The sequence below is a fragment of the Excalfactoria chinensis genome, chromosome Z (genome assembly GCF_039878825.1).
Source record: "Excalfactoria chinensis isolate bCotChi1 chromosome Z, bCotChi1.hap2, whole genome shotgun sequence".
Lineage (NCBI taxonomy): Eukaryota > Metazoa > Chordata > Aves > Galliformes > Phasianidae > Excalfactoria > Excalfactoria chinensis.
Window position 1 is genome coordinate 52,776,189 of NC_092857.1, and position 239,436 is coordinate 53,015,624.

The 239,436-nt window shown below is 39.8% G+C and overlaps 8 protein-coding genes across 17 annotated transcripts; 5 read left to right on the plus strand and 3 right to left on the minus strand.

Moving 5' to 3' along the window:
- Positions 1-2,039: 2,039 nt before the first annotated feature.
- Positions 2,040-16,311, minus strand: RAD17 (RAD17 checkpoint clamp loader component). Its single transcript, XM_072358847.1, has 16 exons — positions 16,154-16,311; positions 15,709-15,984; positions 14,227-14,310; positions 13,365-13,521; positions 12,749-12,885; positions 11,703-11,755; positions 11,483-11,608; positions 11,329-11,398; positions 10,720-10,831; positions 9,198-9,395; positions 8,290-8,375; positions 7,115-7,261; positions 6,573-6,719; positions 5,742-5,862; positions 4,422-4,479; positions 2,040-2,985 (listed from the first exon to the last, which is right to left on the minus strand). The coding sequence occupies exons 1-16, from the start codon at positions 16,193-16,195 to the stop codon at positions 2,718-2,720; spliced, it is 2,082 nt and encodes a 693-aa protein (XP_072214948.1). The 5' UTR covers positions 16,196-16,311; the 3' UTR covers positions 2,040-2,717.
- Positions 16,291-20,586, plus strand: AK6 (adenylate kinase 6). Its single transcript, XM_072358853.1, has 5 exons — positions 16,291-16,420; positions 16,865-16,957; positions 17,266-17,324; positions 17,420-17,565; positions 17,752-20,586. Exons 1-5 carry the CDS (start codon positions 16,393-16,395, stop codon positions 17,939-17,941), a joined length of 516 nt encoding a protein of 171 aa, XP_072214954.1. The 5' UTR covers positions 16,291-16,392; the 3' UTR covers positions 17,942-20,586.
- Positions 20,209-33,798, plus strand: CCDC125 (coiled-coil domain containing 125). Of its 2 annotated transcripts, none has more exons than XM_072358850.1 (12): positions 20,209-20,316; positions 21,087-21,452; positions 22,887-22,945; positions 23,916-24,002; positions 24,840-24,917; positions 25,626-25,711; positions 27,847-27,929; positions 29,095-29,210; positions 30,005-30,112; positions 31,307-31,478; positions 32,943-33,076; positions 33,466-33,798. In XM_072358850.1, exons 1-12 carry the CDS (start codon positions 20,304-20,306, stop codon positions 33,796-33,798), a joined length of 1,635 nt encoding a protein of 544 aa, XP_072214951.1. In that variant the 5' UTR covers positions 20,209-20,303. The 2 variants fall into 2 exon arrangements, with proteins under 2 accessions (XP_072214951.1, XP_072214952.1); XM_072358851.1 differs by lacking the exon at positions 20,209-20,316 and adding an exon at positions 20,837-20,974.
- A 161-nt stretch (positions 33,799-33,959) lies between these two features.
- On the plus strand, positions 33,960-67,782 carry ZFYVE16 (zinc finger FYVE-type containing 16). 4 transcript variants are annotated; one of them, XM_072359439.1, is made up of 19 exons: positions 33,960-34,037; positions 40,434-40,537; positions 40,734-41,050; positions 41,432-42,847; positions 47,422-47,518; positions 47,997-48,071; positions 48,841-48,986; positions 53,075-53,447; positions 53,951-54,073; positions 54,163-54,318; positions 54,885-55,109; positions 56,846-56,928; positions 60,053-60,157; positions 60,942-61,092; positions 61,710-61,790; positions 62,306-62,468; positions 63,295-63,400; positions 63,833-63,997; positions 64,796-67,782. In XM_072359439.1, the coding sequence occupies exons 2-19, from the start codon at positions 40,468-40,470 to the stop codon at positions 64,955-64,957; spliced, it is 4,014 nt and encodes a 1,337-aa protein (XP_072215540.1). In that variant the 5' UTR covers positions 33,960-34,037; positions 40,434-40,467; the 3' UTR covers positions 64,958-67,782. The 4 variants fall into 4 exon arrangements, with proteins under 4 accessions (XP_072215540.1, XP_072215537.1, XP_072215538.1 ...); XM_072359436.1 differs by having other exon boundaries at positions 33,984-34,037; positions 40,734-42,847; positions 64,796-67,781; XM_072359437.1 differs by having other exon boundaries at positions 34,020-34,101; positions 40,734-42,847; positions 64,796-67,781.
- Positions 67,783-67,941: 159 nt separating this feature from the next.
- FAM151B (family with sequence similarity 151 member B) lies at positions 67,942-75,516 on the plus strand. The gene is made up of 5 exons (XM_072359440.1): positions 67,942-68,185; positions 68,691-68,856; positions 71,425-71,642; positions 72,653-72,788; positions 74,124-75,516. The coding sequence occupies exons 1-5, from the start codon at positions 67,948-67,950 to the stop codon at positions 74,275-74,277; spliced, it is 912 nt and encodes a 303-aa protein (XP_072215541.1). The 5' UTR covers positions 67,942-67,947; the 3' UTR covers positions 74,278-75,516.
- Positions 75,517-78,272: 2,756 nt separating this feature from the next.
- Positions 78,273-88,423, minus strand: ANKRD34B (ankyrin repeat domain 34B). 5 transcript variants are annotated; one of them, XM_072359965.1, is made up of 5 exons: positions 88,267-88,423; positions 86,805-86,877; positions 83,784-84,022; positions 83,232-83,355; positions 78,277-82,639 (listed from the first exon to the last, which is right to left on the minus strand). In XM_072359965.1, the coding sequence occupies exon 5, from the start codon at positions 82,607-82,609 to the stop codon at positions 81,074-81,076; it is 1,536 nt and encodes a 511-aa protein (XP_072216066.1). In that variant the 5' UTR covers positions 82,610-82,639; positions 83,232-83,355; positions 83,784-84,022; positions 86,805-86,877; positions 88,267-88,423; the 3' UTR covers positions 78,277-81,073. The 5 variants fall into 5 exon arrangements, 2 of the variants coding, with proteins under 2 accessions (XP_072216067.1, XP_072216066.1); XR_011906024.1 differs by lacking the exons at positions 78,277-82,639; positions 83,232-83,355 and having other exon boundaries at positions 83,942-84,022; positions 86,805-86,873; positions 88,267-88,278; XR_011906023.1 differs by lacking the exons at positions 78,277-82,639; positions 83,232-83,355; positions 83,784-84,022 and adding an exon at positions 86,406-86,495 and having other exon boundaries at positions 86,805-86,873.
- An 8,793-nt stretch (positions 88,424-97,216) lies between these two features.
- DHFR (dihydrofolate reductase) lies at positions 97,217-113,400 on the minus strand. Of its 2 annotated transcripts, XM_072359235.1 has the most exons (6): positions 113,257-113,400; positions 112,873-112,922; positions 111,325-111,430; positions 110,313-110,439; positions 99,244-99,359; positions 97,217-98,099 (listed from the first exon to the last, which is right to left on the minus strand). In XM_072359235.1, exons 1-6 carry the CDS (start codon positions 113,340-113,342, stop codon positions 98,012-98,014), a joined length of 573 nt encoding a protein of 190 aa, XP_072215336.1. In that variant the 5' UTR covers positions 113,343-113,400; the 3' UTR covers positions 97,217-98,011. The 2 variants fall into 2 exon arrangements, with proteins under 2 accessions (XP_072215336.1, XP_072215337.1); XM_072359236.1 differs by lacking the exons at positions 112,873-112,922; positions 113,257-113,400 and adding an exon at positions 112,973-113,107.
- Positions 113,401-113,410: 10 nt separating this feature from the next.
- Positions 113,411-222,414, plus strand: MSH3 (mutS homolog 3). Its single transcript, XM_072359233.1, has 24 exons — positions 113,411-113,560; positions 114,541-114,664; positions 115,741-115,964; positions 118,930-119,133; positions 119,896-120,012; positions 120,796-120,913; positions 121,373-121,518; positions 122,008-122,174; positions 148,838-148,950; positions 150,197-150,311; positions 159,137-159,221; positions 159,802-159,911; positions 170,645-170,777; positions 177,149-177,336; positions 181,236-181,404; positions 184,639-184,703; positions 186,048-186,164; positions 189,644-189,751; positions 192,642-192,756; positions 196,082-196,239; positions 214,765-214,951; positions 215,145-215,274; positions 217,856-218,030; positions 221,856-222,414. Exons 1-24 carry the CDS (start codon positions 113,465-113,467, stop codon positions 221,962-221,964), a joined length of 3,273 nt encoding a protein of 1,090 aa, XP_072215334.1. The 5' UTR covers positions 113,411-113,464; the 3' UTR covers positions 221,965-222,414.
- The last annotated feature ends 17,022 nt before the right edge of the window (positions 222,415-239,436 follow it).

A 239,436-nucleotide genomic window follows, 5' to 3' on the forward strand; every position in this document is an offset into this window, starting at 1 on the left:
GAGTCAAAAGACGTAACTTCTGATCTGAAAGGTGGTGGAAGAACATAATCTCTGTGGCAATCAGAAGTTCTGAGCAGACAAGAGAGACCGGCAATCAGGGCAGACCTGGTAGGCATTAGCTCTTCACAGCTTGTCTGTCATACAAGAACATACAGAGTAGGTCTTTGAAAAACTCTCTTATTTTACTCGATTTATTAGCCTCAATTTCAATCAGATGATATGATATTGTGTCATCTTGCATTTTTATCTTGCACAGCGATGTTTTGGCCACACTGAGTTACACCTATTCAGGATGGACTCCTGAGAAAAGAGGAAAGCATTATGGACCTTCCAGCACTGTGTAAGGTAAACAGTCTGCACTGCAAGCAGGTGTCTGCGGACCCTTGTGTGTCTCCAGGCTCACTGGAGGCCTTGGCTGCACTTTCAGATAGAACCCACTGATGGGCTTAAATCACCCTTCTGACACAGAGAAGGACATGCTGGCTGAGCTATTCTCTTGGTGAACGTCTGCTGGGCAGCACAGCCAATATACACTGGGCCGTTGGGACATGCCACCCTGCCCCATGCCAACAAGTGCCAACCTACTTGCCCTTTTTTCACCGTTGGCTTCATCACTGCAGCCTTTGACCCACTGCCATCCACTTTCCCCCAGTTTGGAAAATTTCCATTGCTTATTAGGCCTCAGTGAACCACTTTTTAAAAACAGTGATTCTGGAACCCGAGGAAAACATCCTTGCACATTTTGGGGCTAAAGATAAAAATATTCTGTTCTGACTTCAGTGCCTCTTGTGAGGTAAATTCATTGAGGCACCCAATAGGAGTATTCTACTATGTCCCCACTGCAAATTACTGAGGAAGACAGGACTGTTCACCCACTAAAGTTGAAATGGAAAATTGTAAACCTATCACTTACGGATTCCTTTTGCTAAACTTTTATATTGGTTCTTAAACTCATGTACTTGTTCTGTATTGCTAAACAAACCAGTCTGTATCAGTTAGACAGGCTGGACAATGCTCTCCTATATACCTCTTAGTCAGGAGAGAAGTCTGAGAAGTCCACTCCCCAGGGTCATCTCTTCCCATCTCTGCAAGGGATGACTTTGGCATATGCAGATGAATCTGGCGCTGCTCCTTCTCTGGCTGCCTTGCATGCAGGTGATGCATATACACACTGCATATATCCTGAATCACAACTACACTTACAGGGGGTACCTGAAGAGCCCAAGTATGAGCCACAGCAGTTTTCCAAAGGCTGACGTGATGTAATAACCAGTGGCTGATGTTAAAGAACTTTCCTGTTACTATTATTATTTTGTACTATTATCAGGAAAGCTCAAAAAACACAAATCAGCCCAGAGCTTTGCTTACAAAGTGAAAATGAGTATAGCACATCTTACCATCCTTCAATACTAGAGTCCCCCTCTGAGCTCAGGAGGGTCCAGGTGGCATTTTGGTGCCACCACATGCAGGAGGCCTGGATGAACTGAGGCTTCACCTAACCTAAGCAGGGACCACCCCATCCAAAGTGTCCCTCAGAGGGAAACGTAATGAGTAGAGCTGTAATAGAGACAAAGATGTAAATTCCCCCTCTTCAAAATTAATATTCATAAAGACTACACCTGATCTTTCACCAGGACATAGCTGGAGCATTCAAAATTGGCAGTAATTCTAAATTTATGTTGGATTAGTGTTGGCTTTTGAGTTTTGCTTTTTTTTAAACTTTGTATGCAAGCAGTACGGAATGCAAACGTATCACAGACTCAAAATAAGCTGTTTTGTCCCTTGCTTTCTTCTTTATGCAGTAACACTGATTACAGTGATATGATTTATGAACTAATCCCAGCTACAGTAGGGGATTTATGATTTCATGCAGGGACCCAAACAACAAGTATTTAACAGTCTGCTCTGATAACAACAAAACACCTTGAGTGACAGCTATCAAACATGAGATTATTCTGTTCCAGCCTAACTGTAATTTAAAGAAGAAAACTACATTACACCATTGACTTCCTATCAAATAAAAATAGGACAAGGACTTTGCTTAACTGTTGTATTTTCACTGCAATAAATTATCAAAAAAAATTCAAGAATGAATCCAAAATAAACTGTTGTACAACATATGTTCTATTTATAAACACATTAAAATATCTTTAGCAGATTACAGAGCAGTGCTCATACAGTAGTTTTATTTACATCATCAATACAAGATATCAAAGTTTTTTACATATCCCCTTAAATCTCCTCAAACTTCCAAACAGCAATTTTTCCAAGTACATGCAATTTAGAAAAATCTTCAACTGCTGATAGCTTAACAGCTGTGTGAATAGGAGCACACTGTACAGCTCCAAAGTAAATTAAGAGGTGTTTAAAAAAAAAAAAAAAAAGAAAAAGAAAAAAAAGAAAATAACTTAAGAGTGGCACTAATTGGCTACAGTCTCAACCTATTTGAATTGATCATTTGTTGTTCTCTCTTTGTCTCAGTATACTTTTATGGCTCAGGACAGGAAGGGAATAGCCTGTGATTCAGTATTCTGATCAGGTCTGATCCTGCAAAGCTATGAGAAAGCTAAACAAAAGTGTCTTGATTCTGACACGGTACGTATAGACTGGGCCTCCCAGCCCACCTTACTGTGTTCAGCAGACCATACGCATTTTAGGAAAGGCCTTTGGTGCATAATATTCTATCAGCTAAGTCAGCGTTTGATGTTTTGTTGGACTCAGTCACTGTCGTATTCCTCTATGATTAATTCATCTTCCTCCATAGCGACTTGAGCAGCAACAGGCTGAGGCTGACTGCATGGTAGTTCACTTCCACTGCGCTGGCTGGATGAAAGGGGTAATCCATCCCAATCATTCTCGTTTGTTCTATTCTCCTCCATCTGTACAGCCACATCTGCAGCATGCATGTCAGTGGGGTCCTCCTCATAACCAACAAGTAAGTCTGGAACTCCAGGATCTTTATCAGTAAGCGTTTCAAGCTTTAACCTGCAAAATAACCATTACAAGGGTAACTCGCCATGAAACAAAACAAAACCACCCAGCCAAACCAGCCACTGCCCTTCCTGCTCTTCCTAGTCTCTTATTTCAAGGACTACTTAATACATAAGAAAACTACTTCCAATTAGGATTTGTTCAGGAAGCAAACGCTTACCACTAAAACAGTTAAGCATCTTTATGCTGCCTCTCCAGAAGAGCAAACAAATGAAAAGATCACAGTCGTAAGTTCAAAGCAATCCCTCTGATAAAGTTAAATGTACACACACAACTTAGTAATGCGGGTACAAAAGCTTATCAATATTTAGAGGTGTGCTGACGACAAAATTAATGGCTTAGGGAAGCCTATAATTAGTTTTTGAAGTTACAAATGTTTTGGTTTAGACTAAGGAGATTATAAAGATGTCTCTGTTCCTTTGTGTCCAGCAGCCAAAATGGTGTTTATTATATCTGCTGAAGAACAGGGTGGTTCTGGGGTAACTTTACAGGGCAGTATTTCATAGTTCAACTCAGCAGAATTATGCTGATGAATGCTCTGCCAGGTGCCCTGACAGACTCTCTCTTGACTCAGGAGAAATTAGTCTCAATCCAGTTAATTAGAGGAATTTTCTCATTAGAGAAAACAATCATGATTTAAACCATTTGGTTTTCTAAGATTCAAGGCTTAGAAAAGTAACTGAGGTCCTAATTTTACAAGTGATCCCTGCAGTTCAGAAAGCCACAGAGTCACAGAGTGTAGCACATCATGCCTGTTGCACAGCACGGTCTGCAGCAGGGCAGCTGCAGCACTCCTGTGAAGGAAGAACTTCAGTACTTGTATTTTATGAAACCACTGCACAAAATAAAATCAGTACTGCTATCTAACTTCAGAGAAAGCACTTCAAGTGTTTTTAGTTCTGCAAGTGTACAACTGCTTTAAAAGAATATGAAAAATTTCTCATGGCATCTTCCTGAACCTCTCAGGATACAGAGAGACAAAGTATTTTGTGAAAAGTTCCAGTACTGTTTTATGTCATGATAAACAATGGGCAAAGCAGACTGCATTTGTTGTACTAATGCATTTTTATTCTTAAATCTTCTTGACTGAAAAATGAGGAAGTATTTAACTCAGATCACATGCTGGACAAACACGGGTATGTTCAGCACACAGTACTAACATTTGATACAGTAAAAATTAAAAACTAAACAAGAGCTAGAAGTAAGACTGTATTTAATATGTTGTTATTAACAATTTAATTATAAACAGATTTGAAGTGGAAACAGATTTAACTTCCAAAATAAAGTTGTGCTGCAAATGGAGGAAAACACCACACCAGAGATTCACACTGCTGGAGGTTTTTCTGTATGAAATGATTCTTCCTCAATATATGTTAAGGAAAAGAAAGAGAGCATTTTATTCCCTTAACAAAAGTAAAAGCCAAGCTTACCTCCCAAAATGTCTTTTCAGTGGCAGCCTCCCAACATCTTGGATAAAAGCAATCTGAGCTGAGAACAAAGAATAACCAGAATTACATCAAGTACATCATAACATGCACAAAATTGAACACACTGGAAAATAAGCAGTTCATAAGTTCGTTTAAGTGTTCCTGTAAAAATCTGCAGTAATCTGGCCGTCAAAATAGCTTAAATAACTGCCATAACATATTTGCAGATAGAAAAACACCAATCAGCTGGAAATTTGTTCTGTAGTTATTAATACACAGACTACAAAATGAATTCATCTAGATGCCACAGCCTTAGATAAGACAAAGGCTGTTATTAGAAGCAACTATCACATTATAAGTGACCCAGCTGTCTGAAAAGTAATTTCTGAATCAGGTATCATAGACAGAAAAATTCTTCATCATGAATTGTCTTCTTGTGGATTATCTTATGTTAGAAAACAAAGCATTGTGAATTTTGATCTTGTTTACTTCTCCTAGGAGAGGCTCCTTAGAGCCTTTTTAGGACTTGATGTTATTTGAAAGGGATCGGTAAGCAAGGAAAATACAGATAGAATAGTCTTCTGCATTTCCAAAAGGCTTCTTAGTAAGTCCCCTAATTAACAGGCTCTCAAAAGAACCCTTAAGACTAAAATAACTACCTTTTTTTATTTTTTTTTCCCCTTTTCCTACACTGCGTTACCCAGTAACTATGAAAAAAGGGAGGTGAAGAGTGAGACTGGCAAGTTCCAAGTTAAATAGCCTGGTAGTGCTGAAATTTTTCAATACGCTTTAGTATCTGGGCCTCTCGCTACAAGAAAGGCATTGAGGTCCTGAAACATGTCCAGAGAAGGGCAACAAAACTAGTGAGAGGTCTGGAGCACAGGTCTTATGAGGAGCAGCTGAGATTGTTTAGTCTGGAGAAGAGGAGGCTCATGGGAGACCTCATTGCACTCTACAACTTCCTGAAGGGAGGCTGTGATGAGGAGAGTCTTGGCCTTTTCTCCCAGACAACAAACAGGACCCAAGGAAATGGCCACAAGTTGTATCAGAGGAGGTTTAGATTAAACGTAAGAAGGAACTTCTTCTCTCAGAGAGTGGTCAGGCACTGGAATGGCTGCCCAGGGTGGCGGAGGAGTCACCGTCCCTGGCCATTGTGCATCAGGATGAGGAGCTGTAAGATACGGGTTAGTGGCTTGTGGTAGGAATGGTAATGGGAGGGCGGTTGGACTGGATGATCTTGTTGATCCTTTCCAACATTGTGATTCTGTGATTCTATCATCTGGGGAAAAAAGTATCTAAAACCAAGGGTTACATTGATCTTACCTTCATTTCTCATAGGATTTGCTAACTTTGCAAGGTAAGGCAGTAGCTCTGTCTGAAGACACTCTGGTGATAAACAGAAGCTTGAAAAGAGAGATTTTGCAGCAGCGCAGTTTTCTTGATACTGTAAGAATTCAGGAAAATAGGATAAATAAACAACCACAAGTAAAAACACTGCTAAACCAGAACTGACGTATATATTCAGCATGATACAAAGCAGCAGGATGACTTCCTGGTCTTCTGGACGACTATGCACAGACTTCTGAAGAATTAATCCAGAAAAGACAGAAACAGTTGAGTTCAGATATACAGTTTAAAAAACAACGGTACATGTCTTCACTTTTATCTTTCACCAGACGTTAAAGGTTTCTGAAAGTTTTTATCCTATACATACGCAGACATGGCAGGGCAGGTATGCATTCAAATGCAAAAAAAAAATGCCAAGAGCTCACACATCTCACAAACAAACTACTTCTGAAAAAACAAAGGGCACAGCAGCAATTCGTAAAAGAGCTTAAAGCAGTTTAAACTGCTCAAGTTATGCTTATGTTTAGAAATATCTTACATTATTTCAGCACTAACCATGTAACTCAGGATTAAAACTGTGCCAGAAGTATGCCAATTTAGAGAAAGAGAACACTATCAGAGGACTCCATTTTACTTTTCCTTTAAGGGAATAAACAATACAAATGGACCTCCTCATACAAATGTTCTTTAAAAGTAGCTTATGTCAGAATATCACATTTGACAAGTTTAGGTCTGCATGCACACCTCATATATACTACTAAAATCACTAAGAGAAGTAACAACTTCCTCAAAACAATGAGCATTTACCTTGCTATTGATAAAGAACCACTGGGGTTTATGTAAAGGCCGGAACCCCATCCCTCCTTGGCAGTGGGCAAAGGCTCTGGATTTATTTGAATGTATCATACCTCGAGTAGACACGGATGTACTGTATTCTTCCATCACAAGCCGTGACTAAGAAAAAAAGCGAGCATTAGATGAACTCAAGGTCTGTGTACAGTGCATCTCATTAGAACCAGAGCAAACCTGTACCTGCAGTGATGCAACATGCCCCATAAGTATTTAGCTTAGTGCAGAATCTCTAGTCAGGGTGAAACAGAAGGCTACCTCTTCAGGGAAAAAACACACAACCTCCTACACGTTTTAACACACTTTTGTTCTACCCAAAAACACCTTGTAGAATACTTTACATTGTTTTATAAAGTATTTCTAATACCACACTATGGCACGTACATATACACATATATAAACATACACACCTTAGTGTATACAACGATTGACTATAACAAAACACTGTTGCAAAAAAAAATGTATAAGAAAACATACATAATGTGTAAAATGGCACTTACGCTCCAATTACCACAAAGGACATCAGCAGTGCTCAGGTACTCACTGGCTCTCACAATGTCATCTATGTCAGTAAAAAATTCTACATAGTTCTGGTGAAGGTACAAATTAAACATGCTTCCAGACATGTGTGATTTTTCCACAATATCCTATGGGGGACAAGAAAGACATTCAGATTTTACACAGCATGAAAGGAAAAGCATCCTATAAAACCATGATACATTCAGATGGTTACGGAACTGGCACATGTGATCCAAAAAGGGAAAGGATGCCATACACTGGGACCCTGACAGGCTTGAGAGATGGTCCCACAGAAACCCCATTAAGTTCAGCAAGACCAAGTACAAGATCCAGCACCTGGGTTGGGGCAAACATGAGTACACGCTGGGAGATGGTGGACTGGGAGCAAAGCAGCCCTGCAGAGAAGTGATATGGAGTACCGATGAATGAAAAGCTGGACATGACCCAGAAGTGTGTGCCTGCAACCCAAAAGGCCAACTGTACGTTGGGCTGTAAGGGAGGTGGCTTTCCCCCCTGTACTCTGCCCTCATGAGGCCTCATCTAAAGTAATGCATTCAGCTCTGAGGTCCCCAGCTGAAGAAGAAAGTCCTGTTGAAGCAGGTCCAGAGGAGAGCTATGAAGACGTCCCCTGGAAGATCTCAGGTTGGAAGGACCTTTAGGCAACCTGGTCTAGTAAGAGGTGACCCTGCTCATGGCAGGGTATAGGAACTAGATAGTCATTAAGGCCCCAAACCATTCATACAGAAAAAGAAGTCTTGTTTGTTCCTAAAGAAGGGTGGCAGGGACTGGAAGCTGTTTTCACCCTACAACAGGTGACAGCAGAAAGGTGAACTCAAAACTCCCCACAGTCGTGCACAGCAAAAGGATGACAGGTGATGGGCACAGTATACAGCAAGAAAAAGTCCACCTCCTGCCACAAGTCTAAGGTTCTTTCTGATTTATTGAAGATAGTCAAAACTCAACAGGACTGGGAATCCAGTCAGTCTCTGAAGTTAGCCTCCAGAAGTCCCTTCCAGAACAATTATTCTTTAACTAAGATAGATGGTGTATATGTATATTAATGAGAAAGACACTGTGCTTGAGAATATGCATCAATCACTCAGGTTTGTTTGCTTTTTTTTGTTTGCTTGTTTTCAAATCAAAGTTGAAGATGTACCTCGGGATGGATAAGCAATGTGTCTCGACGGTGTTCTAATAAGTGAGAAGGCAGCTGAGGGAATTCAGATTCTGACAGCGGTTCTCCTAAAAAGAATTATATAATCCATAGTCATTTAGTGCCAGGAATACAGTTACATTAATGCATACCACTAAAAAGCTAGAGTAAAAATTGCATTATGAATTCAGATTTAGCTCACCACAGGTAGTACAGCATAAACATCAAATTCTTATGACTGATATTTTTCAAATGCTACAAAAGAAAACAAACAAAAAAGGACAGTAACCATACACGCAGACTAGAAAGGAAGTAAGTTTACAGAGCTGTGTGTATAAAAAGCAGTAAAAGTGTGTCTCAGAGAAGTGGAAAGGGAGACGGTACTAAAAGGAGGAGTCAAAGAACCTTTCAGCTCAGAAAAGCACACAGGTCTCAAAGGAACCAAGGATTTGAAGTCAGAAGGAGAAAGAAAGCAAAAGGAATCAAACTCAAATAGGAAAGACAGCAACTAAAGGGCTGCAAGGGCTGTTTTGTAACCTTAAAGAAAACAGATAAGAACAGAAGATAACCACACAGATAAGTACTCTGCACACAAAAAATTTTGCTTTTGGGCAAAGCAAGAAATGGGCTAGATATCTATCTTTGCATGCTTGAAAATACATGGCCCCAAAGCAACAAGAGTTATGTATTGTTTCACATATGTGCAGTAATTCCCTGATGAAGCACGCATTATTTCTCTTCTGGACACAGCTGCAACCTCAGCTTCCAAAAATATTTATTGCTGTTTAATACTGTTACCAAACACAAAACACATTAATTAGAAATCACCTTAGCCTTATTTAAGGGAAGGTTAGCTATTAATGGCTGACATGGTTTACTCATTAACAAAGTCAGAACACGTAACTTCTTACTTTTGCAGTAGATTATTTTTCCTAGAGCATGAAAGAGAAAGATGGAAGCATCTTTGCCACCAATAGCTTGTATTGCCTGGTCTTCTGAAATATCAGATTTACTTTTCTTCCTTACATTATACACTGCTGCTGCTGTTTCACTTTTTAGCGTGGAACTCCATTTCTTCCTTGACCAGAAGTCTTTCTCCAGTGAGCAGTCTACCAATAAAAGCACAACACAGACAGAATAAAGCACCTGGAGTATAATCAATAAATAGAATTCATGATACAGAAAGCTTTACAAAGGCAGTCACAAAGGAAAGCTTGTTTATTAAGAAGGCAACCCCATTACCTACATTAGAATATTTCATTCCACTTTGCCCCATAAGCCAAAGCTAAGGTGTCATTCTAAGAGAGAAGCTGGCATTCTTGCTTACTCTAGCTCTGTATGCCTCCTCAGTTACCAATTTCTACTTTATAAATAAAGTACAAGTAAGGCAGGTGCCTTATGTAAATAATATCCCCATTACATTTTCTGCAATTATCAAATCCAGAAATTTTAGAGTAGATTATACTACCTCATAGCTTTTCAACTTACCAGCAATCACTTCACAAATCACACACAAAAATTCAGTGGGCTATTTCAGAAATGCTACCCGAGTAGAGCTAAGAACAAAGAGAACCAAGCAGGGAAACTACCACTTTCAAATTGAAGTTGTATCATAAAAGCTTTTATCAGCAGACACATACTGATACCAAAGATATCAAGAGGAAAAGAGACCACATGAGGGCTGCTCCAAAAGTAATGCCTCCTATTTTATTATGTTGATCCATAACAGCGGGTGGATGTTGGTTGGATGGCAGTAAAGGTGGAACCTTCCCACCAATATTCCACGACACGCTGCTGCGCAACAGACGACCGCAGAGGGACAGTCTGACAGAACGGTGTCAGACATGGAAGCGTGGTTGATGCAGAAGTGTGTCACTGAATTCCTCCATGTAGAAAATTTGGCACCCACTGACACTCCTCAATGCTTCTTGAATGCTTCTGGAGACCAAACAATGAGTGTGAGCACAGTGAGATGGCGAATGGTGCATCTCAGCAGCAGGGACAGTGACCCACCTGCACTAGTGCAGACTGTCACAAGTGCACCATGCAGGCTCTTGTTCAAAAGATGTATAGCTAACAGTGGTGACTATGTTGATGAAGAATGTTTTGTGTCTGCCAGCTTGCTTTCTCAAATAGTATACTGTGCTCTTTACACTTGTCAGAGCTTCTGTAGGAATAAACAGAAGTCACTACTTTTGGAACAACCTATGTGTATTATTAGTAGTTAGTACTGAGGTTATATGTAAGCAGGAGAATTACCAACATATTTAGCCAAAACAAAGAACAACAACAAAACCTGCTTCCTTTTATCACAGCAAGATATTTAGAAGTTTTTCACACAGCCCACGTAGCAGAGCTTCAGCAGTCAAGTTTTCCTTCACTGTGGAAGCGGTCAAAAAGTCACTCACTTTCACCAAAATCATAAATACTTACCTTTCATGGAAAAAAACTGGAGACTGTTTATTGCACTTCTTATATCACCTGAACAACCTTTGCAAAGCAACTCCAGTGAAGCTCTATCAGGAGCATAATTCTTCTCTCTGTTCTGTACAGAAAAGCAACATTCAAAATAATTAAGTGGGAAAAGGCATATCTGAGTATTACTTTTACCATAGGTACCCATCCCTGACACAGACCACGAACAGACTACATTACAACTCAGGACATGTTCAGGCCAGGCAAGATCTCCAGCTGACTAACTTAGCATATTTTAGATTTCAAGACTGGAGAAACAACACACAAATCTACTTTGTAACTGTCACTTGGTATTAGACTAGATTGTAATCTAATGTCTTGAGAGTACATGACTTGGGTTAATGACTTCTTCAGGTCTAAATGAATACCATAAAAATGGTTCCTATTCCTATTGTTTGTTTTATACATACAGTTTCTGTAAAAAGCAGAATTTTCAGAAGCAGCTTTAGACAAAGGTTCAAGGGGAACTCATCTTAAAAACAAGCAGGAGTAACAAACTTCAAACAGAAAAGCCAGAAATCTTCTGGTCCCAGCACTGTGCAGAAGTTCACAGTTTTAAAAACTTACCATGTTAGCTTCTGCTGCAACTATTCGATTAAGAACTTTCATCACATTTGTTGGTGCAACAGGCTTGAAACTGTTAAATTCCATTAAATAAATAAATTAGTTTCTGAATTCTCATATATTTTAGTGATTTTTTTAATGACACAAAATATCTTACCTAATAACTGATATACACAGCTCCTCTAGAACTTCTTTGGGGAATAGTAATCTCTGGTTGCTGTCTCCACTGAAGTTATCTGATATTATAAATATAAGGGGACATCTGCTTGTACGTACAAATCTCCTAAAGTGAAAAATACATACGTGTAACAGGATTCAAACTCCACTACAGTGCAAAGTGGCTAAGTCTAACCATTAAAAACTTATTTACAACTAACCTGAGAATTTCATGTAGACTGCTAGGGTCTCGATAGAATTGGTTTGGCATGTCCTATTCAAAACAAATTAACTGCTGTCATTACATTCAGGTGTAAATATTCTCTCCCACAGACTGACTTAAGGCATGCTACATTGCTGTGTGTCTTTTGTTGCTAGTTAGCTAGGCTTCAACTGCAGGTGAAGATAACCAAGAGTTGGGGGTAGAGTGGGGAGGGGTGAAGCATACTTCTTTCTTTTATTATGGAAAAACAATTACCCAGGAGAAGCATTTTCTTTCTAATCTTGCTTCCTAAGAAAGCCTTGGGTGACAACACCACCTGCTAGAAAATTCTATTCAAAACAAACAGATATACAGAGCATAGCAGCTACACTGAAAAAGATATAATATATCAGATATGAGAGGATGTAGACAAGGAGGTTACTTTATGAACAGAGATCATACCAAACTACAATTCCCAAGTTACATGGTAGACAACATTGCCTAGCTAAAACTTCTCTCATTTCTATTCCTTTTCTTCAAAGTTCATAGGCTACTTTATTAATTTATAAAATCTTCCTGTCAGAAAACAATGAGAAGTTCAAAAAGGGATGTAGCAGTGAGATATAATCCTGAATTTGTGAAGATAAAGCCTTCTCCTGGATCTCCTGTTATGGCTTACAAGAAAGGTAAATTTCAAATGCCTTATGATTTTATTAATTCCCATGCATTTCTATACTCTTGTGCACCCTCAGCTGACATGTATAATTTTTACATATGTATATACAAAGGCATATATATTTCTAGAAAGCAAAATACAGTGTTACTTTCTCAATATTGCTCCAGTCACTTACTGAGTATCTATTACCGATTTCTGTAAATGAATTAGTGTGCAGTTTCTGCATGGCTATTATACTATACAGCTAAAGTACATTATATAGCCAGCTGTGGAGGCTAGGAAAGTAATAAAGAACTCATGTGCAATAAGGTAGTCAAACTTCTGCCAACATCAATCCACCAGCAGCAGCTAGTTAGCATGTCAAGACTACTATAAAAGATTTCACTTACTTCAATAAGAATAAGCTTTTTATCATTTTGTGAGGACTCCCCAAGCATCTGAAGTTTGTTATACTTATTTGCTCTTAACAGAAAATCCTGAAAAAGAGCTGTCTGGGCCTGACTTGGAAACGCATGAGAATTTGAGTCTGAAAAAGAAAACTAATTTAAAATTTGTATTCTATGTTACACCAAGTAGAATACAAATATCCACAAGAACTAATACCCACCCATGCCACTTTCAGATAACAGACACTGAAAACCAACAGCAAAGCCTTTTTGTAGAATCACAGAATGGCCTTGGCAAACATATTTCAAACAAAAGATAGTTTTTAAAGGGAAGAATTCGGTGAAGAACACAAAGATACACTCTTATTTAACTAGTTAACAAATGGTATCCAAAACATTACACTGCTCTCTGTATGGAATTGCAAACTATTTTGGAATAAACACTGTGAAAACTAAATCCCTTCTCAGATGAAAACAGAAGACTGTTTCTGAACTCCAAGGAAGCAGCTTATATAGACATCAATCTGACTTTGTAGTCTGTATTTTTGTTTTATTCTTTTATCTCTGTCATGTTAAAAAAAAAAAAAAAAAAAAAAAGCTGAAAAAATAAAATACTTACTGTGGCCAGATATATTTCTTACATCTTCTTTTGTGAAGTCTAAAGATATTGGATTGGTCCATTCTTGCACGTGAACACCAAGATCTTTTGCTAATATCTGTATAGTTGCTGTCTTTCCACAGCCAGCAGGACCAGTTAACAGCAAAACAGAGCCACCCTGACAGAGAAAGAAAACAATCCCAAACATTAGGAATAAAGACTAAATGTTGACTGATGATAAATACTGTTTGAGTACTTCTATCATCTGTACAGTAACAGTTCTCGTTCACAAATAAAAGAGGTAAGTAGTTTGAGTTTTTAATTACCTATTCAGTACTCAGAAAGAGCTAGAATAGAAATCTGCAAGGCTTGCTCCCAGCATCTGCTTGGCTAACTTCATAATATGTGGGGTACCAACATAAAATAAACAGAACAGAAGTGGGTCTGAAGAACACCAGCCAGTAAAGGATACAACTGCCTAAGAATGACTCTTAACAATCCATAAATTGAAAGCATCTTATTACATCAAGTCACCGTGACTAGAAGTTCACCACACTATTTAAAATCAGACTGCTGGGGATAAAATGCAGTTATAAAAATACACCAAATTGAAGGTATGAATTAACTAGATGCCAGAAAATAAAGCTGAGCAAAACCAGAATCCATCTCTACTTCTATGAGTGTAGGGCTTTTACATTAGTTTAGTGCTACCTCTGTTATCTTAAGAGATTTCCTATAATGCAATAAGACTACCTCATAAAAAGCAAAGGGTTGGCTTGTGTTTTGTTTGCTTTCTTGTTTGTTTGTTTTAAATTAAAGCAGAATTCTATCAAATTTATTTTGACAAATTTATATTTCTACCTGCTAATTTCAGCAAAATTACCTGCTTTGGCTGTCTCTGAAATATATGCATTTTTAACCAGGTTTCAACTTCTTCAATTTTCTTCTTTTGCACAGCAAGGTCATTCTAAAACAAGATGAAAAATGTATGAAATGCATTTATATGTATGCATTACAGTTTCTACAACTTTAATGATGGAATTCAAGAACAGAATACAGGCTGATTGAAATAACAGCTGCATGTGTATGTTCCAGTTACATACACTATGTTTTAGAAGTAAATTAAGGACAGTCACACGAGCTTGTTTCCTCAAACAACCTATTTTCCATTCCTTGCAGCATGAAAATAACAAATGATTTATGATTCCTAAAGTAAAAACATGATCTTCCAGGGTGATTGCATAAGAATCCTTTACAGCTATTGCTAGAACTGATCCTTGTTAGGCCCTACTGACGCTAATACTACATGAATCATTTTAAACTTCTAGTCTCATGGCTCAGTTCCTACCCAGAGCTGGACTATTAAAAATTAAAATACAAAACACAAGTGCTGCATTAACTCAGCTCTTTCTCCTTTCTCTGGAGGTATTTTATTCAGAACTATCAGATTTGACAACAGATTCAAAAGTTTAAGCATTGATGGACAGGAAACATCAGTAGTTTTATATCCTCAGGAAATCTGGTAGGAGGTATAACCTCCTACAGACAGAAAGTCTGAGTTGGAAGGGACCCACAGGATCATCAAGGCCAACCACTGGCCCCACACAGCACTGCCCAAACCCAAACCTTGTGTCTGAGTGGTGTCCAAATGCTCCTTGAGCTCTGGCAGCTCAGGGCCATGCCCACTGCTCTGGGCAGCCTGTCCATGCCCACCATCCTCTAGGGCAGAACCTTTTCCTCAACCCCCCCAGCCGTTCCCTGGCACAGCTCCAATGCTGTTCCCTTGGGCCCTGTTGCTGTCATAGAGCAGAGCTCAGTGCTGCCCTTCCACTGCCCTACGAGGAGCTGCATCCGCCATCAGGCCTCCCATCAGCTCCTCTGCTTTGGGCCAAACAAACCAAGGGCCCTTTGCTGGGACGAGCCAAAATTAATTCGCTTCGGTGAGCTGGAGGCATGCATCACAAGTGCAAGGAAAGCACTTTGGGATGGGAAGTGAAGAAAACGTTATCTCCTCGAGAAGAGAAAGTGAAGGGTCGGTTGCAGTTACACATGTAAAGCTGGCCAGGTTTCTCCACTGGCAGTTTTCCCTGCTATAACCACAGGTGGTTATAGCACACTTTATGTCTCACTTTGGTTCCTACAGGGCAATTTAGCTGCATCCTGGGGAAGCTATTAGCTACACAGATACATACTATTATACATATTAGATACATAGCACACTAAAACCCTCATTACAGACAGTACATAATTAAGAACTGGGTGAATTTATAAAATAGGACTTATTTAAATCCTGATTAAGAGGCATTACAAAGAAAAGCATTACATGTAACATCACTACTAAAGCTGCACTTAAAGTCTGTCATACCTGAGTTTCAGGCTTGTATTTATCTACCCACGGCTCATCTTGAGACTGGTTCCAGTACTGCCTGGACTTGTTACAAGGCAGATCTACCGAAGATACCTTTGCTCTTTTTCTTGACAGAACTCTGCTTTTGCTACATCCCGGCGCAGCAGACGGGTCTTTTTTCAGCTGATGATTTCTCCCAGCGTTGCCTTGGATTGCCTTTTCAGGAATTACGCTGGAAGAAATACCTTCGCTGCCGAAGAAATCGTCAAACGAACGGGCCAGCCAATCTTTCGCCTGGTAAAACACAAGGAATTGCTATTACTACAGCACCGCCCTTTCCTCTTCGAACTGATACAGCCTGAGATTTGTATAGAGCACGCCTAGTACAAACACCGCTCCCACACACTAAGCTCAAGCTCACGCTGTTTCCGCTCTGTTTTAAACCGCCTGTCCCGAGCCCTACCTCCGCCGGCGACAGCTGCCGCCCCGCCGCGCTCCCGGACATGCCGGGCCTACCCGACGGGAGCAGTGCCGCGCGACGCGGAGCTAAGCCAGCCCGCTTCCGCCGCCACACGGCCTTCCCGCCGCCTCCGCTTAGCTGCCCGCGGCGTGCCTGCGCACTAAGACGCCTGCGCGTGACGTCATCGCCGTGCGACGGCGTTAGTGGCAGGACCTCGCACGTGTCTCCTGGGAGACGGCAGCATGCGGCGGCCCAACATCTTGCTGACCGGTGCGTGGCGGGGCTGGGCCGAGACGGGACGGGATGGGACGGGACGGATGTTCATCCAGAGCTTGAGCCTGTCCGGGCCGCGTGGCGGCAGGGAGAGAGGGAATGGCGGGGCCGCGTGTGCTTAGTGCGCCGCTCGGCCCTGCGAGGCGATGGACCGGTGTCAGCGCCGGGAGAGCGGGTTTTTCTTTTCCTGTGTCCCGCAGGAATCACAGCTGTGCACGAAACGAGAAGTTGCTGTGTTTGCTGTGGTTGTCTTTGTTTAGTTTAGCGCTCCGGGCCTGCTAGTCGTCTGCTTTTCCTTCTCATGCACCTTTTTGCCCCTTTTCTGGTACACGTTCACTAGTGTTAGCTGAGGAAAGCTTCCTCCTTGGCTCTCCTCCTTGTTAGAAGATTGCCTGACCGGCTGTCTGCCTGACTCTGTTCTGTGTGGGTGTCTGTCTTTAGGTACTCCGGGTGTTGGCAAAAGCACCCTCGGCAAAGAGCTGGCATCGAGGACTGGGCTGACCTACATCAGTGTGGGTGACCTGGCAAAAGAAGGTGGGCTGCGTTACCACGACAGTGCCGGGATCCTGTGATTGTGCCATTCCCTGCCTGCAGTGTTTGTGTTACAGAGCAAACCAAAATGTTGTACAGTTCCCTTAGTTGAAATATTTGGGCTGGGATTTGTTAAAAGAGACCCTTCTACAACAATAACTTACATTGCGTTAATTAATAACAATAAATCAGTACATGAAATGCTCCGTGCTATTTTTTTGCTGACATCTAGCCAAAGTAAAACATGACTATAGATGTTTTTAATAACTCCCCTTTGTTTCACAAGTGTACACAAATCATTTTTGTTACAGAAGAATTGTATGAAGGTTTCGACGAGGAGTATGAATGCCCAATTTTGGATGAAGACAGAGTAAGTTCAGCTTCAAAAGTCGTATCTTTGTATTTGTTTCAACCGTCTGTGATTTCATGTAGATCTCATTCTATCTCTTTTTTTTTTTTTGGTAGGTAATTGATGAACTAGAAGACAAAATGCGTGAGGGTGGAGTTATTGTTGATTACCACGGCTGTGACTTTTTCCCTGAACACTGGTTTCATATAGTATTTGTACTTCGTACAGACAACTCCTTTCTATATGACAGACTCGAAAGCAGGTACGTGAGGAGAGTAATTAAGTAAATTACTATTTTGTACTGTTCATCAGAATTCTTTTCTGAACAATACGATACTGAGTTTGTATGAAGTGTTTTAAAGTTTTGTATATGTTTTGTTCTATGATTCTATGATTCTATGATATGTGAGGCTGGCGCTCTCTTAGTGTTGTTCTTTTTTTTTTTTAGGGGCTACACAGGGAAAAAGCTACAAGACAATATTCAGTGTGAAATTTTTCAGACTCTTTATGAGGAAGCTATGTTGTCATACAGAAAGGAAATTGTACACCAGTTACCCAGCAACACTCCTGAAGACCTAGAGAGAAATTTGGATCAGATTGTGCAATGGATTGCACAGTGGACAAAGGACAACAATTGACAATTGGTGAAAAAGCAACTGTTCAGGTTTTGATTGAGATAGACTTAATTTTCTTCTTTTCAGCTTTCCATGCTGCCCTGCCACCACAGATCATGAATTATAGAATGGCTTGTTTTGGCAGGCTTTTAAAGCTCACCTAGTACAGTGCTGTTCATGTAATCAGCTACCTGTTGGGCTCCTCCATCATAGTCATCATCAGTGGACTCTCTTTTGATCAGTATTCTCATTAGGATTCTCAGGATAAAATATCATCTGACTCTTTTCCAACTCTGTAATTGGTATAGAGGTTCCAGTCCTAGCTTCTGTTTATCAGCTGATTTACCCAGACTCAAAAATTCTGTCTTGCTTTCTGAGACTAAGTCAAGATCTATCTCTTGTTCGTTTTCTTCTAATTTATACTGCAAAACCTATTCCTGATTTAATGCGTCTGACAGTGCCACGTGACGTTACTAACTGGTATTACATTCAGCAGTTAATAGGCTCTGCAGGCTTTTCACTTATTCCTGCAAGGATGTAACCATTTCATCACTAATTTATCTAATCAGTTGTGTCTCTGGGCTGTCACCAGTGCTGCTCCCAACACAATATGTACTGTGGTTTTTCCTTTTTCTGGCCGCAAGTTTTTGTTCTTTTGCAAGTGTTGTGATTCTGCTGTACCTTTGGGATTGTGCCAGTTGTTCTGAGCCCAAACCATTCCCAGTGGGGAAGGGCAAATGCTGTACCTTTCCAGCTTTTCAGTAATGGGAGCAGTCAAACGCCAGTGTTAACTGGGCAACTGTGGCTTGCCACTGCTCATACCTCTACCAGTGTATAGCCTTCCTGGCGTATAGCTGAGAGGTTCCCCCACACAGTATCACGTAGAATATCAACATCCCCCATACCTCTCCCAGCTTAGAGCTTTGCTTGCACAGTTAGCGGGATTCCCTCAGTTTTGGAAGGTCCAAAGGCTATCTCTCAGCTACATGCCAGCCTGCCACGGGCTGGGTTGCCACCCTGCAGATCAGGCTGCTCAGGGCCCCATCCTATCTGACAGTGAACACCTCCAGGGATGGGGCATCCACCAGTTCTCAGGGCAGCCTGTTCCAGGGCCTCACCTCCTTCTGGGTGAAGAATTTTTTCCTAACATGTAATCTAGATTTTCCCTCTTTCAGTTTAAAGCCATTCCCTTTATCCTATTACTACTAGTCCATGTAAAAATGAATCTTCCTCCTGTTTTTATAAGCTCCCTTCAAGTAATGGAGGGTTGCAGTGAGACATCCCTGGAGCCTTCTTGCTAAACAAGCCCAATTTTTGTCAACCTTTTTTCATAAGTCAGATGCTCCAGCCCTCTAATTGTGCTCTGGCTCTCCTGTGGACCCACTCCAAAAGCTCCACAGTCTTTCTATGCTGTGGCCCTAGGCTTGGATGCAGTGCTGCAGATGGGGCCTCATGAAGGCATAGTAGTGGGGGACAGTCCCTCTCCTCTCCCTGCTGCCACCCCTCTGTTGGCGCAGCCCAGGACACGGTTGACCATCTGGGCCTCAAAAGTACAGTGCTGGCTCATGTACAGCTTTTTTCCACCGGGACCCCAAAGTCCTTCTCTGCAGGGCTGCTCTCAGCAAGTTCTGCTTCCAGTCTGTACATAAGTCTGGGATTACTGTCACACAAGTTCAGTACTTAGCTGTGTTGAACTTCCATTCTGTTCATATGGGCCCACTTTTTCAAGCATGTCTGGATCCATCTGGATGGTGCCCTCCCTTCCATTGTATTAACTGCACCTCACTGCTTAGTGTCATCAATACACTTGCTGAGGGCACACTCAGTCCCACTGAGTCATTGATAAAGACGTTGGACAATACCAGTGCCAAGATGGACCCCAGGGGACGCTGCTTGTCATCAGCCTTCATCTAGACATAGAGCTGTTCACTGCAGCCCTCTGGCTGTGACCGTCCAACCAATTATTTATACAAACAGCAGTCCACCCTTCACATTCCTATATCCAGTTTGAAGATAAGAACGTGTTGTGTGATCATGACAAAAGCCTTGCACAAATCCAGGCTGACGATATCAGTTGCCTTTCCTTTGTCCACTGATGCTGTCACACTATCACAGAAGGCCACCTGAATGGTTAGGCAGGATCTGCCCTCTGTGAAGCCATGCTGGCTGTCTCAAATTACCTCCTCACATGTGCTTCATCGTACCTTCCAGAAGGGTCTATTCCATCATCTCCCCCAGCACAGAGGTCAGGACAGGATTCTGAGATTGATAGGAAACGGAGCTGACCCAAACTGGCAATGGGTGTCCGTGCCGTGTAGTGAAATGGAGAACCATAAAACTGAGGAGAGTTGGCTGGAGGATTTGCTGCTGCTTGGGAATTGTCTGGATGTCAGTGGCTGGTGAGGAATTGCACTGTGTCACGTGTTCTGTATGTTGTGGGGTTTTTAAATCATTATTATTAAACTGTGCCTCAAACCTCCACAGGTGCTGCCTTTTTTTTTTCCCTATACTATTACTCCATCCCACGTGGGGTGGAGCGAGTGAACAGCTTTGTAATGCTTAGCTGTCTTCTGCTTTAATAACAGCAGCAACTGCTACCTCTCTCCCTGGAGTGATTTAATACATCACATTTGTAATTCGTGCCTAGTAAATTAAAGTCAGCTTCTCAGCAGTTTGTTATGGTTGCAAACTTGAAACACATTCTGAACGCTCAAGCTGTAAGGCTTTGGAACAGCCTCCAAAGCAGCACGGGAAAGACAGAACTGACACTGGGAGTAAAAGTAAGCGGGGAATAAAACCGCCATGACGACAGCAGCGCCCGCAGCTCTCGGTCCCGCAGCTCCGACGGGGCGGTGCAGGTAGCGAGCCCGCCCCGGAGCTGCGGGTAGGCCGTGCCGTGCCGTGCCGTGCTGTGCTGTGCCCTGCTCTGCCTCCGGCCCGCACCGCGCGCCTCGGGGGAGGAAGGCGGTGAGGGTGCGGCGAGGCGCGGCCGCTGGCTGCCCGCTGGTGAAAGGCTCTGAGTGCCTCGATTGCCGACGGCACCTGGAGGCTGGACAGGTAGCTGGGAGCGGGCTCACGCGGAGAGCTGCGGGTTTTTCGTTCAGTGTTGCTTTGCCGCTTTAAGTAAGGAGCTCCGTTTGTTTGTTTGTTTGTTTGCTTGCTTTTCTAGGTGAAATACCTGCTGTCCTGTTAGGGTCGGTGTTTACGTGGCCAGGAAGCAAAGTGTGCTCCACTGAAAAAGAAAACAAAAAACAGGTGGAGGGTAAGATGGAGGAAGCAGAAGAGGATGACATGGCATGTGGAGACTTGGGGAATGGACTTGGGAGAAGACCTGGAGGTGTTTATGAGGGGGAAAAATTACAAAACTATTCGTTCGGATCTAAGAAGGTATCTGTGAAGGCTTGCAACACTCTGTCATCAATAAAAGGAGTGGAAGAAAATGATGCTACCCCTCTTCCCTGTTCCAAAAGAAACAGCTTTCACGATGGATCGCCCAAGAAGCCTCTTCTGAGTCCGGCTCGACAAAGTAGTTGTGGTAAGGCTAATTTGGAGTGCCCTGTTCATCAGGAGAAAAATTATTGGCAACACTGAGCAGTGGAGCTACCCTGCAAGGCATCACCAAAATTAGATCCAGATTAACATCTGAATGTTCAGATCAACATCTGAATGAATCACCTGAAGCCTCAGAAGCTGTGAAGGTTTCCATGTGCACATGCCTCGTGTGCTTCTTGGGGTCCAGTACTTCTTGGGACTGAAGGCGAATCCTTCAGGTCTTCTGTCAGTGCATCCGGCATTGCCAGAAGTGCAAGAAGTCCTCTGCCTGCTGGAGGTAGCTACGAAGTCGCTGCATTTGGGTCTCCCTCCACAAATACTAACAGGAGAATTGCCTTGCAGCCACTCAGACCGTGGCCCTTGTTGGTATTTGGTTTTGACTTTGGAAGGGATGTCCTATAGTGGAGGGTAATGTTATCATTCCCTAAATTAATCCACTGCACTGAATTGTTTGGGCTCTTCCTTTAAGTGTATGTTCCCAGTGACTGCTTCTGAGGTTTAAGGCTAAATATCCAAACTCCTGTTTGCTATTTAGCTGAAATTTGTGGGCTGGCATAGTTTACGTGTAAGAAGTTAATTTTAGGATCTACACATCTCTGTTATTTCAGTGTTGGCGTCCAGGTTCTATCTGAGGACAGTACTACTGTGAATAAAATCAAGTATGGGCAGGGATGCTCTTCATACTTTAGCTTCTTTACCTTGCATTTTTAGCCATTATTTGTACTTTGTCTGAGGTATTTGCATGTAACTTGCTTCTCTCTCTCCTTTATAGTAAGTCTGAACTATCATTTCTGCCTGTAAGCCATGTTGTTATTCTGTCTTGGTTTCAGCAGTGTCAATGAGAGGATGCTTCGACAGCAATGTTATGCTGGTTGGTTTCACTGTTCTCCTGCTGCTGCTCTCTGTGATGCTGTCTTGGCTCTAGGTCATTTGCACAGCAATATCCATGAAAAGATGACCGGGTCCCACATGAACCCAACTGATTTAGCAGGAGGCTGCACATTAATACATTTCTGTGATAGTTGGGGAGAAAATGATGCCAACAGGAACAGCTTGTTTATACAAATGTTGAATCTTGCTATATTGTGTTGGATGCAGCTGATGGAAAGTTGTATTTCAAAGTGCGTATAAAAAGTGAGAGTATTTTGGAGTCAAGATGCCTGTTTTTTTTAAAAAAAATATTTTTAAATGGAAAGGTAAAACTTAAAATTGCCCTCCGTGACTGTCTGTTTTCCCATTTTGCTTCCTTAACTGTTATAATAATGTTTGAGATTAGTGTTTATGTATTTCTTAGGTTTGCTTATTAGCTCCAGAAGTTAGAAGAAATACCATAAGGATGAAAACTATCCCTGTGTGTTCCCTGCTTTCAGGTTAAAGTAAATTCTCATGTTTTCACTGTCTCCTCTGAATCTTACAGAATCCAGTGCTGAGGTGTCAAATGAAGAACTAAAGCAACAGCTGCAAGAAGCTCTAGAGGTTAGTAGTGCTAATATGAGCACTATCCTTAAGGTCTGCATTTCAATTTAATGTGTCAAAGCAAAGTGTTATTTTAGCAGAAGACGTTTGTATGTTCAGAATCTTGTATGGATTCAGGTTCTCAAAACTAGAGCGCTATTTGGAAGCATCATTACATTTTATGCCAGAGAAGCAGGCTGTGAGATGCAGCTTATCCTCTGACTTTACAGGGAAAAATATATTTTAAAGATATAGAGAATGTTAGAGGGATTGCACTTCTTTTCTAGCACTTTTTCCCACATTTTTTTTTCTTTCTTTTTTCTTTCTTTTTTTTTCTTTTCTTTTTTCCTAAACTTCATATTATACCTTGAAAATCAGAATAGTCCTGGGGCTTAAAGTCTGCGCTTTCATCAAAATTCCAAGAAACCTTACTGATTTTCAATCAGATGAAAGTAACAAATTGGCACTGCTTATGAATACAACTCCGGTATCTACTGCTGAAGCAGTAGAACTGGAGAACTGAGGCAGTGTCTTGGGAGCCCAGAGATGCACAGTCAAGAACTACATAGTTGTGAAGGAAAAGTAACTATTGAAAGCAGTGAATTTTCACCTGTCTCTTGGGAAGAGAAAAAATGCCTCTGTCTGAAGGGAGAAATGTTGCTCACTTCATGTAAGTGCTCCAGACCTATGCTAGTTTATGCAAGTTTATTAGCAAGGCAGAACTGCAGTGTATCATGTCTTATTTTGTTCTGTTTTCCAAATACACTGGAGGAAAATAAAATGGATAGTGACAAGTGTTCTTTAATTATTTGACACTAGCACGCACTGTAAACGTTTATTCATCGCAAGGCAAACTGTAAGTAGAGAAAGAATCATAGAGGATAAAGATTCGAGTTTTTTGAGGTGGACAAACTTACAGTGCTGTTGTAGTCGACATTTTAATAAGATTATATTGGCTTTTATTCATTGTACCTATTTTATTTTGCTTTAGGAAATTGAACTGCTGAAAGTTGAGCTTGAAGCTGCTCAAAGAAAACTAGAAGGAAAAGATGAAGCCCTACGAATTCTGCAGAGTATGGTAGGAGTTGTTCAGAGATCATTTGCTTACTTAATGCTAAAGGAAGGAAACAAATTCTTTTTGCCACTCCTCCTCATCAAGCCTCCTAAACCTTGAAGTCCTCCTAAGGCTCTAATTTAAATTGCCGAGTCTGCAAATTTATGCAGACTTGGCTGTTAAACTTTACGACTTTTTCTGCATAGAACACTCACAGTTGTTTAAGAAGATTTCACTGTTTTAGCAAATTCTTGGAATTTCATCTTTGAGGATCCTAGAAGGACTCAGGAAATGCTGCTTTGCTTGCAGTTCTTTAAGTTACTGATTTTTCCAGTGATTGAGATTCTACTGCAAAGCAGAGATACTTTCAGTTAATTAGTCCACCTAAGCATTAAACATTGCATCAATCTTTTGTTCACGGGTTGTAATATTTTAATGTGATATTGCAGTGCACAATGTTGAAATTAACTGCCTACTTGCATAATCCATTATAGTTCTACAGTTTTGACCCTCTAACATTTGTAATAAGTCACATCTGGATTGAGACATAGGTATTTTGTAACCAAGTTTTCAGTGAGTTGAGAGTCATTGTGGAAAACCCTTAAAAATATGATTATTTTTTTTTTTTAATAAATAACGCTGTTTTTTGGGTGTTTTTTATTCAGTAAAATAAACTAGGTGATCAAAACACAAGTTCATCATGCAACATAGCTATGTCATTTCTTGAAACTGGAGTGAGTTGCTACTGTCTAATGCTGCACACTTCTGGTTAACCAAGAGCATGAGCCTTACATTGATGAAAAACTGAACACTGGGCTCTACTTTGTTAAAGCATTTGATTGATCTGTGCTTTTTCTGCAGGCAATATTAAGTAAAGCCACTAGTCATACAAAAGCAATGCTTGAAAAAACTGAGGAAGAAAAGAGAACTTTAGAAAAGGTAAGAGTGCAGCTTTCTTTCATACCTGCACAAAATCACAGCTGTTCATTGTTATCTATAAGGGTGTTCATACTGTTTATTTGAATCAATATAAATCGGTACCAAAGTTTTGGCATTTTTCTTTTTTTTCCCCCAAAGCGTTCTTATTCCTTTATATAAGAGAAAATATCATTCTTTCACTCTTTTCCCACTATACTGCATACTAATACGTTAGACCTGAAGGATATTAGAATCCTGTGGTTTTTGTTGTTCTTTGTTGTGAGTTTTACAGTTGTTTATATTGAGTTGTTCTGTTTCTTAGTTAGCTTGGAATTTCCAAAACAAGCCTAAGGAATGAATATCCAGTGTTAATCCAGGAAAAGAGGATTAGCAGGAGGAAGGTGCTGAGCTTCATTAAAACTAAGTTTTGTTTCTCTTGTTACATGTCCTTTCCACATAACAGTAAGGAAAGAGGGAAATGTGTCAGCATGGGTTTCCTTTTGTAATTAGCCACTGCAAGCAATATTCATTCAGCAGGGTCTGTAACACACAGATTAGTAATGCATTAAATCATTGTTATCTGCTGCCAAATTTATTTTGAAATACTTAGCTTGTCACTGTAGGACACCTCAGACTCTGTCAGTGCCAAACCTAACACCAGCAGTTCCATTTCTTCCTTTCATTGTGAGGATTATAATGAATTACTGCTGGCTACTTTTGTCTCTGCAGGAAATCAATATTTTGCAGTGGGAAATTGAATTTGATCAGGACAGATTTAAAAACATAGAAGACACATGGACAGAAAAATACGACAGGTATTTAATTTATGCTGTATTTTTTTGTCCTTCTTTTCCTTTTTCTCCCCTTTTTGGTGCTTTCCTAATTTCCTTCCTGATTTGAGAAGTTCAATCTAAATTTCATGCTTGTCAGATTTTTATTTTTCAATTAAAACTACTACAATTAATAAATCTCAATTCCATAGTTGGCTGGCTTTCCTAGTGAGCTTTCATTTTCATTCTTATACTTGATTGTGTTAGCCAGCAGGAGCAAGAGTGTCCTTATTTACTTTAAATGTAAATGAGGTATGGAAAGTAATAGTATTTGTTTGCATGTGGAAATATCATTTTCTGGTTAATCATTGCTTTACTTCCTTGCATTGTAGGTATGAGCCTAAGTACAGGTAAAACTGAATGCTTTTGGGAGAGGCTGATGAACTGGTTCTTTGTTTAAATAAGACTTATTCTAAGTGGAAAGAAGGTGTAGTTAGGCAGGAAGCAGGAGCCAAGGCACTGCACTAATAATTCAACTGCAAACACTGAAAAACATAAACAGCAGTCTCACTTATTTAAATGGGTAATAGTGGCATCTACGCTTTGGAGTTACACTTATTTTAGTGGAGTTTCTTATTTAAAATTTTCCAACTCTGAATCAAGGAATATGGGGAAAAAAACTTAGGAACTGTTCGTTTATAAGAAAGATATGCTGAGATATCGTATCTCTGTCATCTCTTAACTGAGTTAAAATGCCAATAAATGCTTTTTTAAAATCCTTTGGGAAGGTGGGAAGTGTTGGGAGGTAGTTCAGAGCAACAAAGCTACAGTTAATGGTTGGAAGCTGGAGGTGAAAGCTTCAGAAAGCCACAAGCCATGGGCTAAAGGCAGCTTTGCAAAATCATATTCCAATATTCAATACTCTAGAATGAGAAGAGTATTGTTTATTTCCCCTCCTTCATTCAAACGACATATTTTAAGTTATTATTTGGCTTAAAAAAAAAATAAGTTACAGGATGCTGCAATTACAGGCAGCCCAAGCGAGTGATATACCAGAAAAAGGTACTGCTTTAACACTTAGGAATTTGTATTGCCACTTTTCAAGAAGGAAATATGTGAAGGAAAACATGTATTCTCAATGATAGTTGTGTGTTCTCAGGTTGCTGCTCTTAGAATAGTATTAAGATACAGGAAGTTTGCTTTCTGAAATGAAGACGTGAGCCATACTGTTGTATGTCCAGTTACAGTTTCCTCTTTTCAAGGAAGCAACAGATTGCTCAGCAAGTGTTTCAGAGTTTTACAGTTAAAATTGTTAGACTTTCTAACAGTAGTGCAGTACTTAAACTTACCTGGTGTTAAACTGTAAAGCTAGGGGGGCACTGCGTACTTTCATGTGAATTATTTTTTTTATTACTATTGTTTTTACACCCACTTGAGCACACATGGGCACATTTAAATTGATAGCGTGAGGGAGTGGTTTTGCTAAAAAGGTCAGCCTGTTTGAACAGTGTGTTTTATCTGGATTGCGAAGGAACCTCCATATGATTGCAGAGATTCTTACTATTGCTCCCTGCAGGGAGAGCTGCAGCCAGGGGCAACCCTACAGAAGCTGGTGTTACATGGTCTGATTTCTGTGGCCTGGTGGTTCAGTGCCCATCAGACCAACCCCATGCAGACCTGCACACACAGCATATTATGGTCACCAACCCCTGTGCACTATTCATAATATTTGGATTTCATCTGTTTGCCCAGAAGAAGAGTTCATTAGTCTTTAAAAAGAATCCCCCATCAAAAATGGGCTATGTAAAATGTCATTCTATCTTTATTTCAGAAGGCTTGTTATGAGCAGTTGCAGGTATTGGACCCTCACTAGCAGATTCAGATCTAGTAACACACCACTTGCTATTGGTACAAATATTATTATGGGGAAAAAAATCAGGAACTTTTTCATAAAAAGAATTCACAAGTGAGGAAACTGCTGATGTGTGTGTAATATCAAATTAACACTCAACTTTTTTTCAGGTTTTTTTTTTCTTTTTTCTGTCTTTTCAAATCTAATTTTAATTCTCCGGAATATTAGATACAATGCTTTAACAGGCTAATGGCTTTTTTTCCCCGTCTGATTTCACATTTTAAATACTTATTTCAAAGATAATACATCCCTTTTCTAACTTCTGCAGGATATACTGTGAAAACACAGCTCTTAAGGAAGCACTGAAACTGAGAACAGAAGAAGTTAAAACTCTTAAATCTGAAAATGCAAGTAAGACACCAGCAGCTCTTCCTCTTAATGTATTGCTTTTCTGGAATAATTCAGTGGTTAACTATGAACAAAAGTTTCTGGCAGTTGATGTTAGCAGATATACAGCAACTCACTTTAAATAGACCCATAGTGTTTCTTATTCTGGTTGCATTGTCACCTGAAAAAGAAGAAAGAAAAACAAAACAAAACAAACTAGTAGGACAAGTCAGGTCTGAAGAAATAGACTTCACTGCCCTAGGAACTCTGGATGTAGAAGGGAAAAACCTTCTGCATTCTATTAATGTTCTTTAGGAAAGGAGTAGCAGGCCAAGCAAGGTGCAGAATGCTTGTGCTACAATTAAAATCAGTATTAGAGTCATACGCTTTTAACGTGTAGCAAAACCTTTGAGGTCTTCAGCTTGTTAGCTTTATAATGAAGTTCCTCAAACTGCACACTGTGCAGATAACTCATTAGCTCAGGTCGCTCAAGGTCCTTTTCCTTATTTCTGGTTTCCAAAAGCCTTTAGAGTAGACAAAACAGGTCATGATTTCCCCAGCATTGTGCTTACCTACACAAGGCTGCTGCCTAAGTTGTAAATAAGAAAAATAAATTAAGAAAAAAGATGGACACAGGACAAGGGGCAATGGGTGCCAGCTGTAACACAGGAGATTCCTCATAAATATAAGAAAAAACTTCTTTATGGTAGGGGTGACAGAACACTGGAACAGGCTGCCCAGGGAGGTTGCGGGGTCTCCTCTGGAGACATTCAAAACCCCTCTGGATGCATTCCTGTGTGACCTGATCTGGGTGTTCCTGCTCCAGCAGGGGGACTGCAGTAGATGATCTTTCAAGGTGCCTTCCAATCCCTGATGTTCTGTGATTCTGTGTAATGAAAAAGTAATATATGAGACAGTATTTCTGTAAATGGATTATCACATTTAGGAAAATGCAGAAGGAAAAACAACTGGGATCTGAGTTTCTAAATCTACATAGCCTCGTATTTTCATAACTGATAGTAATCCTACAGAACTGTTTTGGTTTTGGTTTTTTTTTGTTGTTGTTGGTTTTTTTGTTGTTGTTGTTGGTTTTTTTGTTTTTGTTTTTGTTTTTTTTTCTGTAGTTAAACTCAGAAATTAAGAAATAAGAAGAACAGACTTTAAATTGTTGTCCTTATTTATTCCATAGTCTTGAATCAGCAGCGCTTAGAATTTCTTGCAATGCTTGATGTGAACAAGCAGAAGATTGTTCAGGAGAACATGTCTATTGATAAAAGAGACATCACAGATATTACAGGTCTTGAAGTAAGTATGAAGTCTGTTTTTTAAAATTGCTGGTTCGAGATAGGCCCTGATGAGGCCTAGAGGAAGGAGCATAAACAAGCTGACAACTTTTGTCAGTTTATTATCTTCTTCCAGTGAAGTAGATGGGCTGCCAGTGAGTTCCTGGTCAGTGGATGATGTCCTTTCAGCCTGTTGTATCTAAGAACGAGGGCTGATGACCCGGTGTCCCAGATTGTCATCTGGAAATCCATATTCCAAATTGTATAACTTTATTATATAAAAGCAGGCTGTATAATATGATGCATTTATTAATATTTCTGGAAGTGCTGAGTCTGGCAAGATTGCAGTAGGAGACTGCATTTCTTTGCTTCAGCTTCAGAGTAAAAGCAAGAGAGGAGCAATGTCTACAGGGGTATGTTTACATGCAGACTTATTGGAATGCAGTTGTGGCTCTTCCTATGTAGTACAAACACCCTACATGTACTACCTTGATTTTCTTGAGCATTTCCATGTAGGTAACTGCTGAGCAGAAAACTTAAAGCCTTTGTGGTAGTGAATTCAGATTTTAACAGTTAATTGGCATAATTAGTATCACAAAAGTACTGTGTTAGGATTAGATGTGAAATTAGTGCTGAGAAATAGACATCACGTGTCATTGTTAGTGAAAAAAAACAATGTCCAAATCCTTGTAGCTGAATTCTCCTGACTCTTACACTCACTCTGTAGCCTCAGGATGTTTTTACTAGTCACTTGGCATCTCTTGGATTACATTCCATATGCAGATATGTAACTGCTGGTTTGTTTTGGCTTTTAAGCTGGCAGTTCTTGGAGCCTGCACCTGCATTTCTTCTGGGGGGCAGCCTTGTTCCTGTGCTAAAATGGCAGCTATTACTCGAAAGCAAATTCTTCATCTCAAGCAAGAGGTAATGCTCTTTGGTTTAGATATGAACAAGGAGTGAACACAAGAAAACAGATTTGTACAAAAACAAGTAAAGCCATAAACACTCTACCATGGCTTACACAAATTTACGTGCTTTAAAACAAGAATGCATCTCAGAAATAATGTTTTTTTGTGATGTTCTAATTGTTAATGATGTAAGAATGTTTTGCTAGTAAATATATATATATATATATATATCTTGTTCTATTTCATTCTACTTACATTTTTTATTATGAAAATATGCACATTCTGCACATTCTGTAAATATTTACACAGTGTGAGCATGAGCTACCACTGAAAAGGAAATCGCTCCTTTTCCTTTCTTCCCTGGCACTGTGTTCTACCCCATTCCACTCCTCCTTTTTGTTGACATTAACATTGAGCTGACCTTGCTAAAAATGATGTATTTACATCACGCTTAATACAACAAAATGTTTTCGAAGCCATAATGTCTCTAACTTTGTAAACATATGATTTTATATGGAGGATTTTTTTCTTTTCATTAGTGTTTTAGCCTGCAAATGCGGTAACCTTTCTCTCAGACCTAGTGCAGGAGTCCCCACTGACATACTGACTTTGAAAATCTGTGGAATGGAATAGAATAGGTTCACTTCCATCTGAAAGGGTCTTCCAACTGTCACTGTTTCAGGGCTGACCCATAATTAAAATCCATCAATAAAGAACATTATCTGAAATCATCTTAGACCTCTTAGACATAAGGTGGGACATAAGCATAAGGTGGGAATCACCTCTCTAGAACTATCATGTCACTTTTGTATCAGGGTTAAGATGTCTGATATAAATACTGTTCTTTTTTTCCTGCACACAGTGCTAGAAAACAGTCTGTTCTGCAGGTGCCAAGATAAATAGGCATGGTTGACAGCACAGCTAATGCAGTGCATAGGTGTTGTTAGCTGCATGCATAGAAAAGGATTTAAATACATACTTCAAAATACATTTCTTTATGTAGCAGGAAAGCCACTGTTCTGTTTCTACCACTTCAGTCAATCAATCAATCCCTTTTACGTGCACAGGGCTGCCTTAGAAACTACTGTGTCTACTTGGTAACGTGAAAGTGCTGAACTGTGCTAGTGGCTTCAATCTGTCTCAATTTTTAAATCTGGTATTGCTTCCAAATTTCTTAACATACTGTACATTTTCTCTTAATTAAAACCAGATTGAACTTCTGATGAAGAGTAAAGATGAAGCTTATGTAATGGCAGATGCCTTCAGAATTGCATTTGAGCAGCAGCTAATGCAGAGGAAGGACCAAGCCCTGAGGCTTGCAGAAGTGATAAAGATTAAAAAGGAAACAAAATTTATAAACTGGAGGCGACTGAAAGAGGATGGTAACTGTATCTGTAATGGTGGACTAGAAAAAAATTAGCTGATGGGCATGGGCAGACATTTTTGTTGTATCAAATGTGTGTTTGTGGTTTAATGGCTGACAGATTTCTGAAGAGTTCAGAAAAAAGGAACAAAGTTATGTCACAACTGTACGTACTGTAAGAAATGCAGCTGGTAGTTCACACACTTCTACCAGAAGTTTCTTACGTAGGATGTGCATGTGTAAGTGGGTGGTTATAGTATTCATTGTATAAAAATGACCACAGGACATTGATGATACTAATCCTGCTTTTAGTTTAGCCATTTTTTAATTACATGCTCATGGGCTGTATTATGCTAGAATAAATAATCCATTATCCAGATTAACAATAACATTGTAGATACTAAAGATGTTAGAAAAACAGCACAAAAAAACTAGCATCTGGAAAGGTTAGCCTGGCCATTTAAGATGCTATCAACAATTTTATTTTTATTTTTTCAATGAAGCCTGTATCAGGAAGGAAAAAAGTAAAAACAGGTACTGAGCTTTTACTGAAATACTGCCTTTTTATCTGTATGTTATTTTATTTATTTATTTATTTAAGTACTTCATCTTTTCATTATTTGTGCTGGCATTAATATTTATTCTTTGACTACTACTAAGCATGGTCATGCACAGTCCCCCTGGAAAAGAGAAAGAATTTTCATTATCCTTTTCTTGGCTGAGAAAAGAACTAATGAGAACTGTTTTAGTGCTTATGTCATGGTCAAAGCTGTAGCAGATGTGAGGAATAGAACGTACTTCAAATGTCTGCTAGCCATTGATCTGTATGTGCCAGGCATGGATCTGGGGATCTTCTGGATTCCTTGGGCACCTCCAGAAAGTAACATTAAAGCAGGATATATCTCCAATATGTGTTTCCCCTTAATCAGTGTCATTGTTTCGCAGAATGGTAGAATGGTTTGGGTTGGAAGGGATCTTAAAGCCCACCCAGCTTCAACCCCTGCAGTGGGCTGGTTGCCTCTCACCAGGTCAGGCTGCCCTGGGCCCTGTCTAGCCTAGCCTTGAATGCCTCCAGTGTGTTCTAAGCTATGTGTTTTGATAGAAGCATTTCATCATCTTAATGTATTTTAATCTTCTCATAAATCTTACAAACTGAATGTATCAGGCTACCAGATGCTTAAAACTACATTGCCATGAATTGTTATTTAGCTAGAGGCACGATATATTTTTAAATAGCAGTAATAATTTTTATTTTCAGTTTGCTCGTATATCTGATGAAAAGTCTAGGTAGCTTTTAAGTGATGGCAAGGGTGGTGCTGCATATTAAAAACCTGCCCTAAGATGTACAGTAGAAGCTGTAGCATGCAGTGCCCTTCTGGAGGAGATTGCTCAGTGTTCAGTTGGATGCACATTCATTTTTCTGAATGAAACTAGCTTTTCTCTCAAGTATTTCCACTGTTCTCATACTTTTTGTTGTTCATAGGGTCTGTCAAGCTACAAGGGAACAAGAACAGTCTGGGACAGAAATTATCAGGCCTGCTCTCCTCAGATGCTGACAGCAGGAAAGTTGAAGTACTAGACAACCCTCATGAAATCCTGAAGATGTTAATAGATTTGGTTAGTAATACTTCTTAAACCAGACTCTAGGAGAACAAACTGAGCTGCAGAGTTTTTATTAGTATACCCAAGTAAAAATGAGACAGAGAATCTTGTGTGGATACACGTTTGCATGTACCTGTGGAAATGCTGCTTCCTATGCCAGCGTCACTACTGCTGTTAAATGGTCTGGACTGGCAGTTTACTGTTATTTTCGGTTACTGCCAAACTCTGGGCACGCCACCATGCCTAAGGTGTTTTAACATCATTTGGACATTGCTTTTCAGATCTTTTCACGTGCTGGACATGGTGATCCTCATGGGTCCCTTCCAGTGCAGGATGCTCTATCACTTATATGGACTCCCTTGCTCTTAGCTCACAGTTTCTTCTCTTTCTGTGGCCAACTGCAGGTCAATGACAAAGAGGAGGCTCTGGCTCACCAGAGGAAGGTCAGCTACATGCTTGCTCGCGCGATGGAGCTGAAAGAGGCAGCACAGGAAACACATGGCCAGCCTCCCGCGGGGCACGGAGGCAAAGCCGTGCAGTCCTCTGGGCCAGCAGCTCTGGGACCGGCGTGCTGCTGTGAGCTGGCTTCTCCAAGCAACCTTTCCTCAGCTTCTAATGGAAACGGATTCCAGAACTCGGTTAGGGTGCTAAGAAAATCACACTCCTGGCCCTCTGAGGCTGTGTGTCACGAGGAAAGCGATCCATGCGGGAAAGCATACGAAACGGTGGTGATCTAAGCGTCAGCCGGAATAAATTATTCTTTTCAAGGGAAAAAAAAAAAAAAGGCTTTGTGGACGTGTCTGCGAGCCCCCCCTGCCTGCACAGCCGGGGACGGGAGAGCGCGTAGAGTCGTCTTGCGCACGCGCAGAGTTGGTAGGTGCCGCCCTGGCGGGAGGCCGGCACTGCGCATGCGCAGCGTGCGGAGGAGACTTCGGGCGCCGGCCTGGAGCTGGGGAGGGGTTGGGCTACTCGTGAGGTGAGCGCTGGGGGAGGGGCGGTTCTCCGTCCTGATGTGCCGGGAGGGCTCCGGCTAAACGGGGGTAAGCAGGAGGTGGCGGCGGTGGTGTTTGGGTAGTCGCCGTGCCGGGAATCCAGGCCGAAAAAGCGGCCCGGGGTGGAAGACAGCAGCGGGTTTTGTGTCTGGCCCTCCGTGTCGTTGCGCGGCGCTGACTGCGGCCTTCCGCCGTGGCTGCGGGCTGTGCCTTGTGAGGAAGTCCTGCTGCTTCCCCGATCTGAGGCGGGGCGTGAGCTGGGCCTCGCTCGGGAGTGCAGCCCTGGGGAACTGGTACGCACGATCGCTCCGAAACGAAGCGAAAACAGTCGCGTGAAGGTTTGTTTGTGGTGTGAGGTTCGCTACCAATAGCAAACTGCAGCGCTTCGTGCGGCGTTGTGTGTTAGATTGCTTAGGCAGATGCATTGCTGTTAGTGATTTACAGACATTAACGATGTTCTTACTTTATTCTTTAGAGTTGGCACTGCTGGCAGATGCAGAGTTTAATGGACGTGCTTACACTGCTCAAGTTAAGTAAGGTGTGTCAGATGAACTGGAGCACGTGGACAGCCCTGTCTGTATTCAGATACAGAATGCAGTGTCAGAAAGCTGTTTCTTGATATGCCCTGAAGAAATGACTTGTGAGCAGGAAAGGATCCAGTTGCCTGTCAGAACCACATGCTGTTAACGTCTGATGCTGTGCTGCTTGGGTTGTCCAGTATGTATATCTGGTCATTAATAGTACAGATCAGAAGAAAATGAGAGTATTTTGAGAGCTGTGGTCTCTGTGGTCTGAGAAGTTATCTTTCAGACCTGATCAAATAGTCATGTTCCTGTGACTTGTTTCCCAAGGCTGAGCGTTGCAAGCTGATACCACCAGTAGTGGTGGCACTGTGTGCAGTGTGTCTGTTCAGGTGAGCAAGTGGGAGGTTGGACTAGACCTTTAAAGGTAAAAATTCTGTGATTCTTTGGAACAGGTTCTTCAGCCATTGGGCCTGTTGATGATACTGGTGATGTTCTGGAGCAGTGCTGAAAATCATTAATTGATGGCTGACATCTGTTTGTGGTGTGAGTGGTACTGTTTTCTGGTCAGAAGAGTGATAGCATGTGCCACTAGAGCGGAAGAAAATTCTAGGGGGTTGAGTACGCTGTCAGTGTTAGTCTGATCAGGGTAGTGGTAAAGTCATAATGCTGGTGACCCTTTGTGTCGTTGAAATTGTGTTTCAGCAATGTCCATCTTCAGGTGAGGCAGTTTAGTGTTTTGCAGTGTGCCATGTATGCTTTTTCTTAGGTGTCTGAAAACTTCAGTAAATTGTATTCATCCCCTGATTCAGTGAGTAGATTTGCAGTGTCAGCAGCTGCTGTGCTTTTATGGTTCACTAATATATGGCATTACTCAGCAAGAATGTTGTATCTTTGTTTTTATTACTGTTTTTATCTGACAGCACTTAGTTATTTCTCATTTTTTGCTCCTTGTTGATTGCTGGTGAAATCCATGGGTATCTGTACACAGTGTTTTTTATGGCTTTTATTTGTTGGTTGTTTTGGGATGGTGTTGTTTCTGTCTGCAGGGCCTCAAGCCTACAGTTTTCTGGTTACTGTAAACATAGTGAATTGAAATAATGTATCATTTTGATGATCAAAGGGACTGTCCAGATGACCACAATAACTGTCTAAATATTAAGCTAGTTTTTAGAATGGAAGAACTGTATATGCACTTGTGTTTCTTTGTTTCCACACCCAATCTTGTTTTGTTCCAGCACATTCCCTACAAATACAGGCCTGGATTCTTTGATGGTGTTTGGTTTTGACTAGATTGAGATCTGGTAATGGATATATGTATATATCAATCCCTAGAAGTTGTTTTTCAGGGATTTTTATACATCAGAAATCTGCTTGTTGCTAGACATAGAACTGGTTAGCAAACAGTGATTAATTTTTCCATTTTATTTTGCAGGTTCTTACTGAAAAGTACTAACTACCTGCATTTAGGTAACCAAACTCTGTTTGGTTTTGAAAAATGGCAGTCTATGCTATAGTTTGATGCTTGGATATTCTCTGTCCTAGCCAACTTGTAATGTCTTCTCATTTCAATAAGACCGCATTGAGAAGTCCCTAACAAAGTATCTTTTGAATCTCAATATATGTATCCCTTAGAAATCCTTTATGAAGTTTATAAGAAGTTGCCTGTAAAGGTTGTTTTGTTTTGTTTCGTTTTTTGATGTCTGTTGACACACTCAGACTTGTTACATGGTCATTTAAATCACAACATTGGCTTTCCTTAGGTAACTTTTTCTTAACCTCTGTTTCTTAAGGTAGGGTCCAATATAAAGTGCAGTGTTACAAGTTAGCCAGAGACCAAGCCTCATCTGATTGGGAAAATAAAGTAAGCAAGCTTTTACCATTCCCACTAGTTCCATTTAGGCTTGCTTTGTGCCTGGCCTCAGTATCCGAAGAAGGGTGTCAGACGAGGTGCTGATGTATTTGTACTAAACACAGAGCTGTTCAGTGTCCATCCTGGGACTACTGCTGTTTTGCTGGTGTTTGGAGTACAGGGCTCACTGTGATGACTACTACATAACAGTTTCATTGTTAGATTTCTTCTTAGTCAGCATGGGTAAGACAGGAAAGAGTGCTAGTACTGTAATCATGGCTGTGGGGTTTGCCCATAAGGGGTTTAGAAATGCAAGCATCAGCTTATCTCTTGTAAAGCTTGGGGATGGACATCTGCAGTGTTGGCATGAAAGCAGATGAAGGATGCAGTTTTGTGACAGCACAACATTACTGTTTTGGCTAACAGCTGTGGGAGTGAGCAGTTAACATTTCAGCATGGAATTTTGGAAGTCTCAGGAGCTGGAGTGAGAACTTTTGCTTCACTAACTGTGAAATAAATATTAAGTTAAAACCCTCAATCTGATACTGAGCTCGAGGAACACCATAGTAAGCATATCTGACTGTTGTACACAGCTCTCAACCAAAACTGTGTTAAATGTCCCCCTGGGAATGGGGAACGGGTTAGGTTAGGATATAAGTCCGTTTGGGAGTGGCAAACTGTTGAAGCTGTTCGATGAAAGTCTGGGGCGTGCTGGCAGGCAGACATGAACTGTTTGTAACTGTGAAAGCCCTTGAGGGGGAGCTGCAGCTAGGAAGTCAAAACCGTATGCTTAACATGACACACGGCTAAGGAAGAGCTTTGAATGGGAGACTTAGAGTAAGCTTGTTTATAAACAAACCAGGTGCTTACCTAGAGAAGTAAAAGTGTAGTATGATGTGCCTTTTTGTAGTAAAGTAATGAAAATATTGAAGCTTAGAAATGTTCTATCAGCAAAATAAAAGCTGTTAACTGGTAAGTACGGAATTTTCCAAGTCACATACTTGGAAGCCCTAGTGATAGGTGTACTCTTTATTGAAATTAGATATCCATTAAGTGAGACATAAATAAGGACAAACAGTGTGATAAGAACCAATGACTTGTAATCATTCAGAATATTTAGAATGTGACTTATGTCTGTCCTTTAATATTTGAACACAATCTTCTGTGTATTTCAGTCTGAAGAAATGAGCACCTCAAGGCTTTTTATGTTACCAGGCCTTGTAGCTTAGTCATAAGGCAGAGTAAAATGTTTGAAAGAAATAACAGACCTTTTTAGCTCAGTTTAGTACTTTCATTTGTGAAAGTAAGTCTCCAGAGCTGATCTGTACACTGCATTACCCAACTTAATAATAAATACCTTCCACAGTATGAACTGTCTTTCCAAAAAAAAGCTTTCTCAGGTCTTCCCCTTTAAACTGACTTCTACTGTGTTAGAAACTAGCTGTTAACACTGTGCTGTAGTTATTGTATGCTTTGGTTATTTTTGTCTGTTTTTGAGAAGGACTGGTACACATCTCCCAGTCCCCTAGCATATAAATATTTATCTTAAGATGAAAGCATACAGTCTTTGGCAGACATGATTTAACCATTGCTTAAAACTTAAGGCTTTCTGCTGTGAAAGGATTATATGAAATTGAGTAAGTAGGAATCTCAAGTTGTATGCCTTAATGTACTGTGAAGGATTTAAGATTTCAGAGACCATATTTTAATAATCTACCATCCACTTGGAGACAGTGTTGTGGCAGTATTCAGATAAGTAGAAGGTGTATTCAGAAAATAGTTTCTAGCAGAAGGCACGTGCCTTTCAACCCTTGGAAGGTGGAAGCAGCAAGTCCTGAAGGTGTCTGTTAGGTGCACAGATCAGGCTTCCCTGTTTTTTTTTTCCCTCGTCGTGATGCTTTGCTATTTATGTGCTTTCCCTTCTGGTGTGGTGGCATTCAGTTCTTTTATTTGTATACAGAGGCCTCATCTCAGTGAAAACTATTGATGAAGTTTAAAAAAAGGGGGAAAAAAGTTGTTATTGCTTCCTGCTTTGTAGCTGGACAAATCAAAACTGAACAAATCAAAGCTCACATGATGTAAGGAATGTTAAAAGGGCCAGTTGTTTGTGGAACAGTTCCTCTAAAAGCTGCAGTGCAAAGGTCTGTGTGTGTAAACAACTGCAGTCACTGCTTCCACACCCAGTAGTCTCCTTCCTGTGTGCTCATGCTCTTTCCCCATCCATATAAAAATTCTGTCGTAGTCACTTGTTTTCTTGATGCTTTTAGGTATGGGTGGGACTTTAACAGAAATTCCTTGTATTTTTTAAAAAATAAGGTGATTCATGCTGCTGCTAGTTTCAGGTTGTTAGAAATGGAATTCTTGAGAATCTAAATTATATTCAGAGTGAATACAGTTTGTTGAAACAAACAGCTTCAACAGGTTGTTTTTGCTCAAGGAAGCAAACAGATATTTAGCAAAACTGTATCACCAGAACTTCATGGCTTCCGATTCACTCATTTTTAATGTTAATGCTGGGATTGGCTGTAGGAAATTATAGCTGAGCCAAAAATGTAAGATGGTCTCATTCCTGAAGCGTTATGTCAAACAAACAGGATTTTTGTTTAATGATGATAATACGTACAAAAGGATTGAGAACAGAAAGATAAGAGATGGATAAGAAGGGATTACTGCTTGTCTTCCCTACTGCTGTAGTAGTTTTGGGGAGATGGAGGAGGGGAAAAGAGTGTTCGAGACCCTTCTTGAAGAGATGAAAATCTTCAAGAAAGGCAAGCTAAATAAGAGGAATAGTATAGTTATCATCTGAAGTTATTTCAGCAATTCAGAATACTTTATTACCTCAGATGGAACCATCCTATGGTTCCATCCATTTTATTACTACATGGAATCATGTAAATATGATATTATTGCCTTAGGATGAGGTATTTATCATGGTACATTTCTGAGCTTCCTCTGAGAATAATATATGCCTTACACTCTGATGTAATTAATGCTGGCATAAAACTTAAGTTCTTCTGTACACTCAGTTCTATTCCATGTTTGATAGTAACCATTGGGCCAAAATTGTGGAGAGTGGTCTGTGACTGCTTCTTTTAGTCATGGCTGCTACTCCATTAGTTGTAACAGAAGTTGTACCGGTAAGGATGTGTGAGAAATCCCTGCAGAGAACAAACTCAGCATTATGTATTTCTTAAACATGTTCTCTCATAAATTCAGTATTTGTGCCTTAGATAATCTCTTTTAGTAAATTTTGACCATCGTTATTGCCCAAGAACATGTACTGTAGGGATGAGATCTACAGTTTATTTTCTTTTAATAATTTTTGAGCTGTTTTAGCATAAGCTGTTTTAGCATCTCCTTGAGTAGCAGGAAAGCTAGGCAGACCTTTAGAAGTCTGGTTTCCAGGCACAAGACTAAAGAGATCTGAGTCCCTTTGGGTTACTTTCAGGTAAGGTAGGTAACATCTTGATTATGTGACAGGTAATTGCATGTTATGGATATTCAGACATGAAAAAGATGTAGGGTTAGGAAGCTTCTCAAACTGGTCAAGAAGGCATAACATCTGGAGACTGGAAGTCTTCATTAAACAAACAAAACGGTGTTTTATGATACAGATTGTGCACAGCAAAGTGCTTTCAGGTGAGTTGCCAGGTATCTAAAATTAGACTTTTTTTTTATTCCTTAATGCTTTTTTGCAGGTTTCATAGAAGGTTAATGGGTTTGTGTGCTCAGTAGGGTGGAGATGAACTATTTTACTGTACTCAACTGCTTTGTTTTTTTTACTTGGCCTTGAAGGAAAATTTAAACTTTAAATTTAAAATTTAAAGACAAGTCATTGAGCGTGACCTACTTGGAGTCTGATGAATTTCAATCAACTGTATAACATTTTATTTTACAGGCAGAAAATGTTATTTAAAATACTTCCTGAAAGTTATTGTCTAATAATGGAGACACTTTGACTTTGTGAATAGCAAAACAAAAGTGAATCACTGCATTTTTTTTTTTAGGTTTAAGAGGCCTAAAGACTAGAACTTAGCTGGAATGGATACCTACTTTAGAGCTGCAGTCTGTGACTTGGACAAACTACTGGATGAGTTTGAACTGAATACAGGTTAGTAACTGTGCTGCCTTCTGCTACAGTGTGGTAATATTGGTCAAGTGACTGTTGTGGCAAATTTGAAAGTAATAAACGCTAAGTTAAAGCTTATGGTAGTGAATAGATGAAATTTGAGGACATGAACGTTAGAAACAGTTAAGTCTTGTAAACTTTACTTTTTATCTCTTTTTTTTTTTCCTGCTTAAAATAGATGAATGCGACCTCTCCAGAGCTCCTCAAAATCCATATGATTCAAAACACTGTTCCCTTTCTGTGGATTTGGATTTCTTGCAACATGTGTACCCAGCACAAAAACTACAGGAGGATGCTAATGGTTGTACTGCACCAGAAGAAATCTCTCAAGCCAGCCACACTAGACCAAATGAAGGGATTCTGAATTGCTCATCACTAAATGAGAGGAGTGTTTCTGGGCCTGATATTTTGACTGCTGTGAGCAGTGCTTCCACAGAAGGAAGTCAGGGTTCAGACCTGGGAAGTAGTGTACCTGTGTGTGAACTTGTTCATGACGTAAGTAGCTTGATCCGTTCAGCTGGTGCTAATGTAGATACTCAAAAATTGCAGCCAGGTGACTCTCACTGTAGTGAAGACTGTTTGAGTGGCTTTGGCAAATCTTACATACCTCTCCCTGATTGTGTATTTTCATTGGGTTGCAGAGGTGTTTCACGTACACAGCAGAATGATGGGGACTCAGTGCTACAACATTCAGGACCTCTTGAAACAGAAAAGAGTAATCAGTTAGCTTTAGAGTCAGATGTTTTTGCTAAAGCAGAGGTTTCAGATCTGTGTGATTATCACTTCACTTCAAAGATACAGTCCTGTATTGAAATTTTTGATCATCTTGAACAAACTGCTCACCCTAATACTGCATGTGTCTCTGAAACATTACAGAATTCAAATGTGTACGATCCCAAAGATGAGACAACGTGTGAAAAATTGCCTTCTGAGCCTCAAGATGAAAGCATGTGCTCTCCAGTGAGCAAAGAGATACATGGAAGAAGTGCTGCAGAAAGTGTAACCCCGGAAGATCAGTGTAAAATGGAATTCACGCCTTCTGATTTGCTGCACAGACATCAGCTGGACAAAAATCATGGAACATTACCTGAAAGTCATGCTTTACAAGACTCCATCTGTCAAGCAGGGTCTGAAGTAGAACTAGAAGAGAAAACTAAGGAAGAGAATGGGGGTAGTGAAAAAACTGCTGGCACTGAAGTACTAAACAGTGCTTTATGTGCATCAGTCGAGGATGTCCAGATGTCACTGCCACATCTTACACCAATTGCTGTATCTCAGTGTGGTTCCTCAGTTGTAACAGAAGAAGAAGTTAATTCTCTGCCTCAGAATGAAATAGCAGCAGAGGTTATTAGTGACAGTTTAGCAAGTGATCTCTCTGATTATGAATCCCGCAAAGAGACTGACTTACATGAACAGGAAGGATATTTATCTAAAATCAACCGAACTATTGTAGAAAAAGGAGGTGGAGCGACATTTAATACTGAGAATGTAGCTGATGATAGTGATTCTGATCAAATCAAAGCTATTGCTTCTCCTTTTATGGAATATGAAGCTGAGCGATATGGTGTTGATATCGACTGTTACTACAATGAAAGCATTAGCCAAACTGTGGATGACTTTACTGTTGAGGAGAGCAATACTCTTGTAAGTGATGCAGAGCTTGATGAATTCTTATATGGGCAAAGTCATCTGTCCAGTTCTTTGAATTCTTTAAGCAATAGTAATAATTTAATGGCAGCTGATGCAGAAGAGAATTTGAGGGATGAGAACTTGCATTTCTCAAAGGTTACTGAGGAACACGCTCAGACAAAACTGGAGGATATAACTAGCATTAGTAGTAATCTTGAAGTCTCTCTTGATGCCCATAAGTTGAAACCCCCAGGAGAGGAGAGTGCGTTTCTTGTTCAAAATGTGACTGAGGATGACAGTGAGGCACAAGCTTCAAAGCTTCCTACTGAAGGTGCAAGACCGAAGCTGTTGTGTGACAGTACACAAGGAGCTGTTGGTCAGAGACAGCTGAATCAAACACATGTGATTGAGAGAGCAGCTACTCCAGAAGCTCCCTCGAGGAACAGCATTACTTGTGATGAAAATTCTGAGCCTGCTGGGGAAAGTGGTGCTGAAGCGGGAAAAAATCAGACATTTCAAAGTGTAGAATCACTTAAAACACCTGCAGCTCTTCTACAGAAACAACCCTTGTGGGTTCCTGATTCAGAGGCACCCAACTGCATGAACTGCCAAGTGAAGTTCACGTTTACAAAAAGACGACACCACTGTCGTGCATGTGGAAAAGTAAGTTGTTGGTGAGGGGTCCTTTTGTTACTGTAAGTAAATTTACTCTAATTCAGGGATAACTGGAATGAAAAGGAGAAAGATTCTAAGTTTTTTGTTTGTTTGTTTTATTTTTTTTCCTAATTTTACATCAGAGTTAGACTCTTAGAAAAGACTCTGATAAGTAAAAAAAAACAAAAACAAAAACAAAACAAAACAAAAAAACCTTGTTTTTTGAAAATAAGAACATTTTCCTTGCACCCCTTTACTTGTCTTCCATTCCTAGGCTAGACTAGTGTTCTTTTCTTGTAACAGGGAAGATGTGACAGTGCGCACTGCAGTGATTGTTACAGTGAATCAGTTTTTTACTTACTTTAGATTAAGCTTAGGTATTTTGGCATCAGAAATTTTGGCAGTGATGATCATTAGAATTCAGAAAAGTGACTGTAATAGTTGTAGAGCAGTATCTGTTAGTCTGGCAGGATGTGTTCTTTCAGGAGCTATCACGGCAGCAGTCGCGCAAAGGACTAGTAGTCTGTTGTGCGCTGTGTTTAAATGTCTGCACAGTTTCCCAACGGAGTTGTCAGGGAGGGCGGAGGAAAGTATGCTACTTCTGTTGAGTGAATGGTACTCACTAAGTGAATAATATATAGACTTTTCTATTTTTCCAGCCTATGGTTGTCTGCAGCGAGTAAATAATGCTGAAGTTTGTTTTTAATCAAAAGCAAACTTCTTTTTGAGCTACTGCAGCTTATGTGCTGGTGCGTGAATACAGATATAATACTATGGAACTGATTTTCTTTCAGTGTTCCTGTGCAGGCTTTATGGATGATGAGGAGATGGTGCAAAGACTAGTCAGTACTTACTAGCATCTCTCATCCGGTTTCAAAAGACATCTGGAGTGGTTTGGTCTTTTTATTTTCTGCAGAGTCCCTCTTCTAGCATTGTGTATTCAAAGTATAGTCCCCATTTTCTTCTGTCACAGCAAACCTATAGAAAGTCTGCAGTGGGGTGCAAAGAGTAGGAAGCTCTCATTGTGACAAGTTTGGTGTTATTGAACTTAGGTAGTTATATACCCTACTGAAATTTTATAACAGTTTAAATTACAGTTCTCTAGGGTATGGTTTTGAACTTCTTGAAGTTCTTGTTCATATTACCTATGAAACTTATTGCCTGTCTTCTGGAGATGGGAATAGAAATTCCCTCCAGTACTCACTGCTGCTTACAGGTAAGTACTCTTACTGTTGTTGATCCTGTGTGTTAACAGCAGTGTCTTTGCGTAAGAGCAAAGTAGTTCAGGGTGCTTCACAATGCTTGTGCATTCAGAAGATGAGTGAAGACAGTACAGATGGTGTAACTGTTAGAGATAAAGGAGTGCTAAGCAGATGAGTTGTAACTGTCATAGCTTTTCTGAATGTGCAGTCGCTTACTGTTTTGCTACTTGTCATAAAAAAACAAAGTCTACTTTTCTCATGGACCCATGTTGAGTTGCAGTATTTACCTCCAGGTTGAGGAGGAACAGACAGAAATTCATGATTGTCCTCTCTGAACTGTCCTCGAATTGTTTAATTTTATGTAGTCTTACATATATTTATTGTTATCAGGGAAAGTGTCAGAACTTGGGAATTCTGGCTTCTGTGCTGGTGGAATGTGCAAGGTAGCAATAATGCCTGCTCTGCCTCCCATCTGCAGCACACACAGTCAAATTCTCATCTCCATTTATTTGTTTGCTTTCTGATGTGGTGCATTTTCGCTTTGTAGCCCAATTAGATTTAACTTTGTTGCTTAGTAGACTCACTTTCATAGACATCGCTCTGTTGCACTATTCATCCTTTGTTTTGTTTCTACCTCGTGTTTCTTGTGCATTAAGACTGAGGTGATGCCTCTATTGAGGGCCCTGGTGGCACTATGTATAAGAGGAGAATGGCACTTGGCAAAGGATTTCTGTACTGCTCATTTTTTGTAGCCCTAAGGTTGTTTGTGGCTCATTAGCAATTGATAGTTACATTCTTAATAACTTTACCAAGTATGTGTTTTTTTTCAGGTGAGATAAATTAATTGATATGGAAGTATTAATTGTTATGGATATGACATTAATATGGAAGCAACTGTTTATTGTTTATTTTATTGTCTTGCTATTGATGAAATGTGACTTTTGACATGGCTTTTCCCACTTACAGGAGTTCAGTCGTAATAGCTTTTATTTTTCTTCTTTTCTGTTTCTTCTTCAGCTGTTTTCCTTTTAATCCACTTTGTTTTCCTCGAGATAATTAGGAGTAGCAGACTCCACCTTTGCTTCCACCTAACTTTGGTTAGGAGTAGAAGGCTTCTGTCAGACCAAGGATTGTAGACATTTTGTCTACAAGGATTGTTGACATTGTAGAGGTACGGTTCAGGTTGAGAAGGTGCTTTTCCACATCTCCAGATCTCCTTTAAACCAGACAGGATATATATTCTGCTCATGTCTTTCAAAGCAGTTTTCATGTTCTTCAGATGCTGTGCTGAAAGGAGTTGCAAGAAAGCAACTAATGTGTTGTTTTGTTTTGTTTTTTGTTGTCAATATTTTTGTTTTGTTGTTGTTTTCTGGCACAGCTAAGACTACTCTAGCCTGTGTAATTCCTAAGACTGTTGGTAAATTGTTTGGGAAGCACTGAGCCCTGGTAGGATAGTTGTCCAAGAGTTAGCTTGGAATCTCAGAGTAGAATGCCTTGGTGCAGTGTGAATATTAACTGCTGTGAGACAAATGGGTCAGTAATGGTTCCTGCTGATATAAGAATAGCTGGTTCCAGCCATGCCCTGAATCCTAATGAGACATGGCAGTAGTTATCTTCAAAGATGACATTAAGGCAAAAGAAAAGATGCATTTCATCTCTGGGGATCAGTACTTGTTCACATCATTCTGTTTTTTACTGTAAAGCAGTTACAAGATGAGCAGAGGTAGAGGTGAATTTGAGAATGAACTGGTGTGACTTTGAATTCCTTTTATCATTCCAGATAAGCATTTTAATATCATTAGTTATCATTTGTCTCCCTTGTTGCTGCTCTTCATTTTGTACATATTTTCTTCCTTATTTTTCCTGAAGATTTTGAGATACCATCGTAGACATCTTGCATGAAAGATGGATGATATAGGCCTGAATATTAAAGAGTGCCTAGAATTAAATATATATACCGATTTCTTGGAAGAGTCTGTTAATCATTGTGGAATTACATACCAGCTGCTTCCACCTATGATCTTAAAAACAATAAACCTAGCTAGTCTGTGGGCGTCTGTCCTTCCATAACTAGATCTGCCCACAGCAGGAAGTTTTATGGGCTGTTCTTTCTCCTGTCTGTATCTCAGGGAGAACTGAGAGGTGGCGGTTCATAGCTGAATAATGCGAGCATTTCTCACCATGTGTGGAAGGCTGGCTTTGTAGACTTTTAAGGAATGCTGTGGTCCAACAGAAATGACAAATTTTAGGCTGTGCTGAGTAGTTGAGAACAAGAAGTTAAAGATCATGGTTGTATATTTTCTGTGTCTGAAACAATCTCCATTCCTATTCCACCTGTATCCCTGGGATAAACAGACAGTACAGTCTATTCTTTCCTTTTCTAGCATTTCAAACTAAAATGTTCTTTCTTTATTAGATAAATATTCTGTAGACTACTGAGGATTTTATAAAATACTTTTGTAAACACAATACAGTATCAGCTTTTAAGAAAAGATACTTAGGCTTGTTAAACAAGGCCAAGAATCTCTTGAACTATTGTTTTACCGTAATCATAAATTGAAGAATTCCTTAAAAATAAATAAATAAATAATTAAAATTAAGTATTACTGCATTTTCAGCAGCCTTCCTTGGAGGCAGTCTTGATGGAAATACACAGAGTAGCATTCTCAGGTTTTGTGCAGAATTTCAGCAGATGCTGAACTTGAAATTCTTCTGTCATGTAGGTGACAGTAAACTTCCTTGTGTCTCAAATCTAACAAAAAGAACAACTAAAAAAAGGGGGGGGGGGAGGGTGGCTTCAACTCTTTGGCCTTTATTATTTAATTCTTCAGAGATTTTCAGCTGGTGAATTCCCCTAGGGTCACAATGTTAGCATGACATGGTAGGCTTTCCTGCTCAAGTTCTGCAGATCATAAGGGTTCCTCAAATAAACGACAAGTTTATCTTTTGTTAAGAGTAGGATGATGTCACATGGTGCCCAGAGTGTTACCCTACTTACTGCTACAGAGCTGTGCTACAGCACAGTGTTACTGAGTGTTTCAGAAAACTGATAGGATATAGCCTCTTCCAGAAATTGTTAGCATGGATAGATTGTGTGCAGTTGTGGGAAACAGGGTAAGAACTCAAAATGCAGACTTTGGACCAAACCATGTAGCTTTTGACCTTAATAAAACCCTTTTATTTCTGGTAATTTCCCTTCTCTCAGCACAAGAATGTATTGTAAAATAGATGTGCTAATGCTTTTCTTCTTTCTCCACATCCCTGAGAATATTTTATGTATGCTTTATTATTTTAATTAAATGAAATAATGTAATAGGAACCTAACTCAGGAAATATTGGGACTTTGTTTATAATATTTATTTAAATCTCCTCCTTGTTCAGGTTTTTTGTGGTGGTTGTTGCAAACGAAAGTGCAAACTGCAGTACATGGAGAAGGAAGCAAGAGTCTGTACTCGCTGCTACGATAATATTAATAAAGGTAAAAGAGGTTTGGATCTTTTTGAGTAACTGTAGTAAAAAAATAATATGTACAGCTAGTATCTTTAATTTTTGTGTTTTATGGGAAGTTTCCATGCTTCAATTGGGTCATCTGTGGCAGGAGTCGAAGAAAAGAGTTTTCCGCCCTACAGCAATAGCCTTCTACATGATAAGGGCAGACTGAAAATCAATAAAATTAGGTTTTTCTTCTGTGCAGTAGCTTGAGCATTCAATTTACACAACTAGCTCCCTAAATTATGTGCTGCTTTTGCAAAAAAAAGAAAAAAGAAAGCCACAAGACTGTCAGTACTGCACTGCACACTAAAATTACTTCTTTTTTTTAAACACTTAAACATTTAAAGTAAACAATGTTTTATTTTTTCAGTTTAGCACAGGTATTTGAAAGGATGAGGAGTCCAACAGGTCCTGTCCCTAATTCCAGTGTCTTCTCTGAGAATTCTTCTGTTCCATCTTTGCAGGAAGCCTGTATACCAGCTGTCCCTTATTTTCCTCACCATTACCCACTTCTGCACTTAAGCAATCTGATAATGAGGGTATGTTTAACACAGTACAATTTAACTAAGACTTTTTCAAGATCTGCTTGGAAGAGTTGTTTATTATGTTGTGGATATATACTAGATATACTATTGAACAGAAATTCTGTGAATTGTGGCTCAAGAAATTTGCTGTTAGTTCTGCGTTCAGATTCTGTGTATGAGCTTGACAACATCTGTCTTGCATCCATGTTTTATAAATGGAGGTAGTCTTTTTTTCTATGTTTATACTGTAATTTCTTTGTTCGATTCAGGTATTACTTTCATAATTAGTTATATCTCTCAGGAGATCTGTCATACATTGTGATGGCCAGTTTTACAGTAAACAAAAGTACGTTTTTGGGGGGAAGAGGTAAGAAGCAGTAGGAGTTCATTCTCTGTAAAGGTAAATGATTAGCCATTAAGCAGTCTTTGTTCCACCATTACTAAATATCTGACTTTCATCAATGAAAATAATTGTGATTAGCTACATTTTTTAGTGTTTCATCTTCTAGTTGTGGTAAGCATTTTATTCATATCTACAACAAAGGGATGGCTGACAAAGGAGTTTTGATAGGTAGTGTGATACAATATAGCATGACAGCTTTCTCTGCTATGGTGAACTGTTTTTAGGATTGTAGCTGGAGTCAAGCTGTCTACCTATGCTTGGTTTCAGTTAACAAATTCTCTATGTAATGGATGGGAGAAGGGCCTCTGAATTTGCATCTGTTTTAGTTGTTAGGACAGTAAAATAATACAAAGTCAATGTTTTTTTCTCAACCTGTCCTAGAGCTGTGCCCCAAAGAACAGAAGAGAGTTTGGTTTGCAGATGGTATTTTGCCAACTGGTGAAGTGGCATATACAACAAAGCTTTCCTCTGGAGCGAAGAAGTCATCCCAGGACACAGCACGCCCTGATGTGCCAGAGCTGCATATGGTATGAATTAAGAATTGTGTGTAGACACATGAATTCTGCTGAAATAACTTCACTCCCTGTTGATTAGGACATACACAAACTTAAAAAATGATGTAGCAGAAAATACTCAAAATCAAGATTCTTCTGTAAAGACTTATTCTGTAAAGAATAACTACAGTTATGAAAGTGTCTTCAGCCATTTGTTGTTAGTATGCTTGTTTTCCTTTGAGTGGCTTGTTACAATTCTACATGTTTCCCAAGTTGGTCCTACAAGAATTTGCTTCATGTAGTACAATACTGTGTTATAAGGTGCAGCAAAATTAGTTTACCACTTCTAATGGGAGCAGGTACTGAACTATTAAGGGAATCAACATTTTAAAAATATTCATAGTGTTAAGCTAGCCGTACTTGACAAGAGAAGTTGAAAGGAGTAATGTAAGTTTGCTGTGGAAAAGTTTGGAGATATTCTTTATCTGGAGCTTTTTTTAAAATAAGATATAGTTCTGAAACACTGTCCCAAATCACAACAGTGTTCAAGAATTTTTAAAAAAACAATTTGTAAAGCTAGTAATCAGACCAGATCCATCCTATAAGTATATGGAGTTTCTCAACAGTTGTGTGTTGAATTGTCGTGTAAATCAGCCTTTGTTCATGAGTAATTTTCAGCAGCTTATGGGCTGATTTGGCCCTGTTCTCCGACTAGCAGGGCAGAGAGACCTGTAGGTCTGAGCCTCTGGAAAGGGGAAAATAAAGGGAAAGGGAAATGGACCCCAAAAATAGCAGCAGCAACAATCTGAGGAGAAACAAACAAATTTACTAAAAAAGATACTAGAATGCAAGATAACACACAATAATACAATATAATACAATATGATTAGAATTGGAGCTAATAAATCAGGTATAATGAGAGAAAGAGTCTCCAAAAGCTGAAGGCCTTACTCTAGTGCAGTGGTGATCCAGCAGGGAGGAGAGCCTGGTCCCATGACCTTGCCAGGGGCTTTATCTGCTCCCTGAACACAAAGTCCTCTGGGGTATATGGCTCTTCTCTTTTGGGACAGGTACCTGGAACTGGAGCATTATGGTATGGAATACTGATAACTATAAATCATAAAACCATAACAGTAATAGATGATAGCAAGTATGTTTTAATTTGAAAAAGGAGCCCAATAAGTTGTGGATCAAATCTGTTTTTTGAAGATTTGGACAAAATGTTGCCAGAAAAGTTCATCAAGAGGTCAAGAAAAGAAGTTAGGCACCAGTAAGAAATTTAAAAAAAAAAATCCTTTTCCATATGATAAATATAAGCCAAATAGCTAACTTAAGAGATAAAGAGGTAAAGAACTGAGTACAGAAGTTGCCTATCCTGGACTGTGCTGTTTATCATACTCACAGGTGATAAAAAGGGTAATTTTTTCAGACAGTGAAGGCAGATAGATTCTGAATATTCATGAACTGAATGTTAAAATGACAGGTGTCTTTTGCTACGAATTGCAGACTTAGGAGTGTATGAGTGGCTGAACTTACTAGTGTTATTTTTATTGCTGTCACACTTACTGGAAAATGAAGAGTTGAGGTCTGAGAAGTCTGAAGAAAGTACTTAAGTAGTTGTTTAAAAAGGGAAAGGAACAGGCTGTCCCCCTGAGCTGCAAAATGAACCGTCGGGGAAAAAGACAGGCGTGGATGAATAGGGAGCTGTTCTTGAGGCTATGGGAGAAAAAGAGAATCTACCACCTGTGGAAGAAGGGACGGGCAACTCAGAAAGAGTACAGACAAGTTGTTAAGATGTGTAGAGAGAAAATCATAAAGGCAGCTTGAACTCAACCTGGCCACTGGGGTAAAAGGGAACAAGAAACTCCTTAACAAATACATCAACAGTAAGAGGAGGACTAAGGAGAGTCTCCATGCTTTACTGGATGAGGCTGGGAATGTGACCACTGAGGATAAGGAAAAGGCAGAGGTTCTGAATGCCTTCTTTATGTCTGTCTTTAAAGATCAGACCAGTTATCCTCAGGGTACTCCACTCTCTGACCTGGTAGTCTCACCTGGAGAGCAGATAAAACCCCTGACAATTCAGAGGGAAACAGTCAGAGACCTACTGCTCCAGCTGGACTGCCACAGGTCCATGGGGCTGGATGAGATTCACCTGAGAGTGCTGAGGGAACTGGCAGAGGAGATAGCTGAGCCACTTTCCGTCATCTATCAGTGCTCCTTGTTGACTGGTGAGGTCCCAGAAGACTGGAGGCATGCCAGTGTGACTCCCATCTACAAGAAGGGTTGTAAGGAGGACCCAGGGAACTATGGGCCTGTTAGCCTGACCTCAGTGCCAGGGAAGGTTACAGAGCAGATTGTCTTGAGGGAGATCACGTAGCATGTGCAGGACAGCAGAGGGATCAGGCCCAACCAGCAATGGTTCACAAAGTGCAGGTCCTGCTTGACCAACCTGATATTTTTCTATGATCCGGTAACCTGTCTGGTGGATGAGGAAAAGGCTGTTGATGTGGTCTGCCTAGACTTCAGCAAAGCCTTTGACACTGTCTCCCACAGTATTCTCCTGCAGAATCTGGCACCCTGTGGCTTGGATGCGTACACTCTTGGCTGAGTAAGGAACTGGCTGGAGGGCCAGTCCCAGAGAGTGGTGGTGAATGGAGCTCAGTCCAACTGGCAGCCATTCACTAGAGGTATTCCCCAGGGGTTGGTGCTGGGGCCTGTCCTCTTCAGTATCTTTATTGATGACCTGGATGAGAGCATCAAGTGCACCCTCAGTAAGTTTGTAGATGACACCAAATTGGCTGGAAGTGTCGATCTACCTGGGGGTAGCGAGGCCCTACAGAGGGATCTGGACAGGCTGGAGAGCTGGGCTGAAGCCAATGGCCAATTTGATCTTCGACAAGATCAAATGCTGGGTTCTGCACTTCGGCCACAACAACTCCAGGCAGTGCTACAGGCTTGGGGGTGGAGTGGCTGGAAGACTGTGTAGAGGAAATGGACCTGGGGGTATTGATTGATGCTCAACTGAGCATGAGCCAGCAGTGTCCCCAGGTGGCCAAGAAGGCCCGGGGCTTCCTGGCTTGCATCAGGAACAGAGATGCCAGCAATAACAGGGAAGTGATTGTCTCCCTGTACTCAGCTGTGGTGAGGCCGTGCCTCCAGTACTGTGTCCAGTTTTGGGCCCCTCACTGCAAGAAAGACTTTGAGACCATGGAGTGTGTTCAGAGAAGGGCAACAAAGCTGGTGAGGGGTCTGGAGCACAAGCCTTATGAGGAGAGGCTGAAGGAGCTGGGAATGTTGAGCCTGGAGAAGAGGAGGTTCAGGGGAGACCTTATTGTTCTCTATAACTCCCTGAAGGGAGGTTGTAGTGAGCTGGGGGTTAGCCTCTTGTGTAACTGGTGATGGGACTAGAGGGAATGCCTTCAAGCTTTGCCAACTGGATGTTAGGAAATACTGCTTCTCTGAAAGAGTGGTCAGGCACTGGAATGGGCTGCCCAGGGAGGTGGTGGAGTCACTGGGGGTGTTCAAGGAATGTTTGGACGATGAGGGACATGGTTTAGTGAGAACTATTGATGATTGGTGGATGGTTGGACTGGATGATCTTCTAGGTCTTTTCTAACCTTGATGATTCTGTGGTTCTCTTTTGTTTTTATGACAGTCCATTTCATAATGACTGTACCCTAAGTTTATCATATGTATTTCACTGAGAGAGCAGTGTAGATTTGACACCAAACCAAAAATGACTTGAACTGTACAATGCTGTTGTTTCCAGGTGAGGAAACATTAATATTAATTATATTGGCTCAAGGGATACTTGCTTTATTGTTGATTGTGTTAAATCTGACTATATGGTAAAATGATTGATCTGCAGCACTCTGAGAATGAAGAAATAAAGTAGTGATTCATCTTACCTTAAACGGGGACTAATTTGACCTTTAAGAATGGAGGAGAGGGGGAGAGATACAAGATCCACTGTAGATTTTCTGAGTCACTTCTTGAATAAATAATTCATTTCTTATTAATTTGGTAAATTTCTTAGTCATTTTTCTTTATTTTAGTATGCTATCATGAAAGTTACACTTTGTGGTGAGACTAGATATAGATCTTCTTTATTCTTATAGGCTACAAATGCAGAGGAAGATGACATACCAACTGATGTAAATTCAAAACCAAAAGAAGAAATGGATGTGTCTGCAAGAACAGAGTGTCCTTCTGTTCCCTCAGAGGATGCACAGCAGACCATTTCCAGCCAGAGTGAGATGATTGATAGTGATAAATCTCTGACTCCAGATACCAAAGAGTGTTCGTCTGCCCTGGAATCTGAGAAGACTAGTACTAATTTAGTAGATTGGACTAAAAGTGATATGCCTGTTAGTCCTGCAAGTTATAGGGCTCTTTGTGGTGTTGAAAATTGTGTTCGGAAAGATGTCAGCCTTCTTCCAGATGGTGATAAGCTGCCACCACTTCTGCTTGCCATGGGTGAAAAAGGAAAAGGTAAACATCTGTCAGTATGGCATCACCAGGTACAGGATTTCTAAGTGTGAATTTAATACAGTAATGCAACTTCAACCTCTGACCTGTGCTGCACATTGGAATGTTCATTAATTAAGCATGAGTTATTAAAATATGAGTATATTATGAAAATAACAATCACTTAAACCCGTTATAGCAGTGATTGTTTTCAATGTAGCTAACAGTAGCAGTATGTCAATTGAAGAAACAACATAGACAATATACAAGTAACTACCAAATAAATTGCAGCCCCAGATCATGCCTTTCTTATAAATTACTGCTTTATTTTTTGTGTGGCCTTTGAATCCTCTGGTAAGCTACTGTACTGAATACCTGGTTGATCCACAGTTGTTCTAAGTTTGAGAATAATTAACAACCTTTTAAGATAGGAAAGAAAGGACAGTCTTTTGTATACTGTCATCTGATTTTTTTACTTTAGGTTGTTAGCTGGCATGTTGAACTAAAATGGATATAAATTTCTTTAGATCCTCTAGTGGAAGAACATCTGTCTCACCAGCAGGTCGCCTTGCTTCTTGAGAAAGGAGGTGCCAGTCCATTAACTTTTATCCTAAATGCGAACTTGCTTGTGAATGTCAGGTTAATATCTTGTAAGTAGTGCATGTTTTCTTTTCTATTAGATCTATTCTTCTTATTGTAAAGAACAATATTACTGTGGTCTTTGTCTTTTTATTTGAAGATTCTTCAGAAAAATGCTGGTACTTCTCAACAAATGGGCTACATGGCTTGGGGCAGGCAGAAATTGTCATTCTGTTGCAGTGTTTGCCAGATGAGAAGACTTTTCCTAATGAAGTATTCAAATTATTTATTGATGTCTATAAGAATGCAGTAAAAGGTATGTAATCATGTCTGACAGGGTATGATATTTTCTTACTTGTCTTCAAAGTTGAAAGTTTATGTGTTTTTTATGCACTGATAGATACCTGATCTGGTTAAAAAACTTTTCAGTGTTTAGCCTTTGTTTCTAAATAAACAACAGAAAGAAAATGTATATGGTCTTGGAGATTATGTGCATAAGCCCTTGTGTTGATGGCTTAGGGCATCTGGGATTTCACTGATAGAAATGCAGTACACATAAATATATAAATGATGAGGTCTGTTAATTGAAGTTCATCAACTGATGTATGCCAGAACATCGTATACTTCGGGGGTTTTGATATTTTTTGGGGGGGGGAAAAAAAAATCTTCTTTCATATTCAAGTTCATCCAGATAATAAGTAAGTCTGTAGAGTACTTCTGTGGGGTTAGATGTCTCCCAGACTTTCAGGAAGATACAAGACGAACAGACTTGCAAATCATAAAGTACAAGTCTGTAGTGAAGGGATGGTGGTAGTAGTTTTCTTCACAATAGCATGTTATTTTTTTAAGATGCACAAATGCTTTCTGACCCTCTTTCAACAGGAAAGTCAATAAGAAACATGGAAAATGTTACGTTCAGTGAAAATTTTCTTGGTAATGAAGACCATGGAGGCTTCCTGTTTGTTTCACCAACTTACCAGAAACTTGATGATTTAATGCTACCAGATGACCCTTTTCTTTGTGGCATTCTATTCCATAAGCTGGAAATACCCTGGGCAAAAGTTTTTCCAATCCGTTTAATGTTGAGATTGGGAGCAGAATATGGGGGTAAGTTTTAGTACTTCAAATAGCTGTATAGATATAAAACTTCCTTTGAGAAATATAACTTTAGTAGTTAAACAAAATATTCAAAGCCACGTTTGCAGTATTTTATATTACTCTTGCATGAGGTTGAAGTTTCATATGTGAGAACCGTCTTGTTGACACACCTGGGAATTTACAGTATCCTGCAACACCTACCTGGTTCTTTCTCATGTTAGCTGAAGGCAGTTAGGCCTAAAAACCAACTCTTACACTTAAAAAAATAAGTTGTTTTACTTCTGCTGTGATTAGAGAATGTTTTAAAGGGAAGTTTTCCAGCCTAATTGCCAATTTTGAAAATAAATAAATAACAACAGAAATGGAGTACCTGAACAAAATATTAGTGCTGCATTAAATGGATAGATGTCTTAGTTACTTAAAATGATAATGTACTAGTTAGCACATTTGAAATCTCAGTATTGAAAAATGTGGAAGTCATTCTCTCAAAGTGAGTGTAAGGAAAAGTACATAAGGTACTTTGGTTACAGGTTGTGCAGTGAGGAGGCCTCTACATGGGTATCGCGTTCAGCAGTCTCTTTGCTGCTTTACATGACCACTTTCTGCTCCCCCAATTAGATCCTCACTCACTGTGCTCCGGACTCACTGGAGGAAAGCATTTTTACAAGTCACTGTTGCCTTCAAGAGCAGATAAAGCTAGCTTGCACAAGACCTGAAAGTAGAAGCTGTCCTGAATACCTTCTAAAATTGCTTCTGTGCCTTTTTTGTAAAGCACAGGCGCTAATTTAGAGGTATAGGTACAGTTTTGTTTCCTGTTACTTGTATTCCTGTTATAGCCCCTTGTTATTTGGAGACCAGGAGCTTTGAAAGGCTGCAACATGCAGATATTACTTAAGTGGAATGAATTTCAAAAATGTCATGCACAGCTTTCTGACACTGAATGGGCTTTTGGTAAATTAAGACTAAATTTCAGAAGCATCAGGTCTATAAAAATGTATCATTCAGTTGTTTGTGGATTTTAGAGTGGAGTTCTGCTGTCCAGTCTTCTGTCTGGTAGCTTCTTTGTCATACTTTTCCCTTATTGATGTTATTGGCATTTTTGTACTAACCATGCACTTTCTTGGACTGATCTCGTAATCTTGACTTTGCTGCCCTGTTTGCTTTACTTTTAAATGACTTCATGTGATGGTGTGTTGGTCTCCTGATCTTGTTGCTTTCACTAATTTCCATCTTCATGTTTTCTACTCCAGCCATGGGATGTAAAGCAATTAGAAGCTTATTACTTCATAAGAACCACTTGATTCTTGTTTATTAATGCTAAGTGGTACTCCAGTTCAACCTACAGTATTAATATAAAAGTGGATGTTACCTGTATAGTACTTGTGTTTAAGAAAGTATTGAACCTTGCAGCCCCTATCACAACTGGTGTCACAAAGGCTGAATGAGCTCACCTTTTGCAAGAAACGTAGCTGGTCAGTCATAATGAAAGAAGCAGCGGGTCTCTGCCAACAAGATTTCTGCTGCTTGGGGAGTGACTCTGTATAGATATTGTAGTAGGATTTAACTGGGGGTGAGGAAACCATGCAGTGGGCTGAGGTGTTGTTAGCAAGTAAGAATCACAGTGGCTCTAGATCTCTTGAATGTTCAGATATTGAAATTAAGAAACTTGGTCTGCAACTGAAAATAAATACTTATAAATGTAAAACTTATAAATAACTGTGACTTTATAATTTCCTCTATTCCAGTATATCCAACTCCTGTAATAAGCTTCAGACATCGAAAGCCACTCTTTGGAGAAATAGGACACACAATTATGAATCTACTTGTTGTGAGTAATTATTTTATTCATTTCCTGTTGTAATCTAGACTGTGTAAAATATCCTCAGATTCTTTAAAGCTGAATTGCTTTTGGCAAAGTTAAAGAGCTAACGTTTTCTTCAGAGCTGACTTGGAAATTCCTTACTCAAGAATGTATTAAGTGTGAGCCAAGCAAGTGTTGTGGTTTCACCCTGATGGCAGCCACTCTTTTTCTCCACAAAGGAGCGAATACAATGAAAGAGGGATGAAGTGTTGAGATAAGGGAAATCGCTCACTAGTTATCGTCAAATCAAATTCAACATAATAAATTATGTTCACGTCCCCATTACTAACAAAATGATGATTTCTAATGGTGACAACTAATGGTGATTTCTTACTAAGGGCAACTTTCTTGCTGAGAGCAAACCTCCCCATCTACCGTATTTTACCTCCTTCTCCCAAGACATGCAGGTGAACAGGGAATGTGGGCTTCAGTCAGGCCATAATGCTTCATCTCTAATGCTCTTTCATGGTTACTCTCTGCCTCTGCTCTATATGTGTCCCTCCCACAAGATGCTGTCTTTCTCAAACTGATCCTGTGTGGGCTACCCACAGGCTGCAGCTCCCTAAAGCACTGCTCCAGTACGTCTCCCTACTATGGGGCTCATGCTTCAGGAGCTGCTCCAGCACAGTCCCCATGGGCAGCAGCTTTACCAGCCCTCCTCCACTGTGGGCTGATTTCCTTGAACTGCAGCTATGGACAATGGCCTGCTCCTGTGGGGGCTCCTCATGGTTTTCTCCAGGTCACATACATCTGTTTCATCATGGGCTCCACCTTTGGCTGTATTTCTGATCATTTCTTAACCATGTTCCTCTACTAAATTCTTCCTGCATTGCTTAGGGCTCAGATCTGGCCTGCAGTGGGTCCCTTTTGGAGCTGACTGGAGCTGGATCTGATCTGACATGGTGTAGCTTCTGGGCTGTGTGCTCTTAGCAACTTCTACTGCCAGAGCCTTGTCTTGTAAGCCTAGTGCAGTCCTCGACATTGTGCTGGTTGTAGCACAGTTTCTGGTGATAAGAAATAGTTTTAAATAATGAGAAGAACTTTGGAACTTACACTGAACCTTGTAGCAGTTGCCATTCAGCTGCGGTCTTCTCTGTCAAATACTGCTTTTATGCAAAAAAATCTTGTCTTAAACATGGTATTTGGTTAAATTTGAAAAACAAACTTGACATGCAGATACGTTTTCTAATTGTAATGTTAATTACATTGCCGTGTGAACTTATCTTTGATGTGATAAACCAATCTGTGTCATACAAAGACTATTTCAAGACAAGAACTTTTTCCTTTGTTCCTCAAATAATTTTATTTGAACTTTAGTAAGTTTCTATTCCTGAGCAGTAACCTTTCTCTTCAAACACTTGCATAGATTTTATCCTTAATGCTGTAAGCAAAAGTGTTGGAAATATTGTGGAGAAATGTGATCACAAAACCCTCTCAAATCTGGAAACCATTACAGCATAGAGGAAACAGCAATCTTTGGCACTCTTCTCACTTAGCTAGCTAGCAAGTAGCTAGCAGTTTTTTTTCTTGATGGAGGAATCATAAATCTCAATTCTGTGAGCCTGCTTCCTGCCTTGCTAGTGATAGGACAGTACCAGTATGAAGTCAGAGGAAGGACTTGAGGGTGGAAGGGAGGACAGTATGAGAGAGACTTCCTTAATCGGCTTAAGCTTTTGTATTATTCAGGACGTGCCTAAGCTACACATAAATAAGATCTAGAAGAACAGCCCTGAAAAGACAGACAGGCACCGAAGAGTTAGGGTGAAAAATCAGTGTGCACTTGGTGCTGCTGCAGTGTGTTGAGATGGATTTGCCGTAGTCTCTGATGTGGTATATCCATTTGTTTTTTTAGCCTGAATTGCGCCTTTGGGCTCAAAACAGGCAATGGGAATGTATGCTCCTCGGCAAGATTACCTCTTCTGATGTAGCAAGAGTTTTCAGTCATTGTAGAATGGCTGCAAAATATCCTCTTTACATTGTTTAACAAGAGGTTTTTCAAGAATCTGTTAAACTACATGTGGGCAAACTCAATTAAATCTTTAAATCTATCACCGCAGAAGTGACTGAGGTGGTGGTAAATGGTGAAGGCAAGGCACATCTGTGATGATATCCTTTATGCCATCAAATCATGCCATTTGAACTGAAACTTGCAGTGCAGTGATACCTGGTCATAAATAGCTCTTGCTACAGCTGAGCTGATTGGGAAGATAATGTTTTCCTGATTCAGTGGCTGATAAGAGCCTTCCCAGCCTTTCTTAAGTTGTGCAGGAAAGGCAAATGAATCCATTTTACATCTGTCATCATTCTTCCAGAATACAACAGTGTGTGGAAATTCCGCAGAAGTGGCTGATGGATGGTAACCTCTGTCAGAAGGAGGTGTAATGAACAGTGCGAGACTGAAGCAGTACTTCAAGTACTCAAGAGTATGCAGAATCATAGAACAAAGGGACTGGAACTGATACGGGTTGTCAAGTCTTAACTCCTGGCTCCACATGAAGCTAAGATTTAAACCATATGCTTGAGAGTATTGTGCTGAACAGCAGCAGTCTTGGGGCTATACCCACTACCCTGAGAAACACATTCCAGGGCCTAACCGCCCTGTCAGTGACTAACTTACCCTGATATCCTTTCTGAACTTGTCAGTGGTCATCAGAGAGATCAGCACCTCCCTTCCCACCCCTCTCCACTGAGTGACAGACAGCAGTGAAGCCTCCCCTCCATCTCCTGTTCTCTAAGCTGAACAAACCAAGTGACCTTGTCCATTCCTTCTGTTGAAGTGTTTCGCATTATCTAAAACTTTACAAGATCCCAATGTGCATAAAGTATCCATGGTTGAAGTAAGCTGCTGTTGAATAGTGCAGCGAAGCCACTTCATGAATGCTTCAGATTTATTAATGTATCCATTAAGGTACTTTTCCAGCAGATCACAGCTGAGGAGGAAAGGGATCAGCAAGTCTTTAGGTACTTCTAATGACTTTTAAGAAGCCTGGGGATGGATGTAAAGTACTCAGTCTTTAGGATTTATTCTAAAATGTATGTAAATAAATGTCTGCTAACACCTTGTCTTAGTGTATTATCTTTGTCTTTGCAGGACCTTAGGAACTATCAATATACTTTGCCTACCATAGACAACCTATTTGTTCATGTGGAAATGGGTAGAAGCTGTATTAAAATACCTTTAAGGAAATATAATCAAGTAAGTTCAACTATTCCAAACTGCTTCTTTTTTTTTTTTTTCATGTAATACCAGTTGCATCTTTAACATGACTTCCTTTATTAATGGTGGGGAGTGGGGGGAAGGCAGAGTTCTTAGAGGCAGTGGTGCTTTTATTCTCAGATCAGTGTCCATGCAGCTCTGCAAGTGATTTCTTCACTTGATTGCAGTTCTCCAATGTGCTCTTTGGACTCCTTGAAGCACGAGATATCTGGGGAGAGAGTGTGAAATTCATTGTGCACAAATTCTTCTTTCTGGATATGTTAGAGTGGATGATGTGTGGAAATAAGTCGTTCTTTAGGATAACTGTTAAGTGTGGAAGATGAACAATTCCAGTGAGGTCTTCTAGCATTCATTTCCAAGGAATATCTCCTATATATTTCCTGTGGGTGATGTTATACTTAAAACATTATTAAAAAAAAAATAATAATAAAAAAATGTAGTTTTTATTGCAATCTGTTTAACTGAGCTTTAACAAAAAAACTGAGTAATTTAAGAGTAGTAATATAATTAGGTGTAAGAACTTAGTATATAATCTCATGACCAATAAAATCCCTGCAGCTCTGATATTGTGTTGACCAGCAGAGTTCAGGCTTCTCCCTCTCGAAGCAGCATTTTCAATAATGCTTAATTTGACTCCAGATGATCAGCTTGAAACTTTTTGTAATTAAGTGAATAATCCTGCTAGATTTTTCAATGTCTTATGCTTAAAATAAACACTACAGAATGAGATCTGTTGGTTTAATAACAAATCTTACATTGGCAGGTGATGAAGGTGATAAACTCCTCTAATGACCATGTAATTAGCATTGGAGCTAGTTTTAATACTGAAGCAGATTCTCACTTTGTGTGTGTGCAGAATAAGCAAGGCCTCTATCATACGCAAGCAAACAGCACTAATGAACGTCCTAGGAAAGGTAAGCTGTGTAGCGTGCTTATGGGGAACAATTGCATTTGTAGAGCAAAACTCACAAAGTGTGGAATGGTTTGGGACAGAAGATACCTTTAAAGAGCATCTAGTTCTGACCTCCTTGCCATGGGCAGGGATGCCTCCCTCTAGTCAAGGTTGCTTAAAGTCCCATATGACCTTTCAGTTTAGTTCAGCGTTAGTTTCGCTATTAACAATAAGCTTCAGGAGTATCTTTTGTAAATAAATGTAATTAAAGTTGTATGGCATATATGTTTAAAAAAATCAATACACCACAACACTGTTCTCTTAACTGCCTCCTTTCTGCACACTGGGCTCTTTCAGTGTGCCTGTTACCCACCTTTCAGTATCTTACAGAAATACTGTGTGCTCATAAAGTGAGAAAGGTGGTCTTTTTTTGCTACAGCATTGTGTTTTTTTGTACCAACTTGTGACCAAGCGATTCACGCTATCACTTTCAGCATAGTAATACCTCTTCTGCCCCATTTTGTCAGGTTTTGTGTGTGTTTTTGTTTGTTTTTTTAACTAAAACATTAAAATACTTTTTTAATTAAAAAAAGGTAAGTCAAATGTTGGTAATGTGAAATGTGTTTCTACTTTTTCTAGTTACAGGTGCAAGTTTTGTGGTATTTAATGGAGCCTTAAAGACGTCTTCAGGATTTCTAGCTAAATCCAGTATAATTGAAGGTAGGAACTGTACTGTGTGTGTGTTCTGCAGAGGGCTTTAAAAATACAAATTAGCCTTGTGTGGGATCTTTGTTCCGCTTTAAGCAAAACCCTTTCAGGACTTTTTAACTTGAAAACCTATCACAAACAAATTGTGCTGTATAAAAATGCATGCTAGTTTATCTACTGTTTTTGTTACATAATAAGTTTTAACTCTTCACATTAGTCTATGCAAACATTTCCTTCATAGCTGCCGGTATCTATAAATACGTTCGTTGCTGTATTGATGAAATACATACATTGATACGTATATGTCAGAAACTTAATATTTGTCTAGTTTGCTAGTCTTAGCTCTGTTGACTACAAAGGCTTACTCCCAACTCCTGTCATGGGGCATTTAATGCTGTACTTGAGTATGGAGTCCAATTTAGCCCTTGAAGAGGGCTAATCCCACTAATATTTAAGCTAGGACTGCTATAACATGTTGCTGCTCTTCCTGTAGACAAGTGAGGATTTTCTTACTGATTTTCTTCTAGATGGATTAATGGTCCAAATAACACCAGAGACAATGGAGAGCCTACGTCAGGCACTAAGAGACAAGAAGGACTTCAAAATAACTTGTGGCAAAGCAGATGGAGAAGGACTAAAGGAATACGTAGATATTTGCTGGGTGGAAGATGAAGAAAAAACAAACAAAGGGTAAATATATTAGCAAAGCATATCATTCTCAAGTTCCTAACTTTCAAATACCTGCTTTTTATTTCGAGAAATTAATCTATGGCATCTTTATTCAGGTAATTTGCTGCTAAGACCTGCAAGAGAGTAGCACAGTAAGCTGCCTGCTCTCCTGTAGATGTCACTAGCAGAACAGTTTCGCTTGCAGTATTTGCCAAAATCAGTACCATTTTCCCTGTTTGGGAAGCTGACAGGAAGAATTTGTGAACCCTGAGATTCCTTTGAAAATCTGTATCAGTCAAATCACTAACCAGTTTAAGGGTGCAGTTAATCCCTTTAAGCCTTTGGGGTTGAGAGCTTGGAAGTGCACACAACTGCTCTTTGCCACTCACTGCTTGGAATGCTATCATTTAATTTAAAAAAAAAATTAAAAATAATATCCTTATTGCTTATGATTTGAACAGTAATATGAATAACTTCGAACTTTAATTACACATCATTAACTCAAAACTTGCCTCATGTTAACCAAGCTCTTTCTCAGGTGGCGGGGTTGCCTTGGTATGCTGGGTTTTTTGTTTGTTTGTTTTTTTGGTGGTGGCTTTTTTGACTGATTGGAACAAAAAGAGGCTTTAACTTTGGCGGCTTCAGTTTCACAGACCCATAAGGAAAGGTTTTTATTAACCACTGTTTTTTGTAACTTCTATGTTATTATGATGCAAATCCTGTATTATTTTGTTACAGAGCCGTTAAACAGCTTTTAAAGACAACTAGAGATTGTGCTTTAAAATGGGAAAACATGTATGAAACAAAATGTTACTGTAACTATTGACTATACTATTATCTTCCACAGAATTTTAAGCCCAGTAGATGGAAAATCAATGGAAGGAACTTGGAGTGAAAAAATACCACATGCCAGAGACTTTGAAAGAAAAGGAAAAGTTTTGAAGTGTACCGAGGTTAGTAGATTACTTTGTACTTGAACTTTTTTTACTGCTACTACTTACAGTATTTAACTATTATAAGTAGCAGGGGCACGCAAAAGCGAGAGGACTAACGTTACTGTTAAGGAAACTGAACTATGCATAGCCGTACCAGCGTGCAGACTGGTCTGTAATTCTCTGATAAGTTTATACACTTAACATTATTTTCCTCTGAAAAAGAATAAATGCTGTAAGTCTGTTGGCACCGTTAACTCTATGAGTATGTAATCTAGATATTCTTACAACTACTTTATTGTGATTGAACAAGTGAAATGCTAGGAATATTATGCCAGCAAACAAGCATTGGTAGCTCACCTTGTTCTGTGTTAACTGAATACTGAATAACTTTTTTTTTTTCTTTTCATATGTCTAGACTGCTGAATATCCCTGTTGTTTCTGTAATTTCAGGTGTATTATTTCCTAAAGGACCATGAACTACCCAGTCCTGTTCATATCCAGTTTGCTAAAGACATTGCTGCTGCCTGCAGCACTGCTCTTTGCCCACACCTTAAAACCTTGAAGAAGAATGGGATGAATAAGATAGGCCTGAGAGTTTCGGTCGACTCAGATATGGTAATCTTTCAATTTGTGTTATACATACTTCAGTTCTGAAGCCTTGCCTATGAAGACCTTTTGGTCTTTTTCTGAATGTACCCAGTTTTTGTTCTACCCCAGATTCAGACCAAGGATGAAATTTCATTTAGGAGCTGTCTTAATGACTAATAGTTCACAAAATAATTACTTCAGTTTCTCTTTCTGCCCTATGCTGTAGCAGCTGTTTGCTGTAAGTTTTGTCTGGTTCTGACTCTTTGGCACTTGTGTGTCTCTAGAGTGAGTTAGTAAAAGTAAAAAAATCATAGAGCTAATTTTCTGATGCTTTTTGTGATGTAGTTTTCTGCTGCATTAGCTCCTGATATTGCTAAGACCTTTGCGCCAGCATTTCTACAGCAGAAGACAGCTTTGCTTTGCTCCATCTAGTATGTGATGCTGCTAAAAAGACTGCCAGAACTCCAGGGCTGGAATGAACTTGTCTGAAGAAGTAAACTGTAAAGCTTCCTTATCTTTAAGAGAAGCTGTAAATACTCGTTTAAATTATTTTTCAATAATATATTTTGAAACTAATAGTGTTGATAGAATGCAATCAGATCATTTTGACAGAAGTCTCGAGCAGTGTGAGACGCAGAGGATGTGTGGTGTGGTAAACCTAGAGATACAGTGACAATTATAATAGTTCAACTAATTGACCTGGAAACCTACCCAGTTTCTGGTACTTGTGTTATTTTCTGACTGCGTGATGCAAGGTGAAATACTAATTTACCAAGATACTGCACACTTGTTAATAGCAGAAATGTCAATGTGTTTCTATTCTAGGTTGAGTACTTGGCAGGATCTGGGGGTCACCTTTTTCCACAGAAGTACCTGAATGAATTGGACAAAGCTCTGATTCCTGTGATCCATGGTGGGATGTCAGATCCCGCAAGCTTGCCGCTGAAAATGGAATTAATATTTTTCCTTATGGAACATTTGTTTTGAGAGCAGTTTCTGGCAAGATACCGGTTCAACTAGCTCTGAACACCAAAGCTTAGTGCATCAAACACTAAATCGATCAAATTTGCTAAAACTGTTCTGATTTTAATGGATTTTCAAACTGAATTTAAACAAAACAAGAACCCAATTTCCATTTGCTACTTTACTCCAGAAACAAGTGTAGTTTGTAATGTTCTCTAACGTTCAGAAACTTTACACTTAATACAGTTGCAGAAGAAGGCAGTTGCTTACCTCTGTACACTACTGTAGTGTTTATATTGTGTAGTGTAACTTCCAGCCATGCTATCTTGCCTCCTAAGTGCTCAGATAAGTATTAAAGACATTGATGCAGTCAGATCTAATCTCAGCCTGAAGCATGTGCTTTCCATGTGCAAAGAACTTTCTTGCTGTTTGAGGTTCTAACATGAGGTCTTAGGTAGCTGACTGCATGCTTCATGCATCAGTATAAACGCAGGTGGATGCCTCTTGACACTTGTTTTGATCAGCACAAGGAATCACAGAATGATTTAGGGTGGAAGGGACCTTCAATGTCACCTAGTCCCAGTCCCCGTGCCGTGGGCAGGCTGCCTCCCACCAGATGAGGCTGCCCAGGACCCCACCCAACCTGGCCTTCAGCATCTCCAGGGATGGGGCACCACAGCTTTTCTGGGCAGCTGTGCCAGGGCCTCTGCACCCTCAATTTCTTCCTAACATCTAACCTAAATCTCCCCTCTTTTAGTTTAGCCCTTCCACCTTGTCCCATCACTGTCAGACTATGTGAATGTTAAGCTCCCTTTAAGTACTGGAAGGATGCCATGAGATCTCCTCCAGAGCCTTCTCTGGAGCACTGCATCCAGGCTTGTGGTCCCCTACACAGAAAGGGTGCAGAGCTGTTGGAGTTGGGTCCAGCAGAGGGCCATGAATGTGATCAGAGGGCGGGCTGGAGTACTTCTCTTATGAAGAAGCAGTGAGGTAACTTGCTTTTTCCAAACCTCATTAGATTTCTGTGGGCCTGCTCCTCAAGGCTGTCCAGGTCCATCAGGATGGCATCCCTTCCTTCTGTTCTATCAGCTGTACTACTCAATTTGCTGAGGGTGCACTCAGTGCAACTGTCTTTCTTATTGATGAAGAGGCCAAGGAGCACTAGTCCCAAGGCAGACCCTTGGGGGGATGCTGCTCATTTCCTGCCTCCACTTGGATGTAGATTCATTGACCATGTCTTCCTGGCCATCATATATTCCACCCTTCAAAGCCCATATCTCTCCAGTTCAGAGAGAAGGATGTGGCAGGGGACCATGTCAGAGGCCTCGCAGAAATCCAGGTAGATGACATTGGTTGCCCTTCCTTGGCCCACAGATGTAGTCACTCTATCACAGAAGGCCGACAGATTGGTTAGGCAGAATCTGCTCTTGGTGAAGCCGTGCCGGCTGCCTCAGATCACCTGCTTGTTTTGCATGTGCCTTAACACATGTTCCAGGAAGATCTGCTCCTTGATCTTCCCAGGTGCAGACCCACCTGGCCTGTAGTGCCCCAGGTCTTCTTGCACTGCTCTTACAGTGGAAGAGATTTTGCTCACCCAGCCAACAGAGATGTTCAGGGACGTAACAGACATGGAAAGCCTGACTGGCAGTGAAGTCCGAGTCAGCCTTCTTCGTGTTTGTTGAATTTAGTTCTCCCTCCTAAGCTGTCAGAGGGGTACACTCTCCTTCGCCTGTGTCTCCTGAACAACGTACTGTAGAATCTCTTCTTGTTATTGTTCACGTCCCTTGCCAGGTTAAGTTCCACCTGTGCCTTGGCTTTTGTGATTCCATCTCAGCAGGACAGCTGAGATGAACAGTTACCTTCCTGGAGGAGCCCTCACAAATTCCTTTGGGATAAACCTGAGGTTTTCCCCTCCTCCTTCCTGAAGTGGCAGCGTTCCCTGGTTCTTCTCTGTCACTCAGCAGAACATCCCCTTCTCTCATCAAATCTATTTCAAACAAAGAAAAATTGCAGTTCAGTTTACAACGGCGTTGTAGGTGAAGTCCTGCTGCTTCAGGACCGTATGCTTCTGAATTACTTTTTGTAGGAAAACTGATTTAATTCTTGAATTTGTAGGGATTTGTCTTACTGAAACAGATGCTATTTTTATAAGTACTGATCTTTCTTGTATTGGGCGTTCAAAAGTCCTGATGCAATCTGACCTTTCAAGGATTACTAAAAAGCCAGATTATCCTTGTAGTAATCTACACGTGGCAATAAGACAGGAACTCTGCGCTCTCTTTTCTGCTTCCTTCTCCTGCTTTTCTTACCTCCTGGTTAGCCTCCTTTATTTCCAGGGAGGACAAATGTATTAAGTGTGAGTTTTCATGAACAGATTTAGTACTGTATGTATTTTTTTTATATTGGGTCCTTAAAATCTATTTATGTACTCGGGATGCATGTGATTTTGTACCAAGGCTCCATGAACCAAGGTTTGCTAACTGTCAGAATTATTTACCAAAAAGGAAACAACGGAACCGAGTCCGATATTGTTTTCAGTAAAAATGCTGGTACAGGTTTATGAGACTATTAATGCTTTTCTGTCTTCTCGATGCTTACTGGGGATATTTCATGTTTTTGTCTCTGATGCAACTTGTAGCTTAACCTAATCGGCTCTGTGCTTAGACAACAAGCGTTGGAAGTTCAGGCCCGCGGCCTGGCTGCCCCTGGGGATACATTTGAGCTGATGCTGGGTGCCGAGCGGTGGGCAGCTGCGCGAAGGCGAGTCGTGCCTCGTTGCTACCGCGCGTCGTTCTGCCATTATCCTGTACTAACGATGCCTAAGAGTTAATAAACGTTCTCTCTTGTCTAAACAAAACAGTCAGGAGTGCTGTGCTCACCGCCTCGGGTTTATGGTTCCCCTCCGGCGGTGACCGCGCAGGGCCGGACTGCGGGCCGCTTTCAGCGCTGCCGTCCCGCAACCTCCGCCACGGCCGGGGAGCCTCCGCCTCTCGGGGCGGGCCCGGGCTGCGGCCATGGCGGCGGAGCGGAGCGCGGTGAGCGCGGCGCTGCCGCCGCCTGCCGTCCCGCTCCCTCCCGGGGGCCGCGGCGGCGCCTCGCTGAGGGCCGTCCCGCCGGGTGCCGCGGGAGCGCGGGGCGAGGCGGCGGTGGATCACTTCCTGAAGGCCGGCCGCCTGGCGGCCAGGGACGCGGCCGAGATCCGGTGGTGGCACGCAGCGAACAGCCGGCGCCGGGCCCGGGAGGCCGCCCGCAGTAAGTGCCGGCCGGAGGGAGGCCGTGCGCTCAGCCGGGGCGGCTCCACCTACACGTACAGCACGGAGGGCCCCGGGCGTTCTGGTGCCAGCAGGATGAATGCGGGCCAGCCGTAGGCCCGGCGCTACGAGGGGTCGGGTTGTGCCGCTCTGCCCGGCGTGGGGCGGCCTCACCGCCGGCACCGCGTGAGGGCTGGGAGCGGGACGAGGCACTGACAGCGCCCGGGGAAGGCTGCGAACATGGAGGAGGGGCTGAGGTCCCTCGCCGTGTGGTTGCCTATCCAAATAACACGAGCAGAGCTCAGTCTGCCATTGGTCACTGATTTCTAAAGGTCCCTGTGACCGAAGTACCTCACGGCGTGTCTTGGCTGCATCGCAGGTACTCTGTGTTACTCGTGGGGTAAGCGAGCGCCGTTTGGTGTGGGAAGTTTCCCTGCAGTTATGTTGAAGCAGACGCTGGAAGCACTGGATTCGCTGTGTTTCAGCGCTCACTGTCCTAATAACAGGTGCCGTTCACATGGTAGAAGCAGATGTCCTCCTTCGTGGTGGCAGGGGAGGAGGTGGAGAGCCAATCATGGCTCATCCTCCTGAAACAGACAGCGACATCACACTGCAGGAGTGGCTGGAGGAGATGGTCGGCACAGATAAGGGCATCAAGCTGGATTTTAAGAGGTATTTTGAGGCAAAGCGTTTGCAAATACTTTACATTCTTAGCAGTTAACAGTTCTATAGGTAATGCTAACTATCTTCTGGTGAGGGCTAAACCAACCTTGTTCTTACCGTGCAATTCAGGGTTTATGCATTCCTTACTGGACAGTAATGGTAGTGAGTTGTAGTTGGTTTTACTGAACACATTAAAAGAACAAAAGCTTTAAATGTTTTGAACCACGGATAGTTATTTCACACTCAGTGAACTCGTTACTGAGTTGCAACTAAGCACAGTCGCACTGCCAGGAAAACTGAAGTAAGAGTGCTTATCTGGAAAGCTTCTGCCACCTTTCTGCTTGAGCAGAGGAGCCGGGAAGGAGAAGGACTGAAAACCCTGTGAGGCTGCTTTCACAAGCCTGAAATGGGGTTCAATGTGACCTGTGATTTTTAGACAGTCTTTGCCATTCCTGGTTTTAGCTTGCTCTGAATACGTGCCAGATTTTACCGTGTACAGAGAATGCAGCTGCACATCAGAAAGAGCTCTGTCACTGCCTAGGTGTGCTGTAGGGGTGCAGTAGTTGCTTGGTGGCTATAAAATCAGTTCGTACCAGTTGTTCTGTGTGATGTAATCGCCAGGTCTGTGTGATCTGATGATTCTTATCCTTTGGTTACTGTTGCTGAAGTTTTGCAGATTACATTAACAGTGCTTAAGAAGAAATATTTTATGTGCTTCAACCCCGTGAGGGTGATTGATCACATAATCACACCTCCCGCTAGAACTAATGCATTCTGCAAAAGGGCTTCAGAGTCGCACTTCAAAAAAGCCACAGTAGTTTCAAAGAAAGCTTTGAAAGTGGAGTCAACAATACGTTTGAATTTTCTCAGTGCTGCGCAGTTAGAAGAGGGCTGCCTGGGTTTGTGTGTTGTGCTTTCAAGAGACGATGCTTTGTTTTTGTGCTCCTTACCTTATTGTGTAGTTATTCATCGAAGAAATGAAGGCATTTGGGCGGCTCTGACAGTCAGCTGTATGTTAGTTCTGGGAACAAGTGAAATGTTCTGCCTTCAGAGCATGTTAGAAGTACTTAAACCTGTGATGTTAAATCAAGCCATTACTGGCTTTTCTATTGAAAATAAATAAATAAATAAGCAAACAAGTAAAAAGACCAGGAACCAAATGAGGCAGCTCTTGCTGACTTGAAAGCACTGAGTGCAATCCTACTAATATGCAGTTCTCTCGGCAACACAAAAGCTAAAATGCAGGGAAGCGCTGCTGGCAGTAAGTGTGGGCAGCTCGAGGCACAGCTGGCTGCTGCTCCCAGTGCTGTCTGCACATCCTGACACGGTTCTTCTGACCTCATCCTGGGCCAGGGCTGGGAACGGCCTGGTACAGAACGAGCCTTGCAGAGCGGTGGGGAGGACTGCAGGAGAACACAGGTCTGTCCTGTTAGTAAGGAAAGTACTGCTCTACTCACAGTGATTTTAAGTTCCTGAAAGTTATGTGGAACGTTCATTAATTCTCTGTGAGAAATCAATCACGGATTTTCTTGACACTAATTCTGTTGCCTGATGATTCTAAGTTTCCTTTCCTACCACAACACAGCAGTTTTGGAAGTTTTGTTAGGATAGACGAGGTTCATAGAACCATCACAGAGTGACCTGGGTTGGAAGGGACCTCAAGGATCATGGATCTCCAAGTCTTCTGCTGCAGGCAGGGCCACCAGCCTCCCCATTTAATACTAGAGCAGGCTGCCCAGGGCCCCGTCCAACCTGGTCTTGAACACCTCCAGGGAATGGCATCTACAGCCTCTCTGGGCAGCCTGTTCCAGCACCTCACCACTCTCATAGTAAAGAACTTCCCCCTAATATCCAACCTATATCTTCCCTCCTTCAACTTAAAATCATTTCCCCTTGTCCTGCCATTATCTGCCCTTGTAAAGAGTTGACTCCTCTCCTGTTTGTAGGCTCCCTTTAGGTACAGGAAGGCTGCAAAGAGGTCACCCCGCAGCCTTCTGTTTTCCAGGCTGAACAAGCTCAGGTGCCTCAGCCTGTCTTCATAGGAGAGGTGCTTCAGCCCTCCAGTCGTCATTGTGGCCCTCCTCTGGACCCTCTCCCATAGCTCCCTGTCTTGTACTGGGAGCCCCAGACCTGGATGCAGTACTCCAGATTGGGCCTTACAAGAGCAGAGCAGAGAGGGACAGTCACCTCCGGGTGCCTGCTGGCCACCTCTCTCCTGATGGAGCCCAGGATGCCATTTGCTTTCCGAGCTGCAAGAGCACTCTGCTGGCTCCTCTGCAGGGCTGCTCTCAAGGATTGCTCCTCCCAGTCTGTATATATGCCTGGGATTCCTCCAGCCCAAGTTCAAAACCTTGTACTTTGCTGCATTGAGCATAGCAAAGTTAACAAGAGGTTATAGGTTGTGTTAGAATGACAGAACCACAGATTTGTTAAGGTTGGGAAAGAGCACTGAGATTATCTAGCCCAACCATCAGCCCGTCCCCACCGTGCCCACTGACAGGGCTACATGTGTGCTGAGTGCTTCCCGTCCTCACCCTGGGCAGGGGGTCTCACCTTGCCCACATGTTGCTGGTACAGCCTTGATGCCGTACGGCCCTCCTTGGAGCTGCTCCAGCTTGTGAAGCCACATTTGGAGAGACCTGTTTGGCTCAACGCAGACATCCTCCCGGGACCCAATGGGATCAACGCCGTTGTGGATGCAAAGGGATTCCTTGATGCCGTCACTTCGTTTTTCCCAGAGGTAACCTTATCGTTGGGATGGACAACTGGCTGGCACCCTGAGCAGCACAACGAAGGTAAAGAGAGGGAATGTAATGTTTACAATAAATAAATTTAACATCATTTTCATTCTAAAATTCAGTTTACAGCAGTGCTTATTGAGGATGTACTGTAAGACACGGGACATACTGATTGCAACAGCGAGTTACTGTTTGCCCCGCAAAACCTTAGTTTTGAATTCAGTGCATTTTTAGACCGCAAAGCAGTCGTGACAGAAAAGTCCCTGCATTGCTTGTGAGTAATTGAGCAAAAAGTGATTAACTGTTGTTACTGAAGAACTGCAAAACAGCACTCCTGGCTACCTCCAGTGCTCATAAGAACCTTGGCAACTGGCACTGTGTTTCAGATTGCTCGTCTTTAGCGTCTTTTTAAGTACAAAACATTTCATGTGCTACATTTCTCCATAACTTTGTCTTCTACTGCATTAATTCAGATTCTTCCCTTCCCTTCCCTTCCCTTCCCTTCCCTTCCCTTCCCTTCCCTTCCCTTCCCTTCCCTTCCCTTCCCTTCCCTTCCCTTCCCTTCCCTTCCCTTCCCTTCCCTTCTCTTCCCTCCCCTCTCCTTCCTTCCCCTTCCCTCCTTTTCCATTCCCTCCCCTCCATTCCCCTGTCTTCTCCTCTCCTCCTTTCTCTTCCCTTCTTTTCTTTTTCTGCTTTTAAAAAGCCAGAGTTGAGTTAAAGCCAATAGGGATTGATGTCATAAGCAAAAGCCTTTAGAGGGAGAGCAAAGATACAATTTTGTGGACATTGGGAAGTGTTGTATTCTGCAGGTGTATGTGAACTAACACAGCAATTCATGGAAATAACTTTTTATTATTATTATTATTTTATTTTAATTTTCCCCTGGCGCAATGATACTGCTTATAATAATTGAGTCATTTCATTTTTAAATTATCTGATTTTCACAAAGCCACTGTCTGCGCATCCCTTGTCTTGCAGTCCAGCCGTTCTGCAAATCATCGTGTCTTTGTTTTGGCAGAGGCTGTATTTGTGAGGAAATATCTTTAATCAGATGTTCCTTATTGCAGGCTACAGCTGGACAATGGTGAAAGAAATGGCTGAGATATGCAGTACACTCTCTCAGCCTGTCACATTCCCTGTACGGGCAGCGTTAGTGCGGCAGTCAGTGTCTGAGCTGCGCTGGTTAATAGACCAGTCAGATGGGTAAGTTTGTGGGACTTCATTTTTAGCAGCCTTTATTGTAAAGTCACACATTTCTTAGTAATAAAGCACTCGCCTCCTTTAGTATCACTTACTTTAGGTAACTAATTTTGTGTAGGTTTTGTAACCCAGTTCCATTACAACCATTTTGTAAGACTAGTAAAGTTAATTTGTCCAACCAGTTCAACACTGCAATTTGCAATTAATTACTACTTACATGTTATATATTCCACAATCTATATATTCCTTGTATTCTATAGAATTGTCCTAAAAGCATCCAGGGTCGGTTCTGAATCAGAACTCATTTATTAACATGATGGTCAGCAGGGCACTACCCCGTTTGCTCACAACAGGACTGGGGAGAAAATCAGGAAGGCAGGAATGAGGAAAGTCCTGGGCTTTGATAAAGACCATTTTCTAGGTAAAAGTGAGACAAAATAAAACAAAACCAAGAAAAACAAGCGATGCTAACAGCAAATACCTCCAGCCCACTGATATCCTGCGAGTCCCTGATCAACAGCAGCCTTGGCAAACATCCTCCATGCTCCTCCAGGGTTTTAATTGCTGAGCATAGTGTTGCATGATACTGAATCCCTTTGGTGTTTTGGTCGTTGTGGGTTAACCCTTCTGCCTGTGTTCGGTCAGAGCTTTGTGTCCATTCCCAGCCTATCAGCCTTAGTGCTCTGTCAGCACTGTTCAGCAGCTGCAAAAACATGGGGTGTGTTGTCACATCCAAAACATTTCAGCATACTGAGCTGCCGTGGAATAGGTTAATTCTGTCCCAGCCAAAACTACAACAGAAGTTTACTAACAGTCTGAGGGACTTTGCTTTGGTACTTGAAGATCATTCAGTAATTTCCTAATGCTGCTTTTAAAAAATGTTCTTACAAACAATGTCATTACAAATGTATTTCCGTATAACAAAAGAAGACGAAAACTTGCTTCATACGCACTGCCATTTCCTCACTTGTTCTCGGGCTGCAGGCATATTCTCAAGGTAATCTGTACCAAGCATTCTTCATGCCCCATGTACAATTCGTGTTGTTTGAGCTTCGGAGTAATATTTTCAGTAATTGCTTTTTATGTAAACTCGAAATCATTGGGGTGGAGGAAGATGATTGGCATGAATGTAAAAGGGTTGGGAAAACAGGGACATGCAGTTCTCCTACCTCCTAATTTTTGGTTGCTTAACTTAGAAGTCTACAGGAAATAAAATGTTGGTAAGTAATTACATTCCTAACATTAAGGTACCACAGTTCTGACTGTTTTAGAAACCTATTGATGCAATGTTTGTTTGTTTGTTTCCTGTTTAATTAATACTGTTCACTCTTTTAACAGGTACAGCCTCACTGTCTGGACAGGCAAACAGGACGTGTATTCTGTAGATGACTTGCTTTTCATCCGTGAAAACTTCGATAGAAGTAGGGTTTATTATGACATCTCAGAACCACAGAATTCTGAGTTTAAAAAAGCGATAGGAATAGGATGTTAAATATGAAGCCCACAAGGTATGACCTCATTTATAATACTTGGTTTCTTTGAATGTGAAAGGGAGGTGTGTTTTCCTTCCCAAATGGAGTGTATAGAACACAGCCATGGTCACTGACGTAGTTCTTGTATAATTTCCTTAAAACGTTTCCCTAACAGAAATGCAGTGCCATTTTAACAGGTCAGTATTGTTCCTTACTTGTCACATGCATGCTCTCTGTCATTCTCCCAGTGGCATTTAGCACTTGTTTCCTGCAGGTATATAAAGGGGGGACAGCTTTGGTTGCTAGTTGTAGACTGCGGTAATTTGCTACCAACAGCTTTTGTGTGAGCCAGTCAAGAACCATTCAGTGTCTGTCAAGGAGAATCATTCACGTTCTATACAGTTGAGACTGTAGTACGTATGGCACTATGCATTCCTCAGAGGGATTGTTTTGTAGCTCATCCTCATATGCTTCCATTTGTGCTGCTATCATAAGGGATAATTTTCTCACTCCTCACCAGTAGGAGATTCTGATTATGAGGTGTTAAACATAGAATCCATGGTATTAGCACGAGCTATGTAAAATGTTCTGCTGCAGTCTCTTTAAAAGCTTGAGGCCCCAAGAATTAAGTACTTTTACAGTAATGACTGCTTACAGCAAAAATCACACGCTTCTGTGATTTACGTCCCGCACTCCGGGTTGTACACCTTTGTAACTCAGAATGCCATTGCAGAAATTGACAAAAGTTGAACAATATAAAAAAGAACAAAAAGCAACTCACTGTAACCATGTTTGTCACCTGCAAGAAAAGGCTTCGTCATTTTACCTTCGGGATTTTTTGCCTCTCTTCCGTCTTGATTTCTTGCAATGGACAGCAGTAATGACCAAAGGGTCAGGTTTGACAGGGCAGGTATTGTTCAGGTGCTTGTGCCCACTTGACCAGAGCTGAACAGATTTAATCTCTGTTCTTTGTAGCATCAGTTTATGTTAACTGTGCTTGCACACTTTGCTACAGCATAGGAAGAAGAGGCAATAACTGCTTCTGAACTTGCTGTAACCATGGTAGATGGATACTTCACAGACCCTCTTCTGCTTTAGTTTATCTGTTGTTGCTGTAATATCTCCATGATGTCTGTATCTATGTGTTAGCTTGCTTCATTCACTGATGGTTTTGCCAGTTTTATATACAAGCCTTGTATGGACCAATGTACACATGTAAGGTCTCCTTAATAAAACCCAAGCTGGGGTGTTGTATCAGACTTCCCTTCTTTGCCTCCCTACAGCGCTTTGGCGGTTGAGTTTCAGCACATCTTTGTAACAAAGTGAGATGAAGTTACTTTCTTCCAGCTGCTCTTACATTTGACTTGTGTTTGCACTGTCAGGCACTGTCATTACTGCATTATTACCCTTTAAGTGTGGCTGAAGAAAATGCTCATTCCACGCTGCAGTTACTGGTAATTGCAGCAGGGCAGGAAGGCCCGTGTTCCCTTCTGCCAGCTGTTGTGCAGGAGCGGTGGCTGCGAGCAGATGGGTGCGGTAGGCTGGTGGGGGCTGATGGGGTGATCACACCTGAGGCTGCTGCTGCAGCACAGTAGCAAATTACTGTTTTTATTGTGTTCCCGTTAAAACTGGAATTATTTTACGCTGGCATCATCTGAATTTTGATCATTGCTATTTTCAAGGCAATTGCTTGTTGCTTTTCAATATCTTTGTATTTTGCCTTCATTCCCTTCTGTTTTTCTGCGGTGTTCTGCCATAGCCGCTGCCTGGGCTGCCTGATTGTCACTCCCGATGCTGTTGAAACGTAGAAGGGAGTGGCTTGTTGAGAAGGAAAGCTGCAAGTGGTGGCATCTGGCAGCTTGACTGTGCTCAACTGATAGTTCATCCCTCCAGGGGAAGAAAACAAAAACCAAACAAACCCAGAATTAATCACAGTGCATCAGCATGCACTTGGACTCAGGAACTTGGGAATAACTTGGGCTGTATGCAGTCTGTGAATAGCATCTAGTCCCACTTGAACACAAAGTCACATGTTTTATTTTCCTATGTGGAGCAAAACCTCTGCATTAATATTAGAAATACATCGTGGTGCTGGACGGAGCCACAGATCACAGTGGTTAAGCTTCAAGCAGTGGCTCTGACTTCATGCGGATGCTCGGGGTCATGTGGTACTTCCTTAAGCTGACACTTTGGCTTCCCTCCCAGGTTAAGGGAAATCACATGCTGTTAACAGCGCTCACTGATGATACTTGTTTACTCCTGGGGTGGAGCAAGCCCTGCTGTGAGCTGGGGGATGGACAAGACCTCCAAGCATTCCTCTTAGACTAAGGCTTTGGGGTTCTTTAAGATGTAATGGCACCTTGCACTTCCTACACTGTAAAGACCACCGCAGAGGAATAATACGGGTACAAAATTAGTTTCAAACTGTTCTGATTCCTGTTGTTTGAAATTTACCTTCCTCTTTGTTGCTTTCTGACAAATACTTGCAAGGTACTTTGCATAAAGTAGCTCAAATGCTTCTATCAGCATCTGCAGTCAGGGCCCTCAGGTTCTGTTATCCATTCTGTCAGCCATAAAAAAAGGGTGCGCTTCTGTTTCTGCAGCGTAAGATACAAAACACAGGGGTATTCATAGGATGCCTGCGCTCCCTCTCAGTTAGAACATTGTCCAAGGAGACGCCTATCTTAGATAACAGGTGCCCTTCTCTGAACAACAGGAGCAGTACAGGATGTATATTTTTAAACAAGGTCAGTTTCTCTGAAGGAGCATAAGGCTTAGAAAGTATTAATAGCTGAGACATTTATCAGAGCTATTAGTCATAACAATTGGCATTTCGTACCAATCCACTCTGCAAAGAAAACCCGACTTTTCTCGAGATGTGTTTATATTGGCACTGATCTCTTCGAAGGCATTGCAGCAACAGCAGAACTTGAAACTTTGTGGAGAAAAAAACACTTTGCAGAGAGATACTGTGTAATGTTCTGGGAGAAGTATTCCTCCCCACAAATGTGGATTGTAAATCCAAAGTGAAAAAACAACTCGACCTCTTAGGAGAACAGTCTGATTGTATGTAGTCAGTTTGACTCGTGTGACTACTGTTAGCGACCCTTGCGCCTGTTACATGGACAACGCTGTGAACAAGCTGTGTCACGGTTTGCTTATGAGGGAATTTCAGGGGAAAAAAAGTGGGAAAAAAGATAGGGAAGTTCAGTGGATGTTCAATGATCACTGCTTTTGTGAGGCAACCACGAAAGATGTTTTGCAGTATTGCACAGACTTTTGAAGATGAAAATGAAGGATTAAGAAAAAAGATCAAGTTTCTGGGTTCTTGGGAGACCTGCAGAAGTCTTGTCGCAGAGATCCACAACCACCAATCTCACAGGGCAGCGCGTTTCCCTCAAAGCTGTAATTGGCATTGACAGGAATGCTCACTCATGGAAGGTATCACTTCAATTGCATGTAGTTTAATGCAGGGATATTTAAGGACTGATGCCGTTAATCTTCTCAGAAGTTTGAGTGAATGAGCTGCCCTGTATTTTTTCACTGCCAGATGTGAAACAGACCAGATGGTCTGCCTGGGTGGGAGGCCACAGTGCTGGCAGGACAACATGAGGCAAGGGCGAGGTTTCCCCCCGTGTTTTCTTTATTGATGTGCATGAAGAACACCTGAAAGGTCTTTTGTTGTTTTCAATTCTCTGAGCTTGTGGGGTGGAATTTAACATTATAAATCAGGTCTGTTTTCAACTCCTTGCCTAAGGATAACGAGAACAGACGGGATTAATGTTTCAAAAACAGCAGAGCTGTATCTTCACTTGAATGGAACTAAAATAAGCTACTGAGAGAGTCTCTCTCACACATTACTGTGTACAAATTCAGCTCTCTTTGATTAAATTTAATTAACTGTTCCAGTTTTCCAGTACAGAGACAGCCTGAGGAACTCTTAGCAGCGAGTACCTTTGGCAGTGATTCAGCACCTCCTAAACAGTGAATAAAAGGATGTGTCTATTTCCATGTTGTCTGCAGGGGAAAAAAACAAACAACTTTTATTTATGCGTTGTAACAACAGCAAGAAAACACAGCTGAATTGTTTTTCCTTTTAAGGTCACTTTTAACACTGATGCAACAATAAACATTAACTTTTCACATTATTTCTGCATCAAAATTAGGCACAAAATATTGGCAACATGGCAGAAAGATCTCTCAAGACACTGGGCATTTTCCTCCATCTTCTAAACACAAAGCATTTGCATTAAAGACATTTTTACTTCCAATATTATACTCATCATGAAATGAATAGACTAGAGTTCAGTTTCCATATAGAGCATAAAAAACATGTTGTAAGCATACTGTGTGGCATACATGCTGTGTCTGTGTGGACTGCTTTCTAAATTTATGGCTAATAACTTAAGATTGCCTGATGTTACTCTGTGCAATTTCTCTGCTACAACATGCTTCCCATGTAATCTTGTTTCTACCATGCATGTGCAGAGAGCACTGTTCTCCACAATGAACCTGAACGGAACCAGGCTCTCCACAGACTTCACCATGTGTGTGCTGGTGGTCAGCAGTATGACATAACATCACCTCTGGAGTTGCCTCAGTTCTGAATACTTAACTGTGCCAACTCATGGAACTAAATCTACCCCATTCTTACTCATCCATAAAGGAGTAAGAAACTGTAAAGGGATGAATAGTCCTTCTCTAAAAGATGAGCAGGCAACCAAATGAATACCCTACTCCTGTCACCAGCAACACGTTTGTGACTGGAACTGGTTATTTCTGAGACACCCACTAAGAAATACTTGAAGAAGAAACTGAACAAATGTGACAGCTGGATCCAAGTCAAATGCTGTGCTGGTCACTGCACCAAGGTGCGACACATCCCAGGTTAGCAGAGCTGTGAACACTGCAACTTTCAAGGCCTGTGTTTCTTTTTTATGGAAGAATTACTTTTGGCTATAGTGGGATGGGTTTGCTTTCCTCATTCTGGTTACCTGTGGGAGTTTGGAAAGAGCAGAATTTTCACAGATTCTCTATAATCCAGAGTTTGGACAGACCTTGGGTGTCATAAAGTCATTTTAAGATTTAAATCTTTAGTTCTGGATACGCGTTTTGTACAGTGGTGCTGAGTAGGGATGTAAGCCATGCCGATTTCCTTTCCATGTGTCAAAAGTTTCTGTCTTCAAGAAATATGCGTTATGAACTTCAAGACATTTTTACATCCAAAGGTATTTACAGAGATGATTGTACATTTATCACCTACTTGGAGTTGTCTTATAGGAAGGGCAGGACTAAGCAACATCACAGTTACTCATTAGGCAACAGCGCAGAGTGAATACTGACAGAAACCAGAAGAAGGCAGAGAACACCCACAGCTCATTCCAGTATACAGAAAGTCAGGTTATACAGACACCAGTACAGATGGCTTCTTTGTTGGTTTGTTTTTGGTAAATATTGGCAAAAGAGAGCACGTTAAATACATCTCAATCTTTAGAAGACAAGTTAGTTATTAAATGTTAGATTTGATGGCATAAATCAAGCATCTACAGAAGGCAGGATAGATGTTTGGAACCACAAAATACCGAACATGAAGGAAAAATACATCTTTGATAGACACAGTTAAAAATATAGGTGATTTACCTCAGAGGCAAAGCATGTTTCTGACCTGTAACAAACTCATGCCTTTGCTTCAAATTAGGCAAGATGAGGTCTTCCAGCTCACAAATGAATATCCCCATTGTTGGATTTTTATTTTATTTTAATTCTGTGTGTGTATCTGAGAGCAGAACAGAGCTCATCCTTGCGCCCAGGCAAGGAAGGGTGTGCAGTGTCTTCCACCACGTGTATCTTGTCTTGACAAGAAACACAGATATGGGAAGAACAAGATCCCATGTGTTCTGGAGACCTCCTGGTGTTTGAGAGGCTGAAGCTGCAGGAAGTATCAGAGCCCCATTCTGACAGAGCCCTTACATCCCCCAACCATCCTCGTTTTAATCAGCAAACCCCAGCAGGCAGCCTGAGAAGCTCAAGTTGATGGACATGGGTACCTGGTCATTTCATGTTAAGAAGTAACAGCAGGACTCTGGCACTCTGCTGGCCTCCTGGCTCAATGCTGGACTGCTGTGACATGCTGAATGCCCAACTGCAGCACTCTGGGGTCTGTGTACCATGCCGACTCCCAGTGGGCACATCGAGCAGTTTCCCAGTCTTCATCTGGAAATTCCCAAGTGAAGCTACACATACAGCATAGTTGTGTAACATCTGTTTTCATCTACAGTCTGTGTATTGTCTGTTTACATGCAGTAAAACCACTGAAGCCAGAGGATGTTGCCTGCTGGCACCCACCACTGCCCAGCCCTTCAAGCACAGGCTCATGTCTGGAGTGTCTGGATATCAGAAAATTCTAATGTCCGGCATCACAGTCCAATGTTCCAAGTTCCCAAATTCCATGTGTACAACTTCTCTGTTTCTCAAACAAGGTAGTGTTTAGGGAAAGCTTGCAACCTAGAACTGAGAACTGCAGCACCTTAATCCTTCATAGATTATGCCGGATGTGGGTAAGGCTTCAGCGCTAAAGCTGAAATTATGAGGATTATATAAAAAATATTCCCCAGTCTGTCGAAAGCGGCATCATTTAATTAATTAATTAGACAGTTAAGTATATCTTTTGATGTAGTACCTAAGCTATTTAATTCATTCTGAGGCTGAGAGCCCTACATCACAGACCTGCCGTCTGTACAGAAGCGTATCATTACAGTTTGGTAGAGCAGCAAGTCTGTACATGTTGTAAACATTTTATAACCCTTCAATATCTCGTCAAAAATTCACTAATTGCCTCATCTGCTCCGTCTGCAATGACTGCCTCCTTAGTAGCATTTTTGTGTTTTTGGTCTCGCTGAGGGAAGCAGGTGCTGCTGGTATTAAGTGTTTTTGCCCGTAAGAAATCACCCCAGAAACCTTATGTAAGAAATTAATAGCTGGAATTGGGGGCTGCAGATTCACATTGAGTGGTGGAAGAAAACCTGGTCTTGACTGAGCAACTTTATCCAACAGTAAGGCTCCCGAACCCCGTCTTTCTAGAAAAGTCTCATTTCTTCTGCTCATGGGAACAGAAGGTATTTTCTCCAGTAAGTCTCTAGAACTTGGAAACAAAGAGTGAGATGGAGAAACAATCTTCTTCTTTCCTATCACTGACTTACTGTCTTCTGCAGCAACAGGATGCAGAGTAGTAGTTAATTGAGAATCAGAGCTGTAATGATTTGCTCCTAAGTTTCTTTTTTTGATAATACTGCTTAGGTTTGAAATGAAGCTGATTTGTCCCAAACTAGAATTCTCATCCTCACCCCCAGGAAACCCGCTGGGAAAATGCTCCTCTTCACTATAACAAGTCTGAGAGTTCATCTCTTCGTATAACTTCTTTGATCCATTTTGATCAGCAGTTTTCAGTAAATAAGCATTGTCTTTTATGTCAGTACTTTGGTGTCTGGTAACAAACCTCTTTGATAAGGCAAAGGCTTTAGAAGAGGGCTCTTCTTCTGGAGTTACATCACGAAGCTCTGCATGTAAAGAGGAAACCTTACTCTGGTGAAGCAATGAAGGAGAGCTCTTTACCCACGGCTCAGACTGTAGGTGCTGCAAATGTGCCAGCCTGGATCCTGTGTCTGATGAATTTGAATTTCTCGGCTGCGAATGATCTGTGCTTCTGGGATGATCCAGATCCTTAAAGCTGAAGAGTGCCCTTTTACTTCCATTTGAGCCTGAAAGTGGGGGTGATGATTTCAGTTCTATTTCAGATGGGGAAGTGCAGGAAGCTGGAGCATGGCATTCCTCAAGGTCTGCAGGAGGCACGTTTAAGTACTGTTTTGTTGTCTGCCTTCCTGATGGAGACTTGTCTGTTGTGATTATGATTACCTCCTTTCCCCTTGCTCTACAGGCATTGAGAAGAACTTTCAGAGTCTCTTTGTCTTCTGAGTTTATTGCATACACCAGCGCAGAGCAGTCAGAGTGATCTTGTAGGCTTGGGTCAGCTCCACTTTTCAGTAGCAGAGAAACCACCTCAGGCCCTGCCTTTTCTAGACAAGCATGCATCAAGGCTGTCTTCCCAGATTTGTCCTGGATGTTTGGATCTGCCTTGTTTTCCAATAGATATTTAACCATCTTTGCCTTGCTGACACTCTGGGAGTCCACGTGTTTTGTCCTACACGCAATCATTAAGGGGGTTTCACCTCTGTTGTTACTTTCATTGATGTAGGCTCCACCTTCCAACAACAGCCTGGTGAGTCGCAGTCGACTCTGGTAGACAGCTCTGATTAGGGAGTTCCCTTCTGTTGGCAGCTCCACGGTCTGATTCATGGCACTTGTCTTTCACTTATACCTTCCTAGCTGAAGAAAATAACACTCAGTGCTCAAAGAAGGCAAGGAGGCCAAAAAAGGAAAAAAAAAGGGGGGGGTGGGAGGGAGAAGAAAGATTAGCTGTTTGAATTGCTCCTATAAATTTGTCAACACTTTTAAGACTACAAAGGATGGGGAAGAAAGGATATTTCCACCTCCTAGACTTCCAGAAACACACTATTTTTTTTTTAAACAACACTTACAGACACTTGAAAGATGGCTGTCACTTTGTTTTCTCTTTCTTCACTCTGTAATGGCTTTATATTGACTAAACCCAAGTGACTCTGCAGCAGTTGTAGCACTCCTGATTCAAACCATTGAAAGTAAGAACAAGATGAACCCTGCAGCATTTGTTTTCACCAAGTTCCTGTGCATACCAGGGCCACTTCTGTTTTTTGTTATCAAATGACAGTGCTAAACATCTACAAATTAGTGAGGAAAAAAAAACTGGTTCCTGGGTCTTAATAAAGAAGGAAAGCACAAGCACACTTTGTTTAGCTAAGAATTAACTTCAAAATAGCTGGAAGACTAACATTATCTCTTTCATAGAAGTGAAGTAGTAACACTTGCATAAGAACATTACCTTAGTTATGGTGCTTGAAAGACACACTAGTCTGAGTGAAACTGCACAAATGAAGTGATGCCAACTCTGCTGCACTTGTCATGGAGTTGAGAGTAATCCACTGCCTGGGCAAAAAGCATCAGCTCTGAAAGAAAAAAGCATTCAATAGTATGAAGGAAAATCTGGAGGTTTGATATGAAAAAAAAAATTAAAATAGGAGCTTAATGAACATAACAGTAGCATCAAGTGCACTCTCAGCAAGTTTGCTGATGACACCAAGCTGGGGGGTGCAGTCAACATGCCCGAGGGACAGGAAGTCATCAAGAGAGAGCTGGCCAGGCTGAGCAGTGGGCCAAGGAGAACTTTTGGACTAGATGGACTTTGATTCTGAATTACTTTTTGTTAAGGGAAAAGTCTTCAGTCACAAAAGAAAAATCAGTATTTAACAGCTGGCAGAGCAATATGATTTCCAAACAAGATTGGATATGAAACCATATTGGTTTATTTACAATATATTTCTAGAGAAATTAAAAATTCAGTTTAATTGCAAATGAAATATACAGACTTACTTACCATGGGGAGTATTAGTACTGCTCTGGTGAATAGCCGAGAAGCAGTAACTTCATTCTGTTTTTCTTCAAAATTGGTGTTTTGTGTTGAATTCCAAAGTCAAAAGACAGTCTCAGTATTTTGTCCAGCAAACAGCAACATGAAAGTCAGCTGAAATACACATGACGTGCCTACCTCAGATTTCCAGCCTTTCCATAGGGCGAGGTGCCTCTGTTCAGCTGTGACGTGCCACTGCTCTTCAGCTACAATGAGAAGGGTTAGTGCAGGGGCTTCATGCTTACTTCTTGTTTGTCCTCATGGAGCAAATATTACACTGCTGATCACTGGTGAGAACAGAGATGTCACTGTGATATTATCAGTTCCTTTCATTGAATTTTGTTCTTTTTAAACAATTTTCCTGAGAAAGCTATATTTTAAAACTAATTGCACTCAAACTGCTTTGAGGGTTCATTCCATGACTGTGAAGGTTCATGATTCAGTACTGTCTCTCTCAGCTTTCATTGATACACAGATCATTATTATGAAATACCTGTTTTTGAGGTGTAAAACACTCAAGATTATCATCAAGTCTGTTACTACAAGAAAACCTATCCAATTAACTGGTGCATTCAAGGTGTCAGGACACAAGTTAAAGAGAAGCATCTTTTAGATAGCACACGTGCTGGAGTTCTGACAGTCTCCCCTCATTTTCTGAATACCCATAAATCACCAGTGATTTTATATTTCTTTCAAACTTATCTTTTGGTACCAACTTGCTTGCATTACTTAAGTGAAGGTACCCAGCACTAACAGAAGTCTTTTCATCTACAGAAATTCTTTGTTTGGCTAGAAGAACATTAAATAACAGGCACGGGAGGAGAAGAATGCTACTCAGAGCAAGAAAATGAGACTGTTTGTCAGTTATTTGACCAAACGTTAACACTTAAAGGCGCTGTCTGAATATATTTCCCCTGAACTATGAAAGTAAGTGAGGATAGAGTAAGGCTAGCCTAAGCCAGTGGCGTTTCTATGTTTGGAGGAGGTTTTCTACTTGGAAGACCCCACTTTGCCATAGCAAAGGTAAGGTCACTTAAAGCTCAATTTCTAAGCAACTTCTACATTCTTAATTAAATGGAGATCAGCAGTAGCTAGAAGCATTGAGCCTCATTCACCCATTCACACTATGAACAGACAGCTGTAACAAAAAGCTGCACAAGAAGATGATGAAGTGCTTGCATGCTGCTAAGATCGTAGAATCATTAAGGCTGGTAAAGACTGCTATGATCATCTAGGCCAAATGTCTACCTATCACCAGTACTGCCCACTAAATCACATCCCTAAGTGTTATATCTACCCTTTCCTTTAACTCCTCCATCACTTCCCTGGGCTGCCCATTCCAGTGCCCAAACACTCTTATGGAGGAGAAATTCTTCCTAATATCCAACCTCCTCTGGCACAGCTTGAGGCCATCACCTCTCATCCTATCAGTGTTTCCAGAAGATGACAATCCCCACCTCGCAGTCTTCCTTTGCAGGCAGCTGTAAAGGGGAATGAGTTCTCCCCTGAGTCTCTTCCTGAGACTGAGCAAACCCAGTTCCCTCAGCTGGTCAGACCACTCACAGCTTCACTGCCCTTCCCTGAACGTGCTCCAGAACCTGTCTGTTTCTCTTGTAGTGAAGGGCCCCAAACTGAACATGGTACTTGAGGTGAACCCTCAGCAGGGCAGGGTACAGGAGTACGATTGCCTCCCTGCTCCTGCTGGCTGCACTATTTCCGATACAAACTAGGATGCCATTGGCCTTCTTGGCTATGTGGGCAGACTGCTGGCTCATGTTCACCAGCATGTCAATGAAGACCCCCAGTTCCTTTTCCTCGGCACAGCCTTCCAGCCACTCTGCCCTAAGTCTGTAGTGTTGCCTATGGTTGTGACCAAAGTGGAGAATCCAACACTGAGTCTTGTTGAACTTCATCCCAGTGGCCTCAGCACAGCTATTCAGCCTGTCCAGATCCCTCTGTAGAGCCTCCCTGCACTACAGAATACCTAGATGATAACTCATCTAACTATTAAAGACAGATGTAAAGCAGGCACTGAGCACCTCAACCTTTTCCTTATCCTCAGTGGTCATGATCCCCACTACATCCAGATGTGGGGGAATAGGATGGAGATTCTCATTGGCCCTTAACTGTTGGAACATCTGTAATCATATTTTTTCCATTATCCTTTACCACAGTAGCCAGGTTGAGCTCATACTGGGTTTCGATGTTTCTGATTTTCTCTCTGCATACCTTAGCAACTTCCCTGTACTTTCCCTGAGTTGCCTGCCCCTTCTTCCACAGGGGGTGAACTCTTCAGTTCCCTGTTCAGTCACACCACTTCATCTTACAGCATGGAGGAAAGACCACCTGCATCTTTACAACTTCCTTCTTGAGGAGCATCCAGCCTTCCTGGATCCCTCTGTCCTCCAAGACTGATTCCTAAGGGATGGGATGGTGATGGGATGGTAAGGTGAAGGGATGGTGCAAGCACTTAAAGACAGGCAGGATGCAGAATACACTACTGGATGGAAAATCCTTTATTGTTCACTACTTCCACCACATCCACATGCCATAGGCATGTATCTGCATGTACACAGATATGCATGTCCAGTTGAGAACAGGCCAAGAGCCATCTGTAAGCATCTCTTGCCCTCACAGTGGTGAAGAGGTGACCACAAGACAACGTTGCACGAACCTGTCCTGTCAACACAATAAGAGTTACATATCTGTAAATGAACAGTATAATGCAGAATACATTCTTGAAGGCTAGGCACCATAACCATGATTTCATCTGTAGACTCTGTCCATTACAGGAGAATGTGTCATCCCTTACAGGGCCATGTCATCCTAAAATTGCTGTTGTGAGAATAAAGTGCAGAGTGATATTGGCTGAATGGAAACACACCTAGGCACCTGCTCCAAAAAACAAAGACACAAAACCAAGCAGCAGCAACAACAACCGCAACAACAACCCCAACAACAACCCAACAAAAAAAGCACAGTACTTACAGGCACTTGAAGTGAAAGTCACAGTTCAAGAAGTCTCCCCAGAAAACGTACTCAGTTGATAATTCATCACTGTCTGACATAAAACAAATTGGGATTAGACATGCTCAAATCTCAGTAGCTGTGATGCCAGGAACAATTGCATGTGTGACTGAGATGTCAGGAGAGACACAGGAGCCAGACTGGTGCTGGGACAGCTCTTCAAGGAGTGGGGAACTGTGTGACCTCGCAGATTATAAGCCGGTCCTTCAGAACATTCACAAATTTCTAATGTTCTTGTGCAAATCACATTCCAGGAACACTTATTCTTTCTGTAGAGAAATTAATTTTATTTTTAAAGAGACAAGTTGTCCTGGAGACTGGGATGAAGAAGCACAAGGCACCCGGCTGAATTAAAATCAATTTTTGAAGGCAAAGATGGTTTGTTTCCAGGGAGCAGTGAGGCAGTGCTGTGGATCTGTGCTGGGTCCTGTCTCGAGGTCTGACAGGCAAGTACAAAGTGGTGATAACCCAGATCCCTGTCAGAGGTCCTGCTGCCATCAGAGTGGGAAAAGCCACTACAACTTAAAAGTTTTAGTCCGCCCCCCCCCCCCCCCCCCCCCCCCCCTTTTTCTTTTCTTGGTCCTGTATCCCTTTCTTCCTGACCTGTGAGCATACTGATGTGGATGCTGGCGTCCCTGCTCACTGCGGGGGAGTTGGACTAGATAGCCCTTAAGGATCCCTCCCAGCTCAAACCATTCTATGACTCCAATTACCAGGTGACAGCACTTTGTTACAGGTAAGCATGGAAATAACCACAAAACTAAAGGGGAAAACACTATTATAACAGACATTTTCACTACATGCACATAGCAAAAGATGCTGTGAATTGATGTTATAGCAAGATATTCCTCACTTTTTCAAAGTTAAAGCCGAACGTCCCACCCTCTCAGCATTACACACAACTTTTCACAGCAGGGAGTCTAAAATAATTCCACTGCAGTTAAGCCAGAGACTCTCCCCTCCGTCAGAGGCGGGCTCAGCCACTGAAGGAGCACAGAGCCGTAAGCGCACCTGTGATTCACCTTAACTTTGTGAATTCTCCCGGTCAGCTTAACAGCTCCGATCTTCCCCCGCTGACATTTAACAGCGTGTAAAAAAAACGACTTCTATTTAACAAATTACCAACAGAGATAAAGTTTCCCCCACGGCCGCGGGGTGCTGACAGAACCAAGCCGGGTTTCAGGCACCAAGGCGAGACTCCCCAGCGCCCCGTGCCGCCGCTCCGGCAGGCCGAGCTGAGGGCAGGCGCTGCGCTCGCCGCCTGCAGCCGTCCCGCTCGCTGCGCTCTGCCTTGCTGCCCTCAGAGGAGCGCCGGAGAGCTCCAGCCCGCCCCGCTGGCTGCATTTAACTCCGGAGGAGCCCGCCAGCGCCGCAGGGTCCCAACCCCGCAGACTGCCACCACAGCGGCCCGCTCGCTCCTCACCTGTTCCCATCGCAGCTCCTCGGGGCCGGCGCGGTGCTCCGCCGCATTCCCAGGCAGCGCCACGCCTCCGCTCCACGCGCGCAGGCAGAAAGTGAAGTTCCGCCTGCTTTATAAAGCGGCCGGCGGGCAGCGAGGAGAGACGTGAGGCGGAGGGGCTCGTCGCTGCGTAGATGTCGGCCCTCTCCGGCCGCGCTCAGGGGGAGGCGGCGGGAGCGGAGCTGGTCTCCGCCGCGCTCGCGTCTGACCGCTCTCACAGCCCTGCTCCCTCACAGCCCTGCTCCCTCACAGCCGCACCCCGCTGCCTCGTTCACTCTCACACCTCTTGCCCCAGACCATCCTTCCCTGACACCTGATGGCTGTAGGGGGCCCTCGCACCCTGCTGCCCATCTCCTCGTGGCAGTGGTCCCCCTCCACGGGCTCTCGGCTTTCCGATGCCCACCGCTGCCTCCGTTTCCCTCAGCCAGGCACAGCTGTCCTCTATGAAGTGATCTGGCCGCGCTGTGGACCCATGCTCCCTCTGTGGGGAAGAGGAGCAGTTCTGAAGAAACAACCCACTAAAATCCTTGCTGCTTCTTACCACCTAAGTTAATCGGTGTTTAATGTGAAGTCGAGGCAGATGACCTGTTGCTGGTTGCCCCTGTCTGACTTCCCAAACAAGCTCAAAGACACACTATCTGTGGCTGTTGGAAACATGGCTGTAGCTTATGGTGCCAAAAGGGAACCTGTGCTTTTGAACAACTTGCAGGTCTGTCCCAAGAGTACCGTTCATTACATAAAAATGATCGTCTGGAGCCATAAGAGAAGCTGAGAAGTTTGTCCGAGATCTTTTTCAGTGGAACCTGAAGCAGTTCTGCCTTGGGATGTTCTCAACCTTTACTCTGCAATAATCCCCCCAGCTTTTTCAGACAGCAAAACTTCAGGGAAAAAAAAAAAAAAAAAAAAGAAGAGTTGGGTTCTGTTTATCTGTAGGACTATGAGGTCTGACGTTTCATAAATTACCCTGGAGACTTTCAGGGCAAGGAAGGATCTGAGCAACCTGAGATGGCCCTGTTCATAGCAGGGAAAGTGAACTAGCGACCTTCATGAGAGACATTTATTCCAACAAAACCAACCTGTATGTTCTTCATCACAAACTCAGGAATATAAAAGTTTTTTGTTTTTGTTGGTTTTAATCCTGACAAATGCAATGCATCAGTGCCTTCTCACAGCTGCCACGTACTGTTTCTGATGTTATCTGAGGATATTCAGATGTGTCCAGAGGGGGGCAACAAGGAGGGTGAAACAACGAGAGGGTGTGACTTAAGAGGAGTATATGATGTCACTTGGTTTGTTCAGCCCAGGGAAGACTAAGGGGTAACCTCCATACTCTGCTCTCCAAATTCCTCACAAGGAGCAGAGGGCAGCGCTGAGCTCTGCTTTCTGGTGACAGCAACAGGGCCTGAGGGAACAGCATGGAGCTGTGCCAGGGGAGGACTGGGAGCTGCGGGGGGAGAGTAAGGTAAAGATTCTGCCCCAGAGGGCAGTGGTTATGGAACAGGCTCCCCGTCCCAAAGTCCAGGTCTCCAAAAAGGGATAATCAGCCCCTCTAGGCAGCCTATGCCAGTCCCCTACACAATAAATGTTTCCTGATGTTGAGATGATCTGTTTCCTTTTGTGACCATTACCTCTTGATCTGTTCCTTGACACCACTGAGAAAAGCCTGGCTCCATACTCCCTGCACTCTCCCCTGTGGGATTTGTATGCACTGGTATAATCACCCTTGAGCATCTCTGTGCTGAACAGTGTCAGCCATCTCAGCTTTTCCTCACAACTGAACAGTCCCAGCTCTCAGCCTTTCCTCACAGGAGAGATGGTCCAAGTCCTTTGTCATCTTAATGGCCCTTTGTTGAACTCTCTCCAGTAGCTTCACGTCTCTCATGTACTTGGAAGCGGAAGGGGAAAGGAAGAACTGGACTCATCATCCCCACCAATGCAGAGGAGAGGGGATTAAATCCCTCAGCTTGATGCAGTCGTTGCCTAATGCAGCCCATGTCACCTTTTGTCTTCTTTGTTTCAGGGGCAGATTGCACAACTGATGTTCAACTTGGTGTCCACTGGGACCCTCAGGTCCTGTGCTACAATGCCATTGTACAGATGGGTGGCCTCAGCATCTGTTGGTGCTTGGGTTCCACATCCTGAGGTCTCCTAAATACCTTCAGACAGGGGGACTCCACCACTTCCCTGGGCAGCCTGATCCAATATCACACTTTCGATGTGAAGAAATTCTTCCAACACAACAACTTACAACCTAAAACTCTCCTGGCACAACCTGAGGCCATTTCCTTGCATGTTGTCATTCATCACCCGAGAAAAGAGACTAATACCCTTCTCGCTGCAACCTCATTTCAGGTAGTTGTACAATGACATGGCATCCTCTCAACATTCTCTACTCCATACTAGAGTAGCACAGTTCCCCTAGTTGTTCCTTACATACATTATTTTCTAGTTCCTTCACTGCCTTCTTTACAGGAGAGAAGTCAAAGACTTTACCAGCATCCAGGCAGACAGTATCTACTGCCTCCCTCTCATCCACCAGGCCAGTAATTCCATACACAATTGATCAGTCAAGCATGACTTTCCTGGATGAATTTATGCTGATTACTCCTGATCACATTACTGTACTAGTCTGTGTGCTTGTTGCCTCAGTGGTGCCTGTGGACCGCCCTTCATCATAGCATCATAGAATCATTTGAGTTAGAAGGGACTGTTAAAGGTTATCCAGTCCAGCTCCCCTGCAATGAACAGGAACAGGATCACCTCTCTTGCCTTGCTGCCCACACTTCCTACAAAGCAGCCCAGGATACGGTTGGCTTTCTGGGCTGTGAGAGCATACTACTGACTCACATCCAGCTTGCCATCCTCCAGTACACCCAGGTCCTTTCTGGCAGGGCAGTGAATGACAGGATTTCCTGCAGATATCTATGATATCCCACGGATATTTTCATGGAATGCCAATTCTCACTGTGACAGCGAGCACACACACAACATTCTGCAGAAGTTTCGACTGCCTTTTGCCACGCTAACTTTCTGCAGTGAGGATGCGTGGATGTTACAGTGGTACCTGCGGCAACTGTCTTCCCTCCCCTGCAAATGCTGTTAAATGCAGGGTCTGTAGTGCCGTGTTGTGCAAGATCCTGCACTCATCTATTTAAAAAAGCAGCTGCTGCCTCAAAGACTTTGTCATCTTGGCATATAATAAAAGACAACAGGTGAATGCAGTAAACAAATAGGGTAGTTCAAGGCAAAGTAACAGTGAAACAATCAGTCATATTCTACATAATACACAGCAGTCACAGAGTGCCAGCAGCCTTGATGCTATGAAGGGCTTTCTTAGGCAATGCAGGAGATAAGTTTCCAGGAGGACTGTGAAAGAGATTTGTGCTGTTCTGCTTCTCAAAGTGCTTGACAGGATTGGTCAGGCACAGGCATGACTAAGAGCTGGATGAACGTATGAATAAGCCACTAAGACAAACAACCTCCCAAGGGCAGGTTCTTCAGCTACTCTTTAACCTCATCTTTAAAAAGCTAAGCTGGGAGAATGTCCACAGATGTTTGTTTCTTCTTGCAGTCCTAATGATCTTTTGTTTTGTTCTCTGTACCTCACTCACAACGTTAATATTCTTCCTGTGCAATATGAGATAGGCGCGTAGATTGAACACCCATTCTTCAGGAAGGTTACTGCTCTTTTCAGATCTGTTGTGCAAATTATGTAAGGTATGGAGGCAGGCTGCACTTGTGCATGGTTCATCAGTTCTGCGGCTTTGGCATCCTCACCTGTGTGGTTTCTGCAGCTCTCATATGCACTTTCTCATTGTGCCTCCTGTCCTTGCTTGCATTATTTTGTTGTGCTTATGACAGCCAACTGAAATCACTTACAGAAAGTTTATCACACCACAGCTTTTTTAGAAAGATAATTAGACATAAAACAAAACCAAACCAAACAACCAACCCCAAAACATATATATATATATGCATATATATATGTAAATGTCACAACCTTTTGTCTACTTTTAATTAGATATAAAAAATAACTCTTGATATCAAGAAAACAATTTTTATGTTAACTGTGAAGGAGGGTGGAAAACGGAAGCAGGAAATACATCAAAGCAGCCTAAGGTTTGTTCTAAAACACAGAAGATGTTTGCATATGCCCAAGACATACTTTCTTCCTGTTCCTCTCAGGATCTCTGTCTACCCAGACCTCTTGAAACACTGTGACGTACTGGCTAGCTGATATCTACCAGGTGAAAGTTTTATGGTCAGAACAGCAGCACTCATTTTAATTGACCAAAACACTCCAGTGCACTAATTCTTGACAAACTTTTGTTCAAATACAGGCAGGCTGACAGTAAAACTATGGAAACATATTTACCTTATGGCAGTCTGCTCAGTAAGATGCTGGAAAACCAGAGCTAGACTGCAGACCTCAAGCCTCAGGGCTGTGTTTTGGGAAAGTGGCTGTAGGGACTAGATTCCTGGCTATGCAGAAAGGAGTCTGAACTCAGCAGGGACCTTCCCTGGGCCATCCAGGACTCTGGGGATGAGGAAAGTGAGCTGTTCCATGCTTCTTGGGGGGGGGTTTGGGGGGGTGGGAGGTGGGGGGAAGGAAAAGGAAGAAACAAGAATGGAAATATTTTGACCCAAAACAATACTTTTTTTTGTGGACTGTGTTTTCTATGGGGGACTGTAAACATGCTGGTTACCATGCCTATTTGGAGTGCTCACTAAACCAACCTTGCACTGACCAACCTTAGCCTACAGCTCCAAGAAATTATTCAAATGAAGGACCTAAACTTGAAATTAATATCATAGTCATTTGGTATTTAAACTGATACCTTTTAAAATGTGTAAAGAGGCAGCAGTTTACTGTGCTGGAACCGTTTGCTGGAAGGAATGCACTAACTCACTCTAAATAAGAGTGCTTCTTGGAAGTTCATTCATTACATGTAAGAGGTACAGCAGCCTGCTTGTTTAATATGAGGAAAAGAGATTCTGCCTATGAGCCACAGATACTAGGGAAGGTCTAAAAGAGAAGAAACGAGGCAGAGGCAGAATGCACAGTATAGAGAAATGCTGTTTTATTTAAAAAAATAATTAGCAAAACCAAACAGAAGAAATTAAGGCTCCACTAAGAGTCTACCTTCACGAAGTCTCAACTCTGCATGCAGTTTAGAATCCAGAATAACATTTTATTACTTTACCGGTTTCTTTGGCAATTTTTATGTCTGTTTCGCATTGTGCTTTCTTTGCTAACACTCTCTAATTGAACTGATCGCATCAGGTAAGAGCTCTGAGACAGGCCCTATTGACCTGTCCTGGTACCACCGCTTCAGCTCCGGTGAGTTAATACCAGAGATGGTATTTCTCTCAATTTCTTTCAGGCATGTTTTAATTATCTAGTTGTGACATGAAGGCTTCTTTCTGGAACAGATATGCTCTCTGAAGTGTTTGGTGTATTTTGGCTAATTACTTCAATTAAAACATTGTCTGTGTGGGAATGCTCATGTGGTACTTGCAGGAATAATTACGATGGGTGGGCAGACTATTTTAGAGACTACACTGCACTGAAATGTCCATTAGCAATGGTGCGCTATGCCAGTGCTGGACTCCTAAGTATAGGAGCTCAGCATGTATGTAGAACAACCCTCTTTTGCTCATGTTTTTATTTCTTTGTGTACAAATGAGGTGCTGCTAACCCAGCATGTGAACATCTGTAGTACTGATATTTTCTCATCAGCGTGTTCTTAAAAACTGAAAATAGACTGTGGAATAAGTTACCTAGGATGCTTACAAGTCTTTTTTGTTTGTTTGTTTTCTTTCCTGAATACATACATAAATATTCTGAACAGTTATTTGTAGTTTATATTTAAGCAGTTATTTGTCTATAACACGAAAGATACATATTTCCTTCATATCCATATAAATAAGGTACTGGATGAAAGAGGAGGGATTACTTAAGTTAAAGCAGAAAGTTGTCTGCACCTTTTGTGCGCTGCAGGAATTTCTGAAGGTATTTGGAACTAAATACAAAAAAGAAAAAAAATAGTGAATTACGCAGTATACAACGGTGTAGCTGCTGTATGACTAGAGAAACAAGATTCCACTGGAAAGGGAATGTTAACTGCATGAAGGGCACTGAGATAAAATACTTTGAGGAAACCAACCTTAGCCGACCAAAATAGAATATGCACAAAAGTACTAAGTGAGGAAAGAAAATGTCCGCTCCAGAATTAATGCCTATTTTTACCAAAGACAAATGAGGAAAATTTAATTCAAAGTTAATTATGAAGTTCATTATACTTCTTAAGTGCTCTTTGGACACTGGTGTACATATAACCTAGGTCTACATTGCAGTTCCTGTTTGCTTGTCATGAGGAGCTCCTGGTCCCACAGCTGCACCAGTGGAATGGCTCACTTGAGTTTTATTTCTGATAAACATTCCTTCGAGAATGCAATCAGAAGAGGACTCCCGGCCTGAAAGCTGGTATTTTCTTCTTCCAGTCATGATGTCAGTTAATCTGATAAAGGACTTCTTATGAACTCTGCTTTGGTTGATATGTGAAAGAACACACAGTGATCTGCAGATGGGAAATGAGAAGACAACACAGGATTCACACCAGAGCAAGGAGTTCCCTACATGGAGCCACAAAGATGAATACTTCGCTTTTCCCCAGGAAAACGAGAAGACCAGCCCGGGCACAGGGCTAACTCTCAGGCTACTGGATACTCTGGGGTGGGACTTAAGCTTCCACATGCAGCTTAGGCACCTAAGGATAAGATCTGTAGCTGAGGCTTCCATTGTGGCTGTCAAAAGCAGTCACTGAAACATTTAAATCCCGAAAAAGCTTCACTCCTGAAATGCGTTGTCTTAGACTCTTATAAGTATTCTACCCTGGGGCAGTCTGAAAGTGCTTTTGCAGTAATATTTACCATTACAGAACAAACTACTAAAAGAAATTGTGTAATCTTTCTTGCAAAACAAGTTTTCTTATCTCTCTTTTCCCCATCTTCACCCTTTTGTTCCAGGACCTTCCTCTTCATAAGACTTTTCTGACTGCACCCTAACTTGGTAGGCTTCATTCCTAGTACTGCTGGTCAGGGCAGAGGCAGTTAAAGCACAACTACTTAATGAGGTAAGTATCTCCTTGTTTCACACTGAAGGAAGTTTTGTTAGGCCAACTCTTAGCCACCTCACTGTCAGCAGCAGCGGACAAACAAGCCTTCCTGTAGTTTTTTCCCTCTCCAAATGCGCCACTGCCTGCTCACACCTTCCTTTTCTATTAGCCTTGCTTTTGAACACTTGAGAATTATTCTGGTTTTAGGCATAAGCCTTCAACAAATTAGCTGTAGTTTGATGAAGACAATGTGGTTGTCCGGTCCCAGCTAAGAGCTCATACTCTAGATGCTCTACTTAGATAACATGCATAAGCTAATCATTATTTTTCCCTTCCTATTTTCCCCCATGCTCCGTATGTATTCTAATATTGTGTAGGCTAAATTAGGTAACTCCTATTAGTGTTTACCTTTCTTCTTCATGGATTGTTCTCAGTGGCAGTGATTTGCTGTTGGAATGTTCCCCATTCTGTCCTTGAATACATTGCCACCCTAACAATACTAGTGAGCTACTTTAAACATTAGCTTTCTACAACCAAATGGAAATTGCTGTCCACTTTCAGACAGAGAGATAATGAACAAAAGACAAGCAACAGAAACACTAATGGTTTGCACTTCATCTCTTATGTGGACCGTCTTGTTTTAACAATCTTGTTGGAACTACTATTATCCTTAAAAAATTAATTTTTAACCTGTTTAGAACACTTTGTTCTTGGGAAAGCATGAATGAGGGGGATTAAATTATATCTGCGCTATACTTTTCTTGGTGATTGGTAATTATATTGTCACTCGTGGTGCTATTCATTGTACTCAGCTGCTCGGAAATGAAGAAAAACACAACATTTCTCCATGCACTAGAATCTAGAGCTTTTCACAGCATCAAACATCGGTGAGATACGGGAGTAAACAAAACGTGGGGAAGTTGTATTTGGATCAAAAGATATTTTCTTCTTCAGACAACAGTGTAAAATATTTTTAAATGGCAAGGCGATGGGTTCGGTGCCCAATTTAGATGAACAGCAAAGAGATGTTCTGTGCTTTCCGAGCCTACCTGTCAGACAGCCATGTACTGCCCCATGCAAAGTCCAGCCAGTAACTTGTTATTTTCTTGTCTTAGTTGTTTCATGAACAATATGAGGTATCTCTAAAAGGGCACAGATGTAAAATCCTGCAAAGTAACCATCCTCCGGAAATAACGCACCTGTCAGCAAACTGTCTTTGTAAACATAAGAAGACTTACATCTTTCTGCCCACCTGTTTACCTCAAACAGCACCTAACTAGGCGGTGGCTGGTATGTCACTCCTAGGCGCAGAACTTGGCAACTGAAGGTAGCTAAATTTGGAGAAGATTCTACAAAGTCAAACTTCCTCTTATATTCCTTGAAGAATCATTTGCATCCAAGTGGAAATTCTTTGAAACCAGATTGACTCTGCAAAACTTTTGACTGTATCTCATGCAATACATACTTAGGCAGAAATTTTCTCATCTGTGTTCACATCAGTATCACAGTGTAATCTAACATTGCATAAAGCGTTTGCTTCCACTTCAAATAAATGTCAGTTGCCATAAATACAGCACTTTGCAGATGAGCTGTGCAGAGCTTTTAACACTGACCTGTCTTTTGATATTAACTGGTACATAATAAATGCTTTTGGGAGGTTATTTTCTCTTGTCAGGGTCACTGTGACTTACATCACATAATAACAAAAAACACCAGAAAAATACCAAATCCCCTTGGCAACAGTATGTTTTCTTCCCCTTCACAAAGTGTTGGCAAATTAAAACGCAGTACGCTTTTGCAATTTAATGCAAGCATATAATATTGATATTTAAATCTTTATTGATTGATGTAAAAAGTCAGCAAATATAAAGGAGATCAGCATAGCAAAGGACTTACATTTTTAAATCTGAAAAAGGAACAGAGAAAACTGAGACAACAAAAATTATTCTTTGCATCATTTTTCTGCTGTAGAACTGCCATGGGAAATTCAACGACTGTTCAAAGCTGATACTTCATGTGTTTTTCTCTTAATACATAAGGCCTGGTTATTGCTTTTCAAAAGCATGCAAAACGAATGTTTAAACTTCTCATAGAAAACTGGCCAATGTTAGGCCCCGTTGAACAGACATAAATTGCATAAACTTGTAATTGTCTACTGCAACCCTTGCTGATGTTCGAATGGAGACTTAGTGCAACAATTAAGGGCAACATTACTTGAATTTTCCTCAAACCTGTTTCATAAGATGATGCTCTGAAAATACTTTGGGGAAACAGTCAGCAAAGTTTTGGGTTATAATTTTTTAAAAAAGCAAAAACAACAATTGCTCTCAGGTTGATCAGCAATGCAACAGAGATAAGGACCCCTCCTTGTAGGCTCTCACTGTCAGAGTGGGAGCTGCAAACGCTGCACATACTGCAGGGTACACATTCAGAATGTGGGGTGTGTTCTCTGGGATCTTTCACAGTTGAGGTACTGCACTATCAAGGAGATTTTCTCACAGTGATGTAATATGTACGTAATGTGTATTTTCAATCAATAAGATTTCATAATTTAAAATGCCTGGTTGCATACAAAACTAAAGAAAACCTTTTTATTGTGCCAAGACAGATTTTTGATACACTTCAAATTTGTACTGGATGCCATTCTCTTCCTGAATATCAGCAGGCACACCTGGGTATCTACAGATGGGGGAAGTAAGAAAAACAAAGGATAAAAAGTAGAAAGCAATTGTGCAAATCACCAGTAATTTATCTTATCGATCAGAAGAGAGAGTTACCTGGTAAAATGTGAAAATGCCACTCTTATCACAGGAATACTAACTATAAGCCACTTTTGGGAATCACATTAATTACTATCAGCAACATGTATATGCATCTTTTTAAACAGAAAAAGCAGACTGTGATGTAAAACAGATGAAAAAGACAACAAACATTTCGACTGAATCCCCCCACGTTACTTAAAATGTCTGTAAAGGCAGAAGTGACACAGACTTTTATTTTTGTTTTGCTTTTGATTACATGTTTTAGAGGAAATGGTAAAGTAAATGCCTCTTGCAAGAATACGTAGGTGATTGCTACCTACTGCAAAGTGTTCCCCTCTATTCCAGAGTTACTAAAACGAATTTTTATTAATAGATACTCTTAAAATCTCTTCAGTTCCCAGTGACAAAGTAAGGACTTTGTATGAGTAATGCTGACATTGAGGGAGGAAGGAATTCTAAACTTTTTTTTTCCTAGATCAGCATCTGTTAGGTTTCCATTTCAGTGGGGGAATTATCAGCTATATTAAATAAAGACCAAATTCTGATTTTTGTTCACTGACCAATACCTGAGAGACAATGCAGAGAAAGACAAGGATTTTGATGTCAGAAATCAGGATACTGCATTAGGATTGTGTTAGGGCACAGAGTGCTTTGGAATCTAACATTCCCCACTCACTTACTTTGTCTGGGCCATACTCTTCTGCAATGCCAGCACTTATTTGTTCCCTACAGCTTCACAGCTAATCCACTCCTGCACCCTACATTGTGGACAGAGAGCCCATCTTGCCACATTTTCTCTTTTCTGCTGGTCTGTAAATAGCTGGAAACTGAAATGGGATCAGAAAGATAAAATTCTTTCCTGCTGATTCTTGGGGCATCCATTTGTATTTTTGCTACCTCCCAACTTTCTGTAATCTTGTTAGAGAGAGCATAAAGCACGACTGCAATGTGACAAAGATGGCAAAAACTCGAACAGAATGTGGCCTTAAAAAGATTCTTACACATTCGAATGATTAAGTCTCCCTTCAGAACACAGGACCATTATCCATTCTGATACTTACTCTGTGAGAAGTTTGAAGTCTTTGTAGTCAATTTCTGGAAAAAATGTGTCGCTTTCAAATTCATGCAAAATTCTTGTCACAAACAGTCGATGATCAATGGGCTTCTCCATTGCTGCCTTTACAAATAAAATAAACAAAGTTGAATTATTCTGTGTAAAAACCTGGACTATTTGTGAAGTATTGTGTTTAATTACATTTTTAATAATCTTGTGTTAAAACACTGTTGGAAACCTGTAAGACAATGTCAAGTTTCATGACTTCCTGAATGAAAGAGTTTAAAAAGACACCTTCTAGGTGAGTTCCTTACTAACAGACACACACAAACTCTTGAGTTAAAAATCCCGTACTGGTGCCTGGCTACACAATACGTGCTGAAGTGCTTTATTGATGCTTCTCCCTTTCCCCCGGATTGGCAATGAGCAATACATTGTTAAAGATGATTCACCATGCATCATGCTATTAGGTTTTACTTTGACAAGTACAGGAACGAAGTAATTTCAAACATAATCCAATAAAATTAATTGCTAGCTTTGCTGAGAAGCTGGTTTCTGGAAAAGCGACTCTATTTCCAGAGAATACCTTAAAATGAAAGTAAGAACACAATATCCATCTGCACTGAACAAGTGTTCATCTAGATTCCTTACAAATATCAGGGCCAGCTGTAGGAATCGAAACATACATCTCCAGAATAATGCAATCATAATTTGCTTCACAAATACGTACAAAATACTGTGTTCTGTTTACTGAGATACTTTTATTTTGTAGTAGAGGGATAAATGAATTTTTTACTCAGGTCAGTAGGAACTTTTCTAGTGTTTCAGTTAAGGCTTCTGCTCTCACAGGGAAGAATGAATGGAGGGACTGACTGCAGCTGCTGCAAAGAAAGCTGAACTTAGCAAGAAGGGGATAGAATGGTGGCTTATGCGCTGGAGAAAACATTACGTCAGTTGAACAACTCAATGTGCTGTTGGACTGCTTGTCCCCCAGTCTACAGGAAAAATGCAAATGCCTTCCTCTGTCAGACAGAACAACTCTGGAGTCGGTATGTATACATGGCTCAGCCTTATGTAGGCATAAGAAATAAATATCAAAAAGAAAGAACTTGGAGAAGAGCAGTGGGCTTCAGATGACTACAACCTATACACTCCTTCCCAGTGGATAGGTGTGGCATGATGCCCAGCATCATGATGTTATTACAGCATATCATAGAGAGTACAGAGAACCATAAATACAGTTCGACCGTGTGTTCTGATTGCTACACTCTGTTAAGTGTAATTTTCACTTGCATTCCAATATAAGAACATAGCTCCATCATTTCACAGACTGACATACCTCTCTGGCCTTAGCCTGTCGCTATGGCTCTGTGCAGTTGCCCCAAGGCTGTGCCTGCCCCAGCTACCTTCACGGGCCTTCGCTGTTTTCTGATGACCTGCCTCACCACTGTGAGCCCTATTGCTGATGAAGCTGTGCTATGCTGTCCAGGATATTGTCTCTGGGTCCCAACATCCTGCACTTATGGGTGGAGCTGGTCCTTCCTGTTCCCTGGCAGCAACTTACCTGGCAGAAAACTTACATAAGTAGATTTTGTATTAAACATGAAACCTTCCACATTTGGGGTCTCTAAATGAAATTGCTCAGAGAGGACTATACTCTGACACCTGCTCTGCAAACTACTACTATGCACTCATGGACACTGGCAGGCAGTGAAAGTGCTTTATGACAACTCCGGAATTTCTAAGAAGATAATGGTACTTTTTTGCTAGTGTTTACTTACTATTCACTCCAGTCTTGTCCAGGTTACTCTATCTACTTTTTTTCTTGTACAAGGAGATTAATTAGGGGATGCATAGTGCTGTTTTGATAGAATTTTGACATATTTGCTCTAAGCTTAATGATGTGATTCTGTATTATACTTATTAAGCATATTTATTCTAAGGAATGCATCAGAGTGAATACTACTTCATTTTAATATAATACATTGATGTCAGTAATCTTGACTATTTGGACAGAATGTGGAGGAACTAATATATATTTCTACTGATCAGGCAGCACTGTGGTAAATGAACATAATACTGTACAGACAAATAACTTCCAGTAGTTAGATCAGTACTAGCTCTTTCTTTTTTTCTCTTATTTTCCAGACTTCAGGACAGTGTATGTAACAGAAAAGCTAGATTTTAGGGGAGGACTTCTCAGAAGTAGTTGCATCAGAGCAAGGGGAGATTTTTAAAGCCAAAGGATGATGCTTCTGAGCTTTGTGGTTCCCTGTATTTGAAAAATCTGCACCCTCACCACATATTCAGTTATGTTCCCTTACTCCATTGCTACGCTGGGTCTCAACGACATTCCTAGTCTGATTTTCATTTATTATGCTTTTCTCCCATAATCCACTCACTTGTCTTATGATCATATTTGTACCTGTACTTGAAACTGCATAGGTTGTCTGCTTATGTAGCAGCTACTGAGCCTTTTAAGACTGTACGGCTTGATGAAAAGGGGAAAAACAAAGCTGACTGTGTTTTTTCTTAGAGCACAGTCTATTAAAACTATAGTTTCTGTTCTGTTCCTTCAGAAATATGAGAAGATTCCTCCAACAGAGATGACATTCCAAAAGAAAGAGAGGACAGGACTGTTGAGGTGTCAAGACCAGTCAGTCCTCTTGTCCCAGGAAAGTCACCCCCATAGGTGAACCAGCCCTTTATTACTCACATATGCCTTCATATACCTATTAAAAGATTTTAGCATACCCTTGTCTTTTTAGTCTTTTCCAAGTAACCATCAGTACACTTGTCTCTGAATCACACATCAAGAAGTAGATGACCTAGGAATTATATTCTCCATAATTTCCAGATTTATTGGACAGCCTGCCATATGAGATTAGTCTACGTCTGTACTTAAAGGACTACTGCCTTGAATTAGTTGTCTTCGTAGAACACAGGTTATAATAACCCTAAAGCTCTGCAACAAATAGCTGCACATTACAAGCAGTTTCAAAAGTGCTACACAGAAAATTAATCTTTTATAGGTTTAATCACCAAACCAGACAGCATAGCAACCAATTTCTCTAGAAGGAAACAATTATATCTAGTCATTCAAAGATTTGCAGGTTTTAGAAGGACGCACGCACACTGTCTTGCAATCTTCCACTGATTACATAAAATAAGTAAAATAGACAAAGTAGCTATCTGAAGCACTTATTTTTCAAGTGCCTTTCTGCTGCTAGACAACAATACTGCCAATCCAAACAGCGTACCAGAACAATATAAAAGAGAAAAATTCAAAAGAAACATTCTGTCCACTTGTCTTCTGTTTTTCAACCCTTAAAATGCATTCTGAAGCCCCAGAAGTATTAAAGTATTTATTTTATGCATTAAAAAAAAAAAAATAGTCCCAGCTAAAGATCTCCCAAAGCTTATGCAGGTAGCAAGACTTGCCAAAGTTAAGCCTTCTCAATTAGAAGAGTGGCTGTGATGACCATGAGAATCAGCACTTTCAAAAACCTTTCCTGCCCATGCTCCTAGGGCTTGGCTGAATGAGGCAATTCCCCGACCTTTCTAAGCTGCTAGGGCTAAACATGGTGAGGAGGGAACACTGTGGTAGCTTCCATCACCAGTTTCCTGCAAGGAACAAGACCAGTGTAATAAAAATCTTGTATTGACCTTTATTGAAAAGCCTGCCCATTCTGACCCTGTAGAAACAGATAAACTTTATGAACTGGACTTTCCAATGTCAAGAGGGAAGTATGGTCCTTTTTTAGAACAGCATTTTTTAAAACTTTCCCTCTATAACCTCACCAAGTACCCTTGAAAAGAAACTTAAAGAACAGTACGAATACTACACCTTTCTTTCCAGTGTTAAGAATTCTCTGAGTTTACACAGTTTGGCACATGTAATGGAAAAGCTGGATGTGTCCCTCCCCTGTCTGAGAAAGCATAAAGCTGCTGAAGAAACTCACTAGTCTATTGCTAACACTGTAATTCCATTTCCTATGATTTTGTTACTAGGTAAAAGAACAAAGCACTGACAAAAGGCATAAGGATATATTTTCACAAAGCTATATAAGTTAAGGGTATATTTTTACAAAACACAAATTTCTATAGTATGAGGATAGTATCATCAACTGTAATGGCGTAGGCTTGTCACATTTATATAAATGAGATGTTAGGAAATTGCAGTAATATGGCTATAATCCTTCCTCAATCACAGTAATAAGAATAGAGTAAAACTCTTTTTGCACTGCCACTGTTCAAATACGTATGGGAAAGGTCTCCTGTGAAGAAGTATTTGCCAGCACTGCAATAACCAAGGGTTACATTTGTTTACATACGTGGATGACAGTAATCTTCTTTGGAAACAAAACTGCTCAGGACTATATACACCTGCATACTTAAGTGAGATTGTCATGAATTCGGTGGGATGGGGAAACAAAGCACAGACAGTACAACCACTCTGCCTCCTTCAAATCTATCTACACTGTCACAGCCAGGAGTGGTTCTCTCCATAGACCAGGAGAACTATGCCAGTCACTATGCCTGAAACCTTCCATAACGAAGGATTTAAAATTTAGTTTCCAGGCAAAGATATTCTTGAGACACTGCTATTTACCTGTAGCTTAGTAATAATACTCTTCACTTTACACAGTGTTACCAGCTTTCAAAAATATTAATAGGATTAAGCCAGACTAGTTAGTTTGAAAGAGAACAAAGAAGCCAGTGGAGGCAGTACGCTGCTTTTCATACTGGTTCTCACAGGTGAGAGAAATCTTTCAGGCCTGCCATGTGATGCCCTCCATGTCAATGGCTTCAGAAAACTCAGAGAAGCTTGCTCTTTGCAGCAAGTTCTTTGAAAGCAGTGCTACACAACCACAGTGGCACTGGAACATGCAGAGTACAGCACATTAGCACAGAAAAACACATTATCTACACTGCTCCCCTGTACATGGTCCTTAGTCCTTCGTCATATCTCTGGCAGAACACAGCACTTCAAAACCAAACAAAAATGCATACGTGTCAGTCTCTATTTCAGGAGCTATGCAGTTTTAAACTATTTTGTTTTACACGTGGTTAAGGCAATAAAATTAGTATATTTATGGTATGTAAGAAATACAGACATGTTAAAATGCAATCTTTAAAATGCATATTTTCTCAGAATTACCTCAAGAGATCATTGAGTCCAACTCCTTGCTAAAGTGGGTTCTCTACAATGGATTGCACAGGTAAGCCTGCATAGAGGTCCTGAATATCTCCACAGAACAAGACCCCATAAAATTTAGAACAAGATTCCATAAAGTAATGCTGTTAGTTACTATAGTTTTGTCAGGCTTGAAAAAAATCACAATAAAACTAACAACTCAAGTTATTCATATTTTTTTCTCTCTCAAGGTGATCCTTATGCTACAGTGAAGATCTGAAGCTTAACGAATGCGGCATTCACAGCTCACTCAGGACATTCAAAACTCGGTGAAGCTTATACATGTAGTTAAGAAACTGTTTAAAAGGGTAATTAAACATCTACAAGAGACTTGCTGCCCTACATACAAGTAGCAACTTAGTTCTTCAGTAGTTTTGAAGAATGAAAGGGGGTAGAATACCCAAAACAGGATGTCAAACACTAATACATAAGGAAGACACCTGAGCATGGATATGAGACAAAACTTTCCCTTGGAGATTGCTAGAAATTCAATTTTCCAGCTTAAGCCTCTTTGTTAAATAATTTCCCCAAATGTGATTTGATAGCATCACTTAATGTCCAGCTTAGCTATTAACTGAAAATAAAAATAACAAAACTTCATATGAAAGAACAACTTCTTGTTCTGTTACGAAATTACATGTTCTCCAAATTTAATACGTGAATGCTATTCTGCACTTCAGCAATGTGACCTTGAGCATCATTGTTTGCTTCTGAAGCGCAGAGAAAGCAAGAAGCTCAGTAGGAATGTATAAATTACGAAAGACAATTTTAAATGTTCAAGATGCAGTAGAGAAATCTCTTTTTTCAAGGGAAAAGCATGTTTGACACACAGCCCATTTTGGTTTTACTAACGAGGCCTTGGTTTTGAGGACCTGAGTCATACATTTTTTCCTCTTTATTTATTTTTTAAGTTCTGTTGCTAGTTTTTCTTCTACCAGTAGGTTCCTTCTTTGGGCCTTGTGTGTGGTTATTTCTATGAAGCAAGATTCACACTGAACACAAAAACTACCACGTTATAAGGCCATTCCTTGCACAGAAGCAAGTCTACAAACTTTCTCTCTCTTTTTTTTTTTTTTTTTTTTTAAAGCCCCTGTTTAATATCTGGAGATATGCTGTACTTACAGTTCCTGTTTGTCATGGTTTTGGCTGGGATAGAATTAATTTTCTCTGTAGAGGTTCAGAAGATGCTGTCTTTTGGATTTTTAATCAAAATAGTGGTGATAGCACACCAGCACTTCGGCTGTTGCAGAACAGTGCAAGGCAAATCCTTTTCATCTTCTCACTCTGCCCTACCAGTGAGAAGCTGAGAGCACACAAGGAGCTGTGAGGGGACAGAACCAGGACCCAAACTGACCAAAGGGATGTCTGTGGCATTATGTTCAGCAATAAAAGCTGGAGTAAAGTAGAAAAGGGGTGGATGTTTGGAGTGACAATGTTTGTCTTCCCAAGAAACCACTATGTGTAATGAGCTCTGTTTGCTTGGCAGCAACTGAACATCTGCCTGCTGAAGGGTAGCAGCAAATGAGATTTTTCCTTTGCTTTGCCTGCATATGCAACTTTTCCTTTACCTAGTCTCCATCTCAAGCCATTGGCTCTTGCACTTTGACATTTCTAATTCTTTCCCATCCTACCTGGGCAGTGAGCAAGTGACTAAGGAGTACTGTGCTGCCTGCCAGGGTTAAACCACACAGTAAAATCTGAATGTTGTTCTAAATAAATTTTAAACACTCAGTTTAAATTCAATTTAAGAAGACTGATGTAGCTAGTACTGAGCAGATTTATTAGTCTCTCCAGGCTGTACTGTTATTCAAGTCAAAAATCAAGACCTGAACCTCTCCATTAACAGATAATTAGGAGACTTAGTTCCACACAGTGTGCATCCATACCAATGTCATAGCTCAGAAAAGAAATGTGGTTTTGAAATGAATCCTCTAATTGTCCCCACTTTGGTTGCACTTGGGAGCAATCCTGGTGTGCATGAACTGAACTTCTTGCAGATGAATCCAAGACACAAAGTCTGCTTATGTGATATGCTTCAACTGCTAATAGAGACTCAAGGGACAGTAAGCAAGTCACTGCTGCAAGCTGGCAACACACAACAAGCACTCGGGAGCCAGCAGAAGTCTCTCAAAACATCAAGTGCTCGTGCAAAACCACAGAGTGCCTCTCAAGCCACACAATGTCTTTGTAATTGCTATGACCTACTGGCCCTTGCTGGGTTGTCACATTCTTCCTTCCTCATCCATTAGCAACATCAGCTTCTTCTGGAAGATCCAGCATGGTATCACACTGAGATCTAAGGAAATTACATTTGTAAACCGATGCTGTAAGAAGTCCAAAAGCTTCACTGGGAGCAATATTATACCTTTTGTCTGTTTGAGGACATTAAAAATCCAATGAAGCCATCGGTGTCAAGTTAAACTTAAGAAGATGGTCTGTGCAGAGGAAGAAGTCACACTAAAAGCTTACAGAATTGCAGAACTGTAGGGGTTTGAAGGGACCTCTGGAGATCACCTTCTCCAACCACCCCTACTAAAGTAGGTTTCTGTACAGAAGGTTGCACAGGAGAGCATGCAGGTGCATTTTGAATTATCTCCAGAAAATGAAACTCCATGGCCTCTCCAGGCAACCCATTCCAGTGTTTTGTCAATCACAACGTAAGGAAGCTTTTACTCATGTTTGTATGGAACCTTCTGTGTCCAGGTTTCACCCATTACCCCTTGTTCTGTCACAGCACCACTGAGAAGTACCTAGCTTTTCATTACCTCTAGAGGCACTCTGAAGTGGGAGACAGTTTGCATATCATTTTGAACAACTCAGGGGACAGTAGGAGCTGCTTTCAATCCTTTCCGCTTTTGCTTCCTAACACCAACGCTCCTCATGTGTCCCTACTGCCACTAAAATGCCTACATATATAGCTGTTCTGCTTTTTGTTACAGAGGTCAGTAAGTCACAGAAGAGACAATTTCCTTCTCTATACTGAATGATCATGGGAAGCCATCTTCCTCAGCCAAAGACTCCTGTGCCAAAGATAGCTGCTCAAACAGGGCAGAATAGCTGCAGTGGCAAAGACTCCAAGAACAGCATTGTAATTTGCAACCTCAGCCCCCAACACATCCACGAAAAGTTTGTGACAAGCTGTCAAAGGAACCCTGCAGAAGAAAGTGCAGCAGAAGTATGTTTAAGCTTGCCATTCTTTCTTGTAGTGATCCTGACTGGAAAACAGGAATCTGTTGAGGAATCTGTGAACCACATATTAACTAATCTACATAGGCCCAGGACTGTGCTGCATCTGCTAAGCTGAACAAACCGGTTGCTCTACAGGCATGTACTCTTGGGTCAAAGGACAAACTCAGTCTGTTATAGATATACAGGAGCCTGCAAACAGCTTTCACTTGTTAACAATGATTACACAGGGCCATTGGGCCCCTGCCTTTATCTAGAAGTGCAGTAAAACATTCCCACATGAACATTCTTTCTGTTTTAACAGCAAAAATAATGAGTAGACTTTGCTTCTTATAAGAAGTAAATCCTCCAATAGCTTGAATGACCAAATGTGTTAACCCCTTATACGGATGGGGTCTGCAAGACATGTTGCATGTGGATTAGAGGCTTGTTCAATTCTGCACAATTTGGGATTCCCAGTTTCAAGAAGGACTTGTAATTACCTATGCTATCCTGACCTTCTTTAAAGTGTCAGCTCTTAATAAATAGCATTTAAAGTGACACTTTACAGAGTACAAGTATCATTCTTACTGGGATTATAATGCAGTAGTCCTTGCTGAAAAACACCTCTTTACTGCACTGTTGTGCAGCAGTACTCAGATGCAAAAGGATTTTATTTAGCAGGCACTACACTGTTACTTCTGAATAAGAAGGAAGAGAAACAAAGTACAGGATCAGAAATATAAAAGGACTTGCTGGTTGGAATAGGGAATATCATCTGCATAAAAGATGTGAAAAGTACAGTCCTTCTTGGAGCGGTGTGCTCTCTCTGGCTTGTCCTCATAACACTCCACCCGATCAGAAAGATCTGAACTTTGGGTTAAGCCTCCCACACTGCTAGAAGCAGAAATGTCATGTATCTCAGTGGTATCTACTTCAAACCACTCCCACTGCACTTACTCACTGAAGTATGTATGGTCACTTTCTTATACGCATTCAAAGAACTAAGATGAAAATAGTACTTTAAAATAAAGTATCTACAATTACTGAATTAAATGATTCACTTCAACTACCCATCAGTATTTTTACTTCCCACATATCTCTACATAACATAAAGGAAATACTCCAGCAATCCTTTAATATAGGCACTAAAATGTTACCTGCAGTTTTGGTAGAGGTGTATGGTTTCCACTAGATACTTTTAATTAAGATCACATTAAGATTGTGGGTGCAGAAATATTTACAAAACCATCAGATTTATCCCTAATGAGTTACATATTCCTTTGGATTAGCCCGAGTGAATACTTGGAAGAGGGAAGACACTTGAGATTTCAAATTATATTCCTTATGCTGATCCGCACAGTAATAGGTTCCAGAAGTAGTCCTGACCAAAAATGCTAATTTATAATTTAAATATTAGTAATTGTTTCAAAAATTATACTGTTCTCTGTAACAGCCAGATAATAATAATAACAACAATAAGTTGAAAAACTATAACAGAATTTTCTATATGAACAATAACAAAATCACTCTTTGCAGCACAGGATGAATATGTGGGCAATGCACAGGCAAAAATGCTTCTGCTCACACTTTGCATCCTGTAGAATTACAGACAGAAGTCTGAATTACAAAAATGACTAGACTGCTAGAGTGCATGAGAATGTTTTTCTTTTGCATCAGAGAAAGTATGCTTTACAATTCCAGAATTGTTTTGTTTTTTTTTTTCTTTAATCAGAAGAATGAATGCCTCTCCTGACTGATGTGCAAGAAACTAAGGTTGATGGACATCATCTTTTGTGTGGTACTGCTTGGTGCTAACTGCAAATTATATGAGAAAATAATGAAAACAACTAAGAATTAAATGGCAGAGACTGGACTATGTACAGGCTGAAAAGCTGACTTCAGGGACTCTGCTGTATGGAGGCATAGAGAGCTGGCTAAATTTTGTAGGTGTGTGAGATGAAGATGAGAGGAAAGGTTTGGGAGAAGACAGAAAGATGGCTTAGGAAATACAGCACAAGAAGACTGGTTTTACTGCAGACCTTTTTACACAGCTAATATCTTACTTGAGAAGGACTTGGCATTTGCAGAACTGCTGGTCATACATGACTTTCTGCAATGACAGTCCTGGGAATGAAGTGGCGTATACTTTTTGGCACATGAACAGACACCATGAAAAGCCTAGGTAGTGGGAGCAGTCAGGATGGCTGGTTACTGGATGGGAAAACAAGTTGATTCTATGTTCTGTCTTACATTTATCTCCTTTTATCTCCTCTTATTCCTGACATTATTACCTGCTATCTCTCTTAGACCCTCTTTTCTTATTTGCACACTGTATAAAGCACTGCATTCTAGTTAAAAATGCTTGACCACTTTTCTTCATTCTAACATCCTCTACAGCCAGTTTCCTTTCTCAGTAAAACAAACAAAACAGCACAAGTCTTAGTGTAAAAACCCTAGAAATTTAGACAGTTAAGAAAAGGTCTCAAAAGTGCAATGACTGTATGATATTGCAAGAGCAAAATTAGGTTACTTGGACAGATATTTTCAACTTGATAGTCAAAACATTTCTTCCTATGGTTTGCTCTGTCAACGGAGTTCACTAAGTCAAATGGGGAAAAGGCTTACCCCTGCACTTCCTGAAGTGGAAATAACTTGAGCCATCTTTCTCCCAAGGCAGAAAATTTAATAACCTAATAGTACTTTAAATGTACCTTATAAACTGAAGTTCCTCCAACAATCCAAACCATGTCTACTTTATCTTTTAATTCTGGTGTGTCCAAAAGAGCTAAGGCATCATCCAGGCTTTTAGAAAGATAATGTGCTCCTATTGGAGCTTCCCTAGGAAAAAGAAGTTTTATTACTAAATTTGAAGGACAAACTGTCATCATAGTAGATACAATCAAAATATACAACATATTCTGCTGAATTTACAAGTGGCTAGATGTTTCACATTAGTTCATTACACTGAAATGTATTACTACTCAACTACATTAGTATTCTCACCTCACTCCAGAATTGCTTAATAAATCACAATTTAATCCTGTGACTTAAGAGGCATGATACATTATAGATGTGATTTTGTTAAATTGAGTTTTTAACAAAGTGTATCTGAAGAATGTAAATATTCTATAATTAAATACAGACTTCTATTTGAATTCTAGAACATTAGTACTTGCAAAACAATCCACAAAACCTTTATCTCCCCAACTCTACCTTCTGTCCAAAACCCAGTAACAAATTCCAAATCACTAAGCCATCCTGAGTGAACACTTTTGTTTAAGAATACTTGGATGATTATAAGTGATGCACCCAAGGCAACCATGAGAAAGGACAGACTCTTTCCCCCTTACTGTGAATAACAATAAACTTAAAAACAACAACAACAACAAAAAAAATCCATCAATTTAACAAGGTACCAGAGAAATACTAGAGTCCCAAGGTCAACTGACAAGTGTCAGATGGTTTGTGAGTATAAATGGAACTTTGTGCTTTTACTGAACAAAGTAATGATAATTATTTTATGAAGTGGTTAAGAAATAAATAAGAAAAAAAAAAAAAAAAACATAAAAAAAAATGAAGTAATAGTATCACTCAGAACCAATAGCGGAGATGCTTCCTAACCAGAAACAAATGTAAAAAATGTTACATTATTGATTCTTTTATGAGGCACTGTTACATACATTCTTAGGTTTAGATCTGTTATTTATCATTCATCATACATACCTGAGCTCCCTGCTGAGCACTATATTAATTCTGTCTTTTAGAGGACGATTCTTCTCAGGAATGGAGAACCAGGTTTTTTTACCCATTATCAGTGCATTCTGTTTACCTGAGTAAGAAAGAAATGATTTGTTTAAATGGCATTTCAGCTCTGTATCAGGTTTGCTTCAGTTGTTTAGTGACATCTGCTGGACTTTCACTCCCACTTCTGAAATCAATTTCAGCAGTTATCAAAGTACAAGTTTGGGCCCTGATTCCACAGTGAGTCATAGGAACAAAAGAAAAGGTTTGTGCCCTCCAAGCCCTGGCAGGCAGTAGACACCAAGGCAGTTTAATGCACGCATGTCAACTTACAATTGGAAGAAAATAAAAATATACCAAAAAAGACATGTTATTACTGACATGGGCTCTGCTAGCTAAGTAGCTAAATTCATCTCCATCATAAAGTGGCTGAGGTGAGAGGAGACCTGAGAGCCCACATGGCTCCAACCCCCCACTGTGGGCAGGACTGTCAGATCACCTATTAGATCAGGCTGCTCAAGGCCCTGCTCAGCCTGGCCTTGAGCACCTCCACAGATGGGACACCCACAGCTTCTCTGGGCAGCTGTGGCAGGGCCTCACCACCCTCTGAGTAAAAACAACTGATGCCATCAAGAGTTCTCATAGTATGAATGGACATTTTTGTTCAGAATTGATTGCTGTTTGAATGTTCCACCATTCCAGTTATTAGATTAGACATAACTGCTGGATCTTAGTATTTATTTAAAGAATAAACAAAGAAAGGGAATGGATGTTCAATCGTGCTTTTAGAATCCACTCTTGAGTTATTACTGACCAAATCCATCACTCATAACCCGATTCTCTTTCACATGCACTGAGAACAGTTATCTGCACTTCCTCTGTGAGAGGAAGTGTGCAGTCAGAACAAGTTTACCACTTCCAGCTTTTGCATTTCCGTACCTGCTCGCTTTCATGACCTTCTTGTCTGTACTGTAAATGGTTTTATTTCACTAAAGGTCTTGTTGAATCTGCATTACAACTATGTATTTCCAGCACAGTTGTATGTTACTGCATACATATAACACAGCATATGCGTATGGCTGCACATTGGCACTGTATTTAGGATTTTATGGAATTCCAGGATGACCCAGCCCCCTGTCAGACAAACCAAACCACAAGGGGTGCAATGAATGGCCAAAGTTTACCTAAAGCAAACAAGCTAGCGGACAAGCTAACAGAGACTGAAAAAAAACAAAACAAACAAACCTGCTGCTGCTCAATCGGCACAAAAAAGCTTTTTTTTTTTTTTGCATTTTCTGACACAAAGGGGTAAAACACATCCTGGACCTTCAAAAAGGCAGGGTGGGAAACTTGTGGTGAGTTTGAAACATGAGCCATAAGACCACAAACCAGCAATAGCTAATTGCAGCTCTGCTTTTATTGCAAACACGTGGGCTGGTGAGGTCAGGGAAGCTAATGGAAAGGGTCATTCCTGATCTTTTCTGTGACCGATACTACACAAACTTAGTAAGGTGGTCCACCGCGTGTTACCTTCCACATAGGAGGTGCTGGTCATTCTCTGGAAGTACTTGTACTCATTCCTGGCAAATAAACAAGCAGAGCGTTACGACAAGCCTCCGGAATAGCTTACATTACTGTAGCAGGAAGGGACAGAGGAGAGGGAAGCTGCCGTAGTTGGGCCCGGCTCATCCCGCGGGCTCATCCCGCAGTGCCGCGCACCCCCAGCCCCGCGCCGCTCCCGCCCAGCGCTGCCGGCCGCCTCAGCATTTTCCCGCCTTGCCCTCCTGCCTGCAACTCCCAGCACGCACCGCGCGGCTCGCCGCCTTGCCGGGCGGCCGCGTGCCGCGCTGCACGCTGGGACACGTAGTTCGCCGTCCGCCCCTCCGGGAACGCGCAGCAGCCGGCCCGCCGTACCTCAGCGGGGGCCAGGGCAGGTTGCCGTCCTTCCCGATGCCCATGTTCTGACACACAGCCACGATGGAATTGAGCGAGCGCACCATGCCTGGCTCCTCTACCCGCAGCCCCTCGCTGCGTGCGGTGGCGGCGCGGGGAGGGGCCGGGGCGGGGCTCCAACCGGAGGCGGAGGCGGTACCGCTGCCCGGCGGCTCGGCCTGCGCGCACCATGCAGCGCGGGCGGCGGCGGGAGCTGTGCGGTGCGGGCCAGCCGGTGCTCAGCCGTTTCTTCGGCGTGGCGGGGAGTGGCGCTGCCCGGCACACGGTGCGCTGCGGGCGGCGGCGGGGGAGCCCGGGGTGATGGCAAGGCCTGGCCGACAGCTTTGTCTTTTGGCCTGGGTCCGCCATGCCGCTCCAGCAGCCTCTGTGTGAGGCGGAGTCCCCTGGTGCGGTGGGCTCAGAGGGGAAACTTTGCTGTGGGGGGGGCTGCAGGCTCGGCTTCTGAGGTCCGGGGGTCTGAATTTTCTCAGTAATGTGCCTGAAACGGGTGCAAGCTGCTGGCAGCACCTGCGCCGTGTTTGGAAAGAGAAATGGTAGTGCTCTTATACATTGTTGCGGTTGCGAGTTACTTCTTCCTGTACGGCCACCTTCCTTGGAACCTGCCCATCATTGGTGGGGAACTGCATAAATGGGTGACTCCTCATCACAAAGTGCTTATAGTGTCTGCCAGTCAGAAGCACCCGAGGCCACAAGGTCTGAAGTACTGTGTTCTGCACAAGCACCCAGGGTGATGCTGGGTGTTTGCAGCTGGTATCATTATTTAAGATTTAGACTAACTCGTGGTGAGGTTCTTCTTTCACAACCTGTTTCAAGACCTCACAGAGCCAGAGGTGAATAGCTGGCATCTGGCAAGAGGAGGGCCCCAAGCTGCAGAAATCAGAATTTACAAAGAGGCTGATTTCAGACATAGGGTGGTAGGGTGGAGTATGGCACTACAAGGAAGGTTTGTTCAATTCTGTGCTACAGAGTTAGCGCTGAGCTGCCTTTTAAAACATTGCAGCTGTGGGTGTTTCTTTTCGAGCACAACTGCCTACTTGTTAACAGCATGCACTGCTCCTCTTACAGTCTTGCATTCCATGAACTATTTTATAAGTAGAAATGTAGATAAAATAGTTAAGGATTTTGTGGGTAGTAAGTTAATTGCATTTTGCATTATCTCGTTATGAAATCCTCAGACTTATTACTGTCTTTCAGAAAGGATGGGAATAAAAGTAACAAAATTTCTTTGATTAATTTGTATTTCAGGCTTCTGAAGTAAACACAAACAGGAGAACATCAACTGAAAACAGTGAGCCATGTGAGAAGAAGCCCAAGTCAATACAAAGTACAATAGATGACATCTATAATCCTGTGAAGACTCAGGATAAAAGTGAGTTGACTGTCAACAAACCTTCAAACGTTTATACTCAGTAAACAATTTTTCACTGTCAAATGTTAAATAAATAAATAAAATGATCACTGTATGTTTTAGAAAGTGTCTGTTGGGTGTAAGATACATCTTTGAAGGGTCACCATGAACATACTAGCTGTACTGCTGAAGCATCCTTTGTGAGTCAGGCTAGGTACAGGAGCCTAATTCTGAAATTACTCTGCAAAGTCCCTTCAACTGACTCAAATCTGGCAGGTTGTTTAATTGGTAAAGTCCAGGTGCCCAGACAGAAATGCTGCAAGTTAGAATCTTTAAGTTTAGAAAAGATCTTCAAGATTCTCTAGTTCAGTTGGCAACCCAGTTGGCACCACCATGACCACTAACCATGTCCCTCAGTGACATGTTTCAGGAGAACCTCCGTGGATGGTGACTCCTATGTGTCCCTGGGCAGCCCGTTCCAGTGCTTTACCTCTCTTTCTGAGACAATGCTTTATAATCTTTGTTGGTTTAGCAGTCAGTCTTTTAGACACATGCTGCAGGTTAACTGACTCCACACCTGTGCTGTGTGAACCAAGCTTTTAACAAAAAATTGATGCTAGTTAAAAAACCAAATTGTTTAATATGAAGTTTATTATACTTATTCTCCATTTAAAAGAATGAACTTCTACATTCTTTTTAAATTGGGAATTATGTTCAGTTTTGTGGTTGTGATGGTTTTAAGTATTATTATGGGACACTATCATGTAGCAACATTGTCTGTGTAAGAGCTATGCTGAAAAACCACACTTATCCCTAGTTTTGTGGCTTTGCAGTTATCAGTTCAGAATAAAATTGTATTTCTTTACTCACATATGAAGAAGGTGATGAATACTGACTTTCTAGAAAATTTAACTAAACTTATTACATATGTAATTGTGTTGAGTTGGCAGAGTTAAGGCAATGGGAGAGAATAAAGAGGGTAGGAAAGAAAGACTGACCTAACTGCCTGAATTCCCTACTGGCTGAGGTTATTCTAATAGACATTTGTTTTTAGAAAATAATTCACTAATGTTTTTTGTTATTTGTTTTTATGGAAGAGGAGCCTCAGATGTATGAAAAGCCCCGCATATGTTTGCAAACTCTAGACAGACTGAGAGAATTCTACTGTGATTCAGACCAGACGTGTAACAGAGTCCAGGAGGACAGTTTTCAGGAGAAACAATCAGTGATTTTGGAGAAGTGCCCCAGTATTACTGAGAGAAGTCTGGAACTGAAAAACCCTCTTCAGTATGGAGACAGTAGCCCAAAGCTTGCTCAGAAGGTACGTGGTGCTTTGATCTAGTGTGATGCAAATGACTTTTTTTTTCTTTAAAAAACAAACAAACAAAAAACAACAACAAACAAACAAACACAAAAACACAGAAAAACCAACAAAGTTTGGGACAAGACTCCTTTTACTTATAAAATGTTTTACATTCTATCATTAAATAGTGTGGCACCATGCAATAGATGAGCATTTGTGTGTGGGTGTTACCCTGGAACTCTTAGCACAATGAGTAGAACTTTCTTTACAGACAGGTTCTTCAGAGATATCATTAAAGTGTGTGCTGTTTATAGTAGATAGTGATAAGACAGCATAGACGCTGGCAGTGTGTCTTGTAGTTTGAATTAACCTATAATACTGTAGTAACCTATTATACTGTATTGACAGATATTCAGTGTGGTCCTTTGCATGGCTTTCTTTCTGTTTCATTAATTCTGACAGAGGCCATAAAATTTCCAAAAGGCTGAGTTTGCAAAAAGTTATTTATTTTTTTTTGCTGAAATGCAGCTTAATTCAGTTGTATATACCTCTTTCTTACTACTAAATATGCCCGTATTTCTTTTCACGTGAAGAGATACAGATAGTTCCCCTGAGAACTTACAGTAATGTTGCACATTATATATGACAGTAAAAGTGTAATAGTAGCTTGCGTTTCCTTTAATTACGAGGGAGTTGAATGATCACATTGTTCAGAAGAATAAAACTTTATGTATCTGATATGTTGGTTTCTAGGTTTTAGGGGCCACCTTGTTGAGCTTGAAGTATTGAGGTCCTAAAAGGCCTGTCACTGCTTACTGTGTTGCTGTTGCATTGCAATTAACTATTCCTTAACAAGGCTTTACATCTGTCTCATTAGAAGGAAAGAGGTTGTGTGGAAGGTTTTGTAGGTGATTTTTATCTTCTATGTCTTAAACTGTTGTATCAGGGTTGTGTGAACAGAAGAACAGAAAGAAGACTGAAAGAAACAGCTTGTGTCACAGAATTGCTGTTTTGATTATGGATTGAGATTATGCAGCTGTGGTCACATGGAGAATACAGAAAAGCTCTTTTCTTCTCCAGTCCTCTTTCTCAAATACTTGTCCCTCTGGCAGTTTTAAATTTCTGCTTCATATGTGAGTTTAGTGAATACATACTGTAGTTAAGTGAGAATCAATTATAGATGCCAGAACTATAAAAATATAGTTTGCACACACATGTGCGTTTTACGTGCAGGGAAAATGTTTTTCCTTTTATCATTCTGATTTTCTCTTTGTTGACATCAGAGGCAATATGTGCCTGGCTTAGATTCACAGTTAAAAATGTATGTGCTGCAGTAACTACAGCAAAGGTGTCTGGTGAGCGAGGGTAGTGGAACTCTCCTTCCACTAATCTGAGAACATGAACATATGATGGATGATTCTGCAGAATCAGGTTTCTCTTTTTCTTTGAAAACAATACGTTAATCTTTGAAATATCAGCTGTTGCAGGATTGCTGTCTGCCCACTCCAGAGTTGGCTTCCAATGCACTAACACTGGTGTGCTTTTTGTAGCAATACTGCCACTGCATATTCATATCCTTGGATGCTTTTAGACAAGCAGCACCCGATTCAGTTGATCAGTTGTTATACATGAGATTATGATTGCCATTTAGCTCTTCCTTCTCAGATTACAAGCAAGGGAAGCTTTAATCACATTCAGAGGGAGATGCAAGCAAGATGTGTGCAAATGAAAAGTAAATAGTGATTGATTATAACTAAGGATACTTATTGGACAGTGAAGACTGATGACCTTCTGAACAAAGCATTTCTATCATCTTTCTTTGTATTATGAATAGCCAGGTATGTAAGATGTGGAAAGGCTTTCTCTTTGCTTCCTTGGAATGGTAAATCTTAGAAAATTGTCCTGCTTTTTTTTCTTTCTTTCTTTTTTTTTTTTTTTTTTTTTTCTCTCTCTCTATGGAATAAGGCAGTAATATTGCCGTGCTGGTTCAGAGCTTGGATCAAAAACAGCTGAAGGCTGAGGATCACAATAAGAGATTACAATAGAAAGCTGAGGATTACAATAGACACCTAAGATCCAGTGACCATCTGAGTTCTAAGTGCAGTTTGGGTTTGTTTAAGCTGAGCTATGTCTACATCTCAAATGGGTCATCCCTTGCTGTGTGCAGTTCCGGGAATTTTGCAATTCACGGCCTTGCGGCTAAGTATTGTTTTTTTTCCCATTATACTGTGGGTATGTTCTTTGTACCTTCCCATGACCCAGTGTATATGGTTTGTACTGCCTTTCCTCTGAGCCACCATTGGACTTGAACATTCAATTGACTTTATTCCTTGTCATCTAGATAAGACAGTTAGAAACTGAAGTTTATTGGATTTGTTTGCAGATAAAGAAATTCACAGCACAATCTCATTCACCATGTTTTGTGAAATTGTTTGCTGTTAAAACGTGTAGGGGGTGTCTTAGTATTCTTTCTCCTAGCAAATTTTACTAATACATGATATTTTTATGTAATTTAGAATGAACTTTGCCATAAGTGGAGCTCAATTATTGATATTGTTCACTGCACTTATAAAAGGCTGAATCCATCACTTCTCTTACAAAACAGAACAAAACAAAGTTGTAAAGCTGAAGTTGCTCAGCTGGCATAGGCTGCATAATGTCAGTGGAAATAATAAACAGGGGAGAGAGTGGGCTCAAAGCCTTAACTGTTAAGGTTTTTAGAAACTGTTATATAGATTTTTCTGCATAAGAGTAAATCTGTGATATTTGCTAGATTTGCTTAGTGTGGATTGAAGAAGAAATATGGTTTTGATGCTTGAGATAGCAAATTCAGACTTGTACTGAATTGGCTTGTTGGTATTTTTTTATTAAAATAGATTTTGGGAGCATCGTTATCTCTGCATTGCAGTTTTTTATATGTAAGTTGAAGTGATAAATCTTTTTAAATTATTCTTAACTTTTGTTTTCCATACTTTATTTACAGGAGGAGCCACACTGTGATCTTAGTCAGTTTTCTGCATCTTTTAGAAGCTATGAAAATACTTCAGACATAAATCTCAATAAGAGAACAAAAACCATTTACACTCCACTGGAACTTCAGTTCCTAGAAATGAAGAAACGGTATAAAGATGCTATTTTGTGTGTGGAGTGTGGATACAAATACCGCTTCTTTGGAGAAGATGCACAGGTAATTTTGTTTTCTATAGGATTATGGAAGGATATTTGCATTGTGATAGCATCTTACTTAGGTCTACAGACATTTCCAGAAGGAGTCTTCTTGTGGACATGAATTTTATAGCTGTTTTTATTACTTGATAAGAAGATGAAAAATCTTAGCATAATCTTTTACCATAATCATAGGATAGTGCTTATAGTGGTTGCTATTCTGCATATTAAGAACTGAAGGGACACTGAAGTGCTACAACAATTACTTGACAGACTTAAAGTTGAAACAGTTTTAGAGGTGAATTGACTCTCATGGCACAGATCAAAATCTACCATTTCAGTTTTGAAGGTAGTGAGCCAAATGATGTCAAGTAGATGAATGGATACTGCCTGGGTGCAGATAAAGTCTTATATGCAAGAAAAGTAGCTCTGTGGAAAATAACATATGCTATTACATGTTTTCAGTTCCAAAGCATATTCAGATATTGCATCCACATATGCCAAGTTGCAATATGATAATCTGACTTATGAAGTCAGTGATACTGAAGCCTCTGTTTGATATCATATGCGAGGAGAGAGGGCAGAGGAGATAACACGCAACGCTGGACTTTTTCCTGTTGTGCTTCCATTTTGATAGTGGACTTCTAATTGAAGTTGTACATTGGTGTTGCCACAGAAATGAATTCCTGTACTGCATTTTGATGATGTTTGTGTTTATGGAAGTTCTGTTGTAACTGCAGTTAGTACAGCTGACCTGAACTACTGTCTCTCTTGTACTTTGCAGATTGCAGCTAAAGAGCTAAACATTTACTGCCATCAAGATCATAACTTTATGACAGCCAGTATACCAACTCACAGACTGTTTGTCCATGTGCGACGACTTGTAGCAAAAGGACATAAGGTCATCTCTGGCTTTTAATTACATGCTATACAGAATCGGATCGTATTGAAACAACTTGCACTCACTGTACAGGAGTCTTGTTTGAACTGAGAAGTAGGAGATTCATTACAACCTGTTTCTGCATGTAGAATGGCTAACTTGCCCATTGTTGCATTTTCTCTTTTGTCATGAATGCTGTGAATTTCAAATAGGTTCAAGCTTTCTCTGCTGTTTTACAAAAAAAAGTAGCCCAATGTTTTCTAGAACAATTATTGTAGTTATTTTTTAATCCAACCTTTGCATTTGATAAAGAGGAATATGTATACTCACTCTTTTTCTTTTTCTCTCTCTCTCTTTTTTTTTTTTTTTGTAATTCATCACATCCTTTTTTTCTTATTGTAGTCTATATTTTATTTTTTTCCTCTTTCCTCCCTTTTATTGATCTCTTCCCCATAACTCTATGGCTTTCTTTTTGATTCCTCTTTTTTTACTGCTTATCAGAAAAGGACTTATCCAAATTAATTAGAACAGCCATTCTCTTGCAAGTGCTGAACTCCAGCTAAATAGTTTCAGAACAGGACAGGAAGCACAGGGGCAGAAGTTGAAACAGCTGTTGAAAGTAGTGCATGAGGAAAAGGTATGTCTTCCTGGGCTCATTAGTAGGACTGATGCTAACCTCTGCTCTTCCTGTTCAGCTTTAATGATGCATTTACCATTTGCATATCTTAAAAGATCCACAAAAATATTTTAAAAAAATATTTATAATCAAGGTGCTAATGTTGTCTGTTTTTTGTCTGTCTGTAGGTTGGAGTAATAAAACAAATGGAAACTGCAGCACTGAAGGCTGCTGGAGAAAATAAAAGCTCTCTCTTCAGCCGGAAACTGACTGCTCTCTATACAAAGTCTACGCTTATTGGAGAAGATATCCTTTTCAACTGAATTCATATTCAGACTCTAATATTTGGCTAGCTCTTCAGCTATTTTGTATTAGTGCATTTTGTTCTTTCTCTGAAGTACATGTGTTTTGCAGACATGAAGTTAATGTGACAAGTGGAACAGCCCATGCGTAGCATCTAGCTTTAGATGTAACTGCTTTTGATTGGATGAGGTGGCCAGCAGTCGTAGCTGAGGATGGCTCTTTCATAAACTGATGAAACATCATGCAACTGTGTGTAATATGAAAACAACCACTGACTTCAGTCCTTATGCTGATAGTTATCTCAAATTCATTATAGTGAAGAAGTCATACTAATAAAAATGAAATAGACAGTTTAACAGTAGCAAGCAAAATGTAGTTGAGAAGGTCTTAAATCTAGAAAGACCTGCATATAATCCATGAAAGTCTATACTGTGTTGTTGTTTTTTTTTTAATATTTGCTACATGTGAACCCTTTGCTGAAGCTAGATGATTCTGTAGATGTTGAAGAGGTAACAACAGATGTCCCTGATAACTACCTCCTCTGTATTTGTGAAAATGGAGAAAATGTGAAAAACAGAAAGAAAGGTGACATTCTTATTGGTGTCATGGTAAGTTACCTGAGAAATCCGTACTTTTGTTTTATTATTTCAGTACTTTTGTTTTATTAAATCAGGCTTTTGTTTTATTGTTTTTCTTAGAAGTGGGTTGTTGTCATCTTATAATAATGGTTGTTCTGAATTCTCGGCTCTTTTTGTTTTGTAACAAAGTCCAGTGTAGCTAAGATATCCCATTTTTGTATATTTGCATAGTTCTTGATAGTAGTGAAGTCTGAGCAATAATAGACTTAGGATAACAGTGACACATCTACATTTTTAAGGTATCATTATGGTTTACCAAGACAAAAGTGCAGTAGTCTTTTGAACTTGCTGTCATGTTATGGATTTGAGGAACATAATTGCATTTTTGATCTGTCGCTTTCTTTAAGTGTGAGGATGCTATATAATTTTAATATACACCATCAGTTTTCTTTCTGGCTTTACTCAAATGCTCCCTGAAAGTTTAACTACCCAATGTTTATACATTATTTTATTTGACAGGCAATCCAACCAACTACAGGAGAGGTTGTTTTTGACAGTTTTTGGGATTGTGCATCTCGCTTAGAATTAGAGAGTCGGCTTTTACGCCTGCAGCCAGTTGAACTAATACTTCCATCCAGCCTGTCAGATCAATCTGAAAAGCTCATCAACAGCATAACCTCCATGAGGTATGTTCTGTGGGGATTTTATTGTAGTAGTGTTTGATTTTTGTTGGTGGTGGTGGTTTTGTTTTTAGTTACAGCTAAGCTATTGATGAGGTTCAGATATAGAGGTAAGCACTAGTGTGTAGCTCTGGAAAGGCCCTTTTCAAAATGACTGGTTTGCTGCTGAGTACTCATTCTTTACTTGCTTTTAGACTGCAGTGCATGTCTTCTGACTGAGCCTATAAGGGTTAGCATGCCTAAACATTGGTTTTCATTTAGGTCATCTTGATCCTGCACTCCTAATTGTGTGTTTTGTTGGATTTATTTCAGAGCTGACGTAACTATCTTTGGGATCTGAAAATAGTTTCCCATGTCAGTAGTCCTTGTCTGTCATAGTATTAAGATCACTAAAGGGCATGGAGCAATTTTTCTACTAATATATAACCAGATAAGACAACCTTTGCGACTGGTATTTAATTTTGTTTGTGCTATTAAACTATCTTAAATTTAAATCCAGACTTGGAAGTTATGATGATTGATCATCCATTTGTATTTTGAGTTCTGTTGGTGTCAAAGGTAAAGTTGTTTCACATTTTTTATATTAATTTTACTGTGGCATAAAATCAGAAGAGGAAATAATTTGTGATGATAGATGGAGGGAATAAATGATTTCTCCAAACATGCCTCCCTTTCCCTCCCCTCTCTTCTCCCACAGAACTCTGGTTTATAGAGAACCTGTTTAGAGTTTGGCAGTTCTGTTTTAAGTGAAGTCATCAGAAGGGATATGTTTCCTCTTGCATGTTAATAAAATTGGAGCTAAAGAAAGCCAAAGACAAATGAATGTATTACATAGGTACAGTTTTGTATTGGTGGGAAGACAGAAATGTCATCACTTCCCATATAGTAAAAATAGACAAATTCATGGATGGTAACCACCTGACAGATTCTAAACAGTCTACCTTGACTATCGTACTTGAACTCTGCCCATGTCATCCTCATGCATCTTCCTTTAATGTTCCAGACAACTGATTGGCTTAGTCAGTCTGCTCCATAGGTATTCCTTTCCCGCCTGGTAGTGTAATCCTTTGTCCCCTTCTACAAGGGAAAAAAGAAGTCATGGATGTATAGTCTAATTTCTTGGCATAACTGGAACTTGCACAAATGTTTCTGTATTCAGCTATTGGTCTTTCAAGGGCTTGAGTGTATGAGAGGCAAAAAAGTAAAAGGAACTGAATACCTGGAAATCCACCTGGAAATCCTTGTTGGAGATCATAATAAAATGTGGTCTGTGAAAGTGTCATATCCAGCACAATTCAGTGACATGTGTGACATTTGCAGCTCATGTACAAACTGCAAAATCATAAGGAGTTGAAAAGATCTGTGCTTGACTATAGATGTACTGAGCAAGCAGTGCCAGTGTGTGTTCTTGCAGTGTAGTGGTTTGTTAAGACTTGGGCAAAGAAACTCAGGTTTGGAAGTAATAAACGTTTTGTAATTGCCAGCAGATGTGCTTTTCTGTCACATTAATAACGTTCTTTCTCTTTTGAAAGTACAGGAATATGTCCCAAATATTTAGAAATGTATCATGATTAAGATTAAAAACCTTTTTTTTCTTTTCTTGTTTTTCCAAGCATTGTGTATTGAATTGTGGAATCAAGGCAGGGTTTTGTTATGGGTTTTTCAGAAACTGTTTTAATGGTATGTTAAAGTAGTTCTGATGCAGGTTTTAGAAAGCAGTTGTTTCTTTTAATTGCTTGCAGCTGAAAGTGTTAACTGCTCATTCCTATTACAAATGAAAAACATCTCCCAGTAGTAGATTTTGTGAGCAGATCTTAGTTTATATTTTTTTCCCCTTAATAGTAACTACCCCCAGAAATTTAGAGAGTGTCTCTCTGGTCTAAATGTCTTTGAATAGATGAAAGTAGGAAAAATCAAACATTCCTTCATTATGCTTTGGTAGCCTCACTTCCCAACAATCGTTCTGGTACTTTCTCATAACATAGATTTAACCACTAGAGGGCCCTGAAGTATTTAACAATAATTTAAGTGGTAATATTCTCCTTTCTATAAAATTGCTATTTTACAAGTTGTATGTTTTTTTTTCCCTCATATGTAATGGATGATCTAAAATATTAAATTTGGTTGTGTTTTACTTTGTAATTTCGCTCTTTGTCTGCATTTCTTTCCTGATAACTCATATCTGTTAGCTGGGAGAGATGTAATGGATTAAATTTTTTAGAAGATCTTTCTGACTAAAACCATGGGAACTGCGATCTTGTATTTCATCAAGGTTCATCTTGTCTTTGTATTTTTATAATACCACGGAAAACTGGGGAATTTATAAAAACAAGGTACAAATAGGAAAGAAAAATTGTCCTGGGAAATATACAGCATGAAGTGGTCAAGAACAAGTAGGAGAAAAGTCTTTCTCTCTGACTGTATGCAGATGCCTTGTAAGAGTTATACCAGTAGCTGTCTGAGTGACTTGGGGGACAGTTTGTTTTTGGATACTGCATATTAGATCCAGGTGATGTGGGCTGGGTCTCTGTTCTAAAAGATATTTGAAAAAGGCATCATAAACATTTAGTCAAGATAATGTACTGCATCTTTATGACAGTGGACATGATCAGTTGGTAGAACTGAAAGGCTTGGAAGAATCTTGCTTTCTATATTTTTCTATTTCTTTGATTTAAAATAAATAAAGAGCAAATGTGACAAATATATAGTAACATATATACTTATATCTCTGCTGTCAGTCTACAAAAATTGGACATACAAAATGTGTGTATTTCTTTTATATGTAATGCTGCGCTTCCCACTTTCGTCTCTTTTGACTGTCACCACAGCTATGTCTAGACTCATCTAAATCATTTGCACTTTTTACTAGTGCTTCTATTTTGGCATAGTGTACAGGACAGTAAGACACCTGAGGATCAGGGTATTGTTCTAAATTTGTTTTTAACAGAATACATGTCTAAATAACTTACAAAAAATATTTTACTGTCCTTATCTGGTTGATAATCACCAAGAAATACTACTTATGACTAAAGAGTGCTTCATTATAGTAGAATTCATTTCTGCTCATTCATATAAGAGCAGCTGTAAAGAATTTTTAGTCAGAAATTGAAGTCCTAACAAAAAAAAGTGGCCTCTTTCTTTGCTTTCAAAGTTTTATGGAGTACAGTGATAACAATATGCTGTGATACTCTAAGGTACAGTGATAGCACAGTAAATTTACTAATCCTGTAAATCATTGCATATATGATTTTCCACATATTATATATGGCTGAAAACAGGGTCTTGCAATGGGAAGAATTTTATAGTCAGTTATTTAACGTCTGAAGTACCAGGAAAGTGGTTCTGGTTGGAACAATCACAGGCACAGATGTTAATATAATGAACACAAAGTAAGAAATGTTAAATGTTACAACCAAAATGAGGTAACTCAGATACTTGCATGATTTGTTCAACCAGTGAAGCTTTAATTCAGTTGGTGCAAAGACAATTTAGCTGAAATGCATTCTTGGAGGGGAAAAAAACCTCTGTATTAAGATCTGTAGGTTTGAATGAAGCTAGACTCTGTGTAAAAGATTTTGCTTAATTTTTTGGTTTAAACTTTAGTGTTAGTTTACCAACATGAGTAAGCTTTAAAAAGTTGTTTAATTTGCGTCTTCTGGGTAAATTTTCCCCCTTGGTAATTTAAAACTTGTGGAAGCAAATGTTTTGAAATGTGTGATGTGGTTCCATGTTCATTTTATTCCAGTGTGCTGCAGTTTCAGGTGGTAAATGAAATGGCCCTATTGCCAATGTTATGACAGACACTGTCCATAAAAACTAATCACTAGAAATTGCTATTCAAGGACATTGAACCTGAGGTCAGTCCTGGTGGCAAGCCTTGGTTCAAAAGCAAACCTTAGGTTAAAAGTAGCTTATGGAAAATGGTTCAGAACAAACTGTTCTGGCAGGTACTGTTCTGTTCCCGAACCCTTACTAACATCTGTTGCAAGTGCTGGCTGGGTTCAAGGAAAATCTTTTAACACTTTTAGTTTCCTTTTTTTTTTTTTTTTTTTCTTTTTTCCCTAGAAAACTAAGAAGATTATTCCTTGCCAAAACATGCATATGCACTGTGCTCTTCCTAGTCAAGGGTCAATATCCATTCTCCTACACAATTCCTTCCCCTTTCGCTTGTTCTTGTCGTGTATCCATTTTTTCTTTCATTGAAAAGTGTGGTGCTCTGGTCCTGCAAGTCTTAAGATGTCCCAGGGCTTCTCTTCATATTTCTTTCCAGTTTGCCCTTTTTATGCAAATGGTGTTCAGTGCATTATTCTGTGACATTCTTCGACAAGTGTTGCACCCTCTCATCTTCAAAGCACCATTCCAACCAAGTCTGTTTATCTGTTTGCTTTTTAACATGCTGTGTTAGATGTCTGGCTGACAATCTAAAATTGGGATAACATGGTAAATAACCTCATCTGTGTCTGCAGATTTCTCGCTTTATTCTCCTTGCAGACCTTGTCTTCTTCCTACTAGCTCGAGCGTGCAATGTGGGAGGCCGTTTTGGCATCAGTGCTGCTTTACTTGTGCTGAAACTGGTGCTGCTAATTGCTGCTCTGTACAATAGCTAAGACTTATTAACTCCTGACTGTGGCATTCAGGTTTCTGTTTATGCTTCAGTACTTCAGCATTGCTTTTGGCCTGGATATTGCTCCATGGAATTGCCTTTTCAAATCCATTCTTAACTGACCCTGTGACAGATACAGTCAAATTACCCCTGGACTGAATCCCTCAAGTAGTTCATCTTCCAGCATTACATGCAAAGCAGGCTTTGTATTTAAGTATCTTCTTAAGCATTGTTTCAAGATCTGTCTGCTTACACTGAGTCATTAAAGTGCTGAATACCCGTCTGATTTGGCACTGTTCTCTGCCTTTACCTTTGTGTCAGTTGTGGTCAGAGATGGATGGCTGAGGTTGGCAGGGACATCTGAATCCATCTGTCCCTGGTCCTGCTCTAGCTGGGACATCCAGAGCAGGGCACCCAGAAATAAGAGATGTCTTTTGTCTTTTTGTTTCAATGTATTTGGTGCCGTAATAGAATAGAACAAAATACTCGGGCTTCCCGAAAATGCAAACTACAATAATCTTTTAAATTAATTTGTAAAGGGTATAGGAGCAAGCTGTGGCAAATTTAATTATATCCATTGGTCTGTAGTGCTGCTCATTATGAATTAATCTTATAGATAGTTATGAGTTTGTCACCTGCAAACAGGTGGAAACTCAGCTGCTGTTAGCTCAGTGAAGCCTTGGAAATTAATTTACAGTGCACTTAGTTTTGCATATCTTTATATGTGGCTAACGATTGCTGAGATCAGAAGATGCTTTAATAGAGTTAATACTGAAGATTTTTTTTTAAAGAATGTAGATGTGCATATATTTATGTGGCTTAGATTATGAGGTTTGTAAGGGAACAAGGAGGGGGAGGAGGCTTGTAAAGGCAAAACCAAGACACTAAATGATTACAACAAGAAAAAATAGTTTTGCAAATGAAATTACTAAACAGCAAAAAGTAACTGAAGAGTGGGTTATCTGGTAACTAGTAGTCTCATGGTTTGTATAGTTTTTAATATTCTCATGGATTTTTAAGTGAAGGGCAAGTTGTGACAAATATCTTGAGAACGCTTTGTATAAATGGATGGTACAAGCAGTGGGATGCACAGCAGGAGAAAAAAAAAAGCAAGTGAAGTATGAAAACAGCATGTGAGTTATTTTCTTTAAATAAAATAATAAAAAAAAACAACAAACGCATCATTGAACAGATGTTTATGGATTAAAGAGGCTTTTTGCACTGCTAATAATCCAATTCATGTTCTGGGCAACTCAACTGTACAGAGAGCTGTTTGAAGAATATTGGTCATGTCATAGCTTACTTGGCTTGAGTGCACCAGAAAAAAAGAAGTATTACCAAATCATTGTTGGATGATGCTTTTCTATTTGATCTTGTTGCAATCATAAAACAGATGCTGTTCTCAGTATCATAGTTCATTCTTGTATTCTGTGACATTGCCACTGTAAGGTGTAAATCTGTTTTGACAAATGTCATCTGTGTAAAAACAACTTCTCCACTGCCTTCCTTACTGCCTTTCACAGATTTAAGACACAATGCAGGCATATAGCACCCTTTGGGTTCAATTACTGTTCTGTTATGTGTGGATTTGTTGTTAGAAAAGTGTGGTAAGGAAGCTGCAAAGCATTATGTCAGAACACAGTGCAAATGTTCATAGAGGCATTTTCTCCATGTGGGTGATATTAGATAAAAAAAATTAAGAGTAACAGCTGTCCTTTGAATGCCTTGCCTAGCCAACCTGTTCATGTAAATTCCTCCAGGCAAAAGAGAAGCTTTGTGCCCTGGTAAGTCTCCCCAGTCATTCTTAACTGGTTTGGAGGTGCATTGTTTTTCACAAGATTGCAAACTACGTGAAAAAAAAGTGTTGCATTCAGGAGTTTTCTTTGTGGTATTCTTGCACTGATTGGTCATATTTGTGGTTTAGTTGTTTGTTCTGTATTTTGGTTTCCTTTCTTCCCAGAAGTTGAGACAGAAATTGTTAAATGAAAAATGATTAAATTGATCTTGATGGTTGTCCAGATTCCAACAGTCAAACGTTAACTTTTTAATTATGAAAAAACATTATATTGAAAGGAACAGGAAAACCAAAGTGTTCTTGTTTCATGTCTTGGCACATATTTGCTTTGTTATTATAGGAGAAAGCAGAAACTGTACAAGAAAGTGACATAAAAGTAATTCTACCATTTTACCATTTTGTCCTCTTGGGTTTTTATGTTGTTAACTTGTTTGTTTATCTCAATATGTATTTATATTATTGACTGCTGATTTCTTACATCAGCTATGGACGTTTCTCTGCCAGAGAAGAATGCTGAAGCTTGTAATTACAAATCCAGATGGGGAGTCTGGAGCTCTGCATCTCAGTCTTTCCGGAGGTGGCACCTCGATGCTGAGGTGCTGCTGATACTATTATTTGGAGAAGAGGGGGTGTAGCAACCAATTTACAGCAACAAATTTTCCCCAGATATCTGTAAGAAAAATAATTATAGTATGTTAGTTGCCTTGGTGGATTATAGTAATAAATTACCAAGACTGAGAATCCCAATTTGAAGGGACAAGTTTGCATTTATTTTTGAAAGTTTTGAATTTCACATTAGAGGTCCCTGCTCTGATTCAAGATACTGACGTGGCATTATTACTGCTATGCGATTCATACTAGTAATTTAATTTCCAGATTTTCAAATTATGCAAGTATGATTTGAAGAAGTGAACATTTACTGATGTTAATCTGCTTTGCTGATTAGGTAGCGGAGATGTTACACATATCAGAGATTTTTCGTAATAGAGCCAGTGGTTATATCTGGCAGGAATGTGTAGTATGGGAGTTGCACAGTTGTATTCAGTATAGAGACTGCATAACTGCACTGAGATGAGAGAAGGGAATTCACACATTCTTGCACTCTGCTGAAGCTGTGTCACCTTTATTAAAGTACAGGTGTAAATGACTTGCAAAAGTGTTGAATGTCCCAGCAACTCTAATTGTCCAGATACTGTGGAGTATAGAAACTGGACAAGAACAAAATTTTAGGATTTTTTTCTTCTTAGAAATATCCAAACCCAGGCACAACTGCTAATTATGTTTAAAATGAAAGTGAATCCCTTCATGTGGATACAATTACTTGAGTACTTTGCTGTTATTAAGTCCATACCATAGGCTATCCCACATGCTGACAGTTCCATGGTAACTTTCAGTGGGCCTGTTCTGTGTTTTAAATTTGAAATTAATTTTCATCAGGCATTTATCTAGCTGGACTTCTGCAAAGCTGAGCACATATTTACAGTTTTGTGCACTGCGGAGGAGCTAACATATGATGAAGATTCACATATATATAAAAAGTGCGAACTCATAACCAGGACGTGAGTTGCTCATTTTCACTTGTTCCAGATGTCACCGAAGATGCTGTAGTAACCAGCAGCTATACTGCACACATTTAAATTAAATTAAATTTAAATTTGTAAGCTCTTAAACTATCATACTTTATTTGTTGTTGTTGTTTTTAGCAGACTATGTAGGCGTGGTATTTTTGTTAGCATTTTCAAAATAGCACCTTCTCTGCTGTAATTTATTCTTCTTTGACATTCATTTGGAACATAAATCTTCGGTTGTGAAGCAGTGACATCATGGACAGTTTGGATAGGTTATTTTCTCAGATTTTACATCTCCTTCCCTTATCTCCTGCCATCATTGTTAGTGCTAAGGGTTAGAAAGTCAGCCATTTTGATGAAATCAATGTAGCAATGTAAGTGAGGGTAGTAGGGTAGGAGGAAAAATGATTGAGACACTCTGCATGTTTGGCATACAAATAACAGTGATTCTAGAGAGATAAGATTAATTTCCTCTTAATGCGTCCATCAACCCACCCATCCTGAGTTATGGAAGAGACAAAAGCCATGAAGGCTTGGATCCTTGAACTACATTCTTCTTCTTTGTTTATACTGTGCTTCTAATTCTCAGATGAAAGATAACCATCTGCCTCTCCATCCCTTCCTGCCAGCCCTTTATGCCTATGTTACTTGCTTTAGTGAGTCTTTGCCACCTCTTCATGTCTCTGCCGTTTTGTTTGCTGTCTCTAGACTGCCTTTTTTCCCAACTCTAGGTGTATTTCATGTACTCCTTGACAGTGCCAAGCAGTACATTGTGTTTTGCTGTACCTACCGTTATGCAAAGTCAAGGCTGACAGAGATCTTAAGACTTTGTACTTTAAACGGCCTCACTAAAGGTTTTACTGCTTTTGGGCTATGTATTTCACTTTCTACCGAACTCTTTTTATCAGGACTTGTGGAGGGTTCAGGAGAATATTGAGAGGATCAAGGTGATATTCACAGGGCAGTGTTGCATTTGCTATGAAAGATTTCCTGGTATACTGCTGAAGAGAGGACAAGTAGGAAGAGACTGAAAAAAGCCTTTAATTTATGAGGAACATGTAATCAGTAGCATAGCTGTCAAAAATCCTTACTTACAGTATTAATTGATGTGTTAAACTGTTTTAATTCTCTGAAAAGATTGCACATGGATTTGCATCTGTAAGTGGAGAATCTAAGCCTCCTGATTAAAAACATTCTACATATATTACAAACACAGCATGCTTGTTGTTCCTCATGTCCTTGATGAAAAAATGCTTCATTTGTCTCAGGAACTTCATTAAAGAATTTTTATTTAGAGTACATATACAAAATAGTATACACATGTAATATACTTGTTTTGCTATGTATATGCGGATGTGCTGTGAAGGGTTTTGTAAACTCCTTGCCTGTAAAAATGTCTCTGCTTCATAATGAATTTGTAGCTGTAACAAGAAAAGTACCCAGTTTACAGAGTGCTTAAAAAAATCTGAAACTAAGGAAAACTGTAAAATGATGACTGGCTTTGCTTTTGTCTTCTCTCAGTCTGAAGGAACGTCTGTTTTCCTGGACAAGTTTTAAATATTTTTAATTGATTAAGTTTAGCATCTCCACCAAAGCTCATGCAGTCTAGTTGTGCACACAGCAGCATTTTGAGGAAAATGATCAGTGCTTGCATTTACATTTGATTGATGAAACTTGTCAGTCAATCTAGAAAATGCCTTTTGAGTATTTTATGGTCAGATTGACCTAATAACTCTCTTTGTTCAGGCAAGCCTTGGAATTTGAAGAGTGGGAACTGAATGTAGTACAGAGAACTCATGTCTTTTCTTTAATACAGAGAATCCAGGAATGTTGCTCCTTTCTGCTAGATTACTCTCACGGGTTTGAGGAGCAGAAGCTCTGGGAAATGAGTCTATCTCATCTACTGAAGAGTTAAGTGCTCACTGACTTGTGTATGGAGGTAACAAGATGTTGAAAACAGGAGGAAAGTGCTGAAAATAAAGTATATAGTGGTGCGTATTTAGTTATCTAATCTGGTTGTGAAAAATAAAATGTTGCCCAGGGCTCAGACACAGCCAGTATCAGACCACAGTCTCACTTTGACATGAGAATTTGAATACTAATGCCTTTGGGTTTCCTAAGCAAAGAAATGCTTTCATAACTGACATAATCAAATGCAGCCAGGGTGAGATTGCGTTAACTTATTTTTTGGAGTGCATGTTTTCAAATAGTTTGTAGCTTTTAACTCAAAATTATAATGCAATTTTTGTGAACCTTGGATCACAAAGGAGTGGAAGCTACCAACTCTATCAAATGAAAAGGAAAATGTAATGCTAAGGTTACAGCTGTTCGTTAAGATACCTGGGTTTATGCTGTCTTGTATAATGTAGGATTTCAATTACATTGATAAAATGCCGCACTTACTAATGTCCAGTCATTCAGATAAAACAGGAATCTTAACCTACATTCTGTTTGAACCTGACATTTCGTATGAACCATCAGCTGGATACTGAATTTAAAGAGGAAACTTTGGTGATAATATGGAAGATATGCAGAAAAGAGCCTTTGAAGTACAATAGATCATTTTGAAGACAGAAGTGCTATAAAAAGCGTAAGTAAGGACAGCAATGAGTCAAACACCCTCAGCTCTGACATGAAAGGATAATTAACTCTCTTTCATGACTACATCCATCCATTCAATACCTGACTAGAGCCTCAGCAGAGGCAGCAGGGGCACCTGTGATATGGGCCACTGAGAAGCAGATGAGTGTGACTAATCATTACGTTTCTAATTATCATAGTGTTATAATTTGCAGAATGGTTCTACCCTGTTCGTATTGTAGATTCAGGGGCAGTGTGTGTCAGAGTTATTTCAAGGCACGTCATGCTCCACAGTAAGAGAAGGATCCTGTTGCTACTTGGTCAAGGTGCATATGTCATTTTTAGAAGTCTTCTCTATGCAAATAAAGGGCTACCTGTTAACAGTGAGTTATGTTTGACTCTTGATGCTACTTTAGCTACTTTTCAAATGGTTTAAAAGAAAAGATGAACTTAAGCAAAACTAATACATATATGTCATGGAGCTTTCTGATGCTACAAAAGTGAATTGAAATTTGTATGGCAGTTTATTCAACCTGTGTTGTATAATTAGCATACTGGCAAATGTCATTAATCAAAAAGCAATGTGTTGCATACAAAGGCTTTGATATGGTCCCACACAACATTCTTGCCTCTAAATTGGAGAGACATGGGGGATAGACTGTCCAGTTGATAAGATTTTGGCTGAATGGGTTCATTCAAAAAGGGGTACTTGAAATCTCAGTATCCAGGTGGGGATAAGTGATGAGGGGTGACCTGCAGGGGCTTGTTGTGGGTCTGGTACACTCAGCAGTTTTGCAGATGACACCAGACTGACTGGAGCAGTTGATGTGGTCTAAATCGGAACTGTAATATGATGAATTAAAAGAAAAGTCGCTCTTTGTAATTGTATACCTCTCCAAATTTTTATCCTTTTTAAAAAAAAAAAGTATACATCTTGAAGCACAATCATAGATTTTTATTAAGAGGGATATATTTTCAGATGCCTGTATATCATAATTTTCTGTGAATGTAGACTACCACCTTAATACTATGTTTGGTGAAGGGAATTCCTCTGTGTTAGGACTGTTCTTTATACACAGATTTCAACGTACAGTGCCAATGACTTTTGGTGTTTTATAATACAGGATCTGAATGATGTGTCTCCTGATTTTTTGCAGTTGTGTGCTAAAATGCTTTTTCTGACAAATATGAACGGTTTCATTTTGTATTTTCTTCCTCTGTTTCTAGTATTGTAAACATTTAACACTTAGGTAGGAGCATGAATTTTATTCTTCACTTTCCCTAAATCATGTCTTGAATTATTGACTCTCATTTATTAGATTTTACATTAGTTACTAGTAGAATATATATATATATAATATATATATATATTAGGAAACAAACCAAAATTCTGTCACTTCTATTTTCAGTTCAGTTTTACAGAGATGGTATGCAGTCATATGGTAATGGAAATCACATTTTGGACTGAACAGTTGCCAGAGAGAACATTCTCTTAAAGTGAGGCTTCCAAAGTGTTAACATGAGATAAATTCAGTCTCTGTTTCAAATTCTGGTCTTCTTTTTCATTTTTCCTTTTAAACTCTACCATTAAAATTATGCTACCTTCATCTGTTTTCTTCAAATATATTTTCTATGTGTAAAATAGTTTAACTTGTGTTGTCGCTGTTGGCTCCTTTATCATAAATCCTAGCTTGGAAGGTAGGTGGTATACAAGCATCTGTATGTTACAAACTAAAGAAAACCATGGGGAAAAATGATTTCCTTGCTTTTTTATTTGTGTTAACTTTTCATAGAATACGAAGTCAAGGTAGGTACCCATTCATGGTTAAAATGTGCCACTCCTAATTAGAGGAATATGGCAGTGAGATGAAAATTTGTGTATAGAGGGCATAATTATTAACGCTCTTCATATTTACTGTATTAGGAATGTCATTGTGTTTAAGCATCTTTGCACATCTCACAGGAAAGCCTGAAATAATTTGTTGAAAAATTAACAAGTTCATTTCATCACATTTAATGGATTCTTAAATCTCTATCAGCTTATCAAAGGAAACATTAATTGAAAGTGTAATTGACTGGCCAGCTGTTCTGTGAGCTGTTTCGTGTTTTCTGTCCAGCAGCCTCTATTAAGAATGTTACAAAACATGTAAAGCTCTTTTTCTGAAATGAGAAGCTGAGCAGATGAGGAATTCCATAAGCCAAATTCTTCTGACACTGGGAGGTTTAAATGATATCTTAGTTGAATGCATGCTGGGTGACCAGTACCTATGGACATGCACTGCTTTTTATGGAAGCAGGCTGTTGTTAATTGACACAGAAGTCACTTTTAAAACAGGATGTGCATAGGTAGTGCACCAGAGTACTTTGATCCAAGAGGGGAGTACTGCATGACTAAAGGAGCAGTGGCTGGAAAGCTGCCTGACAGGAAGGGACCTTGTTGTAATGACCGACAGTCGGCTGAATATGAGCCAGCAGTATGTCCAGGTGGCCAAGAAGGCCAATGGCATCCTGCCTTGTATCAGGAATGGTGTGATGAGCAGGACTAGGGAAGTCATCCTACCCCTGTACTTGACACTGGTGAGGCCTCACCTTGAGTACTGTGTTCAGTTTTGGGTACCTCAGTACAGAAAGGACATTGAGGTGCTTGAGCAGGTCCAAAGAGGGGCAACAAGGCTGCTAAAGAGCTTGGAGAATATGCCCTGTGAGGAGTGACTGGAGGAACTGGGGATGTTTAGTCTGGGGAAGGCTGAGGGGAGACCTTATTGCCCTCTTCACATGCTGGAGTTGGTCTCTTCTCACTGGTGACAGGTGACAGGACAAGGGGAAATGGCCTCAAGTTGCACCAGGGGAGGTTTAGGCTGGATATCAGGGAGGTACTTCTTTGTAGAAAGGGCTGTTAAGCACTGGAATAGGCTACCGGGGAGGTGGTTGAATCACCATCCCTGAATGTGTTTAAAATCAGTTTGGATGTGGTGCTCAGGGACATGATTTAGTGGAGGCTTGTTAGTGTTAGGGCACTACGGTTAGGTTGTGGTTGGACTTGATGATCTTGAAGATCTTGTCTAACCTGAGCAATCCTCTGATTCTGTGATTCTATGTGGATGGGTTTTCCTTATTATGTACTAGAAATACTGTGGCAGCAGTGTGTTTCTGAAGTTTTGGTTTTGTGTTTGGATGGAATGGTAAACAGGCATGTGCTGAAGAAAAGTCCTATCTTATCAAACTGATCAGAGGGCTGGAGCACCTTTCTTATGAGGAGAGGTTGAGGGAACTGGGCTTGTTTAGTTTGGAAAAGCGAAGGCTCTGGGAAGATCTCATTTTGGCCTTCCAGTAATTGAAGGGGGCATATAAACAGGAGGGGCAACAGCTGTTTATGAGGGTGGGTAGTGATAGGACATGGGGAAATGGTTTTAAACTGAGACAGGGGAGGTGTAGGTTAGATATTAGGAGGGAGTTGTTCACCCAGAGGGTGGTGATGCTCTGGAACAGGTTGCCCAAGGAGGTTGTGGATGCCCCACCCCTAGAGGCATTCAAGGCCAGACTCAGTGTGGCTTTGGGCAGCCTGATCTGGTGGTGGGTGACCCTGCATTTCGCAGGGGGGTTGAAACCAGATGATCATTGTGGTCCTTTTCAACCCAGGCCATTCTATGATTCTGTGACTGTCATATGTTAACATCCAAAAACATACAGGTATTTACTGCATGGGTTGAATGTGTTTTAAGCTCACAGAGTTTATTCTGAGTACGCAAAGGGCCTCATGGACCCATTCCTTACTCTAGTTTTCTTTTTGTGATCTGATTGCTACAAGTGCTGTAGAAGCATACAGGTGGATCTTTTCTTGAAAAGAAGATAAGGCTTACAAGGTTTAGACCATCTACAATGGCAACATTTGTACTAACGTACAGTTTGATTATTGAAGCTTCTTCAAAATACTCTGGGTTTGATTTTGGAATGGAGATGCTGAATATTTTATTTATGATCTGTAATTACATCTGCAGTTACAAATGTTGAAATGATCTTGTTACAGCATAATGTTTTTATTTCTGTACAGTTAGATGGAGCTTGAACAAGTTAGATATTCCAAACATTGATAGATATTCCAAAAAAAAGGAGGGGGGGGGGGGGGAGAGAAAAATGTGGCAGTCTAAATAGTTACATAATCTATCATATCCTTTCAGTTGGAGTCAGTTCAAGTGATGCTGTCAGAGGCGTGAGAGGAAAATGAAACGTGAATAGCAAGCTATGCATACCAGAAATCAAAATATAATAGACTTTGTGCCATGCTCTCAGTAGAAAAATATGGCTAAATAATCAGCTTAAATAGAATGTTCTGTCCTGTTCCATATGACGTTTACCAAGAGAAAATGGGAATGAATATCTCCTCCTCACCTAGTTACTGGCTAACTAAAGTTCACTAAGTCAAGATACTCTTTAAAGAGAATTCCTGCATGGAAAATGAGTCTTTTTTCCAAAGAGCATCTGCTGCTCAGAATTTTGTGTCTCTGGGATATGTGAGGGGAATTTGTACAAGTAGATGCGATGTAAGATCACAGTGTAGTCACAGTCCAACTCTAGAACCATAATTATTCCAGCCTTTGCTCCATTTCTGAGCTTATCTTTCCTACAGCACAGAGGAAACAGCTTGGTAGATGGTGTAAAGCAAGAAAGGCTGCTTGGTCAGCCCGTGTCCTTGTTCTAATATATGGAGGTAAGCTGTGTCTGGTTTATATTGTGTTTAATAGCTTTCATAGTTCGGTTGAATCATTTATTTCTTTGAATCCTGGGGAAAAAGTGGCTTGGATGGGATTTCTGGAGGTAATTTTGCTTAAGCTTGTGCTCAAGGCAGTGTTAGATCAGGTTGCACATAGTTTTGCCCGGCTTGGAAAATCCTCAGGAACAGAGGAGTCCCCAGGCTGTCTTTACCACCTTTTACCTTGCTTAATTGGTTTCATGCCAGTTTTTTGGTTTTTTTTCTCAAGTCCAAGCAGAATTTTGAATGAGGTGCAGCTTGTGGCTGTCTGGTTTTGTCCTTTTGTTGTGTGCCTCTGACAGGTGTCAGTTCCAGGATTTTTTATATGCCTTTTAGTTAGAAGTTGCCATCTTATTTTTCTCCATATCAAGTAAACCCAGTTTATTTAGTCAATCATCATTTGATTAGCTCACTAATCACGTTAGAGCTGCCCCTTAGTATCTCATCAGTTTATTGATGTGTGCCATGTTCTGCAGGTCCAAACTGGACCCATGAGTCCAGATAGGTTTTACAAATAAAAAAAAAATAGAGTGAAATAATCATTTCTCTTTATCTCATCATACTTGGCCCAGTGTGGCCCAATATAAGTTGGTCTTCACTGCCACAAGAATGATTTGATTTTGTTGTACTAAAATTACTTTATCCTGGTATGTTTGCTTCTTTTCTCTTTGCACATAACACATACCGAAGTCCCTTACTGTCTTAACTAGCATAGAAAAAAAAAAAAAAAACCAACAAAAAAACAAAAACAAGAATAACAAGAACAAAAGAAATAGCCAAGTGAGCATCAGCAAATACCAGCAGTTACAAAGCACTGTGCTTAATATTATTCAGTTACCTCTGCTAGCTCAATTACAGTTGGCACAGCACAGCCTAGCCATGTTCTTATTACTGGTTTCTGTAGACCTATTTAATGACTGTGATACGCAGTCTTGTGCTGTGTACACACTGTTTTCTTTGTGTGCTTTTTTGTCTTGCAGTTTTGCTGAATGTATTTTCCACCTTTTTAAGGGATTGATAATACATGAAGGACTAGCTATTCAGAAGTTTCAAGTCTCGATATAAATCAGATACTTATTTTGCAAATAATGAAGAAAAAAAAATTTAGAATATCAAATCTTGTGCAAAAATATCTGGATTAAATTATGTAAATCTTGAAAACAGTTTGGTTTATTTTCCTCTTTTTTGTTGTCACTCTTTAGGAAAATGTGGTGGTTTAAACCAATGAGCTCAAGGATGATTGTAGGTTGTCTGCCTGTGCCAGGTATAACAACATGTCAGCTTAATTTCGAAGCAGTAATGTATACTTTCTTTTCAAATGTAAATTCAAGTGAGATGTCATGGGCTCCATTTTATTTTCTTTTTTTTTTCTACTTAATTTCTTTTTTTAGTTTGCTTGTAATTCTACAGTGTTTGCAAGGAATCAGGAGAATTCAGCAGTCCCCTCTTTTATTTTTTTTTTCTTAAAAGAAATACACATCTTAAGATGTTCTCAAATGTCACCCGGTAATGCACAAGTTAAATCTCTCCTGGCAGGACACAGCTGAAGAATGCATGTGAGAAATTTTAGGCACTTGTTTCTAGTCTGAACTGTGATCTGCACTTCTAGTGAACTGAAAGAAGCAAATTTCCAGTTTCTACTTGTTTCTTTGGGGTATCAGGGTTTCTCCAGCTGTGAACAAAAAGTGATGGAGCAGAGTGCCAATTAGTTACATGTAGCTAATTTTGACTACTGATCGGTTTCCAGATAGGGGTCAGAATACTACTTTATGACTACTTTATGTAATGTAGACAAGGCATAGATGGATTCTTCCTGGAGGCATTTCAGCTCTTCCATTCCCAGATGACATCTGCGTGGAAAGTACAGCCATCTGCTCCCTGGCCTTCGCCCTGCTTCAGGGTGTCCCTGAGGGACCTCCTAGTTTCTTTTAGTGTAATACACCAGTCCAGCCCAACAAAACAGATAGACTGTCTTCTTGTAAGAATTCTCTTTTGCTTTGCAATTAGCGTCTATGTATTTGTTTATTATGGAAGATTCTGAACTTTGCTTGTACAAAGTTGAAACCCGAGCAGCAAGTATACTGTTTCTGCAGAGCACGGGAAGATGTGTAAGAGACTGAACAGAACCTAACTGTTAACCTAACTGGTTTCAATACAGTAATGAGGGGAAAATCTGAGTATGGCCTTTCTGCTTGCGGAAGAAATTTACTTTTTTTTGCGTGGTTTTTGTTACGTGTTTAGTGCTCCTAGTATATTTCTACCACAGTTCTCATGCTGATTAAAGAACAAGATTTATGTTTCTGACAGTTCTTGGCAGGTAGAGTTGTAGCAGAAATGTGGGTGGTTAGTTCAAAATGATTTATAACAGATACATGGCTGGACTCTGTCATAGTCTCCATTAATTCTTATATAATCTTTGGAAAAGGTATTTCATAAGCAGATGATGACTTCCATTCAAATTCCCATTTATGTTCTCTGATTTTTGCTATAGAAATGCTTCTGTTTGTATCTTGAGCAAAGGCACTGTTTGTGCTTCAGCAGCTTTCCTTAGCGCTGTTGCAGATGTTCTACAGCTGATGTGTTCTACAACATTCAGCCCAAAGTTCTCTTTAATCCTGTGAAGAAGTCTTGGGATTAGACTGCATTCAAGAATCTTTCCAGAAATATGTTGTCTTGTAGCCATATGCTTGTAATTTGTGATTATTTAACTGGTGTCACCTTTCTTGGACAAACTGCTAGATATTTTCCTTATGCATGTGTAGGTTCCAAATAATTTTGAATGTTTGAGGGTCAGTGATATTTCAAATATGTTAAACTAAGGATGCCTGAGAGATTTTTGCTCAGACATGGCGTAAGAGATGAGAGATTAGTAAGGTGTGTGAGAAACTTTTGTTAAACGTTGAACTGACTTTGTTTAAATTGGATGCGGTCATTACTTTTTGCTCCCTAAGAAGATAGATCTTTGAACAAAACATTTTTATTCCATCAGCCTGATCCTAGGATATCAGAATGGTGAGTTTTAGTGGCAGTAGGCAGCAGTTTGACAGAAGCACAGTGGTTATGAGTTCACCACACAATCTGGTAGGTGAGAAACCTTTTTAGAAGGCTTAGAAGGGAAAGTGCTTTGTGCTCAAAAATTTCTGCTGTTCAGAAGGGAAGAATTTAGTATTCCTGTCAATAACAAGCATGAGCTGTTTACACGTGACCTTGTGAAGCAAAGGGTGGTACATCTACTTCACAGTGGTGTATAACACTGTGAAGGAGGTGTAGGGTTGTGAGGGGGATATTAGAAATGATACCCTTTGGGACAAAGTGGTAGTCCCTACTTTGTCATAAACATTTGTATTAGAGTTTCAAAACTCATTTTGTTATAAGGTAATTAAATTATCTTTTCTTACTGTCTTCCTGTCCAGAAATTTCTTGGTGTAGCCATTCTCTTCCTGTTATTTTATTTATTGCTGAAGATATGAAGCACTTCAAATCTTTTTAATTATCTAAGGAAGGGTTGGGATACAGAATATATACAGTATATATTCTGAGTAATGCAGTATTCAGTTTTTGTTTGGCCTCCTGTTTTCTTGTGGTGTGAACAGTTTCTGACAAGTTCCTTAAAAACAACAACAGCAACAACAAAAAGCTAAGAATCATACACACACATACACAAAAGAAAGAAAAAGCTTGACAATTTTTGGGTAGTCCTGAGAAGTCAGTTAGTACTGTGTTACAGGATAATTGAAAACAGTATTATTTAGTATTAAAATGCTATACATTTTCTTATCAAGTATGGAATTATCTTAAACATTTCTTTACTTGAGCTGATTTAACAGTGTTTTGCAGAAGGGTATAATCTTTGTAAAATCAGAACTTTCAGCAGTAATCACAATTGGCTTCTGGGAGAAATATATAAAGAAAGAGATTAAAATATAGATATAAGTTCCTGGATTACATTTCTGGTTTTTCTTACAAGTGTTTGTGTGGGTGGGACTCCTCTGGGGTTGCTTCTCTAAATTAAATCTCTTTTCCCTAAACATCACTTTAGCTGTGCTTCTCCAAGAACAGCGTTTCTCTACATCTTTCTAGCACGTATCACGTCCATGAGAAATTTGGCACTCAGCTTCTCATGGTGGTTTCAGTTAAAAGGCATAACTCTTCTGTTCTTGGTGTTGCTGTGTTGCTTTTATCATGCTATCCTCCTGTACAACTCTTTCATGTTCTGCAACTCAAGGAAGTTCAGGCTGTAATTATGGTTTATCCAACACAGTCTCCTCTCTGTTGTCATATATTAAAATTCAGTTTGGTCTGACTTGGCACGTACTCTTAATCCTCACTTTTCATTTCTGTCATCTCCTTTGTTATCCCAGTGACAGGGACTTGCAACTTCAGTGAAGAGATCTGATGTTAGTCATGGTCCTGCTTTGAGCAGAGGCTGAAGAGCATGACTTCTGAGCATCCCTTGGTGACTGCAGCCTTTAAGGTGGCACATGCAGTTCTGCTTTGCTTGCTGTAGTACTGCTGACACTCACAGTCATGTTGCTGAGCAGTGGAAATAGGAAAGCTTAGAGCTGGTGGAGTCAGAAGGGACAGAAAGCAAGGAAAGGACTCTAAGGGATGCATGTTGTTTCTAACCAAATACAGAAGTAACACTTCTGGCCCCAGGGAGTGTTGGGAGAAGACTGTGTTATGAGCCTGAGAAAATAGCCAGTGCTCCCAAAGTGTACTGGTGGCAAGCTTTTGCCACACTGTTCCTTAGAAATTGTGATCCAAGCTATCTGCTGTGGTCCTGACAGTTACCATATTTTCATTTCATTGTTTCCAAGGCATTTAATGAGGTTAAGCTAGCAAAAATCTTTATTTTGTGGTTTTTCTTTTCAATCATAGCTTCCCCAAGAGTTTCTAGGAGAGCAGGATGGCATGCATCTGAAGTTTGTTGAACTGTTCTGTGACAGAAAGGTACCACAATGAAATTGTCTTTCTGGAAAAGAAATGTGACAATTCTGTTGGAGAGTTCCAACCCTCAAACAGAAAATTCAGAGCGGAAATAGTAGTCTCAGATCCGTTAAACAGGGCTGGGAAATATGTCATGCTATAGAGGGCTTGCTAGTGGTTAGAAAAGAGAGTGAAGACACAGGGGTCACCCCAAGCTACCCAGGGCAATGGCTTGAATGCACATCTTCACTCTGTCCTTACTTGCACTTTGATTCAGAGAGGCATATTTCACAGTGGGTTGTGTCTGAATGAATATTTGTTAGTGTTAGAGAGGTGTTCTTATTTTATTTTTTTTGCTCTGGAAATTTTTTGTTTATTTGAGGTTCATACAAAACAGGATTTTTGAACTGGTTGGCTTAGTCCTGAAAAAAGGAACCACGGTGTCACTGGTGATTCTAGGGACGAACTTAGTGATCTATGGAGCTGTGTCACAGTGGGCTGCTGTAAACAATGCATAAAGCACTGCAGGTGACTTAAAATAGTTATATTCATTGGATAAAAACCACTCAGTGCTGTCACTGTGCAAGTAAACTATATATGCTTTGGATGCTTAATGAGCAGAACTCCTACATTAGAAGTTAGAGCTTCTGCGCACTCATTCCACATTCTACTTGTGCATATGTTTTTTCATGTTATATGTGTTGGTCACATTTTATAGGTAATTTCTCCAGCACGTTGGAGTTTGGAGGTGAAGTCTGGTTTTCTAACTTTCTTTGCAATCACATCAGCTTCATATAGTTTGCAGCTGTCCTTTGTGTCTTTTTTTTTCTTTTTTTCCTTCCCTGTGATAACTGAAGTATTGAATGCTTCCATATGTGCCATTAAGCTTCATGGACCTTTCTAAAATATGTTTCTCTATTTTGATGGTGAGATCCTGGTACTTTTTTGGGTATTCTTTTCTCCAGCCATTTTTGTGCCCACTCAGTAAAAAATGTTTTCATATAAATCAAGCTTATGTAAATAGGCTATGAGAATACTATGTGAAACAGTGTTAACTAACCTCACTGAAACGTGCAGAATCACAGAAGGGCTTAGGCTGGAAGGGACCAGCCCTTAAACTCAGTTCCAACCCACTGCCATGGCAATCAGATGGCAACCTAAAGATCAGGTTAGAACAGGGCCCCATCCAACATAGCCCTTGAACACCTCTTGGGACAGGGCACTCACTCACAGCTGCTGTGGGTAACCTCTGACAGGGCATCACCACCCTCTGAGTAAAGAATTTCTCCCTAACATTAAACCTGAATCTCCACATTTTTAGTTTAGTGCTATTCCCCCTTGTTCTGTTGCTATCAATCCATGTAAAAAAGTTAATGTCCCAGTGTCTCTCCTCTCTCTGCTGAATCTGTTACTCTGCTGTTGAAGAAAATGGAATTTTCATGATCTTGATAATTCCTTGCTGGATTTTATTTATCTTGCATTGTATGTGCTTAGAAATATTTGCCTAGTAGTTCTTGAAATCTTGAAGAAAAGATTGAGGAACTAAGCACAATGCATCTCATCCCATTCATCAGATAGGCAAATGGAAGAAGCCTGGAAGAGGCAGCTTGTCTGTGTCCATCTGTTGATGCAGTAGCTTCTGGAGCCCTAATTGTGTTTGTATTTTATTCTGTAGTACATAATTTTGTTTTCATAGAAGGCATAGAGAATCATACAGTGCATACTCAAAATAACCTTTGCTTTTCTGCTATCAGACAGCACCTGTCTCCAACTTCCAAAAGCTAAAAGAAAATCTTTTTTTTTTGTCCATTTGATTGCAAACTGCATTTGATTTGTAGTTATGCTGAAGTTTCTGCTCAGCTATAATTTTGCTAAGGTGACTAGAAGGAAGTCAAGATGCACATATTGACAGATGTTGATATTTTGATAGATAGTAAAAATATAAGCAAGAAATTTTCCCCAACTTTTCTCTTTATATCTGTATTTACAAATGCATCCATTAAAGTGTGTCAGATTTGCTTACTGGCTTTTTAGAGCCTCCCATTGTCGCGGCTTTGGGACAGGATGCTTGTACAGAATGCGGGGTGAAATGTATGTATGTATAGTGGAATGTGGTATATGGACACATGCACAAAATAACTGTTGTTTGGTTATTACTGACATCAGTGGTTTGAGATGGACAGATGCTCAGAGGAGGTCTTTGTGCTGCCAGTCTCCTTGCAGCAACACTGTCTGGTGGCTGAAGGTTGTTGAGAGCAAATATGGGAAAGTGCTTTACTGTGGCAGGAGAAAAAAGCTGTGCTTCTAAAAATGTATGCAGACAGTGCCAAAAGAACAGCTGCTTGGAAATGTCATTGAGACGTTGCCAGAAAAGCTACTGGAGCTCCATGCCAAGACTGACCAAAAAAGGAAGGATGATTGTTCTCCAGTTCTCATAGAAAAGTTAAAAGCTAGAGCCCCTGAGCTAGAAACAAATTGCCTAACAGAGGCAACAGTGCTATGAAACATAAAGCAAATATCATTTCTGCTCAGCATGTTAATAAGAAGTTATACTGAATATTGGATATCTGAAAGGATTAAGGCAGTCAGGTAACCTTGCTCTTCTGTGTGGGGTAGGCATATTTTCCATATAGTGGCACACCGGTGTTCCTAGCAGAATGGAGTATGAGAAGCACAAAGAACAGTTTGAATAAAATTTATAAGAAAATTTACGTAGCAGTTATTTGTGCTTTATAAGTCTGTGCTTAACATTGATAATAAAAACATCTGTCCTTCAAAATTCAGTATCATTTGTTAACTTGAGTTGTGATGTGTGGGTATACAGAACATATGAGTGTCCACATCCTAGTATTTAGAGGCTCCCTAAGTGGAGTGGGTATGGCGGGGTAGTAGTTATAGGATAAAAGTCTGGTGAGTTTCTTACTTTTCTGTAGGGAGGCTTTCCTTCTTTATAAAAACTTAGTTTTTGCATACTTTATGCATGTGTTTTGAATTTTGAATTGCACAGTAATAATGAAGTGCCTCCTATTCTATTGAGAATGCTTTTGCCTTTTATATGCAAGCATGTGTGTATTAATGTGTATTTGTTAGAATCCCACTTGCTACAAATTTAGCTGTCAGTGTGTCGATTCCATACGCCTAAGAGCGGCTGAGGATCACCTCTTCAGACAACTTCCATAACTTGCGTGGTGAGCACAAATAGTTCTGCAAAAGATCCCAGTGCAGTTTTGAGACCTGTGAGTTTGGTAGGGGCTGTTATAGATGCCTTCACAACTTCACTTGATGATTTGAAATCCTGAAGCAGGTTCATTTCAGAAATGTTTATGCAAGGAGTGTAGAAGGTCACTGAAAAGTTCAGTGTTCTTCACTGACTAGCCTCATCAGTGTTGCAGAACTATAGGGATTGTTTCTTCCGAGAAGCACTGGAAAGGCTATCAATAAAATGCTGTATGAATTTTTAAAAGCAATTTGCTGCAGTTTGACAAGAATGATGTTTACAGAAGTTGATAGAAAATTGACTTCTGATTTAAATAGGCATTGGTAGCTGGAGAGACAGAGCATCAACATATCATTCTGTCTGTAATCACAGAAATGTCCTGTGGGTGATCACTTGGCTAAGTGAAGGACAGACACAAAAACTTTCTGCAGCAAATTTTGTTTTCATAAAAATCGAGGTTTTTCCATGTGTTTAGTAGAAATGAATAATTCTAGAGGTTTGTTGTTGTTGTTGTTTGTTTGTTTTTTGCTTTAGCCAGAATATGATTTGCATACTTTCAGGTAGATTAAGTGTCTGCTGTTTGTTTCACGATGCCTGTGTCTGGAGCAGAAATACTAAAATACATGAAGGGCTTTACAAATCACAGGTCTAGTTCTAACTTGGACAATTTACTTTAAATATAGCTGATGAACAGAAGTATTACAATAAAAGTCAGACAAGCTAATTTTTCCTAAAGTTTATGCCATAGAATTGGAGAAGTTTGGTTATAAAGTAAAAGAAAATGATAATTGCATTAAAAATAATGATTTTAATTTTAACTCTTACTTTAAAAACAGGCAGGTGGTGTGAATCATCCAATGAACTACTCTCCAAAACCTCCTGATTTGTCTTCAGTTCTGAAAGATTATCTTTGCAGGCCTTGTGTTGTTTTTCCAAAGGCAGTGTTATGAGACCATACTAAGTACAAATGAAAAATAAAATCTTGTTTTATGAGTTTCTTTATGTCTCTGCTCATCCACAGTCAAAAGAAAAGATCTGCTTTTTCACAGAACTGATTCAGAGGCTTGTACTATGCTAAGCTCTGGACATTAGCTAGCACATTCGAGGAAGTGTAATGCTTAAGTGGTGTTCTTGAGAAGTGCTGTTCTGATTATACTTTCTCATTTAGTAAAATTGATGTATTGAAGCAGATTGTTGGCAAAGGCTGGAACAAGTGAACGATGCAAGGAAGAAAGCAGCCAGTTGCTACGAGAGGTTGAGAAACAGACTAATTGTCTTTCATGGAAATCCAATTGCTTTAAAAATGTCTACATGTTTTGAATAGGGATGGAGCAAAGAGAGTTCTGGTGGATCTAAAGATTGAGAACTTAATTGGATGTCAGCTAAAACTAACACACTTAAAATAAGCAAGGGATCATCAAGGATGTGCTAAGGAAAATCTAAGACTGTTAGTTTGACAAATGTTATAGGAAAATAACTCTAATTTTTTAAAGAATTGATCTTCAGAGATGTATTGATCCTTTCTCATGGGAGTATGTAATGCAGAAAACCTGCCCTTTTTCTTGGAAAGTTGAAAAGCCCTGTAAGAAGAATATTGATTTGTTTCATTCCTATAACACCTACACATCCCTCTAACTGGCATAATTCCAATGTGCTAGGAATACTTAGTTAATTTATATCCCATGATAATATGAAACTAGAGCTTGGATACTCACATTTCAAATAAATTTGTTTTATACACATCTTTTACTGGCACCTTCAGTGGATGCACTGTTGATGTATGATTATGTTCAAAAATTGCAAGGTTTTTGTTTGTTCTTATGGTTTATTTTCAGCTGTTATTTATCAGCTATATAAATTCGGCTGATATTGTTGCATCCAATTTTAACTTCAGTTAGCAGTTCATAAAAGCACCCCATGTAACAGAAAGCAGTGTCTGTAAACACAAATCATGCACCTTTCTTTGACTCAGATTTTGGCCAGGTACTGAACTGTAATCTCATGCATGTTGTAATAATTAAAGGTTTTTCCACCAACTTACATTAGTAGGCTGGGGGAAACAGGGGTCACAGGAAATTAACTTGAATAATTTCTCATGGGTCTCAAAACTGGCTGGAGTCCTCTGCAGGTGTAGTTCTCTGTTGCTTGCAACCAGCAAGGAAGATTTGTTGAGCTGAGCTCATTTAAATGACTAAGCATTGGAACACTACATTTACCTCATTTGTTGATATTGTTATGCTGAGAGGAATATGTTGAAAGGTCTATATTATTATTTTTAACATCTTTAACAGCCTAGAGGAGTAGTAAGAAGGAAACATGGTAACTTTTGTAGTGCAAGCTGAAGAATGAATGCAACAATGATGGCCTTGCAAATATGATACAGTGGTCAGAATGCTAAGGAGCAGTTTTGCAAAAATGTGTTAAACAGATTTAAAGCTGTCTGGAAGTCATAAATGTCATGTTGGAAAAAAAAAATAGTTGAATTTAAGCTGAACTGCTTTGTGTTTTCTTTTTGCTCTGTTTTGGAATAAGGAGTGTGCTAAGAATTGTATATCCATCTTTTGAAAACTTCAAATATACTGATCAAATGCAGAAGAGCAAAAGAGCAGCCGTGGGAATGCTGAGAGGCCTAGCGTATGACCTCTGCAAAAAGGTGGAATGAAATCTTCAATTTGAGCACAAAGAAGATAAGAGTCTTTAGATAAAAAGTAAATTACAGCATTGCATTTTCTGCTGCATATAAGAAAAGGTGCAATATCTTGATGTTACAATAAGTTGCATGTCAGAGAAGAATGCCTTCACAAATAAAGCTTAATTAAATGAGGTGATATATAACGTGTGAGTGACTTAATTTCTCAATCATCATAAGATTTCAAGAACAAATAAAAGCCAATAGTTGTTATAACATGAAAATATATTTGCCTTGCAGGGAGACTTGATGAACTCTTTTAAGTCTGTTTTGCAAGTTTTATGTTGCTGTTTTTTTTTGTCTTTACTTTGTTTGTTCTTATATACATTTCATCTTTCACAGTGGAAAAAAGAAAGGCTTAAAACATTAAAACCTCCTTTAAAAGTTCCCAATCCAGCTGTGCAGTTGGTATCCATTCTTTACCAGTTCTCTTCTTATCAATTGGAAGAGGAAAGAAGTACACCTTTTGTAACCTACCAAGGCTTTCTTTTTGAAGGGAGCATGAATACTGGAAGTCATTCAATTATTTTTTTCTTTGCAGGTTACGAGATGACAGAATTAGGATAGAAAGAATGGAAAACTACCATTTCGAATACAGTCATGCTTTCCAACTGGTTACTGATTTTTATGCAAAAGAGTTGCCTGATATTACAGGTATGTCAGAATATCTTTGATGCATGTATTCCTGTTAGCTTGTACATGGAGAAGGAGTACACATGAGGATGCATCTCAGCCTCATAGATTTGGCTACTTCCAATCTATTTAAATGTTCCCCAACTTGATCCTATGTATTAAGAATAAGTCTTGATTGCTCTAGGCTTTGCCACTGGTTTCAGGTGCCTAGAAATCTGCAAGGCAAATCTCACTAGTAAAGAAGACATTGAGTTTCTCAGCCTCTTCCATATCCTTTCTCACCACATCTACTGCCTGTTTGGGCCCATGTTTTCCCTTGTTTTATTTCTGTTGCTGATGTAAGTGTAGAAGCTTTTGTTGCTCTTCATGTATTTTGTCAGTTTCAATTCCAGATGTCCTCTGACTTTACTAAGCTTGGCAAGCTTGAGTGGTGTCTCTGTATCCTTCCTTATAGCATCTTATTTATCCCATGCATGCCTCCCTCCTGCTGCTTTTGCTTCAGTTTTTGCACACTGAGACCACCTTTGAGTTTGGAGAATCCTTGAAAATGAACACTGCTTATGTAGAAATGAATGCAGCACCCTTTTTTTTAATGTCATGAATATATGTGTTAGATGAGTACAAATTCCACATATTTAGCTAATTGATGGAAATGATGGAAATTATACAGTATCGTAAATGTTTCTTCAAGTTCTTCAGTGTATTTGTTGACGTTCTTAAGAATGGAAAAATTTCTCTGATAAATCTTTATTATGTAAGGTTTCAAAAGTACTCTTTCATAATGAGATACGGTGGAGTGAATTTTCCTATTGTCACATCTGGAACATACATTGTAGTAGAGTACCCTCTAGATACAGAAGCACTATGTACCACTGTTTTACCAAGGTGGAACCTTATTCTGTAGACTCGCTGAGACAGGTAAATCATCAAGTATTTGTTTTCTTTTTAATTTGCAAAGATGTTACCCACAGTAATGGAGATTTCAGAATTCAGTTCTAACTTGGTATATTTAGAAGTATCTTCTACCAACTGTTGTTTTTATGAAGAAAAACTCGTGGAATCCAGTGTTTAATATTTCATAATTTGTTTGTGTTATTGACAAGGTGTACATTCTTTCGGAATCATTATTTATGTTGATTTATAGATATCATACTACATTGTATGCATAATAAAGACTCCATTTAAATTGAAAAATTGATTATGCTTTTTCTAAGATGCATAGGCAGTAAGCAGTGATTTAAAAAGGAAATTACTCTTTTCTTTTTAGGTCCTCAAAAGCTATCTGTAATTCTAAGCTTGGATAAGCCTGTTATTTGTGCTCTGGCAGCAGTAATTACATACCTCAAAGAATTTAATTTGGAAAAGATGCTTTACAATCCAAGGTAAGTTGCATTTCCACTTCAAAGCAACAACACTTCTACCAGAGATATCTTGTAACTTTTATCAGACAACTTGCCTTAAATTAAATGAGCTCAACCAGAATGACTGAAATAAACATTTAAAAAAAAAAAAAAAAAAAAAAGCTTCTAATCAGAACTGGAAGAATCAAGTGTTTTTTGTTTTTTGGTTTTTTTTCTATTTTCATAAGTGGAGTTTTGTGAAAATATTCTTGAAGTTTGTTCTTACAGACATTACTGTCAGTAATGTCAATGAATAGGTACTGCAGACAAGTGTTATTAAAAATGAACAAGGAGCAACAACTTGTAGATACTAGGAGGGAAATTGTAAATTTTGTCAGTAAATACTTGCTGTCATATCTCAGTTTCAGCTTTACTCGATGAACAAGTATCGTGTTTTTTTGGCAGGTTTTTAAAGCCTCTTTATATGCTGTAATTTAGCTTTGCAAGATGTTGCTTTATTTTTCCATAGAGGTGTGTAAATCATACTCTCTTTTTGTAGCTTTGGAAGCAGATATAAATGCTGACATGTTGCAATGTTTAGACAGCCCTCAGCAGATCTGTTTAAGTTACTGAATCTAGTTAACAGTTAAAAAGAAAACAGACATCCAGCACATCCGAACTCTGTGACAAATCACAGAACTGCAGGAGTTGGAAGGGTCCAAGAGAGATCATTGAGTCCAAGCCCGATGCTGAAGCAGGTATCCTACAATAGATGGCACAGGTAGGCATCCAGATAGGTCTTGAATATCTCCATAAAAGGAGATTCTACAACCTATCTAGGCAACCTGTTCCAGTGCTCCGCCATCCTTACTGTAAAGAAATTCTTTTGCACGTTAGCATGAAACTTCCTATGTTCAAGTTTTAGGCTATTACTTGTTATCCTATCTCTACACATTACCCAGAGGTACCTGGCCTCATCCATTTGTCTCTCTGTAGATATTTATAAACATTTATCAGACTCCCTTTCAGTCTTATCCTCTCCAGGCTGAACAGACCTTTGTTATTCAGCCTTTCCTCATACAGAAGACAGCCTGGAGCATCTCTGTGGTACTCTGCTGGATTCCTCATAGGAAATCCCTGTCTTTTTTTGAACTGGGAGCCCAGAACTGGACACACTAGTCTAAACGTGGCCCCGCCAGGGCAGAGGAGGTGGGGAGGACTACATCCCTCAACCTGCTGGCCATGCTCTTTTTGATGCACTCCGTAATGCACTCCAGAACACCACTAGCCACAAGGGTGCACTGTTTGCTCATGGCCAACCTGCTGTTCACCAAGACACCCAGTTTCTTCTCAGAAGAGCTTCTCTCCAGCAGGTCATGCTCTAATATGTACTGATGCATGTGGTTATTCCTCCCCAGGTGCAAGACTCTACACTTGGTCTTGTTAAATCTCAACAGATTCTTCCCTGCCCTGCCCTTCAGTCTGTCCAGGTCTCACTGAATGGCAACACAGCCTTTAGGTATGTCTGCCAATCCTCCCAGCTTTGTATCATCAGCAAACTTGCTGAGGGTGGACTCTGTCCCTTCATCCTTTCCATTGATGAAAATGTTGAACAAGACTGGACCCCTAGGGAACACTACTAGTTACAGGTCTCCAACCAGACTGTGCCACTGATAACAACCCTCTGAGCTCTGCCAGTTAGCCAGTTCTCTATGCACCTCACTGTCCACTCACCTATTCCACATTTTCTAAGTTTCATAACAAGGATTCTGTGGGAGATAGTGTCAGACAACTTGCTGAAGACAAGGTACACAACACCCACTTCTCTGCCCCTATCTGCCCAGCCAGTGATGACATAGCAGGCTATTAGGTTGGTCAAGCATGGTTTCCCCTTCCTGAATCTATGCCAACTACTCCTGATTACCTTTCACTTGCTTGGAGGTGACATCCAGAACAAGTTGTTCCATCAGCTTTTCAGGGATGGAGGTGAGGCTGACTGGTTTGTTGTTTGTCAGATTCTCCATTTTGCCTTTTATGAAGACTGGAGTGACACTGGCAATCCTCCGGTCTTCAGATACCCCTCTCATTTGCCAAGACCTTTCAAATATGATAGAGAATGTTTCTGCAGTCATCTCTAGCAGTTCTCTCAGCACATGTAGGTGCATCCCACTGTGCCCCCATGGATCTGTATGCGTTGACTTTGGCTAGATGCTCTCTGACCAGATTGTCTTTGATGAACAGAAAGTCTCCCTTTACTCAGCCTCTCTTACTTCCTGAGGGCTAGTCTTATCATTAAAGTCTGAAGCAAAGAAGGCATTCAGGATCTCTGCCTTCTCGGTCTCCAAGGCAGCCACCTCATTTAGTAAGGGACCCATGCATGTTTTTCCAAGTCTTTCTTTTACTGTTGACATTCTGAAAAAAGCCTTCCTTGCTATCCTTTACCTCCTTTGCAAGGTTTAATTCCAAGAGGGCCTTAGCCTTTCTTGTTGCATTCCTGCAACTCCACCATTAAGTGATTGTTGCATCCCAAAATTCCCCCAACCATTGCATCATTGACTAGCCCTTGAGTTGGCTCAGTGGTACCTAGGAACAGGGAACCAAACTTGCAAAAAACTTGTCAGACCTTCCAGTGCAAGGTTACTGAAAAGATAACACAGCCATAAAAATAAACTCTTCTTCCCCTGGGAAGTCACAGCTCATATGTTTATTAGGTATTCTCAAGTGAACACTCAGAAGTTTAAACAGTATTATGCAGCTGGAATAAAAAGAAAATAAATATTGCCATTCAATCATCTTTTTCTCCCTTTCTGCGCAAGTATAAAAGGCTACATCCTCATTTATGTTTGAAAATATCATTAAGGTTTATTAAATGTTTTATGAAACAGCTTTTTCTATTATGCATACTGTGCGAAATACTGTCCTGGTCATCTGTGTGTTCCTCTGTCCTGCAAACAGGCAGTAGTCAACAAAGAAAACCTGTATGCAAGTTAGAAACTCTAAAATATTTCATGTCAGTTATAGATCATTCACATATTGCACAATGTTCAAAGAATTTCAAGCTCCATTTTGAAGGGATCCCTACATTATATATGTATTAAATAAATCAGTTGCTTTCAGAAAATGATTGCTGGTGTCCTCTTTAAATATTTTTCACATATCTTCTAAAATATTTGGAAATTATTTGTAGTTTGGTATTCTAGATTTTGGAATAGATTTTATCCCTCAAGTTGCCCTTCTGCTTGGTATGTACCGTTAAAATATTAACAAAGTATGCTGGACTCGTAGGCCCAATGAGAAAGTCCAATGAGAAAGTGATTCCTGTGGTATCTTCTAAGACTTCTTGTTTTGTCCACCAAGGAGTGCTCTAATCTGTGGCATTCTAGTGCTGTGGTGTTCCCATCCTTTCGCTGGTTGTTTGCAAAAGTGCTTGGATGGTGAGGCAGGAGCTGGAGAAATCTTGCAAGAAAAATCTGAACTAGAAAGTGAACTCCCAAGCGATGCCTCTCCATGGTCATGCTTCTGAATCACTTTTGTCACAATGTTCGATCACAGAGTGTATGTTTTCTGGTGGAGAGGGATGCAAGTTCACATTTCACATAGAAATGAACTCAGTAGCAAAGGAGGAATGTCATCATGTGAGGGGTTATCTAGCAGCAGATATTTGTTGATACCAGCTTCACCTCAAAATCAAATATAATTATAGACTGAGAAGGAAAAACACTAAATCTAACAATTGACATTTGCCTGCTGCATGTTGCTCTGACAAATTTTATCTGAACTTTTGAATATCTGAATGGAAAGTCAGTGAACTGTTTGCTATCTTGGTGATACGCTATGAAGAAATAAAAGACGTTCCTTGGGATAACATTATTCCTGAGCTCAAGAACTCGGATTCTACTGCATTTATTTCTAAAGCTCTTAACTTCTTTATCTTGCTAATACTGACTTCTAATTGTCACTTTCAGTATGTCACAATGTATTTGCATGTATTGAATGTGAATATACTTAGCCAGACTCAATTTTATATACTTCTCTTTAGAAATGCTACTTAAATACTGGAAAGAGAAAACCTTTAAGCATAGGATGTCAGGTTCAAGGATTTTCTGTGATTCTGCAGGACGCAGAAAAGAAATACTTTCATTGTACTGTCAAGCAACTTAGAATTCCTAGGAGAATCCAGGTCAATGAGCATATACCGATGAGTCAGTGAGCATGAATTCATAGCTGTGAGACAGTTTTCAGTTTATTGATGTGGCACAGATCTGGGTGAAGAAGACCTATTTGATAGGAAGAATGAAAAAAAAATTCCTTATACCTTTGTGTTTTCTTCTGAAATACACCCTTCCCACAACTAAAGAGAATTCCAGCTGAAATTTTATAACAAGTAATGATTACTGATGGGAAATTCATTTTGTTTTGGTATTCAGATAAAAATGCAAAATACAGTTTTAAGTTCCTCAACAAAGCAAAGTATTAAGAGAAAAAAATGTTTCTGCCACAGCAGAACCCCAGGATATGGCTAGGCTGCTCTGGATCTCCAGCAGCAAGTAAAAATAGATTTAGCAATGAATGAGAGAAGCTTTTATGTCATGTGTTCTAATGCTTTACATACTGAGACACCTTTATTGGTTTTGGCATGAAGCTGTACATATCTAGGAGAGATTTTCAAAGACAGCTGAATACCCAGTTTTGTTTGAAAATATCATTGTTTGCATAGCAGTTGCTGGGAAATGCGTCCATGTATTTTTATATTGCTTTCCAGCATATTGAGAAAAAAGCAGAGACTGTAGTCCTTACAGTTTGACCACTGATAGATAAACTTAAGAAATTCAGGAAAGGAAGAACCAGCCGTCTTTCTGAAGTAGAGATGTAGCTGTGGGTTTGGAGAACTACCCGTAGTGAAGGCAGAAGTGAAAGAGAGGAGATGGAACATTTAAAGTGGCTATGAGGGAAGTAAGGAAAGAGAAGAGGACTTCAACAAGAGGATAAGCGATTTATTTGAATTTATAGTAGAAATGGGAAGGAGTTTGTGAGATGAAACTGAGAGAAGTCAAAATTAGTTCTCTCAGCATAAAATGGTGGTCTTCCTTGAATTTTCAGGAGAAATGTAATTGAAATCGAGGACACTGTGTGTACATAGCTTCTATATCTTTTGTATGTTGATGTTTTGGAAAACTGTATTCAAAATATTGCACAGGTTTATTTCCTCCTATGTGCTGTGTGTGAGACTTTGAGAAAGAGAGTATTGAAGTGATTTTGGGAGGTTTCAGGATCAGCTCAGAAGCATGAGGACTGGAAAAGGAAAGGTATGGTTTTCAGATACTAAGATGAGGGGCTTAGGAAAGGATGTGCCTTATCTCTGGACAGCTTAGGAGAAGACTAGCTGAGAGGACTACTTCCAATATGGAAGTCTTAAACTTATGGTAAGCTGAGGCTGTGTTCAAGTGAAGTGTTCTGAGGCAGCAGTCATTTGGGAAGAGCAAGGCTGCAGACACCTACCCCTGTGGTGAGTTCAGTGCAGAAAAGGGAGAAAACTAGTTCAGGATAAAAATGATGGAAGTTATTTTTCTCCCGTCATCCCCCTATGCTGTCTTATTTGTATACATGTACTATGTTTTGTGTTTCCAATTTTGGTTTTGTGCTTTTTTTTTTTTGTTTTCTTTTAAATTTGTTACTGTTTTTAGTTAGGAATTTCTGGACACTTGACACATCAGGGATTCGTATCAGACATTCTAGCCCTGTGACATTATTCACTAACAAATTTAAAACTCAGTTTAATTAAATAGAGAATGTAATCTGGGCTTGACGTCCTTCACTACTCAGACTGTGGTAAATTTCTTTCTTACCTAAAGCTTCTGAGAAATGAAGAGATTGCTTTTTACTCCTTGAAACTGAACAGGAATTTCTGCAACTCTTACATAAATGCATAGGTTCATTCACATTTAGAAGTCTTGAAGGTATAGACGAGAGGTCTGTAAAAGGTAATTGAGCAAAGAAAATCTGCTGTTTAGTAGACTTTCAAAGCAGTGCCTTGCAGCTTCATTGGGAAGCTTTTAGAAATTTGCAAAATTAAAGTATTTGAAAATGGCTGATCTGAATAACATGCATTCACTTGGGCTGTGTTACTTACTGTGAAATGGTATGTAATGTCTCCTGCAGAAGGAATAATTAGAAGAGCTTTAAAAGCACACTTTTCCTATAAGCTTCTTGGAACGTATAAAGATGGAAACGATCAAGTTTCATAGGTAATATGCAAGAATAAAAGTCTGAGGATATAGTTTACTGTCCTAAAATAATCATATTAACCCTTTAATAGTCATCATCAAGTGCAATTCTACTCTGAAGTGCTGTTTTATGAATAGCAACCTCTTCCTAGTAAGCATTCCTTAAAAGTTTCATAAATCCTAGTAGAAACATGCTTTCTGTTTCCTCTTATTTCTCTCTTCCCAGGCATGATCCTACCTTGCCTGCTTAGAATAACTGGCTATTTCTATCATGAGTGTTTTGTGCAGTTTAAGTATTTGACACTTGTGAAAAGTCACTCCTTTATAACTCACAGAAGAAACCAATGTGTTGCGCTCCAGCTGAAGTGATTTTGAAGGGCCATTTCTGCTGGCACAGAAGATAGCAAATAGCACACTAGAACTTCTCACAAAGGCAGTGCTGACACTCTCACTGTAAAACCAGCACTGCCTTAATATTTTGTTTACAAGCTCCATCTCATGTAACTTGGTCCCTTGATTCCCTACAAAAAAGTCTCTTTGTTCACATTTTTATCAAGTTCTGATCCTAAGCTGAAGGAAGATGAGGGGGTGGAAGCAAAACACATTCTTCATGTGACATCTGGAATTGTTGGTTCAGCGTATTCTGCAGTTGATCTTGGCTATTACTCATATACTCCAAGCTCTCAATTACCAGGATTAATAGCAGGGTTGGAGTAACTCAGATAAAGCAAACAGCTGAATAAAATAAAACATACATAACTTATGCCATGAGAACATCTTCAGCATGTCTTCTTCTAAAAGACTAGTAAATTGAACCTGCCATTGGGCAGTTAGCTGTTTTCAAATGCCATCATAGACCACTTGCAGTGGATAGGACATGGCTCTGTGTTTTAAGTGCTTTGAAGCACTGGGCTTCATCCAGTTGAAGTGTGGAAACACTGCAGCCAGTATAGTCTTGAAACCCACTTGTGGAGTTGATAGAAACAAGCAGAGGCATCCTTTGTGCTTTTAGGGAAAGAGAAAGGCATAGTTCTTGAACCTTGAATCCAGCGGGTTTAAGAGGTCACAGGCTTGAGTAGTGGCAAATAAAAATGCAGCAAATGTGGAAATTCCAGGTCACATAAATTCTAGATGTAGAAGAGATGATTAGGTGCTTTTGGAAGAGTAATTAGGATTTTGTATTGATTACAGAAGTTGGGGTTCAAGCAAGAATCATTCCTATTTAATTTTGCCAGCACCAGCTGGGACTGAATATCATAAAAGAAAGTATTGTTTTGTTGCTTATAACATTATGTATTTTGTAGGACATTTCTTCTTTTGCCTCCAAGCTCTGTTTTGCTAAGGCTGGTTATGGGCGCAGTTCTGAGTTAGCACTGTTTTCAAACTTTCCCTGGACTTCTTGAGGGCCCTCAGTTAAATCAACTTAAAATAAAATAAAATAAAATCTGCAGAAAATACTTTTAATTTGACCCATTATTTAGGAACAAATTTAACAGCAGGTCTGAACACCTGCATGCAACTTGAATGTACAACATTGTTTTCTGAATATTTCATGCTTCTGAAATTTTTAGTGTTTTTTTTTTTTTTCCCCCTTTTTAAAAAATATATAGCAATAATGCAGCTGTGTATGCCTAAATGAACAGTTGGAGTATGAGCGCTCCCCCACAGAGCTAAAATAGCATTCACTAAAGAAAATCTACGATAATCCAGGAAAGCAGTTTTAAATTGTACCCAGCAAGTCATTCCTTTTAGGCTAAGACAATAAAGAGCGTCCTAGATTTTGTGCAAAAAGCAGTCAGTGGTGTGATTAACCTAGACAATCATGACTTGATTTGTCAGAAGCATTTAGTGAGGATCTTGCGCTTCACTTCACTGTCCTGACTACCACATTTGTATATCTGAGGCAGAGAAGTTTTTGTTCCTTGTATGATCACATACCCAATACATTTATTACTGTTGGCTCTGTTAAGTATTTTGCTCTAGCTGTGCATAAACATCACATTTGGGTTGGTCTATTCCTGTTTTGTTAGGGGGCATCAGAAAGTTCTGTTGTTTTGGTCACGTTGTATTAAAAACAAAATGAAACAGTTTAAATATACACTATTTTCCTTTTCTTAAATAATGGTGCTAACAGGCAGTTCAAATTAGTACTAGTCACTATATTAAAAAAAATAATAATAATGTGTGTTTTGGTATATGTTGTTTTGACGATGAATGATCAAGTTTGTTCAGCTCTCAAAGTATTAATTCTTAATATTACCCCTGTCCCTAGTCCTGTAGTGATCAGAACACTAGCTAGTGTTTACCTCCTCAGTTGCATCACAGACTGAAGAAAGCGCACTTCTTTTACAACTGAGTGCAGCAGGATTAAGTAACAGGAAAGCTGAAATGTATTCTGAGCTTTGTTGGAATCATTATAAGAAACAGGGCAAATGAATCTTCTAATTTTGTTTTCCCAAGCAGTAAAATAAGATATGTTATTGGTGTTCATCCTATATTTATTTGAATAGATTCTGATTTCTTACATAATTTTTTTTGTTGTTATTTCATATGACTGATGAATTCTCTGAGAAACCTGACAGTTTTTAGCCATTATGTATGTGCCAGTATTTCAAATATAGCATCTGAATTTTCTCTCCTTAGCAATTTCAAACAGTTGTCAAGTGAAACTGAATACATGACAATTAATGGGACAACAATGAAAAATCTTGAAATTTTACAGAATCAGGTAAGAAAAAATATAGTGTTTTTCTTGTTTTTAATTGCTGAGATTTTCAGAGCTGTTTGATATACTATTCCTAATGAATGGTTAAATTGGTTTGAAAATTTCACCTATTTGTTTGTTCAAATTATTTTGAATGGGATCAGACTGGAGGAGGATTATATTTTAAGAGGTATAAATGAAAGATAACCTCTAACAGGTTTTAGTACAAATTAGGAACTTTATTGTATTTTGAATAGCAAAGAGTTTTCCTAAAGTTTTAGTCTTCTTTAACAAGAGCAGTCAGGTGATACATATGCAATAGCATTTGTTTTTCATCTGTGCTGCTGGTTTATGTACAGACATAATTTCACTGGTTGAAAGTATTGTATTTATTTTCTACAAACATTTTCTGGCTGAAGAATACACATATTCAAGTAACTCGTGACTGCTGGAGAAGTTTTGTGCAAGGTGTTACTCATTAGAAAAATAAATAGACATGTTTTAGTTGCACAATCTTATAGTCTAAATAGTTTACGTAGTGTAGTGAAAATCCTTTAGTTATGTAATTGTTTAAAATAATGATGCTTATTTTTTATCATTTTAGACTGATTTGAAAACAAAAGGAAGCCTGTTGTGGGTCTTGGACCATACTAAAACTTCCTTTGGTCGTCGGAGACTGAAGAAATGGGTAATTCAGCCACTCATGAAATCCAGGTTAGATATCTCTTTTTCTCAGGCTAAATCTATATTTTAAAATTATGACACTGAGTATTCCCAATGCTCATTTTTCTCTAAGATCTGAGAGTCATAGTAGAGTTTACATGCCAAATGTGTTAGATACAGATGCTGTATGTAAAGGTTTGAGACAGTTAATCCACTCTGGCTTAACTTCTGGGCACAGAACGTCTAAGTAGTTTGATATGGTTGGTTTGGAGCAAATTAGAGATTGCTCTGCAGAAATCAGATTTCATACCATTTTAAATCAGTTATAATTAAAACCCTCTATCAGACTGTGAATGAGGAATTACATACTACTAATGTTTTATTCTAAACTTGCCAATGAGTGTTTCAGCTACTTCTTACTTCACAAATAACTACATCCTTACTGCGTTTTACTAGTTATTTTTACCATTACTCCTGTTAATGATGTGTTACATATTAAGTTTGTTTGGAAATGTGATGACTGTTCGCTCACTCATGTATTTTAAACCATGGTTTATTTTGTAATGATTAGAAATGCTTTATTTTGTATTATGTATCATGTTTATCCTTATTTTATCTTGAAATGTACTCTCCATCTTGTAATTTCCCCTTGGGGGCTTTATTGGACTGTACAACTTAACCTGTAATAGTATCGAGTCTTTCCATGTGATATTTGTTGCCTACAATTTGAGTTTCTGGATTTCTCCCTTTGAATGTGAATTCCTTGAAAGTTATCAGTATGAAATTTACTCAGTTAGTGTGTCACTCTCTTCAAATATGCTGTACAGAAAATAGTTTGCAGAATTTTAGGAGTTGGAAGGGACCTCTGGAGATCATCTAGTCCAACCCTGTGCTAAAGCAGGTTCCATACAGTAGGTTACATAGGAAAGCATTCAGGTGGGTTCTAAATACTTCCATGGACTCTACAGCTTCTCTGGGCAGCTTGTTCCAGTGCTCTGTCATCCTCAAAGTAAAGGAACTTTTTTCTCACGTTCAAATGGAACTTCCTTCATTCTAGATTGTGTTCATTGCCTTTTGTCTAGTTACAGGGCACCATCAAAAGTCCTGGCCCCCATCTCCCCCAACTCCTGGCCATCAGACATTTATAAACATTGATAAGATCCTCTCTTGGTCTTCTCTTCTCCAGGCTTTCTGCATAAGAGAGATGTTCCTAGACCCTAACTAAAATGACTCTTCCCACTGTTTTACTTCTGTTTTTGATTTGCTAATATCAGAAATAAGCCGGATCTAAATGAACAAGTATACCAGTGTTTTAGCATCATGCTGCTATTAATAGTTAATACACGTATTTATGGAAGCTTTTTTTTTTTTTTTTTTTTAACCAATTTTTGATACAATAAATCATTATATGCTTCTGAAATATGGCTGCTAAATTTTCTTCCTAGCCTTTTTGTAAGAACCTTTTCTCAACAGTGTTAAAAAAAAAAAAGAAAAAGAAAAAAAAGCACGTAGCTGTCTTTCCCTCACCTTCTTTGCTGATGTGAAGTCTCATAGACCTGTTTCCTCCGTAGATGCCATACTGGTTGGGCAGTATGACATGCAAATTTTTTGCAAGAATTTAATATACTTATTTCATTATGTCTATTTTTTTTTTTCTTCTTCTTCTGATAATAGCATGTATAGAATTTATTCACTTAAAAATGGCTTTATCTTCCCTAAATTCTACTTCAGGGAAGTTAATTGTCTGCCTGATGTTCACCTTAAAAGCACATGGATAGAATTTCTGGGCCACTTTACAGATATAAATTGAAATAAATTACTTTAAATCTTTTGCAGCCCCATAGGCCCCCTACGGCCTTTTGGGAATTGTTTGTGAAGTTGTCAGTGGAGGGAGCCAGAGCACAGGCTCAGGGATCATGCAGGGACAGCCGTGAGGTTAAGAACCTGTAAAGGAATGGCTCTAACCACTTTGCTCCCGGATGATTGCATGTGGTGCCACAGGTGAAAGTCTTCAACAGTGGAGCAGGCACATTTGTCTGGCCACAAGGATAAAAAAATAAATTCATGATAGGGGACTTCAGGGTTTCTTTTTTAACCAGTAAATTTTAATTTGTATTCTCCTTTCTGTAGGTGCACAACCAATAGTAGAAGTTAGCAGTTTTTATTTTTTCTTTCTTCTCTGCTCTTTATTACTCCTACAGAGCTAAGACTTCTCCTTTTTAAGTCTTTTTTACTTAGCACAGTCAGCAATTTCTATGGCTAGAGATAGCAATAGTCTTTGTTTGAAGTGAAAAAAGCCATATTGTTTACATATTGACTAGTACTTGTAATTTGACATGCATAGCAGTGCATCGTACATCCAGTAGCATAGCAGTGCATCAGACATCTGGTAGTGTTGTTTCCAGTAATGAACACAAATGCACTTAAAGAACACTCTGTAATTCTAATTCACCTGTGCCTCATGGGGTGACATTTTCAGTGGAAGTGAGATTTTTGTACTGCAGCCTTTCCAGTCAGTGGGTAGGAGCATTTCCCCTGGCGTATCAGAAAGGGAGAGAGTGCAATTACCGCTTCATGCCTTAAAGTTGAAAACCACTTGGGATGGTGGATAACTTTCCACCGGAGAAACACTATGTCAAGTTTAATAAAAGTAGAATGTGTATGGACAGATTACTTGGGCAGTCTGGAAGGCAACCACTAGATCATCAGTAGTGTTATATATTGAGAGAATACCAAGAAAAGGTTTTAACCATTAGACATGTGCAATTTGGGAAAACAAAACAGACACAACTAAACAAGGCGTAAGGTCCTCACTTGCCTGGTTGTACTAATCTGACAATGGTGAGAATGTATCAGTCACTGAAGGCTGTTATTTTGTTTTTTAGGAGGAATTGGGGAAAGTCGCTGTTTTATTGTACAAGTTGTGTTTGTGCAAATTAAAGAAATATTATCTTGGCTTTTCTGCGTTGCCTTCGAAGTTTCATCAAGCGTCTTTTTCAACTAACTTCTGTGAGGGAAGTGAAAAGAGAACACTTGAGTTAGTTGGAACATTTTTGACTGAAAAACGTGCTGTTTCCTTCTATATATCATATAGAACAGTTTATAGCCATTGTAGGGGGATGTGTATGTAGAGAATTCTGTAGCCTGTATGTATAGAACATAATACATTGCATAAGAGTTTTTTTTCCTGGTCTATTTCTGGAGAGATAGAATATCTTGAATTCAAGTGGGTGGATATTATGAAGTTGCATTTCTAGTGCTGTATCCAGGGGTAAGTTAGGTACTTTGCCAACTGAGCGAAAGATAACCTGGAAAATGTTCACGTATCCCTTTGTTGCAAAACTGCTTAGTTTATGAGTTAGAAAAGCGTATATTGCGAAATTTGAAAAGCTTACATGGTGGGGAGGTAACTTGAAGTGATAAAATGTTGTGTGTGTGACACATTAGATTACACAATACTCTGGCTCTTATTGGGACAGTATCTATTTTATTTTGAAGGTGTTTATGGTATAAAGTAGCTTGGGCAGACTGAGTGATCCATGGTGAGCTTCTTTAATATTCTGTTGTGCATCGTAGCATTTTGCTGTGTTACGTGTGAAGAGCAGAAGTTAGCTTAACAAGGTTAGGGATGTGGTTACAGACAACAGAGCTCCTTAAGCATACACAGTTCAGAAGTAATGCAAATGGAAGCACACAAGGCATGCATCATGCTCTGGTGTCAGTAGATCTTGTCTGTGTCAGCCTGAGCAGAAATAAGAGGAAACAAATGCTTGTCTATGCACACAAATTCACATGCATGTTTTGGAGATATGTGTTGCTTCTGGTGCATACTGCATGCTACAGAATATGCTAAGTGTACTAGGGAAAACAGAGCAATAAAGAGAAAGCCTCTACAGCAGTCTTCCATGTCCATGCGTCCATGCTCACCCTGCACTCTGTGGAGAAAGGCTGGGGACAGAGGCATCACTCCTGATTCTTCCAGGTCATGAATGCAAGCGCAGAAGCACGAAATTAAGGAATTAAAAGTTATTGTTGACATCAGGTGGGTGGCAATGAGGCCTCTTTCTGCATGCTGCCAGGGATACCAACAAATCTTAAAGTGTCTATGGTGAGCACATATTTTAGCCCTGCATATACACACCAACCTAACAGTGTGTTCCATCAGTTTCATGTGCCTGTCTCCAGGACACATTATTAGCCAAAAATGATTAAAGCACTTTAATGTCCTTTAGTTTGGTGTATGTTGTCTATCTCAACTATGTATGTAATTGATTTATACTCATTTGATCTTTTCCTAGTTAAAGCTGATGCTTAAACCTCAAGAAGGGAGGTAAATGTATTTATTTAGACAGCTGCCAAAAACATTTCAAGCTTTGTTTTTCAAAACTGGATAATTACCCCTCACAAACAAGATTCCAGTTTTTCCTTTTTTTTTTTTTTTTTTTCCTAGTAGCCTTTGTAATGCCCTGTTTCTTTCTGTTCTGGATGAAATGATGCTTTTAAAAAGTCTTAAAAGATAATACTAATAATTTCTGTTAGTCTGAATAACGTGCTTGCAAGAGCATAGAATGACCATAGCTTTAGCAGTCTCAGAACTGAAGATGGTTCCTAACGTCCCTCCAGAGATGAGGAAGTATTCCTAATGCACATTGCCTTTTGTTTGGAGGAGATGTCCAACAAAACTGAGATGATTTTCTATGATTCTATGATGAGGAGCTATGAAATCTGGTTTAGTGCTTGTGGTAGCAACAGTAATGGGAGGAAGGCTGGACTAGATGATTTTGTAGGTCCCTTCCAACGTTATGATTCTATGATTTTTATGGAGAGTCCCTTTATAGGGATGTTGGCAATGACATGTCTTTCCAAATATAAAACCAGATCATTCTGATTCCTCTTGATTTGAACATATAGTCCTATTATATTTATTTACCTCTACACAACTTATAGTCCTAAGGGAAAGTCTTTTATGTTTGACCTTGTTCCCATATCTAAGGCATCTGAATAGTAAAGCAAACTACCTGAAAGTCTTTAAATAAACTCATCTTATTCAGAGTTTGTCTGCTTGCTGTCTGATACCATCAGCATCCAGACCTAGCTAAGAATTTTCTTTTCAGCAGACACTGAGATATGAAATCTGTCCCTCCTACAGCACAATTTCATGGGCTAAATTTTCCTCCTAAGCATAAACACTTTATAGCATCTGTGCCAATATGAAATGCACAAATGCAGGTTAGAACATATGCCTGAAATCTCAAAATTGATATAGTAAAGGAAAAGATTGCAGCATCATGACATGTATTCATTCATTTTTGCTTGCTGTGTTTTGGTACCACTGAGTGTTGTCTCTTACTCTTTATAAATGTAGTAATCAGGCATGCATTCATGTAAGCTGAAGTAGCAAATCATTCCCTTTTTTTCTCACAAATAGCTGTAATATACTGTGTGTGACCATAAACAAAAGTGTTTGATTGCTATTTGCATATTTCTATTTTTTTTTACATTCTTTTAACAGATGTGAAAACAAAGTTTATGGTATTTGTGTATTGCTGTTAAGTACTTAAGGTCCATTCAGGAATATTGTCTGCTCATGGCTGCATGTTTATTTAGGGGAATGCTGGACCTCTGTGCAGGGGAAGGAGACATTGTGAGTTTTACAGTAAATGATTCTGTTTCTCCTGCATATGGAAAACCATGTGAACAGATCTGGAAGGATGCTAATTTTTTTAGTTTTCATGTGAATTTCATTGTGGCCATCATTTTTATACTTGTTTTTTTTACTCTTTAATTGGTGATAATGCATAAATTACAGTGGTCATAGCAGTTGAACAGTTCAAGATTTAGCCCATGAAGTCACTCAGATTCAAAAGAGAACCACAGAAGTACAAAGTCACACAGACTGTTCTAAAGGCTCATGTAGTATACCGATTTCCTAGTGGTAATTCTGCCGTGGCTTTGTGTTCTGATACCTGTAGTTGCTTGTTGTGAGAAGAGAAAGTGGTTTAAAGCAGAAAACGCTGTGTGCTATTTAGCAGTTTTTGAAAGCTGTGAACTCATCTGCTGTGTTCAATTGCAAACAGTGCTCTGTAGGATGATCGAGAATCAGACTGTGTGACAGAATATAAAGCAACAGAAGTCTGTGCAGCCTTCATGTTGTCGTGTGACTGAAAGTAGCTGGTGTCAGAGATGTGGAGCATAGACCTGGGCAGCTGGGAAATGCTACCTCCCCAGGGCATGCTCCTGGTGATGTGCAGTGCAGGGACTTTCACAGGCACAAGAGATATTCATGTGCCTCTTGCAGTTTCCTAATGTTTAGGTAATACATGTTCTTTGTTCAAAGTAATTAGGAGGAGGCTGCTACACATTGACCTAGACACAGCTCATGGAAAGCAGCTTTTGATGTTGAACATCATTTATTATATTTTTGTAATGTTCACTATATTTCACATATTGTTGTGGTCATCAAACAAATTTAGTAAAAGTAATTTCAGTTCTATATTTTCAATGAAAATATAGAACTTGAGCTACCTATGAACCCACATTTTCTGCATTTACTGTACATTAAGAAGAATATAATAGATTCTTATTTGTAATTCTTTGCCTTGTATAAATATAAAACTTTTTACAACTGAGGTTGGGTCGTATGGACCGTAAGTTGGGTTCTTATGTAGTGGTTGCATAATTAGTTTCAGTATGCTTTAAAGGTAATGAGTAAGTATCACATCTAAAAATACTGGGTTTACTTCATTGTAGGAAAGATACCTAAACATCTTTTAGGTCTGTTAGAATTGCTGATTTGGACTGATAAGATGTTGAGGCACTAATTCAGCGCACTGCATTTGTGTCTGCAGCATTCTGTTATGGCAAAATAATTTTTAGTGCAGGATTCAAATATTTTCCTATTTGCAAATTTTCTTTTGTATTTGCATATTTAGGAGCAGAATAAAAGAGGACAGTATCCATATGACTTTAATTTCAAGTAATTCTTCTAAAATACTGGAATGAAAAATATTTAAATACATTGCGAAGTGATTTTAGTATTAATGATGTGTCTTAGTTTCAAACCACAACACGATGCTATTCTTAGATGGAGAGTATGGCAGAAGTGAGAGTTTTGCTTTGAGTCAGCTGACTTCTGTTGCGTTATTTTTCAGATGACTGCTTGGAAAACTGGATAGATTTCAGATTTTTGACATGATTTATACAGATGGGGAAGAATATGCTAATAGTGGACCTAAATAGAGAATGGAATAGTAGCCAATATATAAAATGTGAGGCAGTTTCTTAGCATCAGTTGCTGAGTTTCTTTGTATATAAATGTTAGATTCAGATTTTCTCCAGGCAGATTTTTTCTTTCGAAACCATACACAGATTAGAAACCCCAAACTGTGCACTGAATAATTGTGCATTGCAGAATAAATTTCTTTTCAGGTAGTTTAATGACTGATCAGCATAATATATTCATCTCCGCAAAATGTTTACTAGTGTAAGTAAAAATATTTTAAAAGTTTAAAAGCATTCTTTGAAATTCACCATCTGGCTGTTTTTGTCATTGTTCTTTCCTGTTCTTCCTTCCCCATATATATGCAGCTTTACATAACTCTTCTCAGTCCTTCTGGCTTTCAAAACAGGAATCCCAGTATGGTTTGTTTTCAGGTGGAAAAAGTGGGTCATCTGATACTGGATGCCATTCTCCTGACCCCTTCTGATTTGTAGGATTAAGGCAGAAAACTGTACTGGTGCTTAGTTTTAGATTGCTGGAGCTACAGTACCATAGCCATATGTGAGGATGATTAAAGCGCGGATTAAGCTTTGAAGGGAGGAGTTTTTTGAATATCTACATCTACTTTACATATTGTTGTATGTTTTCAGAGGGCCAAATAGATACAATCACGCTGTTTGAATTTAGTGGCAGTGTTCTGGAATATGCGTGCTGCTTGCATGGGCTTTTTATAATAAAAATACAGATGATTTTCTTTCTTAAGATGCATGTGTTTGTAATTTAGCAGCCTAGTTCACCCTCACGCTGAAGAGCATTCCAAGGTCTCGAGTACAGCAAGCTTTAATAACTCTGTGAAAATTTAATCATGGCTGATGATACTGACCTTTCAAAGTTTCAACATAACTTTAAGCTAGCTTCAAAGTTCCACACAGACAGAGTGCATTATTACTTTGTCACCGACATTAACACATCCCAATTTCCTTTCCATTATCCAGCTGTCATTCAGAGAGCCTCGCTGACTGAGGCACAAAACTTATATCTGCTGTCTCAAATACACCGTGTGACAGCCAACAGCTTGCTCGTTGATTGTTTAGTTATGTAATCCTGCTGGTACCATGCTGGTTGCCATAAGGTATGTGGCTGTGGCTCTTAGAGATAAAATTTAAAATTCAGGTGTGTTGTATGCCGAAAGCAGCTGCTGTACCTTCAAGCAGTTGTGCTGTTGGTAGCTGCTTTCTGCTCCTGCTGTCTAAAGGCTGCTTGGCTGCCCAGAGCAACAGCAGAAGTGTTTAGCTATGTGATAAGTGATGTTTCCAGAGGAGTGGGACAGGGTCAGGAAGAAGATGGCATTCTCACAGCATGCATAGTGGAGCCTATGAAGTCTGATGTCTCTGCTTTGGGCTGGGAGAAAAACAGTCTGTCAGGGCTGAGATAGATTTTAGGGCCTGTGGTGTGATCTGAGAGTAGACCATCCAGTTCGGAGGCAATGCAGCTCATTTCCATGCTGTTCTATGGCCAAGGTGGAGGAGTCCATCCCTGATCCCTGCAGTGGCTGTGAAACAAGACCTATGCATTCTCTGAATCCACACAGACAGCAGTAGGTGAGGCATCACAAATCTTGGCATTGTACAGCCAGGCCACGCTGGGAACCGGTGCGTGCTATTTGTGATGGATGAGAGAATGGCTTTACTGTTCTAGGATACAGCAGAATGTCACTGAAAAATCCAGCACTTAAGTGCTGTTAGACTTAGGTCCATCTTGACTGCACATATAGTCATGATGTTCTCCCCTTTCACATGTGGTGTAATAAAATTTCAAGGCTTCTTAGGTTTAACTGCCTTTGGGGCCACAGGCCTGTGGCTGCTAGTCTGTTGTAATGTCTGCAATCTGTGGAGCTGCCCGATTTTGTTGCATTTCTCATGGGTAGTTTTTGTTAGCAGCTACAGTGCTGAGTGATGTGGCAGTTCTGGTGTAAAAGCCATGGACACTGGGCACTGCAGGCAAGACAGGCAGTCTCTCTGATTCCTAAATTTGGATTATGTGCTTACTGTTTGTTTTCCTCTGCTGACTGACTTCTGAGCATCTCACTGTCTCTGAGAAGAGGCACGGGCTGGGCTGCATTTGCTTGTACGCGCTTGGCTAGTTCACTAAGTGACAGCATCAAATAAGAGCTTTCTCCCAAGCCTACCAGGATGGATGGTCACACACAGCAGAAGCAGCATGGTAAATGCAGTGATTTATGGACTCTCTTTTCTCAGGAGGAGAATGCTGGATAAAGTCGAGTTAGATGAAAATGCACGCTTTTAAAATAAATAAATAAATAAATAAACACTGACTTGTCTCAGAGATTTTTCAAGTTTCCTGGAATATCATGCTTCAGGTTTAGAGTTATTTGTTGTAACTTTTCCATCTGCCTACCTTCCAGCTTGTTAATTCCTGGATGGTGTGCCTGCAGGCACACTGGTGAGGGACTTTGGGAAAAGATCTGATCTAGAAGAAATGTGTTTTTGTCATGAAATTTCAGCAAATTTTATCACAGCTTTCACTTAGTTAACTTTGTTCTGTTGTGTGCACAATTGCCACGGAGATAAAGTCTGAACATGAAAATCCCTTGACATATGGGATTTGCAGCTGTCTAGAGCAAGATAACTACCTCTTGCTTTGGCAAGATTTCCTTTGTTCTTGTTCATAAGTTCCCAAAGACTCTGCATGTTTTGAACTCACTCATGTACCTCTGATCTCAGTATTTTGTAGAAAAAGTGTTGGGTTAATTTGGGTTGCACAAAAACAAAAGAAAGGAGTTTATATCTTTGTGAGAAAGGTTCAAAAAGCTGTATAGTTGTTTGTTCAAAAAAAGAAAATGTTTACTGAAGCTGTGGAAACCCCATCCCTGGAGGCACAAGGCCAGCTTGGATGGGGCCCTGGACAGCCTGGTCTGGTGAGTGGGAACCTGCCCACAGCAGAAGGTTGGAGCTGGGTGGGCCTTAAGATCCCATCCAACCCAAGCCATTCTGTGATTCTATGAGTCTATGATTGTTTGTCTTCCGTTCTGGAATATGGAAGTGCATATTACAATTTTTGAACAAGACAAAATCCTAATGGGGTTCTGATTATCAGTCACTGCTCAGTGTAAAAAGTAGAGAGGTAAAGTGGTAATAAATATTTATCCTGTGTTGCAATAAAGTATCTGAGATGCAGCTAAAAAGAAATTCCTCCTTCCCTCCCCCAGCTCCCAGACTGGTACTTGCCTGTAAATTTAAAGTAGAGTATTTAAGACTGCGTGTTGCTCATTTTACATATCATTAAACAAGTATGTAGACAGTGGCACAGTATATACAGAGCTGTTTTGAGCATAGAGTGGGCTAACATGTCCAGGGTCTTTTCGTCTTGAATGAAAGCTTAAAATTTTACACATTTATAAATTCTACTTATTTCATGAGAGTGTGCCCATACTCAAAATGTTAAAAAAGAAAAAAGGGGTGGGAAACATGGGAAAAAATTGACTAGCTATATACCTTTCCTTCATAGAGTTTTATTAATCAAGCTTGTGATTAATCTCTTACAGTGAAATAAATGCCCGGCTTGATGCTGTGTCTGAAATTCTCCTGTCAGAATCCAGCGTGTTTGGCCAGATTCAGAATCTTCTTTGTAAGCTGCCAGATTTAGAGAGAGGACTTTGCAGTGTTTTTCACAAAAAGGTATATCCATGGTTATCCTAATTTATTATTTTCTAATGCTGTGTTTCTGTCTCAGTGTATTTTTCATAGTGTGTTTAAAAATATTTTCTTACTAGCAAGAACAAAGCTGACATAATAAAGGGATACAAGTTTATAAAAAAAAGTATTTTGCCTTATGGTAGACACTTATGTTATCTTGCAAGTTATCAGTGATCTGTTGTTTGAAGAAGAAATGTTTTAGTAAAATTAGAGTACAAATGCAGTGTATTGCTAATGCTAACAGGAAAAACATTGAAGGTGTTCCTGTGTTAGTCACTGTATTCAGTGTGATGAGAGGATGCAGTAGGTCCTCATGCCGTCGGTTATTTCCCTTTAAAACAATGCATTGCATTCTGCATACTTATCTAAAATCACACCTGCTTGTGAAACCATTTGGCTGTAGTTAGCTGTGTTAAGATTAATGTTAATTTGTTTATAAATTCTCTGATTTGGATCTCACTTGCACATTTTAATAAGAATTACTTGTAATGAGATGCTGGCAATTCCTAGCTGAAGCAGATTAATGCACTAATAGCACCTATGCAGTACTTCATGTTCTTTTATTTCACTGTTCTATTTAGAGGTTTTGACAGCTTGTTTTAGATAAAAGAATAGGTGGGTAGATGGAGAGCAAAGTTGTAATTTCTTTGGATGGTACAGCACAAAGACTTCATCTCTCTGAAAATTTGAAACTCAAGTTCTTTTTAAGGCTTTAAGATGTTAGAGTGTTAGCCACACGGAGACACTTTCATATTTCAATGAATGGATGGCAGAGGTCTGCCATCATAAAGTATAAGAAGGAGTGTGCACCAACTTCATCCTCTAAAATGTACAGTATCTACATGATTCAAAGGTACTTTAAAAAGTATTCACTTTTAATGGTTTATCTCATTTCAGGTTCAATGATAAATGACAAGACTTGTAGGAATGCATCTGTATTCTGGCAATACTCCCATCTTTTTCTTCTTTTTGTCTATGTGTGTGTTAGTCTGTATCTGTTTGTTCAGGGGCTGTTCTTTCCTGTTGTAGACTCTTTCAGCTTTAAAATTGGCATTTTAGGTGGAACAATTCAGAGGTCATGGATTTTCATGTTATTTTAGGAATGAGGTGATGTAATCTGTTTTATCATCAAGACTGGTAGGGTGTTTTGTGAATCAGATGTTGGAAAGAAGTTGCATTAGTGGGGGAAGGCTCCAGTAAAACCCTCAGGAAAAGTAAATGGGGTGAGAGGAATGAGTTTTCTTGCTCCAAGCATGCAAATTGCCTTTGATGAATTAGCTTACCATGTTTGTTATCCACAGCAGAATGTAGTAGGGTGTGCCCTAAGCACTGAGTAATCCCTCAAAACCTGTAGGACTTTGAGTAGATGATACAGTCCCTGCAAAACAGGGTCTGTTTTGAATAAAGAAACAAAAGCAAACATTGGAAAGCAGATTCTGAGGTCTAGATAGATAGGGAACCTGACTGAAAAAAGGTCCCTTTGTAGTGGTTGCATATTCAAGAACACAGAGTAACTGTTTTTCATGGATGACTGTTTTGGTCATCTAGTGAAGACTGCCATTTCAGTTTCCACTAGGAGTGTTTCCAGTTCTGTTAACTCCAGATGTCCATCTCCCATATGTTCCCACATGAGGTTCCCCTTCTGTATTTTCAGTCCTATTAAGGAGTATAAAAAGACTGGAACACACTGACAAATGAACTAATCAACAATTAAATATTAACTATAATCCCTGATGTGCCATAATGTAGTCTTGACAACTCAGTGTTAACTGCTGGAAAAATAGGTAAACCTGACAAGTATCTAATCTTTCAGACTCTTTGGGCTTCATTGATGTTAGCATTTGAGAAGATATGTTTCACAAAGGCAGGCTTCTGAAGTGTGCAGGGGTGGCTGTGTTGTGTCAGTTGTTCTGAATACCTTTCATTCACATCAGTCACTGCAGAACTTCTGCTGTGTGATGAACTTTGTGCCTGTAACCTCTGGTGGAAAAAAGAAAGAACTGTACTCTATTTCAGAATCAACTTTGCAAGGCAAAAAGAGGAACTCTTCTGGTAAATAAGTATATAATCACAGCATATTTTCCTGGTCTGACTTAATTATTTTAATAAGTCAATTTACGATTCTTATCTGTTAGTATCGTAGTGGTTTGTAATTGCTAATCTGACCCTCCACAAGCTCCCATTGTCCCAAACCACCAAAAAATATTGTTAGTCTAACCCTAGATCTGGAGTTAGAACAGCATTCTTGTACAAATGGGGAGGAGAGGGAAAAAAAATCAGGCATTGCTTCAAAGGTGGTGTTGCCAGCTCCAAGTTTGCCCCAGTTTGGAAAGGAATTATGGGAATGATAATTACAGGAATGAGACGAGCAATGTTACTGTTGCTATGGAGAGAGGAATTAATACAAGAACTACTTGTTCTCAGTTTCAGCAGCTCCAGCACCTGACATCTTCCCAGACAGAAATGCTGTTAACCACAAAATAGCCTTACCCCTCTCTGTGGCAAGAGTGGGATGGCTGGAGATAAAGAGATTTTAAGACCTCTTGGTAGCATTCAGAAGTTAACTTCAAAAGGCAAATAAGAAACAGTATTGTCTAACTCTGAGAAACAAGACCTTTGTCTAGGTTGTGCCTGGAGCTGATGCACAATGAAATCTTGCTGGAAAACACATCTCAAAATTACTGTTCTCTATAACAAGTCCAGCCTACTCCACTGCTCCTGGAGGACTCTGGGAATTATGAATGGCTGGATCCGACATTTTTTTTCTGTCAGTTAAAGTGATGGCAGCTTGGCCTTGGAGTGTGCAGAATGGCAGGACAGTTGTCTGAGTTCTGTGCTTAAATGGGTTTAAGAACCAGTGCAGAACAAACATGCCCTCAGTACATTTAGAAATGTGTTCTACAAAACAAAACCTGTTTTATTCTGAATCAGTGTCTGAAGCCACGCCTGATAATTCATTAAAGGCTCTGTGACTTTCAGTATCCTGATGATTCAGAGAAAAGCACTGTATTTTTATTTTTCCTCTTATTATATCAACACCTGTTATATATGCCCTTGAAATTTGTTACTGTTTTGTGTAAAATGTTTAAAATAAATTCTTCCCATAGCACGTTATTAACTTCAGCACATCTATTATGCTCGCTATACTAAAAACTTGAAGGTCGTTGTTTTAGCTTGAGGTGAGTGACAAATGAATGCTGCTTTTCAATTCCCATTTGACTGGTCAATGGCTGTTAACTGTAGTCTTGCTGGCTCCTTTTTAGATCTCCTGGAAACAAATTCTCTAATGCAAACAATGCTCAATGGCTTTCAGTGGTTTTCTCAGAAGGGTTTTAGGCCTGTCATACTGCTGCACAACTTCCATGTGTTCTCCCTGGTGGCAGCCACACCATTTTCATTATAGTTTGAGGAACTGCCGCTTGAAAGTATTTGACATCACTGTCAGCTCTGGGGTTATTTTTCTTGTGCCAGAGAAGCTGTAACCATCACTGGGCACATTTCAAAATTAGTCTTCAAAAATGGCACTGAATATGCTTGTGAGAATCTTTGGTGGTTGCAGGGTTATTAATCCTCCTTTATGTAAACTATTTTTACAACACGTTTTAAAAGCTTCTAATTTATAACAGAGTTATATATTGCTTCTGCAAAGTTAGTTAGAATTCAAATAGAGCTAGTCCCATTTTAATGGAGACCATCTTTTCATAATCATTTTACGCAGCTGTTCAAGTTATCTGTTTGCTTTTTTCTGCACTGGAGCCATAACATTTTAGATGCAAAGTCCTGCAGTGTTACTGAGATCAAGCTGAGGAAAGAATGATACTCTGAATAAGCAAAAAACTATTATTTTCACCTTTTTCTTGGGAACATTATGTTCAGCTAAGTTTTGCGAAGTAAAATTTGCCATTCTCCAACAGCACTGAAGATCGTAATAGAATCAAACAGGTTTTAACTAATTAGACAACTGTGTGTGTAGCTTACAGAGTTGCTGCAAGAAACTTCAGAATGTTTGTTATGTACTCGTTGATATCATCTCCTGATAACTGTGAGGATTGTTTGTGGTGCTCTTGTACACGATCAGGCTTTTTTTTCTGTTGTGGTGGAGGGTTTCCTGGTTTTGTTTGTTTTTAATTTAGTTTTCTTTTTTTTTCTTTCTTTTTTTTTTTTTTTCTTGCTTGATTCCTTCATCTACCTCCCGACCCTTCTTATAGCACCTCAGATACATGTTTTATTGTTCTCTTTGAAACTTTTGCCTTTGCCCTCTCCTTACAGGTAGTATGCTAGTTAAGTCACAGATTGAATCTTTTCCTCCACCCCTCCCACCCCTTTTTTTTAAAGAATAATTTTGTCAAAACAAAACAAAACATAAAAACACCAGTTTGGCTTACGTATTTCATGCTGCCTGTATTTTTTCATTCTTTTCTTTTCCTGAATGTTGTTCTGCAATGAATCATTTAATGATGTCTGTCAAGAATCTACAATACAATTTTGTGTGGCAAGGCTTCAGCCTTGCATCCTTGAGGAGTACACTTTGTAGTCAAGGGAAGTCTTGCAGAATTTTATCCTTTATCTGCATCAAGGCTGTTGACGATGATGCAGTCAGTCATACTGTAAATTACTCTGACTTTGAGTCCAGGCCTGGATTTATCACTTCTTTAGTCTTTCAGACCTTTCTTTTGTGCTGCGATTTCAAATGCCATTGACAGATTTACTGTGTTATTATTTTGTTTTATTTTGTTGTCAAAGCTTTTATAAGCAAGTTCCAGATTATCAGAAATATGTTGATAAACTGCAGCAAGCACAGGGGAAAAATGAAATTTTCATGAGGATGAATAATGGGTTGTTTATGAAGAAAGATTAAAAGATTATAGTTTGGTTAAATTGATTATTATAGGACAACAGAAGGCTCTGAGATATTTGTAGGGTGTTAATAGCAAAGAGAGTGGAGTTAGTGTAATACAAAAGAGTAAAACTAGAGATATTTGGATTAATTTAATGGAAGGTAGATTTAGGCTACCAGATAAAACTTTCGTATGATGAGATTTAGTGCTTTTTGGATTAGTTTATGAAAGGAAAGGGGAAGCACGTAGTTTCACGAAGTATTAAGAGCTCAAGTCTAGAAAAAAAGAAAACTGTCGTACAACTGAGCAGTTGTGGAGAAACTACCTGGTAGGTCTGTTCTATCCTACCTTTCATGTGTATGAAACAAAGATGAATTTGAATTTTCTGAAAGCATGCAGAATGTAACCTGTCTTTGAAATACTATGGTTAAATTACGCATTCTTATTGTCAGGTACCTGTCAACCAAAATGTAAGAAAATATAAGCATAATTCTTTATTGGCAACCTTTTTTTCACCCAAACTTTCTAAAGTGTAAATGAAGTCCCAATGAACCAGGTTAAGAAGGTGTTATGCCTCTCTGAGAACTGTGGTTCTGTTTGATATACACATATGTTGCAGCATAAATGCAAGCTTACTTTTCTATGGGAAGTTACTCGTTTTGGTGAGATGTTTTGTTTTTTTTTTTTAAAAGGAACTGGTATGCAGTTTTCCTGCTCTATGGGTATTGAAAAGCAGTCTCTGAACACACTGTGTGTTGCAGGCTGCTCTCTGAGAGATTCCCTTTCAGTAATACCCTAGTCAGTTGCCTGAAGGAGACAGAAAAATCTTTTTCATATCTTTGTAGGTAGGAGAGGGTGAAAGAATGAGTGCTTGTTTTCTCCTTTTTTCCTTATCTAGAAATGTGCAAGTGAGGGCCATTGCATGGGGTTGCTAGGAATTCTGTGATGGATCTGTCTTGTCACGTAGACCTGGCAGTAACCAGCTAGGCACTGAAGCTGGCAATAGCTACTAACATTCTAAACAGTGACTTCTGGCTTCTTCTTTTCTGTGTTCTTGTGCCAAAACTCTCCCTATCTGTGCTTAGCCTTGCCTTTCAAATGCTCTCTTGCCAAAACTACAGCCTAGTAATTCAGATGGCAGTGTGTAGATGCATCAGCCTGCATGGATGTGTTGTGATACTCATAAAAATACTCAGCCTACTTATTTGCGGCCCACACATTATCAGTCTGTTTTTCTGCTTGTTGTGTACTGCATGTGTGTTACACATCTCCACCCAGTAATAACAACAGTGGCTATCAGCTCTGGATTGCTCCCTAAAGACAGTGGTTAAAACAATTAGCATTTTGTATATATCAATTAGCACATTTTATTAACATTATGAATGTGGTAAGATTCTGTGCTGCATAGCAGTGCATGTGTCTTAACTGTATTTTGTCTGGTTTTTTAAATCCTGAGAAAAGCAGGGTTTAATGAAAATGTACACTGTAATGACTTGGGTATTGCTTCCTTTTCAGTGTTCAACCCAAGAGTTCTTCTTGATAGTCAGCACTCTGTCTCATCTGGACTTGGAAATTCAAGCCCTTGTTCCAGTCATACAGTCTCATGTGAAATCTCCTCTGTTACAAAATGCACTGTTGGAAATTCCAGAACTTCTCTCCCCAGTAAAACATTATTTAGAGATTCTTAATGAAGAAGCAGCTAAGTAAGTAAAGAAAACAGGAGAATTTCCATGCCTCATAGAATTTTTGACTAAGTATATTCAGTTGTGTGAAGCATGCGTCTTGTTTTAACACATTTCAGTTTTATACTTTAATTTTTATATTTCTGCTCATGTTACTTTTGGTTAATGCAGAGCTTCTTGCAGTTTGTTGTTTGTTTTGTTTTTAAAGATAAACTAGGTGAGCAAGCATTTTGCCCTGTGTTATGTGCCTCAGGAAAACTTTTCAGCTGTTCTGGGGAACAAATTGAGTACAAACAATGTTTTGCACATATCAATTCTTTTAACAAGTGTTTAATTTTTAAAATTTAGGTAGATAAGCTATTTCTTTTGAAGAGAGACTTGACATTTAATGGAGTGGCTGCTCTGCTGTCAGGAATATGCTTTTTACAATTTTTTTGAAAATTCACCAAATCTTTGAGGCCTTCCCCACATTTGTTGTTGTTGGCTTTTGTCGTTCTATATACTTACTAATGATGAGAATATGGAGTTTAGTAATTCTGAAGACTCCACTCTTAGCATTTCTGGGGTTACTGCCCTGTTCATGCACTGTGCACAATGACTAAATGAGCACCTACCTCTGTCTTGAGATGTACTTAGGCTTTCTGCTGTAATTACTTTCCTGTAGTCTTGGAAAGGAGAAAGCATGGAGGCATCTGTCCTTTTGTCTTAATTCTGTCCTTCTTTGCCACCCCATTCCTCAAAAAAAGGTAGGCAAAGAAATTGTAATAAATTTGCATTATATGGGAGAGTGACTGCATATAATTTATTGTGTATACTGCTTCTTTGGAAGTACTGCTGTCTCCATCATTAACCCTAGATCCTGGTTTTGACCACTGGAGGAAGAAGACAGAAGGCGTAAATAATGAAGCAAGAACATGGATTCAGTTAAGGGAGTGATACCTGCCTGGTTCAGATTTGAGGGAGAGTAGCTTGTGGCCAGTGCTTTTTGGAACAGCAATCAGTTTAATCATCCAAAAATGGTTCTGTCCTGGTGCTAGTCAAAAAGGCAGCCAACCTTTCTGAGCACTTGCCTCTGCTGGGTCTTTGTTTCCCTTCTCTGTAGTTTTTGTTTACACAACATGTTTGTGGGAAAGACATTCTGAATACATAAGCACATATCATTTGGCTTTATGCTCAGGTCATCCTGAACCTCCCTCTCATAGCAAATTTCATTCAACACTGAGAATTTTCCTGTGTGTCATACTATGAGATTTAGTTGGTATATATATGGATTCTTGATGAAGTATGCAGAATATAGTTTCATGCTTCATCATATTGAAGCAGCATATCTTTTTTTTTATTATTATTATCCTTTTTTTTTTTTTCCCCCACCAGCAGACTAAGATTAGATATTCACTTCATGTATAAAATCTTCGTCATCTTTCTCCTGCTGACAAAAATGCAGGAATAAAACCCAAGACTTCCTTCATTTGCTTCTTAATTAGAGACAGATGCAAACTGTATAAATTTGGAAGTTGAGAAGGGGTGAAATATTTGCTGTTCATTGGACAGGTGGAATAATAAGATTTCTCCTGATTCACTGTGTCCAATTATAGTTTTGGCAGTTTATGACAAAACAGAATTTATTTTAATTATGCCAAGTTTACTGTAAGTTAAAAAAATATGTTTTGTCACTGTCTTGATATTTAGAGTAACATACAAAAAAAAACAAAAAAACAAGACACAGTAGTAAAACCAGACCTGCTGTGTGCATAGATATTTACCTTTATTCAAGATGAAAACTAAAATAATTTTCATTGTGGCCCAAATACACCTCTAACTTGTGTGACAGTATTATTAATGCTCAAAAACTTCTCATAATAATTATGATGACTATTCGAGCACAGACACTTCGACACACACATGCATCATGTGTTAATTTTAGTATATGGTGCAGTGTTTTTCAAAACTCTGTTCCAAGAGCTTTTTGACATGGAGTTTGTGATTTTTATCTTGTTTTAAAGTTTCAACCTCTAAATTTTTGGTAAGCATTACATAGCAGTGGCAGTCTTTGCTATCAGCTGCTGGCTGTAGAGATCTTTTTTCCTCACATTTCCATGGAAACAAGTCTAATTAGCACAAAATTGTTTCTAAAAATTAGTATTATATTTTAAAAACTGTGTCTTTACTGTCACTTATATAATAGCTACGTCCATGTAATGTAAAGTCAGAACACAGCTTTTGTGTTACCTGCCTGGTCACTGGGTCAAACTGAATTCATTTTCAGGGAAAAGGATATCCAAGGAGTCATGACACTGGAATTCGTCATCTCTTCCATATTTTATTACCTCATTTCCTAATTACTTGCTCTCCAAATATAAAATTCAGGGAAATTATGTAACTAACAGTTACTGTCTCATATTTTCTCTAAAATACAGATATGTAATACAGTTAACTTAGTGCAGATTGGACTACTTTCTGTTGTTTTCCTGCTGCCTATTAAGGTATTTATTTACTTATTTTTGATGTCAAGCTCATTTGTAATAATTTGTTCAATTTCACAGTTTTAAACAGTTGAATGGCACTTTCTGTTTCAGGTTTCAGTCCTGAACTAAGATATTGCAGTCAAAACAATTCTGTCATTTTCTGACACTGAGTCTGTAAAAGAACATTGTTTTGCATGTATTAAAAATATTCAGGTTAATCTTTTAACAAGAAAAGAAAAAAGCTCATCTGAGAAACTTCTGATTATATTCCCCATATATCACTCTGAAAGTATTGCCTTCTACTTATTTCCATGGAAACTGCAACAGCTACAAAGAACACAGGAACATTATTTGATGGAGCGCATTTTCAGCTGCAAAACGCTATTTTTCAACATTCACCACGATCAGCTATGCATTTTCCCCAGCAATGACTGTGAGCCTGTGTGCTGCACTCACAACAATCTGCACCCACAGAGGTGAACAGCTGTTACTGTTGCCACTGCTGAAACACACCATCCTCTCACTGTACGAACATCCAGTGTTTGTCTCCATAAATGTTCAGTAAGCATCTGTGAATGTCAATTGGTGCAACTCTTTCTGCATGGAGGACTCTAGTGACACTCCTTTGCTCCATACGCACTTCCATGTCAGACACCATTCTGGCAGAGTGCCCCTCTGCTGCCATCTGTCACACAGCATTGACATGTAATGGGATACTTGTGGGAAGGTTCAGCCTTTGCTGCTGTACCACCAACATCCGCCTCTGCTGTTTTGGGACAGCGTCATAAAATAGGAGGCACTGCTTTGAGAGCAGCCCTCATACTTTGATGAAAGCCTTGTGGGAAGATTTTTCTTTGCAGTCTTCATGGAAATCTGCCCAAACTTGGCATATTCTACATCTATGAAATAATCGTTAACAAGTTGTACAGAAATAATCCAGAACTCCACATTCAGTATTGATAAGGATTTTGCCTGTACTCAGGATGCCGAAGAGTGAGACAGCAACTTCATTCCAGGATTACTGAGTCAGAAAGGAACAACTTGTTGTGCTTTTCTTTCTTTGGTTATTTTTTTGCACTGCTGGACTGAGATAGAATAAGTAGAAAGCTTCAGGATTCACATTCAGAAAAGACAAACAAAAAAGCCAAACCAGAACAAGAAAACAGCAGAAGAATGAGCATCATGTGTTAAAGTAGGAAGGAATTTTGAAAACGTTTTCTGGAGCTGTCTTTGTGTAGCCTTTGATAGTTTGTATGCGCAGTGCCTCTCTGTTTATGTAGTGTATACAATAGCTCCCGATAAACGTGCTGCACTATGACCAAGTAGAATTTAAGGAGAAATAAAGCTAGTGTTAAAACAAATGAGAATAATTAATAAAAATAAAGACATAGCCGGTAAAAAGCGAATACATTTTTGGATTTACTGTTATTTTTTTCTTACACTTCTTATGCATAGGACTGGAGATAAAACCCAACTATTCAAAGACCTTACAGATTTCCCTGTCATCAGAAAGAAAAAGGAAGAGATCCTGGATGTGCTGTCTAAAATCCAATTACATCTTCTGGAAATTCGTAAACAAATTAAGAATCCTTCTGCAGAGTACGTTACAGTTTCTGGTCAAGAGGTAATACAATGTCTGCGGTTTATGACTGTATATTTGTACCCTACTAAAAAATAGCGGAAGGCTGGGGCTTAGCTGGAGCTCTCTTCAGTTCGTATGATATTTGATGAGGTCATCTTAACATATTCTTTTGTACTTCTTTGGAATAGTTTTCTGACAGGGATGCTTTTTTTATTTGTTAACTCAATTTACTTTAGTGATTTAAATAACAAAAAAACATTAGTGAAGTTGGATTTGATTCTGTAATGCTTTGCTTTTTTCTATGTGTAAAAACAGTTGCATACTTTGAGGTTAATTATGTGGCTATTAAGTGCAGAATATTCTCAGAGAACCAAGAGCATTAGGTTAATTTGGAGAATGGTAGAATAATTTTTTAAGTACTGATTAAGACTCTAATTTGAAAGACAGAAGAGAAGAGGAACAATATTAAGGAATGATAGATGTTACTTCACTATTTTTAACAGTGGCTGTGGACAGAGCATTTGTATGCTATATGCTGTGCAAGTGTGGACAGGTCGAGCTTCAGTGAGCTGAGAAGTTGAACACAAAATAAAGAGAAGATGGTTCTGGAGAGATTTGTAAGGGTATTGAAAGGAGCAGTGAGGCAGCGCTGTACAGCATTATCTTTTGGGAACTGACAGGAGCAAGTCTGGGGAAAAATCCACAGAAAACTGGGAAAAGAAAGAAACACTGAGAAGCAGTGAGGAAATAGCATGAGAGCTGGGGTTAAAAGAGATTAACCAATTAGGATGGAGAGAAGAGCATCTGATGAAGAGCTCAGGTGAATATTCCTCTTGATGATGACGCTGAGAAGGGCAGCTAGCAAGTTGGGTAGGTGGTCAGCATGGATGCTGAAGTCAAAGAAAAAAAATGGAAGAGAATTTCAGGAAGAAGGGAAGATCCAGGATTAGAAATGTTTCTCTTGTATAGGGTGGCTTGAAAAGTGGACGATGACAGTTTATGGAGGAAGGGAGAAAAGAAGGTCTGGTTAAAGACAGAGGAGAGTCTGAGGGTGTAACAAGATATTAACTGAATCAGACAGTTTTAAAAGCCACAGGTCAGCTTGTACATTTTTAAGAGAGGAGGTGTCTGTAGGCGTGGATAGCTCATAAGCAATTGTGAACTGAGAAATCTGTCTTGAAAGGAGCAGAGGATTTTGGGTAGCTGTTACCTGGTTATGCCTGGTATCATCAAAAGAGGCAGCAGGAAAAGGGTTGGAGAAGATGGTATCTGAGGTGAGGAATGGTGCTAAAGTGCGGAATTAATGGAAAGAGAATTGAGTGGGAGGAGCAGAGAACAGGAAGAGTCTCTTTCAGGTTAGATCTTTCTTCCCCAGGTTGGTCTGATGTATTCTTTCATTCTTGTAGCACACTGACAGCTGTAGTAGTGTTCAAAACTTCTTGGCAGTTGGCCTGGGCAGAAGTAGGTTTATGGTTCTTTTGTTCTGGAGGAGTGTGATGCTGCAAGGAAACTTCCTGGAGAAAAATGAACTTTAACTATTTGTTGTCTAATGTGAGCTCCTATACCTGTTTTTGCCAGCATGCAATTAGATATTCAGTCAGCATAGTTTGATAACACCTGTTAAATTCCTGTAAGTATTCTGATGAATCTCCAGATGACGCACACCTTTTCCGACACACAAGGAGTCACTCCCTTATCTATCTTATCTTTTGTTTCCATGCCTCTACTATAAATGTCTATAAATGCTAAACAGAACAGGAAGCTGTCCAGGTAGTGACAGCATGGCTATTTGTTTCAGGCAGGGTTGAAAGAGAAATTTTGCTTCCTTCAATGGCATAAACAGTGCGTTGGTCCCAATGTATTTAATACTTCTGTTATTTCTCTACGATAGAACTAAAATTTAAATGGTGAAAAAGCTAATGCTGATGCTTTTGTTGTGTCAAAGGACGTCTCAGTTTCTTTCATGGTTTCTCACTGGCCACACAAACAAACCAGGCAATTAAACTGTCTGTGTTCACTTAGGCTGTCTTGGGTTCACTTAGGCATCCAGCACAGACGTAAATGTGGATTATTTTCTGTCTTTGTTTTGTGAACACATCATACTTAATTATTTTGAAATGAACTTCCAAAAAAACCTAATACCAGAACAGCAGCAGCACCACTAGCAGTAGCAGCAGTTTTCAAATCTTTGCAGATCTCCTCTTCTACCTATTTGCAGTCTGTTCTCTCATGTCCGCTAAGCATTTTAAAAATTTATACAGTATCAAATATTTTATCAAATATTTAATATCTTAGTTAAGATATTTAATATCTTAGTTAAGAACTGGCATCATATGTCCTTTGTGGAAACTTGTGATCATTTTAGGATTATTCTTCTTTATAATTGGGAGTGGTTGCTGGCTATTCTGGTGAGGGAGGGAAGGTTTTATCTAAATCTGTCTGGCTGTAATGGACAAGCTTCCTCAGCTGAGAATGTGATGGTTTACTGTAAAGGTGATCAGATTCTGGATTAATTTAATCTCTGTTAGAAATTCATTTTGCGACTAAATTCTTTTATTTAAGAAAGCCTGAATTCTTTGACATCTAGGACTTCAGCACAGTGCTATAATCAATGTGAATGATATAAAATACTGCAATAAACACATGATATGATTTTCATTCCTCTGAGCCTTTTACCATTACTGCTGTTTTCACCTATTCCTTCTCTTTCTGACCTCAAGTGTATCTAAATTTGAAATAATGTACTGAAGATAAAGTGCTGGCATTTGAGATTTTGAGTTCTTGTTTGTGAAATGTTTCAGGTGAGCATGGCTCAGAGTGAATCACTGATGCTTCAGAAGGCCTGTTTGTCTGGTATGAAGTATCCTCAGCACATGTGGATTACAGTGTAGGTGCTGTGTAAATAAAATGTGTGCTGATTGGGTACACAGCTAGGTCAGATCACATAACAGGACTCAATAGCTTTGATCTGGTTTTGTCTTGGTAGGAGGGAGGTGAGAAGAGCATGTTAGTGGTTGAAGAAGGGCAGAGAAGCTGCAGCAAGGGGACACAGCACAGGAACAGCTCAGGAAGGGAGCTGCTGGTAGAAAATTTTCATGTCATAACCCTCACATCTGAGGACAAGGGACATTATTAGCTCCTGATCTACGCAACCTCTTCAGGTCAAACATGGTTTTCCTCTGATGTAGGCAGATTTCATGTTAAAAGAAGAAAATATGGTTCTGTTGTCTTCCTAACAACCTGTGATGTCTAATACTGTATCTCTTCTTATTTTAGTTTTTGGTAGAAGTAAGAAATTCCAATATATCATCCGTGCCATCTAACTGGGTTATGGTTAGTAGGTATGTAAAGTATCTTTCAAGTTTGTTCTATTCCAAAAAATAAGAATAAATTTGGTGTTAATTTTAACCCCGAACATATTCTTGTTGCTCCGTGTACCTTTTATTTTTAAAGTGAAAGCAAACTAAAATAAATGATTATATTTATTTATTTTATTATTTATTTATTAAAAGCATACAAAACCAAACTGAAGAATTAGAGTTCTTAAAATGTTTTAATGTGAGATATCCTTAGTGCTACATATATATTATATAATATATATAAATGTCATGTATATATACTGGTATCTGAACTGTTGTTTTGGTTCATTTGTTCCTGTAGTTAGTAGATGTAGATGTAGACCTCTCAAAATGATCACTGTTCTTATTCTATTTAGAAAGGTAAAGGTTAGCATGCATAGATCTGTTTGTATGTCTCAGTAAACTTATATTTAAAGTGACATTTTACTCATGTACACAAACATTGCTTGTTGTGCTATTTAGTATTATCTAATCATGTTCTTAGACATTTTTGGATAATTTTTCTTTTCGGTAGAGAGATGGAATGAACTATGTAATTGGCTTTTTTTTCCTTTTCAGTCACTGGTTTTATTATTTAAGCAGGTCAAATACCTTAGAGCTATATGGTGTGAGCCCAGACTTCTGTCACCTGAAACTGGCATAATCAGAGTGAACTCTGTAGTGTTTTTATTGATTTATACATGAGATCACTATTGAACTAAACGGATTAGCAAGAAGTAAGATAAGGAAGAGCAAGTTGCAGTTAATCTGGACTTTGAAGAACAAAACAAAGCAAAAAAAAAAACAACACTCAAAACCTCAGAATTAAAAATTTTCTGGGAATGCCAGTCAGAGTACTTAATGAAAATATATGGATAAATAACAAGTGCCCTAAACAGAAACTAGTATGCATGCAGAACTCTGTATTTAACGCATTTATATCAGGCTTTTAGTTTTCCTTTTTAATCTGACTTTTCTTTCTTGGGAGTTCTTTGTATATTCGATCAGTAACAGGAAAGTCATCCATTTGTGCAGTGTGTGGCTGAACAGAATTCTGTGAAACACGTACCCGTCACTGATAAGTACTGCTTTGTGAAAAAGCTTTTAAAAGCTTTCTGAATGGGAGGTAGTGCAGTAACCAATCACTTTATTCACAGTACAGATCAGTGGCATCAAAATAGTTTTCTGCAGCATTAAAATACCTTTTGTACACACACAAACACAAACACACATAATACACTTTCAAGGCTCACAGGGAATAAGAAAATTTGTCTAATTTTGAATGTAAATGGTGTAGCTGATTGCTTAGTAACCTTGACTTCCTCTTTGGCTTTTTCTCTCTTCCAGCACAAAAGCTGTCAGCCGTTTCCACTCTCCTTTTATTTTAGAAAATTATAGACATCTCAATCAGCTTCGGGAGCAGCTAGTCCTTGACTGCGGTGCTGAATGGCTGCATTTTCTAGAGTGAGTTTACAACATATCCCTTATCATTGCATTGCATTTTACATTATTTTTACTTGAGGAACAGAAAAAGATCTTTATCTTAAAAAAAAAAAAAAAAAAAAAAAAAAAAAAAAGGATTGTTATTTTACCCTGAGCAAATTTAAAGTTATCATCAAAATATTGTTCTTAAAGTATTTTAAGGCAAGAGCTTAAAACCGACTGAGAACTGACTGACACCAGCAGTGATATCTCCAGATTTTGAAATTCTGATAAAAATTCATTATTAAGTATATGCGGCTCTCAAAGTTTGAAAGATATTATCAACTCAGTGTAAATGAATGGAATGGGATTTAAGTTTTATTAGTAATGCACAGCGCAAATGAGGAGAAATAAGAATTTATGATATAAGCTAAATGAATTCTCTTTCAGTATTAACTGATAAATTGTATGGCTTCATACTTAAGTATACCAATAATAAAAGAAAAAATAAAGTACTTCTGCTGTGTTTCTCACTGTTTTTGGACAGGAATGTTCAGGGTATTAAGACAATCTCTTGGGTCAGTGTGAGCCACCACAGCTATACACTAACTCTACAACTGATTGTGAATCTGTTTCTTAGAAGTTAATTAGGGTATTTCTGTGTTTCACAACTGGAGTGTAAGATCTGTTTATCTCAGATCAGAGTTTCAGAGAAACTTATTTGACTGTTCAGCTGAAAGATCTTCAAACTGGAAGTTTAAAAATGATTTCAACAATTTCTGAATGCCCTTGGTTCTTCAAGTGTCGGGCTATCAATTATTTTTTCACTTCCACAAGTTACAGACCACTGAAATTGTTCCTGTTGTTGCGCACTGATTACTGATTGACATTCAGCTGTGATTTTATCCTCACTGCTGAAACTTAGCAAGTTCCCTCTGAAACTGTCTCAACATGACAGAGACTTTTTTTTATCTATTGTGATCAACTATCATGCTGAATTTCTGAAAGTAAACAACGCTGTGTTGAAGTCTCCTTCTACTTATATATAGTCATATGTCAGTGGCCTTTGCTGGAGTTATCTTCTTTTAAAAATATTGCATTTTTGTTTATCATTGATTCTACTGTGTTCTGATTTAAATCCAGAACAGACTGTAGGGCTCCACTGTTTGTCTTTTAAAGAGGCGTGATCAAAGTTAATGATGCAAATACTTAAGTATCAGAATACTTCTGTGGTGGATATCTTAAGTTGCGTTCCATATCTGTCTGATGTGGTGTATTTGGCTGCACCAATATTGGGTCACGTGTGACAGGATATAGTGGTGTTTCTTCTAAGAGTCCCACCTCGTGTTGCACGACAGGACTGGGCTGAATATGTATTTGGCTTTACGCATGTCCTTCTCCAGGTGCTCTTATACCTCTTTATGTGTAGAGACTCCTTGCTGACAGAAGTGGGATGTCTGCACTCATTGAGCAGGGTCAGAGTTGCAGTGATTCTGCAAACAAGAACAGGTTTTGAAGCATGTAGCTCTATGAACAGGCTTCTCAGCAGAAACATAATTTTCTGAGGACGGAGGAGCTGGAAGCAGGTGGCTGGAACTAGAGGGAAGGAAAGGAATTTGTTCAGGATATCTCTGGCAGGTGCTAACATAGTTGTAATATGCAGATGCACCTCAGCAGCCTGTTGTTTTACTTAACCTTGTGACAGTTTCCAATTAACTATCTGCAGATTCCCACTGCCAGTCCTGACACAGCACTAGACTAGGAGTAACTCTTGGATTTGTGATCTTTATGCATCACTAGAACCATGGGTTGACCACCCCTATGAAAGACATTATCAGTATTTTGGAATACTAGTTTTTAAGTAGTGATTAAACACTCTGGAAATTAACTATGACAGTTAGTTGCTGGATGATGTACTAGATTTCCAGTTTTGGTAAGTATTAAAATGAGTTTTCATGCTGTGAGCTCTTCAAAACAGTTGTGAGGCCTGAATGAGTCTTTAGACTCCTGCATTACCGTCAGTTCTGTAAGGGCAATTGGAGCAGAGCCATCATTTTCCATTCCCTTCATTGGTACCTGGGTCATATTGAATGTGATGCCATGCATGTAACTAAGAGCAAGGCTCCGCCTGTTGTTAGGAACTCAACAATTATGGTTATTTGTTACAAATGAGAAACATGTTCCAATTTGCTCTTCTATAGCGGTTTTGGGCACCTCAGTACAAAAAGGACGTTGAGATGCTGGAGCAGATCCAAAGAGGGGCAACAGGGCTGATGAAGGGCTTGGAGAATATGCCCTGTGAGGAGAGATTGAAGGAACTGGGGCTGTTTAGTGTGGGGGAAAAAAGAGGCTGAGGGGAGACATTATTGCTCTCTTCTGATATCTGAAAGGTGCTTACAGTAGGAGCGGGGTTGGTCCCTTCTCACTGGTGACAGGTGACAGGATGAGGGGAAATGGCCTCAAGCTGTGCCAGGGTAAGTTTAGGTTGGATATCAGGAAAAACTTCTTTACAGAAAGGGTTGTTAAGCAAGGATCCCAAGGGAGACGGTTGAGTCACCATCCCTAGGTGTGTTTACAATCAATTTAGATGTGCTCAGGGACATGATTTAGCGGCGGGCTATTGGTGAGGGTAGTGTGGTTAGGTTGTGGTTGGACATGACGGTCTTGAAGGTCTTTTCCAACCTGAGCAATTCTATGATTCTATGATTTGAAATACTGTAAAGTAGCTCTGGTAAATAATTATTGCCACTAAATTAGCCATGTAAATTTGAACTGACGTGTGTTAACTTCCCTGCATTAGGTCTGTTGCCTCTCCCATTTACTTTGCTGTCTTCAGAGCTGGTAGCAGCATACAGCATTCTACACTCTCCCCCTCAGATTATGCTTCTTTTCTAGGTTTATATTCTATATTGTTTCCTTGAGTTTAGGAGATAAGAAAAGAAATTCATAAGTACTAAGAAAATGAAGTCCATTGAAAACTGTTTTCTGTTTTGTCCTGGTGATTTCATCCTTGTTACTGAGGGAAACAGTACCATAAATGGAAAACTAATTTCTAAATTTTCTTTGTAAATACCATATTTTGTTGAAATTGCAGTCAATTCCTGTGTTCAGTCACTTCTATTATATATATTTTTGACTTTAACTTATGATTGAAGTGAATTGACATTTGGAATTCAGTTACCACTGTGATAAACAGTGGCATTTTTACAGACCTCATTTAGGCAGCAGGGATCAACCGCAGACCCTTTACATGCTATCTACTGAATTTCATTTTGCCTGCTTTTTTGCACTTAAAAATAATTCACTGTTACAATAGGATCATGAAGTTCATCTTGATTAAGCTTGTTTCATCATAATATAACTTAATACACTGCTGGGAGCTTTCAATTCAAATAATTTAAAGATCACCAGAGCCCTCTGAAAAACTTGCATGGGGTATATTTTGAAAATACGTTTTTGTTTGTATGAAATTAATTTTTTCTTCTTATTTCCTCCTGCTATTTTTCACTGTTTTGGTATAGCCATTTTAGTGAACATTATCACCCTGTATCTAAAGCGATTGGTCACCTAGCAACTATCGACTGTCTGTTCTCATTGGCACAGGTGGCTAAACAAGGAGACTACTGCAGGTAATCAATTTTTAATTTTTATTTAGGATTTTATATGGAATTTGAGTATTTAAAGTAAATCTGAGTTGAGTATATGTGGCACAATATGCATAATTAAAATTGTTTACAATAGTTTCATCTTAATTTGATTTTGCACATGCTTCTAGCCGTATTTCAAATCCTTAGGCATTGCTGTTCACATTTGATGACTTCTATTTGTCTGTCTGTTGTTTTACATGAGTCTGGTAGGCAATATTTTAAAGATACATTTGTGTATGTTGAATTTCACCCAGAAATTTTTGTTCTATTTTTGTCTTTCTAGTATTAAAGACTTTGTGGTGTATGAGGCTTGTTTCGTGGATGTATTTCAGGTGAAGATAGGTGCCACCTGCTACAGCAGTGATAATGGCTCACCAAGGATCCTAGGATAGTGTTTTAGCTACGATGAGCTGCTCACATCTCTCCAACAAAGACCTGCTCATGCACATCAGGCAGTGCAGCCTGGGACTCTGCTGATGCCAAGGCTGTCCTTCTTGCTCTGTGCGCTGAGGAGACATGAGCCCTATTTTCCACAAGCATGTCCACCTTGTAGCTTGTGTGTTCCTTTCCCATCACAAGCCCTATCTCTTGCCTCCACATAATGACAGTCACTCTCTCTAAGGTGCCCATTTCCATACTAAGAGGTCTGTATCCCCACGGACACACACTGAGCTACTACTTGAGAGTGCTGCCCTACAGGCCACTAGTTACTATTTCTGAGGTTTATTTCAGACAGCTCCATAAAGAGCTGATTTCCAGTCACCAATTTCCAGTAAATGTTTTCATTGTGAGGCTGTGCCACAAGTGATCAGACAGTTATTTATGAACAGCCATCTGAATTAGTGAAGACTTGTGGAAATACAACAAATTGTTTATTAAATGTATGAGGATGAAGGGAAGTCAACTTACATATGCTTCTGCTTTTATACAGCATTACAGATAATATTGATCTCCTGTGGACTCTTGGGATCTTGTGTGCTTCTATCAAAATCTCTTTGAAAGTAATTGCTCCCTTATTTCTGTATACTCAGATGAGAAAACAAACTGAAATCTTATTAATTCACTGCAGAATTTAAATAATTCACTGTTAAAGAGAGGCTTACAGCTTGTAAACTGGCAGGGAGGAGTCTTCTGAGTTCAACTCCAGCCACAGGGAAGATGTCAATAATTAATTTTGAAGGGGACATTCATGCTAACTAATTCAAGCATTTCAGAGGAGGTTTTTTTTTGTTTGTTTTTTGTTTTTGTTTTTGTTTTTATCTGAGTAAAGATAGTTTCATAACCAACCTACCAGATGTTCCACAGCTGTTGGAAAGAGGTAAGCACCTCTTACAGTTTCCAAAGGGCATTGTGGGAAAACAGTGATGGGAGGCTTTTCCTTTATGTGGAGGATAAACTAAGTCAGGGCTCTCAGGCAGCAAAGTTACACGCGTAAAGATGGTAGAGTAGGTAGCCCAGACATTGTTATATAATGTTTGTGCTGTCCACTCTGCAGATTGTGATTTTTTTTCCCTTGTTTTCTCAACTACACGTAGTGCATTCCAAAGCATTTCAGTTTTTCCCCCCTGCATGACATATGCTCGTCTCATTGTGGAGACATAAGAAAAACCTTTTGAATGAGGCTCTTTGTCTGCAGACCCCATTATATGGAACCAGAACAGGCAGCATAGCATCCTGAAACTAGATCCTGTCTCACAGTTCCGTGGAGGGAGACCTGAACAGTGAAACAAACAAACAAAAAAAAGTTATGATTTTCAAAGATGAGGGCAGAGTTTTAAAATACCAAATGGATCGTTTAGCATTAATTCTGTGGTTTTATTTGAGTATTCTCTTTCCTCAGCTATTGCTTATTTCCTAAGTTATTGCTCTTTTCACAGAGCGCTTATATATATGTAGTGAAGGAAAATGTTTGGAGGGGCATTAAGTCATATTCAATGTTGATCTTCACTTATGATGAAAAAGGAGAACTAGTTTGCAAAAAAATAAAATAAATCATAGTCATAATTTAGTGACTATGCTGATTTGCATTTTTTATGTGAAGAGCACACAGCTTTTTAAGGTGGAACACATCAGACTGGTATGTGAGGCAGAATTACGAATGCTACAGTAGTAGTGTCTTTGGATATACAGTCTAATTTGTAGCTAAGGTAGTGCCATTTGAAACAGTACTTTTCCTTAAACGATTTTGAGAAAAGATGCAACTGCCATCAGTAGGGTTTGTAGATTTATTTCTAAAAAGAGGCTGTCATTTCAGTGTTTCAGTTTAGTACGCTCTTTTTGTAGACAGTAATTGTGGGAACTCTTAAACAGGTTTGGAAGTTGCTGCCAAGTAGGAGTGCAGCTCATGTTTATAGAAATACAACTCTGTCCTACTGTAGCCTTTGATTTGTACGGTCTGTGTGTGGTCAGTCACAATAAACATAGTTGAACAAATTTCTTTCTGTGCCAGCCAAGGCTTGGTCCCATAGCAGGCTGCATGAGTTGATGTCCAAGATCATCCCGAGAATGTCATATATATCCATAAGTGCTGGAAATTTGCAAGAGATGCTGCAGCAGTGAGAGGACAAAAGCCTACTGTCCTCAGCTAGGGTACATTTTTTAGCTCTTACTGGTTCTTTGGAACGAGTTTTCTAGGTAATGAAAAAAATACATAAATACTTTAAAATACCTCCATCTAATCAGCTTATACTTTTCAAACTAAATGAAGCCAATCTTTAGAAATATTTGTTCGCAATAATTCTTTTTTATGTGTCGTGTATATTTTCAGGAAATTCTGCATTGTAGATTACCTTCCCCCATCAGGTTTTAGTTACAGTTGTTCTAAGTAACCAATTACAATGCATACCGAAACTAACATCTCTTCTTTTTTCAGGCCAGTTGTGAAAGATAACCAGCAAGAAATAATTATAAAAAATGGCAGGCACCCTGTGATTGATGTACTACTGGGAGAACAGGATCAGTATGTTCCAAACACCACGAACCTATCAGTAAGTATTGAGATACCCTTTGAGCTTCAAATCATTCAGGGGAAGGAATCTGTGATTTGCTTCCTGGCCAGAAGTTAAAATAAATAATTTAGTCTTAAAACTGGCTGCTTGCTTTCATGTCAGAGAGACATTACTACACACAGGCACATCAGTTTTGTCCTTTTGCTGTTATCATGCAGCCAGAGTCTGTCTTAGCAACCCTGTCTGGGCTTAGTGGGATAAAAATAAGAAAAGAGAGGAAAAAAAAAAGGTGATCTGAAAATTAGGAAAATGAAAGTCCTAAATGCTTATTTTTGAAATGTAAGTGAATAATTACAGGATTATTACCAATGTAGGTAATTTTATCTCAATTTTGTTTAGTTCTTAACTGTTGTTTTTCCAGAGGAATGAACTGTATAAAATTACCAACCATTTAAATTCATGTGTCACATTTACAGGGTCAATTTTCCAAATTATTTCTAACATAGCTCAGATTTTTTTTAAGGTATTATTCATTTTCTTTCTCTCTAGAAGTACAAAGTTCAGTATTTCTTAATTTGATTATGCAGATTTGGAGGTCTGACTATTAAATCTGTAGTACTGTATACACACTCTGTATACTGCACAGTGATTTTAAGAAGCCATTAATATTAACATAGATAAAGATCCCGAATGTGTAGCTGCAGATTCTGTGTTACCCGTAAGTCCTCCTGACTTGTTTTATGCAACAGAGAATTAAGTAACATGATGTTGAGAAATGAGAAGGTTTCAGCTTTTTTGATATTGCTGTCAGTAGATCCAAGAGGGCTCCTTGTTCTTCATGCAATATTACTTACACCATATAATGTAGATTAGAAAAATTTGGTATAAAAATGGTTACCTTGTTTTATTTCACATATCTGTTTCTGTTTAGCATGTCTTAAGACGGATGCTCTGAAAGTAATGCCTGTTTTGTGGCATTGGCCCACGACGTCACGGGCAGATACTGGTGGTGCAGCAGTAGAGGTTGAACATTCCTGCCCATATTCCATTACATGTAGTTGCTGTGTAACAGATGGCAGCAGAGGGGCACTCTGGCAGAATGGTGTCTGGCATGGAAGCAAGGGTGTGGAATTAAATTGCTCACTGCAGAAAAGATGGCATCCACTGACATTTGTTGATTCTTGCTAAACGTTTACAGAGACCAGCCAGTGGATATGATCGCAGTGAGGCAGTGGGTGATGTGTTTCAGCAGTTAAATGCAGAAAAGGTAGCAGATGTCAGCGTAAAGTCATTGCCATGGTGTAAGCGTTGCTCAAACTTGTATGCATTTCTCCAGAAATATTTGTAAATATGGAACAATGACATAGATATTGCACAGTACTTCATAGAATGTTTTCAGAATTGTTTGTGAATTCTGAAATAGTGACAGATGGCACTTAGAAAAAAATCAACATTTCATTCAGTACTCCTCATTTGCTTTTTCCCTTCGTTCTCTTTCTTTTGTTGGCTTTCCAAATACTGTGTATTACAAAGCCAAGAATCGTGGTAGAATCACCTCTCTTACTGTTGAGTTCTCTTCTTTTTTTGTGAGAGGTGGGTGGGAATCCAGTTTATTAAAATGTCTCTAGTTTTAATGAATTTGTCTGAATCAGCAGGAGAATGTGCCTCCTGTCATAGGTTCAGCTGAAACACTGTCAGAAACCTAACTTTAGGAAGTTTTTCTTTGCTCTGCCTTGAAATAAACATCTTATCCATTAGTTTTACCATAAATTTCAGGAAGATATTGGCATATGGTTGTAAGAGTGGCTGTGTTCCCTGAGCAGTATATACATGTTCTTCTTGAAAGTTGGCTTTGCAGACAGACCACCAGTCTCAGAACATGCTTGGAGAGGCCTTGGAGAAACACCAAACATGAGCAAGAAACTTGTGGATTTTAGCAGACTAACTCATTCTGCTTTTCAGTATTCTTGTGTTGAGACAAATGATGGCCCTGATGAAGTTTTAGCAGCACTATTGAAACTGTACCTTCGAGACTAAAATGTTATGAATTTTGTTTCTGTGTAGCCATATGCATTTTATTACATCTATCCTTTATTCACGATAATTTTCTGTGTTTTTACTTTATTGCAAGTTATTTTTGAGCATGTTTTTGTTGGTGGCGGTTTGTTTGTTTTTAGGAAAAGATAAACAACTTTTACACATAATAAATGGTTGCATATCTCTTCTGTATGATCTAGTTTGTGATATAACACTGTCAGTCTGTTACTTGCCTCCCTTTTGACAAGAAGTGAAGTCCAAAAGAAAAGCAAATCTGAACAGTTCACAAGGTTTTTTTTTGCAGAGAAATTTGTAATTTTCTTATTGTCACGGTGCCTGATGACTTCCAGGTTTCCTAAGTCGTGTGGCCAATATTATGCACAGCTTGTCCGTTCTTCCTTGCAGTTCCCATGGGGAAAGGGAATGTGCTGACTTTTTATTAGATCGTAAATTGTTGGATTTCATTGTATGTCCCAGTAGAAATGAAAAGTCTGATTGTCTGAAGTCCTTACATAATCTGATTTCCTAGTCTTGATTTAGGCCCTGAGAAGGCTTTATAGGTTCACTGATGAGTTTACATTTCTATAGCATTTTCCTGCACCAGAGTATGAATGCTTTCTTCTAGCGTCATACGTGGGTTTCAGCACTATAGGAAGTCCCACAGCTGAGATGCACTGTTGTGTCAGATAACATTTTCCTTAGGATTTCAGTGATTAGATGCACTGATCATTCAGAGATTGGACACAGTCTGATTACAACATCTGTGTTGCAATCAAGTATTGCTAAACTCATCAGCATCTTGATTTCTTGTAGTGGCCTGTCTGTTTTGATGTGGTTTGTTGAAAGGTTTAGCATGTAGGTCAGATCTTCTTCTCCTAGATTTTTTCCCATTTGGCAATAAGAACTCTTAACTTGAGAGGAATCCAGAGCACAATCAAATTAGGATGACACTGGCTGTTCTGAAAGCTTTTCTCCATTTCTCCTAAAAAATTTCATAGAAAGTTATTGGAGAACTTTCTTAGCTCCTGGATGAAGAAAGGGAAAATTTTTCCCTGTCCACATTGCTCAAGAGTAATGAATGTTAATTGCTGTGCTGCTCTCTCGCCAGCTTGGGGAGATCTTAGGAAGATTTATCCATGTGAGACTTGATAATATCCTGAGATGTGAACGTGATGAACTCTAATAAAGGAAGCTGTTCACATAGAAAGAGAACACTTAATCCTGTGGACATGTGTGAATTTCTCTGGAAAAAATGTATACACACCAGTCTTTCTTATATGCACCTCATGTGAAGACAATATATTTAACCACTGTTCTGTGTTTCCAGAGAGATGGTGAAAGGGTCATGATAATAACTGGACCCAACATGGGAGGAAAGAGCTCCTATATTAAGCAAGTTGCATTGATCACAGTCATGGCACAGATTGGTTCCTACGTTCCTGCAGAGGAGTCAACAGTTGGTGTTGTGGATGGTATTTTTACCAGGTAATCTTTTGAAATTTGCTGTTTGCTTATGAAAAAGTTACTACAGTGCATGTGTAGGGATGCATCAAAGTGAATGTTAGAATGCATACGCAGTTTTTTCCTTCATTTTTAAATATGTATATTGATTGTTAGGTTTTATTTATTTATTTTTTTATTATTATTATTTTTTTGGTCGGCTGTTTGACTGCTGTAACTGCCTTGGAATCTTTGAGTCTTTCAAGGATAAGAATGTTAATGCTTATGTCATTATTAAGGTTAAGACATTTAACTTCATCTGTCTGAATGGGTATCTCAGTAAAGTATTACACTGCATGATACCTAATTGATATTTAATATGAATGCTGCCACTTCTGAAAATGATGTTGCAGTTCTGCTGTGCAGCCTAGTCATACATACTTCAGTATTTGGGACTCAGAATTTGGGCCTGATTATATTCTGTAGCCTGTACTGTCAGTCTTAAGTATGCATTACTTGATGTATGTCTTCTATACAGTGAACTAATGAGAGTTCATTTCACTTGGCAGATATCAATCTCATTTTTTAAAATAAAGCAGAATAAATTGTAAGGATTACTAGCATGGCCTAACTTCTTTTTATAGTCAAGTATTAGTGTAGATTGTCCAGTCTCTGTTTCCTTCCTCTTTTCTGTCTATTTTAATCAGCTAAAGTTCTGTGTTTGTTATACCATTTTAGCTGGATAATTATTTGTGGCTCCAAGTTTCAGAAAGATTAGTATTACTTGTAGTAGAATTATCTTTCCTGAAACATTACGGCAGAGTGCACTTCAAAGTTAACTTTTAACAGGGAATTTGAAATACTGCTCATATGGGGTTGCTTCGTCATATAAAGATGTTGTGTTCTTGTGCATCACGGTGCCATTTTAAAAAATGAACAAAATAGTGCTTTGATGCACTTCAGTGCTATGCAGTTGAAGGAATTAAAAAAGAACTTGCATTGTTGTTCCAAAATTAATTGGAGTTGAATATTCAGAATAGTTACCTTTCTTTCCCCCTCAACTTACACTGAAATCAATTGACTGGTTGATTGAACAAGCACTTCTGAGTGAATGTAGAGATACATAAGACATAATTAATTTTACAGCAAAAAACATTCCATTGTTGCTAACAACTGGAAAGCTATTTTTGTCTCCTCTGTTTTCAGATGAACATAGAGTACCTTTCTGTGTTCACACTAACTCAATTGCTAGCCAAAGAGCATAAATATATTTCTTTTAAGCTCAGTATCCCCTTTCCTTTGATGTTTGACTGTCACTACAGCATGATTTTTTCAGCAGAAAGATTGAGAAGGATTTATTTGGTTACTTGGCCATTTTGTTATGTGCCCACTAGCAAGTGAGCAAATTGTTTCTTGTCCTCTGTAGCATGAAATCCTTGAATATACAAGTCTCACCCATTCCCAGTTCATTTCTCTGATTCCACGTAGCTTTTCTCTATGTAGTGGGTATTTTTGCATCTGTTCTGATAAGCTTTTCTCTTCAACCATGCTACCGTATGCTTTTTGATTTCAAGTCAAAAAGGATTATGGCAAGTCATCTACTGGCTGTGAGGTTTCAGGTGACTTAATTTGGAGCCGGTCAGATCTTAATCCTCTGATGGTTGTTTTTGTGTTTTTTTTTTAATTATTTATTTTTCTCCATCTAAATTAGTTTTGGATTCTCAGCTGGATATGCCGTTCTTTAATCAATGTGAGATGTGTCAAAATTGAAATATGAACACTAGATGAGTATACTAATTGTTTAAATTATTGTCATTGCACTGGTAATTGAATAAACTAATTGGCTTCAGACTAATCAACAATGAACTGAAAATATATTAGTTATAGAAATAGTAATGCATTTGTTATGTGGTTACCATGAGAATAACAGGAAGCAAAAAGGCTGGTTTGTGTATGACAAGTGCAAGGTCCTGCATCTGGGTTGGTGGAATCCCAAGCACAAATACAAATTAGGTGGAGAATGGCTTGAGAATAGCCCTGAGGAGAAGGATTTGGGAGTGTTGGTTGATGAATGACTCAACATGAGCAGGCAGTGTGCGCTTGCAGCCCAGAAGGCCAGCTGTATCCTGGGTTGCATTGAGAGAAGCATGGCCAGCAGGTCAAGGGAGGTAATTCTGCCTCTCTACTCTGCTCTTGTGAGACCCTACTTGGAGTACTGCATCCAGTTCTGGGGGCCCAACACAAGAAGGACATGGAACTGCTGGAGTGGGTCCAGAGCAGGGCTCTGAAGATGATCAGAGGGCTGGAGCACCTCCTGTGCGAGGACAGTCTGAAAAAGCTTGGGCTGTTCAGCCTGGAGAAGAGAAGGCTCTGAAGGGGACCTCTTCCAGTACCTGAAGGGGCCTACAGGAAAGCTAGGGAGGGACTTTGTGTAAGGGCATGGTTTTGAACTGGAAGAGGGGAGATTTAGATTAGATATCAGGAAGAAATTCTTTACTGTGAGGGTGGTGAGACACTGGAACAGGTTGTCCAGCGAGGCCGTGGATGTCCCATACCTAGAAGCATTCAAGGTCAGGTTGGCTGGATCTTTGAGCAATGTGGTCTAGAGGGAGGTGTCCCTGCCTATAGCAGGGGGGTTGGAACTACATGATCTTAAAGGTGTCTTCCAACACAAACCATTCCATGGTTCCTTCAGAAACTCAGGATATTCATTGATTTTTTTGTAGAAGATAATCAGTGGAACTGTGTATATTTACACCTTTCTCTTCTTTGGAATGTAAATTAAGAGAATCAGTGTTACTGTTCAGACCAGCGTTATCCATCTGCTATGAATTTACAGGATGTTAGTTTTGATGGCCTTTGCTTTCCTTCAGGACAAATGTTTAAGGGATTTCTTTCATCATGATTTTATTTCTGCCTGTGGAACAAAGGGGCCTTCCTAGGTCTGTATGTTTAAGTAATGATAATCTGGAATCCCTTCATGGATGATTCCTCAATGCTTTTTCTGTCCCGTTGTAATGTTGAGTAGCCAAAACTGGTCTTTAGTGCCTAGTCTAGTCTTTGCCTAACTTCTCATTTTCACCATATGTATGAGCTTCAACTTCTACCAGATTCTACATCTTCGAGGCTCAAGGTGTACAGAGTCTGTCAAGGAAGCAGACATTTTATTTGTTTTTTTCTTCTGACTTCTGGACATGTCTTAAAATATGCAAGTTTGTCAGGGTAGGTTAACGTGGTGTTTCATCCAGAGTATTTTTTAGCCCTAAGAAATTATTGTTTTATATATTGTAATGCTTGGTTGGAGGAAAGAATAAATTAAGATACCACATGCTATCTCCTGCATAGTTTCTTTAATGCTCCAACTGGCAGACCTTACATTTGTAAGGCCTCAGCTTTTGCCAAGAACTCTCAGCTGTTAGGGGATGAGCTTTCTCTTCATGCTCTTTCTGGAATTCACCCTCAGCTGAGCTTTTTTATTTTTATTTATTTATTTATTTATTTTTTCATCTGTTGTTATTGTTTTAATAGGATGGAGTTATGCAGGCATCCTTTCTTCACTGCCACCTCAGGCCACAGATATCTCAAAGCGAAACGGGATTTTGTGGTTGACAACTTTGGTATATTTTTAATCTTTTGCAAACACTGCACAGAAAGATGTCAGTTTCCAAGTTATTTTCATTGCTGCCATGGTGCGTTGTTTTCTAGATGCTGCTATTAGCATAGCACTCCTGCTGCAAGGGGTGCTCTACAGGCTGACTATGTGAGAAGTTCCGTGCATCAGGAGCACCAGCAGTTATACTTCTTGCTAAATTTTTTTGAATATTGAGGCTTTATACTGCAGTATCTTTTTTTGTTTGTATACTGCATCTTCCCAGAGTGAATTTATATAGGTTTAAGAGATTACCATTCACATAGCATTTATATATTGTGTTTTAAGTAAGGTTTCCATGGAGATTGAAAGGTTGCTACTATGGTTATTCCCTTGGATATATTTAGTATTTATGTATTATGGCATCTTTAAATTGACTTTAAATACTGCGTTCTATTAAGCATTTTAAAGCTGGGAAAAAAAAGTAGTTTAAAAGAAACGTCTTACTTAGAGATACAGTGAAAATTGAAATGTTTAATCTTCATTACTAGGTGTACAGGCAAAATACAGAGTAGAGCTGATAATTTCATTCTGAAGAGGAGGAAAGGGAGAGATCCTTTCAGTTCATAATGCCTCTAAACCCGGATGATCTGCTATTACCAGTCTGTTAATTGAAAACGTTGAGGGGTGAGAGTAATTTCTTCCAGTCTTTTGTTCTCTTTTACTACTTCTTAAGTAAGTCTCTGAGTGTTTCTGTGGATTATCCCCAGCTTTGACCATTTCTTATTTGTAGAAACAGTTTTGTTACTTCCATTGTGGTGCTTTGGTCCTCATCCCAGTGAAAGGATGTGAAAGAACTGTGAAATACGGAGTAAAAAGTCTGCATTATATTTGATTATCTGTATTTCTGTGTGTTTATTTAAAGCTGTTTTTGGATTAATTTATGTATTTTATACTAAAAATGTTTGAATAAATCACTTGAAATTCTACATATCCATATTCATTTCTTCATGAATGAAGCTATGTATGCACTGAGCTACTAATTTTCTGATCTTCTGCAATGCATTTAAGGGACAGATAAGTAATAAGGAGGACATTGTCTTTAGAGGATGTTCTGTAAGTGGTATTTTTTTTTCAGTAAAGGATAATGTTTTCAAGCAGCCTTCGCTCTCAGAATTTCACTTAATCAATTTCATCATAGTTAGCAATTTTAGAAGAGTTTTGTAAAGGTCACTGTCCAAAGTACATTGACTTTTAATGGGATTTGAGTGTTTAATTCTCTGATATGTTTAAAAGTTCACATTCAGAGTTCTTTGTGCAGCAAATGGGCTTAATTTTTCTTTTAAATTAACCTTCCATTTGTGTTAGTTTTTCTACTAATTTACTTACTCAGACATGGAAACTAATTTAATATTTCACTGTGTGTGTTTTGTAGAATGACAAAGCAAGCATGGACACGCACACGTAGAGGAACTAATGAAAGAAATTCTGTTGACCTAATAGAGCACTGAGAAGGGGCAGCGTTAGCTGCTGAGGATAACTGACCTGTAAAGAGGTCCCGCTTGATCCATTATTGAAATAATTTCTTACTGCTAGAAACCTTTAATGCACTTCCTGTAGGTCACCAGTATCTCTTTATAAGAGTCAGTTTCCAAAATTGAGAGAGAGACAAAGAATATTATAACAATTTAGAGGTAGAAGATGAAATAAGGAAACTAATTAGTAGTTCAAATTACTGAAGACTTTGTATTCAAAATCTCAAGAGTTATTGAATCAAAAGCTGCCAGTAGAAAGAATAATTCTAAGGAGACAGCCGCCAACTCTAAGAAATGGTAAGGAGCAAAAGAGGAATTTCCTTTCAAGCATACTACCAAGTTTTCTCCTTTTACATTAATATGAAAGCTGTTTCATTTGTTCCAGTGGTCACACATCAGTATGCACAGTCACATTAGAGGGACATGCATGTCCCATTGAGACTTTTACATCATCAGCCAAGCTGGGCATAGTATTTAAAAGGCAACTTTAGTTGTCTGAACTAGTAGTGTTCTGCACAGTGCTTCAATTGCATTTCAAAACTGCCTCTTGCAGGCTAGGCACTACATGCTTAAAGTTACAGGAATACAAAGAAGCATCAGTGAGATGTGTGCAGAAAACACACCCATGCAATTTCTTTCTTCCACAAAGAACTTTCTGTTTACTGTCTTTAATCCTTATGATGGCAAAGAAATTGAGTTTGAATTGTTGAAGAAAGTATACTAAGAAAACTGAGGAGTGGAGGAGGTTGGCAATACATGTTGTTAAGTGATAGCTGTAGGTTTCTTATCTAAGCAGCGGTTTAATTTCTTTTGTTTTATGTAAGACATATGGGTTGCCAGCACTTCAAGGCAATTGTCTTGGTATGGACTGCACATCACATGATCTGTATTGTGGTGTACAGGACTCTGCCCTATATTTAATCCCTGTAGCAGATGATTTGGATGTGTTTTGTTTTCTTTTAAGATGAAGGGTGTTCTTGATTTCTAGGTCTGTTGGTAGGAGATGATTAAATTCCTCTGCATGTCATAAAATGTGAAAACAGCAGGTCACTTCTCACCTCAGTGCAGACGGGAAGATTTAATTATTCTAGATTGTACTTACCTGTCTATTCACAGGGTCTTTCAGACAGACATGGCTGTAAGTGAACACCAGAGCAGGCAGATTTGTAATTTTCAGTTACATAGCGATTTTGGTGTTTTCTTGTCTTTCTTTTTATCTTACGTAATGATTTTGAAGAGGCCTGGTAGTTGTTCATGCAACTAAAGCCAGAGTACAAAAATCTTCAGACAGCTGATCCTCGTGTCTCTGTACAGCATGACAAAGTTGCAGAGCCGTGTGAATTAGGCTGACCTAACGCAGTGAGCTGGTGCTTCTGACTGATTCAGCCAAAAGCTGCATCATACTGAGCTACTAGCATGTACTTCAGTACTTTGCGTACGTCAGTACATGTGCTTCTTGGAGTTGCCCATGTAAACAGTCTTCAGGCCTCGAAGACCCGCCTTATTGCCCTTCACGCACAAGAAACTTCTCTCAACTTTTGTGATCTTTGGATATATAAAGAGAGAGAGTAAGCAGATGACAGTATATTTTCTGCATTGGTTGAAAACTGGCAGCCTCATCCAACACTGCAAGAGTGAGTTCTGTCACCTTTGCCACGGGCCTCAGTCAGTTCATTTTATTCAATTCCAGCCCCTGAGATCCAGTTCCAAATATGGACCTTGCTAAGGAAAGGTGATTCTGAGTTTAGCAATGGATTCACTAATGGGAAAGAACTGTAATCTCTGCAAATGACAGCAGTGCTACTAAGAGAGTCAACAACTGAAGATCACCTCCTGCTATAGAAAATTGGATTTGAGGACCTATCCATGTCAGTATCAATGATGTCTTCACAACCTGTGAAATGCAGTGATATAATTTGTGGGCTGGCACTTACCCCCAAATCTTTCCAGTCTTTCTAGAGTCTAGAAAAACATCTGAATAGTCCGCATCTACCCAGGAAAAGACATCTCACATTATTCTTTTTTGCACAGGTAGTGCCAGACTGCCCCAAACTGGCCTCACTCCAAACTGGCTTTTTTATCCCAATGAGCCAGATATCGTGACATCATTAGTGACACTTAGAAGCACCCCAGTAGTGCTGAAAAGACGACCTTTATTTCTCTTCTAAGAATCAGAATGGATAAAAAATGAAATCTCCTTTTGTCCTCCATGTTCTTTCAAAAATGTGAGCAACAGTGTTTTCAACCCTTTGTACAAGTCAGACAATCAACTTACATTGTGCACTCCCGTCCAAAGATGAAATGGCGTCATTGCTACATATACCTTGCTTAACATGGTGGCACTGATGAAATGTAATATTTTTGTCGGGATGAGGCTGCTTTGAAGGCCAAGACATTTCACCACAGAGCCTCTCAAAATGGATAACTCAGTGCACTGTGCTGCTCTTGCCAGTGGTGACAGTACTTCCCCTGCTGCTTGTAAAGGCTTGCTGCTGCTGATACTATCTCCAATGGATTCACAAATCTGCAAATCTGACCTGTGGGCATATTCTATATAAATCTGTGAGAATTGTGTACTCACATGGGTGTGAACTTGATGTTAGATCTGAAGAAGCAGTGTTTGTATCTCTCCATAAGTGATGTGTCTGACTCTTCTCATCTTCATCATCCAGGGAGCTAAAGCATTGCATGCCAGTGATGTGCAATAGGATTGCAGATGCTTTCTCTGGTATTGTCTTTATGTTTAAGAATTGGCACATAAAAGATCATTTATTGGCAAGGAAATAGGGAAAGTTTTATGCAAAATGTCTGTCAGATCTCTAAATGATGGAATTGACTTTCAAAAAAGATTCCTTACGAAGGAAATTTGTGTGCTACCTCCTGAAATACTGTAAAAGGTATTTAGTTCTGACAGCTTGCCAGTCTCGTATTACTATTTTATCAAGTGTGTGGAGTTGTAAGAAACTAACAGCTAAACTCACTGTTTTCTCTCTAAACAAACAATTTCTTTAACCGAATAAAGTGTTCATGTTTATGGCATCATTACAGATTTTAGTACAGGTAAAAGTAATGATGGAAAACAAATACGTTATTAGCACCTGCAACCATTTGGGCAATCAATTTTGGATGTTTGTATTTATTTTTAATTTCCTTCATTGGAATGTCAGTATCATTAAAGTTTGAAAGGTCTTTAAAGCTGCATGATTTATTTACTTTAACAGCCTAAATGTTGCAAAGCTTGTTCAAAGTGTATTTTGTAAGAAATCTTGAGAAAACTGGAAAACGCAGCATAGCGTGGTATACGAACAAGGAAACAGAAAATGTTTCTATCAGAGCAGAGATTGAATGGAAGATGTTTTCCAGATGCTTTTCACAACGCATTGAAGCCTGAAGTCAGTCACATAAGAACAAAAATGAACTAGAGCTTGTCAGTATTAATGGAAATGAGTGTTCCACTGATATACTTGCTGAAACTTCACAACTTTTTTACTTGCACAAATAACATTGTTCTTTATATCATTCCACTTTCACCAGTTGATCGGTGAAAGGCAGCACAAGAGAAGACAGGGAAAAAAATCACTGATGCTTATTCTATATGGTAGATAAAAATTCCATTTTTTTTTTTTTTTTTTTTTTTTTTTTCAGAGCTTCACAGCAGAAGTTGTGCTATTTGCACAGTGATAGGCAAGTAATGCTTGAAAAACAGGGCAGTTTGTTACGGCTAGAATTCAGTTTGCTCTCTTCTTTGCCATTTACTCATTGTTTGCTTCATGGGTGAGCGTTATGTGCAGAGAGAATGCCCAGGAGTTTGCCTGCTTGAAAATGGTTTAGAAACACTGCACATTAGAAGTCTCTTCCTACCTGGTGATTTCACTAAGCAGAAAGAACTAGATCCTTCATCCAGATCAGCACTTGTGCACTTAACCTTGATTGTTGAAGGGGAAGCACGCTGCTGGCATTTTAAAATAGTTATCAGCATGCAGGAAAGACTTGGAGAGCTTTTAAGATTTAAATGGGCCTCCCCCATCTTGATTTTAGTCTTTTATTCTAAGTGGAATATGATGTTACTGCTTTTCACCCCTAGGGAGCTAAATTGATTGCTTTTTGCTAATAACCTTTAAGGAGAAATAAGGCATGCTTTGGAGTTATATGTGAGTTCATGTGTATGTGACTTAAAGAAAGGGCTTTTTATTTCCTCTTGTGTTTCAGCATTATTACCATTCCAGGATTGCCATGCCTTTCTCTGAATTCTCCTTTTACTGGTCACAGCCTCAGAAATGAATGAGATCACTGGGGTGGAGTGGCATAGATTAAATGTGTTCACATATTTAATAATAAGTTGTCCTTTATGGCAGTCTCTGCAGTATTTTGCCAGAGCAGCCTCTAACCTTTTATTTTTATACCACGTTATGAACTTTGTTGTTCTTAGCTCAAAAGACCTGTTACCAATCTCTAAAATTCTTTGGCTGCATTTATTGCTTTATTAAGCTTTATTGATTTCTTCAAGGCTTACAGGGTAGGATTATTGGAGATTAGTCTTACTGTCAGTCCTAGAAATATCAGATCGCAAAACTTGGCATAAGGATTCAGCTAGTGTCTTCACATATTTATCATAAAATATAAGCTATGAAATTCCATTTCTGAGGTGACAGTAGTGGCTGGCAGGGCAGTCTGCAGGCATCCTTTGTCATATAGAAATTGGCTGAGAATGCTGAAGAGAACCTATGGAGGAGTTAGTCATTTACCAGAGCTGCTTGTCTGTATACTGCCTGCTTTTGGCCAGAAGCTTTACTGAAGCTTTATTCGATGTTTCAGATTTGGATTTTCCTTTGAAGAAAGTAGATTCTCAGTGTGCACATGCAGTTAGCCTCTGAAAGATAAGGGTCAGAAAATGTCAGAACAAAGGCACCTTTTCAGACCACTGCATTTAAATGTGGTGATGATTATTAAAATATTTACACGCAAATTGTGTATCTGCAAAACAGCAGGGAACCATTCTCAATAAACAATCCCAAGTGACTGAGAAGTTCACACCAGAGTTTTCTGTGTGGATATGCTCAGTAGGTGTTGCTTTGGTGTCTGTATTACTCTGGAAAGCAACAGTGAGAATCAGAACAGCAGAACTTGTGAGTTGTCAAGGCCCAAAAGTAATTTCCAGAAGTATTCCTTCTTTGGAGCACAGTAATTTGTTTCATTTTGTTCTTGCTTAATTGTAATGTGTTTATTGCCAGAATAACAAAAATGACTGAAGCTTTTCATTTATGCTTGCATTCGTATAATTACACTTCTGGGTTAAATTATTGAGGGAAAAGAAAAGGGTTGTATTATATTCTTTGTGCCCATTTTCTATCATGTGGAGAAAACAAAGAGAAAAAGTTGTAGTTAGTGTTGCTCAAATAAAAGTGTTTTTGTTCTGTTTATCTGGAAAAGTTTTATCTTGGTTATTTGGAGAGCTTTTGAACTGCAGCTACATCTACCAGCGTAATGTAACTCTACAGAGAGGAATTAAGCAATACTCCACATATTTATGACTAGTTTAGCTTCACGTAGGTTCATAGATATATTCCATAGTAAAATGTATCTGCAGTGTTTGGTCTGTATCTCTCATACAAATAGCAATGGTTTATTTATCAGAACACATGTGGCATTTGGTAAAATCTGTAAGAGTAAACTACTGTTCCATTTGCAGGGTTCTAAATCAACTTTGAAAATTCATCTAAGCCAATAAAAGGCAGTTATTTAAAAATACAGGGAGATTTATAAATATAACTATATAAAGTATATTTATATATATAATACAAAAATTTATAATATTAAAATCTATCATTATAGTCTTCATAAATTATAAGTCATAATTAAAGGAAAAATAAAACTTATGCTGTGTATTGCACTGTCCTTGAAAAGAAACTGATAGGGTTACAATGGTATATGGAGAAAGAAAAAAAATGCCTATGAAATTGACCAGCTGTTTTACAGTCAGGTTGAAGCTTCTTTTCTGGAATAGTGGCAGCTACCTTTCTAAAACTCAGCAAGGCTAGAATTTAACCTGCTCACAGTTTGAACTGGATTTTCTGTAGTGTCCACAGGTCTAAAGGGGAAAAGTTCACTTCTGCTGAACGCTTCAGCTGTTGTCCCTGGTCTGTTGCTATAGTTCCTGCTTTTTAATCCTCCCTTGGCCTCAATCCTTCGGCTACATGTGCACATTAACTTAATTACCTTGAGTTCCCTCAGTAGAGTCTCTTGGCCAATACTCAAAGGAAAGAGTAGTAAGTGTAAACCTATGTGTATTTTAAAGTTGTGTCTTCTGTCTTCATCATTTTATTTTATTTTATTTTATTTTATTTTATTTTATTTTATTTTATTTTATTTTATTTTATTTTATTTTATTTTATTTTATTTTTTTCAGCTTCTTTGAGCTGACACTGGTGTCTTGCATGTAAACACTGACTTGGTTGTATTTTTAATGTGTTCTTTCTCTTGACCATTAATAAAATGTAGATGTTGTTAACTACACATTAACTAAATGTTTCCTACAGAGAAATCAGGGTCAGGTTTTGGAGCTTCTGTTCATTAATGGGACCCTCACAAAACTTCTTTTCCTTTGAGTATTTACCTTTCACTGCACACTACCCGAACTGCCAGACCTTGCAGTCTGAATGGGAACCCAGTGTAAGCTTTTCAGAAGAACAGGCGAATTTCTGTTGTGTTATAAAGCATCAGAAGCGAGAGGATTATGTTCTGATTAGTGATTGTATTGATAAGGCTGGCATTGCCTCCTCTGAGCTCAGTCCTGCTCGGTTCAGTCAGTTGATGTGAAGCTTTTAAACTGTTGAATGATCACTGCAATGCATGGATGTTTATTTCCCGTGGCTTCCCACCAAAAACATTGCAGATTGTATCTTGAAAGCCCATCTGTTAGATACATCTTGTCAAATGTACTAGGGTGCCAGCTTTGCTGACCAGATGTAAAAGGTAACAAGTTATCGTTACGCAATGTCTTGTTTTGTCGTTTTGTCTAATTCAGTTACCTAGTGACATAAGGAAATACTTTTGTGAGAGAGTGGTCGGGCACTGGAATGACTGCCCAGGGAGGTGGTAGAGTTGAAATCCCTTGCAGTGTTCAAGAGGTGCTCTGAGGAGCTCTGAGATATGGTTTAGTGGCTTGTGGTAGCAGTGGTAATGGGAGGACGGTTGGACTGGATGATCTTGTAGGTCCTTTCCAACCTTGTAATTCTATGATTCTATGAAATGGGAAAAAAAAATGATGAAAGCAAGAAGGTGAAAATGAGTTTTGATATCAGTGTGGGCTAGTGGTTGTAGGTTTTACTAGTTTCATTAATTTGTCAGTAGTTGGGAATATCGTACCTCTACAGCAATTTACAACATAAAAAATTCTTTGGCAATGTAATGCATGCTTTTCAACAACTGTTCTTTTATATTAGGTAACATACCGTGGGTATTTATTTCATTTGCTAATAAACAGTTGTAGAAACGGTTGACCATGTACATGCATGTTGTCTGTAATAAGTTTGTACTACAAGCACCTTCCAAATTTCTATCACTCTTGTCCATGTAATTCCACACACATTTGGTTTTTGGAAGCTGCCTGTGAACAATACAAAAATAATAACCATCCTGAAAACAGTGCATCTTGTCATGCTTAGGATAAGAGCTTTTTTTATTTAATTCTGTAATTGAAATTTCTGTATGTTTTCTGTTATTGTCAGTTTTTGTTTTAATAAGCAATAGATTGATGGAAATGAAGTAAATGACTTACCAGTACTTTGTGGGGGAGTGTGAAGCATTAGTTTCTTGCCAGTGAACTCTTGCAAGCTTGCTGTCTTCTAAGGATTACTAGACAAATTGTCACTGTAGAATAGAAATAAGCCAGGAGTTAGAATGTGTGACTTGGGTTACTCATATAGTAGCACTGTGAAATTCTCATGAGTGGGCGGAGTGTTTCAAAAATACCCAGGGTTTCAATTTGCTGTCATGGGCAAAACAAATTGATCGTTCTGGTTGATGGTGTTGGGTATTTGGTGTTGGTAGGAGAGACTTGCAGTACTCAACCTGACAGTCCTCAGTTTAAGACATCTGTTCTCATTTTCTTGGCAGACCGATTTTTAGCATGAGAAATCTGAAATGTTGTTTGCAGTAAAGAGGGCGGGACTGTGTTTTATTTTGTTTGAAATATTTTCTTGAGGAATATGAAAAGAGTGTGAAAGTGGCCCCATAGCTTAATGTGTTAATATTAAATCTTGCCATTAATTTGTCTCTTAAAACAGCAATTAATTAAGTTTACAGCTTGGTACCTAACAGAAAGTTAAGAGCCTAGAACAGTGGGAGAAGCTGAACCTAGATGTTGAAAAGAAATTATGGTTGTGTCCTTCCACTCATATCAGGATCAATAACAAGGCGTTCCCATAAACATTTTCTTCAATTTAGTACTCACATTTTTCCAGCTTCTTTGTGCAGAGACCAAGTAAGAAACTTCAGCTGGGAAGAGTGTTTCCTGCAAAAATTAAAAGAATATGAAGAAGTTGTTAGGAAGTTGTTTGTTTGTTTGTTTTTTAAAGGAGTAACTGTGTTGCTGATCAAAAACATATTTCTGAGATAAGCCCTATGCAAGCAGTGGGATAAATTCTAAGGCAAGACCCCAGCTACTCCTTTCTTTCTTCAAAATGCTTATTTTAGTTTAAATAACACCTGTTCAAATACAGTGAGCTTTGAAGTGACATTTTGAAGGGTTTTGTTTGAGAAGAGAGTGAGTGAAATTATAAAGTCACATTATGAGTATATTTTGTTTGTGTTTTTCTCTTTCAATCAGAGAAGGAATGTCTTTGTCGTTGCTGGGAGCATGTAATTCTACACCTTCTATCTGAGATAAGCTCAGGGAAAAGAGTAATTCTGTCATCGTGTTAGTTGCTCTTGATGAATAAATAATTTGACTGTGAGTACATTCTGAGTAGAGGTCTGATTTCAAATCCTGATCTCTTAAAAATTACACCATGCCTGGAAACCTGAATGCCTTTTCTTGAGAGCTGTTGTTACTGCAAAGGCAATCTGTGGAGACTCTACACTAACTAAATTTGTTATTCTGTAACAGGAACGGTTTTCATTTCTCCAGTAAGTATTTTAGTTGGATGAACTTCTAGGCAAGAGCACCTTTCTACAGTTAATGTGAAAAAACACTTAAATTTCTTTTTTTCTTCAATAAGTATTTAACAAACTGGGAATGGAAAATGGCATTGCTATGTTTGAAGCCATGTGAAAGTAGTACTTCTGGAAAGTTAAACTTCTGAGTTTTCTTGGTTGCTTTTTATTACCATCAGGTGACCTCAGACCACTGCTTGGTCATTTTCCCAAGTATTGCAAGGGATTCAGATTAACACAAAAGAACATTAAAACATTTGGGGTCCATACCGTGTTTTCAGTTGTAGAACTAAATCAACACACAGCATGTTGGATTACCTATTTTAAAAGAAAACATGGGGAAGAAACCTCAGGTAGAAGCTTCTAAGTATCAGATGAATTTCTCTGCTTGAGAAGTTCACTTTTTTACTGCCATCTGTGACACTGGGGCCACTTCAGGTTTAATGTACACATTGGGACTGTTAAGTCTGAGCTGCTAGTGCAAGGCAGATGCTGTTCTCTGGGGGACCTCTATTATTTATTCCAAAATAATGTTGTCACACCACTGCGGGCCATCTCTGGTCTGCAAGTCTGTGCTTCTCCAGGACACTGTGGTTTTTGAGAGCAGTAATAGCAGGGCACTGAGTGAAGGATCTCCACAAAGAGCTCACTTGCCTCAATTTCATTTCTTCCCTCCATACAAATTTTTCATGAATGGCTGTCAGGACGCAGACATGACCGACTTATCGAAGGTTTGAAAGCACCAGACTTGAAGGTAACTTTCAGAGCTGCACAGTGGCTCTAAATGCAGTATGAGCTCATGACTGCTGAAGGTAATTTTAAATGGATACTGCATTCACACAAATTCTTTGGATGTAAGGAAAAACAATTTTGCTGTTTTAATTCTATGTATTTCCAAATGGTAGCTTATATTTTATCATTAGCAAGTTCTCAGTATTCGTAGAGCCCCTTAGGACAAAATGTGATAGAATACCTTCCCAGAACAGCGTGCACTTGATCTGAAAAAGGTCACTGTTATGTGCATGTGTTGACCCAAGAAAGCAGGTTAAAATGCTCCTGCTGAAAATAGGAAATCAGTGTCCTTTCCTCTGAGGGCTCACATACAGGTTAAGCATGTAGAGCTAACTGATTTACATAAAGCCATCTAGCACTGCCTATCACATAATTTATCCTTCAAAAAACTAACTGATGTAAATACTGTGTTGTTTTTTATTGAGATTCTAGACAAGAATCCTCAGCACTTGAAGCCAAATGCTGAAAAGGGATAATGCTTCCCAGCATTTTTTCTTTACATAATAAATGTGTTGAATATTATAAGAAGAAGAGGTTTTAATTCTATAAAATCTGGTTGGTTATCAGAGACATTATAACAAGTGGTTTCCAGCCAAACTGCATTTGCAGAGAAGTGATGGATCTCTTGCCAGCACTAAAGAGGCACTTTTCACGGATGTCTGCATGTTCTTCGTGGGCAGAATGCAGTAATTTTCCTGAAAGTAGATGTTAGAAATTCTGTAGCAGAAATTGAAGTTTTCATATTAACTATGTCACCACTTCCAGCAGCTGGTGCTTTAACAGATAAAGCTAATGAGGGTGAGTGGTGGTGTTTTGCTCTAATAGTTTTCTTTTGCGACTGCCTTATTGTATGCTTTTTTCCATCACTTTTTTTTTTTTTTTTTTTAATTAGTATCTTTAATTAGGAAAGAGGTAAGAAAAGAAAATTTGGATAATGCATAACGTGTCTGTGTCACTGTAGTAAGGGCCACTTATTGGCATATTTCACTGCATTGTTTTCTAATGTAGTGATGTATCGAATCAAACGGCCATTTTTTATGAGCCTTTCCTCATAAGAGCGATGCTCCAGGCCTTGATCATCATTGTGGCCCTTTGCTGGACTCTTCCCAGGAGATCCCTGTCTGTTTTGTCCCAGATAAAGACAGTCATTTCTGTTGATATCTTAAGCATTTAACAAGGAAGTTCTGAAAATTATTTTCACAAATGCAAACTAGATTCAAAATGACTAAACGGTTCTGAGGGCTCTGTGATGCAACCCAAGAGAGAAACATAACTGAGAACTCTCATTGTACCCTTCACAGGTGCTGAACAGACTGACTGGCTAAGTAGGTGCCATCTCTGGAATGAAAAGCCAAAGAAAAATGCTGAAGTACTAATACTGTTAATGCCAGGGTTGGAAACTAAGGTTAAAGTTACCCATGGCAACTCTGTGGTATTTTGTAGACTATAAAATCCATGGATTTTATAGATGTGAAGGGTATTTATCTTTCTGTCAAACTTATTTGTAGTTCACATCATTAAAGGCAGGTCTAATTTATATTCTTCTGTGTAGATCTGAGACGTAGTGCAATAAATGGGGATTGTTTAATTTTGCAGTAGTATGTGGTATGTGAAACAAAGTAGAAAATGTGCTGGGGAGGTTGTAGGACAGTGAGAACTTCAGCAGAGTGTGTGTAGTTCTTACTGTCCTGGTACATATTTAAGGCATTTAAAAAGATTGCAGTATTGAGTGGTTAATAAAATGTTAATTTCACAGTATCCTGAATTATATATTTAAGTTAATTAAACTTTAATTTAACTGAGTTATGTGCAAAATCACCTTTTATTAGAATATGTGGGAGTATACCCACTGTGTGTGTATGCAAATACATAGCCATTAAAAAATACCTAAGTACTTGATGTGCACACTGTATCATAATGCCCATCTCGAACCCAAATTAGTTCGTTTACAGTTGTAGACTTGCTTATTGCTACATTACATATGTCACTATGCCAAATTTTCAGGATAGGAACTGGAGGATATATAGCAAGCAGAACTGCACAGTGTTCAACCTGTTAGTCAGTGGTGTTGGTAGTCAATTACTCTTACAATTATAAGATACTCATAAACTGATGAGAATCTTGCTAGTGCTTTGGAGGCAACAAAAGCAATTACATTGGAGAGATGCTGCAAAAGACTGAAAGAAAAAGGCTATACTGGGATTCTCTTTCAGGTTTTGATTGGCTTTAAATACCGCTGTGGCCAACTGTTATATTTGAAAATGTAATATGTTAAGCCTGTGAGTCAGTTTTCCTTAAATCCGTGTGGCTTGTATGTAAATATATTGTTGGCTGATGAGAGTGAACAAACTATTTTTACACCTCTGCACAGTGGATTGCTAATGATAAGCTATCTCAGAAGTGACGTTGTGATGTGATTAATGTAATTGAAAAGTATATATGGAGGAAGGAAATGTTTTTTCTTGCAGGTAGACAGTGTAGTTGCTGAGGTGGTAAGGTAACCTGCACAAGAAAAGAAAAATACCGTAAATTATTATCAGGTTTCTGGGGTAAAAACTGTGGTTTCATCATTTGAAACAAAATGCAGGGGATGAAGGTTACGTGAATCTGAAGCAGCATTAAAAAAGTTGTGTGGGGCATAACAGAATGTGTGTGTACATGCACGCCCATTTTCTGTGGCAAACAGAGGAGGTAAGTTGAAGGAACATTACATAAATGGATGAGGAGAAAAATCTTTCTATTAAAGTTTGTAATTGGAAGAAATCATTATTTTTATAGTGCTTGAAGGACCTAACTGCTCTATCTGCTGAATGCACGAATACCTGGGAAAATGAGTTTCCACTGTATTTCTTCATGGGAGTGCTCCTATGTGATACCTGCAGGTGTAGCATTTATAGATACGTAAATTGCATAGTCATACCAAGGGGGAAATAAAAATGCTTTTCACAGCTACTTTTGCTGGAGTTCTAGTGAGGTGACAGGTCAGGATTGTCAGGGCCTACGAAGAGCAGGCCACTTTGTGCAGCTTCTCAACATGGAGGGATTCCATGCTAAGAAACACACATTTGTCTGCAATCTCTTTTCCCCCCAGTTTCTGTAGCTGGCATGAGATGTTGCATTTACTGGCTGACAGTACACTACTGTCTTGCCTTGAGACTACAGATGACACAGAAAAGTTCCCTGCTGTCCTTACAGTCTTAACTCCCCCAGAAGACCACGGGGTCTGTGTGAACTGATGTCTTGAGAAATGCATGCAACCTTTTGTTTAATGGTATGTTAACTGTTTTTTTCCAGACCGTTCAGTCCTTCAGAGCACCCTCTCATCTACACCACGTGCTTTTGCTGGCTTTTCTCATAAGCTTGTTCTGGAAAGTGGATGTTTTGCCTAATTTTTTGGTCCTGCAACAGGAGATTTATAGCAAAGTGATCATGATCTTTTTTTCATTGTATCTGGCCCTTACTTGAACTCAATAAATCAATCTGCTTCATATCCCAATGCAGAATGGGCGCTGCAGATAACATTTACAAAGGCCGAAGTACCTTTATGGAAGAGCTGACAGACACTGCTGAGATAATAAGAAAAGCAACTTCAAGATCACTAGTAATTTTGGATGAACTGGGAAGAGGAACTAGCACACATGATGGAATTGCTATTGCTTATGCTACGCTCGAACATTTTATTACACATGTAAGTAGTCAGTCTGACGTGCTTGTGAACACTTTTTCAGCCTGTACTGTTGTAGGTTGACTTTGATATAGTCTGTGTTCCACTGTTGTAGAAGTGTGCTACGTCTAAACTCAGTGCAAGGGCTTATGTGTAATGTGCTATGTTGTTGTGTTTGAAAAAAATTAAACCTTGGGTGTCAATCTCTTTATTGTAGGTGGAGTCACTAACGTTGTTTGTCACCCACTACCCTTCAGTTTGTGAACTAGAAAAGGTGTATCCAGATAAAGTTGGTAATTATCATATGGCTTTCCTGGTGAATGAGGAAGAAAGTGCTGAACAGAAAGGTACAGTATAAATTCATCTGATCTTCTGGCATTTCAGGCAGAGGCAGAAGTTGTAGTAGCCTCTACATACTGCACACACTGAAGTATCAGTCTATACTTTCAATTTTAGGGACTTGAAAATTAAATAATCATTTCTCTCTCGCAGTTGATGCAAGGATGACTGAGCTAGGTCAGATCAAAGATTCACCCAGCCTAGCGTCCAGCTTCTCACGGTAGCCAAATAACGGAGGATTAAGGAGGAGGGATTAGGGATCAAACATATGGCAGCTCTCTATAGAAGAGCCCACTGTCTGCAAACATTTGCTGGTTGGGGGAGGGAGCGGGTCTGTTTGTTTGCTGTTTGTTTTTGAATCTTTGGATTTCTTTTTAACGAAGTCCAATCTCATCTTCATCCAACTGTGTCAAAGAGCTCCAAAACTGAACACTGCTTTATGAGAGGAACCACCTCCTCTTGTTCATTTTGAGGCTGTTTTTAAACATGTAGTTTCAGTTGATGGTCCCAGTTCTTGGATTCAAAGAGACGGAGGAATAATCTCAACATACTGTTTCAGTCCCATGCCTAATTTTGTATGTTGCTTATCTTAATCTCATTCATCTTTGTTTTTATCAGGCAGGAGAGTCACAGTGACACTTCTTGTGACTGTTGGTGTGAAGTAGATAGTATTTTCAGTGCAGTTTGTCAGTTTACTGCCTACCCTTTTTCTCTGTTTGCTAATGGATGAGGTAAGCAGCTCTGTCTGCCGTGATGATCCTCTCTTCAGTCTCTCCTCACAGTGAGAACAGACTCTTAGCATTACCTGTCTGCTAGACAATTATTTACAAAGGCAAAGGCCTTCCTTGTAGATCATGGCTGCTTGGTTTTTAGAAGAGCATTTGATGCAGGACACTTCTCAAAAGCGTTCTGAAAATCAACATGGGGTTTATCCACTGTGTTTACTCACATGGCTTCCAAACTTAAACCAGATCTGTGATGTAGAACTTTCTTCTACACGAAGTTCCTTGGCTGCATTCCTGATGTTAGCTTTACTCAGACATTTGAAAATCCTGTTCTTATTCTGGTTTTCCCATTTTGCACAGTGTTCTCTATACTGCATCTCTATATTCCCTATAGGTTGCATGTTGTCTATATCGCTTCTACTTTTTCCTTTTTTTTTTTTTTTTAATTTAATTTTTCAAATTTCTGTGGTGTTTGTCGTTAATCTTCCCTATAATTCATTCTTTGTATTGTATTATCTGCTAGGTTGTGAGCCAAGCAGGCAGGGGTGTCTAGTATTGCCACTAAATACTGTACATAAATAATCTATCTCTTTTTAAACTTCTCAGAAAACTAAAAAGAAAAGCTACTTTCTAAAACCTGTACTCACACAGAAACTCTTCAACTTCAGATGGAGTTTTATCTGGGGGGAAATTTTGGCTTTTATATTCTATTTAATTTTAAAAGCATGGATCCCTGAAATACATGTTAACTAGAGCTCAGGCTGTTCAAAGCACTGTTGCCTTTAATTGAACGCTGTCTAGTAGTGCTGATGTTTGTGGTTAAGAGCAGTAAATGTTCATCTCCAGTATTCTCGGGCAAATAAGATGATGTTCAATACATACTGTTCCTTATCTACTGTTTCTCTGAAGCCCTGTACTTTATTTTGTAATATGGTTCTTCAGCCTTCTTTCTTTCAATGTTTATTGGCCTGAACGTTCAGGCCATATGTAGTTGTCACTGTTAAAACTCCAGAAAGCACAACAGGTGTAATATCACAACCTGGGAACAGCAATGTCTACATTTCTTACTTTGCCTGTATTTTCATCTCCCATGCCTGTTGTCTTAATGCTCTAATTGTTCTACTAAGGATGAGATTTATGGCACAATTTTTGCCAGCCTCTGGCTTGGAACACTCAGATCAAATCAGCTTGAGTCATTATCATTTATGGAAATCTCCACTTCCCAAAAACTTACATTTTCAGAACAGAAGAATGAAGGGCAGTGACTGACAGCACATTATTTCTGCTCCTAACACCAGCCCTAGAGTGTGCAGAAATTTTAAAAGGATACTTGAAGAGGGAAGGGAAGGGAATCATCAGATTTGTTGTGCTGGCTCTTATATTTTCATCTTATTGCCATAGAATAGAAGAATCTACTGCCTGTACATTTGGGCTTCCATAAGCATTTTCTGGAGCTCTTAGCCTACTGGCAGGCAGCAAACATTTTGCTGTGCTGTACTGATAGACTTCTTGACTGCAGGATTATAGACACTTCCTTTATTGCATAGACATGAGTTGTAATGTCCCAGTTGCAGCGTAACTAATGAACTTGACATACAAATGCTCTTTATGTTTTATACACATGCAAACGCTTCTGTCTAATAAGACACCAGGTAAAACTATAGGAAAACACTGTTTTAAAGCTCACTCTGTACAAGTAAAATGTGAACTCAAGGAAATATTTTTATTTTTTTATCTATTCAATGGAATTAATATCACAGGAAACATGAATGATAATAAAACCAGTTCTTTGCTATTTCAGGCTCTGGACTACTAGACATTATAAATAAAACAGAGGGACCCTGATTTTTGTTTTATTTTTTAGGATCTGAAGAGGAAGAGAATCCCGAATTTATCACTTTCCTTTATCAGATAACTAAAGGAGTCACTGCAAGAAGCTACGGGCTGAATGTTGCCAAACTGGCAGATATTCCCGAAGAAATCTTGAAGAAGGCAGCTCACAAATCAAGGGAGTTAGAGAGACTGGTGAATATGAAAAGGTGGGAACAATTAGGAGGTTTCTCCCAGATGTGAATGGAAGAGCATTACACAGAATGTATATTAAAAAGAGCCATAAGAGCTACTTCACATATGTAATGTTCCTTCAGGAAAGAGAAAGGGAGACAAAACTTTCTAAAATGTTTGATAAATTATGCTATCGATTTCAATTAAAACATTGGATTTTCTAGTTAGCTATTATGTCAGAGGTTAATTGCTACCCTCTTAATCACTGTTGGGAAAAAAAAACACACACCATGAGCAATGAGCATATTGAAATAAAGCTGGGAATAATCTTTTTTTTTTTTTTTCTTAGAGCAGATACTAGCAAACTTATTCTTTAAGTTTTCTTAAATTTCTTTCAGGAAGAAATTCTGACTGATATATCTGAAGTACACCTACTAATACCTATTTCTCTCGAAACAGTGACGGTTAAGATATAGATTTAATTTGTAAAACATATTCACTATTACACTTGAAATTTTATTTGCAAGCTACAACGGCTGCTCCAAAAGTAGTGCCTCCTAATTTATGATGTTGGCCCGTGATGCCAGAGGTGGATATTGGTGGGATGACAGTAGAAGTTGAACTTTCCTACCAAAATCCTGTTAAATGTTGTTGGTGTGTGACAGATGGCAGCAGAGGGGCAATCTGACAGAATGGTGTCTGACACAGATGTGTGTATGAAGCAGAGGTGTGTCACTGCTTTTCTCCAGGCAAAAACAATGACACTCATAGAGGTTCATTGACTCTTGCTAAATGTTTATGGAGACCAAACAGCGCAGGCTGTTGTTCATTGCAGGCAAAAAGGCATAGCTAATGGTGGTGACTATGTTGAAAAAGAGTGTTTTGGGGCAGAGAATTTTCTCTACCAAATAATGTTATTGTGCTGTTTGTACCTTGTAGTTTCCATGGAAATAAACACGAGGCATTACTTTCAGAGCACTGTGCATGTAATGTAGAGAGGAATGCTGTTATTTTTGCTATTTTAACTTAAAACTAATTATTTACCGTATGTCGAGTGCCCCCCAAACACAGCAGATTTTACTGAAAGTTGAGATTTTAGAATTTGTTTGAGAACCGAGTTTCATTTAGGAACATGTGTCCCTTGCGTACTCAGCTATTCAGGAAAATTCATATGTATCCAATAGACTCACCTTTTTACATCCTGTAACATTATGTAGATATTTCAGCTGTAAAGATATGCATAGCATTCATATGCATTTTCACCTTTGTTGTTGTTGTTGTTGCTATTCTTTTCAACACAGGTCCTATCAGGAACTTTCAGGTAGTCCTCTGGGACTACAATAAGTCTTTGCTGCCTAATGGTCATAGCTAATCACGGTAGAAGAAATCTGTAAAAGAAAACTTTATTGCCTAGTTATTTGTAGGTGCAAACAGTTCTTCTGATGCTAAATGATAGGTAGTGCTCAGTGCTGACTTTTATCCATTTCTAGGAAAGGAAGATAAAAAGAAAAACACCTGTATGGATGATGCATGACAGTTTGTGTGAAAAATAATGTGGTAGCTTTTGTTCATTGCAAATGGTGGTCCATAATTTACCAAAGTAAAATGTCAAATTACTAGCAACCCCATAACTCTGCTAGGAGGTATATAGGATTCTAGATCTAGAAAAAATATTTTCCAGAAAGGTGAGAATGTGAGCTGGAAGGCCAGAGTTATTGTGTAATGTAATTTAGAAGAGAAGTAATAGAATATGACAGTGTAATTTCCATTCTGTCAAAATCATAGGGCAGAGACAGTGTTCTAGCAAGCCTCCACTGCCAAAAAATGTAGTTAACTGCATACAGAACCTATGAGCAGTGAAAATACTATGTGATGATGTCATTAGAAGAGTGATCTGCAGTGCAAAGAAAGGGTAGGACTAGGGCTGAGTGGCTAAGCGTAATTACAGGACTTAATTGTGTGACATTTTTCAGCTTTTCCGTGTGTATGCCGCCGTCTGTATTTTAGTTTTTGGTGTGCAGTTTGCTGGTATTCTTAAGGAGAAAAGAATAAATCTGTCATCCATGTCTGCAGCGGGTCCTTCACCCTGGCTGGTGGCTGAGGCCGGAGCCTCCTGCCCCTCCAGGGTGTGCAGCTTTTCAGATTCAGTCCAGCTGGAAAATCCCTTTCCTTCACTTCCTGCCATACCAGTTCAGTTTCCCGGTGTGTGAGGAGCGCAGGCAGTACACATGTGGGAGGGAGGAGGTGCTTCCTTCAGGCAGCAGGGTGAGGCTGCAGCCCTGCCGCCCACACCACATGAAGGTCGTCACCTCCACCTCCTTCTTGAGTGAGAGACAGGGCTGTGCACAGGGTGAGGCACTCAGCCACACGGCCATTGCTGAAGCACTGGGTTGGATGTCTTCTGCGTTGTTTCTTCAGTGTAAAATGTTGTGTCAACTTTGTGGGGGTCTTCACACACCTGCGTGAACACAGAGCTACAGTCAGTGGCAAGTCAGAGATTATCAAATGTGGCTGGTGACTTAACAATCGCTCTGTCACACAATTCTTTTTTTTTTTAGTTCAATATAAGTAAGTAATAAAGGTATACTCTCTTTTGCCTGTTCTTCTTTACTTTCTGTTATTGCCATAATGTGGAGATTTCAGGGAGGGTCCAGAGAAGACCATAATGTGCTCACATGGCTGGAGCACCTCTCCTACGAAGAAATGCTGAGGGAGCTGGGCTTGTTCAGTCTTGGGAGGAGAAAGCTCTGGGGAGACCTCATTGCAGCCTTGCAGCGTTTGAAGGGAGATTATAATCAGGAGGGAAATCAACTTTTTACATGGTCTGATAGTAATAGGACAAGGAGGAACAGCTTCAAATTAGAAGAGGAGAAATCTGGGTTAGATATCAGGGGGGATTTTATCGCATAGAGTGCTGAGACCCTGGCACAGGCTGCTCAGAGAGGCTGTGGATGCCCCATTTGTGGAGGAGTTCAAGGCCAGGTAGAATGGGGCCCTGGGCAGCTTGATCTAGTGCTTGACCTAGTGGTTGGCAGCCCTGCCTATAGCAGCGGCTTGGAACTAGATGATCCTTGAGGTCCCAACCAACCCAAACCATTCTGTGATTCAACATTTTCTTCTGTACCTCCTCTCCAAAGATACATTAACACATTTAAAAATGGCTATGAGCTTTGCTGTGGTGTATCTGCGATAGGACATAAAAACTACCATGTGAGTCAAACTCAGACCTGTTCATAGCAGTGTACAAGTGCTGTCACACACAACAGCCACAGGCCAGCTGCCTTGTCTTATTTTCTTAAATCACTTTCACATTATTTAAGAAAATCCACTGGGTAATTCCGTCCAGTCTTGACATCTTTGTCATCAGGAATGTCTGTTAACCCATTTTAAATGACTTGTTTACTTGACACAGTGTTTATCAGTCCTTCTGATACTGAAAAAAAAAGTTTTGAAAAGAAAATAGGAAAGATGAGTGTACTCAGTGAGTTTGGAAATGTGTTACCCCTTCTGTTGATTCCTCGTTTGCACAGCTCCTAGAAACATGCAGTCTAAAATGTGCAAACTAAAGGAGTTTTGTGGTTTGCACAGGTGTTCATTTCCTTTAATGATTCACACTTGCTGGGTGTTGTATTTCATCTTGAATCTGTGTCTGGTACGATAAGTTATTTATAAAATTACAGTGTTGACTGCTCTGTAGATGGAACACCTATGAGATCATTGATTGCTTATAGATCATACAACGTTCTGAGCAATGCAGACTGTGTACAACATTTTGTAGATGACTGTAAGGCTTTCAAGGAATGAGGTACTTAATTTGAAAGTGTGTCCATATTTTGACTGACTTTCTTTTCCCCCCCCAGAAAAAAGCTGAAGTCTTTTGCCAAAGCATGGAAAATAAATGATGCTCAGGAACTGCAGAAATGGAGAAATACGTGTGAACCTGGAGATGAAAGAAAGGACAGATTTTAATCCTCAGATCACGCTTAAAGATGGAAAATACTGCAGATAGAAGATATGAGTCTGGAGAGTAATAGGTTCTGTTGGTGCATATATAGCTGTAGGTGCATTAAGTTGGCTTCTCTGCTTTTCCAGAGATAAGAGATGCTGTGCTGTGATATGGCGCCCTGTATCCACATCCGCTGTCTGATAGTAATTTTCTCACTCCATATTCCTTCCCTGAAATGTTTTCCCTAATTGCAAAATGGTATTGGATTAAGTTTAGCATTTGTATAGAAAACTTGGGGAATGATGTTGGTAAATTATTAGATACACGTTTTATAAATAAAATAATGGATTTTAACTTTATTGTACTTCAATTTCTACTGAAATAATTCTCTGCATTGTGAAAATGTAACTGAGTCCTGGCTGTGCCGTACCAATGTGCAAAAGGGAAGAACAAATAAACTGTTTTTTCCCTCATTTTAATGCATTTACAGTCGTTCATGTACAGCACCCCTTATGCTGGATGCACACAATGAATTTAAGAATGTGTGCGTTATGCAGCTGGATGGGAGAGTCTCTCTCCCACTGATGACATTAATGATGATGCAATGTGTAACTTCCAAAGCAGCAACACAAAACATGCACTGACTGCATTTCTGCTTCCCTCTCCTTCGTTCTCACACCTGCTCACTTCCTTTTTACTTCAGACATGGCAAGAAGAGCTGAAATGGGTGATTCAAACTATGCAACTGAAATCCCCAGCAGAAAGATGGAAAAAAATAGAAATATTATATATATATATATATATTTTTTTTTATTTGCAATTTTCAAGTTTCAAGGAAATTTCACACAGGAATTTGGTGTCCAAATTAATTTTTTCTTTTGTTGTTGTTGTTGTTGTTATTGGTTGTTGGTTTTTTTTTAATAAATCCAACTAAATGAAGCATCTTGTAATGAAAATTAATAGTGGCATTCACATACTTAATTCTTAGAAAATAGGTTATTATATTAAAAAAAAAAAAAGTATCAAATGCAAAGAACTTCAGTAAAATAAAATATCGAGGTTCTGCTATAAAGAAAATAATAAAACGGGGTTTGTCATCTTTGAGACAGCTGGAACTTCGTGATGATTTCAGTAAACGTAATGAGGGTCTCTTGTGTCAAAACGATGCATGTCAGATGAATGTGAAATCACGTCATTGCAGGTGGTTCAAATAGACATGCCTATGTAAAGATCTTGGTACAGAAGAATGCAGTTTTTACTGCCCATCGTAAGGAATTGCTAACAGGACTTTTCTCCACGCTCTCCCTCAAATTGCAGAGGATCTTTTAAACAAACAGTTTATCTGCTGCTCAGCAGCAGCAATCAATAGTGGCGTCTCCTTCCAGATCTGCAGCGTATTTGCCCAAATGGGAAGAGCTGTAAAAGAAAGCTGCTCTTAGTGGATGTAGTTATACACACGTTTAAGTATGCCACACACTGCAAAGCACGATTAATGTAGCTCCCTGTTACTGATTACCACAGACACTGTGCGTTGGAGCTAAAGACACTTGATCGTCACTTTCAAAGGCTGTCATCAACCATTGCTGACTTCCCACATTTGCAGCATGGGCATTGCACAAGGGCAGTTGTTCTGAGGCATTCAAGTATGTTTGCAGAGCCCAAACCTTGGGTACCAGACGTACTCTGGACAGGAAACCTGCACCTTTAATGGCATGCAGTCTGAGGACGGAGAAACAGAGGCCTGCTGGGAAACAGAAATGCATTAATTTTGTAAGAGAGTTCTTATTTATTTTGCTGTGGTAAGCAGGGCTTCCATGGCTGTCACTGCAGGATTCTTCCTGAGAGACAGAGAACCTAATCTTGTGTTTTTATTTTTCTCATTCCTTTTTTTTCTTTCTTTTTTACTTTTTTTTTAGCTATTACTAAATACCAGTACACAAAACCTTATTTTAGAGATAATCTGAAGCACAAGCTCTGGCAGTGGTGTAATCCTGAAGATGTGCTCTGTTTTTAAACCACAGCCATCTAATTTCAGCAACGCGCTGAATCAGGGAGTTAGTTCTGGTGTCTCCAGGGGTGGAGGGCTACCCCTAACCCTACCACCTCTCTGGGCAGCCCATGCCAGCGCCTCACCACTTTTATTATAAAAAACTTCTTCCTCATATTCCATCCAAATCTCTGCTCTTTCAGTTTGAAACCATTTCCCCTCATCACATCACGTCAGACTGCATTAAGGAGCCTGTCCTCTTCTTTCATGTAGCCCCCCCTTGATGCTGTAAGGCCACTATCAGGTCACTTTGCAGCCCTCTCCCAGCGGAACAGCCCCAGCTCTCAGCCTGTCCTCATAGGAGAGGCGTTCAACCCCTTGGATCATTTTCATGGCCCTCCTCTGGACACACTCCATCAGGTCCATGTCTCTCCTGTACTGAGGGCTGCCCATCTGGATGCAGTACACCAGGGGAGGTCTCACCAGCACAGAGCAGAGAGGCAGGATCACCTCCCTCACACTGCAGGCCGCATTTACTTTGATGCGGCCTGGGTTACGTGCCAGTGCTTAGTTTTTCTTCAAAAAAGAAACACCTAAATCCTTGTCTAAATATTAGTATTGTAAAAAGAAAATCGACCTTATTTCAATTGAATATCTTACTGTCTACGTTAGGATGTTACTGACACTGTTTAATACTGATGTGAAAAAGTACACCTTTGTGCTACACATAAAGGTGCAGTTTCTTTGACAGGCTTTTGCACTTTGTGGCTTTTATCCATTTTTTATTTTTTTATTTTTAATATAGTTTATTTCATTTTCTTGAGCTTCCTTGTTGTTTTCTCTTATTACTGTTTTCTCTTCCTTGCTCCTAAAGTGAAAGCATTAATGCCTTTGTGCGACTTGTCTTGAATGCAGTGCCTTTAGGAATCACAGCGCCATGGCTCAGTGATACAAACTGGTAAAAACATTGTGAAGGAAGAGGAGGAAGGAGGGCTGGACGCACTGCTGCTGCCTTTCCGTGTTCACTTACATGAGAGTTTTTACAGAATGCACATGCTAACATACCTTACCTGGAGCAATTACCTTTGTCCTGGCATACAGCATCTTCCAGTGAAGTAAATCACAAAACGTTTTATTATTATTATTATTTTCTTTTTTTATCGCAGTTTTCCACAAGTATTTATAGAAATGACATGAGTTTATCTATGTACATATGTTTACAATGCGGTTACATGAACCAAAACGTCACAGAGATGTTGGCAGTCTGTTGGTGCAGTGAGTCTGTTCACTGCCATAAAAGCAAGGTCATATGTACTGACAGCTGTGGGAAAGTAAATTATCCAGGTACTTCTACTATATGTAGGATGCAGAGACTTTCCTTCAGTTATTTTAACTTAGTAGCTCTGATAGAAACGCATGCTTTGCAGGATGTTAAGGCTTTGATAAATTGTGCTGAACTGAAGTGGGGCAGACTCTGTCCCAGAGTTGGGGTCAGCCCTCAGTTGGCCTCCTGAGCTCTGGCACCAGGTGGCCATCACTGTCTTTCTCAAGTCCTGACACAGATACTGCAGTCTGAAAAGTGAGCGTGAGCTGCCTCTTTCTTCTGTTCGGTTTTTGGAGCAAAAGGAGTGGACGAGTCTCACTATCTTTCATTCTTCCTCAATACAGAGGCCATAGCAAGCTGCACTCTATCATTCTCAGCATTCATTTTCAGAGCAGTCCCCCATCTCACTGCAAAACTTCTGTCTGGCAATCAAATTCAGATGCAATATTTGCTAGATCTGAATTCAATTCTGGTGAATAAATTTGCAATCTGCTGATCTGAATTACGCTCTTTAAAAGCACAAGAAGGGATTAACATCTGAACAAGGCTGAGTTCATAACTGGAGCTCAAGCCAGTAGGTAGACATGGTTCTGAAATGGCCTGCCTGGGGCTTGGACTTGCACCTGTCCCGCTCTGTTGGCTGTTCTGTCACGCAGTTCTTTGGGGTGAGTCTTGCATTGCACTGATCTGCACAGTCCCACACTACAAACACTGCCGCCAACACTATGGAACTCTCCTTACCTTAGCAGTGCTGAGTTTACCACTCATTGCACATGGCTTTGCATGTGGAAGTGCTCCCTGTGCTTCCAACAATGGATCACTTTCTTCTTTCTCAGCTACACACTCATTAGCCTGCCTTCCTTAACTGCATTATAGATCTTGCTGTGCATCTAGCCATAGAGACTAGAAGAAAGCAACGGATGTTTTCTTCATCTCTTACACCTAAAAAAAAAAAAAAAAAATCTTTAAAAAATCAATTCCTCAAATGATTGTCTTGTTTTGCAAGATGTGAGTCCTTTCAGGCCCACGCTGTTAACTGTGAAATGGTGTAATTCTCTGAGACTAAATTGGTTTAAGTCTCAAGCGAGCTGCAGAAGAAAGGATGGCAATGTTTTATATACACTTCAAGGGAAATAAAGGGTGAACAAGATAAAGCCAGATAGAGATATTTAAGAATAATCAGCTGTTCTAAGAATAATGACATTAGGAAACAGGATGGTTTCTTCCCACGTGGTGTCAGGATCTGTTAAGGAGCAAGCGGGTACCAGCATGATTGACATTTTGGCTGCAGGCTTGTTAGCCATCAGGCACAGCATGCCAGACCAGGCATCGCCTGAAGTTGAGAGCTGCAGTGAGCCCAGGAGCTGCTCGCTGGGTGCCCAGCATGCAGCCTGCCTGCAGCATCTCTCCTTGTGCCCAAGAGAGGCCATCACAGGGCGCTGCAGGAGGTTCCTGGCTGTGGGATTCGGGCAATTGCGACCACAGCTGGTGAAGGATGAACCAAGTCTAAGAAGGAGGCACTTTGTCAGTTGGTGTGTGCAGGTCAGCACATGGATGGGAGCTGTCACCTCGCTGTCACTGCGCTGGGTGGGGAGGTGAGCTGGATGGCTCCAGTTGACACCACACTCCGGGTGGCCTGTGTGCCCGGTGTTAACCATCACCTGGGAAGGAAGAGGAGTTCATGTGCCCATCTTCTGTCCTGCTTAGGGTCAGCAGAGGACTTATTTCAGCTACGGAAATATCAATCTGAGAGGTTGCCCAGACTTCTACATACGTGCGTGTGCAATAGCTTCCATTAAAGGCCTTTTTATTTCAATAGCTATGTTCTTTTGAACTCACAGGGAATCTGAAATCACTTTTTGGCTGCCCTCCTTCAACCTGTTTGCTTGTGAGTAAAAGTGTTTTGTTGTTTTTTTTTCACAAATCATAACATGATTTTCATGTGAAATTCACATGGTGATAGTCATGAAAAATAGTGTTTTGTTTTTTTTAAGGGTTTGTAGCCTCTTTATTTCTTCTTTTTAAGCAGTCAGTTTTTATGACCTTACGAAATATTATAAGAAAAAGGGCAATTCCTGGCAGCAGAGGGATCAGAAAATGCAGTACACAGCAAACCTAAAACACACAATCTTCAATAAGGAGGCAGAAATCAATGTTGCTTTTCACTCATAATAATCCAAATATCTAGGGTGACTTAAAACTCAGTGTCCTGGATACTGGGAAGATTACGAGATATAATTATCTCACTCTTATGTAACACAAAATGAAAGTTTCAGGCAAGTACCGAGCTCTCCCTCCTGCCTACATATTGAAATGTTTCTCTTTGCATACTCCTCTCCACATAAGCCATGAGAAACCAAGTATCGTCTTAGAGCATTAACCAGGGTGAGAGCGTGCATTTATAGTTCTCCTCATTCAGAAGGGCAAAAAGATATTGCAGTGCCCTGATGCTCATCGCTGAGGTGTATTATGGGGCCTCTTACACTGGGCCTTACCATGGAGGCTTCCTCTGCTGTGGGCTCCATAGCCCAGGGCAGGCCCATCTCCCTGCCGCTTCCCAACGCCCTGTTCTCTGCTGGCACGTGGAGCCTGAGTGGGAGGGGAAGGAAAGCACGGCGAGCCTCTGGGGTGCAGAGGGGCCAAGGCATGGGTGTGCAGTGCTGAGGGCTGGGCTGTTTGGTCAGCAGAGGTGCCCTGCTGGGGCAGGACTGCAGAGGGGAAAGGGCTGCTCTGTGATTTGGCCATGCTGATTTGCTGCAAGGCACGCTCACGGGGTGAATATTGGTGTCATGCTGGGATGGCTGTAAGGCCCTCCTCAGAACTCCGCTTAGATGTGCTGGTTTAGGCAGCTTGTCAGCCTCCCGCCTGCCTGAGGCATCCCACTGCCAACAGCTGGGAAAACAACGGTGGGACAGAGTACAGAGGGGGAAGGGGGGATCCTCAGGAAGGCCTTGAAACGGCACTTTTATCTTAAGTCAGCTCATCCAAAAAGTGCATCAGCAGTGAGGGGGAAGGCTCATGCTCTGGATTTTTCTTTCAAAACTAATCTCAAAGTAAATACATTTTAATGGCGCTAAGTGCAGTGCAGCAAGGCGTGCTGAGCCCAAGAACAGCCCAGGTGTTGCATGCAGCAGGGTGTCCTTTGGCACACAGCATGGAGCACGGGGGGACTGTACCCACTGCGGGCTGCCTGGCACCTGCCATGTTTATGTTCTCCTCGGTTATGTTTTGTGCATGCTTGGTGTTCATCTGATTTCATGGTGGCTCACCACGCAAGCTGTTCTGTACGAAGTGAAACGCTCTGTTTAGGCTGGCGCTATCTTTATGCAATAAGTAGCCGTGTTACATGATCTAATCTTCTGTGCAACTTCCTATTCTGAACTGCTTCCACACAGGAAAAGAAAACTTTGCTAAAACTCTCTAATTAAATTTGCAAGTTAACACTGCGTAAGCCTTCGATGCTTTTCCTTTTTATAAACAGTTATGTCTTGTAAGCAAGGTCAAGCCCATGATCAGCGGTGCCTTCATGCTGCGGTGTTTGACACACCAGCAGGAAGGTGGAGCAGTCCTCCTCAATGTCCCCAGCTGTACAGAACCCACTGGATCCTGTGTGAGGGAAGGCTACAAGATTTTGCATTTTATCTTCCCAACACCATAATGTGAGAGTGTGCCAAGACACTTTTACAATCTGCCTTCCTTCAGCCGAGGTGTTCTGCAGTCCCTTTTCTTTTCTCTGCGCTTTTGCAGACCTGTTCACTGTCGGACAAACAGACACAGGGCTGGTGGGACCAGCTGTGCAGCCAACAGGCTGTTGTGCCCCAGGGATCTCTCTTCTGCAGGCAGCAAAATTCTGGACTGGACCTGTATGTTCTTACTATAGTGAGTCCACTGTTGCTGCCCTTAGCAAGCCCTTAATTCTAAAAGCTAAAAACTTAATCTTTAGGGAGTCCTGCAAATCTTCCCAAGGACTTCAGTGAGAATCACTTTTGACTCTAAATCAGAAACTGTTCGGTGTTTTCCCCTTTGTTTCACAAAGTCTCAGCTAGTATTATCTAGCTGTCATTTTCTTCTTCTTTTTTTTTTTAACACATATAATAATTTCTTCCTTCTTTATGCCTGAAATGTAGTTAGAGAATGGTAGGCTGATGGGAGGCATTGTGACCATTTCCTCCACATTTATGCAATTATCTTTTAATACTTCGCTTATCTCCTGGTTTTAGGATAATGGAAATTACGTTTCTACATCCAGCCTCACTGCCAGGTCTGTCATCCAGGTTTGCAGGTCTCAGCCTCTCTTTGTGTTTCCATTCAAGACAACACCCTGTTGCACACTGATAGCAGGTAGCCCTATGCTGTGCACCAGTTTCCTTCAGCTCACTGATGGATCTCAGTGGTCACTGTATTTCCTGTTTGATCATAAACAGTATGATTACCAAACACTTACGAAAGCAGACTTATTTATTGTGTTTACCGTGTTTAAAATCTTAGTAGCCTGCTGTAAGGCCCTGGAAGTGAAGCTGTCTGTTAGCATGCTGATGTAGCTGCCTGCATTACACGAGGAATTGGCTGGACAACAGGAAGCTCAGTGCTGTAGTGAAAAGGGAGCAAAGAAATTCCCATTGACATAACACACCAATACTCTGCATAAGCAATCAGAAAATGCTGCTCCTGTGATGCCTTCTGTTTGGTGTTTATGCAGATGGGTACCCCTCTAGGTTAGAGGAGAGAAGGTGGCAGTGGCAGAGATATATAATGCAGATTTGTGAGGTTGCTAAACTTCTGTCTTAGTGAACTTACAGTGGCTCTACCTGTAAGCTGTTGTGACCTGAAGATTTCTTTCCACAAGTTCCAGGGCCAAGTATCCTAGTAAAAGATTCACGTATTACATTCAGACTGGGTTTGCAGATGAGGAGTGATGCTTGCTAAAGGACTCAAAACAGTACAACAGAAGTACTGACTCAGTCAGTTTCTCTCCCTTCTCCCCCAGCACCCTCCTCTTTCAGGCCTTGTGTATTTTTTAAGCTCACTGGCCAGTTTCAGACTGTAACTCACAGACAAGCTCCTCAGCAACCCACGAGGAGCCTTAGTGGTCATGTGTGCATAGAAATCCAGCTGAGTCCAAAGGACCTGCTGGGCAGGAGGTCTCCTGCAGGCAGAAGTCGAGGACTTCTCCTCTTGTGAGGCCACAGTCACCATCCTCATGGGCACAAGAAGGAGCTGCTCCTCCCGTATGGCCAAACTGCACACACACATACCTCCCACCTGGCAGGAGGGAGCTGTGGGAAGGGTGTTTGGGAGCAGGGTCAGGGGCTGGAGGAAGGCAGGCTCTGCTCTTTAACTGCTGATGGAACGACAGGTTAAAGATCCTTCCTGCAGGTACAATTATGTTGTCTAAGACAATTCAGGGTATTCTTTCACATATGTATATGGATGAGTGCATATCTACTTATATGCATTTATATCTGAACATATATGTGTTTATACATATATATATATTCATGTTCTTGCATGATAAAAGCAATCACTGTGAAAATATATTGTTCTTAGTTACATTCTCTCTCTATATTGGACCATTTAAAAATTCCCTCTGGATTTCCTAGGGCTGCCAAAGCGTGTGTGAGTGCAGTCCAACATTTTTCCATGAAAGATGTCGTGCCACAGAATCAGCAGAGGTAAAGGGCATGAGTCAGCTACCTGAGTGCATACAGCTAATGCCATTTGAAATGCCTTGGGACAGCTGAAACATCCTCATGAGGCCGGCAGAAATAACAAAGCCTACAAGGATGACCCATGCTCCTCCTGTGTGGGCCTTGCCCTGCAGCATCTCAGGTTGGCAGTGCTGGAGTTGCACATTTGGGCAAGTGAATCAAGCCTGAAGATACTACACTGGCTGATACTGGGCAGCCCAAGCATTTCCCTGGTTGCGTCTGCAGCTTGTTTCACTGAGCAACTGGCCACTGCTGGCGTGGGTTCAGCATTGCCCTGTCAAGCCTCCTTCCATTCACCTTCTGCCAATTCTCACACGCCCCAGGCTAAATGACCAGACCACTCATACTTTGCATCACAATCCTTCATGTGTAAAGAAGTGCTCACAAAAAAGTTTCTAAGTCTTATTTTTCTTTCAAACACCCCCATGGTGTTACCATAGTCCATGCATGTTTCAAAAAGTAGACCTATGTGTGAAAAGGCATTGAACTAGATACCACTGCACCAATGGAGTTATTTATGCAGTACAATTCATACTCAGTCCTTGCAAGTTTTGTGCTAGCGTTGTAACATGTCACAACGGCCATGGTGGCAAGGGTTTAGTCATCCACAGTTCTGAAGTATGTTCCAAGATGAATGTGAGGAAGAGGCTAGGCTGAAGTGTCCTTGTGCTCCAAGCAGACCTCCACGTGTACAGGCTTTTTGTTGCATTATATTTGTCCCTGCCTCTGAGAAGCTAAGTAGCTTCAGTACATGGCACAGAAGTGTAACACTTTTGAGAATTGCTGCCTGCTTCAGGCTGTGTCATGGACAATATCCACTTGTTGGCTGGAGAGGCCCAAGATCTCTACCACAGATTGAACCTGACTAAGAATAATTCCCATCTGGATGATACTTGTCTATTTTGATTGTTACCAAGGTTGCTTTTCTTCATCCATTCCACCAGGAATCTGTAATGCACCACAAACAAAATAAAGTTCAAGGATTTTTATTATTATTATTCTGAATGATAAGCGGTCTGTTTCTGCATACAGTGTGAAAGCTTTCAAGAGGGCACTTAACATGACCCTTGGAGAAAACATAAAACTAATGTATCTAACTCTCAGCTAAGGATTGTTTATGTATTGCAGCAGCTAACTGTTGGCAGAAGCCTTCACCTCACACGTAAGAAGTGGGTAACAATCCATCAGTCATCTACTGTAAGAGCAGATACTGTTTGGATAGCGTTGGCAGCAATTTTATATTTGTGCAAACTTGTCACAGTAACTCTTTTCTTGGTACACAGACGAAGTATTTTAAATATTCATGTAAGCAACAGTATTATCTTCTGTTTAGAACTAGCGCTTGCTACCAGAATGCTGGATTCTCTTCTCAAACTTGCTTTTCACCTCTTGTTCAGCTTGGCTTCATCTACAGAAACAGACACAGCACGGTCCCAGTCCAGCATGGTGGTGTGGTGAATGTTTAATATTTACCTTTTTGTGAAACTGGGACTAAATTCAAATGCCAAAGCATGACCAAAGAGTCCCAGATTGGCTGAGGCTGGCAGGGACCTCAGGTTCCATCCATCCCTACCCTTGCTCCATCAGGGCCACGCACAGCAGTGAGCCCAGGACCATACCCAGGTAGCTTGTGGAGATCTCTGAGAAGGAGACCTCACAGCCTCTGGGTGCTTGTGCCATCACTCCATCAACCACACAGCACAGACGTGCTGCCTGAAGGTCAGAGAGAACCTTCCATGCTCCAGTTTGTGACCAGTGCCTCTGGTCCTGGCACTGGGTGCCACTGAGGAGAGTTTGGCTCTGTCTCTTTGCACCATCCCTTCAGTGATGAGATCCCCCTCAGCCACACTGGGCAGTCACAGGTTCTCTCAGCCTTCCCTTGTAGGAGAGGTGCTCCAGGTCCTTCATCACTGTTTTGGTCCTTCACAGTATTCTCTCCAGTATGTCCACGCCTCTCTCATACTGGGAGGCCAGAACTTGACCCAGTGCTCCAAGTGCAGTCTCATCAGTGCTAAGCAGAGTAAGGATCACCTCCCTTGTGCTGCTGGTGATACTTGGCCTAACACAGCCAAGAACTGGGCTAGCTTTCTTAGCAGTAAGGGCACACTGCTGGCTCCTGTTCCAACTCTGCATCTGCCAGTGCTCCTCCTTTCCTGCAGAGCAGCTAACATCTGAGTGCTGGCAGTGTGTCCTGGTGCTTGGGACTGATCTTCATTTGGTGCAGGACTTTGCTCTTCTCTTACTGAACAGCATGAGGTTTTTATAGGCTTATTTCTACCACATGTTGGGGTCTGGGCTTCTTGTGTGAAGTCCAGGACATGTTCAAACACACTCCTCTTGTGTCTGCTCTTTCCAGTAGAACTTTATTCCCCCATCTGCGACTACAGCAATGTTGTACCCAGTCTAGCAATCAAGAGGACCGATACCCTTCTCCACAAGTGTAAACCAGGTGCACAATGAGAGCAAAGTATGACACAGACCCCATGGCATGGTAGAAGGTATATCAGGTTATATTCCCTGCCTCTATGTTCTGCCTCTTCTTCCAAACAAATACTGAGGTACATAAAAGAGGGGAACATCTGGGGACATGTGGCAGCTGTAATTGACTTAAGCATTGACTTTGAGGCAAGTTATTTCTCTTTTGAGTTCATTTATTCATTTATTTACTTATTTACTTATTGCCAGTAGAAATGCATGGACCTAGAGAAGGAAGTGCAGGAGGAAAGCCCTGTTGCCCTGTAGTAACATAGGGTTTGGCTCAGTCTCACTGGGGAGGTAAGGTGGCATTGGTAGATGTCACTCTTCCTGCTGAAGCATCTTCTCTGGTAGCAACTAATGTGTTGACGACCTAAACCCAGCACATTTCCTTTCCTGATAAGCAATGCTATAGATTATTTACTGGCAATAAAAATCAGAATTTAATCTCCATCCACATCCAAGAGACTCTGAAGGCACAACGAGTTCTTTGTTCCTGCAGCATCTGGGCAGCTGGTGCCTGAGGCACCCAAGGCAAAGCTCTGTCTGCTGTGGTAGGTGGATCAGGGCAGCCCTGAACAAGGCAGGCAGTGGCAATGAAGTGAGGAGTCCAGGTACTGCTCAAAGGGTCCTGCATGTCTGCTGTGCATCAGCTCTGCACTTCTGGAGAGAAGTTAATGTTAAACTTTTGGTTTACATGAGGAATGATGCCCCGTAGATAAGACGAAGGCATACTTCATTAGATTTCTCATTGGCATAATTGGTGGTATGATCTCTGTCCTCTGTACTCTTGAAAGCCTTGCTAACATTTATGCTGTTGTATATATGAATGAAGAAAGGCCTGTCTCTGCTGTCATGCCGCAAAAGAATATGTCATTTCTGCATCCTTGAAATGAAGTCATTTCTTGGGATTTGTTGAGCTGCCAGGACATAAAGCAGCACTTTTCCAGGCAATAGCTAGTAATAACACCTAGCTTCTCCCCAGCTCTCAACCGTGAATCGTGGCTGGTGCTGTGTAAATCAGGAAATAGATGGCTTCTAGCACAAGGAGGAAATAACTGCAGGCTGCAAAAGTCTGAGCCTGTGCTGAGAAACACTGTTCTTGGACAGGCTGTTTCTGGAAGTCCCATGTGACAAGGCTTCCAAGGAAAGAACAGCATTCACAAGGGGACGATCAGCTTTCCTTTTCTGTGGCTTTTCAAGGCTGGGGGCAAACACTAAGAAACGAAGCCAGAAGGATTTTCCCACGATGACCCATGGAAGACAGCCCTATCTTTCCCACCGCTGATACAAAGCCCTGCTATCTAAACTTGGAAAATTTCTTTTTGTATCGCCTCTGCCTCTATTGTCATGCATTCAGTGGAACAGCTGTAGCCGTTGTTGATACACACAGGTTTAACTTTCTTGTGCAGTGGTTGAGATGTTTTTCTGTTTACTAGCACAAAGCAATTGCTGCCTGCTATCTCCTTCAAAGATGTGTGCACTGTTTCCCTTGTGGCTGTGTGCGTGATGCTGGCTGCACACCAGATCGTGCTGACGTGTGCCTGGGCTGGGACAAAAGGCAGAAGTAAAGCCTGTCCCTGGAAGCTAAGCCACCCAGGCTGCTGCCAGGTGCATTTTCTACAGCAGAGAGAATGAGGAGCAGCAGCAGTTACCAGCAGCTCTGGGAGATCTCTGCTCTCAGGTGTTTTTTTTTTTTTTCATTGTGAACAAATGCTTTTGCAAAAGAGAAAGCAATTCAAAGTTGTCTTCTGGATTGCAATATCTGATTCATATGAGATTATGATAATTTTCCTTGAAGTAATCCTCACATTTGAGATATGTGGATCTGTTAATTAATTTGACACAATACCGATATTTTTAAAGTTGCTGACTGCCTTTTTTATTAAGACCTAAAGTTCATTACAAAAGGTGAAATGTCTGCACTATACTGGTGATGAATTATTGTGTTATGAAATAAAAGCACACTGCTTTATATGCAACATCACGGTAGTGATTAAGAATACAAAGAAAACCAGCGATAAAGAAAACACTGAGTGAATACAGAAGTGGGCTGGAAGCTGCCTACCTATGGGCCAAGATAAGTGACATTGCCTCAGTTTCAACAGACCACAGCATTCATGGAGGAGAATTCCTGTAATGATTGAAAGATGAAAATATACATTCACAATGCAGTGTAACCTCTGATAGACAAATCTGTGCTGATATTTGTTTTCTATTTTTCATGATCCTTCCTTTAGCACAGCTTTAGTTCTCAGAATGTCAGACACCGAGACCCCAGCTGTCAGATCAGCTTGTTTAGCCTGCTCAGGAGATCCACAGATGGGTTATTTCAACAAAAGTCTCTCTGAAGTGACTCATTATAGAGGTCATTATAGAGAAAAATTGCTCTCTGTGCTTCTCCTGGTGTCAGAGCAGAATCCTACCACCTCAGCTAGCAAAGTTCATGCAGGGCACCAAAGACTCCACAGTAGTACTGGAGCATGATGGAGCACTCACAGAAGACAGGGGGATGCTAACTTTCTTTCAGCATATGGAAGATGCAGCATCTTCTACCTCAGCTGAAGCTAAGATCTGGAACCAGCTGATGCAATGCCATCTCAGGGGTTTCAAGATGAGTTTTTAATGCAATCTGCAAATAGAATCATGTTGATTTCTTTCAGAAACAATGAAAAGATCCATCCACTCTTGCTAATAAAACCACAGGATATCTCACTATACAGTCACAGGCTGCAAATTAAATATATTTTTCACAAAACAAATTATGTCATGTCAAGTTGCTAGACTGAACAATAGTTATTGTTGGGAAATAGGTTCAGATAAGTTGTACAAACTGCACTTTCTCCCTTAGATTCTTTGCAAATTGAAGTTGCAAACTGTGGTCTGGAGACACACAAGATACCGGGCCATCAAGGCAGTGTGAGATCCTGTTGGGATCACTTATGTGAGTATGAAAGATGCAGAGCTGTCCACAGCAAGTCTGGCCCACGAATACTCCCTGATCCCTTCTGTCCCAATCTATGCCTGCCAGGAACTAGTCATTGTGTTCACTGGCACTACCACAGTGCTTCAGACAGGATGTCTGCACTGAGGCAGTACAGGGTGGGTTACAAACATCACCTTTAGTCTGTCTCATAGCAGCAGAGCTATGGGACTGCACCCAGCAAAACCCCACGTCAGAGCCTGCATTGGGCCCACAAAGGCTGAAGGACTTCCATCTTTGTGCATACCTCAGCAGACTAGGCCATGGAGGTCTGCTAGTAGCGCAATCAAAGCATTTGTGCAGTTTGGCTAAGAGCAGCATGTCCAGCAGTGGCATGGTGCTTGCTGGTGGTATTGCCTCTGGCTCCCAGTGGAGATGGACCCTCTGTCTGGCAGCAGCTCTGGACTGTGCAGGTCTTTCCTCTGCGTTCACCTCTGTGAAACAAGTGATTAGCACAGTGGCACAAGTCTTTTCTTACATCATGAATTAAGCATGATAGCGATAAAGTTTTCCATGAAGTTAGGCCAGCACAGTAATAACAGAAAGCAGAGGAAAAAGCATTGCACAGACTGCGTAAAACACAACTAGCCATGCTGATCTGATACATGAGTCCATCAGCACATTGCAGAAAGCTGTTCAGCCACACAACTGCTGAGTTTTGCAACCTGCGGGCAGGGCTGGAGAAAAGGAATAGGCAGTGGAGCTGCTGGAGCCCGCAGGCAGCTGCCATCACCCAGGCCCTCAGGCAGGCCATGCAGATCAAGTGCTAAATCAACAAACACGGTGTTTTCTTCTGCAGAATTTTACTGAAGCTTCTGTAGAACTGCTTGGTCATCGCACATTGTCCTTTTCGTGTCACTTGGTCATCACACATCATCTTTTAGTTCCATGAAGACTTATCTTCTAATCAGTAAAAAAATAAGTACAGTTCCTTAAGCAATAGTTATTTTCTACAACACATATATGCAGATTATACATGCTGTCCAAAGTCTTCTTTAAATTGCAGACAAAAGAAGGTTGAACATAAAGAACCCTGTAGCTATGATTTGAATATTTCCTGCTCTCCGGCCTAGCTGAGATACAAGCACTGAAGTGATGTCATAAAAAGTTTTGCAAACTTTCTTTGGGAAAAGACTTGTTACTAATCCTAAGATATGCCTTCAGAGCTCAGTCTGAAAGAAAACCCCATGTTTGAGGCTAAAGGCAATGCTGCTAATCATATTTAAATACCATTAGGATAAGAAGGAACAAATACAATAAGGTCACATTTGGAACTGCAGGACAAGTCTCTCTGCCTTTGCACATTTTTCAGCCAAAGAGCACTGAGTCTTCCATTATTTTTAACATTTAAATTTGGCAATAAGGTTTTGCTGGCAACTTACGCAGACAATAATTTTTATTTAATTAAATGCAATTGTGTCTCCACTAGAAATCTACTTTGGAAAAAGGCACAGTTTCACATTTGGCTTACAATGCTCTTAAGCCACATGGCTGTCATCTTTCCATCCCAGCCCCTGCCCATCTCTTTTTGCGTATCAGTGCCAGCAAGTGAATGACCTGAAGGCACTATTTCTAGTTGTGGTACTCGTTTAATTGTTGGCCAGACGGGCAAACTAGGCCAGCTTACCTCACAGCCGTGAGACTGATATTGCCTAAATAAAACAAGTAGTAAAAGTGTGTGCCCAGAGAAGAGGAGAGGAAATGAGCTAAAATGAGGATAAAATAATTCTGTTCAAAGTCAGTGCACTATTAAATGAAATTGTGGTGAGTGAAATATTACATTGCTAAATGACTTGCAAACCTGTGTGGCCTCAGGATCCAGCTCCACAAGCAGCCTGTGCTACCAAGAGAACTGGTCCTGCTCTCCTCTGTATGAGAGTGTGTCCTCACAATGGACAAATATTTGTGTGGCCATAGAGTTTGGGGACATGAATTGTATGTCACTAAAACCAAACCATGTGGAACATTTCCACATAACACTACAGCAGCAGTTTATCCTCAAATCTGTTTTAGGTGTCAGTTTGCAGAAAAAGATCCAGGGGTAGTCACCAACCATAAACTGAGTATGAGTCAACACAACCATGCTTCTATAAAGCAGGCAGATGTTTGATGAAGCTCTGTTGGCTCAAGTGCATACTGCGAGAACAGTGACATCAAACTCTGCTCTTTTCAGAGCTGCAGAGGACTCTGCATGAACACTTTGTCCAGCCACTGGCACCACGTGCAGAAAACATGGACCTTCTGGAGTGAGATCAGGAAAGAGCAGCAACAGGGGTAGAATGTCTGGAAACAGAGAGGGTTGGCCAGGGGGAAGGAGGGCTGAGGAAAGACGTGGTGACAGCCTCTTGGACAGTAAAAGGCAGCTGCAGAAAGGGACTCACCAGGTCTCAGTTTCCTGTCAGGTTAATGCCACAATGGTTCATGCCCCAGGAAAGAAGGCTGGCATTATACTTCAGGTGAATGCTGCACAAGGTAAGGCTGGCTACTGATTGAACAGACTGTGCAGTATCTGGGAAGAATCCCAAAGTCTTGGAGACTTCTGGAGCTGGTGAGGTATACATCACTGGGGGAGGATGCTGGCTACACTGGATCTGTATGAAAGGAGGGGGTAAGCTTTCTGAGTCCTTCCAAGATTTATGAGCTTATGGTATCCCAGATAGTGTGTGTCTGTGGGTTTTTATATGCATGAGAATGAATTATATAGTTCTACATCATGGACTATCTTCCCTATTTGCAGTTATTATAACAGTGTGATTTCAATAGTTTGAGAAATGGGGAAACTCTTTCTCAAATGGTAGAATAAAAGTGAGTCTTCCTGTTACCGTAACAGAACCAAAAAAAATAATAATAATAATTAAAAAAAAAAGTCAGAGGATGGTCATGATTTTGTGTCTCATCTCATTATGAAAGTGGAGAGATAACTTCTACAGAGCCATAGGCAATGACACAGCACCACTGCCTTCCACCACTGGCTGGACTGGCCTAGCTTTCCAATGCAGTGTTATAAACATGCTGTAT

What these genes read in the sequence shown, in the direction of transcription:
- ZFYVE16 (XM_072359436.1), top strand. Translation starts at nt 40,468, where the DNA reads ATGGATACCTACTTTAGAGCTGCAGTCTGTGACTTGGACAAACTACTG. An exon ending in TAATGAACGTCCTAGGAAAG is followed by an intron (nt 61,093 to 61,709) that starts GTAAGCTGTGTA and finishes TACTTTTTCTAG; the next exon opens with TTACAGGTGCAAGTTTTGTG. An exon ending in TAAATCCAGTATAATTGAAG is followed by an intron (nt 61,791 to 62,305) that starts GTAGGAACTGTA and finishes ATTTTCTTCTAG; the next exon opens with ATGGATTAATGGTCCAAATA.
- AK6 (XM_072358853.1), top strand. Translation starts at nt 16,393, where the DNA reads ATGCGGCGGCCCAACATCTTGCTGACCG. An exon ending in GCCCAACATCTTGCTGACCG is followed by an intron (nt 16,421 to 16,864) that starts GTGCGTGGCGGG and finishes GTCTGTCTTTAG; the next exon opens with GTACTCCGGGTGTTGGCAAA. An exon ending in CAATTTTGGATGAAGACAGA is followed by an intron (nt 17,325 to 17,419) that starts GTAAGTTCAGCT and finishes TTTTTTTGGTAG; the next exon opens with GTAATTGATGAACTAGAAGA.
- DHFR (XM_072359235.1), bottom strand. Translation starts at nt 113,342, where the DNA reads ATGGTGCGCTCGCTCAATTCCATCGTGGCTGTGTGTCAGAACATGGGC. An exon ending in CTGCCCTGGCCCCCGCTGAG is followed by an intron (nt 112,923 to 113,256) that starts GTACGGCGGGCC and finishes TTTATTTGCCAG; the next exon opens with GAATGAGTACAAGTACTTCC. An exon ending in GACTTCAAACTTCTCACAGA is followed by an intron (nt 98,100 to 99,243) that starts GTAAGTATCAGA and finishes CCCCATCTGTAG; the next exon opens with ATACCCAGGTGTGCCTGCTG.
- MSH3 (XM_072359233.1), top strand. Translation starts at nt 113,465, where the DNA reads ATGCAGCGCGGGCGGCGGCGGGAGCTGTGCGGTGCGGGCCAGCCGGTG. An exon ending in TCTTTGGAGAAGATGCACAG is followed by an intron (nt 119,134 to 119,895) that starts GTAATTTTGTTT and finishes TGTACTTTGCAG; the next exon opens with ATTGCAGCTAAAGAGCTAAA. An exon ending in TTGTAGCAAAAGGACATAAG is followed by an intron (nt 120,013 to 120,795) that starts GTCATCTCTGGC and finishes GTCTGTCTGTAG; the next exon opens with GTTGGAGTAATAAAACAAAT.
- RAD17 (XM_072358847.1), bottom strand. Translation starts at nt 16,195, where the DNA reads ATGTCCGGGAGCGCGGCGGGGCGGCAGCTGTCGCCGGCGGAG. An exon ending in GGCAGCTGTCGCCGGCGGAG is followed by an intron (nt 15,985 to 16,153) that starts GTAGGGCTCGGG and finishes GTGTTTTACCAG; the next exon opens with GCGAAAGATTGGCTGGCCCG. An exon ending in AGTCTACATGAAATTCTCAG is followed by an intron (nt 11,609 to 11,702) that starts GTTAGTTGTAAA and finishes TTTTCACTTTAG; the next exon opens with GAGATTTGTACGTACAAGCA.
- CCDC125 (XM_072358850.1), top strand. An exon ending in TACGAATTCTGCAGAGTATG is followed by an intron (nt 24,003 to 24,839) that starts GTAGGAGTTGTT and finishes CTTTTTCTGCAG; the next exon opens with GCAATATTAAGTAAAGCCAC. An exon ending in TTCTTCATCTCAAGCAAGAG is followed by an intron (nt 30,113 to 31,306) that starts GTAATGCTCTTT and finishes AATTAAAACCAG; the next exon opens with ATTGAACTTCTGATGAAGAG.
- FAM151B (XM_072359440.1), top strand. Translation starts at nt 67,948, where the DNA reads ATGGCGGCGGAGCGGAGCGCGGTGAGCGCGGCGCTGCCGCCGCCTGCC. An exon ending in ATCAAGCTGGATTTTAAGAG is followed by an intron (nt 68,857 to 71,424) that starts GTATTTTGAGGC and finishes TTGCTGGTACAG; the next exon opens with CCTTGATGCCGTACGGCCCT. An exon ending in TTAATAGACCAGTCAGATGG is followed by an intron (nt 72,789 to 74,123) that starts GTAAGTTTGTGG and finishes CTCTTTTAACAG; the next exon opens with GTACAGCCTCACTGTCTGGA.
- ANKRD34B (XM_072359966.1), bottom strand. Translation starts at nt 82,609, where the DNA reads ATGAATCAGACCGTGGAGCTGCCAACAGAAGGGAACTCCCTAATCAGA.